Source organism: Passer montanus, unplaced genomic scaffold (genome assembly GCF_014805655.1).
Source record: "Passer montanus isolate IOZ18808 unplaced genomic scaffold, ASM1480565v1 scaffold3, whole genome shotgun sequence".
Classification (NCBI taxonomy): domain Eukaryota; kingdom Metazoa; phylum Chordata; class Aves; order Passeriformes; family Passeridae; genus Passer; species Passer montanus.
In genome coordinates, this window is record NW_024367707.1 from 10,461,200 (window position 1) to 10,665,003 (window position 203,804).

The window sequence follows — 203,804 nt, forward strand, 5'->3', positions numbered from 1 at the left end:
CCGCCGCCGCCCTGCTCCGGCCGAAAGCCGCTCCCCGCCCGCCGCCGGGGCAGCTCCAGTCCCGCCCGGGCCGCGGCCGCCCGCCGCCTCCTCCTCCTCTTCCTCCTCCAGCACTAACAGGCGGCCCCGCAGGGAGCGGGACTCGGGCGGCTCCGGCTGCACCGCGCCGAGCTCATCCTCCCCCGCGCCAGCCCCGCTCCAAGCCGGGACCAGCCCCGCCGCGCTTCCTAACCCCGCCCGGGACCTGCCCCGCGCCGCCCCGGCTCCCAGCCCCCGATCCCGGCCCGAGCGCCCCCGCCCGCCGGTCAGCAGCGCCCCGCCGCCGCCTGCCGCCCGGCGCCTGCCCCGGCCATCTTCCCTCCCTCGCCCCGCCCGGCTGTTCCCACGCCGCGGAACCTCCCGGCCCGGCCCGCTCTGTGGGGCACGGGGGAAGCAGCGGGGCCCGGCCCGGCCGCACCCCGCGCCGCGGAAGCCGGGCCCAGACCCAGACACGTCGGCTCTAGCAGAGGGCGGCTGCCTTCCGCCCCGGGCCCGGGCCGGGGGAAAGCAGGCTGAGGCCCTGCCGGGGCCCGTCCTGTCCTGCCGCGGGGCCTGTGCTCTGCCACGGCCCGTGGGGGGCCGGGGGCAGTGAAGGAAAAGGGGAGCCATGCCCGGTCCTCGCTGGGTTATCTTTTTCCGGTGCTCGCCAGAAATGCCTCGGAGGAGCTGAACAATCACGATGTGCACAGGGACATGGGAAAGGCATGGCAGTCCACTGCAGAGGCTCAAAAAATGTTGGTGGAGAGGACGAGTCACGGAGATCATGCTGTATCCATGGTTGGATAATGGAGGGTGGAAAAGCATACATCTGGTTTGCTTGACATCTCAACTTGGTCCCTTAACCCCATTCTGTAGAGCAGAAACCAGCTGTATCTGATTTGACCTGAGCCTGCTGGAGACCACAATGCAGAGTTCCGGCTATCGTCTAGAAGTTAATTCCATGAAACTTTGTTAAAACAGGGTTAAAAATTGGCATATGGGACACTCTGCCTTGGCAGGATGCCTGCCTTCAGCTAAACCTTTAAAAATCTGGACATAAAGAGTTAAGGTGATGCAGGCTAAGCTTCTAGGGGGTTAACAATATATTCTCAAACAATCTTAACTCAGCCCCTTGAAATTGGCAATACCCTGCCAGGGATTATATTGCAATTCCAATTATGTTTCACTTGCATTCACCGTTTTAAATTACATCTTTATGAACATTAATTGCTGCAGTATGGTTATAAGTGCAGGAAATTAGAGGACTTTTTCTCCTAACTTCTTAGAACTTTTTCTGCCACTCCACCCCCCCACCAAAAAAAAAAAAAAAAAAACAACCAAAAAACAAACCCCACTGGTTATCCAAAAGCAGTGCATGGAGAGGCAGCATGGATAACAGAATAGATATTTCTACTTATGCCTTGTAGGTTATTTCAATAGCAGTAGACGGTAGTTTTCTTACCAGGTCACTGTCGGCCATGAGGTGCAATAGAGTAATAGGGGGGTTTAGTGATGAATGCAAAGCAGTGCAGGAAGCTCTGACAGCAAAAGTGAAGTAGATTAAAAATGTAGTAAAGGTATAAAATTTAGCAAATGCAAGGCTGTAGATCTGATCTTCATAAGCATAACAGCTTATGTTTGCATCAGCTCATCTCAACGGTGTTTACTTCCATCTCAGGTGGTCCCAAGAGTTCAGCACTATCTCGAGGAGCAAGCTGCTGTTTTTGTGCTACAGATGTTTCTGAAGAGTATTTCAAAGCGGGCAGAGTTAAGGCACAGTACAAACTGTTTTTTGGTGGTTGCAGCTTCTATTATTTTAAGTATGTCTCCCAGATTTTCAGAAGTTTTGTTTAGCAGAGGTAGGCATTCTAAATGGCCCATGTCTGTATTAACCTTTTGGGACATTGGATTTTTTTTTTTGTTTCAGGAAAACCTCAAACAGCCATCCACTGTGCACCACAGCTCAACTGTCCTTTCACTGCTTTGAATGCCTTTGCAGCAGTTACCTTAGCACAGTAGCTGCCCAGCTCAGCACCATTCTGAGACACTGGACTAGTTCATAATACCTGGAAGCAGTACAGCCAGGTTGCTGTAATAATCCACCAGGACTAATGAGCCCTGCTGAGGATACGTGCAACACTGCCCTCCAACATGGGATGGTTCTTCCTCAGCACTCCCCAGAGTCCCAAAAGAGGATCAAGCTTCAGTGAAAAACGTGTAGATGGAAGTTGCAGAAACAGTGTGAGACTGACCATGGAGTCAGTAAAAAAGGAGGCAGGGAGCTCAACACAGCAGTGAACAAAAGGGAAACTGGCAGGATTAAGTGTGGAACATTTCCTTCAGGTCATAGCCCTTCAACTAAATTCTTGTCTTAACTTTGGCAAATTGCTCCAGGTTAGAGCCAGAAAAGGACTTGGCTGGGCTGTGGTTTCTCAGGCAGAATTAACATGCACATGTTCCATGTAAAATATGATCCGTATATCCAGTGTGTCCTGGATCTCAGGCATTCATTATAAAAACTGTTGAAGATGCATATGCTACTATGTAAAGCACACGTCCAAGATTTTCAGGTGCATTGTAGCTGCTTCTGCAACATGTTGCATCTTCCTAAATCTTGAACAAGATTCTGCCTCAGCAAAGTTTTCTGGCTAAATATGAGAACATGTCCTAAAAAAAACTTAGATTTAAAATGATCCAAGACTTCATGTCTAACTTTTAGGCTGTCTGTATCTAGAAAAATCATTAGCTTCAATTAGTAGCTGAAGCTTCTTAAAGACTCATGAATAAAAATATTGAAAAACCTGATTCCAAGAGTCCAGCCAAGTGTGCACAGAGCTGCCTACGGGAACCAGTAGGGTATGATAGGGCTAGCACTTGCCTCACCAGAATTGAAACTCCTTCTGTCTGCAGCACATCCATGCCAAAGTGCTAGGCAGGAACTCTCAATTATTTTCCAGGCCAGAACAGTACCCTTCCTCAGATGTTACCTCATCCTTCTGCCCGTTCCTTGTGAGGAAATGAACAAAATATTCAAGAGCCAAGGATTATTTCTGAGTAACATTCAAGAAGAGAAGAACCTGAAAAGGTCACTGTAGTTTTCATGCCAAAGTACTAATTTGCAATGCATTTTGTGCTGTCCAATGAGCCCCTCCCAGGCCTGCATGGCTGCTCCCTCCCTTTTATTTTCCTTCCTCTTTAATGTCTGTCCTATGTCCAGAGGGTAATAGGAAAAAGAGGACAGAGAAACTGGTGCAACACATCTTATCTCTGGTTTGGGTTGCAGAAGGAAACACTCTACCAGAGAAAGATGACCTGCGTAGTATGGAACATGTAATAACACGGAAGATTTTGACTTAAAATAGATAAATGTCCACCACAAGAAATTAAATGCTTTCAGTGCATATTTTAATCAATCTGAACAAATGGCAATAAATCATATTTCATATAAAGCGATAACTACATACATTTACACAGTTCCTTGTTTCACATCTTCTCCAAATAAACCTAATACACATCTCAGTTCTCACGTATTTCACATACCTTCATTCCATACCTGTTTTCCTTTCCTTCCACTTTTTTCCACCCACAAACATTGCTCACACATTCACTCATTCCTTAGGCACACCTATACCCATTAACTCAAAATTACATAAGCAGCTTTTCTACATATGCCCTCCCTTGCCATCTTCAGTGTTTATAATCACAGGTTCTACCTACACAGCTCTGTTATACATGCTCTTATACCCAGGTCTTGAATGATATCACTGCCATCTTCAGTGTTTATAATCACAGGTTCTACCTACACAGCTCTGTTATACAATATTTTCCACAGAAAATGTAAATATTTCCCACTGTAGGTTGTAGATAATAAGTTCTAATTTTATTGCTATCCACAGCAAAAGCCATTAACTCTGCATAAAAATCCCAACTTCATTTTGGGTCTCCACTTCTTTCTCACAATTGCTGGAAGCCAGTTCAGAACTGGTATCTCATTGTGTATAACTGATATCTCATTGTGTATAACAACTCCATCCCCATCTTCTAATTGTGAATACTTATTTGCAATTTATTTCCTATTTCCCAGATATTCCATCCGCTGTGGAACCTTTGTATTGTCTTGACACCTAACTAAAAATTGTCACTTCTCTGGGATCATAGATGTCATCTGGAAGAGCAGAGCAAGTCTTCTTCATCATCATCCTTATGGCCATCTCTTCCCATATACAACAGATTAAAATCATAAGAGACTGGGACATAATTTCTCATTAGCTCTGTCCCTTTCGGTCATTTATGTTTCCCACACATACTCGTGTATGCAAAAATAGAAATATAAATGCAAAGATAAATTGGAGATAGTGAGGATATAGAAATATATACAGGTGTATACATGTGCACAAATACACATAAAGGTATATTGTAAGGCCCGTCTCTCCAAAGCAAACAAATCTGCTTTCTGTCTATAACAATCTATTAGCTGCTTGAATGGATTTGCTGCTGAGAAATCTGTCTCAGGTGGAGGCTTTCCTTGGGCTGCCTTACAGAGATTTAAGCATCCTCCAGCATGGTGGAAACCATAGTGGCTGCCTTGCTTTTGCAGCCTCGAGCTGGTGTGGTGCCTGAAGTTCTTTCAGAAGTTTGCTGGGCAAAGCAGAGTTTTGATACTTGGGTTTAAATATGTAGAACAAGGTGGGACATTGTCTCTTCCTGAGGAGTACTGACAGGTAACTGGATTGAGAACTGGCAGGGGAACTGGACAAGAACCAGTCTCTGGGGATTACACAGGGTTCAGGGATGGTGTAATAGATGACAGATATAGTGTGTAGTTGGAAGGATGATCAGCAGTCATCCATTTCAGAAGAACCAAAAAGTAGCAAACCCTCAACTCTCGCTTGCTGTCAGCAGCCAAGAGCAGGGCTCCAGGAATAGAGGGCCTGTTGATGATCATTCTCTGGCTCAGCTGTAGGTGTGAAGGGTGCCAGGAAGCAACACAGGAATGTAAAATCTCTGAGGACTTTCATGATGGGTTACACAGAAAGGAGTTGTGTCTGTGTGAAGGAAGCAAGTTTTTCCCTCTATACATCGAGCAAATCTGACCCTTTTCATGAGGAAGGGTATTTCCACATGAAAAGTAGACTGAAAATTCCAAATCAATAGGGGAAAAAAACCACAGAGGATAAGTCTGAATCTAACTAATGAAGTATTACTGAAAGACTTCACAAACAAAACTGTGTTATCAGGAGGCATTTATTCTGCAGCAACAAGTCATCTGAGAAAAGGACAAATATAATCCTATGAGCCTTTTGTAATCCTTAATATTTTCCCCCTGCTTCTTTTCTCCAGAGTAATTCTACTTAACTGGAGTATGGAAGGTCTGTAGTTAGAATCTTGGGGTCAGTAGTCCACATCAACTGAAGAAATAAATAATAACAAGTTATTGTGTGGTGCTGCATTTCCTGTTGCATTGCCATAGTGCATAGTGTGTGTAGATGACACGTGAGGTAGATGACAAAGAGGACAGTGCATCTGGGCATGTTAAGAAAATACTCTCTTACAGTATTTTTGCTTCAAGCATTAAGGTTGTGGTTTGCCTTTGAATAAATGCAATTCAAATGCTTATATACTCACTGCAATGAAATGTTTACACCACTATTTTTTCCTCCTATCATTATGCCCATGAACCACTGAAATATGTATACAATATGCCTTTATAATGCACATTCAAAATTCTGTGGCATGCCAAAAGTCTTATTTTATGACATTAATTTAATACACCAGATACAGAACTAATTATTGAATTTTAAATAAACCAAATAATGTAGAAATGGTAAGATATGATAGTCCTCTGGGCTTCACAGCTTATTATGACTTTATTAGCTACAAACAGAAAATTTATTAAATATACAGAAGTTAGATATTAAACAACTATAGCAATAGATTTAAATATAGATCAATTCCCTAAGTGTGCAGGCCTGCTAACATTCAGCTTGCATATCCTTTTCTAATCTTCTTTGTCACCTACTTATTTGTCTCTGAGGATAAAGACAATGTGAATTTCTTTTATCATTCCTAATATAACATTTCACTTTATTTATTTATCAGCTGTGAGTATTTTCTTCAAGCAGCATAAGTGCTCTCCTTAGGAAATCCCACTGTCCTATCATAAATCCCATGCTTTACACCACACCTCTTCTTGCCAGCTATTTAAATTCCTATATTCAGCATTTTATCTATTAAAACATTTCAGATGATTATAGCTATAAAAAATGTTGGGGATTTTTTTTTCTCAGAGACTGAGAAAATTGTTTTCTTTTCTCAGAAGTTTTTCATGTGCCTGTGGTACAATCTGTCCCAGCCAATGTTCAAGTCTGAAGGCCATCATGAAGTGCTGTGTATAAACTGCACAATATTTTAAATTTCAGATGTTTAAAATTCTCTGTAGAGATCTGGTGAGTTGTCAAGCTAGTTTAGTCAATGTAAATTCTTGCTCCAGCATGCCACCACAGAGTGAGAGGGTAGGGGTAGCAGAGTAGGGGGTAATTACCCCACAGAGCCTCTCTCTCAACTCTGTCTTAACTCTGAATACTCACACACTTATTCTATTTGCAAACTTAAGCCTATTTCACTTAAGTGCTTTCCCAGACAACTATAAATAGTCTCTTGGAAGTGGTAATTAAGTCAGGACCACATTCACTCACAGGAATTTAACAGCTTCTCCTGGCAGAATGCAATTGTTTTTTCCTCCTCCATCCAGGTCTTAGCAATTGGCCACAGGGGACCTGGAATGCTTTAATGGTTCAAACCATTTGCAATATGATTGCATACTGGCACATTATTACTTGTTTTGCTTCATTATTCATTCTGCTATTAATTATTCTTTAAAAAATAATGTGAAGAAACGGATTAAGTCTGAGCTCAGACTTCTCATGTGCCCAAAATAAGATGGGATGGAAGAGAGGGTGGAGCTACTCTAGAGGATCCAAAAGGCTGGAGGACAAGATGGTGGGTGCTAGGGAGGACCTGTGGAAATGTTAGCAGAGGCAACTCCAACACACAAAAATATACTTCAACTGAGATTGCAGTTTAAGGCTTATTGTACTGTATACAAACTTCAGTGACTGCAATGACAATTTTGTGTTAATTGTATAATCATAAGTTGCTAGAAGCAACTTCTCTACAAAAATGTGTTGAAGTTAGCTTGATTTTTTTTTTTCAAATGATAGATTAAACTTGAAGGAAAAAAACTTATTTTACAGAATTTCATTTCACTTTATACTTAAAGTAAGGGAGAGTTATTTGTCCTGTTAGATTTGACAAAGAAATCTCTCATGTCAGCATTTTATACACCCGGTGGCCACAGCCCACTGCATTCTAGCTCCAACAGGAGATGTTTTTTTGCCTCCTGACCAGTGTGGTGCTGTGCCACCCCATGGCAAGGAGGCCCCTTCCCTGCTGCTGGTGCTGCCCAGCCCTTGGGCAGGGTGCTCAAGGAAAGGCCTGAAGACTGGTGTGTGTCTTGTATCAGTTTGAAAGACAGCAAACATAGTCACTGTCCCACGTAAAGCTTTTACAAAACAGAAATAGAGAACATTCTAGATAAATTACCATATATAGGCTTTATGCAGGATTCCCCAGCACATTTGCTCAGCGACTCCCAATTACTTCAACAACACTGGAGTGCTTGTTCTCACATTGACATCACCAGAGAGACATTTATTCCAGCACAAGATGTTTGCTGTGCAGAATATGCCCAATTTTGTTTTACATAAGCACATTACTACAGTTCATTTTTCATTTTCATCAAAAGATGTCTGTGGCATTGCCTACACTTAGAAGCAAAAAACAAGGCAAAACAACCTCCCAGCAACACCCTTTTTTTTTTCTCCCATCTAAAAGAAACATGCCAGCTCCCATGTGTTTCAGTAAGTACACATTCCAGTTCAGCAAGACAAGTATCATTGGCAATGCATGTTGTGATTTGGATACTGGAAACATAAATATATATACACACATATATAATACCTCTGCAACATGAGGATGATTTTAGCAAGTCAAATCAAGGGCCATCCAGGCCAGCACAGTGTTTCTAACAGTGGCCACTCCCAGCTACCCAAGGGAGTTTAAGGACAAATCAGACATACAGTCACTTTTTTGAAGAACTGAAAAAAGCAAATTCCAGCTCAGGATATTCTTGCCCAGAGCCAGCACCCCTGTATTCAACAGCTTCCAAGGGACTGTCTTTATTAAATTCATCAAATTGTTTTAGCATCCACAATATATATGGCAGATATCTTTATCTATACCCTTGGAGAAGTATTATCTTTTGAACCTTTGTGCTGTTACCAGTTTGATTCCTCCTATCTGTTGTACTAAAGAAAACTGTTATGATTTTCTGTCTTCTTCATGGAGATGAGACATATCTCCCATCCATCCTCACTGTGATGTGGTTTTGTGATATTCCCAGCCTTATGGAGGAAGAAATCTCATCTTTATTTCTTGCAAATTGGACTGAAGTGATCACTGCCCATCATTCACCACAATGGCTGACCAAAAAATTAAAAAACAGGGTTGCATAATAGTCCCCACTAGTCTGTCCTACCTGAAATAAGGGCAAAAAATGTAATTTAGTGGTTTACTTTGGCCTTCAGGCCATTTTTCACGTGCTGTGGATATGCACAGAAGTGCTGACTATCGGAACCTCCCAAGGCTGTATGAGTTCAGAAAAGCAGAATTCCTTACAGAATTCCTCAGTACACCCAGATCAGAAAAATGCAACCATCATACTATTATATTAATGCTATAGGAGTATTGCATTCATAACTAGAAAGCTCCTCCTCTTACATAGCAGTCATCAATAATTTTTCAGGGACTTCTTTTAGTTTAGTTTTTTTTTGTTGTTTTCATTTAAATTTTTTCTAAGCAGCACTGCCAACCCATTTGGATGTATATTTTTCTTTTAAGCCATCAGCCCTTGAAAAAATCAAGGTGATATTTTACAATTGTGTAACAGATCATTGCTAGATGTAGGATATACGTGCAAAGAATTTCTAATTTTTTTAATTTCATGAAATCATTAATGTTGGAAAAGACGTCCAAAATCATCAAGTCCAATCTTTGATCAAAGGTTAAAACCAGCAAAAGAAAAATAAACAAAATTATTTGGATGATTGTCCTTCGAATTTTTTTTCCCTACATCATCTCCTAGTGATTATCTCCTCACCAAAACCACCTAGACAAATTACCTAGGCAGACTTCAGTGTGGTCTGAGAACCCTTAAAGTTCACATCCTCAAGTTCTGTCAAATTTACATAATGTTTAAATTTAAACAGATCCCCAGAGATGACGTTTTAAATATAGGTGCATTAATATTTTCACTGAATCACAAATAATAGTAAGCAAAGTTTAAATGATTGTATAGGCTGCTTAGATATTTTTTCCCAATGTTTAAAACCTCTAATCAGTTTCCAAAATCTTAAGATTTCTCAGCCCTTTGAAAGCCTTGTAAAACAAAGGCCCTTTTTCTTTATCTCACCTTATTAGAGGAAAAGCAGCAAGCTTCTGTAATGCGTAATATTGTAAAAAACCGTATTTCTATACTTGGTATAGGAAATCTTAAGATTTCTCAGCCCTTTGAAAGCCTTGTAAAACAAAGGTCCTTTTTCTTTATTTTACCTTATTATAGGAAAAGTAGCAAGCTTCTGTAATGCCTAATATTGTAAAAACCATATTTCTATACTTGGTATAGAAATAATATAGCCTAAGAAAAGCATCTGCTGAGCTCACAATATTGAATTAAGACCAGTGTCCAGCAATGGGCTTTTGTCACTAAACACAGCAATCTGGCTGGCACAACAAAATCTATTATTTTATTCAATGCTTCATTAGCACAGAAAAATCCTTATGTCAAAGTCAGCACCCTCTGAACAGTTTGATGCTGGAGAGATCTGTGCTGTTACTCCTTGTGTCATGCAAATATTACTCTGCAGATTTGGTGATTTGGTCTGACTCCAAATAGAAAGAACTTATTTTCCATGCTCCTCTAGCAAAGTCAATGTATCTTCCTCTCTATGAACTCTATTCTTGCCTTGGAAGCTCTGGATTTTATAACTGAGTTACACACCATGAATTGCCTAAGCAGATAATGAAGATACTACCCTTTAGTTTTCTCTTTTATAAATGACTGTTGTCATGTGTCTGTCATAGATGTGTCCATCATCACAAAGAACGAAGAATTCTGTGGCAAAGACAGGGCTGCAATCCAGTTCTTCAGGACAGGAAGCAGCTGATTTAATCACCAGACTTTCTCTGAGCACAGTGTCTTGCCTCATGCACTAAACACTTCCAGGTTTTGGGACACAGAAGAGAAAAATGCAAAGTCCTGTGAAAATCAAAGTTGAAAGGTTTAAAATGACACAGAGTATGCAGGGAAGAGACCTTCCTGTATGACCAGCACTGAGCAATGCCACTGACAACAGACTGCATGTCTAAGGGTTGCATGTGTTTCCTTCACAAATGCTGACACTGACATTGCCAGAGGGAAATTTCCATGGGGTAAAGTTGAGGGACTGCTTGTTTTTCCTTCTAACAGTTGCCAGCTTCCTGAAGATATCCAATGGATGGAAAGGAGGCTGCCATGCCCAGCTTCCAGGCCTGCCTGTCCTAAAGATGCCTACTAAATGATTCCTTGGCTTGTAGGTCTCAGAAACCATTTTTGCCAACAACTGACACAACTGGGAGAAAACAAATCTGTAGGCCATTAAATGTTTCCTGGAATTAAATCAACACAAAAACCAAACCAAATCAAATCATAAAAAGCTCAAAATGGAATAGTATGTATGATACGCTTTAATTCTGGTGAGACATCATTTCAATCTATGCCTGAATTGAAGATTATAGATTATTCTGTTTTAATTTTATCATCAGACCTGATAAGACAATGGAGAGGTCACACAGAGGGGGGGAAAAAAAGGAAAAATTAAATCAAAAAAGCATTAATCGACAATGCTATTCAGAACATTATAATTGTGTGTGTGAAAGCTTCGATAGTCCATTGGATCCTCCTGTTGCCATCCACCTGACACACATTATTAGTATGCCCTTTCTGTATCCACTAGCTCTGCAGAAGTTTTGGTCAGCATGTTTAGGATGTCCTATTAAAGGAAAATCTAGAAAACAAGCAATGACTACTTCAGCTGTTGTTCTCTTTTCCGTTGTGAGTTTCTGTTTCTTTCTTCGTTGTGTTTGTCAACATTATCACAAAGTTAGATGACTGCAATGTGCAAAAGATGTCCCTTGAAGCAGAGGTCAGTGGTATGCTTTAGGACTGAAATAAAACAATGTTTTTCTTTTGGCTGGAAAAACTTATAAATGGCATTTTCCTTTCCGCAGTGGTTATTCCAACATGTTGGGTTTTGTTTTTTTTTTTCCTATGAGACAGTCTGTAGAGAACTAGGTTAACAGCAGCTAATTTTCCTAATATCATGGCCCTTTGGGAGTACCATTTTACTAGAAGTAAAATGAGATATAATCCTCTCCCCTAGCAACATCATTATTTATTACCACTCTATTAATAGATTCTGTAACTTGTTTTTATTAACAAAAGACATGACTGCATATTTGGCAGTGACTCTCTTGATATCAAGGCAAAAAGTCACAAGATTAGAATCATATTTTCTCAATAACACTTTCTAACAATAGACAGAATTCACACTAAAGAGCATCTTGCTAAGAATAGATGGAATTATTGTGTAAAAATGCTTCATGTACAATGGAAAAAATTCCAATAATTTTGGCTGGAAGGCTATGACAATTTGCGACAAAAAGAAAATGATGCTGTCATAAGTGGAGAAAAATGCTTTAGCTCTGCTAGGGTGCTGCTTCTCTGCTCACCCCCACTGTTTCACACTCTTTTGGAAGAACTTAACTTTTTAAAACATTGCAATTCTTTGGTAGTTGTCTGTCTCCTACATTTAAAAAATGTAGTTGTGAACATCATACCTGAAGGAAAACTGAGATTACTTTGCATTGGCATCACTGTTTTTTCTGAATGTGTATCATCCCAGTGTAACTTGTCTGGAAGTGGAGGAGTGCTTCAGTAACAACTTCAAAGCTACCCCACTAATCTTTGAAAAACAATTTGATAATACCTGCACAAAGTGAGACTGCAGTTAGACTGACAGTGTGCAATACTGTATTACACTTTATACATGTCTGTCTTGGCTTTTCAAGGTCCTTCTTCAGCAGAACAGGCTCCTACCGTTCTTAAACACTAGAACATAATTGGAATAATTAGTGATCACAGTTTCTTCATTCTCATTTTTAGCATCCCCTTTTTACATGGGAGAATAAAAGTCCAGTGTCTTCAGTTTAGAGCTATACTGTATTTTTCACTGGTGCCATAAGTCACATAATCCCATTGAAATTAATATGAAACAGGACAGTCCTTTTTTAGAGTATAGTCAACATACGTGGACCATCCATGTCTCACATCATGTGAAGATCCAACTTGACGCAACCACTCCTTGTCACAGCTGTTAAATCCTAACCAAAGCTCCAGCTGCAGTGATGCTATACTGAAATAAGCACCCTGTGGCTAGAACCTCTTACCCCACCGTGCAGAAAGGCAACACTCCCTGCTGACACATTCCTTCCCCCTTCCCTCTACCTTGTGTCCCACTGCTGAGGTGGAGAACCAAAAGCTGGGCAGCGCCATCGGGGGTGCGAGAGCTGCAAGATGTGGCTCAGCGCCGGACGGTGAATCTCATTCTCAGCAGGTCCCTGAACGGAAAGCAGGGAGGCCTGACTTTTCTCTAGTAAGTCTTTGATCTTTCAAAGCAGCAAAATGTAAAAATTACTGTGATTTTAGAGAAATGTAAAGTCTACCATAGAAGAATGGATACCTTTTATTAATACATTCATATTTAGATGTATATTATTTAAATGCTTTCTTAATTTCATTTTGGACTTCTCCAACCCCTAAGTTTGAAGTGGGTATCTGCTCCTGTTCCTGTCAGGTCAACCTAAATGTGTAGATTTGAGAGTAGACAGGGCCTTAGCATCAGAAGCCCTGCTACGTTTTACAGCTTATAGGAAGGTTAAGTTTAAAAGCTGATAGGAAAGTTAAATTTAAAATTGTTCCAGAGGGCACAACTTCAGATGACAGCTTAATTCTGCTTTTCCACAAATCACTGTGGTTTTTTTCATGCAAATTTCTTAGTCTTCAATATCTTCTTTCATGATGTAGGAAAAGCACTCCTGCATTTCAAAATCTATACAGATAATAGTTTTCAGCTTCAATCTTCAATTCTTATACTGGCCATAAAATGCAGAACTGCCTCTTTAAAAACAACACCATTAAAAAAAAAAAAAGCATAGCTTGCAATGATTTCTATGTTCTTTCACATTTTCCTGCCACACTTCCTTTATTTTTGTCTGTCATTAGTTTAATTGTAATTTCATCTGGCTTAAGCATCTGTCATTTTGTTTATCTTTTCTGTACTATGCATACCAATGGCACTGCCTAAGTAACAGTACAAATGTGTTTATGTTAATAACAACAGGCATAGAAAGAATTGTTCTATGTCAGGTGCTATCTTACAGCATCCCTTTGAAAGAACAGATTACCAATGAACACTAACACCTGTTTTTTGCATTCTTTAGTAAATGACTAATGTTTATATACAAAGAGAAGGTGACCTCAGTTGTGAGCTGTGGCAGCTGGCAATCACACTGCCAAATCCCTGCACATGCTAGCTGGTTAGCAAAAACAAGTTTTGTTTTTGTGACTTCCAACCATCAGCTTTATTTGTTCTCAGCTAACTCAAATATTACCTATCCACACAGGATCATAGGCCAAAGTACTTCCTGCAGCCAGCTGCTGGCACCGAGCGTGCCCCACTGATCGATGACAAAGGTGCTGTGAGCACAGGATTTATCTCCAGAGACTTGGCTGGTTATCGAAGCAAGATCCCCTATGCAATCCACACAAAGCCATACAGCGTCCCTAGAGGACGAGCAAACCCGATTTCCTGCCTGGCTGGGATGGAGGGCAGGCGGAAGGAGGAGGAAAGAAGATACTTGCATTGTTTACAACTGAATAGAAATTCCAGCTCAAAGAGACCAGAAGCAGAGGCCTGAGAAGGCATAATGACATTCCTTCTCCCTCACATGTTCAAACCCAACTGGTTTTGAGAAATGTCTTCATAAATACCTTCCAGGAGGAGAAGCTGAAAAGTATTCCTAATCTTCCCACAAAACATGCACAGAACACAAATGCATTTCTAGAGGGAAGAATATTTCGTTGACATGAAAATCAAGGCAACACACTACATTAGATTCCACAGGCACCTCTAGTTCTTAGGGAAACAGATTTTCCATATTCTTATTCAAGCGATGCTGGAGGCAAAGATAGAGGTATGATTCACAAACCACAGCCTCCAGTTTGGCTGCTCCTGGTACTGCAGGTTAAGAGCCAGCACAGTAAGTAGCCATCTGTCCAAAGGAAATAGCCTGTACTGCAAGGAAACATTCTGAAGTCTTTATAAAAGCTAAACAGCCAAAGGGATACTGATGGCAGCACTGAAGGAAAAACCAACACAATAATTATTATCATTAATTGACATACACATGCCACTTAAAAATAAACCAGTTTAATTACTAATACTGATTATGGGCATTTATTTCTTGGTTGCAAGAAAAAAAATTTAATGTGTTTGCAGTATCACTCGAAGTCCTAAAGGTTGTTCAATAGGAACTTTACTTGCCCACTCACAGGGCATATGCATTTTGGTAACCAACTCATATTTGAAAATTATAAGCAAAGACTACAAATTTTACCTCTTTCATGGTTCTGTTTGTTGTTTTAATTCTGTTTTTCACATTATGTGTTTTGTCATCTTTCATATAATTATATTTACTGAAACCTGCCTATGTATAAATGTAAAATATTTTCCCGGAATTTACGTTACTTTAAGTTTCTTCTTTCCATCTCCATCTCTTTTTCTGGAACACAAACCAAGCATGAAAATTTTCAGCCAGCAAAAATGTTTATGCTACTAGTCAGGGCAAAACACATATCTCTGTAAATGCAAACACTCCCTCTTGCTGCACAGGATGGCAATTTTTTCCAGCTTTGTAGTTATTTATAACAAAGCTGATTTATGGGTAGTGCTGATCCAAATGAGAGCTGTCACGGCATTTAAAGTAGGTGTAGCACCATTCATTTTGAGGGCAGAATAAGTTTTGCATATCTAGTTTTTGCCTTCTGTCTTAAGGATTACCTATTAATGTTACCTGCTAAGGAGTTTTTCTTTTCCATCCCAATTGAACTTTATTTTTTTCATTTAGATAAAATCCTGAAAGCTGGAGTAGAAGGGGACATACATATTAAGTGCCCAATACTGCTTTGCAGTCCAAGAAAAAGGAAAGCTTCTGGTCAAAAGCAACTGAGGATCAAATATCCATGAATGTTTTGAAAAATCCCATCCCAAACTGTCTGGGTAAACTGTACTGTGCAGCTAGCCCCCTCTCCCAGCTTCCTTAAATCAGTGTGGAATGACACCAGCTCAAACAGTATGTGTTTAAATGGCAGAGCAAAGGGCAACTTACTAGCTGTCTTTGATAGCTGTAAGATTTTTGCACCATCATGTTATCTTAGTTCTGTAATATCTAATTATATAAATCCTTCTGAATGTTTATCATAGAGCTTAAAGTGGATTTTATACTCTGCTAGCCACATACCTAAATGATGGATTTAAAATTAGAGAGGATATTAAAAATCAGGTGTTTCCTACCTGGTCAAGGCTGTTTTTAGTTGTGTCTGTGAGAGAACCACAAGTTATTTTTAAATAAAAGGCTAGGTTTATTTTGTTTCCTTTCTATAAATTCTCCAAAGGAAGGAAGTGTTTACCAGAAGGCTCCTCAGGTTGGTTTCCTTTTACTGGCATAAGAGATGTCATTTGATGGTTTGTGTTGAAACTGAATCCAAACATCTCATCACTGCCTGTCCAGGCCTTCCTCCAGATTAACTTCATCAGACAGATGAAGTCACAGATTCTTCATCAGACAGATTAAAATGTGAACAACCTGAAACATTTGCAAGAGTTTGGCATGTGATACACACTGTGTTTCTCAGGACACGTTTTTTTAAATATCTGATCTCCTGAACTGTTGGAGATGTGAAAGTGCTGTTGAAGGGAAATTACCAAACAATGTCAAGCACCAGGAAAATTAAAGAAAGAAGGGAGAAAAATCTCTCTGGCATTAGGGAAATGAGGTATTCAGAAAACAAAAAGTGTCTGTCATAAAAACTGAAAAAGAAAAAAAGTCTTAATAATCATGATTATTTTGCCACAGTAGTATAATTTACTCATTAAAAATGAGTAAAATAGGTAAAATAAGCATATCCTTCATAGGTACATGAATAAATTATTATGCCAGTCGCTGCCCCAGCTCAGGCTGCAGCAGACAGTGGTCTATCATGTTGCCAGACTCAAATGCACTTTTAACAAGAACTAAACCAGCATTAGGGTACAGTGCTGTTCCTGTGTTAGGCCCACACCTCTAAGCTTTGTTCTCAGTCTAACAGAGTGGAAGCCTGGGAGTGTTACATGTGATTCTGCCCCATGATACACACACAGCAATACCATCTCATGAAATACAGGAACATAGGTTTTTCAAGTGACACTAACATCCTTTTGAACAGCAGTGTGGGAACAGAGCAAGCACCCTAGGAGGCCTCCAGCTCGTGCAGCATGCCAGTACTGCATGGTTCAAATCCTGCATAGTCTCAGCCTGGCATAAATGAAGTTAGATGAATTTCCAAAATTGATTTTTTAGAAGTGCTAGAACTTGAAAGTGAGTGGAATAGGACAAAATATGTCAGGAAAAAAACAAACAAACAAACAAACAAAACAAAAAACAAACAACAAAAACACAAACAAACAAAAAACCCCAACAAATAGGGTATTATTTAAATTATAGGAACTTTGAGGAAAAGGGCTGAAGCCAGTAGGCAGTAAAACCAGTTTTCCAGCACCTTGGTCATACATATTGAAAAAATGAATCCAGGTCTAGGGTCCCCAGCAGAGGAAGGATATTGACCTGTTAGGGCAAGCCCAGAGAAGGGCCACTGAGCTGATTACAGGGATTTTCTTCCTACAAGGAAAGCCTAAAGGAACTGGGGTTGTTCGCTCAATATGTCAGGAAAAAAACAAACAAACAAACAAACAAAACAAAAAACAAACAACAAAAACACAAACAAACAAAAAACCCCAACAAATAGGGTATTATTTAAATTATAGGAACTTTGAGGAAAAGGGCTGAAGCCAGTAGGCAGTAAAACCAGTTTTCCAGCACCTTGGTCATACATATTGAGAGAAATTAATCCAGGTCTAGGGTCCCCAGCAGAGGAAGGATATTGACCTGTTAGGGCAAGTCCATAGAAGGGCCACTGAGCTGATTACAGGGATTTTCCTCCTACAAAGAAAGCCTAAAGGAACTGGGGCTGTTCGCTGTGTAGAAGAGAATGGATTTTTCAGGAGCCTCTTTTGAAGTGAGCCGACAAGAAAGATGGAGAGTCAATTTACAAGATTGTGTAGTGACAGAACAAGGGATAATGGCTTCAAACTGAGAGCAGGTTTAGGTTAGGTATTAGGAGGAAATTCTTTACTGTGAGGCTGGTGAGACACTGGAAGAGGCTGCCCAGAAGAGCTGAGGATTCCCTGTTCCTGGCAGTGTTCAAGGCCAGGCTGGATGGTGCTCCAAGGAACCTGGCCTAGTGAAGCGTGCTTCCGTCTGCAGCAGGGTGATTGAACTAGAGGATATTCAAGGTCTCTTCCAACCCAAACCCATTCTATGACTTCTGAAAGCCTCCTCCTGGACACCTCAGCACCCTCACGTGCTCAGGTGTGATTTAAGGTGATTCATTTTCACCTCACCCTCCTCATGGGTTTGTGGGGGTGTGGTGAAAATGAATCACCTTATAACCTCTGTCCGGACGTTCTCTCACCTCCCCCGTACGTCTGTGGGCAGCGGCGAGCGGCAGCTCCCCGAGCAGAGCGGCTGGAGCTCAGACCCTCTGCAGGAGGCAGCTCTCACCCCCTCTGCTCTGCCTCCCGGTGCCCGAGGGCAGCGTGCCCGCCTGGCCAGCTTCCCTCCGGCACTCCCAGCTGGCCCTCTGCCCGCGCCGGGGACATTCCCTCGCCCGGCTCGCCGCTCCCTCAGAGCGCGGCGCACACACGCGCCCGCGCGCTCCGCCGGGCAGGGCCCGCTCTCCTGGGACCGGCTCGCCCGGGGCCGCGGCCCCGCAGGTCCCGGTGCCTCTCTGTGTGGAGGAGAGGGGCAAGAGGCCCTGTACCTCCGCCAGAGCGCTCTGCGGCGGTGCAGCGCCGCAGCCGCCAAGCGAATCGCGGCGCCCGGCCCGAGGGAGCAGCCGGCTGGCGCTGAGGGGGCTGCGGACCAGCGGAGCCCCCGGCTTCCACACTGCCCCCTTTCCACAGGCCTTTCTCCCAAAGATATGGGATTTTTCCTGGGCTGAACATCCCGATGACTAGCCTTACACCTGGCTTGAAGCTATTTGCAAGAAAGCTTTGTTTTCTCACTGCAGGCCGCACGGATGCCCCGTGAGCCCATCTCGTCAGGTTCCTTGTACGCTCTTCTGCAGCCTCCTTCCCCATGCCATTGGGAGGTCCCAAAAAACTGCAGGATCTGGGTAGGAATGCACAAAACCACTCTAGTACAATCCCAGACAGACAAAGGTTGTGGGATTTTTTTGTTTGGTGGAGGTTTTTTTTTGTTGTTTGTGGGTTTTTTGTTTGTTTGGTTTGGTTTTTCCTTTTCTGAAACGTGAATATAAACAAAGTTGTGGCATACAGAGTGGACATGTACATGAGCTAAGCCACAGAAATCACAGCTAACCTATAAACCTTCAAATACTTGACATGGTCACAACAAAATCTATGTACCAAGTTTTGCTTTCCAAACTGTGGGACCCCAGGAGGTAGAAACAGCACTCCTAGTTGCCTGAGAAGGAACCCTCCCCCTGGGCTGGAAGAGTATTTGGATTCAGGAGAAAAAGAAATGCCTTGATTTTTAAATACTGGTGGAACTCAAGATTACTGGCATTGAAACAGTTGATAGGAAAGGTGGTTAGGATTCATCCCACCAGATAAAATTAGATATTTTTGAAACTCTTTGCTGGAGATATCCCACAGGGCAAAGTGGTCCAACCATATCCTTGCTATCTGCATGGCAGCAGCTACCATACAGCAGTCTTGGTGGGCAATAACTCCTGTGGAGACAGGAGGATTATATAACAAATGACAAAAATTTTTAGAAAATCTCTTTGAAATAATGCGGGGCTCTCCAGAGTCTGAACCACGAATCACAAATGAGCTGAAAGTGACCTCAGTATACCACAGTTTCCATTCTATAGGAAGAATTAATACTATATACAAACCTCACCCTAATACCTGGAAAGCAGTTCCAATTAGGCAAGATAAAAATGATGGACAGGAAATTGCTAACTGAAGGTGATCAGCTGTTGTCACATCTTTGTTGGGTGCAATGCTGGCCATGAAGAAAACTAAACATCCACTGAAAACTGAATGCTTGGCATCAGTATGAATTTACAGAAAGGAAGGCCTGAGTTCTGGGGTGACCTGAAGTCTACGTTGTATCCTGCAGAGCTTTAATGGATTCAGCCCTTCACAACGTGCAGCGACATCCATTAAAAATGCCTGTGAGGGTTTTAGTCACCATTTTCTATCACAAGAGCACATTTCTTTAAAAGCAGAAGGATCAGAGGAACAGGGTGTCCCCAGAGTTTCAAGACGTTTAACCCTATGTGGTGTTTTGCTCTTTCCATGTGGTCTGCAGGTGAGTTTTCTTCTAATATCTGATCAAAGAAAAATACTGAATTTAATTTTCATTCACTGCGCTGGGGAAAAAAAGCTATAAAATGTTTCTAGGCTTCTGAAATTCACATAATAGAGGATGTTGACACAGAATCATTCAATTCCTAGTGTTGGAAAAGACCTCCAAGGTCTTTGAGTCCAATGTGTGAGCATCCAGACTTTTGTCTGAGATTGACACCATCTCATTCCTCAGCCCAGCCCACACCTCCAGCAGGAAAGCCAAAGGAATAATTCCAGAACCTTGTAGCAATGACAGCTTGTTTTATTCTAGTGGGCTGCATTTCTAAAAAAATCCTCAAATTACTATCCTAAGCTTTCAATTGAGATATTTAACTGGAAAACTTTAACTTCATCAATATGGTGAATTTAGGAGATTTAACAGGGCCTGTTGTGATAGGACAAGGGGTAATGGTTTTGAACTAAAGGAGGATCAATTTAGATTAGAGATAAGGAAGAAGATTTTTACATTGAGGGTGGTGAAACTGTAATTGGTTGCCTGGAGAGGTGGTGGATGCCCATCCTTGGAAACATTCAACAGGTTGGATGGGTCTGTGAGCAACCTGATCTCAGTGAAGATGTCCCTGCTCCTTGTGGGGTGGTTGGACCAGCAAGCTTTAAAGATCCTTTCCCAATTAAACTATTTTATGATGATTTCCCTTAAGGAAATCTGTCATGGATTGTTGTTGCAAGTGTTCAGTCCTGAAATTGCATCAGTGGTCTAAAACACTTGACCAAAATTATTTTAAGAGGCATCTTTCTTTGTAAACAATTTTACTTAAGCTGTAAGAAAAATATTTTTTTCCATGCCTTTCGTGTGAGTAGAAAGTTTCTCAGTCAAGATCATTTCCTTTTAAGTTTTACAATTCAAATAACTAGCACAGAAATCACAAACAACGTGCTGGGGTTTTTTTCACAATCCCATGGCCAGGTGATTACTCCAAGAAGGCTGAACTAAGGTTAGTAGAGTTTTCAGAAATATTTAATTTTTTGTTTATCTATTACAGGACAAGACTCAGTTTCCCAACTAATGTTAATTGGTTTCATTTTATGACGTCAGTTGTTAATTTTTTTCCCAGTGATGACTTGGCAAAAAGGCAGCCTGTCCTAAAACCAAGCTGGTATCTGTAGCTACTTGCTTACTTTTAATGGTAATTAAATCACTGATCCTTGGTTCAGCCTTCCAGGTGTTGTCTGAGCAATGCAAACAATTTTCTGAGTGCTACAGACATGAATGCATCTCCCAACAGTTGTGTGTCTAGCATTGCACAGAGATTAAATCACCTACCACAGGAGCTGGGTAACAGCATTTTTGTGGTTCCTAAACCAGACTTTGGTCACCAATCTGCCAAAGTGGACTGATACAAAACTTTGTGATTAGTAAAAGCTTGAAAGCAGAAGCTCCTCCTGTCTGGTCTATCCACTCTACTGTAAACTGTTCTTGTTTTAAAAGACAAGGAACTCTTCTTCTTTGGGACTTTTTGCTTTTTGTGTTAGCACTGAAATAATCAGACAGAGCATGTGTAAAAGGCTATGTTAATATGGACTTCCTCTGCTGGCTTTCCAGTAACTGAGCATGATTTCTAAGACTTTATGTAAACAAAGGATTAAACTGGATTTGGGGTTAAATCTTCCTATTGCAGCATAATTCATCAGCAGTGAATGGCCAGAGAAAGCTATTAGTTGGGAGTACATGGATATACTTTCTCAGGATGATGATGCTGGTCATCCAAAATAAGATGTTTGCCTCAGTTTACAAATCCCTTTAATTCCAAAAGTTAACTTCTGAAAAAGGCTTAGGCAGATGAATACCAGTATGAGGACAGGAACTGCCAAGGCTCCTGTGTACTAAAAAATATATTTTGTACCTGTTATATAAATCTGCAGTTGCTTGCATTCTTCACTGTCACAGGTACCTGCCCTGTGTTCTCTGGGTTGGAGTGCTAAGCACTCTGTCCACCATGAAATTACAGTCCAGCCACCTTGTCTCTATGTAACTTACTCTTTTTGTCTTCCTTCTGAATTCCTCTCTCTCTGTTTTGTCCTCAGTGACTTACTCAAGTTTCTTCTTCTTTACCCCTCGTGACTTTTTTTATTATTCCTCTGTCCAGTATTGCTCTTCTACTGTGCCTCCCGTGGCCTGTCCTTCACTGCTGATATGCTTGTGTGATCTCCAGATTGCACTGGTTATTTAGTCTTAGATCTCTTGTAGATCTCCTAAGGTATCACAGTGGACATTAAAATAAGGACAACTTAAAATGAATTAGAGTTCCTTGTCAGATGATTTGCAAATAAAATAATGGAGAATTCAGGTGGTGTGGACTTCTGATACTTTTCTTCAAAGTGCCTAGTTGTTTAGTTTAAACCAAGAAGTTTTCACAGTATATCCTTAGGCAGATTCCTCTGTCCAGTATTGCTCTTCTACTGTGCCTCCCGTGGCCTGTCCTTCACTGCTGATATGCTTGTGTGATCTCCAGATTGCACTGGTTATTTAGTCTTAGATCTCTTGAGGTATCACAGTGGACATTAAAATAAGGACAACTTAAAATGAATTAGAGTTCCTTGTCAGATGATTTGCAAATAAAATAATGGAGAATTCAGGTGGTGTGGTACTTTTTTTTCTTCAAAGTGCCTAGTTTTTTGTTTAGTTTAAACCAAGAAGTTTTCCTTAGGCACTTTTGCACATCAGAGCTCAGCCTTTTTAGAGTAAAATTAAAAAGCAATCCTGCAAGATGCTGAGTACTTTTGTAAATTCCCTCTGACTTCTATAATCAGATTCCTGTAAGATTCACTTTTAAGGCTAAAAGACTGAATTTTCCTTTCAAACTCAGGTTAGTTTTGCTTAGGTCTACTCCAGAGCACTTTGTATTTGCTGCCACAAATATGAAGTTTCAGCTACAGAACAGATTTTCTGAAGCACTTCTGGGCCTCTGAAAAGCAAGAAATGGTTTTTTTCAGAAGCAACTTTTTCTGACCATTAGTAATGATCTTTATGAGACTGCTGCTTAAATGTCCACATCAAAGCTTGTGAAATTTGTGGACCAATCTCCTCCTCACATAGTGTATGGGTAGTGTTAATTCATTCTTCACATGGACTGACAACCAGCATTTCAAAAGAAAGAGCAGCACATGACAGCAGGTTCTGAGGTCTGGGCTGAGCTTGGCAGCTAGCAGGGCCCTGCAAACACTGAAGATGCCACCAGTTTTGGTGAATGTCAGTATTGGTTTTGAACGTCACCAGGATCATTTGGGAATTCTGGACTATTAGCACACTAAGCAATGTTTACCATTTACAGCTGCAAAATGTAAGTCTGAGAATTCATGGGTTATCACTGGAAATAAAGCTATTTATAGAGAGATGTTCTGGGGATACAAACATTTCTGAGAAATAGTAGAAAGGAGATAAATTATTAAGGCTCTTTGCAACTAATCCCATTGATAGGCTCATGTTTTCATGGTGTGGGCTTATGGAAAGATAGGATAAACTGGCATGTGCTCAGTGCATTCCTGCCAGAGGGATATCATACCAGTTCGTTTGAGACCCTTATATTAAAAAGTATAGTGACTTTCACAATCCCATTTTATTCCTAGGTTAAAATATTTAAATCTATACTTAACCAGGGCAAATATTTTGTGTAGTGTAGGCCATGATCTCTGTGCTATATAGTGCAGTTTAATTCTAAAACAACGTTATTAAAAAAGCATAATTTTTTGCCTTTTTGGTAAAGGAATCATTGATGCAGCATTATATTGCAGCAGTCAAAATTCAATTAAATGAACGCTGAATTTCGATATCTCTGAAAAACAAAAGTCCAACCTATGTAGAAGGTCACTTTAGAAATAACACTCGTCAGCAGCACTGAAGTGAACTCAGCTACCTGTATGAAACACCACAGTGTTTCAAAGTTAGCTAATAAAAAATAATTCTTCATCTGAAAATAATTAGTCACACAGTGTATTTCCAATCCCTTGAATGAACTGACAGCAATGGATGATTGTCACTGAAGAGTCACAGCTGAACCCAGCGAGCTCCTTGGCCAGATGAAGTCACTGGTTTGCTATGTTTATGCTGTAGCCCTGCCTCACATTTCTTGCAGGCATCTGAGGCCTGTTTTATCAGAAGGAGCCTTGGCATCCAGCACAATGGCATGTTTATGCTAAAAGGAAAGGTCCCACTGCGAGCAGCAGGACAAGGGATGCCGGTAGGAGCGGCAGCAGCGCTTCCTGCGCCCCAGGCTGGCGTGGGCAGAGGGGGAAATGAGGCACCGCGGCTTGCACTGCAGACCAGAAACTGCAGCTCTCAGGGATTAACACACATAGGCCAGCGATAATTTTCAGCATCCCCCTAGCTAGGAAAAAGCTGATATGTCGACTTTGAGCACATCCCTTATAACTCTTTCTTAGAAGAAAGCTTGTAGGTCATTCCTAGTGCTCCCAGAATTGTAGCAGCCAGTGAAAGCTTCTGAACAACCAGGGTTTCCAGGGGGTAAAGTCTTCACTGATCTTAACTCTGTGATAGACCTTTGTTGAAAAGTCCCTGGAGACTCTGCAGTGGCCATTCAAGTTTCCCAGTTCCCACCTGAGCAGTGCTGGAGGCGATGACAGGGGTGTCCCTGGTAAGCCGTGCTCGGTGCTGCATGGGAGGTGGCCCCCAGCATCCAGCCCAGCTTACCTCATGCAGGGCAGCTGAGGGTACCAAACAGGGCATGGTGCAGACACCTCTGACAACTGCCACAGCCGTGCCGCAGGCAAGCACATCCAGGATGGATACATGGGGGGTAGAGGGAAGCACAGCAAATCATTTTAGTTCCTGGCCTGGGCAGCAGAGAGGGGCTCAGCACAAATGGTTGCTGCTGGCACTCTGTCAGTGGAGCCCCTGATGTCCACAGGGCTGCCATGGATGTAGTTCCCATCTAAATCGTTGCCCTCAAAGAGGACTCTGCCGAAGTCGCTCTGGTTAGATGTGGGCATTGGTGGGCCCCTCTCTGCTGTTTTTCAGTGTTGCCTTCTGAATCATCTCCCTCCCTTTTCATGTGACATTTTTTGTTTTTCATTTTGGCTTCTCTTTAAAACATGGTTCCTTCTTTATTGTTTATCCTTTTTTCCCAGATTTGACAAAATCACTTGTTAGTCAAATATTTATTATCATGATGTCAATCAGCACTAATTTTTTATATTTTTATAGCATCCTACAATTTGCCTCTTTTTCCCTTTCATTCCCTCTCCTTCTTCTTCCTTTCCCCTTGCTGTCCCAGTTTCTCTCCCTTTGCCTTGCATGACACCATTGCTCTCCTGTCCCTGCTCGGTTGGTAACAGCAAGGCAGCATCACACACCCAGGGGACCCCTGCATCCCTGAGTCTGGCTTCAGAGTGTGAGCACAAACCAGTGGTTCAGCAGATCTATTGTAATGCTTTCTGTGGCTTCTATCATACTAATCATTCTACTTAAATGTATTCATTATCATACCTTTTTCTGAGTTGTTACTATCTTTATTTTACAAATGGGTAACTGTTGTAAGGAAAAATTTTGTGTCAGATCTTACACATATTTGGAATACTAAAGTTCAGATGTGAGGTCCACTGAAATCAATTATTCTGAAAGTTGCATGCAGACCAATGAATCTTTTCAGTAGGACTTTTGAAAGTCAGGTAAGTGGATGGCCACAGCATTATATGGATAAATCACTAGGGGTCTGACTTGAAGTGATTTCAGATTCCCCCAAGATCTTTTTTTATCTGGGGATAGCTGCTGGGTGTTATGTACTTCTTACAGAGATAGATGAAACATCTCCATGTTCAGCAATAACACCAATATTTCAAATCTCTTCCCCAGCCAGTGAATGTTTTATTTCTAGTTCTGTAGTCTTTAGGGTTTTTTAAGCACTTCTGGTGTTCAAGAGACTCCTCCCCTCGCCATCAATTTTAGTCAGCTGGCAGCTGCAATGCACCTACGTGGTTGTGGGTACCATGAATGCCTCCCATTCTGTTTCTCACATGCTATCTCACCCATTCTAATTTTTTACCTTTCCCTATCTATATTATAATGTAGCCACATATTCAGCTGCTGAAAATCATCCTGCACATGAAGTGACCTTGGACAGTCAGAATGTATGTGCTTCTTCAAAACAGCATCCTGGGAATTAACCTCATACTTGGTTTTTCCCACATATAACCCAAGAGGAAGGCAGTGATGTGACATTCTGTGAACTGGATATTAACGTTGCATGCTGTACTCCATTCCCAATTTTAAGCCAGTATTTATTTGGTTTATAATTCTGAGATGAGATTCACTTATATTTTCTTGTTTGGCATGCAGTTGGTTTTGACACAGTAATTAAGAGCCAGCACACTCCAAAGCACCCGGCTAATTATTGAACCCTCTCAAGCAAGGGAAACAGTAAATTATCTGAGCAGTGGAAAGGGAAATAGGTCAGTTGAAAAATATGTTTTTATGAGCTGATACTGGATTTGACAATACAGATGCTGGCAAAAATGAAAGGAATTCCAAATCAGTTTTCAAAAAGGTATATTTTTCACATAGAACATGTCTCTTCTGGGAACCCTTAATTTAATGTACATTGGTTTCCTATTTTAAGAAAACAATTTGCCATTAACACTATGCCAGCCAGACTTACATTTTGTTAAGCAAAATCTCTTTGTCCTAAAGTATTTTGTGGCCCAAAGAAGAGGAAATTGGCTGTGACATTTCAGTTTTTCCATTCTAAGGGGAAAATGGTTGAAGGTCTAAAAATATCCATGAAAACAACCTCCTTTCTCGTCATTGTAATATACCATAAGCCATGTGACAACAAAGACATTTCTTTCTGAGCTTAACATTGTTTTAAATCAGCTAAATCTGCAGCTGAGACTGTCTTCATGTAGAACTGCTGACTCAAATAAAAAATTTGTTTACCTGACTAATTTGATGACCTACTCTGCACTACAATGTCTCCAGTTCATCCTGCTTCCTTTGCCTGAACACAAATGACAGTTGTCCTGAATTGCGCATTCATCTGGGGGGAGAAACTCAGCAGGCTTTGTGCTGTGGGGCTGTTTCTGTTAGGCACTGTTCAGCTCCATTCTCTATTTGATCATCCATCTTAGAAGAATATTGAAAGTATGTTCATATATTTTTTTGGTCTGTGGCCATGAAGGGACAAGTGAGGTAGATGGTACATGTAAGATTAAGAAAATGCATCCTGTGGTGGATTAATTCCAAGGAGTGTGTTATGGAAGTCAAAGATGGGGGCCTCATCATTATCACCCAGCAAAACCAAAAGGGGGTCTTGGTATTCAGATTATTCCCCCAGCAGTGAATTCAGACATGTGAGTGAATCACAAGGTACTTGTTTATTGTAAACTCAGAAAAATAAAGTGAGACTGGTTTATGTGTAGACTGAGGCCAGTGTGAGACATTCCTAGACAGGGTGGAGCCCACAAGGCGAGCAGTGCTGTCACTGGGGAGGGAGCAGGTCCCAGTTTGCACTGAAGCTGGAGACAGAGCTTCATGATATGATCTATTCTGTGGTGAAATTTGCTTAGGAGGTTTTTGTCCCTTATCTCCCTACCTCACAACCCTGGCCACTCGCTCCTGCTACATTACAGCTTCCTGCCTGTCCTCAACTGTGCTGCTACCAATGAGTGTGGGGTCAGGCTATTGAGGTCTAAAGCAGTCTAGGTTAAAAATATCCTTCCAAAATAATTTTGCATTTTTGAGTTTTAAACCAAAACCATTTCAGCTGCCTGATTTTACAGACAACCTCTAGAAGTACCTATATAAGCACAACTGGCATGGTAACAAACAGACCTACTGAAAGATAACTTAGCTTCTCAAATCTAAAACAAATGTGTCACGTAAATATGCACAAAGAAACTATGCCACCTTGCTGGTGAAGGAAAAGCACAGGGGCTCTACTTTCCTCCAGTATCGAAACTGCAATGAATGCAAACATTCACTAAATTTTAATGAATCACACTGCCCTGGTGGATCAAGGTCAGACAGGATCAATGCATTGAAATCAATGGAAGCTTTGCCTGTCCTTTGTTGTGAGCTATGATTAGGCTAGAGAAATGAGGCTCATGGGTGACCTGATCACTCTCTATGACTCTTAAAAGATAGTGTAGCCAGGTGGGTCAGTCTCTTCTGCAACCAGCAGGACGAGAGGAAACAGCCTCAAGCTGTGCCAGGGAAGGTTCAGGCTGGTCATCAGGAGGAAATTCTTCACTGAAAGGGTTGTCAGGCATCGGAATGGGCTGCTCAGGGAGATGGTGGAGTCATCATCCTTAGAGGTGTTCAGGGAGCAGCTGGACATAGCACTCAGTGCCATGATCTGGCTGACAAAGTGATGACCAAAGGTTGGACTCAATTATCTCAGAGGTCTTGTCCAACCTAGATCATTCCATGATTCTGTAAGATTTTTTTCCTCTCTTGTCTTCAGACTCAGATTTTTAATATAGACTAGTATTTGAACATGGATTGTATTTTACCATATATCCACATAGCATCTGGATCATGTGACTATTGAGAGACTGGGAAAGGATGCCAAGAATTCCATCTAGATAAGCCCTCTGTCCTTTGTGGGCTCACTCGTACCTACAGTCTTCCTGGCACTATTTGCCTTATTTTTTTGACAAAACTTTATTTTAGAATCCATACATCTCCTTAGGTAATCTATTCCAGTGTTTAGCTGAGGAGTTTGATCACCATCTAGTCATGTTTGACACACAACCAATGTTTTGTAGCCATGCATTGGTACAGATGAATATAATTCCCAGTGGAAACAGCAGTGGCAGCAACACAGAAACTTGGCATGTCCCTGATGATGTTTCTTCCTTTTTCTTTAGCCAAATGAACCCAATGATTTAGTGAATATAATTAACAAATGCAGTTGGGGTTGCTGACATTTCTGTGCATACATTAACTCAAAAAGGATTGAAGAATCAGTATTTTCTCCTAAAGTTATAATTTCTTGCCAGGGACTATTGGTAGTTTACTACTGTAATAAGTTTACTAGTGGCATAAAGACATGGATAGATCTCTTTTTTTCCCCCTTACAACTATAATATGATATAATCTAATATTATTGTAGGCCCTGAGGGAAGAGATGACAGTACTACTGAAACCTACCAACATTGTAAAGAATATTTAGAAACCAAACAGGAAACAATATATAAGAAACAAGCTATTAAACCGCCTTCATTGAAACACCACTTGAAAGTGCTTTACACCATCATAAAGAGTCAGAAGATAAGATTCTTGCATCAATGAAAAGATTACCAATTATGAGATAAAGTGCTGTTTCAAAAGTGACTGGAGAGGACATGAAGGTGCTGTGGAGTTTCTATATTGTCAGACAATACTGCAAAGTCAAGCCCAGGGGAAGATGTGTAGGAAAAATGGGACTGCTAGAACAAGCTGGGCTAGTAACAGGCACCAGCAAGATGTCCTGGTTTGTTGGCATTTTGCCTTGTCTTGCAATGTCCAAAAACCATTAGATTTAAAAAAAAAATTACTTCCTTCTTTCTATGAATGCGCATTTTAAAAAAGGAGGACAATTAAAAGAGTCAAACTAAATTACTTAGATTTCTGTAGCATTTCTTTAAAAATGTAACAACATCTTGAGGACCTCTTTGAAGAGATCATCTGTCAACGTTGTTGGTTCATTCCTCTCAATTGCTAAACTTTTTTTTTTTTTAAATTAACCTTATTGCAGTATTTGGGACATTTATCTTTTTTTTTTTTCCTTTAGGTGAAGTTTGGTGGTATGTGCCACAGTTAGCAGCTGTAGTTACTATGGCCATTACAGTGGGTTAAGAGAAAAAGGTTTTTCTCCCAGCCATTTTAGGCATCTTGGAAAAAGGCAGTCTTTGTCTCTATATTGATTATAAACAGAACCTGAAGTGACTGGTTTGGATATAAATTTCTGCATCAGATGAATCATACCCTGAAAGTTGCACTGAGGACTCCTGGTTACTGAGAGCACTGATTTTGACATTAGTTCTGTAATAACTTGTACAAGTTATTTCCGTCTTTTGCAATACATTTGGATTCAGTGACGTGTCAATGAAGAAGCAAACACTTGCAGACTTTTTGGCTCTGCCTCAGTTAGGAACTAAAGAGCACACCTTCCCCACAGGCAAACGTGTTGCAACATAAAATGCAAATAGCTTGAAAGAAAAAGAGAAGCAATAAAGGAATGGCTCTTTATGTGCCCTAGAGGAAGAGGAGAAACTGGCAAGACATTTATAAGACAATTCAGGGAAGAGTCATTTGACACAACCATGATGACAATCATATTATTGGTTTTAAAAGTCTTCACTTATCATGAAACATACTTTGCTACAGATATAACTAAATAAAAAACAAAAGAGCTTAGTACTGACAAGGAAAGAAATTCACATTTAATACATGTTACTTCACATTTTTCTTACAGGACAGTTCATTCAAAGTCAGCTCTTTGAGCATGGTAAACATTTTACACACACAATCAATAATGTTTGTATATACAAAAGAAGACAACTGGCAAAATTTAATCACATTTGCTGCTCAACAGCAGTTATCTTAAAGACAAACCTCTGCTAATGGGTAAATACTAAGATGGTGACTCAACTGGTTAATATAATAAAATAGCATGGCTACTATAAAATAAAATTAAATTCTGCAGTTCCTTAACTTTACAACCACTCATGCTACTGTCCTTATGTCTTAACTATGCTCTTGTTCTGAAATAGCATGGGGAGATTTCTCCTGTCAGGATTTCATGATAGTGTTTGCAGTCATGGGAAATCTGTATGAGAGAGAAAATATCCCACTTAGCATCAGGAGGATGACAGCCACAATCCCAACAGGAATGGCAGCACCAGCTTCCTGCGCTGCTGGACTGGAGGGCATGTAGTAAGAAGGAGGAAAAGCTATGCTCTGGTTGTGAGTTACAGAATAGAAATTCCAGCTCACAGGAATCAGGACACACAGACCAGCAAATATGTAGAAGAAGCCACCCAGCAGGAAGAATGGGGCAATGAGAGTTTTGTGAGTGACTCCCATGTACACATTTCTCAGAGCAAATATTGTAGCAGCCAGTCCCAGCAAGCCCATGAACATGGCGATCAGCAGGAGCCCCTGAGCAGCATAAATTTCATGGGGGATGAAGGAGTCATAGCCACTGAATTTATGGCAAAACTGTTCTCTGTAGCCAGGTGAGACGTAAAGGTAACTGATGAAGCAGACTTTCCAAATCCCCACCCAGGCAATGCCAGAGGAGATGACAGAGGTGTTGTCCACATGCCACACTCTCCATTCCACAATTCCCATAGAAACAGTGCACAGGATCCAGCCTATGGTGCCCAGAGCAAAGGCAGCAAGCTGGAGGTGTGAGGTGCTGACCAGGGAGTTCATCCTTTGGTGCTTTCCTGCTCTGTCACACACACAGTTGCCATGCAAAGAGAGAGAGGCACTGCAAAGAAACAAAAAATAAAATGACAAAGGCAATTATTAGTTGGGTGAGCAGGTGAACCTGTCAGTGAAAAAGAGAATGTGTATGTAGAGGGAAGATGGCAGTCATCTTTCCCCAACTTCCATGAACTATTGAAATTTAATATCCATGGACAAGTAATATGTAGGTTTTAATTCTGTTTATGTCATAGTGTCACACAGAGGAGAAAGAGGCTCTGATTAGCCTGATTAGCTCCCCTAAAGATCTCCTTTTTACATTCACAAAAGGAAAATTGATGGGTTTTTCCAAGTTATTGTCTTCTTTGTTAATAATTATGTTCAAATATCCTTTAACACATTACATATAATCAGGAGCCCTGGAGTTACTGGCTAGCAGGAACAAAATCTGAGAAAATCCTCAGGTTCCTGACTGTTGCAAGAGATCCTACAAAGCAGAATCTGTGCTCCTTTCTCCCAGCAGCTGGGCTTTGATGCTGGAGGTCAATCTGTACAGACTTCAGCTTTTGTGCTGTCTTTACTGAGAGCTGCTGGGACCAGTGTCAGACAGAAAATCCACACCACAAAGTCTGACAACAACCACTGAACTCTGACCATTTTCAGATTAATTAGCCATGAATGCATTAGCAGAAAAATTTGAATTAATCAGAAATGTAACACTCTGTGGGGGCTGGAACCTGGCTATACTGTCATTGCTTTCCCACCCTCAAACTTTACCCAAGTTTTTTCGGTGCTTTACCTTTGCAAATCCCACTTGTTTATAAATTGCCCAATTTCCCCGGTTTGAATACTCCTAAAACTGTGCTGGAAAATATTTTAGTAATTTAGATTTAAGATTTGTTTGCTGACTGTACATTCTGAATGCAAATTAGGGTTTTATTTTATAAAGAAAAAAGAAAATAAAAAAAGAGAAAAATATAAACAAATCAACACTTAATTTCCCATGTCTTTTGTACCATTTTTTGAATACCTATAGGAATGATCTATGATCAGTGAAGACGTGGCCTCAAATTTATGTAAATCTGAAAGGTTCTAGGGATCTGTATATTTCATAAGTTTTCTAAAATGCTTTTTCTGCTGATCCTATTTAATTCAGGACTGGAGAAATACTGTACCAAGTTGACGCTAATAAGATATGTCTGCCACCATATTTTTTGTACTAAATATTAAACATAAAGACTAAAGCAACAATTTTTCTATTTATTGATCTTAAGGTAGGTAAAGGGATTTAGTTGGCAATACAATCTAGTTGCAAAAATCCACCTGTGGAAATCTTGAAAAAGAAATATATTCATAGCAATATGGCCTTAAGCAGACAGTGTCCCTCTTCTCATACCAGTGCCCACTACATACTTACTTCAGTCCTGAAGGTGATGCCAGCCATGAGAGGATGGGACAGAGTGATTTTTGAGGCCAGACAAGCACAGCAACATCTGCAATTTTATCATATTGGCCTTCCAGTTCATCTATGTATCTCCAGTAGATTTCCTGTGGGATATATTAAATTCCATTATTGCAAGTGTACATTTAATCTTCTCCAGCAGGGAGAAAATTCTTCTCCAGAAGAGTCTCTCATATGTTTATCTCCTTAAACTAAAACCAATTTATAAACACTTTCTGCATTATGTTTATTTTGCTGCATTATTTACAAAGTGATCATAACCCCCCCTTTCTAAGTAACTGTGTAACCAGGCATGGAGCACAGTAGCCCCTCTTTCTGTCCCAGTTCCTCAAAACAGCATCATTTCTGTTCCTGTCCTGTGCTGGGAAGGTGCTGGACAGGAAAGAGGGAGAGCAGAGGAGTCCCGTGCTGACTCCATTCGCTTTCTCTTGGAATCAGTGGAGCACAGAGAAGCCAGGCCTGAACCACACGAAGATACGGTTTTCGTAGAGCCCATATGTCTGTAACACTTCTTGTGCACATCATAAACATTCATTTAAACAACTTGCTGCTGTCAAGGTCATAAAAGATGTGTCAGCAGGTGCATCCTTATCACCAACATCTTTCCAGAGTATATTATCTGATATAACTTCATTGATTGAATGTACCCAACTGTCTGCTCACAGATCTAAATAAGAACAAATGTGATTCCAAGCCCACTATCAAACCTGCGTGTGCTGAGATACTTAGAATCGTGCCCATTTTAATTATAAAATTAAATATTGGGGAAAGAACTTTTTCCCTTTATGATTCTCAAAAAAAAGCATGAAACAAGCAAACACACAGGATGAGATTTTAAGGCTTATACAAAAGTTCTGAGAACACTGGAGAATAACCAGCTAACAAAGATGGGCTTTAAATGAGTTATCAGGTGTCTAGACACACAAAAAAAATTGCTTATGTAGGAAATGATTCATTTTGGCTCATTTCTCCACACCCTGCCCACTGGAGCATATTTGATCTAGGCTGGTATCACTGACTTAGAGCAAAAACAAGGTTCAAAAGACGTACTTTTAAAATCCATGATGAAATTAAATTACAGTTCTCATACTTTTTTATTTTGGAAAATCAAACCGAAGTCTATACTTAGTGACCTCCTGGTACGGAGATGCAGCAGGAAAATAAGGAACAAAATATCAAGGTAAAATAGTTACAGGATTTTTATAGACATAAGAAAACATGTAAAAAATTTTTTAAAAAGTTCTAGTTCCCGATTCCAGTCTCTGTTACTATGAATGTTAATAAGCACACTACAAGTTTTGCTGACCTAATGAAAAGAAACAGGCATCTATCACTTGCCATAAGCATTGATTTTAAAGGAAGCCTTTGGGCAAAGAGGATCAGGGAAATTCCTCTTCTCCCAAATCTAGAAAGATACATTGATTTTTCAGAACTACAGTGGCAAGTATTTAAAACAAACAAACAAACAAACAAACAAACAAAAAAAAACCAAACCCCCCCCAAAAAAACAAACAAACAAACAAACAAACAAACAAACAAAAAAAGCAACCCCATAACAAACCAAACAAGACATTTCTCTTGCAGATGCCAAATAAAACAGGGAGCGAGCTGCAGAGGGCGTCGTCCTCCAGGATTTCAGCCATTCCAGCGACTGCCTTGCTGTGAGGCCTCAAGAGGGAAGAAAGGAGGGAGGGAAGGAAGGAAGGAAGGTCACAGCAGGCCGGGGTTTACAGCAGCGCCTGGGTCAGGGCTTTGTCAGCTTTTCCCTCAGCACGACCTTGGGGCTGACGCTGCACAAGTCTCTCTCCACAGTAGGTGGGAGATGCAGGTGCTGAACTTGGCTCAAACACCAGCAGTGCCATTCCTGTAGATTTCAACAGAGGCATCCCTTTTGGAAAGGAAGAATTTGATCTGTCACCAACTTGTCATCCACAGGAAAAAAGCCCAACAAACCCAAACAAAAAAACCAACAAACCAAAAAACCCCAAATTTTTAATTTTTTAAATTAAATTAAAACTTCTGGTCCCTGTGCAAATGCCCTTTTCAACCTTCTGGAAGAAAAATGGGAAAGCTCAGTCCCTGCATGTTTCAGCTATATTGGATAAAATACAGTTCAAAGCTCAGATCATATAGCAGGCTGTGCTAACACAGACAGCACTGGCCAGTTTCATGCTTTAGTAATTACATAAATATTTTGAATTAGTTTAATTAGTGTAGTAAGGTTACCTGTATGGTCTGAATAATACAGTGATGTAACGCAGTCACTAGAGGAAATGTCCTAAGGCAAATGAACTCATATTCAGTCAGCTACAGGAGATCTTCTGAGTAATTAGGTGGTGTCACTGGCATGTGCTCCTTGGTTCAGGAGCTCACTCAGAGCTGCAGATTTCAGCATTCCAGCCTTGCAGACCAGCTACTCCCTGGGATGGAGTCAGCCTACAAAGGCAATCTGGCCAGCAGGAGCAAGCTGGGTCTGTGTGGTGTCAGTGGCAGTGGATGAAAAGCATGACTGAAAACCCTTTTCACAGAAAGAAGTGAGAAGTGGTTTTGAGAGGTGGCCACAGTACCATCTTCCAGTATCCCATGATTTCATCCACATTTTCATTTAAAATGTACTCAGTTCAATCCAACAGGCACCCCAGCAGCTTTTGGGGTAGTGTTTGGAAAGTCTAGAAATAGTAGCTTAAAAACAGAGACCTGGGCAGTGGCACCTCTCACCAGACCAGGTTGCTCAGAGCTCCGTCCAACCTGGCCCTGAATGCTTCAAGGTCTGGGGAGTCTGCAGCTTTTCTGGGCAACCCATTCCAGTGCCTCACCCCCCCTCACAGCAAAGAATTTGTTCCCAACATCTAATATAAGCCTACTGTCTCTCAGTGGAAGCCATTCCCCCTTGTCCTATCACAGCTCCTGATGAAGAGTCCTCTCCAGCTTTCCTGGGGGTCCCCTTCAGATTCTGGGAGGCTGCTGGGAGGTCCTCACACAACTTTCTCTTCTCCATGCTGAGCAGCCCCAACTTTCCCAGCCTGACTTTATGGGGGGGTGCATTTAAATGTAAATTTGCTAGCATTCAATGCAAATTTGCACAAAGACTGAAGTTACTAGTAAAAGATGATACATGTCAGTGTATTCATCCAAAAACAGAAACTTGAAGGATCCTTTTGTCTTTACTGCTGATTTTACTTAAATTAAGCATTGCACAGTAAGTAGCTGTTTTTCTTTATGGAAAGTATGTTGTGCCATTGCACATGGACTTGAGGACAGAATGAGGCACGAGTTTCCCACTCTTAGCTTCAAGAAATGGAGAGGATGCCTGACAGCTATGTTGACTTTCCTACAGCTGCAAGCTTGCTTCTAGAAGAAAAAAAATGAAAGCAAGCTGCTCTCACAATGCTAAGTGGTTTCACAGAGCAGGGGTTTGGGTCATCTGTGCATCAGGCTTACCTTTAAAATGACTAAAATGAAACGTTGCAATTGAATAGATCAGTTCTTTGTGGCCACAACCCCACCTTCTGATATTCTCAGCAGCAGGAATAAACAGAAATTGAGTTATCTTGTAATTTTGTCAACACTTCTTTTTCTTCCAGTAATTGTTAGCAACAAAAGTCTGGGGCTATGATATTGATTCTGAGGGTGGAAAAACCTCATTTACACCAAATGCTTTTTACTTCTGCAGTTAATACTCTGTCTTCAAAGCTGTTTTAATTGCATTCAGTAGTCTATAGGCATTAGTTGGGTTTCAGATCTGCATTCCAAAACTCACCCTGCCTTAAGTTCCTGAAACAGAGACTTTAAAATCCCTGCAGGTAAATGCAAGAGAGAAAAAAGCTATCAAACTCTCTTAGTTCATGCATTTAAATATAATTGGGCCTTTCAGGTTACTGGGTGTCAGGTTCCCTCCTGCGGGGATGAAAACCTGTGCCAGGGACAGATGTCCAGATTGTAGGGTGCCATAAGGAAGTGTCCCCAACCACATAATCACCTGCAAGACTTGTCTTTAAATTCATCATTCCATATGATGGGTTGAGAGCAAGAGGGCTGCAGCTTTCAGAGGCATTGAAGGGAGTTTGCTGTTTGGGAGAAGTCCTTTGGTTGGTGTGTGCTGGGTAACACATTCCCCAGCAGCAGCACCCCCTCTGCAGTATCTCTTATTCCTCTGGGACCTGAGGCACCAGGCAGAGCTGGACAGGCCAGTCACCAACACATCCACGTTCCATCAACATGGAACATAAGCTCTCAGACACTGAAACTGCAGGGAAATGTGAGATGGAGCTGGGTCTTGTCACAGAAATGTTTGAAAGTCTTACACAAATTGCATGATCCTTGACATGATATTCAAAGACTGATTAAAGCCTTAGGATCCTTGAGTTTGGATGTGTCTAGAAGAGAGCTTCAGAAATGTTTTTTATCCTTCTGCCATCACTGTTTCAGCACAGCTCTGGCTGAAGGACAACTTTGTCCAAGGCCATTTACTTGCTGTGGTCCAGTCCACAAGAGTTGCCACCACTGGCTGATAAATCAGTCTATTCCTACCTTCTCTACAGACATTTCAAACACTCACTGTGGCAGTTCTTTTGTTCCTATTTTCCTAGAAATAAAATTAGCTGCATTTATGACCCGTTCCTTGAATACATCTCCCTGACACTCATGAAGTCTTGAGCTCTGATATCTGAGGTTTAGATTTTAGCTGTCACTAACATACTTATTTTCAGTTAAAAAAGACAAACTAGTAGGGCCTAGAGTCTTAGAAATCATTGTAGGGTTGTCCAGATTTGTAGGGAATGTCCAGATTTAACATGCCTCTCCCTCCAAATGTCAATGTCCAGTGTATAAACTCTGCTGCTTCCATTTATTCACTGTGTTTCAAAACAAGCAAACCAAAGCGATCTTCATTTCTCTTCCATCAAGTAAGAATACATTGAAACTTAGCTGTGTAAAAGTCTTTGCTTATTTCAGGAAAATATTTTGATTTGCTTTGATAATAGGACAAAATGAAACCGATTCTATATATTCTCACTGTTTTCTCACACCCTAATTTACTTTTCTCTATCTGAGCCCATCTTATGCTCTTGTTATAAGGAAATATTGCAGGCTGGTAGGCAGTGAGATGGCGATTCTATATATTCTCACTGTTTTCTCACACCCTAATTTACTTTTCTCTATCTGAGCCCATCTTATTGCAGGCTGGTAGGCAGTGAGATGAGAGTGGGACTGACCCAGGACCCAGATGACTCAATGTTGTCAGCGTTGCTACAGATTGCTTTGCCTCTGTCGTGAAGGGAGCTCCATTTAGAGCCAAAGTGGAACAGTTTAGAGACATTCCAGGAATGACAGCCCTTGAAAAACTAAGGTAGATAACCTGGTTGTGTTGAGATGGGATCCTTTCAGGAAGCTTCAGAAAGCAGCGGGAGCACAAAAGCTTGCCTGCTCTGGGTGTCTGGCACAGAGAAAAGAGCACTAAGGGTTCAGTAGTGTAAATAAGGCAAGCACATCCAGGTCCCAGAGAACTCACACACGATGGGAAGATGAGGCACTAACACACGCTTGGGGCATGGGAAGATGTCACCCAACAGCAGACACCTCCCAGCCAAAAGAACAGGAACAAATGCTTCCTGGAGCTGCAGGGGAAGTGAAGAACTCCTGAAGCAACTTGAATGTCAGCCTGGAAGTGCTGCACAGGCAGTTGCTCGGGAGGCAGGAGCATTCCCTGAGCCAAGGGCACATAAGGAAGCACCTGCTAAAGGGGCAGTGGGAGAGCACAAAAGCTGCACACAGCAACCTGCACACAGCAACCTGCACACAGCAACCTGCACACAGCAACCTGCTGGCCAGGCTTCCTTCACAGATGGGGGAAGTGGATGCAAGGAGAGCCTTCCAAAAGGATAAGAGACTGTACTTGCTTCCTAGCAAATGACAGCACAGCTAAAATAAAATACACTAAAATGTTCCGACAGTAGAGCGATGTCTGAGTCTCCCTGTCTGAACCCAGTTGCCTGCCAAAAACCTAGGAATTCTACTGCAGCTTGTAACCAGCTTAAAGAGAACGTTCATGATAAACTGTTCTTATGAAAAATAAGCATATAATTATTTTTTGCAGCCCACGTAAGCAGAAATCCACTTATTTCCACTTATTTCATGTTTTAAGCAAATATTTTGCTTTAGATATACCAGGCATCACATGCATTTCTAAATTAACATTCAAATCCTGCTTTTGAAAAGTATTATAGCCTAGATGCAGCTTTATTGGGGTATACTGAACATGGTTTACTAACCAAATCTTTTTGTTTAATGTAAGTCTTGCAGCAGAAAGGGAATTTTTAAAAAAACCCAACAGTATAGTAATTATAAAGGTCTCTTCTTATCAATATCTCTATGATTTAATACTTGAAAACTTAATTCTTCAATTCCCAGTTGGGAAAGCATTCTTTATAGAAAACAAATGAATACTTAAATCTCTCCCCATCTGTTCTCTATCAGCATTTCATAAAATAAGTAATATTTTTAAAAAAGGGGGACTTACTTCTCTGAGTCTGAGAGTTGCCTAAGGCTTTGAAGCAGTGTCAGCTGGATGAGGAAAGTTTCAAAAGGGAGGTGGAAAAAAATGCCCATGCGAATTGTCCAACTTGTTATGCTACCAAATAGGTACCTCACAGTTCCTTGTCACTCTCCCACTAAGTCAACAAAGATGTAGGAAGTCAGTTAATCATTAACATATTATAAAAATATGAAAGCTTTGCCATTAGCCATTTATTCTAATTGTTTTAAAACACTTCCCAAACATTATAGATAACTCCCATGGAAATGACCGTTTTCTGTAAGATACCCTTTCTGAACATCTACCTTTTTGATTTTATGATTTTTCAGCTTGGGACCACCATGATGCCCCAGTCTGGCAGGCTGAAAGACACAGAATTCTCATCTGAAAGGGAACAAAGTGATTTCATAATCCTTTCTCTTTTAAATTTTTCTTCCTGTATTTATGCAACTTAAATCTGTGCAGCTCTGCAGTGGGAAGAAATATAGGGAAGAAAGAGGAGTTTTTCTAAGGAGCAAATTCAAGCTGAACTGCTGTCTTGATGGACTCTGGTTGGCTGCACCCACACTTTAGTACAAATAGTACTATGCTTGCTATTTCAGATGCTTAAAAAACCACACACATTTTCCAAAATTATGTTATGTTTGCCTTGCTTCATGGTTTTCCCATGAATGTAAACAACAGCTCTTACAAATTGGAAGAATGTTCTTAACTCCGTTCTGGTTTCTTCTCTTTGAACCCTGTTCTAAACCCTGATAAATTCCAAATGAGGCACTGCTCAGCTGGTTACAGAACAGTGCTAACAACACCAACATTGCGTGCTCAATCTCTATATGGGCCATTCCCTCAAGAGTTGGACTTGATGATCCTTGTGGGTCCCTTCTAACTCAGAATATTCTGTGATTCTGTGACATTTCAAAGCTTGGTCTCAAAAGACAAGTAAGTTTATTTCATAGAAATACCCTGAAATGGGGAGGCCCCACTGAAAAATTCTCCTCATTGAAAAATTCTTCTCATTGTAACATGCACAAAGGCTGGTCATTGCCCTCACTAAAGAAGGCTGAAAATGTCATTAATTCATACCCTCCTGTTTCCTGCATCACCTTTAATCCTCTCCTGATATATTTTCCAGCTGATGCCAGTTCAGTGGTTCTTTGTGCAGGTAGTGCAGCCTGGCCATGACAACAGAGTCTTGTCCTCTCCTGCAGCCTGGGATCTCCTCTCTGGTGGCTCACAGCTGGATGGGGTTGGTTGGGTGCACAGGCAAACTCAGCTGCTCAGGCTCTGCTCTTGTGTGACAAGAAACCCAACACAAAACCACACACACACCCCACAATGGGCTGCTGTCACCTGCCAGACTCCAGGATGGCCTCCTGACATCCTGACAGGGCTGCTGATTCACAAGGACAGCATCCTTGGGCAGTAGGCAGCTGGCAGATAGATTCCTTTTCTTGCATTTAATAACTGTGAGGGACAAAATTTGCAGGCAAAACCATTGCTGATTTTACACATGAAGCTGCTGCACACCCTGCAATAGGAGGGGCATCCCCTACACTATTCCTAGAAGAACAGTTCTCACCAAATCCTGTATCTGACCTATTTCTTCTCAGTCACAAAAAACCAATTTTTTGACAAAAACTAACACAACAACAAAACCAAACCCACTGTGATGTTTAAGAGATCAAATTGTACTGAAAAATAGTGAGGTCAATGTATTTGTCAGCCACCATCACTACAGTGAAGTTTAATTCAACTGGAAATCTACAGTTCTCAATCTGTGATAGCAACCAGCAGCATAAGCGTCATTACATTGGTGAGAAATACAATACACACAAAATGGAATGAAAGAAGATAGGAGGCAAATAACAGTATTAAGTATTTTTTTCTTCTCAGTGTATGATTATGAGTTCTATAAACATATTCCTTCTTAGTGTAAGAGTGACAAAATATTAGGAAGCAGATAGAAATTAATTAAGTTTCTGACTACCTTATTTAAAGGAACACATTTTAAACCTAAGACTTTATTCTTGCTTGAATGCCAATGGTTAATACTTTTTGAGGCAGAAAACATTTGCTTTCTTCCTCCATGGCCTGCACCCAAAGCACATTGAAATCAGTGGAAATAGTTCTGCTGACTTCAAAGACCTTTAGATCAAGCCCGGTCCCTTCTGTGGTTTAAAATTTCATTGTTAAATACCACAGAACAGGAAATATTTGTTTCAAGTTATTTTTCCTTTTATTTGCTACACATTGAAAAACCAGCCTGAAAGCAAGACACTGTGCAAGGTACACTGCCCAGAGACTGGTACCACATAGGCAGCTGAGAGAGCCCCTAGACAGCTTGGAGACTCAAGTTCAAGCACTTTCTCATTTTTTGTTTCTGTGACAAAGGTTGCTTCTTCCAGGAAGCACAGCAGCCTCCCTGCAGCAGCTTGCCACTCTGTGATCAGTGAGCTGGGCATTAGAGTTGTTGCATCCTCACTCTTGGTCACTCCCTGCTTTGTCCTCAACAGATCATCAGATCAGCAACTCTCCAAATCCAACACTGAACCTAAATGTGGGCCTCTAAAACCACTGCTCGAGTATAATAAAAGTATTTCCATAAACACCTTTCCTAACTGTTTACCTTTATGGCCAAACAAAGTTGTTCTTTAAAACCTGGGAAATTCAGAGATGAGACAAACACCTCTACGGAACTCAACACGTCTCTCATCATTAAGTGCTTCACAGCCCAACAGCAGCTGACCTTCTGCCTGTTTTGCCCAGGCCTCTTCAGACACAGATCACAAATACATTGTCAACAGCTGCCTCTGAAGAGGCAGCCCACTGCCAGCCTCAAGGGACTCCACAGGGAAGCACTACACATTATCAGATACTCAGCTCAATCCCAAATGACACCAACCCTGTTTAGAGCTGCCAGCAGGTGCTGCTTGTTTTTATAGTTAATCCCATTTGGCTGGGAAGTTTTCTGGCTCCAGAGAACTTGCTAATAGGTTCGTTGTGATTATGTTATTATATTTTGTGTGGCCTTGATTTCTCTTCTCTTCTCTTTTGTGAAGCTCCAAATAAACATCTACAATGTTCAGTCCCTACCATCCTCTGTGTTAGTTCCACTTGTCCAGTGCAGGTGGGATTCAAACACATTTCAGTCTGAAATTACAGTGCATTCTGTCACTATATGAGAGGGATTATATTATGGGAGGGATTATCCCTCCCAGCAAGAGAAACACTGTTCAATATCCAATTTAGGTATTACAAACAAGGGAGACTGTACCTCACTCATGTCTGAACTTGCTTCCTTTCAATCTTGCACAGCACTAATATCCCTAACAGTGGTCACATACGTTTTAGTGCTTCTTCTATCCAGAATATGTCAGAAACCTTTTGTCCAGTATCTACAGCACTAGTAATGTCCTCGGAGCCCCTGATGACACACTAACAGCCCTTTATTTTTGTCCTTAACTTTCCCTAGATTCCCTTATAACTGAGGCAGAAGACTCACAGAAACTTCCTACAAAGAATCTGACCCTGTTAATATTGGTCAGTTAAAAACCAGGGGAAAGTGGGAACACACAAAACACAGCTGTCCAGGCTACCTCCAGCATGGGCTGTTTAGACCTTTTATTCAGAGACCAGCAACTGTAGATCCATTGGAATGGGCTCACTATTAGTTTTTGAAGCAAAATTGAGATTACTATTACAGGCTCAAAAAATTTAAGAGGAATCATTTCACTGTGATTGTGTCTCACAAGGGGCTGATTTAAAACCAATAAAACTTGTCTTTCGCTCAGCAAGAAATTGAAGTTTTTTCCTGGAGATGCAGAACACAAAAGCTGGCATGCATGAAATGAAGGGCTGCTAAAATTAGATGCACTCTTGTGGTTTGGGTAGGCTCCTGGTTATTCCCAGATACCCAAAAGTAGGTCATTCAAAGCTTAACAAAGACATTTCCCTCAGACTTGACATTTTAGAGCCAGCTGAAAAGACCACCTGACGGGAGAATGTTATCAACACGTCACACTGGGTTTCACTCTGCCTTGGCAGTGTTTCTGAGAGAGCTGCAGTGCTACACCACCAGGCTTTTGTCACTTCACTGCAGCTGCTCTAGCAGCTTGTTCTTATCAGCTGTTAGAAGTGACAAGGAAATCAAATACCAATGTATTTTCATTAAAGGGAATTAAAGTAAGAGATCAATAGAAACCTTTAGCTGCTAACAGAACATGGGGGTTTAATGGCTTTACAAAGCAACTCCCTGCATAAATGATGGAGAAATATTATAATAGTTTGGGAGAACCATATGAATAACTGGTTGCTCATTAGCTGATCATGGCCATGATCTGACATAGATCTTTAGGATCTTTACAGACACCCTAAAAGTGTTTCTGTACCTTTGCCCATGCTACTGTAATAGCTAAACAATGACTGTGATCTTTAATCTGACCAGTACCCTATTTAGATTAATGCAGTAGGAAGTACATAGAAATATTCTGGTGACCCAGAACATAAGTAAAATAGGATACTACAGAAAGCAAAACAGATTTCATAGTAAATCCCTAACAGCCACAAGCTGGATGCCAGTGGAGAGCAGGATGCAGCTCTGTAAAGAGCTCCAGACAGGGCAAATTCCTTAAATATGTGAAGGGAAGTTGCTTTTCAAAAGCATTTTATTCCAGCACTGCCGGTGCAAAGGCAGGACAGCTCTACTATTTATCCTTGTGCTGGTCTGTCATTTACTTGGGCAGTGGGGGAAAGAAGTGTCACACTGTCCCTGCTTTCCTTCAAAGCCCTCCCACATCCAGCTTAAAAGTTACAAGGCAGAGATGAAAGGTCATCAATGCTCCAGCACATGCTGCAGCTTGGGACAGTTTCAAAATGTGGGGACAACCACCTGGAAGGTTCTGATAAGAGGTAATGCTTTTATGGATAGCTAAACTGGTCAGCACAGGAGCACTGGTAGGGAACCCCAAATGTAGGAGAGAAAACAAAAGCAAACTTAGTAACTGAACCAATAAAAGGAGAAGGGTTTGTGGCAGTTTCCACAGGTGCATGTGGGGAGGGGGTCTGTAATGGAAGAAAAAAAAATTGTCTGAGCCATGCTGCCAGGAGTGTTCAAGCCAAGGGCTTGCAAACTCCCACCTGTTTTCCTGACCTGTCAGCTCCAAAAGCCATGTTATAATTACTGCTGCTCTTTAAGGACCCCTGTTAAAAAACTGTAGGCAATCTAAATATTTACCGAAGTAGTCACACCTCGGTACGTGACTGTGTAATGCAAGAACAGCAAACACAAAAGGTGGATTTATAGGGACCATAAAATTTTCATTCCCAGTTTCCTGACTTCCAGAGGCTTTATGGCCAACGTTCATAATGCACTTTCCCTGTCATTCATGACTACAGTACTGCACTCCTGACACCCTTGAACATTTACAACAAATTTTTTTTTTTCATTAATCTGTCTTGGACTTGCTGGGCCCTGACAGGGCTTTCTCTGCTCAAACGAGTCTCATGCTGGGTGTGATGCTCGATAGCACACACAACAACTTTTAAATCCCAGTTTTGATCAGCGAGTGCTCTTTGTTTGACATACTCTCTCTACTCCCTAATAATTTATGTCTCTTCTCTCATTTCCCCGTCCTTTGCATTGGATATAGACTGTGGGATTAGACACAATATTTTAGAAACTTTATGAAGTTTCCAGCAATATTGCATCACAAGTTATTATGTTTCCTGTGTTTCAGCCTTTTCCTAGAGCACAGAGCTCATGTGAACTGATCATTCACTGTGATCCCACACACATTTAGAGAGTCTGGTCGATGTCATTGCCGTGTCCATGTAATTGCCATAATTGTCTCCTTGATTAATTGCTTTGCATGTCACCATATGAAATGATAATTTGTTTGAACACACCCAGACTACCAATTTTTCTCTGTGCAACTTTCCTCTTCTCTGTTTGCCATACATGTTGCAAACAGTGACCATTATCACGGGGCTTCTGTTGTAATAATCACTTATTGGTTTTGTGGAACTGCCCATTGCAAAAAACGCTGGTCTAAGTAACTCCACCTTTGCAAAACCAGCGTGACAATGAAGTTTATTCACCTAGGTTTATTTCTTCCCTGTTGCATAAAAATAGCAAGTGCTGGGTTTTCTATAATTTTTTAATTGGGCACATTCTGGTAACTGTTCTCCGTGGAATATTTCTGCTTTCAAATTCACTGATGGCCTACCATGAACTGTGTAAGAACGTCCTGGGAACAGAAACCCAAGATCCTCTACTCCCTATTGATGGAAAGGCTGAATATTTAGATCTTCAGCATTTTGCTCTCTAAATTATGCTTTCCTGGCACAACACAATAATCCAACTTCAACAGGAATTGGGTATTAGTATTATTGGTAATTGGTATATAATATTCTGTTGGGTGCTGAATTGGTATTCTGCCCTCAACCAGAAGCCTGGTATTAAATTGAGCTCTGAAGAGGTGGCAATTAGGTCAGCAAAACCCCAGAGAGTAAGCCAGGTCACTCATTCTGTAAATGTGTGTTGTGCTGTAAACACCTTCATCTCCCAGCCTGTGTTACTTTAGCATCTCAGTGTGTGCAGCTAGCTGGGCTGTTTAGCAAATTTAGGATGACCACAGAGAAAGGGTGGCTTCTTCCTCAAAGGGTAACTTCTTTGAGGCTCCTTAGTGCCAGAGAGCTGTTCCAGTGTGTCCTGAGCCTATCAAGGGTTGTCACCGAATGCACAGAACACGATGGTCTCACACAGTGAGATCAGAGATTCTGAAATTCCGAGTTATTCCCCATAACTTTAATTTCCAAAGATGCTTTAAGGTATTTTTACATTATATTAACTAAAAAGCCTGCCCCAGCACATGGAGACAGAACACTTCTGCTGTGTCACGTACGGAGAAAGAAAAACAGGAAATTCAGAGTCCCAAAGCACTTTACCACTGGTTTAGTTTTTCTTCCTTCAGGGCACTGATCCTTCCAGGCTTTCTTGGTTTTCACTTCCTTGTGATATGTATCACCCCATTAATACGAGAATGACTGCTCCACCCCTTTCTCATCAGTGTTGGCCACTTTCAATCATCACAACTTGTTTTCCCATTTTATCTCTGGGGGAACCATACCTGTGTGAGAAAGCTGCTGAAGCTGCAACTCCTGGGAGTGGCAATGAATAGTATGCACAGGACTCATGCCTTTCATATTTAGATACTGAGATAAGATTATCTTCCTTCCATTGCTTATTATTTAGCCTGCAACTGCTCACTGTATTTATATTTCTCTGAGGCATTTAGCAAAAACACAAGTGTAATTTATCAGTAACAGACACCATGAAGAGCAGACAGCTTGGAAGTGAAACAGATGTTGAAACTAAATTATTCTCATAATGACGATTTTGTTAATTCCTCTCAGGCTTTTGCACTTCACAGCTCCACCAAAAAAATGTTTTGGTCCAACTGTTAGAAGCAGACATCCATTACCCCAGAACACGTTCTCCATAAGGAGCCCAGCAAATGCTGCTGTCACAAGGAACAGCAGCAAATCAACAACTCCTGGTAACGCTGGACCACAGCTTCCTCAGAGCCAGCACTGGCTCCTCTTACAGAAGCTGCTGGGAATGCATAGTTTAGTTAACACAGTTGCAGCTTGGTAGGCACTTAAGAAAAGGCTTTCTTTCACTAATTCCATTAAAATATAGGAACATAGACCTAAAATTTTGGACAGTTCTCACCTGGGACATGTAGCATGCAGGCTTTTTAGATGCCGTTTTGCTGGAGATTTTGTGTTACTGAAAGTAAGTTTGATTATATTTCTGTATCTTCCACTGCATCTTCAGCTCCACAGTCACAAATCCATTTGCTTTAATTAAAATCTCTCCTGTATTAAGACAATCATGAGCAGCAAATTAAAGTATTCCGATAAAAGATGACATGCATTGGGAATCTGGTTGCTCTCTAGTGGCACTGTTGCAGGTTAACAAATGACACCTAGAGAGCAGGAGTTACACAGAATTCCTCCTTCTGCTTCACTTCAGAAGGGGTGCCAGAAATCACCACAGATATTCTGGGTATCCCAGCCCTGGCAGCAGCCAGCACAATTTGGTCAGCAGCAGCAGGCAATGGCAGTGAGACATTTCTTCTTAACATTTCTTGTTAACTCTGCCAGGAAGCAGCTTGCATGGAGGGGACTGGAGAGGAAGGGAGGACACAGGCTCCACTGACCCTGATGTGTTTGGCAGTAGTGGAAGGCACATCCCAGCCACAAGGCCATCTCCCCCTGCAGAACTCAGACTGCCTCCAAGACAGACATCAAAACGTTTAAAAATGAAGCCATTGTGAGGATATTTAACATATGAGAAAAAAATTGCATTTTTATTAGCCTTGTGCTCAGGGCTCAACTGCTGTGACTAAAATAAAACTCCGTCTAAGATACTGGCCCATATGGTTACAACCAAGAAAAAGATGTTTAATGTAAGCTGAACTAAAGTGATACTTGCTCTGCTTGCAGGTGTGCTACTGTAGCTTGAGTGAGAATTACCTCCTGTTACTGAACTGTCCCAATTGATTTCAATTCAGATTTTCCTCTGGAATGCAGTAAGTTAACCTTCTTCAAATGGAACAACTTTATTCACAGAAACATTACCAAAACAGCAGGTAGAAAGAATGAAACCCAAGATTTCACAGGTGAGTTGCTAATTCACATGGGTTACCCCATCTTACAGTTTAGGGATCATTATAATTAGTTTTATGGATCATTATAATTAGTTTAGTGATAAGAACTGTGATAAATAAATGTGAGACCAATTTACCACTGCTGACAAGTGACAATATATAATCCATTTTAAAGATGTAATTGTTAATTTTCATAACATTCTGTGGCCATGATCTACTCAAGTATATAGAAAAAAACCAATTTATCATCTAAAAAAAATGCATAACTGAGAAACCCTTAATTAGAATAGGCCTTTAAACTTGTGCAATGAATGACCAGACACCACTACAACAGGAGTTGCTTTCTACTGCATATCATAAGGCCTTGCTAGAGCTACTGGATTGCCAACAGGTTACTTCAGCTGTAAAAACTGAGACAAGTACACTAAAATTAGTCACTAGAACTTGATTTAGAAAGAACACCGTGAAATGGTGACTCCTTTGAAATCTTTGAAATCTCTGAAATCTCACATACCGCATGAGAGAAAATAAAGATCTGAATTTCATTTTAAAGGAAGGCAATTAAAAAAAATGCAAATAGTACACAAAAACTAGACCGTTCCTCTGGAGCTGCCATCCTGGATTATACATAATGCTCACAAAAATAGGCACAAACTGGTGGGTCCATCCATGTATAAAGAGAGGGAGAAAAAGGGTGAAAAGAAGTTTAGAAAAATCTTACAAATACCCAAGTATTTTTCTTTCCCTAACTCCCTGTTCCCAGATTTTACAAAGACCTTCACAGAAAATGACAGACATTAATTTCCAGGATTAAGCTATGGTTCTGTGATCTGTGGTCACCTCTAATATAAATTTGTGCATACTTGCCAGTGTTTCCCAATAAGGCAGCAGGTTCTGCAGTTAATCTGAGAACCCCATTAAACTGAAGTTTCTGTGAAAGTCTGTTACAGAGTTGGAGAGTTCACAAGTGATCTGTTCTTGCAGAAAACTGACTTTGAATATTTCCATATGAAGTATCCTATCTAAACATAGGATGAAGCTGAAACAGTGGAATTGCCCAAGCAGGAAAATCTAAACTGCTCCCCTGGCATCTTCTGTGGTGAGAGACCCATTAAGTGGTGAGAGACCCATTAATTTTATCGACCTCATAACACATTTTACCTTTCTGGCATCTGATATTCACACTCTTAAAATATTAAATAGACACAAACACATTTCTGGTACTTATACTGGGAACTTGAGAATGATTAAATACTCAACACATTAAATAAGCTGGCAAAGACAACAAACTACTTCAGACCACAAGATAACCAGCCTGGCCTTGAAAAGCACTATTGATGGGCACCACAAGATGGCCAACACTGCAAAGCAGCAAAGCACAGCAGAAGCTTTTGACATTAACACTGCACACAAAAACTAACTCTACATTGAAATATACAGTTTATTTTCTTGAAGTCAAGCAATACCATTTGTCAGTAGGGTACATGTTAAGTGTCAGGCAGGAAAACTGTACATTTTCACTCTGGACTGCAGGATCCAAACAGCTGGAGAAGCACTATGGAAATCTTTCACTATACAAAGAGATCTAGAATTGAGAACAACAATGGATGAAGAAACAGCCATCCCCAGGACGCCAAAGGCAAAACATTAGCACCAGATTTTTTTCAAAAAGCAACAGTACAGCTATTTACAGATTTACATATAACATTGGGAGGCCATCATCTTCACGTTTCCAGGGTGAGTGATTTTCAAAAGTTTTGAAGAAGGAAAGGAGATATTAGTGTCTACACAACTGTTCTGTGAAAAGGATAATAGATACAGCTTTCACAATATTGCTACCTTTTATCAGAGATCTAAATCAAAGTACTGTATACAAACACGTTGTAATTATATTATTCTTCACATTTCACATACACATTTCAGAGTAACCACAATATGTAAAATTTTTAAAATGCCACAGATAAAACAATGCACACTTTTCTCCAAGCTAAGACAAGCATAATTTATTTATGTTTAGTTTTGGGTTTGTTATGGTTAAGGGATAGGTTTAAGGACAAAGGGACCAGTTGTCCTAGGAACATAGCAGCAAATAATTGTGAGATGCCAGAAGACTACATTTCTGAACAAGGAGGGAGAAACTAAGGTCAGCTGTAGGTCTTGTAAAATGGTAGCTCCATTTGACCTCAACTGATGCACATCAACATCATTTAAATTAAAATTTGGTCCAGGTATACGAAGTAGTGCACGATAAGGGTGTGTGTGGGGGCAACAGTCCTTGTAATGTTTGCACCTGTCTGTGAAGGAACTGGTTCCAGAGGATTTTTACTCCCCAGCTCCCCAACTCACAAGGAATTCACTGATCAGTGCCTTTCCAGTTCTCTCCCCACAAAAGAGAGGATTCAGGTAAGAAGGGCAGAAAAACTCTTGTGAATGTTGCCATACTGAAGGAGTAGTGGGAAGACTTCTTTGCCCTCTTTTCAACAACTGACTGTATTTTCAACCTGCTTAGCTACAGACTGGCATTCACATCAGCCTTGAAAATGGCTTCTAGCTGGGGAACCTGTTTGTCTGAGGAGAGATAAATCTTTTCCTTACAACAATGGAAATGGCATATACACAAAGTCTTCCCAGACTTTCTATGCCTGCAAAACTTTGTCTTAATATAGAACTTGACACTAAAGACAACAGAATTTTACTGCAGGTATCTATGCAAGTCAGCATAACCCATTACTGTGCTGCAAACATGAGTTAGCACCTCTTTTTAGAGCCACTGGAAATTGTCTAAGTCAATGGCAGTATTAGGAGATCAGATTAGTGATCTGACACTGTGAACCAACATCCTCTCCTTTATCACTGCTCAATGGAAAAAACAAGCAAACAGCCCCACTTATGTTCACAGTTACAACACAGAGTTGCTGCAAGTAATGCACAGTATTTACACGGCAGAATTGTTTCTATTGCATTTGGTAGTCTGAGAAAGAGGAACAAACAGCATTATGTAGGTCAACTTCAGTATAACTTAATTGTCTATATAAAACCATCACAATGTTGAACAACCAGAAGAAAAAGAAAAGCAGTGTCCTTAACCTACATTTATTTTCATGAAGTGTAGTGGGTTTGGGACAAGAAGAATAAAAACATGCATAAAAAAGCACAAAAAAAGCAAATGAGCCTTCTAAATAATTTAGATGAAAACTGTTTGAATAAAATCAGCACAGTACTTCCAGCCCGTTTCTTAAATCAAGTACAACTTGGTAAAGAAAATCACTTGCATTGCATTTAAAGGGTGTACAAATATGTCTTGCAAAATAATTTAAAAAAAAGTCTTCATCAAGGTAGGCATTAGGTAATTTGCAAGCTGCTTAAGAAGCATTTAACTAGACTGATTTTGAAGTTGTTTTCTAAGGGGAATGTGTATCCTATATACAATATTACAAAAAGTGTCTGATGCCACAGGATCAGAGAGACACTGTATTTCAGCAATCTGAATATATTAGCTATAAGATGCATGCTTCCCCTATTTAATGTGTCTTTAAAAAAACATAAAAACCCACTAAATTTAGAGCTTCTAAATGTGTGTGCATTTGTGAATTGCTGTAGGGGTTCCCAGCAGACTGTGCAGCATCTGAACATAAAGGAAGTATACAACCTATTCTAAAAACCATTGTTTGCATGCACAACTGCCACAGACTTTGAACACACTGAGCAGAAAGGTTAAGAGTCTCCCCTCTTTTGTGGAGCTTTCTGGAAGTTAAGCAATGAGGAACAGCTGTACAGTCCAGCAATAAAAACGTGTTCTAAAAAATTAAATACATCATTCAAAGAAAGAGCATTATTGCTGTTGTGAGAGCTATTTTTCTCTTGTGCATTTGTTTCTCTACCAGACACTCAAGCAAGCCAAGAGACTCATTTGTGTACTTGGAAACTGCCCTATCCCTTCCTTCTTTCCCATTTTTCCCATTGCTGGTTGGACAGTGCCCTTATTTGAGCCGCTCGGGTTGGAGGCTGTCAGTCAGACACTTCAGCTGCTCCTCCCCCAGCTTGATCTTGTCCTCAAGCTCTCGCTGCTCAATGATGAGGGCTGACTTCATTTTCACAAAGTGCTCATAGTCTGCTAAGTTCTCCTCGCTCAAGTAGTTCGCCAAAATGTCGAAGACAATGCGCTCTCGACGGTCCAGGTTTTCCTTCAGCTCCTTTGCATCCTCATGTTGCTGGGTCAGCAGCTTTTGCTTATCTACCAATGTCCGCTTAGGAGAAAAGAAAAACAGTTAAAATTCATTGGGTTCACTAGGTTGGGACAACAGCTTCACTGTTCAATTCTCTCTCAAGTCTGTTTTATCTACAGAATAGAATATTTAGAAAGGTGAAAAAAGAACGCGCCTTAAAATTTAGACTAATAAAATGCATTAACAAACTGATAAGAAATGTAGTAAATCAATGAAAGACGCACCATTACTTTCTGTTGGCCTCAAAAGCATTACTTCAAAGATTCCTTTACTATTTAATAGTTATAAATAGCTGTATACAATAGAATTGCCTTTGAAGAATAGTTCTTCAAATTAAGACTCAGCTGTTTTAGGTCTTCCATACAGCACTGGCACAGCTGTGGTTACAGAACCCAAAACAGACCAGTTAATGGAGCCATTTGTCCTTATACAGCTCCTGACACGTGTATTTAGCAATTCTGCTGCATCCACAAGCCTTCCTGATGACATGTGAAGTCCTGTGGTCTTCAGACATGAGCAAGAGTGAAAGCTGAGGCAAGACAAGAGAAGGGCAAAAGGGGGGCAAAAGGGAAGCAAAAGAGAGAGGACAGCAGAAGACAGCAGCCTCTCCCCCAGCATCACCTGTCCACACAGCCAACAGTCCCACCTGAATCACCTGGCTACACTCCTTTGGCAGTACATGGAGACACACAGGAGCACCATCAATCCAACCTATTTCAGATGTCTGCCTACAAGTGATGGCTTTTTTCCAGTGACAGTATGGCTGGCTTACTCTGACATCAATAATTCTACACAGTGTCTGAACTTAATTAAAAAGTGTCCCTAAGAGGTACCAATCCATAACTTCTAGCTTTGCTTCAGAGATGAATTTTCTTTGAGAAGCTTCCTTCAAATAAACCTCAGTCTATTCTAATAAATGTGTCCATCTTTTTAATTTGCACCTTCTGTTAAATCACACATGCTGTTTAATAAGCCTGAAGGATTTACAGAGAAGTGTTTTGTAGGATATAAAACAGTCTTTTCAAGATGGAAGTATGAGACAAAGGGGGGGCTACAGACCAGTGAGCTTTAATAAACCTACCTGTCAAGAGTTGCACATGCATCCTGTGCTGACTCTTTCTACAGACAGACCAAAGCTCAAGAATGAAATGTTTTCAGATTTTTGCTCTCAATGTACTTAAAATACACAGCCTAGATTAACTCAGGATTCACGACAGCTATGGAAGACAAGTCAGAAAAATCACACACTATCAGAAAAAACAGTTTAATCTTCCCTTGAGCTTATGCCAGGGGAAAAAAAATCCCACTACAAGTTGCAAGCAGAACTATCTGCTGCAAAGAGATGGCACTAAAATTTCTCCTGAACTCACCAGGGCAAGTAGCAGAGTAGCAGACAGCCTCAAACTCAGAAGCGTGGCTAGACTGCTCCCAGAGCAGCCTTGCAGGTGTGTGCACGCTGAGCAGCAGTAACTAGCCAGAATCTCATGAATGCAAAAGGATGTGGACACAAAGCACAAACAATGAGAAGACACTGGCCTTGTTTGTAAGAGGAAGGGGGCTGGTAGCTCTTCAGATGAAGCCCCTTTCAGAAGCTGAACTTCAATAAACCTGATACTGTTCCCTGTGGCAAAAAAAAGACTACAGCAGAGCATCTGACAGTCAAAGTATGAATTCAACAGTCATTATTTGACTGCTTTTATTGAGAAAGTCTGGTAAGCTCTTGCTGGCTCCTAGAAAGTGGAAAGCTATCAGAGCAATGCTTATTAGACAACATCATCTTGGAAAGAAAAGTCAGTAGTCACTGGGAATATGCTCCCCAACAACGGAAGTAAAATCCTCTGTTTTGTTTGTGTGGTACATTAGTGGTTCATGACATACTATCATTTGACCTACTAAAAGGACAAATACTAAACGACAACCAAAAAAGCCACAAGCACCAATCTAAATTCAACAGTTCAAGATACATTTCATAGAATCATAGAATGGTTTGGGGTGCAAGGCACCTCAAAGATCATATAGTTGCAACCCTCACTCTTACCACACTAGGTTGCTCAAAACCTCATCCAACCTGGTCTTGAATATTTCCAGGTAGGAGGGTGGGTACCTCTCTGGGCAACCTGTTCCAGTGCCTTATCACCCTCAGGGAAAGAACTTCCTAACGTCTTATCTAACCCTGTCCTCCTTCAACTGAAGGCCATTCTCTCTTGTTCTATCACACTACATGTCCTTGTAAAAACTCCCTCACCAGCCTTCTTGTAAGCCCCTTTTAGGTACTGGCAGGCTGCTCTAAGACCTCTTTAGTATTCTTTTCTCCAGGCTGAGCAGCCCCAACTCTCTGCTTGTCTTCATAGGAGCAGTGCTCAGGCCTCTGATCAACTGAGTGCCTTACTCTGGAAGTGTTCAAACAGATCCATATCTTTCTTGTGTTTTGTGCCCTAGAGCTGGGTGCAGCACTGCAGGTGGGGTCTCACAGCAGCAGAATCTCCTCCCTTGACCTGCTGGCCATGCTGCTTTTGATACAGCTCAAGACACGTTTGGCTCTCTGGGCTGCAAGTGCACATTGCTGGGTCATGTTGAGATTTCCGTTCACCAATACCCCCAAGTCTTCCTCCCCCAGGCTCACCTCAGTCCTGATGGATCTCTCCTGATGTTACTATGGCAAGATTGGTGTGAGTACATGTGAAGATGAATGGAGACTGAAATATGTTAGGGATTTGGAATTCTGCCGGTATAAATTTGACATCAGAAGACACAGACAATTTCTGAATGTCCTTACTACACCACCTCCTCACCATCTTCCTTTTCCACATCTGGCCAGTAAGCTATTTTTATCACAGCTCTCAAACTGTGCTCCCTATGTACACAAATCATGGTAGTTCCATCCCCATCACGCAACTGCAACCTCACTTAGAAAAAAGTCTAATGAGGGATTAAATTTCTCCAAGTTCAGAAGCTTTGATCTGCCCTTTAATAAGCTGTCAAATACTTTCCTTTCCAACTCAGTCAGAGAGAAGTCTGAACAGTCATTAATCAATTATGTTGGGGCCAAACAGCAAAAGCACAGCTTCAGATCAGTCCCAGCACTTGCTGGTTGTTATGTGTGAAATAATGCAACAGGCTGAAGAAACAACATGAAGCCACAGCCTATGGAAAGAATTCTGTTACGATGTTTAGGTGAACTGTTTCAGTCCACAGCTACAAGCCAAAAATCCTACTTCACATTCATTTAACCATAGAAGCCAAACTCACTTGAAACACACACCCCCTCCACACTGTCTATTTATTTTAGCCTAAGTTTCACACTATCTGCATCTCACCTTTGGTGCATATCTGCATTGCTATCTATCTCCTTCCTAAGTAAGGCCTGATGGGATTTGATGTTAAAAAAATTGCTGCAAGCAGAGGTGGGATCCAACAGCTTAAGAGCACCTTGAATTCTCCTGCTCTTCAAATTTTCCACTTCTCTTGGGAATCCTCCACATCACTACCAGGCTATTCTGCCTGGGTAAAATATGTTTTCTACTGAAAAATTCCTTTTGCCATGCCTCCCCCTGTTCCCCCCACTTTTTTTTTAAAGGCTTGTCCTTCTGTTGTTTCTTGCTCTTGCTCCTCACTAGGCATTGTGGAAGGAAGCTGTAGTAGATGAGAAGCATTTTCTTTTTAACAGCCTTATAGATATGTATCAAGATCCTCACTGAGTATAAAGAAGTCTGCAAGCTTTCTGCATTACAGCACATACACTCCTTTTCACATTTTGAATTGTTACCATATTTTCATTCACCTCCTTTTTATGCTCTTATCAGTAGATTCCCATTTTCTTTTAACTTTTGCCAAGAAGTCTGTTTTCTAGTAGGTTGCACCCCAAACCCACTTTTTCCCAGCAAGCCACTCATAGTTTCAGTATTCCAGGAAAAGAAGGCAAAGAGGAAAGTTTCAAGAAATCTAAAAAAAAAAATCTTAACGAGATTTATTCACACACTATCCCTCATGCTGAGCGCTGCAACTTAGATAAACAAAACCAGGCAAACTCCCCTCTCCCATGAGCTTCCCTAAATGCAGGAATATTATTGTTGGCCCTTCTCACCCGTTCTTCTGGAGAGGTGCTGTCATCCAGGTTATTGAGGGCGTTTTCCACCCGGGCCAGACGACCAGACAGGGACAGCAGGAGGTTGACCACTTTGTCAAGGTCACCAATAAACATCTTGAACTTGTCAAATTCATTTGGCTTGCAGACTTCTTTCACAATGGCCTCTACCTCCTCTCCCAGGATATTGTTTGCTTGGATGTCTTCCAGAAGTGTCTCCCGTGCTTCTCTCAACACCTGCAGCTTCCTACTAATGCTGTCAATAAGTTCTTGCTGTGGAAAATAAAGGAGATAAGAATTTATTAGCACTACTGCATTTTTCCTTACTTCTGAAAGTCATGTCACCTAGAAGTTTAATACATTTCAAACTTCCATGAGGCTTTAACAATGAGTACATTACAAATAAATACATGCCTGTGTCAAAGGTCTATACCTCTGCATTCAAAGGTTCAGGACATAGCTTCACAATGCTCAGCTTAAGACCTGTGCTAAAGCAAATTATCTTTGTGGAAAAAGATGAAAGCTTTTCACCCTACCAAGAAGCCTTCCTGCTTTTTATCTGAGCAGCTTTAAAGCTGTTATGAACAGCAGAAAGTACAGCAAGTGTCTGTGTCTCTAAATATCAGGTCAGGTCCATAACACCTTGCTCAAGAGTTACACTTAGGAAGATACACAGTACTAGAAAAACAATCCTGGATTTTCCACATGATGCAGTTAAAACTAGGGCACTGTCAAGCTTTCTTTTCCTTTCTGCATAATATTAGCATTCCTCCAATAGCAGTCCTTCCACTCTCAGAAAATCTCAGCATTAACAGTGCCTTACAACATTTCTGCAGGGTAGTCATAATCCCTAGGGACCAGGGAATAAAATCTACTGTACTGTAGAAAGCAGCTCTGCGCAAAGCCCTGCAAAGTGGCTCTGCCAAAGGACCAAAGAAGCATCACTGTCCCGGGCCAGGCGAATACACAGCCTCACTTGAAGTTTGGGGGGTTCTGCACTATAGTCCCCACTGCCTGAGGTACACTTGTTCTGCCTTAGAAAAGCACATCAGGTGCAGAACCAGCAGAAACCAGACTAAGAATCCAGATCTCCTTTGATCACCTGTGGTCCCTCTGTGCTACTTCCCTGCATTTGGGCAAGAGCTCTTGTTTCTTACATGCCCAGCTGGTGCACTGGTGTAAGTCAGCTCAGCCAGCTGTCAACTCTGAGATAATTCACACCCTAAAAATGCCTTGTTATTTAAATATATGTGCCTATTTGGTATTCAGCTAATTTCAGGTAAGAAAAATTTCCAAAGTGTTCTCTAAACATACACCTCAGTGCAAATTCTGAATGAAAATTACATCCTTTAAAATAGTCATTATTTCACAGTATCCCTAGCTTTTTTTTTTAATTACTCATGACATTCTTTAGGAACTCTGCTTTCTAAATGCAAATCTAATTATAAGCCTTCATGATTAGTGAGAAACATACTGATAGCAGCTGCTGCTCACAGAGGCCACTGAACAGTCATTGCCAATTTATTTTGGGAACAAAAACCAGCACAAAACAAAGTCTGTCATCTTAACAGAAAGCAACTACACTGCGAAAATGTAGCAGCCTTTCTGAAAGTAGAAATTCAACCCATGGATTATCCATACTGGCTTTTTCCTTTTTGATTTAATGTACTCAGTCCAGGTTAATCTGGATCTGGGTTATCTGTTAGCCTTGGTGCCCAAAAGATTAAGGTAGTAAGCAGTTCTACAGATGCCTGCTTTACTGACTGATTAATCTGCAGGATTTGATTTTTTTCCCCCCTTCTCTCAATGCAAATGCAGTTTGATTTGGATTATGTAGGTCACAGTGCTACACTCCCATTTCCCTCAGATGACATGCACTATGCTGCTGTTTCACCATTTGAAACACAGCAAGATACTATGGTGCTCTATGTTATTATCTCAAGTTTTTTCACTTCTGCAGCTGTGCTTCAACTTTCTTTAATTAAGAAAAAGCCATTTTCCCACTAACATCCTGTTTAGTAACATCCCAAGCAGCTGAAGCTAACATCTAAAGCAACAATTTTTGAGGTGAGAAGGTCATAAAAATAGACTGTTATATCTATTAAGCATTGGATTATGATTACTGACTGCTTCATACCCAGATGAAGCGGCCTCTGCATGCAGCAACTGTGAACTCCCTACATCCTTTTAGTAAACAGCAGAAAACCTGTATTATGTTCAATATCTACTGAGCCAGAAGAGCTGCAGTCTACATCTTCAGACTGGCAGATGAATAATTTATAGCTGTGAATTCTGTACCAGTACACAAGAAAACAATAAAGTCATTCTTGCTGATCTGACTAGCAACACAGAAGGTGGCTCAGCACAGCACTGCTCAGGTGGCTCGTTGCTTGGCACGCTTTTACGTAAATTATACTCTGCTTTCAGCTCACCACCCCATTCCTAAGGAATTCAAGCCTCAAACCAGATAAAAATTGGTATACATTAATTATTTTTATACTCTTCAGCAGTTGCTGAAATTTTCCTAAGGGCAAAGGGGAAACTTCTACACAGCCATACATGGATTTTCCTTACTATAAAAACCACTCTTATAGCATCTTCAAAATCTGATCAGTATTTTATAATTGTGCTAAACCTACATTAAACTCAGTACAGAAGAGACACACATTCCATTCCTGCTAGCTGGGAATACAGGGATTAGCTAAAAAAAAAAAATAAATTAACAACCCTATATGAAATTCCAATACTTATTTCAAAAGTAAAAAATATCACCCCACATTTCTGGTTTGCAGAGCAGAGAATGACAAATACAGGAATCATTCCACAGTGAACTGCAATTAACATATCTCATAACAGAACTACCAGTTTCCAGGAATCAAGAAACAGGTTCTGGGCATATGGCCCATCTGAAATTACTGAAGTCATAAAGTGTGCCATTAAAATGTTCAGGTCCCTAACAATCCCTTGTTAAACTGTTGCCAAATATGAGAAGCTGGACCAAGCTCCATCTTCCGCTCATTTAATAAAGATGCCTCGACCCACTTACAAAGAATTTTAAATGTTTTCTGACAAGATCCACGATGAAAGCCCATTGAACTGAGTGCTCCATCTCCACATGGAAGAGCAGGGAGAGAAGCAAGCAGCAGGGCATGTGTGCTACAACATGTACACTTAGAAGAGAAGACGGAAGGGCTCTGCTAAAAGCCCTTCATGAAAACCTTCCTGTGACATATGATTAGTGGTATATACTGAAGCTGGGGGATGGATGGAGACGTACAGAAAGGGTAAACATTCTTTTCCTGTTAAGAAACCAACACAAGTAAATGTCACTCTTGCTTATAAAAGTTTTAGTATTTAGTTTGTTGAGCAAATAAGAAAGGTTTAATTTTACCTCCCTCCTATTCTGTAATTAATGAGAATGAAACTAATCCTAGCAAAATCATGAATGTGACAATCACATGTGGCACCAGATAAAACCAAATAATTTAAAATTAAATGAAATCACTAATTTGTCTAAATAGTACAGCTGTTGGATGCAGCAGCTGTCTAGCAAGAGGGTGAGGGACGGGCTCCTACAGCAGCCCCACCATGCCCTGGCAGTGCACAGCACATTGAACAGTGTGATGCAGAGGGAGGCTGAAACAACACAGAGGTAACAGAAAACACAACAGCCCACTCAAATGCAGTGCCAGCCACACCTGCTCTGAACCACAGGTTGAAATATCTCATTTTTAGCAACTAAATACAGTCCTAATAATTAAAAATTATTTCTTTGGGACTGGATTATCAAGTATACCCTGGCAGCTGATTTTTAAGCAGAGAGCTGACTTGGACAGAAAAGGTTTGCACACCACTGCATTACTGGCTTAGGTAAACAGAGTTAAACTACATCACTTTACTTGATCAAACAGAACATTTCCTCCAGCTTATCCATACTGGGAACAATGATTAAAATATTTTGTGCCAAGTTACTAATGAGATGAATGCAATGATTTTACTGTAGGACAACACTTTCTCCAACCTCACAACCACACTATAGTATCTAGGGAATTATGGTGACCTTTAATCAGAAATAAAACGCCAAAGGATGGGGATGAATAAGAAGACTGCTTCCCTCCCTTGTGACAAGCAACTTCCAGTGAATTCACCAGGCTAATTAATTATCTCCCACAATCGTTATTAATTTGAGAGGCAGGAGAAATATTTTGCTGTTCATGAAAACAAAGTGGGAGGAAAATAAAAAAGAAAAAAGAAAAAAGAAGGTGTGTTTATGTTCCCTCTCTCTCAAGACAAACCCAAATTCTGGACCTAAATTTCAAAAATCTGGAACAATTAAAACCACCAACAGCTTCAGTGGGATACACATAAGCACTCCTGTTTCTTTTTACATAGTGAGAAATAGAGAAGGACCTGAAATGGAAAATGGTATTTTAAAAAACCTCATCAAGACTTCTCCCTTTGACACTTTCCAAAACATGCAACAAGTTGCAAGAAGCACCTAATATGAAGTGGCTGAATTCACAGGTGTACACTTAACTCATCTACACAAACAAACAAAATGCCCCCAGCACCAAAAGAGGCTGATTTTTTCCAACTGATCCTGCACATCTAGAAGGCCTTTTATTGAAGCCTGTTCAGACAAATTCACATTTAAAGTAATGAACAGAACTCAGAGCCTCCCATTACACTTTTAGAAATGTCTTTTACCTTCTTCTCTGACAAGTCATGATCCAGCTCATCTTCAGAATCATCCTCACTCTGCTGCTGTTGCTGCTGCTCCTGCATGTCCTTCATTTTAATCAGCAGCTCTGCCTTTGGTGCAGATGTGCTGTAGTAAGTAGAATTGGTTGTCAGGGAGATGGCAGATGGTGTACTCTGCTCCTCTTTCCTAGGAAAAAGTCAAAACTTTCATTAACTGCTTTGACACCCTAATCAATGAAAACAAAGGAGAATGTTTTAGAGCCACCATTTCCCCAAGCAAGCAGGGGGTTCAAGAGAAAACCATTACCTATACAAATAAGATAAATAAACACTATCTGAGAATAAAATCTGTATGAATTCAGTACATGCTCAGCAAAAGTTAAAACTGAAACCACACAGAAGATCATACATCATTACAAGAACTGAAATGCATCAAAGATATTGCATCTGGAAACAAAATGGAAAGTTACATTTTACAAAGTAGTGCAAAAAAAATCTCAGTGTCATAGACAGTATCCTTTTGGGATAGTGCAACAAATATTTAACTTCTTGATCTGAGAATCATAAACTTCTTGAGAAGGATACAACTTATCAGATAATTTGTATCAAGGAAACAAAAAATAGAACATCAGTGTGAATGGAATTCAATTATTTTCCTTCTTTGATCTCATTCACTTCTAGGAAATGCCTCATGCCTGCTTCAAGGTGTCATCATAAATTTTCATCACACAAAAAAGGCAAGAATATTGTTCCTTCTCTATCCAGTTACTAGACTGGATGCTCTTGGTAAAATATGTAATCACGATGAAATGGCAAAAGTTAATTATTACTTAAATTGTCAAAAACTGGCTTTCAACCATGTATGGGAAATCTTTCATACTGTACAACAGCGTTGTTTCTGTCATTAATGGTATCAGTAGTATATGCTTGACTACTATTTTATCACAGAAGTCTCAGAAAAGACCCTCCACAGAAGTAAGACTCACTTCCAGCCCCCATGGAATACTGACACACTCTGGATAGAAGCTTACAAAGATACACCAGCTTACAGAAAGTAATACTCACTTCTCTTCTGAAATTTTTGGAGAGGGAACTTTTGGCAGAAGCTTCCTGCGCTGCTGAGCTTCTTCCAGGAGATGTTCATCTTTAGGGAATATACCAACCATCAGATCCATGGTTGTTTTTATTTTCACATTAGGATCTAGTATGTCTGCTAGAGATTTATCTCTTCCCACAATTTCTCTGGCAAGTTCCTCTGACTTCCAGTCTTCAAAGGTCTTTTCTTTGGCCTTTACATAGCTGGATGCTTGTGTGGCAGCACTGCTGTCCTTCAAGTTGCTTCCAGGTTCTTCAGCTGGTTGAGGGTCAGCTGGTTTGGTTCTGGCTTCTGGCTCTGGCTCTACACCTTGCCTGGTGTAAGCACAGAATCGTGAATAGGATTGCTCAGAAGTGCTGAGTGTTTTAATCTGGTCCTTTTCCAAACCACTGGGTAAAGCAGGAGGCTCCATGGTACTGACAAGGCTCTGCCGACTCTCCTTCTCTGCGCTGCTCTCAGAATGAACTATCTTGATGGGAACCATTTTCACTGTAGTATTGTTGTCTATAACCCTTTCAATTCTGGAAAATAAACAAAATTCATCCTTAGAAATGGAAGAACCTTAAATCTCAATTCATATCTGCAAATCAGAGGGGAAACCCAAAAAGACAGGTAAGAGAGTGAGATAATGGACTACTCCTAGCACTGTATCTCAAACCCTAAATCCACACATTCTTTTCCGCCCACAAGTTTTCAACAGTATTAAATAAATAAATAGTATTAAATAAATAGTGCATTTGTAAGGTATCCTAACATCAACCTTGTGCAATACTCATGATATAGGACTTCTGTTTGTTTCCATTAATGCAAGGGTCCAATCTCAGCAGCCAGGCCCCAGATTTCAGACAGCACTACTGAATCACCTTTTATCCCTTTGCTGCCACAGGCACAGAGGAAAACGTGCCCTCAGCCCACCCTCACTGCCTCACACAGATCCAACAGTGGCCTCGCCTTTTGGCCTGACAGGCAGCTGAGCTGCCTGGGGAGTCTGTGATGCCCTCACATCAATTCTCAGCTCTTCCAAGGGAAGAGACAACAGACCAGATGGGAGCATCCCACAGGCTAGGTTTTTGCTGAGCTACAAGAATAACAAAGACTCACACATGGGAAATCTGGAAATCATTCAAAACTTAATTACATGGTTAAAAAATCTGCACTTATAAAACTTCACATATGACATAGAAGCTTAATAAATAGATCATATAGTGTGCTAGTTTTCTACTTAAAGAAGAGAAACTGGTCACAGTTGAAGAGGGTAACACAATTCTGGATATTCTTTTTAAGAGAAGCTTGTAGCAGAAGTTCTGTACTGCACAGCACAAAGGGCCACCTTAGCCATTCAGTAAGGAAAGGTATTTAAAGCAGATGCTAACTTAGATTTTTAAACTGGACAATAACATGTTAAATAACATTACAGAAACATCTGTAGTGTATGTAAACCATAAAAGAAACTGAAGGCTAGTTTAGTGGTTCTGAGTTTGCAAAAAGTTTAAAATTATTGTCATAATGTGGGTTTGGAACCTCTACAGCAAAGAAAGGAACATTGCCTACTAGCTAAAATATCTGGTTTCATCTGGCTGGGTAGCTCACCGCCTTTCAGATAAGTGACCAAGACATACTACAGCTCTTTTTCTCTAAGTGTGGGTGTGTCACTTTCCCTAAAATAAGCTTATACTTTTCTACTTTTGGGAACAGCAGAATCTGTTTGACTTGACATTTTTTGTATCTTGTATTTTAAATGTATATTTGCCTCTGAATGAACATGCAGCCCCTCAGTAGGTATTTACTTTCCACAAGTGCTTTGTGGATATGCTTTGACATACTGATTCAACTCCTGGGGCAGGTTTTCCAGCCCATGCTGCACCTCCCCACTCCCATTTCATCAGGCTGTTTTCATTCAAGAGGACTGTCACTTTGAAGAGCTGTGCCCATTGCTTAGACCCAGCTCCCCACCTGCAGACTGGGACCCTCTTCCTGCCTGCAGCAGAGCTGGGCAGTGCCCAGCCACCACCCCCAACCCTTTCCTTTGCTCATTTTGATTAAAGCCCACACATTTGAAGCTCCATTAGAATGTGAAGAGAAACGTATTTTGGAATTTGGGGGAAATATAAGATGAATGCATCAATGTATGGGGGGCAACAGGAAAAGAAGTGAGCTGAGTGCAATTCTTCATCTAAAATGCCCAGCATCTGTTTTGAGACTTTGAGTACATTCTTCTCAGCCTAGTCAAAGATTTTTCAGAAACTTCAAGCATCATTAAATCGATCGCTCTCAGTAAAAGCAAAGACAGTTCAACACCAGGTGCTTCAAAAATTCTGTTTCTGCAATCACTACCCTGCTGGTTTCTGAAGCTTTTCCATTTGTGAAAAGGCAGCACGAAATTTTAACTTGCAGCAACTCTGGACATTCCAAAGCTTAACCCAACACAAAGAATCCCTCCTTGACTTGAGTTTAGGTTTAGTTGAAATCTATTGATGTACTCTTTTCAGCTTTGCTGTTGCTAAACAGCTGTCTTTGGCAATAGCTGGGTTGTGCACATCATCAGGGTACAGTACACCATCAGTACACCACACAGTAATGTGTGTGTGTTTGCCCCACACACATTATTCTACCTAAATCACTGCAGGAAACCCTGCACACACACTCACCTTGGCCTACTGATGAACAAGACACTTCTCCTAAAAGAGTACAAAAGCTATAAGCTAACATCATCAAACATTAGCTGCCCCCAGCATGTCCAAACGCTCACATGCAAGGAGCCAATAGTAGTAATAAGCCAAATCTGATTAACTATGTATTAAGATAAATCTACTTAACATATTTTATTCATATAAAATAAATACCCCATAAAAAGTTCTGAGGTATGGCTGCCACACTTGTCCTTTTTGGCTGTTTTAGTGAGTAATTTAATTATTAACTGGGGACAATACATTGTGTGCAAACAAGAGCTGTCTGGGCCTAAGAATTTTAAATGTTAGCAGAAGATTCACAGGGTAAGTATTTAGTCTTTCAGATATGGGCATATAATTAGGCACACCTCAGTGCTCATTTCAATATTAAAGCTTAGCAGAAAGGAAGGACAAATACAATTGCCTTTCTATGCATCCTTCGTATCTGTTCATAAAGTAATATATTACGGAAGTCAAAGCAAAATATGAAGGAAGTCATTATTGTCATCTACCTTAGCACATGGGTTCTAGGGTTCATATGACATATTGCACTTTTCATTGTAAATTGTATTATTACTTCATGTTAAAAACACAGCAGAATGAAACCTCATTTTTTCCTCCAGTTGTAAGAGGAAAAACATCAAGGCTTATTTAGGAAAAAAAGTGATTCATGTTTTCATGTCATGAGGCAAAATGGAAAACAGCCTGAGTTTGTTCAACCATTTACATTAGAGTAGAGAAAAGCCATGCCAACTGCTTTTGCTCAGAGAAGCAACCTCTGCAAAAATTTAGAGGTTTTGTTTTCATTCTTTAACCATGAATTATAGTGTTGAAGGATTTATGAAAACCAAGATTCCTGAGCTTCCTGGAAGAGTTTGTTATCTTGTGGGAGAGTAACCTTTTATGATGTTAGCAGCATATGACAGATGCAGCAATCCATTAATTTCAGTCAGTTGTCTAATTCTGAGTTTATCTACCCTGGGAAACTACTGACAATCCCCTACTGAGTGTTCAGTCCTTGTCAACATAAAGTGTTGAGGACCCCTAACAGACAACCTGAAGTGCCACATTTCACTGTAAAAGCAACATAAAACCAGTCATGATTTGGCAAGTGTATATTACTCTGCATGTTTTCAAAACAGATGTTTTCACAAAGGATCCAGCTTCCCTTCCCACATCTGCTTTGTCCCTCCCAACACTGATTCATGTTTATATACAGACTCAGGTAGGGGAAATGATGACAGGGACTTTTCTTGACTTTGCCTGTACTTCCAGAGGAAAATCCCTTAGAGCCCTTCCCTTTCATTTTCTGCTATCTACTGGTGTAACACCTGGGCAGCACAAATCAACTAAAAGAAACCACAGACCAGCTGAAGGACATTAATAGTACCAAAAGGAATTTCACACATGTCTGTGGTCTCTAAAATATGCTGCAATGGCTCAGTGCTTAATGAACTTGAAGAATGTGTAAAGAAAACGAAGAGACAATCAATAATACAGTTTAACTGGGCAAAAAGTGTTAATAAAATAGCAAAAGAGTTACATCTAGTACCTGGCTGGGTTCTCATCGTGTAGGGACACAGGAGGCTTATCAGTGAGCTTCTGCGGTGCAAACTGGGGAGAAGGGGACCTTGATGACTCCATGCCAGGTTTTTGAAGATACCGATACTTGGAAGACTCAGACTTAAGGTGTGTTTTTTCTTCTAAGTTCTGACAAACATTCTCTGTGGATGACACTTGCTGGAGCTGCTCTGGATTAGCACTCTTCAGTTTTCCATTGAAAGCTGCAGGGCTCTGACAGAGAGAGGACTGACTGGCAAAGACTTGGGCAGAGCTGGGGGATGAGGACAGAAAGGGCTGGCTGGCTGCTGCCAGCAGAGCTTCAGAAGAGGCGCCGAGCGACGGTGCAGAAATATCTGGTCGCTTGTATTTATCTCTTTTAGGTGGTGGTGGCCTCTGAGGAGCAGGTCCACGCTTCTTGTTCAGTGGCACTGGCTCTGTTCTATGGTTTTCCTCTCCTTTGCCCCAGGACTGACAGGAGTGGTTCTCATTCAAGGTCTGCGGCTCAGAGTAGGGCAGGTGAGGCAGGCTACAATCCTTGCTCTTCTCATTCACATTTTCCTGAGAGTATCGGTAGTCACTAGGCAATGTCCCAGACCTGCCCCGACTCTCGTGAGGCAGAACTGTAGGTTCTTGCACATGCGAAGGTCTGACAGAAGACTTCCACTTATGGCCTAAATTCTGGTCCAGTTGATCCCTCTTCTCTTGTGGGTTTTCCCTCAGGGCCCCTGTGTCAGCTTGCCTAGAGAAAAGAACATGCTTTTAGTATGCTGCGTAATTTATTCCCTTCGGTGCAAGGCCAATGCACCAGCCCAGGAAGCTTGAACACAGAGATCACATCCAACACTGAACACCAACTCCTCCAATCTATGGTAACTGTACAGCACAAAAACATCTTCTCATGTATGGGCACACATGTTGTACTTAATCTAACGTGATGAGTCCACACATAATGTCAGGCTAAATTAGGGTATGGAGCGCCACAGGACGCGACACAACCTCTGGGTAACCCGAGGCACTGCACTGTGCACAGCTTAGTTAAATGCACAGCCAAACAGCCAAATGTTGGTAGAAAACAAAACTGTCTCCAGAAGAGCAATTCTAATACTAAAATTTAATTCTCCTCTTGCTCCAAAGTCAGTAACAAAGCATGTGAAACACATTTCTTATCTAGGTGCAATAATACTTCAGAAACGTTTTTAAATGTGAACTGAATACCAGGAACTTTAATTACCAATCTGGAGGTTGAATTTTTGTGTGTCTGCTGCAAAATGAAATGAGAGCAAACAAAATGTTTGCTGAAGCTAAAAAATTGGGGAAAGAAAAGTCACTATCTCCTGAATTAAGGCAAAAAAGAAAATTTAGAAATTTATTTTCTGGTCAGATTTATTTTAAGGTTGAACTTCTTTGCCCTGTCAGCACAAATGACAAACAATGGCCAAAAAGGCCTTATCTTATCCTAAATGGTTTTGGGTTTATTCCAGTTTCACACTCTGTCTCTCCAGTCAGGAAACAGCCTTTTGCAGTTCCATGTTTGTCCTTTGCCACAAGACATGTAGTACATTTGTGCTCACCAGATAAAGACAAAGGAGAAGGTACCTCTGGAGCCCCGAGAGGAGACCGGATTGCCCTCTGCTTTAAAGGAGGATTAAAACTCAACTTTAACCAGTAAATTTTAAATTTAACATGAATGAGGAGATTAGTGTTGTTGACATTCAAGTTTCTTCATATTGCTCTTAACTAAGAATAGTTGGTTCAGATGACTTCAAGTTGTCTGTCAAATTCAGAGTCAACTCTTGATTTACAAAGCAGTATTTATTGACTCCTCTTTTAACAGCAGACGAAGGACAGTTTGGTGAAGTAAGAAATTATACAAAAGGCCTGAAAGACCAACACTATTCAAATTTGGTTACATGGCATCTTGGAATCTCAAGAGTCAGCTCATTTTCCTTAGTGAGTTCAAAGTAAGCAGAACAAGGCCTGTAAATAGATCCACTAATTTTAATGGAAATATTTACAAATGAAGACTGCAGGCCTTCCATAGGAAATACTGTGTTTAAGCCAGCATTTTTCATTGTCTAGATAATCAATGAACAGCACAATTTTCTCCTCGTTAATCCATGCAAAAGCTCTTCAGGCCTCCCAATTCACCCTCACGTCCATAAGCCACAACAAAAACCAGTGCAACAGATGCTCTCAGGTGCACAGAAAAATCAAGGGTAAGACACAAAATGTTGTGAAGACATCAATTACATGCATTACCTCAGCCAGTTTGCAAAGTATACCATGAACTTCACATGCACATTGGGATTGGGAGTGCTGGTGGAAGCAAACAGGACAGAGAACACAACCAATCTGACACATCTGCGTATCCAAAACATGTAATATCCACCAAAAACACTATATCCACCAATATAGTGGCTCAGAAGCAGTGAATGCTCTAGCAGTCCTGTCACCTTCCAAAACTGAGCAAAAGAACATAAAGAATTGCAGCAGAGAGAAATTTAGAGATGCCATATTTGCAAATATGGAGATAAAATTCAGAGATAACACACATGACTTCATACAGCTTCCACAAAATTAATAAAAAATTTTGCAGCGCCGCACAAAATGGGTCTGAGGAGAGGTGGTGGCTACATTCACTGAAGCTAAATTGCATTCAGTGTGAGTGCGTCTTCATGCAAAACATGCTTATCACATTATTTTGGAGAGATGCAAGCTTACTGTTCAGAAAGGAGGAAAAGAAAACAAGCTTCAAGCCCCAGGAGAACACAGTGGCAAGAACCTGCAAAGGTGTTATATTATTATCAATACTGAGAAGTCCACTAAGCTGCTTGCTATTTGTCAGTGCATCATGTAATAATATGCCCAGAATACAGATGGTTTGGAAATGAGGCCCATAGGATTATGCAAAGATAACATACCACTGAAAGGAACTCATAATTTATAACCAAACATCACAAAGTGAGAGACCGAACAGTTTTAAATAATCTGAAAACATGACAATTGACTTAATTACTATTTTCATTCTAGATAAGAAACCAGCCAACATCAAAAACATTAAACTCTTAGCTGTCTTCAAACCCAAAGCTCCCCCACTCCCATAATACAATGCCACAATTACCCAAGTGGCAGGAGCCTTTCTGAGACAACAGAAGCAGGAAAGCTCACACCACATTCCCCAACCATCACGGCACATTACAGCTTTCACTGTCAGGCAACTTACAGCAGTCACTTAACCCGAGCTGCAAAGGAAGTGTAATTAAGAGTCTTATGCTATTGCTACAAAGTAGTATTCAGTAAGGGTGAGTCTAGTACAGGAGTCTAACACGAGCCTTTTCTACTGCATTTGTTTTTAGTATTTTGCTGTAGGAGCTTTCATATCTAAACAGCAGGAGGCAGAAAACCAATGTAGGCTTCTAACTGAAAAGAAGGAATTGCTTCGTTACACAAACCAGTCCTTCACATTTTTGAGAAGCTCTCATTTAGCAGAGGGCTCAGCATTCCCAGAGGGGATCTGTGTAGAGAGACAAGAGGCTGAGCACTCATCAGTCAATGCAGGAGGAGCTCTGCTCTGTGTCTTCCACTTTCTCAGTGGCCACAGCCACACCAGCATCACTTACTGCGGTGGGGGTGGGAATGTGGATCTCCATACTGGAGATCCATACTGTGGATCTCCATACAAAGTACTTTCTACCTAAATGGACAAGTACCTCTCTCAGTTTCCTTCTGGCCCTGTTAGCTTGGGGCATACACACTCAAGACTGAAATGTAAAGGCCACATAAAGAATAAGCTGGGCAAAAACCTCCCAAGTCTCATCCCCAGCCTGGACACCTCCAGTCCCCCGAGCAATAATACAAACAGGCTATTCCAACAAACCAGAGAGAGGTAACAGTAATGCTAGCTCTTGCATGAAGGTTAAACCACATACACATACACACACATTAACCTGGAGCCTGCCAGTGGAGTCAGTGAGCATTTACGAGCATGTATAGTTGCCTAGCAGAAGAAAGCAGAAGAATAACATTTTTGGTTGCCATATAAAACAACTCCAAACCACTTTCTTCATTTGCCCCATACTCAAGACTTGACTAAATCTGGATAGAGAGATAGAATGATCTGATCCAATGTTGTATCTCAATAAATGAAAGCGATTTCAATAAACTCAATGTGTTTGATTTTTATCTGTCTGATTTACAGTTTCTTGAGAACACTTCAGGCCAACCCAAACAGTGCCACGAGACGCTCCAACTTCAAAATCCCAGACTAGATAAGCTTTGCAAAAATGTATTAGCCAACATTTGAAAAAAGTATCATTCATTAAAGACCTGACCTCTGTGCAAAAGTTTCACCATAAAACATAAGCACAGTTACGTAACCAATGATATGTCCTACACTAACTTGTTGGCAAAGAAGAGCAAACGGAGTGGCTGTTTCTGATTTAATTTAAATTCCTTCTCAAGAACTACAAGCTACACTGGAAAAAGGCCTTCATACCTGACTATGACTCTTCCATAAAAATCCTCACCCTACAAAAACAAACACTGAAAATCAAGGCCACAGTTTTGCAGTCCCTTTAAAGTCACCATATGCAGATACTCCTCCAGAAGAGGCAGTCTTCTTCTTAGGCACTTTGAGTTTTGTCTTCCTGCTCTTTCCAGCATACTAGCAGTAGGAATTGTACAGCCCCACAGAAAACTGATCAAGGACCTGACCTGGCTTGATAATTATATGGCTTAAAGCAATTGGGAAATACTGTCTTTGCATATGACAAAATCCTGTTTATAGGCACAGCTCTTGCCAATAGTTTTTAAGCTATGAACTTCATGTGCTGAAACTATGTTTTCATTGAGTATTTGTCTGGCACGTGGCACACGGGAATCCAAAAGCACTTCTGCAATAATCCACAAATAAAGGGTAGTTTCTTCTATCCAGTATAGTTCTGCTTGAGACAATACAATGCTATGAAGTTAGAATGGGGTGCATAGGGCAAGACTGTTGGAAATTCAGTAAAAAAATTGCTGTCTAATGCCACATTTTAATCCATATTCATGTGCACTAACTAATGCATGGTGGGTGTCTTCTATGATTTCAGAAACTTTAAAGGTTCAGAGACATCAGCTCCCCTAAGAGAAGGCAGGTGGAAGCCAAGTGGGATATGCTAGGCTATCTCAGATCTCCCAAGATACCTGTGTTTAGACAACCATTAAGCCAACCAAGCTTAGCCAACTTAGAATTAAACCTGAGTTCTCAGTGAACTACAGCTTGACTCAGGACTTCACTTGCACAGAGATGTCTCCCTTCCATTATTTACCTGAATCCTCATCTGAGTCCCATATCCTTTTTTTTTGAAGAGGGTCCAGGACCAGTTAAGCCCTTAAATTGGTTTTACTATTGCAATACTCAGGAGACACTGACAACACAAAACCACAATTTGGACATGCAATACCAGGGCAATTATTTCACCACTGGCTCATTTTTTTTATGAACTCTCTATCTGCTCTCACTACTGAGTCAGTACAGCGCACACTGTCCATCAGATAGCAACACACGAAACATATTCCAAAGATGCTACATTAGAGCTCTATGAAACTACTTAGAAATGTTAAAAGATAAATGCAGAGAATAAAGAACCCTCTAAAGAGCCATGATGGCTGTAGCCTAACAGTCCTTCTATGAAGAGGCACAGCATATAAGCCACTACAAAGAAGTAGAGCTGTCCACTGCCTTGGTCTGATGAGACAGATGATGGCAAGTAGCAATCCAAGAAGCACTGCTGAAGCAAATGGTCCTAAAACCAAAACACGTGTTAAGATGAAAAGAATAATGAATACTAAATGATGAGAGAATGCTTTCTCTCTCTCAAGGGGAAAAAAAAAGGCCTGTCAGAAGACAACTGAAGGTACAAAACTAGAAAGATATTTCACAATGTATATCCCACAGCACATCACTGGCACACTACAACCCGTTTATCATGGCGCAAGTCTGGGTTTTTCAATTCTGTCTCTGAAAGCCTGTTAACATTAGCTGTGCCTCAATGGCAGCTATCTGTTTAGTCAGTCATACTAAATACAGCTTAGTTGTTGCACCCAATGTGATAAAGCAAAATGTCACTCTATCGTAACAACCCTTGCATTATCACCTGGCTTTATCACAGAATGAAATACGGTAACGGACACTGCTTGCCAGTCCATCGATCCCACCAGAATTTCTCTCCTGTCCTGCCTGCATGGCAATATATACACTACAATGAGTTTTCATATCTCATTCTGCCTCTCTAAAAATGTTACCTCTTGCCCCATGAAAATCAGAAATAAATAAATAACAAAGAACATATCCACTCCGATTCTGCAGTAAATAAACAAAGTTATGTTGATGGATGTAGGCCAGTCATAGGTAATAGCAGAAGACATAGGCCCATAACAAAAAAAAAAATTGATTAAATTTATATTTCTTATAGCAGCACAAGGGCCTTTATGCAGAAGGAAAGAATTTTGTGGGGAAGGGCAGGAGGAACGATGCTTTCCATTCCTTAGTTCAGAAAACAAAAGCCCCTCCTCCATTCTGCTGCACATCAAAAATAAACAATAAAAGGTAATTTTTATGGCTGTATTCTTATTGCTTTATCTATTGCATGCCTCTCCTTGCATACAGGGGATTACCTGCGTGGAATTAAAATTACTTCTACTCAAGTCAGCCAATTAATGTGTTCAGTACTTACACACTGAATTCAATCATCAGAATATCCCAACAGTGTAACGAGAACCATCATATTACACAAATGGCAACCATTGCAGAGACAAAAGACAGTATTTTCCAACACTGCTAACAAGGAAATCACAGTCACATTAAAAAAAAGCTTAAAGAAGAATGGTTATTTTGTAAATTTACTAAAAAAACCCCTACATTCCAGTTGCCACTCCTTTGATTTTTTTTTTCATTTAGACCTTTTTGTCCTGATAATGCTGTTGCTATTTTCTTGTTGCTATTACTACTGAAAACAGCTGCTTGCAGCTGAACAAGAATTAGGTAACAGAAGACAAGCTATAAAATGAAATACTTTGTGAATAACAACTAGGTCACCTGGGATTCTCAGGCATTCTCTCACTAAAAAAGAACACATAGCTAGCTCATCTGTAAAGGAAAAAAAACAACATCCTAATCCAGTTATTTAAATTAATTAACATGCACACATTTCAATAGCCATCTTTTCACTCTGAGCCACACTCACCCGCTTGCTTCTAATAGTCACATCCAATTCTCTTACACTCCCAGCTAACAGCTCCTGCTGCTGTGGAAAAGGTCTTCGTGCAAGCCTGTACTCACAGTAACAGGCTTGCCAGGCAAATAACAAGATGAAAAGCTCTCGCACCACCCCTAGCCGAGAGGAACCCTGAGCCTGGCACCCTGAGCCACAACAACGGCACTGCAGCCCTCAGTCCAGAAAACAAGTATTTTCGAAAGGCACTGCCTTCTAATTCCAGTGTGCATGATGCCAACTGTGAAAACAAAAGCTGCTAAAAACAGCGCGTGTGTGCGAGCATATGCACACAGAGCATCTTAGCTGGAATTAACTCACGTTTTCCCCCATTCTCCCAACCCATCAGCAAACAGAGCAGTTGACTGCACTAAGCAAAATAAAATTCTATACCAAGCATTGCATCATTGCTAATTTGCTACTGTAGCTTCTGCTGATAGAGGCAGAGGATGCAGCCTGTGCTCAAAGACCTGAAGAACAAAAGAAATACTGTATGAATTAACACTGCAAATTCCTGTTCACAACTGACAAAAAATGGTAAACAAGGCACACACCTCTAGCCATTTCTTTCATGCTTTAACACTAAAGACAAGACAATCTTACCAGGATTTACAGCTTTTTACCCATATTCACTGGATACGTGAGCTTTGCATCCTTGCAAATGTGCCAGCCAGTTTGAAAGCCTTGCAGAACTGAATCTGTCTCAACCTCTGCGTCTCATTTACTGTAACACAGAGGATTTTCAAAGCCATGCCTTACAACAGCTGGCTTGTTTTTGCCTGCTTCCTATGATTGACAAGTTCATACAAGCTCTGTCAACTTTAACCTTGATAAGTGAAGGCTTAAGTCTGTATTGTATGTTACATCACCAGAAACTTCTGACCTCAGGGAAAAGATCTCAGAGACTTCAAAGCTTTTCCTTTCCCCCACCCCCACCTCCTGGATTTGCTTATTAAAAAAAAACCAAAAAAACCCCAAACTAAAAGTCCTTTAATTTTCTAAGGGTTTTCATTTGTGAAAATCATTATCTGCAGTTCCACAACTACAGCTCTGCAAGTTTTAACTATTTACAATGATTTTAAAAGATCAGTGTGTCACTAGGTTCCTTTCCAAACAACATTCAAATAACCATGTCTTTAATTCTAGAGGAGAGTCTTCATCAACAGCCCTCCAGCCTGAATTTTTTTGCATGTGTTGTGTGCACAGGCGCCCTCTCTTGCAGGAGATTCTGCAGGGAAAGAACTGAATGCTTTCATGCTGCATGAGCACATTGCCACCCCCATGCTCCACCTTTAGAAGGAATCGTGGCTTTCATCAGAGCAAAGCTCAAGCTCCTTTCAATTTATCTACATGAACACATAGAATAGAAAAGTCGTGGATAAGGCTTTAATATGTATGAAAAGATAATTTTAAAGATGATCACTTTAAGAGGAAAATGTTATTTAAATTGCACACAAAACCACATAGAGCAGCTAGATATCAGGTAAATAAACCCCCCTAAAATTTTTCTGCCTCCAAAAGCTGCTTATTTGATTTCAAGAAAAAACTCCACATAATACAATACAACTGGTTAACAGACTGCAGCAAGTCTGGCTGGCCCATACAGAGAAATGGAAGCTATAGCTGCCACATTACTTTTTAGCACAAGATTTCACTCACATTTACTGATATAAACAGTCTCCTGCGTGACAGCAAACCATAACCATGTTGCCTAAGGGCTTATAGCAGAAAGTGAACATCTCACAGGCTAGCTTTTAGTACCAGAACACCATAAAGCCACTCCATATGTCAGAAAAGCATGAATTGCTACACTGAAGAGACAAATCAGTCACCTATTTCCAATTATGCTTTTCATCAAGTAATTTAAGGAAAAATAAAATCTACAATGCATCAACACATGATGTTTTTATGACTTTAACCACTGGAGACTACATCTTATGTTAGCTCTAAATCTCCATACTCAACTGTTATCATCAACAGGGCTACATGAAGATAGCTGAATTTCAAGCAATGCAACAAAAAATGCACATCTTTAGATGGTTTTCATTCTAATCCTATTTCCAGGAAAAGCAATAAGATCAAACCAGAATACAAAAATGAACTAATGTGTATGAATTTATCTCTGTTTCTCTCTCCACAAACATTTTTGGGTGTTCATTTACTCACACTCAAGTTCAGAATAATGTCTAGGACTTCTTCCAGCTCCTCATGCTTGGTAATACCTTTAGGGGCAAGGAAGGAGATTTTCTTTAAGAAGAAACCACCCTCGAACACTTCCTTCTATCAGCCCATGATGGCCTCACACACCCCTAGCTGTCCCTGCATGCACAGTGAGCAGAACAGATGTGCCAGGAGCAATTAAAGCAAAAATAACTTGGTAGCAAAAAGCTGCAAATAGAAAAAAGGGGATATATGAGATCGGATAGCCACCCTCAAGTTTAGAAACAGCCATTCAAAGTTCACCTAATAAAGACAGAGGGAGAGTCCACATTTTCAAGGGTGTGGAGAATGCACAAATTGGATGGGGGAGAAACAGGGCTGTATTACTGTAGTACTGTAAACCAAGCACAGGTTTTGGAGGCAGTCCAGCACCCATTTAATGAGCTGCTGGTGAGCCCAAGTGGAGCACCTCACTGATCTGCAGAATGCACACCTGACAGCCGCCGGCTGCCAGGAGAGTGAGGAACGGGGAGGCAGTGGCAGGAGCCTGCAAGTTTTAACAATTTATTTAGCCACAACCAACCTCCAAATCCCAAAATAATGCATTTGTGATGCTTATGAAGATGCCCACACATCTCTCAGCTCAACTAGCCTGGAAGTTTTAAAATGGACTACAAGTGGGACAATTTATCATGCAACTTCTGCCTTGATGCTGAGGCATGAGAAGAATCTGGTTCAAAACTTTGCTATTTGAAGAGCTACCCTGTGCCAGTAGCCATATGCATTTAGAGAAATCTTTTTTGAAATATTAAGAATCCACACAGTGCTATTTAATTTTGAAAAGGACATTTCCATAAATGAGATGAATATTTTCAATGATAACAAGTCAGATGGTATAATGCTAAGAGATAACACGCAACCTAAGATACAATATATGAAACTCAGAGGAAATGTGTAACACCTACCAAAACACCCAACCACCGTTCTTCCTTCCCTCTCTCTGCCCCCTCCAAAGGTTGAATTAAATAGCAATTAAAAGGAACATCCGCCAGAGAACTTAGGTCCTACTCAAATGAGGAAAATCCAGAACTAACCTAGCAAAGCAGATGTATAAGCAAAATACAGCAAATAAAGAAATTTTTAAAAAAAGCTGAGGTACAAATCCTTAGGGGTGTTAGGATTAAAAAAAAAAGGGGAAAAAAAGAACTTCTTCAAACACGGATATCTGCCAAACAGATTATAGGGATGAAAGTACAATAGTAAGAATATAAATAAATAAGACTGCAGCAAAAAATGGACATGGTCTCCCCTTCACAACTCCACCAGCAAACAGCCTTTGCAGGAACTATTCTCAGATGCTGCACACCATTAAGAGTGGGTAGTCATAATTTACCTGGGCCATATGACAATCACCTAAACTTCCACAGGAAATTGTTGAACTGGGATTTCTGATGCACAGCTACCCACTCCTCTGATACTTGGACAGCTGCTCAAGCACAGTAACACACTCATTGTTGGGGGAGGGAAGGTGTGAGGGTGCTGAAGAGAAAGAATGAGGGAAAGAGAGCCAAGATTAAAAAAACCAACTCATTATGAATGTGGAGAACTTCAGAATCATAAACCTAACATCTGAAATAAGCAAAAAAGTAGAAATTTTATTAAGAGATTCAGCAGCTGCACTAATGAGTAAAATTGACAAAGAATAATTTGGGCATGTGTAGAAAAGATATGTCTTGGATGCACTACCAATCTTAGAAAGACTAACTACACATAGGGACAAGAGTGATCTGGGTGACACAGACTTTGGATTTTTAGATGAGTTAGAAAATTAAACTTTGTCTCACCTGAGGCTCTTAAAAATTTGACTCCCATGACAGAGAGTCCTCACTCATTTCATCACATCATTCACATCAGAACTCATTAGACGCAGATGACTCACAAAGGGGTGAAAAACTAGGTGGCAGCAGCTGCTGCTGCTATGAGGAATTTATTCAGATATAATAAATGCAAAGTAACCCACAGGAGAGATTTTCCAGTACTTCATCAACCTATACAATGATGTACAACAGAAATTGCTGCTATACAAGAAGGAAAAGCTGAATTTCACAGACTGTTCTATGAACATACAATCTTCATACTTCACAGCAGTGAAAAACTAAACAAAACCCCCAAAATCAAACAAAGCTCAAAGACAGGCAAACCAGCAGAGGCTTGACAAGATACCCAGCTGCATGGCTCCTGGTTTGCCCTGGTTTTCTGTTTGCCCCTCCAAGCATCTGCTACTGGTTCACACAGAGAAAAAAACCTGTCTAGGCAGACATTTGGCCTGTTTTTAAGCATCAACACCCATCAGCTGCCATCATGTACCAGTGATTCAAGGTTCCACTGTCTCAGAGTGTGATATTTATATATCTGTTATTAGTCAGTCACATACACTGGTACACTGAAAGTTCATGGCAGTGAAACCTGTACTAATTACAAGTATTCACAGAAACCTCAGGAAGATGAAAGGTTACAGGGGGTTTCTCATATATGAATAGATGCTCACTCTCCTCTATATGGACAAGAAGAGCTACAGTAGGTTTTTCCCATTTTCAAACAAAATAGGAACTTTTTAACAGCCCAGACTGTACTGTGTCATTGCTATATGTCACACACAATGACATCACTGGCCAAAAAAAAAAAAAAGGTCTGAGAAATGCCTAAATGCCTTAATAATCTGCATCTCATAATAAAGAAATGCTAAGGACATGGACCTGCTGGAGCAAGTCCAGAGGAGTGCCAGGGAGGTGATCAGAGGGATGGAACACCTCTCCTGTGAAGACATGATGAGAGAGTTGGAATTGTTCAGTCTGGATAAGAGAAAGCTGTGGAGCTTGTTAACACATGCATGAAATGTTTGCCAGAGTAATTTTTCCACTGATTTCTAAGGAAGCAGTTGCACAAGATCATACAATTTCTTCCTCACACAGAAAAGGGGGAAAACATTTTGTTTACATAGCGCTGGTAATGTGTTGGTAAGTCCCTCAATGCCTGAGACATACTTGTCCTGCAATGTTCAGTCAAGGAAAGCAACTCACAGACTGTTAACTGCAACAAAAAAATGGGTAACCTCAGGAAGGTCAACAAGGCCAAGTGCCAGGTTCTGCCCCTGGGTCAGAGCAATCCCAAGCAGAAGTTCAGGCTGAGAATGGACCAGGACCAGCCTTGGGAAGGAAGACTTGGGTGTGTTTGTGGACAAGAAGTTCAATAATGAATTGACAGTGTGCACTCCCAGCTCAGAAAGCCAAATGGCTACATCAAAAGGAGTCTGGCCAGCAGGTCGGGGGGGGCAATTCTCCCCCTCTGCTTTTGTGAAACCCACCTTGATTACTGGATTCAGCTCTAGGGTTCCCAAAAGAAGAAAAATGTGGCCCTGCTGGAATGCGTCCAGAGGAGGGCCACTACTATGATCACAGGACTGGAGCATCTCATTGAGAACAGTCTGGGAGTTGGGGCTGTTCAGCCTGGAGAAGAAAAGCCTCCAGCGAGACCTTACAGCACCTTCCCGTACCTAAAGAGGGCTACAAGAAAACTGGAGAGGGACTTTCCACAAAGGCATGTAGTGACAGGACAAGGGGGAATGGCCTTAAGATGGAGGAAGGCAGGTTTAGATTAGGTATTAGATTAGGTATTAGAAGGAAGAGGGTGGTGAGGCACTGGGGCAGGTTATCCAGAGAAGCTGTGGACTCCCCACGCCTGGAGGTGTCAATGACCAGGCTGGATGGGGCCTGAGTAACCTGGTCTAGTGGAAAGTTCCCTGGCCATGGCAGGAGGGTTGGAACTAGATGATTTTTAAGGTCCCTTCCGAACTGAACTATTCTAGGACTTTATGATTCTTAATAAAGAAGTTTAAAATAGATATGAAACACAATGCTGGCAAAAGTTCTTATTAACTAATTAAGGAAATGGCCCTTTTGCTACATATAAAAACCTTCAAGACTTCAAGTCTTGTATTTCAGTAGCTCAGCTCCTAGTTAAGCTGATCACTGTATATTGGTACTTTATTAATTTTTTTGACATCACAGTAAAAGAAACCCAAACAAAATATAGAATTTAAAATTTCTGGAGTTATGAAAAACTGTAGTTTCTGAGAATATTTCCAATGAATAATTTACACCATTGTAAACATGAGGCAACTAATTTGTCCAAATGTGTGTTGTGAATTGTTGGGTTTTTTTCCCCACTGTTAATTAGTCCTCATAGATATGTAAACCCCAACCCCTGTAATGGTCACAAATCAGAAAAAGCTAAGAGAAATAACTATCAATATACACATGTATATTTTTTATGTCTGTATATATATGCACGCAAACATCCATATATGCATGATACAAATCAACACATACACAAATAGACCAGTGGTAATTTTTAAATTCTTTTCCATCTCATTCAGTTTAGAAGACAAGGTCAGTCATATTCCTGTGTTGCTGAAAGTCCTCCTGCTTCTTTGCACAATAATTTGTTGCTCCTCTTGGTGAGCATGGAGCCTAGATATTCACCATTGTTGAAAAATCTTCCTTGTAAAGAGCCTAATAAACTTCGTCCTCCTGCTTCTTTGCACAATAATTTGTTGCTCCTCTTGGTGAGCATGGAGCCTAGATATTCACCAGGTGTTGAAAAATCTTCCTTGTAAAGAGCCTAATAAAAAACTTGGGAACATGTCCATAGGCTCCTGTTTCTGGATCATCAAAGATTTTTCTAGAACATTATACTTGGGTATTTAGGACAATTTAAGCATTAAGAAATTATTTATATTTTGGTTTTGCACTGTAAAGGCTATTCCTCTGTCTTCAAGAGCTCAGCTCAAATGGGAGTAACTACTAAGGCATGAAAACATTCAAAAATATTTTACAGTGTTTAATTAAGAGTTGAGTCACACTGTAGTCCTACACTTGACACGCATATGCTCTTGGACTTGACACCTATTAAACGCTGAAATATTTTCTGTAGCCTGTGATCTCAGATATAATTTTTCACTTTTTCAAGTTATGTAACTTTAATAGACATCACAGGAAAAAATTAATAGAGCTAGGAGTCAAATGTTCTTAGAAAGTAAATAAAGGCAATGGCTGTAAACATCTCTGGTAGATGGCAGAGATTAAGAATTAGATCATAAAGCATGATTCTTTTGATGCAGAACGACTTATGTGTGCATGTCATACTGCAGGAAGCCAACTGGTCAGAGCATCCATTTCCCTCTTTAACTTCTTGAAGGTCTATTTCAGCTTAGAAATTGTGGGGACTTCTATAAGGAAGGTAATTATATAATCCATTTAAGTAATTTTAAAAATGAAGAAAGAAAGACGTATTTAAAGAAGCACAGACTTCACATCCATAAAAAGGTAAGCTTTTGTAACTCATTTGAAATATAAAGAGTGGCACAACAAAAATAAAAAAGCAGCACTTTTTTGTTTTACAGATCAGCCGAATTGTATAATGCTTTTAAGCTGTCCTAAAGTTAAGAACATCCATAGAATCACAGCAACCTGTCGGGATAAAAATACTGATCTTGTGTTAGATGATGCATCCCTGTAAGTTCATAACAAGAGTGGTTTGGTTCTTCCATAAGAGATTACAATGGCTGCTATGGACCACTATTTTCTCTTCCTACAAAAGTAATACCCTAAACTATTAAATACTGCAGAGTTCAGAAGAACATGGTGCAGTTCTCCTAAAAAGGAAGATGAAACAACCTGAATTCATTAGAAGCACTCAGTAACCTCAGAGCAGAAAAGCAGAGCTCAGAGATGAAGAGGTTCACAAACCATCCTCATCAACTCACATTCCCCCCCCCCCCCCCCATTTTTCAAAGTACCGTTAATTTACGTTTTACGATTGTGTGCTAAAAAAGAACAGTCAAGAAAATACTGTAGCAAAATGTTCAGGAAGAAAAAATATCAAACATCTTCTTTTTTGTTTGTTTGTTTTTAAAAAGCCATTTGCTGTTATAATATTCTAACCCTTTTTCACTCTAGAGTCAGTGCATTTAAAAACACTTGTATTTCCTATTTCTGAGGAAGATAATCAGGGAAGCTGTAAATGGTAGTTATTCAAAGTTTATTTCCAGTTAATTTTTTTTCATTTCTCAGAACAATTGAAGGGGAGGGAGGCCAGAAGCACCCTGTAGTATAGGACAGGAAAAAGCACCTGTGGACTCCACAGCACCTCTCAGATTGGGTTCCTGCAAATCTCATGCCCACAAATGCAGAAGGGCCACTCCTGTGTTCAGCCCCATCACACTGATTTTGGTAGCACAAAGGCCACCAGAGCACACAGGTCTCAGCAGCACAAAATAACAGCTGCCAACTATTTAATCCAAACATAAATTTTAAAATAGAGTATCCAAACATAAATTTTAAAATAGAGTATTAAACATGACCATAAGGAAGATCTCAGATTTGGTTACTATTCATGTTCTAGAATATACCCTGAATTAGGTAGATTTTCTAGTCATTTGCAGATTGCTACATTTTAAAAATAGAAAGCTAAATGCCTTTAGGGCAGCTCAAAAATCATAAAATCAATCCATGCCATGAGGCCAGTTCCTTCTGAGCACAAGAATGCCTTGTAAAAAAGGAGCACACGGAAATATATATTCTTTCCCATAAGGCAGCCATTCATTATCACGCAGTGGTAGTTCACAACACAGGAATTAAATGCCCAAATGAGGGATTTTAATCAGTTAGTCTTTTGAATACCGAAGGCATATCAAGCCTCTGCATATCAATGTTGAGACAAAGACTGTGAAAAAGACCATTTCACAAAACCTTCTGTAATGCACTAAAATAGCCAAATACCACAACTGAAATAGTATGTCAAAATAAGCTCCAGCCGAAAAAAAAGTTACTGCAGCTGGTGCCCAGTCATGTGATTTTCATGGATTCCATGATTATAAAGCAAGAATTGTGCTGCACAAACACTGCTAAAATGCTGGCGTAGGAGTATTATTCACATGCTTTTGTGACTCGGCTTCGGCGCTGCTAGATGGAAATCATTTCACTTGTCCAGAGATGCTGCCCGCCCCCAGCAGCCCGGCCGCTCCCGGCTCATCGTGCCCGCCTCCCCACCCTGTGAGCACTCACACCCTCGTGGGCTGCTCATTTTGGAATTGCTGCCCTAAGTACAAAGGGCTACCAAAAACTAGAAAAATAGGGGGTGGTCTCCTCAGCTAAGCCATAAGCAATGCAAAATGCAATCATATGAACCCACAAATAAATACAAACTTTTTACAAGGTTTTATGGTCACAGCTAGAGCGTATGCTTGATACAGTTCATAATTCCCTCTCCCTTGAGAGATTTATACCACTTACAGAACTGAGGAAAGCCTACAGAGATTCTTTTTTCCTATGCATGGGTTCCCTCTGTTATGAAACCCAGAGCTGTCAGACCTGGCAACAGCAGGGTGTGCACAACCACAGCTCGGCTCCAGCAGCCGCAGAACCAGCAACTGCTGAAATCACTGCTTACACCACATCGGGGCCAGGATGAGGACAACCCTCAGCATGCTAGACATTTAAAGGATTTTAACTAGATTGTGCATACAATCACACCTTTAAAAAGGGTTTGAAAACATTGTCTATGAATTAAAACATGATTTAACAGAGAAAATCAGAGCTCTTCAAAGAGTAAAACAAACTTTAGTGTCTTCTATTCATGTACTGCACCCTGTAAAGGCACAAAAGAAGCAAAGGCCAATTTACAGCAGTACTATGTTTCAGCAGCATGCTGTTTTTGCCAAGGATAATACTGGAAATCTCTTTAGGAAAACCCCAGGACCCCATCTACCCACGAAAAAAACCCGTAACTATCACACAAATAATTCATGCACACAAATAAGAATCAACTGCCTTTGAACAAACTGTAATATGCTCAACACTCAACAATTTCTTTAAGCTCACACTAGAGTCCCCAAAAATTTCAGTTCCAAATTAGTTCTATCATGCACATTGAAGTAGTTGGGGAGAAGGAGGGAAGTAAGGGAAGAACACACTGCAGAAACTCTGAAATCATCACAGCAGAACTTGCAGTTTGAGTCAGGAAAAGATCAGATCAGAGAAATTTGTCAAAAAGATTGGTCAAAACCAAATCTTTTAGAGAGAGAAATGAAGAAACACTGTACTTACCCTACAGTGCAGTTCCTCTCATCCAGTTTGTTAATGTTAGAGAAAATACACTCCCCATCTTCATTTAAATCCTCTGCTTGCCTCCTTACTTCAACTGATACTTCCTAAAAGAGGTTTGTAGTACAAATAAGAGACCAAGTCATCATGTTTCAGGCTCCCAGAAAAATCTGTGATTATGGAACCTCTTATTTGTGGGTTTGCTCTGTTCAAATATACATGAAGTCAACAGCATAGCATGCTTTAAGCTTGTTTGGTTTTAAGCAGTACAGTGTGCTCTGTGACCTCCTGCGCTGCACTCCCGACCTGGCTGTGCTCACGTTGCTGCTCTGCTTTGCTGATCTACAGAAGAGCTTAACATTTTTATAAACGTTTGCAACTTCCATTTGGCAAAAATAAACAAAAAAAAAGAGGCACAGAAGTTGCAGAAGAGTTGCTCACATTTTAGGAGATGCAAGTATGCACCAGATTGTGAATCCCCGTGCGAGTACTTGAGTTTCTCAGTAAAACACCAACAGTGCTGTTCCAGAACGTTATTATCTCCCTATCTTCAAACAACCCCACCCAAAGCATAGCTTTGCATTACAAACACTGAACCTACAGGAAATTTAATTGTGCATTAGCACTGGAATAATCTGAATCATATATGCAAAACGACATCTTTATTTACTTCAGTCTGCTGTAAGCATCTTCAATGCACTTATCACCATATTTTCCAGGTGCCTAAACAGGTGTCTGCTTTTTGCCCCAGGAGGCCTATACTGAACTTAAGAGCACTGACTAATAAACCAGAAATGCATACAGGGAATAGATTGCATGATTTTTTATTTTTTTTTCTGCTGGGTAGGCAATTATTTAATAATTCAGTGAATTTAATTTGCAAAGTAACTTCCAGGTGAATATTTTCAGTGCTTTGAATCCCTACCCTAGTAAATTATCCACATAGTTAAGTCTGCACATAGAGTTCAAAAATAACTTTTGCCAAACTTAAAGACATAAAAAAAGTATGGAAAGACAGTCCACAACTTTAAGAGATCAACATTTTTGTTTCTCTTTGAGCTATTCTCATTCTACTCCATGTCTACACACACACACAGAGGTGACCTATGTATGTATATATGCTTTGTTTTTATCAAGAGGAGAAAAATAAAGAAAAAGTAACATACAGCTACTTTGCTTCAATTCTATTCTTGCAGAAGGCGAAGTTCAACACAGGTTGAACACACTCTGACTCCTTATACCTATCAGGCAGTCTCATAGTAGCTTGAGCAACATCTTTTAACAGAGAACCAAAGAGACTTGGTTTCTGTGTTTACTTCCAGTGCCACCTGCCAACCATTGCCTGGCCCTGCTTGGTTAAAAATTAACGTAATATTTACTCGCAAGTTGAAAGACTTTTGGCATCTCTCTAAGGAATAAATGTATACATCTTAAATCAAGCAAACTGACATAAAACAAAACATTAAGCAGTTTCACTGTTGCTGTGGCTTTAACATTAACAGGCATATTTGTAATCTCTAAACTTTATCAGGCAGAAATTTTGTCCTATGTGATTTTGCATGAAGCAAGTTTAGAAGAAAAGAGGAAATCCACGGAAATTATTAGACCATTAAAAAATTACAGTAAAATATGTATTATTGACATGTGGAACACTTTTCTTCATAGTTTCAGAGAATTTAAACAGGGAATACAGCCACACCCATGAAAAGATAAGTCTGGGTGAAAATTGCTTTGAACCTTCAAAATCTCTACTATAAAAAAGAGGGTATTAGCAAAGCAATCATGGTTTTTTTCCACCTGACTACAGCACACAAGAAATTACTTTGATCCAACTGCTCTTGTGCAGCACAAACTTCGATCTTCCTCATTTTACTTAAGACAGCTACTTATAACATTCACTCCTTTACTGAAAAAAGGCAAACACCATATTACATAGTGTTCCTAAATTGGAAATTTTCATTAAAATTCTCTCTTCCCCTCCACTCCTCTACTGTCCTCCACCACACTGGGCAACTTAAAGGAAAATTCAAAAGATACTTGTACCTGTTTGTAGAAATCAGTGGAAGGGGATGATCTGGACCTCTCATGGGTGTATTGTGATTTCCCATGCTGTTCATGGCCTGTATCGAGGATATTATCAGCTGAGTGGTACCTTCCTGAGCCCCTTGGCTCTATTGGCTTCCACTGCTCCTTCCACGATGCCTCATACTCTGCAAAGGTTCCCAGGCGCAGTGGCTGTGCAGATTTCCCAATCCTCTCAGCAGCCCTATTGCTGCTGCTGTGCCGGACACTGTCTTTTGAAGCATGAGCAGTTTCAAGTCCAACAGAGGCTACCCGACCTCTTCTCTCATACCAGAGCTCCTCTCCCTCTTGTGCTTTCCTATCTGGCCTCGCAGGCTGTCCCTCTGCTAGACAATGGGGACCTGGTTTCTGTGATGATTTTCTAAATGAAGGCTTACTTGTTTCTTCAAAAAATTTCCACCTGTCTGCAAATGAGCCCAGGGCTTCTTCTGATATGTTTGGATGGCAATGAGCATGGCATTCATCCTCTGACATGCCCACCTCATTCATCTTTTCTGGTTCTGAGTATGACTTCAGTTTTTGCTCTGTTGTGAACCTCTTTCTGGCTCCAATCCGAGAAACGTGATGAGTGCCACTCCCTGTAGGGTTTGGTTTGGCTTGTGTAGCCTCAAGCAATCCAGAGACATCTTCAGAAGCCAAAGCCAGTAATGAAGAGTTGTAGCTACCAGTTTTCCGCTCAGGGGACCTGGGGAGATACTCAGCAGGGCTGGGCTCCAAGTCCCGACGTTTGAAGGATGTTGCGCTCAGAACCCTGGCCTGGGCTTCCTTGAGGTGATCTTTATAGGTGCTGGTAAAGTTTGTGTCGGGAGACATGATGACATTCTCACTTGAATCTGGTTTCCAGGTCTCACTGCATTCCTCTGTTTCAGATGACCCTACTAGTGTAGCAGTACTTCTACTTTTCTGTAGCTTTGCTCTTCTCATTTGGATCTCATTTCTGAGGGTTGTTGCAAAACGATCACTCCTTCGTGCCTGTTTAGACAGGTGAGTGTCAAATGAGGTCTGTCGTTCTGATACCTCTTCTGGGTTGTTGTCAGACTGTTTTTTCCCTTCCTGAGCTAAAGAGTGCAACATTGGCGTCTTCTGAGGAGATATCTTGCTGCTCTCATCTTTTCCCCACCTAAAATCTTTCTGAGCAGATCTGTTTTCAGTGGTAGGGACATAGCCCTTTACATACTCCTGCTGACCATGCCTAGTTTCACTTTCCTCAGAGGTGTTCTCACAGCTTTTCTTTTGTCCAGATTTTTCAGTATGATTAGGTTTTTTAGATTCTTCTACTACAGCACACCTAGCATCTCCCCCTCTGTCCACTGGGTAATGACTACTGTTCTCACACCTTGTCAGTGAAGATTCAATAGATTGTTGAGGTAGATAGTATTTTGGGTTTGGGGCCATTGTAATAACTGCAGAATTTTCATGAGGTCCAAGTGACAAATCAGTTCCCACTGCAGGTTTCCAGCTGTCATCCTTGAGTTGTAGTGGCTTTGAGCTTCCCTGAGCAGGCTGTTTTGCTGTCACACAATAATATCGACTTTGTCCACTGTTGTCCACTTTCTGTTCAGCAGCACTGTTCAAAGAGGAAGTGCTGAGCAGACTGGCTTGGTTTGGACTGTAGCCATGAAAATGATCTGTAGTTAACTCCTGAATGCCACTGTAGGACAGATAATGTTGCTGATCTTTAGGTGCAGCTAAGATTCTTGCACTGGGATAAAAGGTGCTTTCATCACTGTACTGGTGCTGGTGGTGGTAAGAGTAAGCAGACTGTGCAAACCTAATGTCGGTGCTGGACAAGGATGGCTGCAGTTTGTTCACAGTTCCTGCATTACTACTGTACCTTTCACCAGCTGAAGAAAAAGTGTGTTCTGAACTGAGATCAGATTTGTAATTTGAGCTGCTGATCCTCCTGTCACACGCTCTGGAGGGCCGTCGCTGCTGCTCTGCAGTTTCCAAACTCCAGTCACTCCTGGGCTGAGATCGGTTCAGGGCTGTAAAGTGCTGCGTGCTGGCACCCTCTGAGTACATAGGGCCCTGGGCTTTCTCGTGGCCCTTGGTGGCAGCAAAGCTGTCACTACGAAGGGGTGGAGGTGGAGGGGGAGGAGATGAAGACTTCTTCTTATCAGGAACGTACCAGACAGGTCCAAAACTGGACCTTCCCAAGCTAGGGAGCTTGCCATCTGGCTGTTCCTCTGTTCTAGGACTTTTATTGTTCTCATATTGGATGGGAGCTGGCAAATACCCAGGCTTGTCCTCTGTTCCACTGCTGTCATTCAAAAACTGGCCAGACTTGCTTCCATGCTTAGCAGTCTCCCAGGGCCCCACTTTGTAAAGCATGTTCTCTGTTGAAGAAGTGTCTGCATTGGACAGAGTGTGGTCAGGGGTGCTAGAACTTGTGGAGAAAGACCCATAGGCTGAATCTCGTTTACTTTGGCTCCCTAGATGATCAATGCTACTGTTAGACCTTGCAGAAGAAAGTCTTCCATACTGGGCTACTTGGGGAGTGTGGTCCCAGCTGTCCATACTTCCCAAAGAGCTGAACTGGTCAGAAGTGCGATACAGACTTGACTGATCCCATGAGTTTGACAGGTCATGAGAAGAACAACTACTGAAGGAAACAAAACCAAAAAAAAGTGTCAGAATAAATATCAAAAATGTCAAATAATGCTACAACATAATTGTAACCATCCATTTTAATAATATTGGTTAAATCTATCTGCACAGCAGTTAAAGACAAACAATCTAAGAAAACAAAATTTGAACACCAAGTCAGGGCTCCAACTTCAAACTCCACCACCAGTTCAAAGCTTGAAAACTTAGTAACTACCTCAGCTTCCCTATGTAAGTTTGCCAGTAAGTAATATGCATTTATCTCCTTGAAGGGTTCCTTGTCCCCCTGCAAATTGTTGATTTTGCTGACTTTGCTTTTAGAAAAAATTAGTTTGAGATCCATTAGCTCCCTCTTTCCTGGGACAAACACCAACTTATTTTTCAGCTTATTTTCCAGGCACCCCGATTCTTCCAGCTGTTAAACTCACATACTTCCTCTCTTCGTTGCTCAAATATGACTCTAAAATTCTTCAGCCCATGATGTTATTCCCTTGTCAATAAGTTACTCCAATAAAGTTATATCCACATCTGCCTATTTGTTTGGTGTTTTAACTTTTAAGCAGAGACACACTAAATGCGTTTGTCTCAAATACCACCTGCACATGCACCTTAGCAGTGTGGTTTCAAACCACTCTCAAGCTGACACTCTTAAAACAACATTCCATTCCACTCAGTTCCACAACATTGGCAGGAAAACTTCAGGAGGAAATGCCAAAGCAACAAGCTCTGCATGGCCTAACAAACTTCTAACTTTCCTTCAAGAATCCTTGCTGCCACCAGTTTCTCCCCACCATTCTTTCCTCTATAAAAACATCACCTTTGACAGAGCACTTTCTTCAGGTCTTTTGCTAAGGACACTATTCCGAAATCCTGCTGCTTCTGTTACATTCCTATCCCATGAGTTTTGTTTCACTTCCTTTCATTTATTTTCTCTCTCACAGTACCCACCTCCAGTCAATCCAACACATAGATGCTGAGATGACAGTCTTGCCAATTATTCTCATCACATTTCCCTATTTGAACTTCAATGGCAGCTCCTCCTGCTTTTATATACCAAATTCAAATTCTTGTCTTTGCATGCAAAGCCCCTTGGTACAAATCCCAGAATTATTCCACTTCCCTGTAGCTATAATTATATGAAGCATCTATCAAATCTTGGGCTGTAAAGAGACCTGTGAAAGCTAACAATGAAATTAGATAATCCACATTAAAAAAAATACAAAGAGTGATATAGGTCTTTTTTTTCTGTCAAAAATACTGCAAAGATCAACTCAACAGTTCTTTGGAATTCAGTACTAACAGAATTTGATTTTTCCTCCCTCTACTACTGCAGCCTTTTAAACTTCTTTTCTTATACAACATGGTCAAAAGCAATGTATATGAAATAAGATATGCTTTATGCTTATTTTCTAAAAGCATTTTATTTACAAGATACACTAACAATGGCCTCATCTTGTGAGGTTTTGTGTTCTTTCATTCATTTATTTCCAGCATTTAAAACATCTTGCTGAATCTTTAAAAAGGTCTTGTCATCTTAAGTGATACTGTGTTGCATGTAAAAAGTATCATGGTCATTACTAGGATTTTTTTGTCAAAGAATAATGTAAACCAGATATTACTAAGAATTGCTGATATTCCCACTCCCTTAAGCACTAAGGAGATCACAGAACCATTAAGGTTGGAAAAGACCTTTAAGTTCATAAAATCCAAACAGATACTTGCATTAATTAAAAGAAATATGCCACTTGTGCAGGAAAGCCTCAGTTTACAGGTCTCATGTAAATCTACTGGTATCCAATGTGAAGCAGAGATATCATCTCTGGAGGTCAAAGCCCTGCTAGAAAATGCCTAATGGAAACCCAGCAGAAACAGCAAGCACTTTAAAGAAGGACAGGAAGGTTTCTAATAGCATGTTGCTGCAAAGCATGGCCTTCTGTGGTCCTAAACTGCAGGGCAATCCTCCTGTGAACCCTGACATGGAACAGAGTACAGAAGCTAGTTCTGCCTCAGCCTGGCTGGGATCCCAGGATAGCCTTCTCTCAATGGCTGTTTTAGAGCAGATTCATAGAAGCACCTATGCTGCTGGTCAAAGTCAGGTAGGTGAAGTCCAGGAATAATCTACAAACACCACAAACACCACCCTTTGGTCACATTGGCCATTAAAACCCTTCCCAACCCTGGGGCATGAGCTTCTGCTCCTTGACCCTTACAGAAATTATCTCCTCTCAGCAACTGGATGGGATTACAAATCAGATGAACCTGACCCTAACTGCCCCAAAACCTCAGTTTAGGATGTTCTTCTCAAAGTACACTGTCCCACAGCCGCACCTGTAATACCAGAATGAAGCAGAAGAGGTGATTAGGTTCATCTGGACAACAGGGTCACAGAAAAAAACCCAAGGGCTCCTCTGTTATAGTATACCCTACTGCAAGAAAATGCAGCATTTGAACTTTCAGCAACTTAAGATAGTTCAGTTACACTCCTCCCTGAAAAGTGCACTCAGCCTTAGTTTAGGATGGGCCAGGAAAAAAGTCTGCACAATGTTAAGACACGACTTCTGCAAAAAAGACAGAAGACTCACAGAGGGAAATGAAGGCACCAAAAACTTGACAAGTTCCAGCTCTCTAGCTTTGCATGAGAGGCATCTAGACCTAGCCTAGTGCTCCCAAAATAACTTACAATTTTTGCCTTAAAGTCACATGATGAAAACGCCATACATATTGCACTGGATGTGGAGGGCTGGATTCCAGGACCACCCTCTCTCCTATATACTGGTACAGCCTTTTCTGGGCTGTCTTCCTCTAGCTTCATCCACCTTTTCAAATGTTCAAATTCATTAGGCTGGCAAAGAGAAAGCCACAGCATAAACCAACTGACCAAAAAAACCCTAAAGCAAATCAAACTGCCCATAACTTAACCTAGCAGTAGACAGTATGGACAGTCCTCAAGGGGCTGTTTTGGCAGCTGTGCCCTACTCCATCAACACAAAAACCAACTGACCAAAAAAACCCTAAAGCAAATCAAACTGCCCATACCTTAACCTAGCAGTAGACAGTATGGACAGACCTCAAGGGGCTGTTTTGGCCAGCTGTGCCCTACTTCATCAACACAAGTAAGTGTTTTGAGTGCCCCCTCTCCCCACAAACTCTCCGTGTTTTAGTGAATTTTCACGCTCACAGAGAGAATGCAGGTAGGCACATTGAGAAGAGATTTTAGGCTTTGAATACCCATCTCAGATGCTTAGCTCAAGGAAGGACACAAAATTCCAGAAACAGCCCAGGGATGGGATGCCTGGCCTAGAAATATCCCCTCCTCGGGCTATTTCCATTCTCTGCTTGCATACTGCTGCTTTCAGCTACTGATTGCTGTGCCTTCCGATCAGCTGAGCTTTTTGTGAAATGTACTTGTAAAGTGGGGAATCTCTGAGGCTGCTCACCTCTTTTAGTATATCAGCAAGCCCAAAGAACCCCACTCTGCAACTGAGATCCCTAAAGTATCAAAGTCCTTGGGCTGCCACGATGGGAATGTTGAGTATCCTCCAGCAGCAGCACTGTAAAAGCAGTTCTGCCACTGAAACAGTCTTGGACAACAGACACCAGGTTGTGTTATCACAAATCTCCCAAAGATATTGTCTTTTAAGTGGGCAGCACAGGTAGCCAAGGAGTTTAGGATGGCAGTGACCTGGGAACTGTGGTATGAGATTGTGCTAAGGCCACTAAGCCCACATTCAGCAGCATGTGAGAAAGAATCTCTTATTTTTATTAGTATTAGTGTCTGCCAGCAGTTGTGGCTATTTCTGATATGTGAGGGGAGAGAACTGCTCTATTCCTATCCCCTCTTCCTTTACACGCACAATTCCCTGACCAAACCTCATTTCAAACTGGCATGGAACCATTTTTTTCTCTTTTTAAAGTATTGGGACACACCCAGCTCCTATCAAAACACACCTTGAGACACATCTTGTAGTATTTTACTTTCACAAGGTACAAGGACAACCACCAGGAAGAGCAGGAAGCATATAATGATTTACAGCTTAGTATAGAATTTACTATATTAATAGCAGAAATACTCTTTAGCTATAGTATTGCAATGAAGAACCCTACAAAAGATTTTAGAAATTTCAGAATTTTGTTTCTATGTACAAGGACTTTTACTGTCTTAAAATCTATAAATCTAAATCAACCCATCTACATGATATTTAAATACAAACTTTAAATCAGTGTAAACCAGCATAAATTGTAATCAAAGGTTCTAAAACTTCTACTAATAAAGTATTACAAAAGACATTTTAAAAAACCCCTTTCTGTCAACTTTATTCAAGGGCAGACAGCAACTTAGCTCAAAAACAGTACGGAGCTCCCAAAGAAAACAATGTAAAAACATTGTGAATGTTCATCTAAATGTAAAAATTAGATTAAAAAATAAAATACTGAAGTATTAATATTCTTTTGCTTTGACTACCACAAAATATTAACCTCAAGAAGTAATGATTCAGCAGAGAATGTACAGCACCAAGTATAGAAAACCAAAGTCTACTTCCCAAACCAGGACTGCACACCAGACTAATTTTCTGTAATGCTCAGTGTAACTATGGCCCAATGGGAACAGAAAAGGAAAAAGTAACAAAAGACCAAAAAAAACAAACAAAAAACCCCACACCAACAAACCAAAGAAAACCCCACCCCCTCCCTCCCAAAAACCAATAAAATGTTTCATGAAAATCGTAAAGAATGTCACCTAGGAGCAGGAAACAAACAAGAACCTGTGACCAGACACAAACAGGCGTTACCTAAAGGTTTAGAGTTTCACAGCTAAAACTGCCTGGGTGCCAGCCTTTCTCCATTAATATTGAATGTGATCTAACAAATATTAAAGTGCTTTAAACAGTGACTGAAAATCATCGGTCTTATTACCTCTCTAGACAAGCAAGATCACATATCTTGCTTGGGGAAGGATTACAGAAAGACAGTTTAATTAAACCAATAATACCTTAAAAAACAACAGTAAAGCATTCTGCACCCTCTCTTTAGAAAAAGCCCTTTTAACTGTTTGAAACAGTATTTTTATTTTCTTTTCCCTTTCCTCTTTCACTTTATGAATGTTAATTTTGATGGTTACTCCGCCTTAGGATTTTACCAGTGGGCATTGAAAGGAAATGCAGAGCAAGAAGCATAACCTTGTGACTGCCTTTAAAGCTAGTGTCTTACCTTTCAATCATATGCACATATCACAAACTGTTTCAGAATTCCACTCATCCACACGTCAAACTTTCCCAACTCCCCCTTCACTCACTGCAAGGACAGGCAACTCTAAAGAAGTGTAACACCACGATTCTGCGTTGGTTGTTTTTAAAAACAAAACCCTCAGCAACATGACCTGCATTGCTGTAGCCTCGCTGTGAGGAGCTGAGTGTGTGTAACTGAAGCAGAGACTCACCTTGCATGGTAGCTCGAGTGCCAGGAGGCGCAGGCATTAGACGACGCAAGGTGTGACGTGGCTGCCTCCGGTTGACTTTCGGTAAATTTGGTTGCGTGCCAGGAGTGCGGCCTGCAGACTAGGTCATTCCTTCTGAAAACAACAGAGGCAGAGGGTGCTACTTAATGCAAACAGTTCAACAAGGTGATACGCAGCAAAAAATCTACCAGGGCAGCAGTAAAACATTTCACAGATAGGACAAAGGCATAATGACTTTAAATGACAGCAAAACTTTCTACATGCATGCATGCCAGTTTTGAAAAGACATCACCATTTCTTTAAAATGCTTGAGATGCAGTGAAATGCCAAATTTATTTTTTTAATGGGTGGCAAGATGGATGTTTATTACAAGGAACAGAGACGGATAAATTTTAAAGTGCCTGACACGTATCCAGAGATTTAATAGTTAAAGCTAATATTAGACTAAGAACTCTTTTACAACTTGACAACAGTAAGGCTATGGTAAGATTTTACTGCAGGTAGGTGCATATGGGAGGAGCTAGGGAGAAACGAGTAAATGACCGGCAGGATTAAAGCCATGTACATTGTTTCATACAAGGTAGTGATACAAGCAATCATATTAACTCCAGGCAAGTTCTGCTTCAGCTCTTGAAATGTTTGGCATTCCAGATATGCAGGGATGTTTTGTTTGTTATGGTGTTTTCTGGGACTGTTTTTTAAAGAATACATCTCAGGTATCAGTTCAGTGAATCATGTAAGTCCCCAAATATTTACTTGGATATCACCTCCAAATGCTCACCTAACAGAAGAGATCCCTTCTAAGAACTATCAACAGCAGATTGTTGTTAGAGCTTTGCATCTTAAAAACCGTTTTGAAAAAATTGCTCCTACTCCTCTACCCCCTTCCTTCTGCTCAGGAATTGGTAGCTACAGGTTGCATTGCTTTCCAAGGACTTGCTGTTTGTTACAGCTCTCAGCACTCATGGAGTAAGTGCATTCTTTTCTCCCTAAGGTTAAATAAGCCTTCTGGGTGGAATCCAGCTACTTCTGTTTCAGTGAGTAGATGCCAATTACAGGCCATTTGTCTAGACCCTCTCACTTGGGAATGAAGCAGGACCTTCTCTGAAAGTAGTTCATCCTGCCCTTCTTCTTGGCTCATCCTGGAGGAAGTGTAATTTAAAATTTAGATGCAGTACGAGGTTTGACAAATCCCATCTTTTGAAGTCCGAATCTGAAATAAAGGCTTATAAGATCTGTTAAGATTTTTTAATGCACTTTTGTACTTAAGAAATCTATTACTCCAAGGTTAAGTAATTTGGTACACTGAAGAAGTGTTCCATATTTTCAATTTGAACTGTAAAAAGTACTTCTACATTTTTTTACTCATTCCCCCTTTTCATAAATTTGTCTGTTATCAGACTGCCACTGCATTTACCGACCAAAACTAAAGGCAGTATCTTCAAAACAGGTCAGCTCTTGAGTACATGGCTTTTCAGAGTACATTTAGGAAGGTCTAAAGAAATCAGTGATGAATTTCCAAACTCTGCATGCAGGATTACAAAAGGAGAATAACAGTTCTAAGGGGAAACTGTAATTTCACTACAAAGTGTAGCAGCATTACTGTCACTAAAAAAAGAAGTAATTGTTTCCATAAACAAAAGCCTACTCTTCTCAGCATGACAAAAGAGAAAATGGTTAAGCAGAGCATCTCTATTTGCTTGTTCTTGGTAGGACATGACATTCAGAGAGTGGAGGAGCCCAGCACTCTCAGTACAAACAAGTGCAAAAGATTCTGCTCAGCTGTGTGATGATGGGCTCCAGACAATCCTTGCTTGCTCCAAGCATGTGTGCAGCTATGGAAAAAGTTATGATTCCACTGCTCAGCTGCACAGAACATCACATGAACTTTCCCCCCACTGCTTATCTTTAACAGTACTGACAACAACTCAGCAAACCACAAATACCTGGTAAGTCAAATGCAGTAGATCTCAAGGCATCAATTAATCTGAAAAGGTTTATATTTTATGAGACAATTACTTTTCTATGATGTACTGCTAAGGAAACACAAGACTAGGAAACTAGCACAATACAAGCAACGTTTGGAGCATAAGGAAAAGAAGGTTGGGAAGAGGGCTTCTGTGACAGTTTGGGCTTGACAAATGGCAGGAGGAATCCAATCACTGGGAAGAAACAGAAGGGATGCACATGTAAAGTCAGTACTGTACCTCATGGAACTTGTCAAGATCTTGATAAGATAGTTCCTCGCTACATGAATGTCATTTTCAGAAGGCATTTTCTGTGCTACAATATCCACCACCACTTTCATCTTCCTGAGCAGCCAAGCAAGGGGAGGAACAGACTGGACTGAGAAGTGGCATAAGGCAAGTCAAGTGGACAAGAATTTACAAGTTCTGTTAAATTTTCTATTTTTGTGGCCACACAGGATTTTTGAGGTGGTTTTGGTTAGGTTTTCTTTGGACATAATGGTCTGAACAGCCTAAAAATACTGGTGAGATACCTAGAAGGTGGAATCTCATAGACATCACAGACACCTGCTTTTGTTGGGAAATTCACAACATGATGAAAAATTAATTCACCGTGCACAGTCAACAGTACTTTCTGATAGTAATTCTAATTAAATGGTAAGAATCTATCCTGCACTTCAATAAACAATTTTTTCTAAAAAGTGGACTGCAACATAAATATTGATTCCAAAACTCAGCAAATTGATAGAAGGACTAGAAAGAAAAGATTCAAAGATTCAAAACAGGAATATTTTGCAGATAACTGAAGAAGCTGGAAGCTGAGCATTTACATTCTAATGTAATATCTCTCTGTTACTTCTGAGTGACAGAATGAGATCATCTGAACCTACAACTCAGAAAACCTCCAGCATTAATAGAAGCATTATTAAAACCATTTCACTGAAAGTATGTTTCTGCCAGTGCTTTTACAGAAGCTGCTGGAAGGAAAATGTTGATAAGCATAGAAGATAGGTTACAAGGGAAAAAAGATAAAAAGCCAGCAGATACAACAGAAATGTGTGTTTCCCCAGCATCCCCTTCTCCAATAGAAATTGTATCATTCTTATCTACCAAACAGCACCTCGGTTGTAACCCTGCCATACAGGCTTTTGCATCTGGAGTAACCAAAGCAAAAATGTGACAGGCAGCTCCAGGGGACTGGAGCTCCAGGGGGCTGTATCCAGATGAAAACCATTGCTAGAATTTATTTCACAGAACAACAAAATCGTTTGGGTTGGAAGATCAGTTCACTCAGTTAAAATACCCCTGCCAGGGACAGAGGCACCTTCCACTAGAGCAGGTTGCTCACAGCCTCAGTGAACCGCAGCCACAGTGGCTTTGAACACTCCCAAGGATGGGGTATCCACAATTCTCTGGCAACCAGTTCCAGTGCCTCCCCGCCCTCACCCTAAAGAATTTCTTCCTACTATCTGCTTTGTCTGCTAATGTTTCATTCCAGCCCCCTGCTGAAGGAGCAAAGGCCCATCTGCAGGCACACACCTCAAGCCTGGGGCCGCACCTCTCCCGCAGGCAGCGGCAGCCGCGCAGGCACGGCACGGCACGGCCGTCAGCCCAGGCCGCACGGAGGGGCCGCTGTCCATCCCTTCCCAAGGAGCTCTTCCCGTCCTTCCCTGCCCCGCCCGCGCCCCCTGCCGCCTGCCTTGCGCTGCGCCCCGGGAGCCGCGGCTCCGGCCGCCGCCGTCATTCCCGAGCTGCCGCCTCCTGCGGCATTGCTGGGATTGTTCCGCATCCCAGCCGAGCCTCCGCAGGCCGCCAGAGCGGCACACTCTGCTATCACCACACGGCAGTGGCTTTTCTCCTAGCGGCTGCAGCCCTGGGACCGCAGAATTGCGCTCCACATCCGCAGTAATCACTGACAGCCAAGGCTCCCCACAGCACATCCAACCAGAAGTGAGCATTAGACGCCAGTCCTTGCAAATGCAGTGTCACCCACTGTTCATCTGTACCTGCTGTGACAAGAAACAAATCATAGAATCAATCAAAGAATGGTTTGGGTTGGAAGAGACCTTAAAGATCATCTCGTTCCAACCCTTCTGATGAAGGCAGGAACACCTTCCACTTGAGCAGACCATTTGCTCAGAGCCCCGTGCAACCTGGCTTGAATGTTTTTAAGGTATGGGCCATCCAAAGCTTCTCCAGACAACCCATCCAGTGCCTCACCACCCTCAGATCAAAGAAGTTTTTCCTAGGATCTAATCTAGACCTACTCACTTTCAATTTGACGCCATTCCCCGTTGTCTTGTCACTATATGCCCTTGAAAATAGTCTGTCTAGTTTCTTGTAGGCTCCCTTTGGGTTCTGGAAGACTGCTATTATGTCACCCCAAAGCTTTCTCTTCTCCAAGCTGTCAAGATTTTTACATAGGAGAGGTGCTCCAATCCTCTCATCAACTTGGTGGCCTCCTTTGGACTCACTCCAACAGGCTGATCATCCTTCCTGTGCTGGGGATGCCAGAACTGGATGCAGTACTCAAGGTGGGGTCTTCACCCTAATAAAACCTGGGTTTAGATAACAAATCCCAATTTTTCAAAAATAAAAGGAGGGATGAGTCAGTGGCTTCAGTCAGAACTGAGCTGGATCTACAGAGACAGGAAAAAAATCCCAAAGCAGAAGTACCTGTTCTTTTTAACTCTTATTGTTACACACTGTCAGCCCTAAATCTTTGAGTGAAAGATTTATGTTGTAGTGATCATGTTAAAGATTCTTTAAAAATAGATATAGTCTCTTTTCAGTCACTTACATTTCTACCGAAAGCTGTAGACCATGTTTCAAGGTACAAACACAAGAATTTGGGAACCAGTTAGTGTAGTGGTGCTGAACAGCAGCTATCAAAATAAAACTCTTCTCCTTCCATTCACCACAGTGCAACTCAAAGCTTTTCAGCAGTGCAGCAAAGCGTGTGTTGTTAAAAACTTTGTTTTTAAAATAGCCCAAGTTCACTTTTCCAAAGTTGCAGCAGGATGTCCAAACTACTGGAAGTCATTTTAACCCTTGTCTAGAACCAGAAATTTGCCCTAATTCCAATGTAATTGGCTACAAGACATGCCAAAGATGCAAGGCTAAGGAAATGCAGAAAGGCTGCAGCCCTGAGATAAAATGCAAACCTGCACAAGCTTAAAGGTCAAGTGCACACATCACTGGCATTCTCAAACAAGCAGCACACTCGAGCAGTGCACTGCAAGGTACAGCTCCCAAGGTGCCCTTAGATTGTGTCAAAGCCAAATAAACCAAACCACGCTATTCTTGTTTGTCTTATAGAAACAGAACCAGTTACAAACACTGCTGCTCCATGCCAGCCACACAAACTGCCTAGGAAGAGTTCAGTTTTGCAACATCCTCAGCAAGCCGCTCAACCTTTTTTTTTTTACTCCATGTAGAGAAAATGTCAAGAATTTGTAGAGACAGCACAGGTGCTCTTGTTTGTCTGCTTATAAATCCCAAACAGCTTCAAAGTTCTCAGCTTTCTCACCTCCCTTTCCCTACAATAACAGCAGGTTAGACATACCAATACTTCTTTAATAAATATTTTTTAGTCAATCTGTATATGCTGGGGGAACAAAAGTCATCCCAATCCATGAGAGTTTTTTGCAGTTCACCAATCTTTTGTTCAGTAATTAAAACACACTAGAAGACCAACATATAATGTAATTAACTGGGTATGCAAAAAGCCACTGCAAAGGAACTGCTAAATCATTTATTCAATGTATTAAAACATGTTTGGATTTTGCTAGTCTTCTGAATCCTTGGTAGGAAAAAAAAAGGAGGCTGAATACCACCATGAGTCTGCAGTTACCCACAGGGGCCTCACATAAAAAGAAATTGACAATGTAACTGCTTTTCATTCTCGAAGCTGTTATATGTATTTGTCACTGCAGATTTGAAGAATTCATCCAACTGTCTAACATGGGAGCTCATGATTAGAACTGGATGATTTTTCTAAAATGAAGAATTTTCTTTTTTAATGAGCACTTAATTTGATCTTTCTTCTCACCCTCCCTTTAAAACAGACAAACAACATTCCTTTCTACAGAATACCAAAGGAGTCATCATCCGATACAAAGACATACAGCATTATCTATCTCAGACAACTATATTCATAGAATTCAAATTACTTCATACTACATTAGTCACCACTGGCAGATCTATCTGCCAGGGAAATATGGAAATGAAATAACTAAAACCTGGCAAAAAGCTATCACCCAGCAGCAAAACTCTATAAGGAATGTGAATGATTCCTTGTGCCATTCTCAGTAATTAAATTCATGCAAGTTATCCTAATTTAGGCTAAACCAGTTGTTACCAATTCCATAAAAAAGCTCTTGATTAAGTCAAATACAATTCTCTGCTCCTTTCTCCTTGCCATTTTCAGTGTTGTCCTGTCTCCTGACATAAAGGTACATCTACAGCTTTGGATGTAACAGCAAACCAAGTGAGGAAAAAGCATCCAAAACTTGAGGTGGAACACTTTTTCTGAACAGTCTCCTGCTTTATTTTTTCTTCATTTATTTAAAAATAAAGGAAAGAGGGTGGTATGTATGTCAGAAAGAATATGAGAAGGAAGAAAAATATAGAAAGCCCTCCTGAAAATTTCCATGCAGAAATTGTGTATTAATGGATTTCCCAAATTAAAAAAAAACTTCTAAAATGTATTTCAAAGTAAACCTTCACTGTCACTCATATCCAACAGAGATTATACACACACACACACGTGTCTCTCTATATAGATTCATGCATAGATTTATACATATATACAAAGTGACTTTTTAGGCTTTTCTATTTCCAAAATATCCACACTTTCTCTGATGGTTTTGCACTCCAGCCACTGCTTTTTTGGTCTTCCCAATATACTGAAGCACTGCTAAAACCTGTCCCACCACCCACTTATGAACTCACCTCTATGCTGCTTGCTAGAGCATTACAGTCTCAGCTACTTCCCTTCCTTTCTCTTAGGGCTGTCCTACTGCCTTTCCCTCTGATTCAGTCTTAGATGCCCCAAGTTCCTACTGTCCTGGGGCTAGACAGCAGCAACTTAAATGCTTTTTCTAAAGTACACTCTGTGAGAGCATACAAACTGTCCATCCAGGAGAGCCTTAAATGTCCTTCCAAGTAAGGACAGAAGATACAGTAACTGCATGAGCCCCTCCAAAAGGCCAAAAAACGGGGCTTTCCCAGGAGAGGCAGAAACATCAGGACTTGAAATTTTAACTGTAGAGGTATCACACCCTCACTTTATATTAGAGATTAAACTTAAGATGTGTAAAATGTCTTTTCATTTCAAAAAACAAAAAAAAAAACCTCTTCGTAAATATCATCGTGGCAAGTACTTTAGGGCCATGTCTTTTACTTTTGCAGATCTGTAATGAGCTTTATAAAAACAACACATACCATCTCCTCCTTTCTTTCAGGGTCACTCCCTGAACACAATAAACACCTGAATGGAACTCTGTTTCACATGAAGCCAAAACCTGTCTGGATTTACATCTGGCTTGTTCACAAAAGGAACGGTTAAATCAGATGCACTGCAGGAACATTTAATTAAATATTTAATTAAGTAAATATTTAGAACAATACTGACGATCCCCAATATAGTTATTTTCAACCAGAAAAAACCCACTGGAGTAAGAAGTAGAACCAACTCAACAGGCCCACATAAAGTCTTATTGCTCATCTATTTAAGAGCTTGCACTTGTTAAGTACTCTAGTACTGCTTCTCAGCCTATTTTCACAACACTTGGAATTCTCAAGTAATCTTCCAAATAAATACTGGTCACATCACACAGCATCCAGGACTCATTTACCATAACTGAGACAAAAAATGAGTGTAATACTGTAAAAAATTAGAGTACTTTCCACATTAATAAAGAACTGAATAAGCTTTTCATGTAGAAATTTTCCCTTGAGGCATCTTGGTCTCAGAAGGACAATAGCGATTTGAAAGAAAAATCTGCTCAAAAAAAAACCAAAACCAAATCAAAACACAAACAAACCAAAAACCAACCAAAAAAACCAAAAAACAACAACAACAACAAGCAACAAAAAGCAGAAAAACCCCCCAAAGCAAACAAACAAAAACCACACAAAAAACCCAAACCCCAAAAAACCCCCACACACCCCAAAAACAAACCAAAAAACACAAACCAAAAAACCCCCACCAAATCAAAACAAAAAACCCCAAACTCCCCAAAAATATCCTCTGCTGAGGAGCCCCTTCTGGATTACACATACAACTGAATATAAAAATTTTTACTTCTTCCACTGAACTGGGGTAGCTATGCAACTGTAAATCACTCTTTGATATACAGTATGGTTTGTAAAAAGGATTTTTATTGTCATAAAAAAAACTATTTTCAGATTAAAACAGACATTAGAGTTTTGGCACATTACAGAGTTTGTAATTTGGGCAGGAAATCTCAGCTGCCTTAACATGTTGGAAGCCCTAGGCATGAGGTGGTTACAGTTGCACAATCATCCAAGTAACCTCTCCCTCCTTACCTCCCAGGGCAGCTCAAGTTTCAGGTGAAATTAATTGTTAGTTCCAAGTTAAATCCCGTTCCTAATCCCCAACTGATGACTGCAGCCATAACAGCATTATAACACGCAGCAGTGCAATTTGAAACACTTACACATCCAGCTACCATTTCTCCATGGGCAAAGGGCAGATACTTTCCTGCAACTTCTTCGAGCATGAGCTACTCTCTTCCTATGCCTGTACTAACTCAGGCCAAATATTTCCAACATTTTGTTGGACTCTTAATGGAAGTAGAAGGAATCTTCATGGGCAGGTGTCATGTTGTCTCTACGAGAGCTCCTATCACCCTGTGGGCAGGAGCCTGATCCTAAGAAAGGCAACCCATGCCCTCCATCCCTAGCGGGGAGATGGGGATTGCAGTAAAGGCAAGTGCAAGAAGCTGGATCCTCTGCTGAGGCTGGTTCTATGTCCTGCTTCATCTTCTGACATTTCATTCTGTGAGAAACAGAGCTGTTTCCCTTGATTTGGTTATGCTGGGAATAAGTACAAACCCTCATTTTGAGCAGATATATGACAGCCCTAAAACAATCACCTGGAGCTAGAATGTTAATAATGACCAGACAACTCTCATTTCTGGGATTCCTGGAACAGCACTGATTTTGCTTGGGGAAGTAGGTTTTTAGGCTTATTTTACAGAAACCTAATGTGCCAAGATATGCACCCAATTGAACATCATTAGACTTGAACACTGGGTTCAGTCACTTCAAAGCAAAATAAAAGCTATTTTAAAAGCAAAATTGAAAACAGAATCACTTCACAGCAATAACACCACAAATCTTCAATAGATTATTCTTCTTCCAGCCCAGCTCACAACACCCCTTCAGATCTTAATCTTTAGCCACCCTAATTATCACCAAGTACAAGTTTTACAAGAGAGTAAATCTGGCAAAAGTAGAATAATAAATGCCCACAGGTTGAAACATGCGCTTTGATACACAGAAATCAAATCAGAAACTATCTAAATTTTCCAAGTCCAGATCAGTTACAATTGATGACAAAATACAGGAAAAAATTCTCTAGTTAATATTCATAAATAGTTAGTCCTGCTGCCAAAGCTTGTTTATTAAAAAGCTGCAGGACTATCAACATCCCTCCAAAATGATCAAATAGTTTAATAACTGAATTCATCCATGCTCTCTTCCTGCATAAACCAAAGTATCTACAGACAATCTCACAACAGACCACACAGATACTATGACTACATTCACATGCAAATTATACCTACATCACTATTGCTAAACTTGGAGCAGTGAATACACCTGTAACAGCGTGTACTCAGCTGTTTGCATTGCATGTGCTCCATTTAGTCACCTTCAGATGGGAAACAAAACTGGCTTTTAATATTCCTTCTAGGGCGGTGCAGAGCTTTGCACAAGGATGTCTGAACAACCTCAAAGAATACCTCAAAGAAAGGTACCTTCATTATAGAAAAAAACGCGGTGCAGAGCTTTGCACAAGGATGTCTGAACAACCTCAAAGAATAGAAAAGGTACCTTCATTATAGAAAAAAAACACTGAGACACACAGAATTACACATATGAGCTTGAAGTGACTAATGGAAGTCTACTGTTTTATAGCTTTACTCAAAGTTCAGTGAAGTCAACAGAAATGTGTGATGGGCTTTATGTGCTAGTGCACATGTTATGTTATTATAAACCAACAGTAACTCTTCTGGGATCCTTCCCCATAAATACAGTGACCAGATCCTACCTGAGCAGCCCTCTTGTGTGAGAAGGTCCATTAGCCTCCCTAGATCAAGGATTGCCCTAATGGAGCTGACTGGCCTGTCTGGTCACCACTAAGAAGAGAGACAGAAACACATCCTGAGCCCACGCTGTTCCAGCACCCACCTTCACAGCATATATGTTCTCAAAAAGTAGAAAGCAGTGACTGCCTGGCAGTGACAAAGAAGAAAATATCCTAAATTAAACATTTAATTCCCTCCCCCTTCCCAAAACTGTGTAAGACAAGTGTATTTCAATGATTAGGCAGTTTTCCCCCCACTTTTGCTCAGTACTTCATATTCTTCTCCTTCCCAAAGAGAAATCCCACAGATTTATCTTTAGATTTATCATGAAGAACAAACCATTTTGGTCTCACATTTATCAACATACTCATTTCCTCTTGCACTGTTCTGTAAAAATCCCCTTCCACCCTCGTGTAAGCTCTGCACATGCTGGCAAACAGCTCACGGCCTGGGAAACTTTTTCCACCAGGTTTTCTTTCCACACCACTAAAAGCTCAAAGCTTAAAAACCCTCAGGCCTTGACACTGAGTTTTACTAAGAGTGACTCTGCCACTCCATTTGTCTCCATGCCATACTGGGATGAAGAGACCAGCCCAAGAAAACTGGTTGCAGATCTCTTAGAAAGTGGCAATGCCACCCCAGTGGCTGGCCCAGCTGGGAGATGAGAGGTTTTGCTCAGCAAAACAAAGCACACTGAAGCCATGTCTGCCTCAGAAATGGGAGGCAAATTTGAAAGCAAACAACAAAATACTCTTTTCAAAGTCACCTCCCCTCTTCCACACCTGCGACTCCAACAATTCTACAATGAAATTTTAATCGGATGCATTTGAGACAACAATGCATAGCTTTTTTATCCCCCTCATCCAACAAGTTACAAAAGACACCAAAAAACCCAGAGAAAGGCGCCCTGAGCACCGGCTTATCCCAACATCGGAAAGAAGGGGTGAGGAGCTGCCGGAGCTCATGAGTGTCCCACGTCCTGTCCCGCCTGCCAGGAGCCTCCTCACCCCGACACAGCCGTCGGTACCTACCCAGGCTCTGCTGGGCGGCGCCTGCTCCCTCCGGGTCCCGGCAGAGCTCCCGGCTGGCGGAGCAGCCTCCCGGCATGGAGCGGGACCGGCCCGAGAGCCAAGCGACGGGGCCCAGGCACCGGGGAGTGTTGGTGGCACCCTCCCGGGCTCTGTCCCCGGCAGAGCATGGGACTCCCCAGGCCTCTGCCACCGGCTGTCCTGTGCTAATCTGCGGCCGCCAGCTTAGGGATATAATTAGACTGACAAAGGAGCCTTGTTAGCGCTCCCCGCTAAGAGGCCGCGGCGCTCGGATTAGTCAGACCGCGACTCTGCTGCGGAGCTCGGCGGGGAACAGCTGAGCAAAGCCCCAAAAATGAAACCAGAGGACTCTTCCTCATGGAGAAGGAAAGGGGGATTTTTGATTTTCGTTTGAAGTGGCGTTTGACATGGTGCATGTAAAATGCACTGACATTATGCTGCTGAAACTGCTCGTTTGATCTGTTCTATCCTTTTCCAATATTCTATGCAAATGCATGGGCAGGTAAATAAATGAGCCTGGGGCACTGCGTTGTAAAGAAGTTAATGACCCCCATGAGATGACAAAGCTAAAAGAAAATCTCTTAAGAGCTGATGGATCATCAGTGGTATTGGAGAGTTACAGATGTTTTTCCCACACAGTCTTCTCAGGGAACAGCACTTTCCCTAAAAGAGAAACAGCCTATTACATCCCTAGAAATAAACCACCTCAGTATGCAGGCACTGGAAATCATCACCTACAGAAAAAAGTGGCAGGTATCTCCATCCCCCAGGGAGAATGATGTTACAAATTCTGGGGAGTTCTTTCAAAGGGCAATTTATTTTAAAAGTCTTCTGAAAAAATAAGCTTTACTCCATAGTCACACAATTAATCCCCTTCTGCTAGCCAGATTTGCACATGTAAACTTGCTTGATGGTTGTGGACCATCATTATACCTGAGGATATAAAGGATACAGTAACAGGCTGCACAGAGTTTCTTTGGGGGAAAATTAAGATTAATTATACAGCACCATTAAGGATTGGCGCAGCAGAAAAAAGATAAACTCTCTTACACACCACAATGTGTGTAAGAAGAAAGTTTATCTTACGTGCCACAATCATCTTTTCCTTAGGTTCACTGGGCCATCACACTAAACAACAGCTATACATTTTTTTTGGTTCTGCTCTAGAACAGAGTGGACTGATTGCACCACAGCATCCTTACCAAGTGACTGACCCCTATCCTGCAGGTGTAAGATGAACAGCTTCTCACAGGTCAAAGCAGGATGCATTCATAGTTGTAAAGGAAAAGAAGGAAGTTCTATGGATTTACAGAAATGCTCAAACTTCAGGAAGGAGGTTGGCTAACGGCCAAAAAGTGGTCCCATTCTATGCAAGCATACATATTTAGATTTTAATAAGAAAAACAGTTAAGACAGCATATGGCAGAATTACAAATTACAAAGAAGTCCAATAGCTCAACTGTGTGAACCCACTGGAAAGTTAGATGGCATCTGGCTAAAACTTTCTCAGCCAGATTGATATATTCTCTTAAAAAACAACAGCACTTCATATAATGGTGAGAGTATAGATTACTCACAGATGTTAAATGTAATGTAATGAGGGTTTTTTGGAAAGAACCTTTAATAAAGGTAAGCTAAAGCCAGCATGACACCTTGCTTATTAACATTAACACACATGCCTGTGTGTGCATGTGCATACTCAGTCTGGAGAAAGGCAGACTCTGACTTAATGAGGTAAGCTAAACCCAGCATGACACCTTGCTTATTAACATTAACACACATGCCTGTTTGTGCATGTGCATACTCAGTCAGAGAAAGGCAGACTGTGATTTAACAGCTGGCTTTTCTAACAATGTTTCAGAAAGAGTCTAACAACCATGGAGTTACTGCTGTATTAATGAGGATGCAGACCTGACAAATATTATTCTTAGTGACTTATTTGGAAAAACAGAGAAATAAAATTCAAGTGGGAAAAAATAACTTTTTTTCCTGGATTTCCAGAAGCAAGTCCATCCTCTCCAAACGGAACAGAAGAATAAATTGATAGGGTAGATACTACTGAACCTGCCGTCTAAAAAATCAGTAAGAATTACATTTATACAGTGGTAAGAGATGAGGAAAATCAAGTATTTCCTTAATTTTAAAGAAAAAGAAAACCTGAGCCTCAAAATACAGTTGACTAATAGGATTTTAATTTGCCTTAAAAAGTCTCTTTTCAGTCTTAATCTGCAATCAGATACTGCTGAGCTGTCCTGCTAGACTGCAGCCAAAACAGCAAACAAGCTCATCTTACCTTCACTTCAAAGACTGCTGGGCATGTCAGTACTGCTGGAAAACAGCTAAAAACAGTCACATAATTGCTATGAAAGTTCTCCCAGAAGGCTAGTTGAAATTTTAAAAATATCCCTGAAAAAACTAGGATTATCACAGTGCTTATGTGACATATAGGATCCAAAGATGAGCGAAGCTGGTGATCAGACAAATGCCACACACAAGAGTTCAGCCTACAGAAGCGAGACTTTTCAGTCAAGGGCCAAGACCCCTCTCATTCAAAGCCTTATCTCAAGTGTGAACCTGCCTCTCTAAGAGAGTACAACTAAGTAAACAACCTGGAATCATTATTCCAGTTGCTGTTGGGTTACAGCATACAAGGAAAAGGTGCCTACATCCAACATCACACCCTGGGTATTCATAATGCAAACATGCTTATAAAACTATTACACTGGATGCACAATCCCAGTAGTATCGAGGCTATGTAGTAGCAAACAACTGCTCATTGGTAACTGTCCTTGAAAGAGAAAACTCTGTCCCTAGTTCAAAGAAAACCCCTGCACATCACAATCTGAGCTTCCACATTTTGCCTCCTTACTGAAAATTAAAACATCAGCTAAAAAATTTGCATTAAAAAACAAAATAGGTCAAGAGTTAATCCCCCACCTTCTCCTTTCCCACCCCCAGAATGAGAAAACACAGATTCAGGGTGAAAAGTTTTCAAGTTTTCACCGGGAAAACACATACCAGTTTCACTTGAAAAGTTCCCAAATAATGTTTTTAATTCCTTTTAATAGCCAAAGCTGTAGGAAGTAACTTGCTCATCACCAAGAGCAGCACCACAGGAACAGCAGCATCTGCAATCAAGCCAGTTAATGAAGGTGCCCATCCCTGTCTCTCCTCCACCTGACTGGCTGCCAAGGCAGATTTCATTCCTCTCCCAGCTTCCCCCATCTGTCCACCATCCAAAGGCATATGGCTTTTCACCAAAAATATACCAAAAAAAGAGGTTAAAAACCTGCATGCTCAATATGCCTGTCCCTTTGAGATCTTCTGGGAAACATGCTTGGGACACTTTTGCCTAGACTGACCTTCCTGCATCATTAAAATATATATTACCACTTTTAATTTTGGAACATGCAAAACCACCACAGTATGCTTATCCAACACAGACTGTTGTGTCCTAAGGCAAAAATTTCTAAATAATATACATATTTTTGAAATCGCTGAAGTCGTTTAAATGAAAGTAACAGCCACAAGAGAGCGCTACCAGCAAAGGATTCAGTCACAGGGAGAAATCAGACTTTAAGCTATTCAGTGTAATAAAAAATAAAGACTGTGGTTGTGCAGTCTTATTTGCACATCTAAAAGGTGACATCAGACTTTTAATTGCTATAGCTGTGATCTTCAGAAGTCAGGAAATATTCTGGATGTCTCCATTTTTGAAGGTGGAATTTGAGATAGAGCATTGACTCTCTTTGTTTCAAAGGGAGATTAGTCGACAGTTTCTGGATTTTTTGCACCTTTAAAATGACCCACTCCAACAAGTGAAATTAACAGCTTTTCTAGTATTACCAGTTTTTTTCCTGAATGTTTGTAGCTGACTAAAACTCAATGCAATGCGTTAAAACAACAAAACTGAGGCCTTGTTGTTTATGATCTCTATGTACTGAGTATCTGAATACCCTGTACTCCCTTTTTACTTATCTTTTCAAGAAAAGTGCCAACAAATTATAACAACAAAGTCAACCTATTTTTCTGGAAGCAGCAAATGGAACTGCAGCACTTTTGTCCATGCAAAACAGAAGGAGTTCCTGTTTTTGCAATTTCAGCTTCTAGTATCTTATCATAAAAGGAAATGACTTCCAAAAAGTATCCCCAAAAAAGAAGTGACCTAGAACTTAAAAACAATAAAATAAAAATATAAACACATGCTTAACCTACGGACTTCTAGGGGGAAGGAGAGGCTCCAAAAGAGAAAGCAGTAATGAAAGCAACCTATTAATATTAAGATATTCTTACAATGGCAAATTGAACCAGTATTTTGACAGACAAGTTATTGACAGAATTCTATTACATGGGAATCTGTAGAAATCCCTAAAATTTTAGCAAAGCAGCATATTCTACCTTAAATGCCCATTCTCACATGACAAAATTCACACAAACATCTACACAATCGCCTTTTGCCTTGCTGTTAACCATGGTGAGACCTACAGGGCCTGTAGCACCGCTCTTTGTTTTCTCCTCCCATGTATCAGGTAACCAGCTGGTCTGACCTCCCATTTTAACCATGGTGAGACCTACAGGGCCTGTAGCACCGCTCTTTGTTTTCTCCTCCCATGTATCATGGTCTGACCTCCCATTTCACAGTCATCCTGCACCTGAAAAATGAAGCAAACAGGAACCCCACACTACAGCCAACAGAGCCTCTTCCAATGGAAGCCATGCTAGAAGGAGTATGACTTCGTCACAGCACAGCAGCTCCTTCCCTATCCTATGCTCTAATAAATTGCATTTTACATAAAAAGAGTCATCCTGCACCTGAAAAATGAAGCAAACAGGAACCCCACACTACAGCCAATAGAGCCTCTTCCAGTGGAAGCCATGCTAGAAGGAGTATGACTTTGTCACAGCACAGCAGCTCCTTCCCTATCCCATGCTCTAATAAATTGCATTTAACATAAAAAGAAACTAAAGAGACCTGCAAAATGCTCTGCTCTGTCTGTGAAAATAAATAAATGCAAATAAGTTACCAACCCTAGTGCTCTTAAAGACTTCAGTCATTCACTTGAAGAAATCAGGATTTCACCATGAAATTTGCTCAGGTTTTCCTTGTTCCTCAGCCCAACTGTACAGGCTTGAGCAGGATGGAATGGCAATTTAATTTATAAATAAGATATGCACTGTCAACAAAGAGGTATTAATTTGTATGAGGTATAACATCATAAATCTTCCTGCCTTCTGAATTCACAATAAAAAAGCTCTCATATTCTGGAACTGTTTTTCCCTGCTCTGCCTTGGGGAACTAGAGAGACACATGTGGATGCCTGAGATAAAAGTATTGCTCTTGGGATTTATGGTACATTGTATAAGCTACATAAATATTTTTCCCTCATCCTTAGTTTTTGCACATTCTACTACCTTTTGATGGCTAGATAGAATTAAACTCCTGATATCACCTTCTTACCTCAGTTTTTACCATAATTTATCAGAATTCCTCAGAAGGATAATAGAACATTTTTAATGAGTATTTATCATTGGGAAACATCTAAAGTGCTTTACACATTGAATAAATTGTATCTGGCAGGATTTATTTTCAAGTATCTTGGAAATTATCATGCCATGTAAAGTGCTAAAGAAATTAACCTTGAAGGCAAATATAAAAGAAGCATTATTCACCAGTAACACTGAAGAAAAACACAGCCTCTGACAGGGCCAATGCTAACAGCAGCAACAGGAGTCCCAATGAGGGGTTTTAGGCTGTCTTACCATGGCTGAGGTGAAGGAGCAGGAAGCAGAGCAGCCTTCAGACACATTCCCTCCTGCCATTTTTGCCCAGGATGGGCAGAGTGAATGCCAGAGCAGCACATGGCTGCCTGTGCCAGCCCGAAATGCTGCCTTCAGCAAGAAGGAACTTGCCACATCCTTGGGGCACACAGCCACAGAAACCCTGGTGCTGCTTGTGGTCAGAAACAACAGGTGTGTTTTGCCTCCCAGCCATTCACCACAATAAGCTTACCTTTCAATAGCCATCCCAAATGACTTGAGGTTCCTCAGAAACCACATTCCAAATACCAGTCTTTCTACACAGGTGTGGTGTTTTCCCACACCGATTTCAGCTGTAATTTACTTCACCACGTCCAAGGTGACCCAAAAACAGGAATGGGGAAAGGGAATTCCTCTTCCCAGGGCATTTCAGGAGACAGCCCAGCCCTACTTCGTCTCCATCTTGGTTAAAACACTATAGCCACATGATGCAAATTACAGAGCCTCCACAAAGAACTGTGCCACAAGCTGGTATGGCTAAGGTTTTACCTGAGAAAGCTATTTTGCTCTGACATGACCTATGTCAGACCAGTTACCATCCCCCAGAGTGCTTTCTTCCCCATCACATGCTAGCCCTGGTTCAGCTGCCCACCTGCTGCCAAGGCTGCTCCATGAACCAGATCAAAGAACTGACAACTGGTTTTGATTACAACCCATCAGAAATTTCCCCAAACTTCAGCTTTTGTCATTCTGTCCTTCCTCTGCACTCAGCATGAAGTTTGCCTATAAGCACAAGGGCTGTATCACTCAGCAGTGTGGCAGCTGTGACTCTTTTGCCAGTTGATCCAGTATTATGCAGATTCAGTAGAATCAACCATAAAATACCCTGAGTTTCTTGTGCAAGAGATAAGATGCAAATTTCTTCAGTTATTCAGTTACTAAATCTGCAACACACTTGCATTCCTGCCCTTCTTTGAAGTGGTCACATTTCTGAAGTTAAGGGTTGGATTCAGAAAATATTTTAAAACTTCTTTATAATCTTCTCGAATTGAAAGGTGTTACATGTAGTTGCTTGAGCAAGTAGAGCATAAAATCTCTACACTCAGTATGGTAGATACTTGATGCTGAAACATGTAAGTGCCCAGCTCTTCAACTTGTCAATCATTTAATGCTCAGGATAAGAAATAGGTAAACTAAAATAAAATTTCCACAAGGAGAAAACTGCAACACACTGAAACAGAAGTATTATTCCTTCTCTCTTGAAACTGGACAAGTACATCTCAACATCCTTGACTAGTGTTGAAAAACCCAGCACTCTTAGGTGCTTGAAAGCAGTCCCAAACAATTATTTCAAAACATATAGAACATACACAGAAGCACGCCTTCAACATGGCAAAGATCATCTCTGACATAAAAAGATTATTCATTTGGTCTTTAATGGATGGGTTTATAATTCTGTTTCAGTCAGGATCTGAAGATATCTACAGTATTATTGAACACAAAAAAATTATCTGTGTGGGCATGCAAAAGTATTATGTGAAATGAGTAAGTCTACAGATCCCCAAAGTTTAGAAGGCTCACTTGTTTTCCTCTGTCTCACCCAAAGGGCTACATATTAAGAGTTTCCAAGAAAATTCACAAGTGGAAGGCAGTTTTCAGAATAACTCCAATGTACCACCTTGTAAAAAGCTTTGGTTAGATCCTGTAAGCACTTGTATATTTTTTTATCTTCAGTCATGTGAGTGCTCTTACTAAATTGGATGAGACTACTCATGCTCAAAATTAACCATTCTGACAAGTGCATGCATGATTGAAGGAAAAAACCCACTACTAAAATCCAGTCATGACTCACCAGCTGCTACCGTTTGATGGATATCCCATTCCACAAAAAAGCTATGTTGCCTAATTTTGGTAATTACTTAAAAAAACTGAATAGCACTGGCACAAGTAATCTTTTGAATAAGCATATTCAAATTACAGAATATTCCTTTTACCTACACGGAAATGTCTACGGCCTTCTGAGTAGCCCAACCATTGGCCTAACAGAGCTGCCTTGGTAAAATATTGTGACATCTGTTGTCATTTTGGCTTTCTGTTATTTAAGCTTTACAGGGCAGATTTTTTAGATTTGCAAAGAAATAAATTATGGAAGTTGCCACAAAACAAAAACACATCAGTCATGACATTAGTATTTGAGAGAAGCCTAACAGCTGAACATCCAAAATCATAAGACAACTTGCTCTTTGAAACCAGGGACAATACACCTCCAACTGGAGAACTAAAGCTTACAATCACCTCAAGCATCCATCAGTGTGCCACTAATAGCATGAATCAAATCATGTTAATGTAACCAAGAAGCAGGTGAGGTGAGCAGAAAATTAGGAAATAAAAGTGCTTTTTAGATGTACAACCCCACCAAAAAGGCTGTTGGCATGGGAAATATCCTGGGTGGTATTACTAATGTTACAGCAAAGGGAATGTGGATGCATGCTGTTAATATATTGGGTTAAGTGACTGCAATGCAACAAGGAAAAATGGTTCTCATCAGGACTTTTCTAAGGTATAATTTGCTGAAAATATAAAATGGAAGTGTGTGTTCCTCCTTTGTCATGTCTCCATTCCCCTTCCATCAGTAGTGCAGGATCACACAGTTGAAGGATGAGGAACACAGTGGAGGTCCAGCCAGCCTTGTGCTTGCCCATGGAGAAGTTGGAAGGCAAACCTGAGCAGGGGATCTCCCCATCAGCTGGTCTACTCTGTGTGCCCCAACTGAGTGTGTGTGTACAGGGTGGTTTATTTGGCAGATGCTCCATTAAACATTCCTTCACAGAAAGATCCTGCTGGGATTAGTGGGCACTCCTTAAAGCACAGGACATCCACCCCAAAGTTCTCCTGAGCTGGGCCTGGAGGTGCTGTGCAGTTTGCATGATGTGCCATGTTTGTGCATATCTGGTTCCTGCCACCCCACTGTGAGCCATGGTACCTCACTGGCAGCAGTAAAGGAGACAAAGAGGTGCCCTAGCCTGGTCATGCCATGTCACATATCCTGAAACACGTGGCTTACTCCATCCCCAGGCCTGGCTGGGAGCAGTTTATGTCTCCACCTGACACACATTTACACCTGTCCATCCTGCTGAGAGCAAAAGGGGGGCCCACAGCAAAGTACTAACCCACTTCTCAAGTGAATTTGCAAAGTGGGATTTTAAAAGTGCCCAGCCCTTGCACCAGCTGTAGTCCCACAGAAATGTTCAAGCCTTGCACTTGGAAAGCTGCATGTGTCTGTTACAAATCCCCATTGCCAAAGATCAACAGCAGCACATCCTGTTACACAGCTGTCAGTTCCAATAAACATGGGTGGCAAAGGGCTATCACACCTGCCCACTTCTCACAGCAGTGGTACATCTAGGCAGATAGAGCCCTGAAAACACCTATTACAGTTTCTTGTATGTTTCCAAAATCTGGTTGAAAATACAGGAATTTAAAAAAAAATAAATTAAAAAATCCATCTTGGTCAGTTAAGGCCAAGGTCAGCCTTTAAACAGGAGGAATTATGGCTACTGGGCAACAAGAGAGAAACCACTGCCATTTGTTTTGCCATAACAAACCCCAGTTCCAGAAGAAATTAAATCTAATTGAAAGACAAATTAGATTTCACTTATAATCAACAGTGGTCTCCACAAGTGCATTTGATTTATTGAGCAATGCTTAACCAAAACCATAGACAAAATAATATACTAAATGATTAAAAGTAATTTAGTATACATATAATTTTGCAGATTGTTTCCTATACCATTTTGGTATCTATGAAAATAGAAGTATCAAGGCCAAACACAGGTACGAGACAGAATTCACAGTCCTCCATCTCTATTTCATAACTGTACAGAAAAAAAAACCCCTCCATTTTCCAAGTAATCTCACAAATTGATATTCTCAAGTTTCACAGTATTTCTGCAGCTACAAGGATCCATGAAGTACAGAGTTAGCTACTCCACAGGTCATAAATAGGTAAGACTAGATCTCCTTGCTAAGTTACACAAAACCCATTACAGAAAGGTCACTGGTGGTGTTTAGCAGGTTTCTGCTCAGACTGACAAATTTCAGTGATCTCCCAACTGAACGTTGCAAATGACTGTCAAGGCTTTTATTCACAGATTTCTGCTCAGGTTGCAGGTGTCTGAAACAGTACTGTACAATCTTGGAGCCCTCAAGACATTAATTAAAAATTCCTTCTTATGTGCTTTAATTAAGAGTTGACTGTCTTCATGAAGTGCCATGCAAATACAGATAACTCAATTTCCATGTCTTGGTGTTTATAGCACAAGTATCTTGAAAGTCATTTTCCTTGTTAGGATTTTGCACAGTAATGTCAGCATTCACACTACGCTTTCCATGGCAAGTGTGTTTGCTCCTGCTCTTTGCCTCTCCTTTAACAAGGGACTTCCTCAGCATTGCAAAAAGAACTTGAACTTCGACAACAAGAAGGCACAACACCAAAATGCTACAGAAAAGAAAAAACCCTCCTATGTACACAGTGTGCCTGAAGTCCAGAACTTTAGAGCTTGTTCTCAGACACTGGCAGTACCTGCAGAGCTGGCCAAGTTGAATGAGTTCCAGCTTCTCATCACTGGCAGACCCTGTGGAAAAGAGGCTGCTCCTTCCCTCGCCCACCCATTTCAACTGCTGCTAACAGAGGACTCAAGCAGCCAAGAGGACAACCCATGTAACTTCTTAGGGTGACTCCCGGAGGTGAAAATCTCACCCTGCCTTTAATAAATAACACATGAAAGCCTCACCTATGTGCCATTTTTTAACAGTTTAATGTGTCTCATGAATGCATAGTGAAAAATCGCTCTTACTACAGATTTGTAATATATGTTTATGTCTAGCACATGCAGAACAGTGAAGATGGTACGTAATGGAAGGAATTTAAGTTAGAAATATATACAAAATAATTAAAGTACACAGAATATGGCAATCACCTCAACATCAACATTCAGTATCAACACTCAGACCAATTTCATTTGTATGCAGATATGGACACCATTTCCAAACAAAAGAAATTCTCTTGTAAGAAATGTCCTAAACACAGACTGCTTGCCATTTCCCTAGGAAAGGAAATTACTCAGTACTACACTGAAGAACTAGCATGCAATTAAGATGTATTGTTTCTACAAATTCACTTGAGAAAATAACATGCAGCCTCCCGAGTCCTATTTTAATCAGGACTGAATGTACACTGCACTTGTTCTACCATCAATATATGTAAGCCACATAATTGTCATGTTTGTTGTTGAGCCAGTTGCACAGTCCTGATTTGGTTTAGACCACAACTATGCAATGCTTCCAGAAAATACAGCAAAGTATATATGCTGATAGCCAACACATTTATGGTGAGTATTTGGCACTGCAGACAGTTTTATTAGAAGCCAATGTTATGTTCCCTGCGTGAGTAAAAAAAAAAAATATTCTTTAAAAACAGCAGGTAAATATAATTTTTTGGAAGCCAGCTACCACTGCAGAAAATCTAAGACCCTTAAGAAATCTTTGTCACAGACACAAAGTAATTGTTGTGGATGAAACATTACTCTCGCTAAAATATTTTCCCTTGGTCTTTGCTGTAGGTACATTAGACTTCCAAACAGACAGCATGTGCTGCTGTTTCCTACACACAGTTAGATCAACATAGGATCAGGCTGTGGCTCTATTGCTTTGAGGAGAAATTTCCTGGGGACACACTTCTCAGCAGTGGCAAATAAAACGTGATTTTCCTCGATTCTACTGACATATATTATAATTATACTGACATTATAGCAAGAAAAGTTCTCTACTTTCCAGAAGAATTTTGTTAAGAAGTAATTTTTTCCTAACATAATAGATTTTTAGAAGTCTTCTTTTCACTTCTGGATCAGTATACAAATAGGTAAGACAAACAACCCCAAGGAAAAATGTTTTCCACATAAAATCTAGATCTTGGCTATGCACATTAACTCTCACAGATAGCAAGAACAACATGATTAAAACAAAGATTCTCTTAAGCTTCAGGACTGAGTTGAACTTCAAACCTTCTGTCTATTTTGTGCTTCAGATTATCACACTGACACCACAGAGAATAAAATGTTAAACCAATGCTATAGAGAGCCATCACAGTGATAGACAAAGGACACAGGGCAAGCAGACAAAAAGATGGTAAAATGACTTCCAGATCAATACTTCATCTATTTCTACAATGAAAGGAAATTGTAGGACTGCTGCCAATCTCCCCAGGGAACAGTAAGTGTGGATCTAAAAATGTAACACTAAATGTGATCTAATAATGCTACAATAGGCATTTGCAGATTGCTGCAATTGATGAAAATGCAGACTACCTCTGAAAAGTGATGGTCCTACCCAGCTGAAAACCTACTTAAGTAATTTTGTAGTCTGATCAGTTCCCTGATCCAATTCAATCCAGACCTGCAGGAGTGCTCACACAAAGACTAAACAACTTGTTTGCTTAAACACACAGCTGTTTAAAGTACTTATAAAAATTCAGCCTAAGATTTAGGACAAACAAAACAAAATTAATACTGTTGTTCAAACCATAACTTCTGAAAGAAAGCATGCAACAAGACTTTTACAAAAACCTGTGTCATTTCAACTTCCAACAGGAAAAGTTATTTCAGCACAGTGACAGCAGTGCATGAGAACAAGCTGGCCAAGAATAAAATGAGACTGGAAGTTAAAAGGTTTTTGACCGTCAAAGGACTGATGTCCTAAGGCAACTTTCCAAGAGAAAGAGCAAAGTTGAAAAACCAAGACAAAAGCCCCAGCTAGTTTCATTCAGTAAGTTTTATGAAATTTTTTCTAATATTATGCAGGCTTGTCAATGACCCAAAGGGCTAGTGCCTCATTTGGACGCTATGGAAGTTCTTAATGAATTTCAGACAATAATGTTTTCTCTAACAACAGCCACTGTTTCAGCCTCTTGGCTAGACTAGCTGGCTTGTTTTTGACCATTGCACACAGGATAAGTAAGGAAAACCAGGAGGGATGATAAAGGACTGATGAAAATCCATCCGTTTTGCAGCAAAGTGCTCAAGGGCACGAACACCAATGGGGCTCTGCTGACTGCAGAGAATGGCCACAAATCCCCAGCAGCAAATCAGCATTTGATTAGCTGTTGCAAAGTTCTCCAAAATCATGTTCATGAAGTGACTCATAGAATAATCAATGCTGAAAGAGCGCTTTAAAAGATCCAGTCCAACTGTCCATGCAGCACTACCACGGTAACTCCTAAACCACTAAAACATAACACCCAGCACCAGATCCAGGTGCCTTCAACACCAGGGAGTGACTCCACCACCTCCCTGGGCAACCTATTCCAATGCCTAACCACCCTGTCAGGGAATTTTTTTTTTCTACTGTTTATTCTGATTTTCCCATCTTATGGCCATTTCCTCTGGTCCTCTCACTGCTGTCACAGTAGAAGAAAATGGCCCCCACGTCACTGTAACCTCCTTTCAGATGGTATTAGAGAGCCGTGTGGTATGAGTAACAAGAATGACACAGCTGTGCCTCTCATGAGGGTATTTCTGCACCAAACCTGCTGCCTTTTCCAAAGATAGATCAGAATTCACAAATTCTAAGCAAATTAATGTCATAAAACTGAAAAGCACCAAGAAAGAGGAATCTTTCTACTCGGTCTGAAGCTTTTCTTGGTAATTAAGACTTGCTGTCTTGGCAGATTCTTCAGTGTCTATAAAACTTCTCAGCCCTGAAGTTCTCCCTTTCTCTGACAGGAACAACTGATGTAACCTCTGCCAGCAAGTGCTTTTACTGGAATAGCCAGCACAAGTTGGAACTGCTGAACATCAACATGATTTATAGTAGTTGTGAATATATTTTATTTTGCATTTATTAGCTCTAATGCTACAAAAATTTGGTGAGAGTTTCTGGAAGTAGCTATTGTTAAGGATATGAACTATCAGCTGTGAAAGAGCTCTAGGTTCCCATAATTCGTTCTATCAAAATATCTTCTAAAACCAAAGGTGAAAAGCACACTTTTGTACCTCCTTTACCTATCAGTGCTATTTCACAAAAGACTGTCCTTCTTTGAGACAGCTTTGTACCTCCTTTACCTATCAGTGCTATTTCATAGACTGTCCTTCTTTGAGACAGTCTCAGTCATTTATGGACTGGACCATCATACCCGTCAAGCTCAAGTTCTTGGCATTTTTCTGTGTTGCATCAAAATTCCTTTTTGATTCTAACAAATTCTCACATGAAAGACTGGCTTGTATAATTTGACAGAAGTAATTAACTGGAAAGTTCTGATACACGAGAGTAGGAAGTTACCAACGATGATCATGTTGTTTAGATTTCTTGGCTGGAATTTTTTTCAGCAATTACAACATTTAGCTGCTTTAACATTGGTTCACTTCTGTCAAAAATATTTTATGAAAATTATTTTTAATTCAAGTTAGCAAAAGTTGTGTGAACATAAAAGTCACAAGTCAAAATGTCAAAAAGTTTTCATACCAAAATGTGATCTGTTTTGATAAATCGCTTCACTTTTCCCCTTCACTAATAATCAATTGAAAGTATTCTATGCAAACCACTTATGAAATGCTTGAGACCTCAAATACTTTCAGAGTGGGTAAATGCTTTTCCAAAAGCTTTCCATGTAACCCATTCCTCACAGCACAACTGGCCCGCATGGCAGATGCCCTAGAGAGCACTGCCAGTGTCTGCACACCGAAGGCAGGGAAGCAGGGCTGACAGCCCTGCAGTGCTTTGGGCACTGCCCCTCGGGAGGACAGAGGCAGTGTCCTGACTAATCACGTCACAGCAGCACTCACAGAACTGTGTGTGCCTCGGGTGTTGTGCCGATCAATAGGCTGCCTCTCTCCACATCTTCTTCAATAAAGGGTCTGTGTTTAAGGATGAGTTGAACACCACATAATATGCACATTAATAACAGTGAATGAAAGTCATTAACTTGCCAAGTCTTGGCAAATTTAGTTGCTCAGTAGCTTATAGGCTGAAATGCATTTGGTGTTCCAGCTGATGACACAAGCTTACCTTTTCACTACAAGCTTCAGTGTCTTGTGTGAACCTTTCACCAGACAGATTGCTTCTTGTCGGAAGCCAGACAGGCCCACATCATTGATGCCAACAATTTCATCCCCAGCCAGTAACTTGTCCACAGCTGCAGCTTTGCTTCCATCTTCTATCTGGGGGGGACAAAAAAAAGTGTGTAAAAAATGGTAGAATTATACAGGTTTCATAATACCACATTTAAAATAAACTAATGAGCTTTCAATACTGGCTTCAACAAAAATTAATACAATAATTAAGTACTTAACATAATTAAGAAGGCACTTTAAAAATCACTATAAAGAAATAGCAATTATACAGAGACAATTAGAATACGAAAGAAATAAAAGAGGAAATCTCCTGAGAAAGCTAGAAAGCCTGAAGGAAATTTGGGAATATAAGGAAGAACTTGTTTGCTGTGCATGCACTAGAACAGGTTGCCCAGAGAGGTTGTGGAGTCTCCCTTCACAGGAGATTTCAAGAATTGTCTGGATGCAAATTTGTGCTTTGGAATGACCCTGCTTAAGCAGGGAGGATGTACCAGATGATCCACTGTGGTCCCTTCCAAGTTGCTCCATTCCGTGATTCTGTGAAAAGCATCTGTCATCTTGACCTCTGTTCAATACAGAACATGTAATCATACTTGCAAATAGAGCTTTGGGCAGGCATCTAAAAATCTGCTTCTCTAGAGAAGGCAGCCAATAATATCAACCATTTTGTCAATAACATTTACACACCGCCAACTCCAAAGATCTGGCATGCCATGAAATCCCAAAATATTGCTTAACAGGCTGGTCTAGAAAACGAAGGTACTATCAGGAACATAACATTTAGGAAAATACCTGAAAATTTACCAACCATACAGCTAATTAACAGCTCTGGCTTAAACACACAGTGATACTAAGGGAAATTCACTGGAAGATTATTTTGCTGTCACAGGCAATTCTTGAATGCATTCAGTTTTCATACAACTGTTCATAACATGTGGCAAAAACACAAGATAAATTAAAGATTCAGGCTTCTGTAATTCCCACCCCTACAAAGCTAAAACCCTCACATTAAAAGTTACCCATTTTCAAAATTAAAAACAAATCTCACAAGCTTGATCAGACAGATTAACAAGTACCAAGAGTTTGAACTGATTTCAAATAATGATTACAAGGATGTTATAAGGTTATGCAAGGAGAAAATTAGAAGGCCCAAAACCTTCTAGAAGGCCCTAACAAGCTAGATTTAGAAGGCCCTAAACCAGCTAGAATTATAAGGCTCTAAACCAGCTAGAACTTAATCTGGATACTGCTGTAAAAGACAATCAAATATTTTCATAATACATAAGGAAGCAATGGAAGGCTAAGGAAAATCTTTATCCTTCACTGGATGTGTGGGGACCATCCCTCTAAAAGACGGGGCACTTTAATAAATGGTTTAATGGTGGATTGAGCAGAACTAGGTTAACAGCTGGATTCTATGATCCTAAAGAAGTCTGTGATTCTAAGTATAGCTGTAGGTATCGAACACTTTGCAATTCAATCCCTTGGCTTTCTAGTTTCTTCCTGTCTCCTCTGCTGTCAACACAGCCTTTGGCTTCTGAGTTGCTTGGCTTCATGATCTACATATTTAATTTTATTGCTCCCTCACTTGCTCATAATCCATATCCCACATCTTCCTATACGTTTGACAGCTGATCTTCAAAGACTTTAATTTATGTCTTCATTATATTTTACATTGACTATAGTATCTCTGAGTCCCACATTATTAAATGCCATCAAATTTACAAAGAGCAATTCCTTGTAATCACCCCAACTGCAGACAGCTTCATAAAGTACTGCCATCTTCTGAGAAGCCAAAGTCAATCAGCAAGGAGATAAATCCAGAGGAAAATAACTTCATGAATTCTGAAGCTCACAGTACAGGTTTTAGAAAGAGTCCAGCAACAAAAATATAAATTAAATAAGCTAATAAAAACAGTAATATCGCTTGATGAAAGTACTTTAGGATGATCTCATAGAGCACTCAATCTCATTGCAGGCACATAAAAGCTCTTTTTACGTAAGTTCATGATAGATGTTCTTAAAAATCTTCAGGCCTGTAAACCTAAACCAAAAAGAACACTATGAAAAATGCTTAGTCTTATATCCCATTCTAAAACACTCATTATTAATAGCAATCAAGAAACTTTATTTACAGAACTTCTTATCTTAAAAAAAACCCAGATAATTAAAGACAGAGCAAGTTTCTACATCCCCATACATCTAGTTTTCAAGTTATGACCTGTCCTCTGACCTGCTCACATATCTTCTGAGCATCAAGAATTTACCAGAATACCAAATTATCACTGCAAATCTTCACTTAGGTTGGAAACAAGGGAGTTGCAGTGGAAATTGCTTAGATGTAAGTAAAGATTTCAGTTCAGAGATGTCAAGTGTAGAGCATCTGCCATATAAGGGACACTGAAATCAGGCTGAGCAGAACAAGAGAACAGGCAGCCTGGGACACATCTGAAGCCCATGTAGGTTAGAAAAGTGGCACAAAAAACATTAAGGAAAGTCAGAGCTTAATCACTAGAATTGCTGGAGGAAGGTCATGGTGGGGGGTGGATGTTGGGATGGGACACACATGGCAGGGGCAGAGAGGGAAAGTATCTTGGAGGACACTTTAAATTCCAAATGTAGATGACAAACCATTTAAACCATTTCAGCCCTTATGCCCCAGGCAAGGCACCCAAACATAATGACAAGGCTGAGATACCCCTGGGCTGGGCTGCAAAACACTTTTTGTCTGTAAAAAAAAACAACTGGGGGGGGGGGGCAAAAATCTGCCTCCTAGGATTTGAAGGAATGTTCATTGTTCTCAGTAAGCATGTTTGCTTTTTCTTCAGGCTGGCAATGCACTGACAGCAGGGAGTATTCAGTTACCCCCTCTGAGTTTTAATTTCATCAGGGAAACTACACATTCCACACAAAGCAAGCTTTCCAAAGAGACTCTGGCTGTCCAAAACAATATTCATAAAAAAACCCTCAAAAAGTATTTAAAAATACTATTTAATCAAAACCTAAACACAAAGCTGAAGCCATCCTCATGAAAACTTCAAGTGACTTGAAGATCTTGTCTTCAGATCACCTACAGGTAGTGAGAATAAAAACTACACATCCATTCACAGCAGAAGTCTTTTCAAGCTGAATAAATTTGAACATAAATCTTTCATACTCAAATTCCCACATGGCTATACAGATATGATTCTACTTGACAATACACTTTTAAGTGGAAATGGGAAAGTTAGACGGGAAAAATACCATTTCTTCTGTTACACTAGAAGTCCTTCCTTTAGTCATAACAACTAAAAACATTAGGCTTTGCACATGTATAAAGAAACACAGCCAAAAATATTCACGAGGAAAAGGCCTCTTCAAATATGCTGCTTTATTAACCTGCCTTCTTTGTGCAAAACTGGACAATGCCATTCCAGTTTCTACTTTAGGTTTTCTTCTGTTTTATTAGTTTTAACACTCACTGTCTTTATTTATTCACCCATTGAGTAACTTTTCATCTCATCAGGCCTTAACTAGAAGTGTGAATACCAACCAAACTACATGAACATTTTAGAACTAGCAAATACACTCAAAAATGTCATTGCTTGTCACACCTCAACCACAAGTGTATTTCACTCACCATCTTCAGAGTCAGCTGTGCTATGCTGTGTTTGGGATTTAAGCACAATTTTTAAGACTGAAGCCTGTATTACTTATCTACCTACCATCAATTTTTTTTAGGATTTCAGGTGTCCAGAAAAGCTAGGTCAAGAGCTGGAAATAAAGCCTTGAAAATGCAGAGGAAGGTATTCAAATGTCTTTAAAGACATCCTAAAGTCAGAAAGAAGAGTTCTGCCTCAGTCACTACCAGCTGGTAAATACAAGTGGATGTAACTTAGCAGGAACTGAACTCCAATAAGCACACACATCTTTGTATTTTTATAGCAATAGCAGGAAACAAAAGACATAGAAGAAAAACAATCAACACCTTATTTTCTTATAAAGAACAGGCATAAGTATTCAACAAACATCTATAGTTACACAGCTTATCTTGAATGAGCAAGGGTTCTAGAAATGCCCTCAAACCATGCTTTTGTTATGTACTAAAAAGTCATACCCTCATACTGTGCTAAATTAACAAGTGTAAACATGTTTACTTCCTACCCTTAGCAGTGATGTTGGTATGCTACCAAAGAAAGTGTTTCCAAAGGAGATGAAAAGGATGTTTGTTGACCAAAAGCATCTGCTTAGACAGTCTCCATCTCACCCTGCTGTCCCTGATGACCTCCCTGCAGCCAACAGCAAAAGCAAACTTTGGGATCTGTGCACCAGGAAGGATTGTGAGTGCAGACTTTGCCATTGTAACAGTACCTACATTAACTGTCATATCTCCCCAATTTTATTTTTGCTTATATCACATCCACAAAACAGGAAGAAACACTGATTCAAAATGTGGATATGAGGATTTAAAAAAAAAACTGTTGAAAAAACAACATGTAAATCTAGTATGTGAAATTCTTCTTGTAAAAAGATAGAGCCTTCAAACTTGGAGAAAATGTCTAACAGCTAGATGCACAAACATATTCAAAGGATACTTACAAGTCTGTATTCCCCCTGCTGGTAACAAACAGAAAGGGAAAATAATGGCCTATATTTCTAGCTTTGAATTGCTGCAGTGTTGATGGGGAGCACCAATTCTAGCATGTGAACCCTTCATTTCTGTGTTTATCAGGTCCAATGCTTTACTTAAAATACCCACATTCCTCTATAGGCACCTGTATAAACAAGCAGGAGACAGGTTGAGGAAATGCTGTGTCATATGAGAGATCCAGTTTTGTTTACAAAGCCAACAGTTTCTTGTCCACACTCTCTTTGGACAGGGTGGGAGACGGGATGGAAACCCAAACCCACAGACAAACACAGGAAAAAACACAACCACTTATCAGCATTCTGCTATCAGCTGTGATAAACTATTCTATCATAACTCATTTCTTGTACAGCCAAGAAACGTTTCCCTGGTTGTTTGTATTATGAGTATCTGATACAGTTTTTCCACAAACCTTACAATCTTTGTAGAAGATCTTCAGAACAAATAAAATGTGGAAAGTGTCAATTATTTTGATTTGCAAAGAGTTAAACAAAGGAGAAAAATCTCTCCAGTTCAAGCCTGGCATTTGTGTAACTTTAAGGAATGAACAGAAAAATAACAGATGCGACCTAACTCCAGCTATACATTCTGCAAATGCATTCTTGAGTGGCAAAGGCTGCATTCACCAGCAACACTCATGGCTCAGACTGAGGCAGGATAAAAGAGGGGTGCAAACTCCAGCAGGACCTAACTGGTCTAAAGACAATGGGTGTGTGTGTGTATGTAAGGCAGCACACACAGGCATGCACACACTAGAAGCTGAGCAAGCCTAATGCATTTGACTTTACATTCCTATACATCCTTCCCACTCCACATGGACTTTGAACAAGACTGTTGGAAGGACACCTGGAAGGGAAGAAACTCCAGCCCCATTTTACAGATGGGCTCAGAAGCATATGTGGAAACAAGGCTCAAAACAATGCAGCATGCCTGCAACAAAGCAAGGAATTCCACACAAACCTTCACATTGGTGGAGGGTACCTGTAATCCTGAACCACCTCTTTCCACAGACTGCAGGTTAAATAATCAGCATTAATTACTCAACATGAACTTTAAACACCACCATATAAAAAACCCCAACTTAATGATGAGCTACTAACTTGCAAACTCTGTGCCTACACAATACAATCCAATATTATTAACTTGGCAATTGCTCTACTTCTATCAGGCAGGTGGGTGTCTGCTGCATTTGGTGACACTCTAACTTAGCACTCTGTTCTTAGCACAGAACTTTCCCTTTGCCTGGTATCATAAATTCACACCCCACAGCCATTGTCCATATCTGCTCTTCCTGAGATTATTTTTAAACATTACAGCAAATAACTTTAAATTTCAGGAATGCTTAGTCCAAGACAATGTATTTCCCTAACAACAATTTCTTTCTTCCCTAGACCCAAGAGAAACAGTACATGGTCACTGTCACAAAACCACTGAACAGGCAGAGAAATCCCCCTCGTCCAGCTGCTCTTTCAAAGTGTCCCCCATTGTACTGCACAGATCCTGAGCTGGCAGAAGCCCTCCCTTTGGTCAACAAGTGATTCTTAAAAATCAAAATGGAAACATTTTTTAAAGGGTAGAGTCGAGTAACAGGACACAGTCTATCACAGCCTAATTGCTGGTTATTTAGAGTATTTAAATATTTGCATATTTTCCCAGTAATCTTTTCCTTTCTTCGTTGTTTTTTGCTTGAAAAAAAGCAGAATATTTTGAAAGTTGGTACAGTTCTTCAAGTATTTATTCAGTTTTCACAACTGTGTCCATGCCACCGTTTTGACAAAGGGCTGTTGTCACTTCCACTAGAACAGGCCATTTTTGTGGGGGATTTATTACAGCTATAAAAACTGACTCCAAGCTGAAAACTATCTTCAGAGTTCCTCATGCCAGAAATGTTTAAGAAGTATGGTAATACATCCACCATTTCCCTTTTTAACAATTCATATATAAACTGATTAATATTTTAGTTCAACCTACATTCCAAACAATACCTACCATAAGCCTGTGAGAAAATATTTCCAATTACAAATCATCAGTCACTATTTCTAAAGAGGTTACTGTTATTATATCTGCTTCTTTACATCACAGGGCTGTTATGGACTAAAGATCGATTAAAGTATTTGAAGTAAAAAAATTAATGAAACTTCCCCCCAAGAAACTAATGATAGCAATTTCCAGATCAAAAGTATCAGGAAGAGAAATTTCACATAGATTTGTAGGTTTTAAAAAACTGAACAACAGACGTTTACTTTTGAACAGGTTTTTTTTCCAAGGGATTCCATTGTTTCAGCAAGAAAAGTTGGAAACTTTTCATCATTGCTGAACAATTCTGCTAGAAATAAATTAATTATAATTTTTAAAAACCCAAGAAAAACGCAGAACTCATAAACCCCCAGAAACCCTTGATTTTTGGAAAGCATAGAGCTAATGTATTAAAAAAAATAAGTAGGGCCGCTGAGTGTTAAGTACATAGCTGATCTTTTGCCATTAGTACCTAAGCTTTACTAGTTACATTTTACAGCTTCTAAATAATATTTGCACATATGCCAGAGCAGCATGCCTGCATATATTCCCCATCTACAAAGCAACTAAATACAGCCAAACTGTAGTCTTTGGAAATCTTTCTATGGAAGAGCTCCTCTAGGGCAGCACAAGACCCTCAGGGAAGCTTCTCAGCTCACAGTCCCTATAGCCCTAAACTGGCACCTAGGCCAGAGCAAAGCCAAAACACACCCAGCTTACCTGGAGTAAGAATAAGGCCAAGACAAGAGCGGAAAAGATTAAAGTGAGTGAAGATGCTGGATGCAGGGGTGATGGCAGAAGCCTGTTTGTAGTGTTGTTCCTGAAAATAAACAACTTCAGTGCTGTCCCTCCCTCACACCAAACACCTCCAAAGCATAGCTTAAATTTGGGGGTTTTTTTCATAGCACATCACCAACATCTAAACACCTTCCTACTGCTGTTTGGTACAGCATTCATTTAGACAGACAATCTGTACACAACTTATTCAAAAATTACTGAGAAATAACTACCACTTTCAGCCACAAGTTTGGTTTTGCATTTTACAGAAACTAATGGCACATCCAGCCCAGAGGGACCCATCTGTAGTCATAGACTGTTCTTACTTACACTGTTCTTAAACATTTTGCTATCTGTACACAACTTATTCAAAAATTACTGAGAAATAACTACCACTTTCAGCCACAAGTTTGGTTTTGCATTTTACAGAAACTAATGGTACATCCAGCCCAGAGGGACCCTTCTGTAGTCATAGACGCCTTACACTGTTCTTAAACATTTTGCTATATTTTTTTTTACCTTCCAAATGACAAAATCATCTGTATAAGAATGGAGTGAATAATTGTGCTATGAAAAGTAATAGCCATCTGGCCAAAAGAGAACTGATTTCTCTAGATGTAGTTTATTTATTCTAACAACCTCCAAGCAGATAAGTTTGATAGGGTTGGATTATCCACATTTATTTGCCCAAGTTTACTTACGGATGACTATATATATAGGCTGTTTATGTATGCAATCTGTGCAGTCAACATTAAGCATTTTTATAGGTCTACATTTTTGTACTTTCAGCTATTACGAACAATGATAAGAATGGATTATAAAGAGGTTATGCCTAGAAACAACTTGTATTTTATCTCTTTAAACTGATAACAGGAACAGACTTCCAAGAGGAAAAATATGACCTGACAAAGTAATCTTTCTGATCATAAGGTTCAAAGTTTTTTACCTTGCAACTATCATATGCTTTCAACAACACTGGTTTATCTTTCTGCCTTCCTGTCCATCCCAGGAAAATAATGTCATCATTTCCCAATGTGCCCTTGACAAAAACAGACCAAATGCAATCCAACAGCCTACAAAACCACTGCATGATTAGGGAAAAGGTAGGAGTCACTGACAAACCAAATTTAAAAAAACCCTGAATGTGTCTGTATGATTGTGTAGATAGGACTGTGCATTAAAAAAGGAAAAGACCAGTTTTATCAACTTGCAGTTTGTTTGTAAAGGACTTCAACAGGTCTGAGAGACAGACATCGAAAGACCTAGTGGATGGCAACAGTATACTTACCAAAAATAAATTTAAACTATTTTATTCAGTCTATCGGTCTACATGTGACCTACAAAAATTTAAGTTGCATCTATGCCTATGTCTACAGATTGCTGTGGTTTAAAAAAAAAAAAAAAAAAAGCTACACTTTTTGACACAGGTAGCACTGATTAAGACCCAGCAACAGAAAAAAAACTGCTTCACTGTGTGTTAGTTTCAAAAAGCACTATGATGGGCCTGCCAAAACCCACAGGAATTTTACCGAGTGTTAGGTTTCCATTTTAAATACTTTCTCTTGAACAGCCCATTTTTAACAGAATGCTTATCTTGACTAACTCATACCATTATTTGGTTTTAATCACAGCTGCTCTTTGGAATCCTCCATTTTTGTCATAGCACAAATGCTCAGTTCTGAGACAGATAATATAACAGTTCCCAATAATTCTTGTAATTACATTCCTGAAAATGTGATTTTATCCCAAAAGTAAAAGTTATTTGTAATAGTTACTGCAGAAGCATTTAAGAACCCATTATGTAGTGAACCGAACATAGCATTACACATCTAAACAAAAATCTAGCAAACAATGAGAATGACCTGCTCTCATAATAACTGATAGCAATTTCTTCAGTAAGATTTCTCCGCTTTGCAAAATTATTCAACTTTAAAGAAAAAAGAGGCTCAGTAAGGCGCTGAATTTTAAAGCATGTCTTTGTTGATTCCCTCAACCACTCCTCTGCAAAGAAAACAAACAAAAGACTTCAAAAGAAGGGTCAGGCTCCTCCTAAAATTTGAGTGCTTTAAACTTGAACAACAGATTTTGTTCTTTACATTAACTTTTGATCTCTGTTCAGCATTGATATGCACATTCACAGAGTATCCAAATTACAAACCGAAGCCATCCTTTTCCACCGTCTTCCTCAACAATTCAAATATTTAAAGCCAAGTTCAAAGAAGAAGACACATTTATCCCTTCCTCCCCCACCCCAGGGCTAAAACAGTCAACAAAACCTGAAGTTGTCTTGATTTACCTTTATATAATTTATACAACCCCATTTACTCTAAGTATGTATACTTCAAACTGAATAGATGCAGATATCTGTTCCCACTGTATGAAAGCCATGCTTCTGCTGTGCACTCTGCACACCATTTCAACTCTCCATTCTTAGAGCAATAAAAACTCGGAAGCAAGTGGGATGACCCTCAAGGAAAAAAAAGGCATACTATTATAGAAACAAAAAAGGTCTGGGTAACCTTGCCCTTAGATTGTCTTCTGTTCTTGTTTATTACTGTCTAAGTAAAGGAAGAGAGCTTCCCTCACTCCACTTTGACCCAGAAGTCAAATTTGAAGAAGCAAACACTAAATACAGCATTGAATATACTTTTTTGGGGCAGGAACTGCAAAGTAATTGCTCCTAAAATTACCAAACACAGTTCACAAAGCAAGTTGCCAAGGACTGTATGGCAATCTCTACTCGCTGAAGTCCACTTTTGCCAGCTTGCAATACCTGGGCTGCCTGGTACGGTCAGACAGGGGCTGCTTTTCTGGAGACACACTGCTAATACAATCAAGGTAAATCTCTCATGATGCTCCAGTAATAAAAGAGCACATCCATAAAAAAACACCAGCATTTTATGCAGTTTATTGACAAGATGGAACAGTACTCATCTGCCTTCCTAAGGCACATACTTGACTGAGCAGGACATGAAACACTCGTGCAGTTAGAGTTAAGCACCAATATCTTATGTCTGTTCTGAGTTGGGAACTTGAAAAAAATTAAAATTCAGTTCTGTGGAGAGGAACTAATCCATAGCAATTTACACCCCAGGCATCAATCTCATTGTGGCATCCCTGCCCTTTTTCCCCTAGCCATCAGTACTCTGTTACCATATATTTCAGATCTACCAAAAAAGCAAAACCAACCAAGCAAAGTCAACAACAATAAAAAAAAGGCTAACAAAATCCACTCCCACCAGCAAACCCAAAATTTTCTTTAAAAGAAATTATCTTTTTTTCTAAACAAGCCTAGACATTCATCACTTCAAATTCTTCATTTTGTGTAGTTCATTCTATAGACCATTCGTTAAAACCTCATTACTTTATATCGTCACAGAACATTAGAAGAAATTCCCTCCTCATGAAAAATTTACCATTGGAATTAGACATGCAACCATTTTTGGCATCTCTGTGAGTATCCTGCCACCTTTTCTCTATGTCAGAGGCTTAATTCTTCATAGGATTAACAAGAGATAATTAACCAATTAAAATCATTCTACTGGGTCAGTGACAAAGGTTATTTTTTCTTAAGAAATTATAGGATTGTGCTGTGAATTATCAATTAATGCACTAAAACCACCATGGATCGTAAATTTACACAAACAGAAGCTTCAAAAAGCTGCATGGATTTAACAGTAAATTATAACATAGTGCTCAAGAATTCTTATATTCAGAAGTCAGAGTATGCTTACTACTCCAAAGGGACATTTTCCAAATTGGCTTTACTTTGCAGGCTTTATTTCAAAAGCTTTATTGTATTACACATGCTACTGGCCTAATTTAGCTCTAGGAGCACATTGCTTCCAAGATTTTAGAAAATGAAGCCATATCCAAACATTGCTCATACAATTAGCTGCTTTTCCCAATTAAAAAATGTGTATTTAACTATGACAAAACTATTCAGTTTGACAAATATATGTATTTCTGTTTGGCAAAAGTGTCTGTCATCTGTGCAGATGCACTTATTAAAAGACACATTCTGCTCAGGCAGCACAATCCACAACTTCACTGCGCAGCACTCTCTCGAGTATGAGTGGAATTTTGGGAAAAACATCTGTATGATAATTCTTGTGACACAGGAGAAAATTTATAATTGCACTTTATTTTCTGACGTTGGTGGTGGGACCACTGTATGTGCACACAAGCATCATACAGAGAGCTTCTTGTCCCCCACTGCTGTCCATGCCAGCAAACATGACCGCTTCTTGGAGCGTGTATTCCAGCAGCATGCAACCACACTCATGAAAAATTCATGTCTGAGCACACCAGTTTAGGATGTCAGTGTTGGCAGGGGGTTGAATGTTCAAATACCACATTGCACAGGAGTCTTTGTACTTGCTCATCTTGATAACTGACAGATGATTAAAGACTGCCTTTAAGTCAGTAAAAACACCAGAGAAACAATCTATTCTATTTATGTGATAAAAATTTAAATCACATACTATATTACACAGTATGCAACAACAGTGGCATACTGAAAAATTTTGTTTGCTCTGTATTTAAATTATCTCCAAATTCAGTAATTTTTACACTCAAAATTGTAGGAAAACCTTTTAATAAAATTTTATTTATCATGGTAAAAGCAAGTTGAAGGTCTGGCTAAAGTAGCAACTGGAGAGCCTTCTGCTGACTCTCCCCTGTGAATTAACCTGGGAGAATTTGGACTGTTTCTCTGTACAGATGTCCATATTGGGATACTTCTTTAAATAGCTCCTTGCTTAACAAGGAGGTTTCTGGATTACCTATTTCAAGCACTTAATTACTATAAAACTGCATATCCACTCTATGAGCCAAACATCAGACACTGTAATGACCAATCTGTAAACCTCTGGAGTTTTTTGTTTAGCTAGTTGTGGACCTGAAGAACAGTTAATTCTTTTAAGTATGTGTCCAATCTCAGCTCCTGAAGATGAACCTTACTATCTTTACTAATAACTCTAATGCTCCTTTTGACATGTAAAAGAAATGGTATTCTAAAAGTAAACCTTTTTTTCTTTTATTTGCTTGCTTTTAATATTAAAAGAGTGTATTATTGCTAAATATCATCATTAAGGACTATTGAGATTAAGAATATATTGCCAGTCTTTTACTAAGCAGGTCAGTCAGTACAAGTCTGCTGTTTTTATTAGACAGCTACTCCTATACTTCCTGTGTTACTGTTTGTTTCTTTACCTCAACAACAGCTAAGCACCATGAGAAGCCTGAATTCCCATGTCTCAGTTCCTCCTGCTTATGTTCATCTCTTGTTCCAGAAACAAGGGTCTGTACCTTCACAAGCACTTGAAAAGCAGTACACAAATACACCAGAAAGACATGAAGCTGACAGGAATTTGGAAGAAAGCTGCACTAGTGTTCATGAATTTTTCTTGTCTGATAGAGGTGTAGATGTACCTTTTGTGAGCCCATTCCAAAACTCTCAGCTTCCTCCCTCTAAGCTGAACAGCACTCTTAATGTCTAGTGAACTGTGGAGAACAGCACATTCACTCTTGCCAAGATACAGGAAGGCAGAGATGGGCTAGCAAGAGTCTATTTAAGTTGGTCTGGGTCTACACCACACAGCAAGATATTAGCAGCTGTGATGTTGTGCTGATGTGGGCTGAGGTTGATACCTCTTGAGCCACTCAAGACAGGGAAGAACTGCAGCTTTTTACATTAGGGAGTTTCTGGAGCATGAGTAAGACTGAAGTGCAGGAAGTTAGATAACTCCGCAGCAAAAGACCTAAAATTCCCATTTCATTATTTGAGGAAAGCTGCAGAGACTCCTGCTGTGTTAACATATTTTCTGAGCTGCGTGATGTAACTCTAAGTAAAAACATTTCATGAAGATCTCTGAACATTTCATGAAGATCTCGTTAAAGCAAGCATGGGGCAGCTGCTAGACAGTACCTCTTCCTTCCTTCTCTAAGCCACTGGTTTATGCTCCTGTACAGAATATGCAGGAATTTTCTTACTTTGAAATATTAACAAATTACTTGGAGAGACAGATTGGCTACATACAAGGTTTTAGAGCTACAACAGATCCAAAACTGCTATCAGTCATAGGTTTTTTCCTTGTTTGGGCATCATCCAATTTAAGTTTACAGATAAAATTTCACTTCATTTTCCACATGGTTATCCAAACCACAAGTTTCTGTCTTGCATTCATAGTTCTCATTTCGTCTCATTTCAAACGCAAATCCCTTTCTCCTCCTTTATCAGTTATCTACTAAAATTTTTATTTGTATTTCAAGATAATTTCAAAATTTGAACTAACTTTCTGAAAGTACTGTCTTTTTAGTACATAATCTTTGAATTCTTCAATTTTACCATTCCTATTTTAGAAGTTTTTTGGTATGGTATGGTGATTCTTTAATGAAATTTAAAGTCTGTGATCCAAAGAAATATCCACACACTAATTTTAGAATACTGTTGTAATACATTTCATATTGGAACTGTGATATTGCCTATTTATCAGCAAGGCCCAAAGTGCAATAAAAAGACCTTTTAGATGGGAAAGTTTTTTAATTGACAAAAGTGAATGAAGCACTTTTGGGGTCCAATACACAGCTATGTTGTTTAGGAACTTTGTGGGACTAAGACAGGAACTCTGCAGGAAGAGTATTCGCTCTGCTTTGGAAGTTCACCCTCTCAGTGCTACCTGGCAGAGCCACTAGAGTGGCATTAAATGCTACTCATTTTCCCAATTCGTTACTTCACTGTAAGGAAATCTCCAGAGGATTACACAGAGCATAAACTCTATTGGACATGGTAAGTCCTTTACAGTGATCTTCTAAAGATACAGGACCAGACTGTGCTGCCACAGAGCCAGCTGTATCATCTGGGCTCACAGCTACAGCTTGCTCGGTATCAATTTTCCAAGAGCTTAGCACAAAACAGTGAACAAACTACTAAGTTAGTGTATTTAGTAATGCTACAATGTATTCATTAAAATGGCTCAAAGGTGTAAAAGTGTAATTTTAAAAGTTTTCCACAAACAGGAAACTAAGACTCAAACCTGGATAAAAACATTACCTCTTACACTCTAAACCAAATGTGCATTTTCAGGATTCTTAAAGTGTCTGCCAAGTGCAAGCAAGGAAAAACTAGCTGACTTTAACAAATTGTGCAACTTGTGATAAGGAACACAATACTACTTCTCTTGATGGAGTTATTAATTGGTAATGCTTTCCCCCACGCTGGTATTATGTTGCACCTCTGCCTTTCACCATTCCTTTTGCAAAAGGAATGCATTTTTTTCTTCAGGATGATAATCTAGATTAGGAGGCAATATAATCAGCCTCTTAATTATACATATGCAGAAGAAGCACAACAGTTGCTCTGCTTGTCAAGAGGATTTAAAGATGTAAGCAGCACAGGGCCAGAAAAAAACAAACCCATTCACTTAGAAAATTAGTCTTCTACCAGAATAGAGAAGTAAAAAAAGGCTTCTCATTTGCTGATATAAAAATCATACTTAAGACTTATCAGCACAAACTCCATGCAAAATGAAACTAATAGGAAAAGTCACTTTTTAGTCAAAGTCACTTTCTAGTCAATTTCAATATTACAGATATTTTCAATACAGTAAATGATACATTTAAAAAGCACCTGTAACTTCATTTTGCAACATGTCAATTTTCTCAAGAACACAGTGAAGAAGTTACTTTAACTCCAAAACCCTAACAGTCAACTTCCTCTCACAGAGTAGCATCACCCATAACCTACAACACTATGAGCTATGTTCCAGAAGTTAGTTTTTCAATTTAATAAGAAAAAAAAGAAAAAAGGAAAATAGAATGCTAAATAAAAATATTTCCTTACCTGACAATTTTCTTTTGCTTTTATGTCGCCCTGCTACCAAAGACAGAAAAACAAAGTGCCAATTCCATCAGTCAATGTACAACAACTCAAAGCAGTCTCCTGGCACTGGAGCAGACAGCAAAGCTGAACTGGCCCTGGTGAGAGGCCATGGTGAGCTTTGGTGGCCTGGCCACAGCCACCTCCCTGGCAGAGCTCCTGCCCAGCACCATGGGGGCCATGGAGAGGCTGCCCCAAGGTCCCTCAGAACATGAGTGCCCAGCATCATGGGGGATAAGGGGAGGCTGCCCCAAGGTCCCTCAGAAGGCAGGTCCCCAGCACCATGAGAGCCAAGGGGAAGCTGCCCCGAGGTCTCTCAGAAGGCAGGTGCCCAGTCCCATGAGAGCCAAGGGGAGGCTGCCCCGAAGTCTCTCAGGACGTGGGTGCCCAGTGTCATGGGGGACAAGGGGATCCTGCCCTCCATGGTGAGCTTTGGTGGCCTGGCCACAGCCACCTCCCTGGCAGAGCTCATGCCCAGTGCCAGTGGGCCAAGGGGAGGCTGCCCCGAGGTCCCTCAGAACACGGGTGCCCAGCGCCATGGGGCCAAGGGGATCCTGCCCCAAGGTCCCTCAGAACACGGGTGCCCAGCACCATGGGGCCAAGGGGATCCTGCCCCGAGGTCCCTCAGAAGGCGGGTCCCCAGCGCCATGGGGCCAAGAGAGCTCATGCCCAGTGCCAGTGGGCCAAGGGGAGGCTGCCCCGAGGTCCCTCAGAACACGGGTGCCCAGCGCCATGGGGCCAAGGGGATCCTGCCCCAAGGTCCCTCAGAACACGGGTGCCCAGCACCATGGGGCCAAGGGGATCCTGCCCCGAGGTCCCTCAGAAGGCAGGTCCCCAGTGCCATGGGGGCCAGGGCGAGGCTGCCCCTCAGAACGCGGGTGCTTCCTGGGCTGTGCCCCCACCTGTGGAGGAAGGCACTGAGCAGAGGGACAAACGCAGCCTTGTGCCACCCTGAGAGCTCCCACACCACCCCACTCCATCCATTCCCCTGTGAAACACCCGGCTCTAGTGTCAGGAAATTACAATGTAGAAAAATTAAAGAACTTATAATGTCTCAGTTTTTCTCCTTCACCTTAAAATAAAGACCCTTCCCTTTGCATTCAAGCACAGAGTACTTACACTGGACTGTTACTCTGCACAGTACTGAATATTACCTTTATCTAAAATATCTCAAGTATAAATTGCACTGAAGTATTTATAGCATTGCAATCCTAATAGTGTTGAAATGTTTTTTTATGTAAGCTTATAAAATATGTAGCTTATCTGGGGGGAGAAGTTACAATGTATAAAATTTGAGTTAGGTATTCTCTCTGTTGGTTTACAGTTGACAAGTTTATCTTAGTTTGTACTGGCTGTGCACTGTTTGCCAAGAATCACATCCCAGAGGCTAAACAAACTGATAGATGGAAGGGACAAAATACAGAATCCAGCCTTCAAAATCTGCCTGTCTGCTTGGTCAATGGCAGGAAAGTGCAAAAGAGCATTTTAAAGAGCTCTGCAGGAAAAAAAGCCAGGTTTTCTGTGGGGAAAAAAAAAAAAAATCGATGAATCAACTGGGGAGAATGAAAGAAAGCAAAACAACCAAGTCAGGCAAGGTGTACTTGTCAGCAGCTGTCCTGTGGCTGAAGAGACAAAACACTTCTCTGTTAAATGAACACACTGGCAACATTTGAGAGCATTAAGGAATTATTTTAGGGCAATGCCTAAACATGCCGACATTTAACAGGTTTTCTTTCAGACTTAGAGTAACTGCTACACAACACCAATCAAAATATTTTTTAAAATTATTTTTAGAAGTTGTTCAGATTTTACAGTATGGCTAAGCAAACAATGCTGCTGCAGATTATCATATCCAGCTATGTCCCATAATACGATATAACCACAAATATTAAATAGTCATTGCTTTAATTGGCATGAAAGCAATACTGGGATATATTTACTATTTCTTTGTTGCATTGAGCAACACCAAAGTAGGATCACTGCCAAAATATTTAATGCTAAAGCACATTTCTATTAAATTCATTGTTTGCCAAGATGCAGAGCAGGCCGAGCTGAAACACAGCAAGACTCTACCAGTTCATTTCTCTGGACTCAAGGAGAGTTTTAAGGGAATGCCTGCAGAATGACGAGGCTAGATAAGAAACTCCTCAGCTAATTTTGGCCAGCTCCCAAACTGAAATATTGGAATTGAATTTGGAAGTGGTAAAAAAAAAAAAAGGAGGAAAGCTATCTGGATCATGACATTTAACATCTGACTTGTGTAAAAACTGAAAAAAAAGTCATTCTGCTAAATATTTTCACTTTTAAGACAGAATATATTAACTGAGGAAAGTAGAGGACAAATAAATGTGCTTGAACTCTCTAGCAGCATGCCTAAAGCTCAAGGTTGAAGTACAACTGACCCCACACAGAGCCATTTGAACATGTGCCAAATGCATGAAGCTCAGAAGTTTCATGCTCTGCTAAGGCAACTTTCACATCACTCACTGGCTTCATCTCAGATCAAAAGCACTAAAGGAAAAACTGTGCAGAGAATCTGATTACAGATGGATTTTACTGATGCTTTCTACTTAATCTCCTCTGGAATGCAAGGTCATAGCCCTCCCATATTTTAAAAGGGGTCTATATACTATTTGCACACTCAACTATTGCCACTGTACTATATTTTGCTTTCTCATCTGAGCAACGTGACTTAAGGAGTTTATTGCAGCCCAGATTCCTACCCACAAAACATACACATGGGCTGTATGGTTTCAGAGGAGATCACACTTTCTGCAGTGCTCCTTGCCTTGTAAATACAACAATATTTTCTAAGTTGCAGTTACCCATATTACAACCAGTAAAATATGCAAGGGCTGGAGTGGTACTCAGTGCTGAAAAGAACACCTTAAACCCCTCAGGACTTGTCTGCCCAGAACAAATGCACCTACATCCTGCAGGTGACATAGTTCACTCTACTTTCAGTTTTACCCATGGACCAAAATCGATATTCATGCATCCTATGTGTCACAGGCCAGGTTTCAACCAACAAAATCCAGAACACTCAAGGCCTAACCACACTGGACAGAAGGCTCATTCTTCTCTTAAGTCTAAATCTCTAAACTTTTAAGAAAAAGTAAAACTTCCTTGCTTTAACCTCAGTTTTCTCACAGAGATAGTCTCCTTATTAGAAGATTATTAAAACCCCAATGATTTGAAATCTGTTTTTACTGTCCTTAAAATTCTCAAAAACTATGAAAGCATAGAACTGAAACGGTTCAAATTATTCTACTTGAAAAACATACCTAAAAGAAAACATTCTTTGAAAATAAGAAGTATTTGAGAACTAATTCAAAAACCTTTCCTTGCTGTCCATTGAAGGACCGACCCCCACTTTTTTTTCCAGCAGTCAAATTAAAAAATGAAGAGAATAAAAGTTTTTTTCTTTCCTGTTCTCAACTTCTGACCAATTTTCAGTGTTTGTGTCCTCCAATCAGCACTGTTAAAACTCACACCCAGGTAAATTGTGCCACACAACAGACAATAAATTTCTTCTTAGTGCAAGATACAGTTGTACAAGATGCAGTGCTGAAATGCTCCAAATAAAATTTCAACTGTAGTCAATGTAAAGTCTTTCAAATTCTCACATGACAAATTACATTGGATGAAAGTAGATCAACAATCCTAGAAAAGTCAGCTACATAACTCTTTACTTAGTTTTTGTAGTGGTCAGGCTCCTGGACTTTGAGACCTCATGTTTTTCTATTCTTTGTTTACTTGGCCAGAATTCCCTCCTCTAAGTAATTGTTTCACAATTTGAAATACAAAGGGGTAATGGAGATCACCTTTATGTGAATATCTTCACCTGGGGGGCCCTTCTCCCCCATTTCAAACTATATGCATGTGCTTGTAGACACTTCAAGTGCAGCAAACTGAAACAGCAGCAGTATCTTCAGGTTTAAAAGCCAGTACCATCAAAGATAAGAAACACAGGCCCACAGTTAACTATACAAACTAAGAAAAGCTTGCACCAGGGTCTTTTAGACAGGCAAACACCAAAACCTGCTATGCACAACAGAGCTGAATGTGACTTTCTCCATCCAGAGAAATTAGAATTGAAGGGCACAAAAAAATGCACTGATTCATCTGAACTCTTAAGCACTGGTCCAGCCCTTTGTAGGAAGCATCTGCTACAAGCTAAGTACAATACAAGCAAACATTTTTGCTAAACCTTAGAATAAGTAAGAAACTGAAATTAAAGCTGTAGGTGAAGTACAAATACCTCAGTAGCAGGTTAGAAAAGGCACGCTCCCTACTTTTCACACAAGAGCAATGTACAAATAGAAGTGTAGAGAGGGATTCTTACCCCAATAATGGTGCTTTCAGCTGCTTTACACCCATCTTCACTTACTCTACACAAATCAATCAAAATATTCAACTCTGGTCAGATCTTCTGTACAATCAACTGCAAAGCTTCCCCTGCTACCCCCTTCGGCTGTAAAAGAATTCCCAAGCATGGATGCATATACAGATCAGGGACTCATGACCTGGCAACATTTTCAGGCACCTCTGTAGTTTTTTAGGGTCTTCAAGGGATGTAGGGATGCCCCACAATCCCACTTCACAGGAGGTGACAAAGGAACTTGTGGCCAACTTCAGTTCAATTGAGTAATAGCTGTCAGCCTGAAACATTTCCTCTAGTCTTATCCCAACCTAATTCTGGCTCGAGTTTCTATCTTACTGTCTCCCTCAAACAAATGTGGACATAGAGAAAACAGGCAGAACAATCAGACAGCTTTCCTGACTTTTTTTTCCAACACCCCAGCTTCCACTGCCTTGCTTACCTGTTTCATGGGAATTAAATCTATTAATATGCTTTGCATATATTACATCACCTCTAAAATGTCTCAAAAACCAGAGCAATGTAAACTAAAGCTTTCATAAAATTATAAAAGGGCATGTCTACCACTACAATAGTGCCACCCTCAAGCCCAGAGAGATGCTGCACCATTCCCACCAAACAAAAAACACAAGCAAAATAATCTAAATGCAGGGAAAGACTCATGCTCTGATAATCAATTCATTTCCAACCACAAGAAAGTTCAGGAGGGCTTCTCAGCTCAAGTATTTCACTTAGCAGTAAATATAAATAACAATGCACAAGCAATGCATACTAGCTTTTAAGAAATAAATCCAAGCAATCCAAGCTTTTAAAAATGCATAGTCTCTTCTTATCTTGATGCTTACATGTACAGGTGGACAATAGGAAATTAAAGCTCCTTGATTCTCAACTGCTTTGAGTCAATTAGTCCTCAGTAATCAGATTAACATTAGAAGGAAGACGTTCTTCCTTATCACTAGTAAGTGTTTCCTTTGGAAGAAATGTTATTTGTAACCTTGTTCAGGTACTGAAAACAGAGGCCAAGAACTCAGCATGTATGAAAGCAGAATCCCAACAGGGTTCCCAAGGGCAGATTTAAGACACATTTAGCAGCCTTGCATGAGGAAATTTGACAGCTATCTCATAATGGTATTTTTAGTCTACAGATAGTGAACCGATCACCAAGGATGTCAAAATGGCAAATTTTTCATTAATCCTGATTTCAGCCATGAATGGGTACAGGGAAATGGAGATGTGAAGGTAAGCTAAGCAGCTCCTAAAGCTTCTTTCTTCAACAAGCAGGCCAGAGTGCCTATTACAGGTTAGGAGGCCTGGGGGGCAGGGGGGTGTGTTCAACCCAAGCCTGCAGCACAGCTGTTAAGACACAGCAGGAGGGATCTGGATATTGTACTTAGTGAATCAGCTAAAGAGGTCTAAGCAAACTGATGGTCGTAATGAGAACTGTAGAATTCCATTCATACAATGGGTGGCAGTGGGCCAAGGATAACTTGCTAAAAATAAGAGACCTAGAAAGATAAAAAAGTGAAAACATTTCTTGCAATATAGAACTAGAAAAGGGCCAGATAATACTACACATATAACTATTAAAATACTCCTCCTTCCTGAAGGGCCTTCCAAGAATATAACATTTCCAGTGATTAAAAAGGGGGAAAAAATGGGGCAATCCTTCATAGCTGGATGAAAAAGATAAAACTTGACCATTTGGGAGTATTAGAAGTATGGTAGAAGACTTGTTTTAAATTAACACTTGACCATTATCACTAGTCAACTTGATAAAACTCGATGTAAGAATGAAAAGGCCAATTTGAATGAGTCTGTGCATCTCACCTAGATGATAAATAAAAATACTATTTAAGTGCATTTGTTTTCCATTGACTTTTTTCCTATATTTTAAAGATCAAAGTGATAAAACCTCAAAAATGAAGATACCTAGCACTCAGAACAACAAAAGCGTGTTTTTTAATTACAACTGCATGGGTAAAAGTTTACATCAATTTTTTTTCCACATCCTCCATCCACATCGGTAAGCTGCCATTGAAGATGCAAGATGGAACATGTTATTAAAATGACAGGTTCTCATGACTGCAGGATGGTTTGCCTGAATGTGAAAAGTAGTTCCTCACTATCCTCTGCATTAAGAAAAACTGGCTAACAGCAAAGAACGCATTCTGCTCCTACCCCCTTCCTCACACAAAGCTAAAATCCCATTGATATAGAGTTTTTGGGTGGAGCAACCAAACTTTTACAAAGCAGCTTGACTTTTTCCCAGACAAATGACTTGGCTGAACTTAAGAAACTCCTTTCGCTATTAAAAAATTCCACAATAACTGCAGTTCTAAGAAAAATCCCAGAATCTAGAGTGGAAAACCCCTACTGAATAAGGCTTCCAAGAGTCAGCAAGTCTTAAGAGTTTATTTAAACAGAATTGTCACTCAAATATCAGCAAACTGCATGGACCACACTGTAAGGGAACTAAACAACATAAATCAGGTGGCTATTGCAGCTTCCCCAACAAAATCTTAGCTCTTTACAAAATGTCAAGACAGCTGAATCTTAGCCGAGTTCTTAAAGTCAGCTGCATGCATTTAATTAAGTCAAAATCGAAGCCAGATGGCACATGATGCTTTTCCAATAGACTGGATGCTGTCACAAGAGGCACTACTTAAGCATTCCTTGATGATTCCTGGCACCAGTGGCTACAAAAATCTCTTTTTACAATCTACCATACACCCCTCCCTTTTTTTTCCAGTCACCAAGCCTTTAAAGAGGGTGGGAAGGAGGAAAAAGAGAGCCCCTGAGATAAATTGACTCAGTGTGTGGAATGCAAGGCAAACATTCCTGTACAAATTCAGATTTGATTTATTTTCTTTAGAAAACTTCAGTGCAGGAAAACCCCCAGTTGTCAGTCTTTGCCTTATACTCACTAAGGTTATCACCTGTCTTAAAGGGAAAAAATGAAAATAGGTACCTACAGTTCCAAAGTACTGCACAGCAGAAGATGATGTTATTGCTTTAGCCAGTAATAAATGAAAGTGAGCTGGCTACAGAAGTCCTCAAGAATTTGGAAGTATATGGCTGAAACATAACATTTCATCTCTGGACTGCATAATCTCTCAGTGAAAAATGACACTGGATGCTTCTGTGGTCAGCACACATGCAGTGAACTCCTACTCACCAGGAAGGCTAGCAAGTTATTGCCTGTTGTAGTCAGCCAAAGTCATACAGGGTTGAGCCAGAACCAACTGGCAATACCATATCTTACTTCCAGTACTGTACACTGTACATGGAATTAAACAGAGAGGGCATGGGCAATGCTGCTGGTCATGCTTCTCAAGGCTTGTAGAAGTGAGACAGAATGCCCACCAAGGTCTGTCTCCAAGGCTATGGGGAATAAAAAGCATCAGAAGTTAATATAAATGAAAAATATGCTGCTGACAAAACACCTCGGCTTGATTTTTACTTTGAGATTTTTCTGTTCCAGAATTACTTAAGCAGCTGCCATATTGCTCTCAAAAGGATTCCTGAAGATGTTTAGAGCAAAAGGTGGGAACCATTATGTCTTTTTAATAGACAAGGAAGGCTCAGAGCCCCTTCCCTGCTTTCTCTCTCCATGCTTCCATCAAATCATACTGACTGTGGTTGACTTTTTCAAGTATTGTTAGAGCAATCAGACAAAGCACACACATGGACAAAGGCACAGGACTATAATTTTAGGTTATTTCTAACTGAATAATCTCCTACTGAGCACTACTAGGGACAAGGGTTTACTTAAGTTTTAATTGTGATTGTCACATTTACACATATTCAGTCTCAGCTTTCATTTGAAAACGGAATTACACACTTGCACTGAGTATCTTACTGCTCGTGCAATCTGTTAAAAACTTATTGCCAGCACTGCTGAGGACAAAAACTTCTCTGCTGAAAAGGGTGGATGTGTTTAATAATTTCAGCAGAACAATTCCTCTCTCCTAGTTAGTTTAAAGCTCCATTAATCTTAATGCAAAACAAAACAGTTTCCTTTAACAGCCAAATTCTTGACCTTGAGCCGTTTCAGTGTCGGAGTTGGGGGCTGGGGTAGAAAGGACATGGGCTGACTACAACTAAGAGCTGAAGAACAAAAAACACTTGGATAGAAAAAAATAGGGGGAAAAAAGAAAAAAACCCACAAAACTAAACTAAAATTATCTCTGTGAAAGATTAATACATCCATTCTTACCACTGAAACCTGGACATCATCTCTATTTTTGTTACCCATTTTCAGACAGATTTTTAAATATAGGGAGTGACGAAAATTATGAAAAGACAACCAGGAATGCACAAGCTAATGGCTTTTAAATCACCCACCCTAGCACTCACCCATATCATTAGCCACTAGCGAATTTTCTGACTAATGTTGCAAAGGAAATCTAGTCTAACTAGGCAGCATTATTTTCAGTGGGAAAAAATCTGAGCTACAGATGCATTTTTTGTGGAAACTGAAGATGCCTCTTATTAAGATCTGTTTGGGTTTTTTTTGATTGAAGATGGATTTACTCAAACCATTACATGTAAAATCAGCTCAGAGCTGGACAAAATAAGACCTTTAAAACTGTAAGTATTCTCAATTGTCAACATCCACAGGGCTTCTTACAAACTGGTTTTATGCTCCCTTTACCCACTGCTTTTCCATTACTGAGTAGGTGCTCAGCACAATGCTTTTGATACAGGGACCCTACATTGTAAGTGACAGAACTCGTTTGAGTTGCCTCTAAAATGGCATTCAATTGCCTGTGGTCTGTCTTAGTATTTAAGTTGTATTAAAGCATGATTTCCTCACTACATCTTGCAAGGGGCTAAGTGGTAGTATTTGTCCAGCATTAACTGTAGTTAAGAGGGCACACAGCAGTTCCCATAGGTTGATTTCTGCATCTCCCACACTGGCACCACCTTACTCTGGAGAACAGCTCCTAGAGGCAGCTTTTGTTTGAAATGCTGCTAGAAGGAAGCTTTTTCAATGGCTCAGACATCAATGAGTCATCCTGTATCAGTGCTTACAAAGCTTTGAGAGGCATTCTTTTACAGAGGACTGGACAAAGGATAAGACCTAATTTTTCTTATGAACTCTGGAGGTTTTCATTTGACTACACTTTTGGCCTAGTCGACAGTCACAGACACATTAAAGTACAGAGAAAACAAAATAATTTGGATTATGTTCACAAATCTGATTTTCTTCCACAGGTATGTACACAAGACTGTGAAACTACAGGTATGCTGAGCAGTACTGTCCTCCCAGTACAAGAAAAGTCCTTTGAACAAAAGTTTCTCCCTCAACACAAAGGAATTTTTCCGATCATCTCCCATGAAGACTCAGATGCTTTTTGGCTATCATTATTACCATAGAGTTCTGCATGGTTTACCTGAAGTCCCAAAACAAAAGACTCAGATGCTTTTTGGCTATCATTATTACCATTTACCATAGAGTTCTGCATGGTTTACCTCAAGTCCCAAAACAAAGTGCCCACTATTCCTGCAAGAATATTCACATAAAGACACTTACAAAGCCTGAAGAATTTACTGTTCTTAACAATTATCATTAACCAGCTGACTGGAGTGGCAGAACTAGCTTCACACATAGCCTTAACAGCTACTTCAGTGTTGAAACCTAGAATAAACATGCACAAAACACCGGTTGATTGGATGCACACAAAGAAGGATCCATCATTCTGTGGATCCAGAGGACTCAGAAGTCACTGGATAAAACTTTTTGTTCCCAAATGAGGAAAATGGTGACCAGCATAAACACTTAAGGCCAAGTAATACTTTAACCCAGTGGCCTCCTCCGTCTTCCTCAACTTGCAACAGAAGAAATTGCATAACAGAGCAATTGAAACAGCCCAGCAAACACAGCAGGTGGTCCTGTCTTACAAGACTTCCACCAATGGGTTTTGAAATTTTACACTTAGCCTGGTATGCACCCAGATACATTAAAGAGCCTAAAATGTTAAACATCAGAGGCAAACCAAACATTTACAAAATACAAACCCTATTATTTTGGACAAACCTTGCTGCAATCACAGAGGAATGTTTCCTTTGGCTGCTTTTATGCTCACTTCCATTTATTTATATAGGGAAAAAAAAGCAAACAATATTTTCTTACCTTGTTTTTTATTTAATTGGCTACATATGGTACAAAATAGTAAATTATAAGGCTGGAGAGCAAATTTCTGTCTTTTAATGAACAGACTGACATGCAAATGTTGCTAGTATGAGATTTTTAGTGCTTGTCAGTTTCAGAAGAGAGTTCCTGCAATTAGAAAAAACTTTGCAAGAATTTTGTGTCTTTCAAATAGGGAAAAAAAAATCAAATACCAAAAGACAGCGGGTTTATAATGACATGCTTAAGACAGCCCAATTTACCTCAATCATAGTAATAACAAACTGTTGCTCTATTCTTCCTTCAAAAGTACCAGAATACTTAGCCTGTTAAGTCTCTCGGCACGAAAGAGTTAAAAAGTACAGATCTGCCATCAATTAACCTTTATTAAGAATCTCCAGAACAAATCACAGTTCTCAGTTATTTAATAGCAAAACACAACAATCTGAGCTAGTATTATATTTTAAAAACATCCAGAAATGCTAAGCACGAGTTGAACAAAAATAAATAGCTGTGCTGCTGATTTTTCTGCATTTTATTTCAAGTTTTGTTTCATGACTATTACCTCCTTATATCTAACTACAACAAATCAATGGACAGAAACAGAAAACTGTAGGCAACTCAGGCTTACCCATACACAGCTTCCCTACACACAAACACAGCAGTATGGCACCTCATGGTTAATTGGCCCATTTACAGTAAATCCAGCCCACAGCTCAGCTAAGATGCCAGCCTGCTGTATTCTCCAACCAGGCAGCCCACACAGTAGGTTGGGAGCAATGACATTTTCTCCTAAGCACAGCTGAGTTCATGTAAGTGAACAAGGGTGTGACAAAATAACAGAAAAAGGAGATTACAAAGAATGCCTGAATCTTGCACTGAAGTTTCTTTTGCCAAAATGTGATTTGAAGAAAGAAGTGGGGGCCTTTTAAAAAATCCTGAAACAAAATCCAGGTCCCCAGGTAATATCCACTTCACAACATAACCTTACATACCCTTATTTTCCAATCATCTCTATTTTGGCACAAGTTGCCTTGAAAAAAAACCCAATATAATCATGCAAACACTTGTAATTTCAAAAAGCTCACTCACAGGTCAGCACCTTTTTTTAAATAAGGGAAGCAACATTGTAACTCTGGCTTTAACGCAGAACAAAAGACTTGCTGCTTCCTTGTGCCTGAGAAAAGTAAATGATGTTCCTACCCAGTCAATGCCAGATAAGTGAATTATGTTGTCCAAGCACTTGGAGAAAAGAAAAAACAAATAGAGCCAGGCAATTCTACACCACAGACAGAAAATGAACATACTGAAGAAACACAGAAAGCATTATCAACACATGCAAGTGGGTTTGGGCCCAGTGATTAGCAAATGTCAAGCCTCAGAGTCAGAATACGATCTGAAAAAGCTTTTAGGACAGGACTGTCCAACAAATCCAGGACTGGTTGGACAGGAGTCTAACAAATAGGACTATTTACCTGAGAAACAGCTTCTTCCTAGAAAGACAAGGTCAATTATCCAATTAAGCAATAAAGAATATTTAGTAATTTATAAAGAAAATAACAGGCTATGGTCTGTTATTCCATGAGACTACACACACTCAAAAGCCCCAAACCCTGAAGTAATGCTCAAATTTTGCTGGCAAATATCCCTGATCATAAAATGGATTAGGCTTATGTCTTAGAAGCAAGGTATAGGAGAACTGACAGAATGAAAATACAGCTGCCTGTAAAATCTGCTTTTGGCCAGGCATCTGTGAGCACAAACCCATCACTCACACAGCAAGACAGGTTTTATTTTGGGTCACTCTCTAAAATCATCAAGACCATGTAACTTAATTTTGTATACAGCCTTTCCTCCTCTCTTAAAATCACAGTGCTGCTATTCTAACACAAGTCAAGAACTGAACTAGAGAATTTTGGAGATCAAGAGAGGGGCCTCAGTATTTGACTGGAAAAATCAAAATAAATAATTTTGATCTGCATTCACAATCCTGTTATTCAGGAGTACAGTTCCTGAATAACAATTTATGTGCAATAAACACACTCAGCAAGATGCTGAATTGCCACTAACAGTTAAGTGAAGTATTCTGTAGAATTTTAATGAAAAAAAAGTTTCAGAGGCAAACCTCAAAATTTCCATATACCAGAATAATTTCTTACAAAATGAAGAATCAGTAGAACACTCACAAATTGATGCAATAGCAAGAGAGAGGGAAAAAATTCCACCACAACCTTCAAAAAATCAAGACCAGGCAACATTTTAAAGCAACTCCTATTGCAGAGTAGGACCCCTCACTTAAAACAACCTTGCTACCTCACAACATGAAAGCAATATATTAATGTCTACAGTAGCCCCACAAAAGTACAGAGAAAATGAAGGCAAGCCCACGACTACTAGTTTCTACCAGCTTACACACTACAAAAGATTGGCAGGAAGCAAAAGGTGATTTCTGCAGGCTGTCTGCAAGACTACCTGGCTTAGTCAAGGCTGCACTGACTGCCAAGAGCCATGCCATGAAGACTGAATTGCTAAAGTCACTGTAGATAAGGGAACAGACACAAAACTCCACACACACCCACACACAACAATTACCATCCAAGGCAAGGCTCTCTGGACATGCCAGAGATCATCACTTGCATCATGCTCTGCTGTGCTCTGAAAACAGCAGCTCAGTGGTCACCATCAAGCAAGTAAATAAAACATCTGGAATGACCAGAAAGGGAATAGCTTGCTCTCTTTCAGTCACATGATGGTCCTGTGTCATTCAATTCCCTATGTTATTGGAAACAGAAAGTTTCACGTAATCCCACCCAAACTAGAATCTGGCAGAATTTAGAACATAAGAGCACAGAACAGGCTAGTCAGAGATACTGACCCACAATCTTCATGAAGAGAATTTTATCAGGACAGACTTGAGCTTAGAAAAGAGGTAACAAGAATAATTATTATATAATAGACTGTAACACACTATTTTGAATCCACAAAATCTAGAGCGTCAGTTATTTCTCAGAATTATAACAAAGCCAGTTACACCTCTGTAAAATAGCATAATTTACTTAAAAGCAGATAGGAAACATTGTCAGTAGATACCAAGGAAGGCAAAAGTTCAAAAATAGTGAGTTCAAAAAAAAACCAAACAAGTGTCCTGCCACGAATTTGCTAATTAACTTAAACACAAACAATTCAGACATCCCTACCTTTCTACTAAAAAACTCTATCAAAATTAAAAGAAAGGGAAATAATAATAATTTCAAAATTACATTATACTTCCGCTTCTTAGAACTATTCCTCAGTTATTATCAGAACTATTCCTTAGCTACTTCCACAAACAGGAAACTGGGTCCAGCAGACTTTGTCCCTACTCAGTACAGCTGTCCTCATGTTCCTAGATACAGCAGATATGCCCACTCAGACAATATCCCTGTCTGATGATGCTAAGGGGGAAGATGGAGGAGATCAATCTGTAACACAGAGTACATTAAGCTGCCTATACAGTAGCTACTACAAAATGCATGTTAGCAAGTCAAGAAGAACAAAATATAATTTTTTTAAAATTTAAAATAGAGGATGCTGTCAACAATTACAGGTAAGGAGTTTTCTGAAAAAGGTATAAGGTCATGATGTCTCTAAGCAACATGGTGATAGTCAAGAGCAACAGATGTTGTTTTCAGGACTAAACAGGTTTGGAAAAACAGCACTGGAAGACTGTATTCATAGAACAGATATTCATAATAAGGCAATGTCAAATGAAGGAGCTACAGAGGTCTAACTCTGAAGACAAGAACAAACATTGAATGATGAAGGAAAAGAAATAAAGGCAATATATAACAATCCTTAAACCATGTGATACCAGTTAGCCTGGGATATTCATGGCAACACTGTATGAGGAACACTAAGTATAAAACACTAAGAGTATTTTGAGTGTACTTACAGCCTAGAGTCAAACAGAAGCTTTTGAAATTAAATGATACAAATCTGTATTGCTATTTATGAAAAATTAAAAGGAAATATTACTGACTGGAAATCACTGCTAACTTATCAGGCTCTCTGGTTTGGACTGGACAGTAGATAAATCACCATTCTGTCAGCACATACTGACAGAGGCTCATCACAGACTCTACCAGTGCCAACAGTTACCATTTATTAAATAGAAGAATTTCAGCTGAGAATTTTAAAGCTTCATGAGGAAATTGCAACTCCAATACCTAAATAAAGTCGGCAAATACTCAATTTTTGCAAAATTTCAGAATACCAAAGCTAAGTTGTGGCAAAACAGAATTATATTAACTTATGACTAAATAAAAATAATTCACAAGTTTTCTCCTTGCTTGCAGAATCCATAAATGCACACCCAAATAAAATTAACAGAAGTCTTCCTAGGCAACATATATCTTCAACTAAAATTTCTGGTCTCCTAACTTTTCCAGAAGGACCCTATAACTACTTTTTTTTCCCCTCTGTGAACTACCAGAGTATGTTCTTTAAGACCTGAGAATACCGGTTGTCTCTAAATGTATGAAATTCTAAATGTGGAACAAATTAGTAGCTGCTCTCTGAGAATACACAGAGATGTTTCTGCAACAATCATTATACAGAGACTGCCACAAATCAAGAAAAAAATATGTCTAGCCCTTAATGGAAATCTTTGATTGGCAAACCCAGGATGTTTTCCTCATCAGTGGGGTAGCCAATACATCATTATTGTTCATGACCTGTATGTTAAGAGCTCATCACATTTGCAAATCTATTAGCCACATTTATTTCCTGCATATCTTTCTCTCTGAAACTACCAGGCAACCAGAAACTATGTCCTGATACAAATCCCACGCTCAAGGAGTCAGAGGCTGGCTCCAGCCAGGTTACAACAGAGCGGCCGTACACCAGCGTGAGGCAGCCGCCCATAGGGAGGTTTCCTTGGGAGAATTACCAGCACAAAACTGATACAGCCACAGAGATAACCACAAGCTGCTGCTATTGTCATCTCGTATAATTACCTCCAGTGCTGCTGCACGCCCTCAGGCCTCCACCCAAAAGCAACCCCAAGCAAGAGGAGTATCTTGGAACAAATAGACACTGAGGCTTGTTACACCCTTAGCACCAAAGAACTTTAAAGCATTTTCCTAGCTAGGGCACAGCACATCACGGAATCATAGAATAGAGTTTGGGTTGGAAGAGCTAGTTCCTCCCCCTGCCACAGGCTCAGATACTTTCCAATAGAACAGGTTGTTCAATCTTCTGTTTTCATTAAAAACATGTTAAAATTCAAATACATTTACACACCATCAGACACACTGCATCACACGCTATGAGAAGGAATTAAAAACAATGTACAGTAATGAGAAAAGTAGGGAATCCAAATTAAAAATTAAATGCAATTTTGGTTTTAACCCTAAAGATTTTAAGGAGGTTTTTTTACCACCAAGGTGGTCCTTATGAAGAGAATGGATAATTTTAAGAATTTTTCTACACCACAGAGAAGGCCAGACAAAGAGAGCTTTACCTCCCAGCACTACTATGACACTCAGCATAAGACTAAGAATCACCAAGAAGAGCAGGAAATAACACAGTATTCAAAACTACAGAGATATGACATTAAGCATAATCATTTAATTATAACTTGCATCTCAGTAATTTTTTCCAGAGTTACCGAAGCTATAGCTAAATTCTTTAAAAAAAGAAAATATGGATACAATATAAAGCATGACTGAAGAAATTCCAGCACTATCCTCTATAATATCAAAAGTCATCCGGAGTTTACATGACAAATGAAAATACTGTACTGTTTCAGAGTAGGATCCAATCTCATATATTATATAAACAATCTTATGATCATGAAAAACAGGGATTCACAGCTGTGTTTAACTATCAACAAAGCCACATATTTTCATTTGAGTATCCTGTAAACACAATGCAATACAAAACAAAACCCATTTTTTCCTATATTTAACCTGAATGGTATCAGTCAAAACTTTCATTGCTCAGTTGCCCTGTGACTAATTAACAACTTTGCAGATTACAGATATTATGATTTAATGGAATTTACTCTGCCACCACACAACTCAAGCTTTTTGGTTTTGAATCCCAATATAATTTTTTTGTTTCCTCAGAAACTCTGAATGGACGACATACTAAAAGGGTCCATCAGTTCACAATCCAGCTTTATTTCTGATCTGCTTTCTTCCAGGTACACTGACACCTAGCCAATAACTTCTTTTGCATCGAGCAAGTATCTTAAAAAAAAAACCCACAAAAAAACCAACAACCAGAGTAAACATAAGAACAAAGTTCCAGGACATACTGCTTAAAGGGTAGAAACTATATTATTATTTCAAACATGGCCAAGTCTTCAAGTTTCTTAAGATTAAAAATCCATTGAATTTTGGCCTGTGTTTCAATTTCCTTGAGTAAAATACACTTTGTCACTTTTTAAGTAACTCTGGCCGTTCTCCAGCACCATACTAGATTTTCAACATACTTTTAATAAACTGGAAGCTTGTGTCAATTGTCAGCACCAGGATAAAAAAACCTGCCAATTTATGGTGACTGCAACCTTGGCTGTAACACCCAAGACCCTGCACTATCCCTTCTTTTATTGCCACTGCATCATTAACTTCATATTAAAACCTTGGTCTCTTCTTGCCTTGGGGGGGAAGTCCCCATCTCATGTGCACAACCTGCACTGCATTACCGAGGTGCAATAACTGAGGTAACAGCTTACAGGTTTGGAGTTTTTTTCCCATTCCTTTGAGAACGAGTGCCAGCATTCAGTAAGCAAAGGTTATGAACTTCAAGATTTAATTTTAATACCTAACTTTGAAACTTTTCAAGAAACTGGCATCCATTATCAGATTTTTGGTCAGTTCAGGAAATGGATCTGCGAACATAAATCAAGTAAGAACAAAATGCAATTGAACTGTCACTTTTTTTTAAAAGAAAAAACCTCAAAAACCAAACCCCTGAATATGCTGGAGGTCATAAGGTGTTCCTGCTTTCCTTCCAAAACTGCAAGCTTTGCATAACATGTACTCAAGAATGGAAAATTCCTTTTCTGACACTGTACATTAAAGCTAGCTCTGCTGTTTAAAATGCCTAACTACTACTAGTCATGATCCTTCTGCCTCAACTCACAGACTAATCAGAAAAGGGAAATAACTCTCAGAATAGCTCAGAAAGGAGACACATTTTTCTAGTGCTTTACTAAAATTTAATCAGCACCTGGACAACTATCATCAAACACTACAAAACATTCCCTTACCTTGCTACACACTCTTGTCTTCAAAACTAAAGCTGGATGAGATGTTTTAGCTGCATGACTCACAGAGATAGAGAAAAAACAATGCTCTCTCTTGCGTACCAAAACTCACAGGATACTTCTTCAGGTCACAGTTTGTTATGTGTACTCTGGCTTTGAATTAAAAAAAAAACAGACTGATTAACTTCAAATACAACTACAAAAACATAAAAGTCACTGCTCTTCCTGCAAGCTCTTGAGTTCCTGTTCATTTGTATTTAAATTTATGGTATAGAAAATACAGACGTCATTTGGTTGCTCTTATTTATTTACATATTATACCTTTCTAATGAAGTAGTATCTAAGCCACGGTTTTACAAAAATCATCTTGTGTCCCCATCTTATTCCAAAATCCATTTCAGTAATTAACCACAGGTGGTATTAACCACTTCACTAATCAAAGTTGTTCAATGCTTCCATTATGAGATCATATTTCCTTTCAGCGGTTGATGAATTTGCCATACCATTCAATTAGTTAGGTAGAAACTCTCCATTGTACATATAAGGCTCAAACATTGATTTTACTTACATTTCAACTGAAATGGGTCACCCAGTTCCAAGAAACAAATGAAGCAATAAAATTATGAAAAGAAATCTTTATGTTAAGATGTAAATGTGGCAACTACATTTGAATACTCTAGTGACCCCTGCTTCAGGGGAAGAAGTAAAAGTTCCCAGCTATTAGAAGTCTCAATCAACTGGAAGTCCTGAGAGAAGGTCCTTCACATTTTGTAGGCTTTGGCCTTTAAAGGCAAATCAAGCTTTGAAGATAGGTAAAGAAATAGCATAGTGAAAGAAGTAGGTAAAGAAAGAAAATGTTGACTATTTAATGGAATTCAGAATCACTCATGTAGAGAATAACAAGAGAAAAAGACTTTTAGGTAAGAAGAGGTAACACTCAAATGAGTTAAAGGAAATGCAGAGAAGTCTGAGCCCAAGCACCAGAAAGAAGAAAAATTAGAACACACTCCCTCCAGAACCTGGAGACCAGGTTCCTGAATCCAAACATTCCTTTGCCAAAGGACCCACTGCACAAGGCACACCAGTCACTTTCTAATGCTGACTCCCACCCGAAAATTAGTTTGGAAAATGCAGTTCAGCTGATAAAATTACATACACACCACTAGGATACTAGGATGACACTTTTCCTTTGCCTTCTCTTAAAAAAAAAAAAAGTAAAAGCAAAAAAAAAAAAAACAAACCCAAAACTATTACAAGAATATAAAATGTAAAGACCAAATCACTCTGTAAAATTATTTCAGACTTCTGTAATTTTTATATATACACAACCCTAGCCCACATTCCTTACAACCATGCAGAATAACATGCTAATGCTAAATTTCATGGACAAATAGAATCATAGAATGGTTTGGTTTGGAAGAGATCTTAAAGATCATCGAGTTCCAAAACGCTGGCCATGGGCAGGGACACCTTTCACTAGATCACATTGCTCAAATGCTCAAAGACCCACCCAACCTAGCCTTGAACACTCCCAGGGATGGGGCATCCAGAGTCAACAGATTTAAACAAATCAGAAATTCTTTTTTAAAATTCAATGCCAAGTTCAAAAACATTTTAAATATTTTTTAAAGTAGTAATTACTAACAGCATGGTATTGAAAGGTATAAAGACAATTTTATTTAATATCAAAACAAGAGGCCCAAAAAAACTTCACAGAAATTTCTCCAAGTTCAGAAGAAAACCTGGCCATAAAAAACTGCAGCCAACATCAATCAAATGGACCAGAAAATTCCAAAGTTTAAGGCAAAGAAGTCCTTATAAGCGATGCAGACCCAGCTATAATATGTCATGACTTAATTTAGTGCTGATTTAGTGAATGTGCTCTCCTAGATAGTCAAATGTCAAGTATTTTTTGGTAGCCAAAAATAAAAACAGGCAAAATAGTTTTCTTTTTACTCTGATATTAATAACAGTCATGCCCATTCTGTCCTCAGAAGAGAGGTGAACACATTGTAGATTCAGACTGCTCATTAATGAAAATTCAAAAGTTAGGAAACAGGAGATAAGCATTTTCAAAATTATTTTGGTACTTGAATTTCATTTTCATTGGAAGTCAGCTGGACTGAAGCCTGTTAGTCACTGCAGAGCACCTGACTGTATACCATGATGTTGCCACTCCCTGCTGCTCATCTCCACTCCCTCTAATCAGTTAATTAAATTCTCATGCAACATTTCCCCAGTCAGCTTTCAGCAAAATAAACCAGGTTGCTAAAGACTCGATGTTTGCAGCACTGGATTTAAGGTGGAGCCCACACTAGCCCAACACCTTTAGGCTGAAATGCAGGGTGATGGCACCAATTGACACAATACAGACAGTAGCCTCCAATTACTGCTAGTAATGTGCAGACAAACTAATTTTTTTTTATTTTGTCTGCAGTTAGAAGAAAACATGCACATGCTCCCCTCATTCTGCTGAAACTTGTATGCTGTGCTATGACCTTAGACAATTGATGAAATCATCAATCATCATTGACAGTATCTTTCTATTATAGACCTGTAAGTGTGTCATATCAGAAATTGAAGGAAATTCAAGTGGTCAGCAAGGACACATTTTGGCTACAAAAATATATTTCCTTATGAAGTTTTATTATCAACAATTGTTTCAAATGGCTGGCTCACCTACTATGTAAGTAGTCCACACTGGGGTTTTTTTGCCATGCACTCAGGTGCTGACTCACCTCACTCCACTTATCTCCGCTACTTTCTGAAGCACTAAAACCATCTGTGCATTTGGGGTAGGTACTGGGCTTAATTTTGTAAATGGAGATCTAACTGTACACTTTAGTACATTACTTATGATGAACACTGTAGATAAAACAATACTTTGTGCTTGTGTCTGCTGTGAAGAAAAATGTACATAATTACATAGCTATAGCCTTTCTACACAACTCTGTGTACCCCAAGGGTTTTCAAATATCTGTGTTCTAGGTCTTACTAGAAAGACTATAAAGTCTTTGTCACTGTAATATTTCAGCCCTTCTGTATCAGGTCTGTTTCACGAGAAACAAGACTTCTGTGAAAATAGTATTCGTTCTATTCATCACCAGAGGCAAAGCAGACAATTCCACAGAGGTACACAAGCAACCCATGGAAAAAGAGGTCATTAATTTACTAGATCTCCCAATTTTCAATGCAGTAAATTTCCAGTTCTTTGCTTCTGACAGGGCTCTGTGCTGCAGCTTTGCCAACTCAGACCCTTTACTGGCTTCAAGAGAACAAACAACCACCAAAGAGCCACATGCATCTTCACTTGCATATTCTAATCACCATATAACAGGTCACAGCTACAATATTTGTTACGATGACGATTTCCTGAATCAGACAGCAGAAATTCAGTTGAGCAACACAAGACTTGTCTGGCACCCCTCCCTAACAAGAGACTGAGTAATTACAGAAACTCCTCAGGTCTCCAAGGTGTCAGAAAAGGCACAGCCCTACTCCCTGCTCCTGATAGCTATCTTCCACAGCAGTCAGGAAAAACATCAAGTTCCCAGAAGGTAAAAAGTGTAGGAAAAAATTTGTTTTACTAATACATCACTGGAGTTTCCATTTTACAAGTAGGGGAGCAAATTGTTTGATGCTACCTTTTACAAGGCAAGATAAAAGGAAAAGAGTAAGAAGTACAAAAGTTTTATACATAGTTTAAAAGGGGAAAAAATTGCCTTGGAACTTAAAAGTTGTGTTCTACCATTTTTTTTAAATTTAGGAGAAGCATTAGGACATGAGAGTTGCATTTAAGAGAATTCAGTATTTATATCTCCCAGCCACAGAACAAGACTTTTTTTTAATTTCACAGGAGCCTATTTGGAAATAAAGGCACTTGACCAAAATAGTCATGTAAGAAAAAATTACAAACTGTTTATAAAAGCTGTTTTTTAAAGTATACAGTTCTCTTAAGTCTTGAGTTAACTATTCACAACAATAATTATGTTTAACAGACACATGAAGCTTCAAGTTTTCCCTGTTATCCTAATATTCTTTCCACATATAAACACCCAATAAAACACTACTTCATGTCAACACAGTATGTTTGCATCTTTCTTTTACTTGAATGAATGGCTGTGAAATGGATGTTTTGCTATTCCATTAAAAAACCAATGAGACAACTGCAAATGTTTCTGCTGAAAATCTAATGTTCTGCTTTCTTCTGGGTCATCAAAATAGGTATTTGTAGAGAAAAGAAAAAAAATTGCAATACTGTAATTATTGCATTATCCAGAATCCAAATACTCATCAGGAGTTGTATAATACACTACATCAGATATCAGCCAGCTGAACACCCACAAACCCATTTCTGCATGTAATTTGTTTAAGAAAATTAACACACTGATGACTAACTGACACTGTGTAGGAAGCACTTCACTTCCTCTGTCATTAAATCATGTTTCTATGATACTATCCTAAAATACTAGAGTATTTCAATGAAAAATATACAGCTTCCAAATAAAGTATTGCTATTCCCAAACAGTATTCACTGAACCAAATCAGAAGCTTATTTCCTAAAGAATGCTGACTAGTTTACATGTATTTAGGAAACTGGGAGACACTGCTTTATTTCATAATTTATGATGTGGAAGTTTTCAAAGCAACTGTGAAGCAAAGTTGCTTTATTTGACATATTTTATCTCAAGAGAGAAAAAAATACAAAATAATCTGTTTGTATAGCCTTGTGAAGATTTTCTGAGAAGAAGCATATTTTACTGAAGAGGAATAGTACTGAAACTGCAATTTTGAGTACAGCAGTAGGTATCTCTGCATCACTTCTAAACAAATTCTCTGTACTTTCATACTCCCCATTGACAGATCCCTCCCTCCTTCAGCTATTCAGACTTGACTGCAAGTCCATTACAGAGAGAATATACTAGAAGGACTGAGGACAAAGAACTTTTTACTCTAAAATTAAAAAGTTTGGCCATTTTAAAAGGCTCTGGGTATTTTTTCAAGTAAGTTTCACATGGATCTTTTTTCATTAAAAAAAAACAAAACCAAACACTCAAAGCACAGCTTAGAATGAGGTTCATGCACTTCCATTATATAAAAAAAAACTTAAGTTTCAGTAGATTATGCCACAAAATCAAATTGAATTCACCTTCACACATCAGCAAAAGCATTCTTAGACTCTGCCAAACTGCTCAGAGATGCCTCTCTGCTATTACCAGAACATTAAACATCCACTTGTTATGCATGACACAAATGCACAGCATAAGTGTAGAATATTTTCTACACAGTGAGTACAGAAATGATCTAAAACTTATCAACATGATTAACAGAACATCAAAGAGCCTGGAGTAAAGAAAAGATTCAATAAAGGCACCTAAATCACAATAACATCCTCGATCAGAATCCATTTTCCTTCTGAAAGGTCATGTCAGCTAGAGAAATGACTGCAAGAATGGATGAACCTGCACTGTTACTAGCTATCCAAAGGGATACATCCTCTCACTCACTGAAGTAGATTTCCCTACTATGTTACCCATTTCTAGCTTTCAGACACTGAGATTTGTCCCACTCTTTTTTTGTACCACCCTGAAAAACAGGCCACTCTACATCTTTTTTTTAAAATACTCATTATTAAATACAGTTCTTCAGAAAAATCTCTAAGATGTGATAATGTGTTTCCTAGCTCATATATCAGTTAATAGCTATTTCCAAGTAATAAGAGGAACGTAAACATTTCAAAGAATGTAACAATTTAGAAACTGACAGATTTAAATGGGGAGAAAACAGGGCTGGTGGCAGAGGGAAAGTCTCCCTTTCTCTATGGAGTGAGGTAGGAGAAGAAGACAGACAGGATGTGAGGCATTCCCCTCAGTGACAATACACTGAGCTTTTGGCTAAACAGCTCAAACCTTTCAGTAGATTTTGGCATTTCATCAGGGTTTGGAGTAACTTTGAAATAACCACCTCTTTCCTATCATCAAACACTCAACTCCATCTGTTTCTACTCTAAGAGTCAACCCAAGAATTGTGTACCTGACAAAAGCTATTTGGTTTCTCAAAACTGCAATTTGCTACATTTCCAGCATTTACCAGCAAGTTGGCTCCTTCTGCCTGGGGGAGATCCAGCACACCACAAAGGACCTTCAGATACACATGAAGGCCATTAAAAAAACCCCCAAAAAATTATGCAGCAGATGCCATTCTCTTATCTACAATAAGAGATCTGTGCTTACCAAAAATGCCCTGAATTAATCAGAGACTGAACACTAATACTGTATTAATTTATGGAGAGAGGAAGGAAGTTCTCTCCTAAGTTCGTAAATGTTGTCCTTGGTAAGTAACAACTCTCCCCTGATCAGCTTGATAAATCAAAATGAAAAGTTATGCTCAGAAACAATTAGAGAAATAAATTTTTTAAAAATATTTTAGGTATAGGCACACACACACTGCAAATACCTATTTGCAACCTTGCTCAGTAATATTTCACCTTACTACAGGTACCCATGGAACATCCAGATATGTGTTGAGGAACCAGGGGTTTCCTCAGCTTCTCACACAGTTGACAGCAAGTAGCAGGCACCTCCAGAAAGCAATTCAGAGCACTTATGTCCTGTCTAATTTATATACTACAAAACACCTTTCAAAACTATCTCCTTCTAGTAAACATTCATCTTAAATGATGTTTACTACCAGCAGAAGTCTGCTGCTTGGCAAAACATATACAGAGGGTACAAACACATTCAGAAGTCCATCAAGTTGATTTTTGAAAGCTGATTCCAGTTCAAAACTTTGTAGACTATTCCTGTCACTGAATGGATGCATTTAAACACAAAACATTGAGTTACCCATTCCAAAAATCTTACATTCCCTCTTGTTTGTATACAACCATATCTGTGAAGTTAGAAGTAGTACAAAAATTACAACTCCCAATAATTCCACCCGGAGTAGCGATAATATTCTTGGAAAGGGTGGGTATGAGAGGATAAGGAGAGTACAGCATACTTCCTGCATAACCTTTAAGAAACTGAAAATATTATGCTATGTGGAATTAGAAAGCTTCCAAGATTGTTTCTTATCTTAAAGATAAACAACCCACCCCACAAATACCCCCAAAAAAGCCCCAAACTAAAAACAAGCCCAAACCCAAAAGTCCAGAATTATGTTAAGTTTTATAGAAAAGCATCAATACCAAATAGGTTCAAAATACACAGCTGAAAGCAAGTCCTCATAGATTAAATGAAGTCTCAGCATAACTGCATTAATTTTTATTCTACCATTGCAAATCTTCATGCACTGTAACTCTTAAATGCACAGCAAGTAAAAAATCTCCTAGATATCTAGGACCTGTCTCAAACTTCTAAGACAAACTGAACCACAGAACTAGATCCATATACATATTAGGTATTTATGTATAGATTACAAATGCATAGGAAGACTAAACATAAATTGATTTTCTTGAGAAGAAAGAAGCTCGCATGTAATAAAATACGGGCTTTGTTACTACCAAACAGTTGTTTCCTCTAATCTATTCACAGCCACGTTTCAATTCCCATTTACCTTATTCTTTCCACATTCCCATACTTTAAACACTCATTAAGCAGGAGAACGTACAATGAATCAAGGTCTGCAGATAAAAATAAGTGCAGTCTATTGAGTAACTGAGAAAAGCATATGTATAAACACAACACATACCCACACTGGTTTTCCTCTTAAAAAAGAAACAAACAAAACCATTAACATATCTAGATAATAAATTGCATTACTGGCAAACCTCTGATAACAGCAAGCAACAACTAGAGGTGTCTTGCAGATCTCTTATTTCCACACTAATGTCTATGATAGTATCCAAAATTCATACTGAAAAGAGCACATTAACATATGTTAACATATGTTTTGGCCCAAGTAATTGAAAGAGGATTCATACTGAAAAGAGCACATTAACATATGTATGAACTAACAACCAGAGAAGTTTAAAATGTCCTTTAAACAGATCAAACATTCAAACAGTCAATCCAGCTGTCTCACTCCTATTGCAGTAACTATTCCCACAAAATACACAATTCCTCTAGCAGTCTCCACAGACACGAATTATTCTGTTTGTGCTTTCCTTCAAACTAAAAAATCATGATAAATTTGACAGGTTTTGCCCAAATAATTGAAAGAGAGAAATGCAGAGGAGATAAAAAGCAATTTGGAAGCAACCAGTATACCTGAAAGTTAGAAGTTTGTTTGTTGTAACAAAATTTCTTCGTTCTGAGTTTAAACAGAGCACTCTGAGTCCCCTGGAAGATTTTTCTCCTGAAATGTAGTATGAAATGCAAAAAGGAAGACTGCAATTTCAGTACTGCAAGCAAACTCCACTCTAACAGTTTGACTGCTAAGCACCTAACTCAACTGACCTGAGACTTCTGAAGTCACAAGCCTTTAAATTATCCTTTCATTTCAACTCATTACAGTTTTTAGATCACATGTGACAATATCCAACATAACTTTTAAATGCAACTTCCAACACTGGTGCCATTTGAACTGTTAAAGCCCTTGCAAAAAAACAAAACAAAACAAATCATCAAAAAAACAAACCCAGACAAAAAAAAAAAAACAAACCAAAAAACACCCAAAACCAAAACAAAACACAAAAAAAACCACTAAACCCCCAAATAAAAAAAAAAACAAAAAACAACCAACCCTGCAAACCCAACCTCCCAAGCTTCAGACTTCCACACCACATATGAGGGTGGTGGGCTCCATTCTGCCAGTAAATTAACAGTCCAATAAAGAGGTCATTCACTAGCCATTAAAGCACTAAAATTGAGACCATTCCCTTCATCAACTAGCTTACCAAATTAAAAGCAATAAGATCTTCCTGCATCAAAGCAAGCCAACTCCTCCCTTCCAATAATAGAAACCTGGGATCTAATAACCAGACTCCAAGGAAAACACCACCCAGAACAGTTTCTATAGCATTGAAAAAAGCCCAATTTTTAACATATTTGGCAGGGGGAAAAACATAAATAGCTACATGATACTATTTCAAGCCTAAAACATTCATTGTAAACACATTTCCTAATATTTCTCAACTATCAAATTGAACAACACAAAGAGACCCAACTCAGACCATAAGCCCCTCTTGCAAGATAAGAAGCTGAATAAAGATTTCAAAAGAAACGCAGAACATGATCTGATACATTCTTTCAAAGTTGTTCACTAACACACTTGTTAAAATTCTGACCCATACAGGTTGGTAATTCTACCTGGGTTTGCTGACCAAGAGAAAATGAATAGCAAACAAAACAGAATGAAGAATCCTTCATGTATTCTTATCTTTCTAGAACTGAAGGAAGTGAATGAAATTTATTGGGATACAGAGACCTAGATTAGAATTCTTTCTTGGCTACAGTACAATGCCTCCTAAGAACTTATAAATCAGCTATTTACACGAATGGCTGCATTTAAGTTTAAGCAGTCCGGAATTTCACAGGATTACTGGTAAATGCTGGTTTTCTGGACATCAAACTCCACAGCCAAGTTTAAGAATTGTTAACGTCTGCGAACAATGCAGCTTACCTCAAACATCTAACTTGAAGGAAGAAACTGGTGTTTGTGTTTGACTACGTCTTTTTTTTTTTAATTTATTTGTAAACAGCACCAATAAAGCTCTTTTTCACCCTAAATACTGTCGCAGTATGGTGATCAAGTATTTGCTTTTAGTTACATGTTTAAGGCCAAAGAATAAAGAATTATCTAACTAAAACAGTAACCACTTACTACTGAAATGACAAATTAATACAAGTCACATGGAGAAGTCTTGCAGCCAGTTAATAAAGAAGCACTTCTTTATACAATTTAAGTGATTGCTAGGTTATAAAAATTACAATTCACACCTAACCACAGACAGGAGCACAGCAGAAAAGTGCAGTGGAATAAAGAAAATAAATGTTCTGAGTCTGATACTCCTTTTTAAAAGGCAGCACCTCCAGCTGGGGCATGAATTCAGCACTGATTCAGGAGACAAGAACTCTATCTACTAAATCAACAACAAAACTTCTTGCAACAGTCCAGGTTTCACTTGGAAATCTTGCTGAAATACCAGCCAAGCTCAGCCTTGATTAGACTGCAATGAGATCATAGCTTGAGGAGGTATAGCTGTAGGCTCTTGTAAAGCTGATACTAAAGAGAAATTTATTTAAATGATACATCAATCTTTCTTGAAATGCTCAAGAATGTTCTCATATTTATTAATGTAATATGGATAAAGCTGACTGCAGAACAACTTCAGAGTTCCTAAGGATACTGTCAGTACAGGAAGTGAAATGACTTTCTACCCACCACCCACAATCAATAGTATGATTGACACTGCAAGTTGGGCATCTCAGATAAGAGCACTTTTAAAGTAAAAGTAATCAAGATAATGCAGCTATGGGAGATTTTCAAGAGATTCACTCTTGAGCACTCTGACTTTTCATTTTCTTCATTTCCAATAAGACCTCCCTCTTCAGATGTTGTTTCTTTAAAAAAGAGGAAAATACAAACTGAGGCTCTTGAGACTTCTAATTATTGTCCTCAAAGTTCTCATTTCACCTTTTGTTGAAATATGCATGTTGCCACAAAAAGCAAGTCCTTTCTTTCAAGATGTCAAATTAGGCAAGAACAAGCTGCCTTTGGGCAATTTTTTTGGAATGTTATCATACACACATGCAGAGATCAGAAAAAATGTAAAGCATTTTTTAAAGGGACATTAAAAATAATGGTATGCCACACAGTGACAATGCTAAAAGACTTTTTTCTTAAATATTAGCAACACCATTTGCACTTGGGTGGGGCAAGCTTTAGACGACCAGCTATGTTTAAAGATCGAGCAAGCTGTATCATGCACCGTTTATCTCTGTACCTATTGCAGCAATAACAAAAAGGGCAAGGGAAAAAAAAACTAAAAAGGCTTGTGCCTGGCAGGTGAACTTGATACTCTGCCTACCTGGTTCTGTTTCTGGACTATTTCTCCAAGTGTTGCTTCAGGTACAGGAAGAAAAGCTACTGTGAATGGGGAAACCTGCCCACCCTGAAAGTGCTGGGCCCACTGCTGGGCACCAGCAGTGTGACTGTGCACTGACCTCTCCCGGGGCAAAGCACTTCCCTCACAGCATCAATCATGGAATGGTTTGGGTTGGAAGGGACCTTTAAAGGTCATCCAATGCAACCCCGCTGCAATGAGCAGGGACAAAACTCCAGCAGCTGAGCACACGCTTACACCCTCGGTAAGGCTGGACACATTTTCTCCTCTTCAGCATGCCTTGCTTTCTCTGATTATTGGCAATTTGGTGGATCAAAAGGCACTCTTGTTTTAATTGACTTAATTTCTAAAAAAATTTCCCAAATAGTATTTGCTGCCAGTATTTGCCCTAGACTCTGCCCATGATACCTGTAGTAAAAAATTTCCCTTCCTATCAGCAAGCAAAATAGCCACACAACCAGAGAAATGAAGAAGTGTGTTACAGAGAAAATGTTGAAAAGTGAACACCATATATGTGTTCATGATTTTTTCAATTACAGTATTTTTTGGTGCTACTTCTCCAGCAGTTGTGCCATATATGCTAAAGAAAGTGGCAAATATTTACACAGACTTCCTAGCATTTACATAAAGGTGCAACTTTCTTCAAAGGCTGATCTTGCTTTTGAGACTGTAAAAGCACAGAGACAAGCAGAATTTTAGAAATCCCCCTTAAGCAGCTGCTATCTGAGACTCCATTCACACCTTGTCACATTCCTGGAAGAGCTGGCAGCTGTCGTCATCCACCCTCACTTCCCCAGAGATGCTCTGGACTAGAGTGAGACAGAGCTTTATAGACAGCTAACGCTTAAGCAGTTTGAATCCACAAAACCAGAAGTTTTTCCACAGCTGTCCCGAAGGATTTAGTCCACTGGGTTTTCTTGAGTCTCCCACTGACCAGCCATCAGTCTTCTGAGAAGGAAGGACACATGCCACAGAGAGAAGCACTGGTGAAATGGCATCACCTCACCCATGGCAGCCCAATGATCCCCACTCAGGAACAGGGTAACAAGTTCAGAGCCCTCATCAGCTGAGAGGGGACAAACCTTACGTCTCCTGCAAAGAGGGACTGTTTGAACCACTCTCTTTTAAATTATCCTTCCCACCACTAGAAGCAGTACAGTAAAAAACCAAAATACCATGATGGGTGGGCCAAATCAAGACGGAAAATTTTGCAGCTAAAAAATCAAAGTCCTGGGCACACAAGTCTCAGTCCCTGGTTTCAAAACTATTTCTATACCACTGTGGCAAGTAAAAATATGCTCCAAAATTTAAACCCAAGGATCCAGATTCCCCTCTTATTCCTAAATCTGTCCTCATCTCTGTATGAATGGACCCAGATTGCTCTTCCACACAGCAGCACAGCTCTGTGGTTCCACCTAATTATTCCCTTGCAACAGACCCAGTTTAAAAGGTTCCCAGGCACAGACACTTCTCTCCACATACCACAGCCACATCCTCATGCCACAAATACTTACGCCTGTTACTTAATACCTAGGTAACATTATGAATAAGCATCACTGATCAGTCTTTAGATGTCGCACTTAATTTGCCATTACCAGAAAGGTGGAATTATTTGAATTGGAACTTAATAGCTAATGCATACATAGTAAAATAGCTCTTTTCTCCTTTTCTCAAATGCTCCCAGCTTTGCTGTTCTCTGTTTCAGGACAGTGGTAAGCAGCCAACACTCTTGCAGTCATATTTCAGTCTATACATCCGACACTGACTGCTGTTCCTTGAAAAACAGCATTAGGGAAGTGATCTAGAAGCAGATGGTTTGAAAAGTTCTCACTGGGAAAGTTCCGTAACACAGTTGTTTCAAGGGTGGGAGAAGGGAACCAACTAGAAAACTCATAACTAAACCAGAGGAAAAATAATATTAGTATAATTTCTACTGTGGATAAAACAGGACTTGTTGACCTCTGACACTCTCTGGCACTTTCAAAATGGGAACAGGCAGAGTCTGGAGGACTTGTAGACAAAAGCGTATATATAACTTTCTGACAGATCTTGAGCAAAATGTGCTTTGCTAATGTGATTTTTTTTCCCACTACAACATATGGATCTATTTTCATGTGCTTTCACTGTGCAACATGAAAGCTGTCTTAACTGCAAAAACCAACAATTACTGAGAATGGGGGCTCTTAAGTAAAAACACATCCAGATGAAAAAAAAAATCCACAAAACGTGAAGCATTTCTTTAACTTGTGTCCAGTACACTGAGATTAAAGCTGTAAGTATACAAGGACAAGAAAAAAAAAAAAAAGACAAAAGAGAAGAAAACAAGACAACCAGAGACTGCATATATAACCAAGCACGTCCCTCTCCCCCGTCTTCGGTACACAGATTTGGTCACTATCCACAAGACCTTTTTGTTTAAAGAAGAAGGGACAAAAAAAGGGCTATCCTAATTACTCAGCATTTGCAAGTGCAACGGCAGCGGAGAAAACTCAGCCTCGGAGCCGCGAGTTTAAAGTCTCCATACCCTCCTGCGCCAGGAGCCCGGAGGGAGAGAGGGAGGGAAGAGCCCAGCACAGGGTTTCGGGTCCCCCAGCCAGCTTCCAGCGCCCACAACGACGGCGCCGGCTTCTCACCGGGGCGTACGAGCGGCCAGAAGCGGCAGCTCGGAGCCGCCACGCTGCCTGCCCAGCAACCTGTTGCCCCCAGAGGAGCTGGAATGAGCCCCGCACCCTCCGGTACCGCTCCGCGGGGCCCTGGAGCAGCCCGGCCCGGCGGCACCTGCGCTGCCCCGCGGTACCTGCGCCCCGGGCTGCGGGCAGGCGGCGCGGCCGGGCTGTCACCGCCGCGGGCACGGCAAAATGGAGCCGCCGGACCCACCCCCCGCCGCTCACCTTGGTGATGATGAGGGGCTCCCCGTGCTCCCGTCCGCCCTTCACCGTGAAGCCCCAGGGAGCCCCGCCGGTCAGCTGCACCTCCACCAGCTTGTAGCCCTCAGCTGCCCGCTGCTCCACCATCACCATCACGGGCCCCGGTTCCACCAGCCCGCCGCCGAGCCGAGGGTCGCCGACGGCCAGCCGCTCCCGCCCGCCCCGCAGCCCCACGTCCTCCATGGAGCGCCCGTCGCCGCCGGGGCTGGCTCGCCTCTGCCGGCCGCTCCCCGGTGCGCGCCAGCCGGCGGCTGCCCGCGGAGCCACCTACCCGCCCCGCAGCGCCGGCCGGCCCGGCCCCATCGGCGGCGAGAGAGGGCTGCTCCGCCCGCCCCCTCCCCTTCCTCCTCCCCCGCAGCCCGCGGTATTGTCTCACGCCGAGGCCGGAGCCCGGCGGCGGGGGGGCGGCACCAACTTGTGGCAACTTGGCGGCGGGGCAAACGCCGGCGAGCAGCGCGGGGTGCTGGGAGGAGCGCGGCGGGGAGAGGCGCCCCCGCCTCCCCTTCGCTTCGGAGAGAGGGCGAAACCCGCGTTTCAGCAGCCGGGCAGCCGCTCGCCCCTCCCAGAGAGCGGCAGCCCCGCAGCGCGATCCCCCGGCCGAGGAGGAGGCGGGAGAGGGGGGCAGCCCCGGGCCGGCCGCCAGACAAAGGCAGCGGCGAGGACGGCCGTGAGCCCCGAGTCACCCCGGGGCCGGGCCCCAGGCCGTACCCCTGACACCCCCGCCCCACCACACGCAGGGGCGGCCGCGCTACCCTCCACCCCCGTTCCCAAACAAAAGCGGCGAGCAGGTGGAGGGCGGGCTGAAGGGGCAGCCGGCGGCTGTGGCCGTCCCCCGGGCAGGGACGCCCCGCCTTCGCCGTGCCAGGCGGCGGGGGGCCGGGGCTGGGAGCGGTGAGGGGGCCGGCTCTTGCCGGCTCTTCCCGTCTCGCCGCGGTGTTCGGGGAGGGGAAACCAGGCAATGCCGGGGGCAGGTCAGGGGGCAGCCGCAGCGGGAGCCGAAGGAAGGAGGAGCTTTCCGCCGGCCTCTCCCTGCCCGCGCTGCCTCCACCACCTGTGGGGCGGGAGGGGCCCGCGGGCTCCGGGCCGCGCTCTCCCGCCCGGCCCCTCTAGCGGCAGCCCCGCGGCACCGCCCGGCCCGGCCCGGCCCCGCCGCCACAACGGACGGGCCGGGCACCGGCAGGAACCGGCGGGAAACACAGGTGAAGCTTTCAGCAAAGAAATCCAATAGAGAAGAGATTTGGAGTGCCAGATTTCAAAAAAAAAGTTTGATGGCAGAGTGCGAGGCAGGACAAGAAGTGTGCTAATCTGAAGGCAAATCTTGGAAGGGAAATAAATGCAGGGTTTGGGTTTGCCTGATGCCTTCACTGAGTTAGTGGTGCAGCTGGGAGTGAAATACTTATTTTTTGCAATTCTCGTGGTTCAATTGAATCACTTTATAGGATGTTTCAGTCCTTTTAAATCAGGAACAGACTTGGCCTGGAGTACCAGTGTGCTAACATACAATCCTCCTTGGCATTTCTCTGCCAAACAGATCTAATTGAGGCAAATCTCTATTTTCATTTCTGAATGACTAGTGAACCTCAAGGTACTTTTCCATGTGAAGAGCTGTCTCATGGAGATGCCTGGTTATATGCAGTGGGATTTTAAGGTTTGTATTTTCATGTAATAGGTCGCATATTTTGCTTTCTGAAATTGACCATTGGGAAGTTCTGATTATGTAGTTTGTTCCTCTAACTCCTCTTTCAGTTTGTTTATTTCTCATAAAGCTGTCCTGCCTTGAACTTTTTTTTTTTTTTTTTTTTTTTTTTTTTTTTTTTTTTTTTTTTTTTTCCTTCAATACTTCCAGGATTAGCTGCAGGATGTTTCTTCAATACCTAAAGAAAACTTTGGGTTCAGGATTGAGAATACCTGAGTTGTCAATCCCAGCAAAAGATTAGAGGACATCTACAAAAAAAGAAAAATATATTATTAGAATGATTACTGTTCCCTTATGATTAAGGGACAGAAGGAACAGTGTAGGGGGTACTTAAACTCATGCATTCTTTTATAAGAATCTGGCAAAATACAAACCTTATACCAAACCTAGGTATTGCATCAAGTTATTTAAGGTCTCTAATGACTCACAGACCCTCAGTCAGATTTCTTCTGCAATTATTTTCTGTCATATAGACAAGCAGAAATACAAGTAGTTTTCCCAGTGTCCTGTATCCAATTCTTGGAATCTGAAACAAAGTCTTCAGTTATGTTTGTGTAACATGTATCAAGTTGTCTTCACAGTAATGTGTACTCAGTAACATATAGCTGGAAGTTTTGAGGAGCTGCAGTTTGCAAGTTGTTTTCTGTAAGTGTGATAATGAAAGGAAGATACACTAAAGTTTAAACAATTATTCTGTATCCCCAAGTAAGCACATTGAAATGAAAATAAAATAGCTCACATCACTAATGAGAAGAGCAAATACTGCTACCAAAAAATGTCTTCTCTATTCATATTCCCCCTTTTCCCAACTGCCAAACATTAATTCTTCATCTTGAACATTTTGTTGCCCATAGAAATTCAAGATTTACATTACTGTTCTGACTTTTAGAATTGGTCTTAAAAATTCAGTATTGAAGCATGATGGAGAAATCTGAGCACAGCTTTTAAAACTGGAAAATCTAGAACCAGGAACTGGCAGCCATTGAAAACTGTCAAACTCTGCTACTGTAATTACATCAGTGGAAGATGTGGACATGCTTGGGAAAGCAGTTGCCTGAAGGAGGAATATCTGAAAGCTTCACACTCCTTGTTAAGAGAGACCTCAGTAAAGAAGTTTCTAGCTAATGCTTGCTTAAAACCTGATAGTCTGACTCAGCTGTCAAGCAGACCCTCAGTTTGTGGCTGACAGTTCAGAAATTAGACTTCCTTACCTTGAATGACACCTTTTTTGCCTTTCATTCTTTGATGTTATCAATGTTACTAAGAGACCACAAAGTAAAGTTCTTCTTACGTATGTTTGACCAGCCAAAGCAATGCAGGAATTGTTTTTTGTCATACTGGTCAAATTTCTGTCAATTTCTTTTATATCCTCCCTCTCTGTGAAATCTGAAGCTTATTCAGAACTCAGCTGGAGACTTGTTCTTTTGTTCTTCTTAAAATATTGTGATAATTTTATTACTTGAATTTCTGCAACTTGTGCCAGTCTTCATAAGGTTTCAAATAGTCATAAAGAACAAAGGATTTATTGAATAGATTCCAAAATATTACTTTTCATTTGTGTGATAAGAGAACCAATGGTAACTGTATTTGTCTAACAAAGGCCTCGGTGACCAAATTCTCAGCTTTTTCTCTTGCCAAATGTTTTCTGAGCACACCGAAGTTACCAATAGGAGGTAGAAATGCAAGATACATCAGGGTGCCATAAATATAAGAAAGGAAGTAACAGACCACTTTTTCACACCGAGGACAGAGAATGATACAGCTATTGCCAACAAGGTATGAAAGGGATCGTTTTGCATAAAAATGTGTGCCAAAGATACATGTATCAAAGATACTTCACTGTGATACATAAAAGTTACCCAAGAGCCTTCTCCTGCTGTGCGAAAGAAGCTATCAGGCTTAAGAGATGTTTCCTACATCCCCAGATTGTGTGTCCCTGCCCTGTGAAAACAAAAGCTTTCTGCAGTAAACCAGTCTCCTCCCATAGTGCTTCATGTTATCCTACTTTGATACTTGAAGCTTAATTAACAATTCGAAGTGAAATTTTGTTCTACAGAATTTATTCAACCTCCTTTCTGTTGCACATATTAAAACTCTCTGTTCCCTATTTAGGAGATAGGAAAACTGTGAATAAATTACTTTATAGCAGGATTTTATTTGAACAGGCACAATATGATGTTGAGGCACAGCCTGTTTCACCTTTGTGGCTGTACAAAATATATCTTTTCCTTAAGGCACGGCACCTTGCAGTGAATTGCACAGGATACCTGCAGGATGGCTCTAGAATAGGCTGGTTTACTCTCAGTCCTGAGGCCATTCATTGTGCTGGACATTGCAATGTCAGGAGAGCTTTTTTTTTTTTTTTTTTTGCCTCCAGAAGCCAGGAAATTTGAGAGATGTAGATAGTTACAGAGTAAAGAACTGAGGTGAGGTAAGCCTTTACAGCCTCCCACTTTGTTACCAGCCCTTCCAGGAGCTAACCACCAAACACTGACAGGCTGGTGAAGAGACAAAGTGCCTCTGCCTCAGCCATACAAAATCAAAGGCTGATGCCCTGGAGCATGCAGAGTACATTGACAATTTAAGTTCAAATGCCAAAACACAAAAGCTGATCCATGGTACATATTTTGAGAGAAATACAGGATCATGGAATGGTTGGAAGGGACCTTGTAAGATTATTGAATCCAATGTCCTGTGGGCAGGGACGTTTTTCACTAGATCAAGTTGCTTAAAGCCCCATCTAACCCAGCCTTGAACACTTCCAATGATGGGGCATCCACAGCTTCTCTGGACAACCTGTTCCAGTGTCTCACCATCCTCACTGTAAATTATTTCTTTGTGATACCTACTACCTCTTCCTTGCCTGTCCCTTCTGAGTTTATAGCCATTGATGGCAGCTCTCCAGTCATGCAATTCATATTCACCACATTTCAGTAATGGTGATTAGACTGTAGCTTTCTAGTTGCACAGTGGCTTGCAGCTCTTTCCTGTTTCCAGCTCGAATGTCTTTGAAAATTATAATCACAAAGACCAAAACAACTGAAATAGTGATAAGAAGTTCCTGCAACAGAAGTGGATGGATTTTCTGATCAAGTAGTTCAAGGTTTGTCAAGCTGCTGTTGTGGAGTCTGAAAGTCCTGAGAACCCGGAGAAACAGGTTGAGTAGCAACCCAACAGACAGACATCCTGGCATATCTGGGAACCAAGAGGCTTTCCTTTGGAAACCTGCCATGCTGCCTCTGATGGATTCAGCATAATCATGCTCTTCTGCAAAACACTTTGATTCCAACAAATTACCCATTTTCCCAGAATGAAAAATACCATGTTGTAAAGTTCCAGCAGGATGTCTCTGATTTAGGCACATTAAAAACCTTTCCCAAGTGTGTCTTGTTTCTCCTGTATTGCAAGTAAGGCTTCATCAGCGCATAATTAGTGCTGGAGAAAACCTTAGAAGTTCTCAACCTTTCAGATATATAACTCAAATACTTGATGAACTCTTTATTTCTTTACAATTAAAACCTGTGTCCTTTATCTAAAGCTTTCTATAAAGCTGAAATGCATGAAAGAATACCAGTTTAGATGATGCCCAGATATTTGTCTCCCATGATGATTTTGATTGAAACTTTGTTCAATTCTTTCTTATTCTCACAGCACATAAGCTTTGTACCTCAGAGCAACTTTCTGAGGGTGACAACATGAGCTGTGCAAGAAGGATGAGAACTGAGGCTGTGAATGGCCAAGAGAAAAAAATATGACAATTTGCTATGGATAATACTCTTGATTCAGATCTTGAGACCTATTTGACCTGTAGACAAGAAAAGGGAGATGAATCCAACACACTCCTATAATCCGTAGCCTTCTTAAGGATTTATAATTTTCACAATGCTGCGTGATAAAAAGATTGAAAATCAAAGAAAAGAGCAACTCCTCATTTGGTTGCAGAGTCAGAAGATAGCATACACCTAGCAAGAGGAGATGAATAGGTAACCAGTTTTCCCTGGAGATGTAGTTTTCAGCTTGTAGTCGAGTTCAGGCACGTGTTAAGTCCTGCCTTGGGCCATAGTCCCTCTGGTATCAGTGTATCTGTTCCTTTTCCAGTTCTTACATTACGGCCCTTAATGAAATTGTGTTACATCTCTGACTACCACTTTACAGAGAAACCAAAAAGCAGAGTGAGAGCTCAGAGGTTGAAATACTGGTACGTGGCAGTCCGTACTCTTTCATTGTCAGCAGGCTGACTAGGCAGCACTTGGACACAGTTTGGGGGATAATAAGGGCCAGGGACCATTACTGTGAGGCCCTAAGGATGCCATGCTTTTCTAGTTGTGGAAGAGAGTCCAGCAGCATATGCATATATACACTATATAGCTGCATTTGATCATATCTGTGCATTGCAGCTTCATTAACCTGGGAAATTTTTTTTTTGCTTCATGAAGTTTCATCACTTCAGTGAAGCATCATTTGTAATATTTATTCTTGCTGCAGAGTTTCTGATCATGGTACATTAGGGAGTGCTTTTCATGGTCCATCTTCTTTGATAACACTTGTTACATGATAGCATTCTCTGTACAAACTGTGCTGTGCCACTTACTCTTATGTACCATAAAACACTGACCCATTTTAAATACGTGAAAGATAGTCTCAGAGGCTAACAAGAGTCTTTAATGCATTTAAACTCTGATATCACAGCATGTTATATCTGAATTCTGTACTTGATGAAGATGGTCAATGGAGCCAAGTTTGTCATGGGAAATGCAAAGGGAGGGTTTCAAATGCTCTTTGTGCAGAGAATGCTCTGAAGACTTTTAAAATGTAAGATAAATAGCAAGAAGCTGGAGTATGCATGAGAACAGATAAAAGCCTTGTAATCTGGTATTTTTCACTTGGACTTTGTCTTCATTTGCTAGCCAGCCCCAAACAGACCTTTTTCTGCCTATCAGCCATGTATAAATAAATCTCTCGGTGCTTTCTATAAACAGACACAGTTTCTGCATTGCAACTGACCTTTCTACCCTCAGCTTGATTACACAGAGCATGAACCATGTCCAGGTGAAGGTCATAGGATGTAGAACCTTGTGAGAGTCCATCTAAGCGTGCATAAGGCATGAAGTACATGGGGTTTCTTTGTTGCAGTGCCATAGGAGTTTGCCCTAAAGCATCAGGTGTGCTCCAGAGGCTGTGGTCCAGCAGTGGCAGATGCAGGATATTGCATGAATGTGGTGGCATTAAGGATGATGTAATGAATTGGGTATGTCCAGGAGTCCAGGGGGCAGAAGTTCTTTCTGTGCATGCCATCTCCTCACAGACTGCTGTGACCCTTTTTGCTAAAGGTATAGGTGTGGTTTCCTCTCAGTTCTACTAATAGAACTGTTAGTGGTTGATAGGATATTTGAGGGAATCCTTTTGAGTCATGCACATCAGAAAAAGTGCAACATTCAGATTAGCTTTCCCTGGCTCGTGTTTGGTTTAGAAAGGATGAGGCTGTGGAAGGTACTGTTTCTTTAGCCTGAATTTTGTGTAAAGCAGATTCATGGCAATGGAGCATTGTTAATAAAGTCCTGAGGAAACAGCTTTGGGTTGGGGGGTTATTGCCCATCTTCTGTGTTTACATAGATCCTGTTAGAACCTCAAAATTTAATTTCTTTTGTAGGTTTGAATTTGTGGAGTACTAAAGGTACACAGAGGATTACTCTCAGAACACTGATTTTCTGAAGCTGTTTTAGGACCAAGCAATTTCTTGGAGTTGTGCTCACAGGAAACTGACTAATAGAAGTAGCTGATGTAGCCAAGCTGTAATATAAAAGTATAGTGTAGCCATATTTCTCACCTAAATGTAAACTATCCAGTACACTGCATTGGATGCTCATTACTTTTTCCACCCTGGACTGTGGAGTCCACCTGTGACAATGAAGTCTTGGTCTTTAATCCTGAAGAGCAGAAAAGTCAAAGGAGTGGATCAGAAATCCTTTCTGCACTACAATGTTTCTGCTGCTATTGCTGCATTTCCTCTGGATTCTCTGATCAAGCTAAGCTGTGTTTTTTAGCTATCTGCTCATTTCAGAGACTTCCAAACAACAGTTTGTGGAACTGAAGGTTGCAACTTTCCTTCACCCATTCCCAGGATGCTGCAGGTCTGACTGCTGGCCATGCAACCACTGCAGAGTTAAAAAAGCCAGTGATGCTCATCACTGGGTTTCCAAGAGGAACATTGACTGGTGTCTGCGGTCTGGACCTGAACTGTACATTTTGTCTGAATTCCCTTCAGTTACACTTGCTTCCAGTGTCCAACAAGACCATCTAATTGACTATGGTACACTGAGATTTTTATCAATTTAATAGAGCCTTGGAGAGCTCTTGCACTGTAAGAGCAGTGAAGTTAGTGCTGTAGTATATTTTGATTAGACTACATAGACTGGTCTGAGGACACAGGTTTTATGAGAGAAGTTTTTTGTGCTAATGGGCTTTGAAAATATAACTACTGGGTGGTGGGAGATGTAATCTAACAAGATCCAACCATCTAGCAATTGTATCAAGGATATAAGTGTCCTACTTAATTTCTCCTGAGAGAAATTATTCTTCCTTTGGAAGACACTGAGGGCAGGATAGACATTAAACTTTTGTAGGTCGGGGTACATGCCTACAAACATTACTATCCTTTTTTTTTCAGTATCACAGTATGTGAGAGATAATATTCTTTCCTTTCACAGCCTTCTTCATCAATCAGTTCCTATTCAAACTATGTCTTGTAGTGTGCATAGGTATGGGACAAGGTCTCTTTATTACACATGAGCTGAAACTGGGGTATCTTTTTGTTCTGTGAAATAGTGTAACGATGGCAATGACTAAGGGTGGAATTTGTTGAGAAATAAGGCTGGCCACAAAAATCCATCTCAATGCAAGTTCAAAGACTGTAATATTCTCAGCATTGGCATAGAGAATTGGGTTTATTTTTTTTCTTCTAATCGATAAGCAAAAGTAATTTTCTTCAGTTTTCTGGATACATTTATCTACTCAGTTATTTTGTACTTCATCTGTATAAATCTTGTTCACTAATTTAAATTCATTAGAGGCACAGTTTAAAAAACTAATTTGCATATGTTTTTTCACAAAATCCAGGTAAGATAACATTTCCCTGGAGAAGGTATATAGTAAATCAATAAAATACAAGTAACTTGAGTGCATCAGTCAAATACACAGTTATTTAGGTGTTCATTTAATATATTTATGTTTTTATTATTTGGGAAAACAAAAATAACTCAAATATTATTACCTTTATGCAAATGAGATACATTTATCTCAGCCTTTGAAATTAATATCCACTATCCTTAAAAGTAAATTATTATTTTACAATTCTATAATTATATTTAAAAGACAGAGGGAAGGAAAGCAATGCCTCTGTTTTTCTTTCACTAGTTTTTAATGGAGTCAGTAGCTGTTATAATCTGTTATAAGATGTTGCACCTTGAGTATCACTATTGTTCCAAGATCCCTAATTTTACAGAAAACTAGAAATAGCAAGAATGGAGTGTGAATTTCTCCATTCATTTCAGTTATGCATTAAGTTAAAGGTTTAAAATTACCTTTTAAAAACTAGTACAGCTAATTATGGGATGAGCATATCTCACAGTTTTTTCCAAATTAAATCTAATTGCAGGAGGTCTGGGTAGATAAAATAAAGAAAGATGTTAAAGCATGTAGAAGATTGTTTAAGGAACATTTTGCAGGACCTGTTGAAGAGATCATAACTGCATCCATTGAGCTTGAAGACAGACCTAGCTTTCTTCAATTTGGGAAATGTTATGCCAGGTAATGTGTAAAAGTCTATGAGATCCTGAACAAAAGTATAGCTTTTACATTTGTGAGGCAGCTAAGATCTTCACTGGGACCTGTCAGGCAGTGATGCATTGAACCGTACACATAAACAAAACCAAACTATCCTCTGTCTCTATATCCACAAATTTCCTTTTCCTTTGTAAACCAGTGCTGTAGTCCCAGACTTAATTAAAACAGTGATTAAAGTATGTGCAGCTGCACACTCAAACATAAGCCATACCCACACTCCTTAACAACAGAAGTGCATGCCTGTCATATTTTTGTAAACCTGTTGCTTTCCCTTGGAAGCAGAGAAACCAGTGTTTCATCTTAAAGATGGTCATGGACTGGGATGAAATATTGTGTTCTGGGTCCAAGAAGAGAGTGAGTAGGTATTTCTAAAAGTATGGAGCACACAGCTGTTTCCGAAGGAACACAGCATTGTTCTCATCCTTAAGCACACTGTTGCCAATGTCCAAAATCGTGACTGGAATTTTCAATGTAATGCAGTGTTGTGCAATGTTGTACTTATGCTGTGAGTGTGATTGATTACTATTTACAATGCCAGGAGGGTTTTTTTTTAGTGTTTCTTGTATGTGTGCTAATGGTTGTCTCCAAGCTACATCCTTTGCTTAGTTGAGATCCTGTCTTGGTGCAGAAATGAGACATACTGTGTCTTTCTCATACACCAGCAGAAGTGGGAATTGTGTCAATAACTTCGGAGTAGGGAATTAGGACCTGTAGAACGATGCAAGTTTTATAGAATACTAAATAAAGGTCCTTAACAAGACAAAATAACTCTTCTCTTATTTATTTCCGTACTTTTCTGCTTCCTTTGCCTTTGTCCCCAGCTTTTATCCTCTTATTTTCATAATCACAGGAAGCTAAATTAATCATGAGTATAAGACTGCCAAACCAGCTTTGAATTTCTTTGACTGTTCTAACTCTCTATACTTTGAGCCCAGCAATGAGAACCAGAGACTAGCTAGCTCTTACCAGCTGAGGTGTTGCATGGCTCATTAATCTGGTAGATGCATCTCCCACTCGGCCTCAAATGTTGGCACATTTTAGACACCTCTACTTCTATCATGCTAAGTATCAGTTCATTCATGGGTCACTTAATTTTACTTTTTGCATTTTGCACAGGTCATGTGCTTTGCTTCCAATAAAAACCACATACTCACTCTGAAGAAACTATGAAATCAAGTCCTGAGAAATTACAGGAGGGAAGGAACCAAGAAGAAGAGGTTAAAAACCAATGCTCCACTCAGAGGAGTAAATCAATAAAAGGAGGGGGCACAGCTGACAAAACTGTGGCAAGAAAAGAAGGCATGTATAAAAACTTAATCTCCAGAGTACAGGAGTACAATTGAGGAATAAAAATAGTTTCAAAGTGGCTGAAAAAAAGGGAGAGAGAAGTTATAATTATAAAATGGTAAATCACTTGGGCAGAGTAGAAGATCATGGTCAAGATCAATGAAAACAAATAATAAGCAGAAAAGGCAAAATACACAAAACATTCCTAGCTGTAAGCTAGAACAAACAATCAGGATAATGACTTGACATGCTTTTCAAATTTTTGAAAGAAAGAAAATGGCTACAGAAATAGTGAAGGGAACAATTTTAGAGACTGATAGTGGGAATGAAAGTCTTCTATTAAACAGTTTCTCTCTAATATTTCAAAATTTTGCTCTTCTAAGTATAAGCCAAGCAGTATAAATTTTCCTTCAAATCAGAGAAAACTTTTTTTTTCATTTATGTGTCTTTGAGCTGTATATGTAGCATACGATGGCTTAATTTTAACTAATAATCTGTCTCTGTGGATTGTAATTCCTTAGTTTTTTAGTAGCCATCTAGGTTTCAATGCAGTATCTTGACAGAAATGTGGCAACTCCATGCACCACTGCTCTAGCAGAAGTGGAATAAATCTGAGGAGTCCCAGACTTGTACTGATGACAGAGCCTTCTATTGACAACCTCAGCATGAGTTTATATTTCTGGAGCAGTGCAATCTGATTTTGCAACCTTGCTGTCACCAGTATGGTTTTGTATACATGGTAGCGACAAACTGTGGGATTGCAACATCTATGTCACTCACCAGTCCTCATCCAAGGAGCAGGGAAATATCTGTATGCTGGAAAGCAGCGAAAACACTTGGGAAAACGTGCAGCTCAGCTGCCTGCGTTTCAGAGTCTATGATGACATGTATGCCTAAATTCTCATCGCAGTCACTGGAGCCTCCTCAGCTCACCCTGTGCATTTATTTTCAGGGGATCTGAATAGCTCTCTAGACAAAGTCTAGACCATAAGCTTGGCTGCCTAAGACCTCAGCTGACTGCAGCAGGAGTCCAAACACCTTGCTGATGTATGGCCATCCATGTGTAGGAGTCTGGCTTTGCAGGCTTTCTCTCTGCTCTTCGAGCGCCGGCACCCGAGCAGAGCCCTGGGAGTCCCTGGCAGCAGGATGGGTGCACACACACCAGGCCTGGCAGCTTGGGCTCCAGCTGCCCCCTCAGCCCTGCCACCACGGCCCTGCCAGCACTGTCCAGCACTGGGAGGCTGCTCAGCCCTACCAGCAGGCTGATGAGCTTGGTGGGGTTTGTTCTTTTGCTGGGATCGAGTGTATGAGGTCTCTTGGCTAATGTATGCAGCAGGCACCATTTCACCCAGGGCTGCAGTTGTTTTCCCTGCTGAGGGCAAACTCACTGTCTTCGTAAACACTACACACAAAACATTCCACTGTTATTCAGTAGCCCCTCATAATTTCTGCTAAAAAAATAAGCTAGACTATTGAGGGGAAAAAAAAAGGTTAGGTAATTTGTTCTTTTAGGGTCTAATTATAAAATCCATGACTGTGTTATTTAACATGCTGATAACTTTGAGTCTTTTGGCAGTGTTGCCTCCTGTATTTCCTGAATGTGTCCCTATAAACAAGTTTTCTGAAAGGGTGAGGGCTGATACAGGGAGTTTGAGACTTAGTTTAAAGGGAAGAACTACTTTTTGTGTTTATGATAATATTTATTTGCTGTTGTATCTGGCAGGACCCTGTCATAAAAGATATTGTCAAGCTTATAAAGGAAAAACAAATATTGCAGGTCAAGTTCCTGTTCTCATATTAAATCCTTACCAAATTTTAAAAAAAGAAAAAAAAAAGAGAGAGGGAGACAGAGAGATAAGTTATTGAGAAATCCTAAGTCCTGGAATTTTCCTTGTCAAGCTGATCTAATGCAGGCAGTACTGACTAAAGAGAGAATTTCTTTGTGCTTGCAATTTAAATAGCATGAGGTTAATATTTTCTTCCCAAGTGTAATCTCTTTCTACAGTGATAAGTTATCATGTTTCTAATTTTATTTACAGAGAGATGAGAGGGTTGGATCACTAAAACTGAGATTTGGGTGTGAATTTATTTCCCTGCTCTTCCCTGTAAAGACTGGGACTGCTTGTGTCTGGACTCATCTTTCCAATTAATTTGAGGTAATTAAAGGGTGCTGTGTGGGATGGGGCTAGAGAGAAACACAGTTAAAATGTAGTGCTTCCACTTTGGCATCTGCATCCTTATTTATTTTAAATCATCTTCTATGCTCTGATGAGTTTAAGTCTTCCTGTCATACTGTGCAATCAGAAATATGTGAGTGAACTGTTGCCAATGGCTCTGAGCGAGCATGGGGCATGTTTCAGATTACACTGTGGTTTCTTGTTTGGATCTGATCTCCTTGCTAGGAGAGGCTGAGAAAGGCAGCTCTAGGGGATTTACTTCCAGCAGCAGCAGCAGCAGCAGCACATGATCCATCAATCGCGTGATTCTCACCACCGAGGACTAATGGGGAGGGTGAAGAAAAAGTGAATGCTGCCTTGGGGAAGCAACAGCATTTTCTTCTGCTCGTGGGGCTCCTCCACCAGTTGGATGTGTCATGGCTTCTCCGAGGTTAGAAACCTACTGCTGCCCAAACCGGGATGCAGCCACACAGCTGGTGATGAACTTCCAGCCTCAAGTCTTCTGTGGAGTCTGCATTGGCAGTGCCTCCATCAGCCTGCTATTGACCATCCTGCAGCTCCTGCCAAAGAAGGGACAGAGCCCACGCAAGATGCCCAAAGCTTCCTCCTCCTCCACCATCCTTCTCCTCATCTCCATTTGTGACATCCTTGGAGGTTTAGGTAAGTGCCAGCTTGATGTCCTTGCCATTGCTGTAACGGGTTCTTTTTGCTCTGGAGTACCACAGACCTCAAAAGCTGGTGAGTGGACAGCAGAAATTTCTGAAGGAAGCATGCTGTTTGTGTTCACAGATTTGGACTAAGTGAGATCAGGAAATGGGTCTTTGGGGAGAAGGTTCTTGTTTAATAGTTATACTGTGGAAGTGAAAGCTCTTGACAAATCTAAGCCAGAATCTCTGTTTTAAACAAATTAAAATCTAGAATGGCAACTGCTTCTCAGACTAAGGTATAAAAGTGGAGGTGAAGCAGCATATAGGAAAATAAGTCTGACATAAAACATTTAGCCAATCCATAGGATAGCATTTGAAAACCATTGTCCTCTATGCCCTCAATCCTTTTGGCCCAAGTGTGCCTCTTGCTCATGTGCCAGCTACATCTCTGGGCACATCACATTGACAAAAAATGGGTTTGACTTGCAGCTGCACACAGATCATGCTGGACACAGGCTTTTGAAATGTGAGTAAAGGTACCTTATCAAGGACAACCTGCTACCCAGACCCTGGCAGATAGTCTGGAGGAATAAACCAATGGAGACCAAAACAGAATGCATGAATCAAAATGAAACTAATATGTCTTGAGCTGTCCCATCAGTCATTTGGTAATTTTTCCCATCAGTCATTTACTGTCAAATTGGGCATAAGTTGTCATGACATGTGCTATGAAAATACAGGACAAGTTTGTTTCTACAGCAGCATTTCCCCCTCTCACATTAGAAATAATAATAGAAGTAGTGCTGTTTTGTCTCACTGGTGGGGGCTGTGTGTGAGTTTGTGTATCTATTTGTCTGTGTGTCTTTGAGTTTCATTTCTCTTCCCCTTCCCACCCAGCCAGGTTCTCCTACAGTACCTAGTAAGTACCAATACTAAACCAAAGATTATAAAGGAAGTAAAGAAAAATATGTGGAAAATACATATGTGCATGCACCTGGAAAAGGTCCTTTCAGTCAGATGAAGCCAACAATAAACAAAGTTATGTTTCTCCCTTCCTCTTTCACTGGCAAACTCAAACAAGTTATCCATTGTTGTTTTTGTATTACACTCACTTTTGTGGGTGGAAAACAGTTCATTCTTGGTGGGAAACCTGGTAATTTTGTTCTGTTTCCTGTTGGTGCTTTATTTCAAGCAAACCCAGAAAACCTCACTAACAAACTTAAAGTTCATTTTTAAAAATATTATTGTTGTTACCTAGTTCAGAAGTGCTGCTTTTGCTCAGTCCTGTGACAGAGGAAAAGGGCTGCTTGTAAATTGAAGGCAGAGAAAAGTGAAAAATAACTCCTTTTCTTCAATGGGGGATTTTATAGAGAAGTAAATATTAGTGTACAAATATATGCTGGTAAACAGTTATTTAGTGTTTCATGTCAATCTCTTAAATACTACCCAGTTTATGTTAAGGAAGCATGTGACAGCATCTCTAAGTGAGATCTTAATCGATGTAATGTTTGAAGTCCCAGCAGCTTCCGACTCTTGGGGCTACTTTCCCTGACTGATCACACTGACATTTACATAGCACAGTTGTCCCTGCTGTGCTCCTCTGCAGCCGTCGCCTTCCTGCAGACGCACGAAATCTGGGCTGCGATGTGAAATATGTGGCCAGGGAAAAGCATGTGACTCAAATCACACCAGCAGATTCAAAGCATTAATACATTTTTTTCTTTAGGTATGATCTTCAGGTCAAGTGTATGGCTGGGCTTCCCAGGCTTCATAGCTAACATTTCTGTGGTGAACGGGACTGACGTGTGGCCTTCCACTTTCTGTGTGGGGAGCGCGGTAGGTACCGAGATCATTCCCCCTTTCTTCCGCTCCAATTGAGAGCCCTTCCACAGGGGGAATCTGAAAGGAAAACTGCTGTATCCAAAAGGAAATGTGGCTGTGAGTCAGAGCCTGGATATGACGGTTTCAGCCTCTGCCACACCCCTGCAAGTGCATTCATGCCTCCCTCTGTGAGCCTGGGTCAGGGCAGGCAGGGTGCTGCTGGTGCTGTACGGTGGGGAGGGATGTAGGGCAGCTGGGTCAGGCTGATCCCACGAGTTCTGCCGTGTTCACTCTTCACAGGAGTGCCAGGGGAGTGGAGTACGCCAAAGTTAGGGGCATGGAACCAAAAGGATATAAGCAACTCCAAAAGAGCTGTGAACCATTGTTTGGGTTTGTGCTGGCACAGCACCACGAATGCCCCAGCGGCTCTGTTGCACTGGCAGTGCAAGGTTATCTGTCCATCCTCTCTGTCAGAAACTGCAGCCTGTGTGGTGCAGCAAGGACCTCCCGAAACCAGCAACTTGGGTAGCTCAAATTAGCTTTTGTGGCATGAGAGTGTGTGTTTTAGACACAGAGGGACAACAGGAGAAATATACTCACAGCCACAAATCTGCTGGCAGAAGGTCTGTCCCTGCCATGTGGGATTTCAGCTCAGATTGCTGGGCTGCATCTCAATGACTGCATCTGGCCAAGTCTAATTAAGTATCTTCTGGGTTAAAATGCAATAATAAAAAAATGTAAATGCATTCCAAAAGTACACATTGAAATTCAGTTACAAATTTTATAATCAAAACACTGGGAAATAGAATTTGAGCTTACTGTAAAAGAATAAAGGTCACAATTTTTACCAAAACATTGACAATGACAAGTAAGACAGATCATCACTTTTCCCAGATGCAATAGGAATGTGGGATCTCCAATGAATTAATGCATGAGCAATAGCAGTATTAGCTTTGCAATTCAAAGTTTACGATGCAGAAGGGGATAGGTTGCATGCAAAGAAAATTATTCAGCTCCAGTAGTTTTAAAACAAAGCAATCTGTGCCAAATTGAACTCACTGTGCTTTATATGCCTATATAAAAGCAGCTTCAAACAGGATAGTTTTGTGCAATGGACACAAATATAAATTGTATGCATCTATCAATTCTCCATTCTATTTCACATCTTTAAGTTTTGCTTATGAGATGCAAATGCTGTTGTTTTTTTCGTTGAGAAAGAACAAACAATCTCAATATTGTGCAGCAAGAATGTCCTTCTCAAAACCCATTCCTCCTCATGTTTCATTTTCTGGCCCATAACACATAAAAATGTATTTTTAAACATGACAGGGTACTCTATGCAGACTGTTTGTTTTTCATTTGAATTTCAGGTTAGATGGTGAGCAGCATAGTGGTCTACCACAATTTTTATTTTCCCTTACTTATGCTCCAGGAAAATGCTGTAATTTGAGCCATTTTAAATATAGATTCAACTATATTGGAATGAAAAATAACCCTTCTTCCACTCATTTCCCCTAATGTATCTCATGTGAGTTAATAAAATGTTTCCGATTCTATTTTTTTTTTTAAATTTTAGTGCTATTGTTTTATTTGTCTTAACCACAAGCCTATACAAACTCCAAATAGTGAAACTTTTAGACAACTCCCTTGAATGGTTTGCAGAGGGCTACCCTTTCAGGCACTGCAGCAAGCTAAAAAGTAAGATATCATATGAAGCTTTAGGGTTTAAGTGCATCTGATTTATATTATTTTTGGAGACAGTTTCATCCGTGTTGGATTTTCTGAAAAGACACTGCAGTTTATTTTTGCATATGTGTGTTTATGGGTAGTAAATTGTGCATTTTCCAACTGCAGCAAATATGTAAATGTGATGATGGAGTTACATGAGTGCTATAGGTAAAGTGCATTAGAAGGAAGACTGAGATTTTGTTTTCTGCCTCTGTGCACTAGGAAAATATCATGATGTTTGAATTAAATACTGATAATTCATGCCACAAATTACTAGAGGTAGGGTCTACACCCATGGTGAAAGGAAATATTTCCCAGCTTGATTTGCATTTTGGAGGAAGGAGTGCTAGCTCTCTGTTCACCAACGTTTGGCTCAGTAACAAGTATGTTGATTTCCAGATGTAAAATGATGCTACTATGGAGCTGTGATAAAGGATATTCAGATAAGAACTGAAAGACAGCTTGGAGGGAAGATAGCGTGAATATTAAAATACTCCCACACTATTACAAAGAGCCAGCTCCTATGGGGAAGAAATGTGGAATTTATATACAGTGGCAAAGAAAGGTCACTTTTCCTATATAAGCTCATGGGAAAAATGCATGGGGTCAGCTCAAGAATGCTGTGGAATTTGGCTTGAATTGAACCTGTTTGCTTTGGATTTTTATTGAAGAAATCACACAGGGAGTTCAGTAGGTATATTCTTCCAGAGTGTGAGTGATTTTCTCATTAATGAGTTTTTTCTTGATAACCATCTTGTGCATGGAGAAAACACCCATCACATGCAGAACTCACAAATGCATAGGCACACTGTGGTTGTGACTGACCTCAGTTATATTTTTATGCCTCAGCTACTGAGAAACAACTGCAATTTTAACCTAAAATTAAAACATCCTCACTATAAATTTCTTTGGGCTTCACTTACCACATTCAGGTTAGGAACAGAGAGGTAAGTGACAGGTTTTCTAAATCAGAAAATAAGCTGTGAAAGCAAATGCAGTTCAATTTACTTGACCCATAGGCTACAACAGTGCTGTTTCTGTGACTTTGAGTACGATTTCATACTTCATAATGTCATCTGTAATATACACACATTTAAAGAACAAATAAGCAGGCCAAAGGTTTGAGTCCCTTCTGCCCTGCAGAAGCAGCTGTGACATTTGGCACTTCTTTCCCCTCTAGATGTGGATCCAGCTGCTATATAGTGCTGGCTTCTGGTGGTTGTTTTGCTATGCTGTTGATTCTTACTTGGTGGTGAGAAGATCAGCTGGACTGAGGTACCAGAGCTAAAGCTCTGAATTTGTTTTTTTCCCTCCAACATTGTATGTCTCTGTTTGCAGCTATAAGTGAATCTTGTACAACCATCTGATACTCATATAGCTACCAGGTAATGATAGGGATCAGTGGTGTTCTAAGTGCTTAAATTGCCAGGGCAATGCTCAGATACTGATTTATGTCCAACTTCAATTTAAGTGTAACTGAATTCATTTAACCTTTGGAAAAATATGGACCAAATTATAGTCTATAAACTTGATGGCAATGAGAGAACTATTTTTGTCCCTACCCTGTGTCTGAAATTGATTCTTGCAGCAAAAATATATGTTATACTGAAAATGAAAATTACACTATAACACTAGGGGGAAAGTGCTGAACTTCATACAGTTAATTTCATATAGTTAATTCAATTTTTTTTTCTTTTTCTCTGATATTTTATTTTATCCATTTCTCAGTGAATGTGGTCATTATTGCCCTTCTGATCATCCTTTTAAAATCCCTCAGAAGAAAAAGATGTATTTATCGTATATTTTTCTGCAATGCCTGTGACAGAAGAGCCTAAACCCTTTGGAAAGTACTGTGCTTTAATGCCAGACAGAAGAAAAAAAAAAGATGTTTTTAAGTTGGTTGTTAGAAGAGCAAAATAACCTTCAGTTGCTGCTGCTAAAAGTGGAATTACATGACTCTGTTCTCAAATGATACAGAGCAGTCACATACTAAGGATATGGTTCTTCTGCAGGTGTAACCAACATGAGGCTTTTTGAGTTAACTTTACAAAATCAGGTTTATCCCAAACAGTCTAAAGTCCCATAGTTCTTGTCAAACAGCTGGGACCTGCCTCTTTCCCCCATCCCTGTTAACCAAAAAAATCATATGTATTTGGGCTTGATTATGAGATCAGAGTAAACACCAAAAGACTTTCTACAAACACAGATCTGAATCTCCCTAAGACGGGAGCAGTATCCAGCTCTGAAAGTTAAACTTAATTTTCTACAAATCACAAAAGGATGGTTTATTTGACTGTTCATTTCCATTCTTAAATTTTAATATGTTAATTTGCTGTCTGCAGGAGAAATGAAAGATGCAGAGGTTCCTTCTCAACAATAAGGGTAGGGAAGAAGTCTTTTCCCCTCCACCCTACAGGCTGGAGGGAACAGGACTTCCATGTGCAATCCTGAATAACTGCTTTGGCTCACTCTTTTTCTGAAGGACTGCCCTCACCCACCTGCTTTCCTCTTAGTTTCATGTATTGCCAGTGTTACAATGCACAATTTCCTGTCTGTAAAGCTCTTTTTCAGTGAGGGTCCTGTTTTTACCCTGCCATGTGGGAAGTGTAGTGTTGGATATCTTTAATTGTGCCTGTGGTGTTTGGTGCTTGCAGTACCATTGTGCTGTACCACATGATGACGTGGGGCCTTGCAGTGCTGCTCTGTGTGGAGGGGATTGCTCTGCTTTACTACCCCTCTCTCTCCAGGTAAGCAGGCTCTGGAAACAGACTGAAATCGTGGCACTCTCTGGTCATTTGAATGTCTTCTGGTCAGCTTTAGAGACAGACATTCAAAAGTTGAGAATTTTGGTCTTTGCAAAGGATGTCCCACTGATCATTTTCAGTGATTATGCTCGAAGTAGCTGCCTGGACTTCAGGGGACCCTGAAGAAATATCCAGGCAATCCAGGCACTTGGGCATGCTGTGAAACAGCTTCTCTGAGACACCCTTCTCCCACTCCTGGTTTTAGCTTTCCTTTCCATTTGAGAAAAATCCACAGTCAGTGTGTGTTTAAAATCAACTTTATATCCCATGTGAACTGATGGTAAAGGTTCATAAATCAAAGTTTTTGCATCTGTTTGCTTAATTTTTTTTTCAAGTTAAAGGTGGCATAGATAGAATAGCCAGAAAAGTGAGCTGTGGGGAAAAAAAAAAGCATAATCTTTTAATGATTTCTTCTCAGCTGTGAAAATGGCTTGGAACATGCAATCCCACATTACGTCACAACCTATGTCCCACTCCTGCTAGTGCTTGTGGCCAACCCAATCCTGTTTAGGAGGACAGTATCAGCAGGTATGTTCCTGATGGCCAGCATCAATCAGTCTGTGTTATTTAGCAACATAGCACTGTAGAAAGTCATGGCTTTGTACTCAGTGATGTGTGACAGCTCCTTGTTAAATCATAAAGATACAGCAAAGGGTGGGAAGCAGTTGCCTATGGAAGCGAAGACACCATTTTAATGGGAATTTGTCCTAGAGACAAATTCTGGTGATACACGAGCTCTTCTGTGCTTAATCTCTAACAGCAGATGGGCAGACATTTCCATGTTATTTGATTTAAAGCTTTTGAGGCACTGTACCCTGGATGCTTAACTCTGCTGCAGTTTTGGTACCAATGTCGAATTTTTAATGTAATTTATCCTAGCTGGTGAGATCTGAGAGTTCATTTAACTTCTTGGCAGCCCTAGAGCAAAAAATGTAATAAAATGTGATCAGAATGTTGTCACATCTGAGATTATAAAACAGATGGGAATTATACACAACTCAGATGGGATCTTGATGTTCCAGTTCAATTTATTATCCAGTACTTGGAAGAAGTGAGACTGAAAAAAAGTCACAGATTCAATGCATTCTTTACATGTAATATGATCATCGCTAGATGTTTGCAGTACCTGAATTAATCTACACATTGATTATATAAAAAAGCTGGAGAAAATCAAGTATTCTTAGTTCAATCTTTATTCCATTCATTCTCTGTCCCTCAGCCATACTCATTTTCAAAGAAGCAGTTGTTCTTTTAAGAAGTCATTCCCATAAAAAGTTGTTCTTTGCATATTTGTGTTTGCATTTTTATATTCCTTGTGATATCTGAACAGTATGTGACATAACTTTTTTTGCTGACAATCCATCTTCATGTTTTAGAGGTGTAGCTAATGCTCTGTCAATGGCACAATGAAAAACAATGTGCATAATAGGATAGAAGAGTCTATTCAAACATCACATGATAATTATAAGCACATAATTATATCACACATTATATAGAAGGTACATGCTACCTTTTGTTACGAAATAGAATTACGTTGATCATACTATTTAATATTTTCAGTGGGATTGAGAGACAAACAAATAGTGGGATATCTTTCATTTTAGGAATCCAGCTGTGTGTAATTATTTTCCTAAGTATTAGGCTATATGTGAGATTCCTTGAAAATTGTCCTTCCAGCTTCTGAACAGCTGCTGGAGAAAAATCCATCCATTCCTTTGTTCCCTCTTTCAGGCCTCTATCTTCTGGAGTTTTGTGCCTAAACTAACAAGATGTGCATATATTAATGAACATATTGTATACTTTTCAGTTGCCTCCTTACTGAAAGGGAGACAAGGAATTTACACAGAGAACGAAAGACGTCTGGGGACAGAGATCCAGATGCGCTTCTTCAAAATTATGCTGGTATTTGTTATTTGGTAAGAGGTGCATTATTTTGTTTTAAAGGGCCTTTTTCCCTGAGGGAGAGAGTCAGGGACAGGAATATGGACTGATGGGTTGCTTCATTTGTTTGTCTTTATGCTTGGAAGGGAAGGTATCTAAGGAAGAAGCAGTTCTAAACTAGTTCACAAAGGAGCTGAATCACTCACAAGGCTGTGAGGAAATGATAAAATGTTTAACCAACAGAAAAGCAAAAGCAACAAGAAACAATAGCAAAAAATTCCCAATAGGTTGGGCATTGACTGAAGCTGTCTAATAGAGCAGGCTCCCAGCTCTGTGGGCTGATGGCTTTCTGTAATCAACATTTCTCAGAGCCTCTTGGCACCAAACACATCACTGAGGACCTACAATAAAAATGCTTCTAAGTCTGGCTTCATGGCTGACCATGACCATACAATGCAGCCACCTCTGTGCTCAGCAGTTTTCAAGTGTCTGAAAAACATATGGATACTGACTGGAAAATAAGGAAATGCCAGAAAAGAAAACTCCATTTCTTTTTTTTTAATATTTTGTCTTTCCCCATGAAAATAGTACTTTGGCATAGGATAGAAAAGAGATAGGGAGGCAAAGAATGGGACAACAAGAAGTGGAGTGGTGAAGTGAGAAGGCCAAACTTAGCAGTCTCTACATCCCACTTAACTTCTTTATACACAGGTGTATTAATGCATGTTACATTGCTTTAACAGGCTGGGCAGGGAGAAAGGCTGCCTCTTTTATCTTCTCTTGGCTGCTGTCTACTGGAGTGCTCTGAAAGGAAATTATTGTATTTTTTTGGGGGAATAACAGTCCTCTTGGCTTGGAAGTGAAGTTTCCAGTGTGAAGGGTGGGGTAGCCAGCAGAGGAGGGAGTGAGAGGCAGCAGTGAGGGATCCTGCAGCATGGCTTCCTGGAAATTGCTGAAATAATAAGGAGCAGAGATTCAGCCAAGCTCCCAGGGCTGTGGAAAGAAAGAGCCAAGAGGCATCACAGAAGTGCACTGCAACCTAAGGGGTGGTGGCCAGCTTGATTATCTGGGAAAAAGCATGAAAGGAAAGGCCAATTTCCCATGGACATTGTGGGGACATTTGTTTATTTCCATTCTGTCTCATTCTGGACTTTCTTAATAAAAAGTAAAATCACAGCTCTGGTTTAGGATTTTGCTCTAATAAAACATAAGCTCTGGAGTGTAAAACTTTTCTCAAAGGTTACTGGAGGGAAAGACTGAGGCAGTCTCATCTCAGAGCATAGGGAAGATTTCCTTCCATCCCAGAAGTCAAATATAGAATGCTTTAGTCAAAGACAGCAGGTTGGGACAAAATAGAATAGAAGAGATGCCTACAGATTTAGGAGGGGAGAGCAGGAGGTTTTACATTGTTAAAAAGATATAATTGTGCAGAGGATAAATATAAAACCCCTTAGAAAGTATGACATGAAAGCTGATGGTTTCTTTTCTGGATCTGCAGTACAACTATAAAGAAATGCTCCTCTCACTGTTTAGATGTCATAGGAACTTATAGGCATATGCTATAATCTCTATTTAGTGTAGAACATACTCCATTTCTTTCAGTGAAGGAGGCTTGATTATGCTCATCCTTATCTGGAAACAGATATTGCCTTTATTCAAAATAATTGTTAACATTTTCAAGGATTTAAAAGTCAACTTTTGTGTTGCTTTTTGGTGCTTTTGAATGGACATTCTGGAAGTCTTTAATCTAACCCTGAAATTCTAACTCCAGCTGGAAATCCTGCAGTCTGTTACAACAACATGTGCATATATTTGAGCTCCTTGTCTGTGAGCACAACTCTTCTAAGGCACGAGCAAAAGAAGTCAGCATGCATGATATCCCATTATGGATCACACTTCCTTCTCATCTCAATTTTATTCTGCAATTTACTGTTCTGCAGCAAGTTAAAATGATCAGATTTTTTTTCTTATATTAATTTATATTGTCTAGGCCTGGGAGAGTAGGTAGGTCCAGTTCTTGATTGTGATCTTATAGACCTATGAGTCCCTTCAGATTGAGATTTAACAAGAAGTCCAACCATCTTGGACTTGATCATCCTAGAGTTCTTTTCTACCCTTTATGATTCTATGATTTTAAAAAATCTTACTGTCCTTAGAGTGATTTTAATTTCTATAATTTGAAGGTAAAGCATATTTTACCTGCACATCAATATATAACTGACCTTTTCTTCTTTGCTCCTGCCATAGCTGGTCATCCAATATCATCAACGAGACCCTTTTGTTCTACCTCGAAATGCAGCCAGATATCAACGAAATGCCCCTGAAAAACATCAGAAGTGCTGCTCTGATCACCTGGATTATAATGGTGGGTTAGCTGTGACATTACTTGGGCTTAGAAATCACTGTTGTGAGACTGGTGGAACAGCAACTGCATAATGTGGGGTTTTTCATTTTGAGGGATATAAACACTCTGAAAATCAAGGAAGAAAAGCAGAAAGTAAGAGAAAGGAATGAGCAATCAATGGGAGGGCTTTTCCCTTGTAAACTTTGCCAAAAAATGTCCTAGAGGCTAATTTCTCCCATTTGCTGGAGTATGCAATCTCTCTGTGAGAGATCACTACCCATTTTAAGATCCACAAGAGATAACTACAACAAATTATATCCCCACCTTGCTAAACTCTGCCATAATGCAAGCTGAAAAGTTTTAGCTCACAATTCCTGAAGGTTTCCCAATTAAATGGGCATTTCATGGAAATTCTCCATTTGCAACTAGGGTGGGGTTTTTTAAATTATTATAAAGAATGATTGCATCTTATGTAATGAAATTTGGATCATTATTTGGGAACAAATAGGTGAAAAATCATTCACACAAGGCACCAAAAATAGCTGTGAGATGCTGGTCTCTTACTGTAGCTTCTTTCTCCAATTAGAATATTTGACAAGGGATTTTTCAGAGGTGACAGTGCAGGTTCATTTTCCTAGAGAATTTATTCTGGAGTTGTTAAATAGATATAAGGCCTGAGCATGATTTGTGCAATTAAGCATTTGAGCAGTTTGGTATTGAAGGATTAAGTGATGCAACTGATGTGATACAACCTCCTTCTCCTCTGACAAGGAGTGAACACATTCATGTGACAGGGACCTTGCCCTTGCTCACCTGGAGAGCAAGAGATCAAGTCTGGGCACTGACCTCTGCTTTAAAATGGCTATAAAAATAATTTCCTTCTTTTCCTATGAGAAAAATAGAAGCATATAAAGCCATTAATTTGTTAAGTCTCTCATGGCACTGGAAACAGAGACAAATTTTTTGGTGATCACTTGGGATTTTCTTTTTCAGTGCCTCTCCCTATTTTTCCATCCCACTTTAATGGACATTTTCACTGGCTCAAGAATCTAAAGCAATTCCAGACAGATCAATTCCTGCTATTTTTAAAGGCAGGAAAAGCTTCACTGTCTATGCTAGTGTCTCCTCTCATATATTTGACTTGGCTTGTAATTAAAAATATACATGACTTTGTGAATAAAAAAGTCCAGAAAGTTAAAAACACACCAAGGGATTGACTGGCTAAACTTCATGCTAGAAAATAATTTCATGCTTACTGCTTACTGTTATGGCCTCAGCATTTTAGAAAACAGGTCATGGTACTTTTCTCTTATTTGTTTGTGTCTGCGATGGATAATTTTTTATTTGAGTGCATATAGTGACTTTTAAAGTCAGCAATCTTTCAGTGAAAGGGAAGTTTTTAATACAAGCAAATCATTCTGCTAGAGTGGAGGATGAAGCCTTCCTTGCTGGTGTAACTCCTCTTGCACTTCTCTTTCCCAGGGGGTTCTTAATCCCATGCAGGGCTTTCTCTTCACATTAGCTTTCTACGGCTGGACAGGATGGAGAGTGGACCTGAAATGGCGGAAAAGAGAAATACCCTGGGAATCTATGTCCTCATCAACTGTGGGGGAAAATGCCTATCCCTCACCAGTGAACTACCAGACCAACATCCATGATTCCAAGAAGATCTCAACAACTGACAGCCAGCAGACCGACGAGGCCATAAGCATGTTGTCTGAAGGTAACACCAGCAGTGACGAAAGGTTGACCAGAAGCTCTCCCATCTACCAGGGCTGGTAGTTTCTATGTGCAGAGCTGGATCTAACTTTCCCTGGATCTAACTTTTCACATTGTCAATACTCACAAAACCACATCAGTGTGTGAATCATTGTACTCTGGAATTGGGTTTGTGCTCAGTGGCTTGATGTCATTTCCTGCAGCTTGTGACACTGTGTGAGAGAGTGTGTGAGACAGAGAGATATGGAGAGATGTAAACAGGTATAAAGGCTTGAATCTTTTTTCAGCAGGAGTATAAATCTGCAATGAGATTTGTTGCTTATGATTGATTTTCGTTCATTTTCTTTTAATCTCTCTTGTAACCTCCTTATGGTAGAAGAGTCTTTTGTTTTAATAAATGGACTATTCATATGTTGGGTTTTTAAATGTGTTGCCTTGCCTGTCTTGCTCAGCATAAAATTCCTCAACCAGAATTACAGCCCTAGGATTTCTGAGGCACCATCATTTACAGTCTTTACAGTCTGGCAAAGCATTAGTGACAGCAGACTCTGACTTCAGCACAAATATTTCCTGTTTGTGTTGACTCTCACTGACATAGTCTTCTTTTAGCTTGTGTATGTGAATTTTTGGTGTGGTTTTATCTAGGGAGCTGAAAGGCTTTATTTAAAAAAAAAAAAATGAGCCCGGCACAGGCTCCACAAACACTTCAGAACAAAGATTCCAGTTCATGCCGTGTTCAGGAAAAAATAAACCCTCAAACTATTTTTTAGTACGGATTCAGTCTGGTCTTTATGTGTACTTACCTAACAGGACAGTGGCTGCTGGGGCAGGTGCATTAAGAGACAAAATTAGCATAAAACACTTCCACTCTCTGAGTGCTCATCATAAAACAGAGCAAGCAGAATCAATAATCCCTTCTCTGAGGAGTTCTCTGTTTTATACCTTCATGTGCTGAATGAAGAGGCATTAAATCCATTTTCCTTATCTTGTCAGATACACCTCTTTTTGTGCAGTGCCCGAGGTACCTACATCCAAACAATTAACCAGATTGGTTGAAGGTTAAGAAACAATAATGACCATGTCTACCCTAAGCTTTTGACTTCATACCAAAAATAGAAGTAATCTGATTTGTCTGCGCAGTTTGACTGATGGCATGATGGAAGCCCCTTGAGCCCAAATAATTGCCCTCCTCTTTTTCAGCATGGGACCAGGTCTGGGCTTTAAATCCTGCTCACATCCATTTTGGCTGAACTTCCTTGGCCGTTTCTACCTTTTGTTTCCAACTCAGCTCAGTTTCAGCTATTGTAAACAAAAAAAATTTAAAAATCGTAATAAAAATTAAAGGCAGCTGAAAGGTTAATGCAAAAATAACATGAGGCTTAATAACTTCTTGGGTTACTCAGGGAGGTCTCAGAAAGGTTAGAAATTCAGGATCAGCAGAAAAAATACTGAAAAATATTGATTGGCTAATTAAAATAAATCAGATTCTTGAGCTAATTGTTTGATGCAAAGGTGTTAAGCAATGATTGGACAACTATTTAGGCAGATTATTACAGAGCTGTCCTTTTTTGTGGCAAGTCTTTAACATTGTGCCCTTTGGAAACCTTTGTGGCTTTATGGCTTTTTATTGCTGCTCTCCTTGTCAGAACTACTGGCAGATCACCAGAGCCTTTCTTTTAATCACAGTCATTTGTTACCTACCAAAGTATGAAGAGACAGCACATTTATGAGCAGATTATATTGAGCCTTTTGAAACAGAGACAATTTTTCAGTGCAATACTTATCACAACTGGGGTCAAAAGAGCAGGAAAAAGGTGGAGGTGGATTTGTTAGTAAACCTTTTCATATGCTGTGGTGTGGACCAAGCTGCAAAACCTTAAACCAAAATAAACACTCTTTGCCTTCACTGGAATGATTATGTGGCATGAAAGCACTTGGGAGGTGACAGGCTGTAGCAAGAGGCCCTGTGAGAGGACTGAATGACTAATCCCTCCCTCCCTTCATTGCTCCAGGGCATTTGTGGGACAGGGAGAGATGGGATGCCCCAGTCCTGGCCCCCCAAAGCTGTGAGCAGCCCCTGAGCAGTGCCAGGTGGCTGCTGGCACTGGAACACTCCTGTTCTGGGACAGCCTTCTGCAAGGGCCAGGCTTTGCTCTTCTCTTTTTCTTGCTCTTTCAAGGCTGTTGTTGGGGTGAGTATGGTTTGTCTGTGTGCCAGTTATCTATGGGATGTCATCAGGAAAAATTAGGACTCATCTGAGAGCCTAAGAAAGAAAACTGACCTAATTTTGGTGTATCTAGAAATTAGTGTGGGACATTCCAGAGCACCCTGACAGTGGATTTTGACTTATTAAAGAAGTGTGTGTAAGGAGAGCCTCCTTACCTGCTGTTCCTAGCCTCCAGTGGATGTACAGGAGCCATTCCTTCCTTAAAATTGGATGATAATTCATTCTACTCATGTGTAACCATGGACACATTTGATTTCAGCTCACACAAACCTTGTTCTTGCTTCACTATTCAACAAATCAGGCAAAGCATTGCCTTCTTCAAGGATTGCAGCAGATGGCCCTCCCTTCCCACCAGGAATATATTTTTGAGGTCCATCTCCTGACTGTCCCCGATCCATGTGCTTGCTGCATGCATGTGAGGGAGCAGGCACAGGCCACCACAGCCAGCTTCATGTTGAGGGAATCTGTGTCCTCCAAGGGCCAGCAAGGGCAAACTGCACCCACCACATCCTGCACAGCCCAGCTCTGACACCAACACCTCCACTGCCTTCTTAAGTGTGCCACCCACTGCTGAGACACCCTTGTGCTTATCTGCACACAGAAACACATCCTAGCTTTCATTCTGATGATGATTTGTATCTGCTCGGTTGCCATGAGGTGAGTGCAGGAAGTGCTTGTCTCTGGCCTGCATATTTGTTTTCTAAGATGAGTTTCAAACATGGCTTGGGTTAACAAGTGCCAGCTCTTGTCAGTACTGAGGTCCATTGGTGCAGTCAGCCTGTGGTCTCATCTTCCACTGTGGGAGGGACTCAATTCCAGTCACCCAGCTCTTCCCTCCTTGAGCAGGAGGGCAGCTGCTCCTCTGGAACAGCAAGGTGTGACTCAGAGCAGAAGTAAACAGAAGTAAAACTGGATGAGATACTGTCTAATAAAATACATGTAGCTAAAGTGTTGTTTCATGAGTACAGCAGTTGTCAACTATAGCTTCTTGTATTGAGTGTATTAGAGCACAACAAAGCCTTCCTGAATTTATCAAAAGGAAAAAATGTTAATTAGAATAAAAAGATAATTGAATCCATGCACCAAAATATAATTAGTGTAGTTGAATCACATAGAGAGGATATCTATGCATACAGGGTGGTATTGCCTCTATTAAACAGTTTTCTGGCCTCCCAGTCAGCTTATCAAATCCAACCACACACAGTAAGTTCTCTCTGTATTCACCAGCACTTATTTTTAAGCACTCTGTATTTGACCTGCCAGCCTCATACATTTAATTACTATTTTATTTGGCCAGATGTTCAGGCTAATTGCAAAGCTGAAATATGAGCACTCATAAAATAATAATGTGAATAGGCAGATTTCTTGCATACCACAGTTCTGCATTTATGAGGTGCACCACATGTCTGAGTAACAAAATCCTAACTACATCTCTCACTAAGCCCTTCTTCTCATAGACCAAATACGTGGAGCTAGAAAGTGAAATGTTAAATGTGATCCCCCCCATCCCCTGGATAACCATACCTGACTTACACTTCAGTGTTTCCCTCTGTGTATCCATAATAATGAGTTATCTGATCTCCAAAAATTTTTAAAATTTTTATGGAATCTCAAGTTTACAGTAATCCCAGAGGAAGATCACTAAACCACATGGTAGTTGACATCAGACAGGTCGGATGATGTCTAGTTATTAATTTTTTAAGGAACAGACATGCAAGTGTGGACATCGAAACTGGCAGCTGAAGAAGATGCAATCTTACTGAAAGGAAAGTAGGGAACACAGTCCAGTCCAGGAATGCAGGCATGAATCTGTTTTCCTGGTTAAAATTCCCTGGTTAATAGGATGTGCTGTGAGCTGTATGAAAGTTGGTTCTCTTACTGCACTTTTCTAAGCAAACTCTTAATCATTCAGGGCACTAAGTCACGTGGGGTTCTGTAGGTAAAGTTTTCAAAAGGCTGAGAAAATTCGAGCATGCAGCTAAAGGGAAAACTTTCAGTGATGAAAATGCTGGGAAGAGTTTTTGCTGCTCCAGCATCTCTTGGTTTCTGGGTTTCATCACATTTGGGGCAGCAAGAAGCTTTTGAAACTTTCAGGCTTCTCCACAGGGGACATTTGAGTCCTTGCAAAGCCAGTGCCCGGAGATGAGAAGACTGGCAAGGTGGTGGCCACTATTGCCCTGGGCTCTGTCCTGTGGCACATGGCAGTACCAAGGGCACCGTGGGTCTCTTTGTGCCCTGGTGTCACACTGGGATGAAATTCAGGCAGATTCTGCCCTCACTTCTGTGGGTAGGAAATTGGGTCTTAAGGGGTGGAAAAGAGCTGTGAGGGATTGAGATGTGCTCCATCCTCTGGAGAGTGGGACAATGACAAGACTGTTAATAAAGACAACCTTTGTCGATGAAGCCATGTCTTATCCTGGTTTTTCACCAGCTTTTCCATAGCTGAGAGGGACTCAGAGGGTAAATGGAGGCCTTGGATCCTTGCCCTCCAGGTGGCCCTACAGAGGTACCCACACATGTGAGCATCTGTGAGCCTCCTGGAAAGTCTTGAGAATGTGGAGAGCTGACCACACTGTGGGTGTTACTGAGCTTACTGGAAAAGGCACATTTTAAAGACATGGGTGTAAAACAACGCAGTGGGGTTGGGTTTGTGCAGTGTGAGGAACCAGATGTGTTGGGTGGGGTGTCCTGGCAGCATCCTCCCCCCTCAGAGGGCACCAAGACCCAGGACAGCATGAGAACACTGGCAGTCATTCATTGCAGCTGTAGCCACATGACAGCAGCTGCTCCTGGTTTGCTGCAGATCTTGAGCGAATTTCCTGGAGGAAAAGAGAAAAAAAAGGCAACAAAACAAGTCCCTCCTTAGGCAAAAGCACTCAACTAGAGCACCACATTTTATGTGGCAATGAAAGTCCTTCCACCCTGCCTCTGGTCATGTGGCAGCATGTGACAGGGAGCACAGCATTCCTCTCACCAGCCCTTTCCTCAAGGCACCCGACTTGGCTTGCCAAGGATCAGAAGCATTCCCCCAGCCACTCCAAGTGCTCTGGGTAACAACTCAGCTCTGCTAATGCCCCATGGCAGGCAGTCAGCCATCCCCTAGGAATGCAATTACACCCAGAACAATACAGGGGACGATAGATAAGGCAGTTTTTCCTCAGTTCCCAGGGGGGATTTTATAGTCTGAAAGCTGATATACCCAGATGCCTTCATTTAATATCTGAATTTAAAAAAAAAAAAAGTCTACCTTAACAAAATATATTTTTGCCAAAGACAAGAGACTTTTTTATAAGCATCTTCAAGTGAAATAGAGGCCTTTTACCCTTGCTTGCCGGGCTCTGTCCCTAGTGAGTTCCATGACTTCAGTGGAAATGAGGCCAGTGTTGAGTAACGAAACCTGTGAAAGGTATAAATGGGTGAGCTGAAGGCACCGAGGCAGCCACAAGGCTCCACAAGGAGAATTGTTCCTCTCTTCCAGATGTCTTCATCATCTCACAGGGAACGGGGCAGTGGGAGCTGCTGCTCGTGCCCGAGCTGCTGCCCCACCACTGTGCTCACAGAATTCATTCTGCACTGGGCCAAAAGAAGGGAGAAATGAAAGCAGCACTGGCCTTGGTGCTAGGACACCCCTCGGCCCATTTGGCAGGATTTTTACACCCTGGGGAAGCCCAGGGAGCTGCAGCCCCGTGCTCAGGGCTCCCAGAGGAGCTGTGAAGGATGTCTGGTGCTGCCTGCCCCTGGCATCAGCTCCTGTCAGCAGAGCTGCCTGAGCACCAGCCTGTTAGCTTTGGGTCTGTAAAACCTTAAAAAAATGTGTGTTTGTTTGTTTTTTCATGGCAACATCCTCAAATATTAGCTTTATTGGTACATTACTGGGAGACAAAAATGGTATGTATTGTCTGCATTTATTTTGTGAAGATATCATACTGTAGATAGTCACTTAATGGATTCACTCTATTCCAGATGAAATTCTAATCATACCTGTGAAATTGTGGGATGGTCTTTTGCCTGGGTTCTGCAGACACTTGTGAAAGACACTGATAAATATTCAGGTACAGCTACACAAAACCTCAGATGTCAGAGCACACACACATCACAACACACATATAAGTACTCCCTAGATTTTAGATTCATAGAAACATAATTTCTGCTGATGGGCAAACAATAAATTAATCAGTTTTGTTTTAGAATTTTTTTTTGTTTTTCTTCTACAAATGTTATTGTATTTTATTAAAAAACAAGCATCCCAGAAGATACTACCTGAAGTGATGAACAAATACTCTAAGTTAAATTTTCATAAGAATAAAATTTTAACATTCAGTTCACTGCTCATAAATATCCTTCAAACACACCACCAAAAATTCCAGCAACATTTTCTTATAAAATTGCCAGTGCTTTGCCTCCTCTAATTTTTTTTCAGGGCTATTTTCCAATGACACTTGGGGTGTTTGGTTGGTTTTGTTTTATTTCAACCAACTAAAGAAATTATTTACTACATGGGCCTCCAAGAGGCCTCTATATAGTATTTGTTTGAGAGAGGGAAGCCCAAATGGACCTTCCATTTCAGAAAAAAATCCAGATACACAGCACTTGCTGGGTAATAGTATCTTCCGCAGCCCAAAGCATGCAGGGTATAGCATGGAGAAAGAAAATATGAATGAATTAGGCCAAAATAGTACAGGAGAAAGCAAGATGGTATTCATTTTCTTAAATTAATTTTATTTTGGCAGCTGATCAGCTTATCATTCCACCAAAGAAGGAATGAGCACCAACCCTTTTGTGGTTCAGAATGGGAAGAAGCAGTTCAAGTAGTGATATGTAATAAAATTAAATTCCTCCTTTTCTGCTAGAACTGCTGCTGTTCAGTTCCTACTGGAATAGACTTGGCTCAAGAAGTAGATCAGGCTGTTGGTGGTTGTTTTCAAAGTAAAAGTTTTGTAAAGTTTGGTGATAAAAGCTGTGAGACAACTTTTCAGCTTAGAGCTGTGCACAGACTAGTCCCTCTGTCCCCACCTGCTTCCTTCTCTGTCATTGCAGAAACCAAAAACCAGGCAGAAATGTGCTATTTTGTACAGACAGGAATGTTGGGATTTTTGTTGATAAGGGCTCTCCAGTGATGTATGCAGTTAATCTACTGCTCCCCCAGTCTCCAGGGGGCTGGTGGAACTTGTACAGTGAAGAGAAGTGCTGTTTTCTACCCATACCAACACCTTCAGTTTCCAAATTTGCATCTGGAGAAATACACTTCAATTTATTAATCTTTTGTAGACTCTGGTAGAGTCCAGAGCATTTTTTAAAAATTATTTTGTACCAACACATTTTTTACCACTCTATATAGATCTATGATTATATCTTAAAAACTCATGTTGCTTGTACATGAATAGATTTTTATAGCTCTTACTACAGTCTTCATCAATGTCTCTGTACTGAAGCAGACCTAAGTCAAGATGCCAAATGTTGGTGGATTAGAAAGGTTACGTTTTTAAAAATTGCTTTGATATGTATTCTTTGATCAAGTCATGAGACCTGGATCTTTAATGGGGATATTAAAAAAAAAAAAAGGATGTCTGTGTGAACTGACTGAAGCACAGGCTCTCTGCCTTGTCATCCTCTGTGGAGGAAGGTGAGTGGGTAAATGATTAGACACGGTCATTTCATTGCACACAAATTTCTCATGATTCTCCCCAAACCAGCCTCTGGGAAAGAAGCTGACAAGCAGCCACTGTCCAGGGCTTCAAGGAAGGAAACACCACGCTGAGGGCTTTTCCCATCAGGTCTCTGTCTTGGCAGTCTGGGTTGCCTGTCATGTGAAAAGGGGAGGCTTTCTCAAACTCAGCATTTGATTACTCTGTCAACGCCCTTGAAGGACTCACATTAACAGGTTACAGAACAACACTCTTTATTAATGAAGCTATGACAGGTCAGGGATCAAGAATTGTGGGAGATAGTGTCTGACTGAAAAAAACATTTTCAAACCAATATATAATTCAAAGCAACAGTGACAAGCTCTAATCCTAACAAAACATAACTTGAGAAAATCACTCCATGCACATGGAATACAGATCTTGCCCAACAGGCATCCCCTGTTGGGAGAAGCCAGGTTCTGGCAGACCCCACAAGTTACTCTGGAGACTTCCCTGACTTCTTCCCATTCTCAACTTACTTTTATACTATTTCTTTATATTTAGATAGAATGACTTAAGCCACACACCTTACTCACTGTGGGGTGGTGGTACCTTGGGGGTGGGTTTGTCACCAGAGTACTGAGATAAACTTGGGATGGGGACGTGTCAGTCCAAGGAGAGGGATTTTGTCACGGTTACTAATTCAAGGGCTTCCTTCATCTCCCTTGTTTTTCAGGTGCTATGCAGATGCATGGGGATATTTAGCTGGAAAGCATAGCTGGAAAGCATAGCTGCTTTTCAGCTAGGAAGTACCACTGAGCCCCCTTTGGACAAATCCTGGCTGTGGTCTCTGCTCTGCTCCATCCTCTGTCGAGTCCCCCTTAGATTGTGTTGTGTGTGTCACCATGTGACACACACATGTGACACCATGTGTCACCATGCTCGTTCCAGGGAGCAGCAGCTCCTGTATTTTCCCTGTAATTTCTGCACTGTTTCCTTTTTACCCTCATTGTCCCACAGTGCCCTCACTGACACTATTCTCTGCAGGCACTCAACTTCTTCAGTCCGGCTGGCAGGACACCATGACTGTAAGGACTGCAGGATGTCTCAAATGCCTTCCTAAGGGTCTGACATTTCTGTCTTTCCCTTCAAGAAAAGATTCAGAACTTTCCAGGAACTGCAACATAATGTGTAGGGATGTGATGCTCACTTGACACCATGGGTTTTCAGAAGCCTAGAGAGGTAATTCTCAGTTTTGGAACTGCAAAATGGCAGTGCTTTGCAGCCAAATCCATTTATGTCTGTTGTGCATTTTACTGTGACGAATTACTCTAGTGAAGTACAAGGATGTCAACTTTGTCCCAGTATTTGATGGGAAGGATAGCAAAGTGATGAGCAGAATCTTTTTTTGAGCTCTTGTATTGAAATAATGACTAATGAATTATATGGTGAAGTCAAGGCTTCTTCTTTGAAGGTAAAAGATGTTAGACCTTGCAGCCATAAAAGAGGATATAGCTGCTTTCCTGCAACTATTAGGTTTTGTATTCTTTGGGTTTTTTGAATATATTCAAAAGGAAGTGGAAAAAAACCCTATCTCTAAGGAAACAAAAGATCTTCCTTCCTATTGGGAAAGGAGTCAGCAATGATGATAAATTCCTTGCCAAGTGAGTAATTTCTTCACTTAAAAGACTTCAAAGCTTTAAAAATTATTTTTTATACCACAGAGCTTCAAAATGAAATTGCATGTGCTCTTAATGGTCAGTGCTGATCTCACCCTTGGCTGGAAATGATACAAATGATGGCAGGGAAAGAAGTAGTTTTGAGTGAGATGCTGCAATATTTCATCTTCCCAGAATAGCTCTAAAAGTACCCTTAATTGTACTGCACACTGACAGAAGTGGGAAGCAAGTGTTTAGGACTGCTCAATGCTTCCAGTGTTAGTTGTCACATAATTTTCAGGTTAAGTAAATATATATATATATAGGATAAATGCAGGAAAACTAAATCACAATTTTAGCTTGACAGTCATACACTGTCTGAAAACATGCTTGAAAAATAACATGACTAAAAATAGGACAATGACAAAGCATTTACTTAAGAAGCAAGTAAACTGAGAAGCTTTATACAGCACTACCCCTGAAGCTCCAGCCCCACTGTAGCTGTCTCCTTAGCTCTCATGCTTTTATTTTGAGAAGCTGTTATGAAGATGTAAGTGCTGAGCAAATGTCAGAACATGAACTGACACAAGTGTCATGAAAGTACATTGCATTCTCTTTTTTTGAATACATGATGTGTTGAGGTGCTCATCATCAGCACACTGGCTTTTCTAGCCCCTCTGTCTTTCCAAATGTTATGTATTAATCCTAACTTAATGCTCTGGGTCCTTAAACACCTCAGAACTAGATGATGTGACACACAGGACTGTTTTTGTTCTGAGCACTAATTCCTTTTGAAGGCTTTGGACAATTAGCCTTAGCTCAGGTCAATGGTTCAGCCTCTTACATGGTCACAAAGCAAGAACCCCATTTCATGTTGAATCCCCCCAAGTACCATGGAAACCATTTTGTGGAATAAAACCCAACCAAAATCTACACAACATTCAGCATGTTAATGCTAAGAAATCCCCCTCCCCTTGCATCCTTTCAGGTCAGTGCCTTAAGCCCTAAGCAGAGAAAGGAGCCCATGGGAGCTCCTGACATAGGGGATGACTGTGACAACTTCAGAATATTCCACTC

General features: G+C 40.3%; 3 protein-coding genes across 5 annotated transcripts; 1 reads left to right on the top strand and 2 right to left on the bottom strand.

Annotated features, from left to right (window-relative positions):
* Nucleotides 1–30,675: 30,675 nt before the first annotated feature.
* Nucleotides 30,676–39,307, bottom strand: CLDN34 (claudin 34). Its single transcript, XM_039714554.1, has 3 exons — nucleotides 39,294–39,307; nucleotides 32,732–32,862; nucleotides 30,676–31,378 (listed from the first exon to the last, which is right to left on the bottom strand). The coding sequence occupies exon 3, from the start codon at nucleotides 31,318–31,320 to the stop codon at nucleotides 30,676–30,678; it is 645 nt and encodes a 214-aa protein (XP_039570488.1). The 5' UTR covers nucleotides 31,321–31,378; nucleotides 32,732–32,862; nucleotides 39,294–39,307.
* Nucleotides 39,308–49,403: 10,096 nt separating this feature from the next.
* SHROOM2 (shroom family member 2) lies at nucleotides 49,404–167,995 on the bottom strand. Of its 3 annotated transcripts, none has more exons than XM_039714375.1 (10): nucleotides 167,237–167,995; nucleotides 120,208–120,359; nucleotides 94,021–94,149; nucleotides 85,941–88,581; nucleotides 83,901–84,004; nucleotides 66,309–67,058; nucleotides 62,057–62,608; nucleotides 60,998–61,178; nucleotides 56,291–56,563; nucleotides 49,404–52,227 (listed from the first exon to the last, which is right to left on the bottom strand). In XM_039714375.1, the coding sequence occupies exons 1-10, from the start codon at nucleotides 167,453–167,455 to the stop codon at nucleotides 51,961–51,963; spliced, it is 5,268 nt and encodes a 1,755-aa protein (XP_039570309.1). In that variant the 5' UTR covers nucleotides 167,456–167,995; the 3' UTR covers nucleotides 49,404–51,960. The 3 variants fall into 3 exon arrangements, with proteins under 3 accessions (XP_039570309.1, XP_039570308.1, XP_039570307.1); XM_039714374.1 differs by having other exon boundaries at nucleotides 85,941–88,578; nucleotides 94,021–94,152; XM_039714373.1 differs by having other exon boundaries at nucleotides 94,021–94,152.
* Nucleotides 167,996–180,157: 12,162 nt separating this feature from the next.
* On the top strand, nucleotides 180,158–193,574 carry GPR143 (G protein-coupled receptor 143). The gene is made up of 9 exons (XM_039714343.1): nucleotides 180,158–180,253; nucleotides 180,540–180,934; nucleotides 182,648–182,757; nucleotides 185,651–185,745; nucleotides 187,125–187,217; nucleotides 187,693–187,802; nucleotides 189,082–189,190; nucleotides 191,403–191,520; nucleotides 192,982–193,574. The coding sequence occupies exons 2-9, from the start codon at nucleotides 180,691–180,693 to the stop codon at nucleotides 193,279–193,281; spliced, it is 1,179 nt and encodes a 392-aa protein (XP_039570277.1). The 5' UTR covers nucleotides 180,158–180,253; nucleotides 180,540–180,690; the 3' UTR covers nucleotides 193,282–193,574.
* Nucleotides 193,575–203,804: the final 10,230 nt, after the last annotated feature.

What these genes read in the sequence shown, in the direction of transcription:
- GPR143 (XM_039714343.1), top strand. Translation starts at nt 180,691, where the DNA reads ATGGCTTCTCCGAGGTTAGAAACCTACTGCTGCCCAAACCGGGATGCA. An exon ending in TGACATCCTTGGAGGTTTAG is followed by an intron (nt 180,935 to 182,647) that starts GTAAGTGCCAGC and finishes TTTTTTCTTTAG; the next exon opens with GTATGATCTTCAGGTCAAGT. An exon ending in TAGGAGGACAGTATCAGCAG is followed by an intron (nt 187,803 to 189,081) that starts GTATGTTCCTGA and finishes TATACTTTTCAG; the next exon opens with TTGCCTCCTTACTGAAAGGG.
- SHROOM2 (XM_039714373.1), bottom strand. Translation starts at nt 167,455, where the DNA reads ATGGAGGACGTGGGGCTGCGGGGCGGGCGGGAGCGGCTGGCCGTCGGC. An exon ending in CACGATGAGAACCCAGCCAG is followed by an intron (nt 62,609 to 66,308) that starts GTACTAGATGTA and finishes TTTATTTTCCAG; the next exon opens with AATTGAAAGGGTTATAGACA. An exon ending in ATGACTTGTCAGAGAAGAAG is followed by an intron (nt 56,564 to 60,997) that starts GTAAAAGACATT and finishes TATTTTCCACAG; the next exon opens with CAAGAACTTATTGACAGCAT.
- CLDN34 (XM_039714554.1), bottom strand. Translation starts at nt 31,320, where the DNA reads ATGAACTCCCTGGTCAGCACCTCACACCTCCAGCTTGCTGCCTTTGCT.